Source organism: Centroberyx gerrardi, chromosome 6 (genome assembly GCF_048128805.1).
Source record: "Centroberyx gerrardi isolate f3 chromosome 6, fCenGer3.hap1.cur.20231027, whole genome shotgun sequence".
Taxonomy (NCBI): Eukaryota; Metazoa; Chordata; class Actinopteri; order Beryciformes; family Berycidae; genus Centroberyx; species Centroberyx gerrardi.
In genome coordinates, this window is record NC_136002.1 from 8,116,397 (window position 1) to 8,363,896 (window position 247,500).

Sequence of the window (247,500 nt, forward strand, 5' to 3'; positions counted from 1 at the left end):
GTGTGTGTCTGGTGTCTAGCACTTCTAGTCTGCTACTCACTTTCAATGTTAACTTAATTTGCACTTAATTTAATGTGTATGAATGAATAATATATATAATATAATATAACATAATATAATATAATTAAACACATTTTCTTTTTTCTATTTAATTCAATTAAGTGATTTTTTAGAAACAAAATTGCCAAAGAAGAACAAACCAATGAAAACCAATACTACATAATCACCAATATCTACAGTAACGTAAAACAGACATCAGACATTGCCAATTTATCCATTCACCTGCTCATCCATCTATGTATTTGAATTCATGAATCATGGTAGCACCCATTGTAACCCAGCTGTATGTTCCACTGTTTCCCAGGCCATGCTCCAGGTCAGTTGTACACATATCCCGCCCGCTGCTGGCGCAAGAAGAGACGGCTAAACATCCTGGAGGACCCGCGGCTCGGACCAATCGAGTTCAAGATCGGTAAGAAGCAGGAAGACACGCTGAAAGGATCGGAGCTATGTGAAAACCCTCAAACGGGTGGGATGTACCCTTTAAAGCCCTGTTACCACTGAAAGCATTGTGTGTGAGTCCATCGCACACTATGGGTGGGTACTGCCAACATGTTTGTTCACTGGGCCAATGTCCTCCATTGAGCTTCTATTGTCCTTCCAATTCCAGGAAGCACTAAAGTGTCACCAGTCTTGCTGTTCCCTATCTTGGGATACTTCTTTGCAAGAAAAGGCAGGTGTTCCACACGTTTTGGCTCCTTGTCTTCACTGAGCCTCTAATTTGTATCATGATCCATAGGAAATTCCACACATCGTCATAGTTATTAATCAGAGGAAACTCCCTATATTTCACATAGTTTCAAATGTCAGTTCCTGCTCACGTTAGAGTTCATGAATAAACAAGGAAGTGTTGGCACGCTGGATGCAGTCGATTTAATTAGGTGTGAAGTTAAAGTGTGTGAGGGCGGCCGTGCACTTACAACGAAGGCGAACTTGCCTGAAGTCGAACCACAGTTGAATACATCGCCGCATACTAATGTGTGTGTACTTGCTGCAGCTTCAGCTTCATTGTTCATTTACTGACACTCGTGAGGATAAAACCTCAGACAAGGAAATGAAGACGCGTCCCCATGTGATACTTTAGACCAATTGCAGACGAACACAAGGCCCACAAGTCTTTGGTTTTCTCCGCGAACGTCTCCGTTTGTTCGTACGCACCAGCCAAATCGTTTCCACAGCAAGTATACTGTCAGCTGGAATGTTTTCTGCCGTTGTCTGATTGCAACCGTCTTGCTCTCCAGACTACGAGGCCTCTCTGAAGAAGGAGGGCGGCATCCCAGAGGGCCCTGTGTTGGAGTCGCTGCTCGCCGGGGAAACCCTGGACAAGAAGGTGGAAACCAAGGAGGAAGAGCCAATGAGCGAGTGCCAGGTGAGACTCTCTCTTTCTTCCCTCCCTCCCTCCCTCTCTCTTTCTTTCTCTCCCCTTGTGCACCGTATCCTCACGTCTTTGTTGTTCTCTCTTGTCTTGTTCTCCTTGTTTGTTTGCATGTCAGCCTGTCTATCTCTTTTTATCTGTCTATTTCCCTCTCTGTGTTTGTGTTTCTGTGTCTTTCCCTGCCTTTGTCTCTCTCGGAGTGTGTGTTTTGGCGGTGACACAGCCTCCCGCGGCTCTGACAACTCCCTCCTGGCACCGCGAGTCTGCATGTGTGCGTGTGTGTCTGTGTGTGTGTGTGTGTGTGTTTGCGATTGTGCGTGATTGCACCAGAGTCAGTCTCAGCATTCTGCAGAGATCCAGGCTGTGTGTTTTACAGACCAACCTTGTGAGTGTTCTTTTGCAACGGCAGTGGAGGAATGTTGATTCTCCTTCACAAAGAGCCCGTTTTCCTCCCTTGTCCTCCCCCTCTTCATCCTCCCCTTCCTACGTCCTCCACCTCTTTGTCCTCCCTCTCTTTGTCCTCCCCCCTCCTCATCCTCCCTCCATCCCTTTCAAAGCAAGTCAACAATTAGGCAATCAGCAGTTGAGTGAATGGCCCTCACAGCGGGCCCTCCAGGCGCTCTAATCCGGGGCTTTTCCTGAGTCCTTCAGCCCAGCGGGAGGCTCACCCAGACAGGCAGCGCTCCGCGGCTCCTCCCCATCGCAGCTCCGGCTCCATATGGGCGCTTTACTCTTCCTTTACTGCTGACACTCGTTTCTTGTTGTTACTTCTCTCTGATCCTTCCGATTGCGACATCAGAGATCAAAGTTTTGCCTTGTTCTCCACACGCTTTTTGCATTATGCACGATCCGATCACTGTCTTTTACCTTCCTATCCTTTGGTGTTAGCAGGGAGGAACAACAGAATGCGCAGGTTGATGATTTCCTACACGTTGTCAAACATAAAGCCGGTCTCTTCCTCTACAGTAGCCGGGAAATAATAAGAAAAGAGCCCGTCTTTCCGCTGAGTTCAGTGAGGAAACACTCATCATAAATCGAACCATTTATCGCAATAAAATGGTGATATGTTTGGTTATATTTGGTGTTAATGGCTCTGCTCTTTAGGGTGCTCCCTGCGCTGGGTTAAGCAAACACGCTCGAAATCAGCAGGGAGCAGCGGAATTCGATTACCACCCATGGGTCCATACAGAACAGAGCTAAAGCAGGTAGAGGCTGAGATGTTCGAGGTAAAGGAAAGGAAAGGAAAGGAAAGGAAAGGAAAGGAAAGCCAACGAAACTAAAGGCAGCAGCTTCAGCATACAACAAAATGAGTGAGTGAGCTTCAATGTTGGACTGCGATTGGTGCAGAACGGGCATCGTCAGCTGGTGCTCCATGAGCTTCCATTTCTTTTTGTCTGACTGTCTATCTGTCTATCTCTCCCTCTCTATCTCTCTCTCTCTCACCCATAGAAGTTGCTGGTCGGGGACTTTCCTCATGAGCTGGAGGTGGAGGAGATGGAGGAGGACGTCCCGAAGCGCAAGAACCGTACCAAAGGACGGGTAGGGCAACGACCACACCGGCCCTCAAATGTCTCTCTTCACACTCCTCTGCCTCCTCAACCTCTATTCTCTCCCCTCTTAGTTCCCCTCTTTCTGCTACGGTTTCTCCTCTCCTCATGGCCCTTTCACACCGAACTAGCAGACCAGGAAATACACAAGTGGACTGTCAATGTGAAAGGGTCGATCCGGGCCAAGTCGATCCTGCGAAAACGACCCTGATCAAGATCCGAGTCAGACTTTGCTGGGCTTGAAAGTTCAGTGTTTAACCTGTTATGCTCTGTGTCTGGAGCATCATATCATCCACCATGTTAAACGCAGAGTGTAAACACGTCTGCTTTTGATGACATCATAATATGACAGCTCATAGGATATTCCCAAGGCTCAGTGTGAATTGCCTCCTACATGGGAACAACCCAGATCAGCATACTGTAATATTTCTGCGTTGCTGGTGTGAAAGGAGGAATAACTGAAAGGCTACATTCCAAAACGTTATATATATAAATTTTAGATGACAGTTATTACCTGATAGTTCTTATTCAATCTTGGAGAAATGCTGGTAATTGCATCCTCAGAAATGTCACTGTTTTTGTAAGCCCAGGTCTGAGGACAGGTATGACTTATTGTATGTCGCATAGTGAGTCTTACTTTTATGGAATCATTTTGTGCTTTCATTGCTCCGTATTCCAGGTTCTGCAGTGAAATGTCATCTGACAAACCAACAGTTATTACAGTGAATAAATGCTAATGTACCCGAAGATTTAAATCAGTCCGGGAATGCCTTTTTTTTTTTTTTACAACTTTGATTAGGTGAGACAGTTTTTTCCCACTCTTTTCTGGCATCCTGTGGGAAGATAATCAAGTGTTAACACCGTATTCTGATATTCATCGCACTCACACACACACATGCACACACACACACACACACACACACACACACACACACACACACACAGACACCAGGGTTGCTAATTGGAGCCGTTGCTTCCCTGCTAGGTGTCATCAGCCCCCTCCTGCTGGAAGTGGAGCTTTACACTGAGAGCAGATGATTATAGTGCAAACGTGTGTACGTGTGCGCGCGCGCGTGTGTGTGTGTGCGTGTGTGTGTGTGTGCATACTTGAACATACAAGTGTGTGAGTGTGTGCTTTTACACACTATTGTGTGTGTGTGTACAGTACTTACATTGCGAGTGTGACTCTTCAAACTTTTTGTGTGTACCGTGTATTTGTGTATGTGTACTCAAGTTGGCAGTTTGAGTCCTCACAAGTGTGTGTGTGCGTGTGTGTGTGTGTGTGTGCTTGTTCTCTGCAGGCCTGTGGCGTCGGGGGCATGAGGAAGAGGCAAGAGCCTAGCGCCATTGAAGACAGAGACAAGCCTTACGTCTGTGACAGTGAGCATCGCCACATTATGTCTTTATTCCTATTTCTTTCTACTCTTTTGTGTTTTTTTTTACACAATAGACAGACGGCAATAGTGCAAACAAATTCTGTGCTGTGATATGTGTGTGTGTGTGTGTGTGTGTGTGTGTGTCTGTGTGTTTCAGTCTGTGGAAAGCGCTATAAGAACCGCCCGGGGCTGAGTTACCACTACACTCACACACACCTGGCGGACGAGGAGGGTGAAGAAGACTCGGAACGACACACACTGCCCTTCCAGCGCAAGAACAACCACAAGCGTGAGTTTACTGTCCACATGTTATACTGACTTGCTTACAGTTGTCCATCATGACAATTGCAGCCATCGTCTTCTTCATTAGGGGTTTTTTGGCGGCTGGGTCAGGGTCCCAACCGTGATTTTTGTGTTATAGATTTGCATAATCTGTAGCTTCCTCTTGGGTTGAACTCAAGTCCTGTGCTTACCAGCCGCTAGACGGATACAGTCCAGCCAAATCAAAAGCGCGCCCTCGATTTGGACGGAGGATAAGATTTCTCCCAGAGGAGCACTGGGCTCAGCTGATTTCTCCAACCCTGTTACAGTGTGTATGATCTGATGGGTGTTGAGTGTCAAGCTTTTCCCTGTCCTTTGCACAATCCAGTCGCCAGAATGTGCGACACGACACCGGGTCTTGAACTTTTGAAGGTTGCACATGACACGTCACTATTTTTATCGCTAGCCCTAGGCTACTTTGGCCCAAGGCTAATTTCGACTTTTTTCGCAATGCTGCTATTAACCTTCCATTGTCTGGCCTAGCCTGCTGTAGCCCTGGGCTAACGTCACTGTCAGACCTCTGGTGCCCTCTTTATGTGCCTGTGGGAACACATTCGCTTTGAATGAGGAAGCAAAATCAGGCTCGCTTAATTTACTTACAACAAATACAAGTAGCAGAAAATGTGCAGAGATTTGTCTTGGTGATGCAGAGACACTTCAACAAGTGTCAAAGTAACACATGCAAGGACAAATTCACATATGGTGGCAAGCATATAATAAATTATATACTTCAAGCAAGATGGTCAGTGTTAATTAAACTCTTGTAAATCAACACTATACTAGTGTTTCTATGAGTCCACACCCATCAGAATTAATTTAACACATTTAGGTTTGACCATCCGCCTCAGAGCCATATCAGCTCCATGAGTGGACAAACAACGCTCCAATCAACACTTGTCAACTCCAAATATCCGTCACAGAAAAATCAACACGTATTAACACTGGAAAATTTACTGTGCACTCTACATTTATTCAGCACCTATGTACCTTCCAAACTACGAATGTAACGAGCATCCATTAGTGCATTGGACCAGTATAACATGAGGTAGTTTTACGGATTAAGATGAACTGCTGGAAGTAAGTTATGACAGCTATAGAATATTGGCAGGCTTCCTCTAGCTGTAAAGTGGCATAGTGCAGAACCTGGAGGGACCCAGGGTCGTTCAGACAGCGAAGAAGCAGAGTGAGATTGTCCAAATGCCACTTGGGTAATAATTGCATATGCGTAACAGTGGTTTACAATCACCCCAAGACCTCAGTTAGTGCAGGGCTACAAAGGGTCTAAGTGTAACGTGGGTACCATAAGCTAACATTAGGAATAAGTGCCAGTGGTTTTGCTCACGTTGATCGATTCAAACCTCCCCTCCTCTCCAAAGCGACATTCACAATCAAATCACTTGTTGTCTTAGTCTCTTTGTGACTGTTCAGTCCCAAGGCCGGTTTTCTATCAGCATGCGGTTTTTGTCTGTGCTTTTTCCTGTCTGTCTGCTTCGTTTGTTTGTCGAACGCCTGGTTGAAGGGCGATTGTATGCATTTATCCCTCGGGAGATGCTGCTCGGGTCAGTAATCGGCGGTAAAATGGCTACAGTTGTTCCGACTCAAAGACCCAAGAGAACGAGCGCTGGACATTTGACCGGGGAGAGCGGACCATTCATTCACTTCCTTTGTTCCACCCGGTTTTAAAACAAGCAATTTGCTTGGAATAGAAAACACACACACACACACACACACACACACACATATACACATTATCTATGTAAGCCCCTCTACAACAATGTCCATGCAGAAGCTATGCTCCCCCTCAGTTAATTGGCTGTGTGTGTTTTTAAATTGGCCTGTCTGAGAGAACAGACTGGCCCAGTGTGTGTGTGTGTGTGTGTGTGTGTGTGTATGTGTATGTGTATGTTTGTGTATATATATGTGTATGTGTTTGTGTTTGTGTGTGTGTGTGTGTGTGTGTGTTTGTTGTGGCCATGCTGCAGTCTTAGGTCTCTTCAATAGAGGAGAGAAAGAGAGAGGCAGTATTTGAATCGTTTAATATCCCCCCCCAACCCCCCAACCAGTCAGCAATCACACACACACACACACACACGCACACACACACACGCACACACACACACACACACACGCTCAGAAAATGCAATCTTCTCTGCTGAAATGAAAAAGAGAAGCTTAGCCTTTTTGGCTCGTGTGTGTGTCCACACGCGCAAGTGCTTGTGCATTTGTGAGTGTGTACATGTGTGTCTGTGTGCATGCATACGTGTGTGTGCGTGTGTGTGTGTGTGTGTGTGTGTGTATGTGTGTGCGCACCATTATAGCTTTCCCAATCTGCTGAGTGTCATGGAGGAGGACACCCCCCCCAGCCACCCACCACCCACCACCACCCACCACCACCACCTCCACCCCTTGGTATATTGCCACATATGTAATAATATTAATATGGCTCCGTAGAATGAAAGCAACCCTGCATGCATAATTCATGCCATGTTCTGGCTCAAAAAGCCGTCTAGACGCGATAGTCTGTATGCTGCATCCACAACACAAGTCTGGGCTAAAACACACAGAAACTGATTACAAAAAACTATAAAAGTCTCTCTCTCCTTCTCTTCTTCCATTTCTCTGATCCCCATCCAACTCCGTCCCTCTCTCCACCTCTCCTCTCCCCCGTTTCCATCAGCTTGATAAATGACAGATTATTCCACCAGGAGATGAGATTTTCTTTCTCTCTCTCTCTCTCTCTCTCTCTCTCTCTCTCTCTGTCCTCCATCTTTCACTCCCTACCTATTCGCTTTCTTGCTCTCCATCCTCTCCTAACGCTCTCCCTCTCCCTTCCCTCTCTCCCTCTCCTCGCCGCTTCTGTTCTCTCCCTTTTTTGTCCATCCATCGTCCGGCTTTGGTTTTTCTTTTAATTTATTTCTTTGTTCCCTGTCCACACACACACACACACACACACACACACACACACACACACACACACACACACACACACACACACCCACCCCAAACACCCTCAACCCAACCACCAACCACTAAACCTCTCCATAGATCTGGATCCCAGCCGATATACTATTTACTCGAAATGAGCAGCGCCATTAAAATTCATGACTGCGCTAGATTCTTTTTTCTTTTTTTTCACTCTTCTCACTCTTCTACTTCTTCTTCTTTTCCTCCAAACAGGAGGAGAAGAGGTTGGAGGTGGGCAGGGAGAGAGAGAGGGAGGTTGGGATGGAGAGGAGGAGGGGGTGGGGGTGGGCTGCTTTTTTGGCATTGATGTGATGGTGAGGGGGAAGAGGAGGAAGAGGAGGAGGAAGAGGAGTGGACGATAGGGGGAAAATGGGGAGGTAGGAGGACAGGAGGAAAAAAAGGGGGGGGGGGGTGTTTACTTTAGAGGTCGGCCCTGCGGTGTCCACCTGAAAATTGGTTTTGTGGGCAGAGAGAGAGAGAGAGAGAGAAAGAGAGAGAGAGGGAAGAAGGGAGATAGGGAGAGAGAGAGTCAAAGAGTGAAATAGTGGAAATAAGATAAATAGATTGAAGGACAGACACAGACAGAGAGAAAGAGCAAGAGTGAGTGAATGAGAGAGAGAGAGAGAGAGAGAGAGAGAGAGAGAGAGAGAGAGAGAGAGAGAGAGAGAGAGAGAAGGACAGTTGTCATTAAATCCCTCTCCCCTCCCAAATCAGAACTGAGATTCAGAGGCCACTTTATCTGGACGGACAGACGGTCCTACGGTGTGGAGCAGCAGGGACGCTGTGTGTGTGTGTGTTTGCGTGTGTGTGTGTGTGTGTGTACACATTCACATTTGTCTATGCATTTGTATGTGTCTTTGAGTCGGAATGTGTGTGTGTGTGTGTGTGTGTGCATACATGTGTGTGCTTTTGTGTGCCACTGAGTCATGTTTGAGTGCGCTGTATGGACAATCACGTCCAACTTTGTCTGTATATCTGTGTGTGTGTGTGTGTGTGTGTGTGTGACATTGTGACATGTAATTGAGCTCTTTGAAGGTCAGCATCCCTTTGTTCCCACTCACCGTAGTTGATGTTGTTTCTTTTCCCCTCCGATTTTTGCTTCGTCTCTCAAAATGGCTGCCCTGTCCTCCTCCCTCAGATAGGGGAGAGAAGGAAGAATTTTGATCGACTAACGTCAATATGAAACCATGCCTGAAAACCTAACACGGCCACTCCCCTCTCTGTGTCTATTGTCACACAAATATTTGCACCACTGCCTCTTCTCTCTCTCTCTCTCTCTCTCTCTCTCTCTCTCTCTCTCTCTCTCTCTCTCTCTCTCTCTCTCTGAGTGATAGCATATATGGAGTAAGGTCATTTGAAGTCTGGAACAAAGGTTGCAGCTCTTGTGCTTATTGCTATAGCTATTACACTGCCATTTATAGCAATGTCGCTGCGTTTGTCTAGATGAACGTACTGAACTCTAACTGCACTATAGTCTGTGTCAGTTCACTAAACCACTAAGCTTCTTGCATCTTGCATATCATTTGCCACCGAAAACCTCCGAACCTGCTAATACTTCTGGGGGCAAAGAGGAACAATGACTGACAATTATGACTGATATTATTTGGTCAATGTGATGAATTATTAGATGCACTGGTCACCAAACTATCAGCCCACAGGCCCTGAATGATGTGTTGTTGTTTTTTTAGATATGGCCTCCAAATTGTTTTCTGATGTTTTTTGCTTGATCTTTGCTCTCCATTATAATGGTCCAAGATCACATTAGGACTCAGGGTAAAGCGTGGTGAGTGCCAAAGCTTGCCATACCCAATTTGATGCCCATGTTAAATGAGTCAGCCTCTACTTCATTACTGTCAGCAGTGAAAACTTCTCTCCGTAATAGGCTCCAATGGTGTAAGTTTATGTGTGTCTGTATGTGTGTGTGTGTGCCTGTGAGCAGCAACAACATTTTAAAAACTGCCTTTGTCTTTCACATTCAGAGTGCCTCTCTAAATTCTCTTTTATATTGTCTATATCATCTGTTATATTGTCTTTTCCCTTTCTGGAGAGTACTTGTGTTTTCTCTCCTGCTTGTTTTCCAATGCAAAGACTGAGAAAACATCATGTGCATGTGTGTGATATTCCTTCATTTTAACACAATACTTTTGAAAAATCCACAGCACGCATTGCTTTCTGGATGTGGTCTGAACTTCCCACGTGCCTCCGCCGGTACGCCGGCATCCTTCCCCGCCGTTTGATTGGTTGATTGTTGCCGCCGCTGCACCGCGCAGGAAAGGAAAGGAAACGGCTGTTGCCTAGCAATCTGGTTGCCATAGATACCGCCAGGGCTCCCTCCTAAAGAGTACACTGGTTATGTACATTGAAAAGAGAGATGGGGAAGGCAAGGAGGGAGGAGAGGAGAGGTGTGTAGAGAGAATAAGAGAGGGAGGGAGGGATGGATAGACGAAGAAGGAGGAGAAAGAGGTAGGGAGAAGGGGGGAGGAAGTGGGGAAGGGAGGAGGGAGGAGAGAGAGAGAGAGGGGAATGGAAGAAGTTGAAGTTTAGGAGTGGTGAGAGGGGAGCAGAGGGGGGGTGCACAGAGGAGTTCATTAAAAATAACATAAAGAATGGCAGGAGGAGGAGGAGAGAGAGAGAAAGAGAGAGAGAGAGACTTTGCAGAGAAGGGAAAACAGACAAAGAAACGACAGAGAGAGAGAGAGAACCGGAGCGAGAAGCAGAGACTTATACAGACTGAGGGAGAAAAAAAAAAAAAAGTGAAAAAAAAATCTCTTCATGATTCATCATATAGATTCCCCCAGACAGTTGGAGTGGTGAAGGCAGGGTAATATCGGAGTCTGCTTCATTTGGTATTCTGTCTTAAGATGTGGCGGTCTGGCTTGCTGGGCTGGCTGGTTTGTGGTTCCTCAGTTATCCTGGCCATGTTTGGATAAGCCACAGTCTGACCCATCCACCCCCTCTCCTCCCTTCCTCACCACCATCATCACTCTATCCCCTCTCTATCTGTCTCCTGTTGTCTGTTTTTCTGTTTATCTGCCTGACTGCGGAGCGAGGAGAGGCGTGAACACCTCCGACAAAAAAACGAGAGTAGTGCCAACTTTAAAGTAGTAATCCATGACATTTTCATATATGTAAATTTCCATTTCTCTATGGCTGAGTGATATAACACAATAGTGATTCAATCTATATCCAGTTCATGAAAGCTTTTACATTTGCTGTTCTAAACACCTGGTGCCTGGTAGCTCTTTCCTGCGGGAAAGATCCTGTGGCGCAGAGGAAATGATGCGTTTTACGTTTCCGGTTTGTTTGGAATCAATAGAAGAAGAACTGGGTAGTTAGCGTGAGCAATGACAGCCACCATGGCTGAACAGACAAAGAAAAGAAACTCAGACTGCATCAACAGAAAATCCAAGGAAAACGATGTCAGATAGAGACAAAATTTAAAAGAAAACAAGGATCTGGCAGATTCCCACTTTAAATGTCTTCTGGCAAAGTTCTCCTGTGTATGCCTGTGTATTGTTTTGGCCTATGCAAGGCCGGTACTGTGTGATGGTGCACACAGACACACAGGGCCGACACACAGGGCCGACACACAGGGCCGACACACGGTACGGTGGACCGTGTGAGGTTAGGCACCATTTAAACAGGATTTCACAGTCACATGCCCAGCTGGCTCTCCCTGGACCAAAATAGGATTAATAATTTGCATTTTAACTCTGCATCGACGGGGAAACAAATCCATGTTGGCTAAGTGGTTCTTTTAAGTGTGCACTTATGTGTGTACATGTTCATATGTGCACGTGTGCTTGTGCACATATGTGTGTATTTGTGTGCATTTTAGATGTGTCAGTTTATTTACATGATTTATGGGTGTGTTAGTGTGTGTCAGCGTCTGTGCGTGTGTGTGTGCGTGATTTATTTGCATGTGTCTATTCACTGAATGTGCACATATCTGCAGACTGCAGAGTGTGTGTGTGTGTGTGTGTGGGTGTGTGTGCATCTGCGGGTCAGTGTGATTACAAAGCAGCCATAGATCAAGTTTTATTATGCACCAAAATCTCCTCTGTCCTCTTTACTTTGCAATGTCATCCCTGCACACAAGCTCGCATTTCGCACGCACACACACACGCACACACACACACACACACAAACATACACACACACTTGCACGCATCTAGACCCACAATGCACTGGGAGTTACGCAACCTGCTGACTGGACATGGGAGTGAAAGTAGTACTTGTCTGTGGATATGTGTGTGTAAGTGCGTGTGCACGTGTGTGTGTGTGTGTGTGTGTGTGTGTGTGTGTGTGTGTGTGGTGGGGTGGCGGGGTGGAGGTGGGGTGAGACAGGGAGGAAAGGAGTGGAAATAGGGAAAAAGAGAGAGGCAGAGAGGAGAGCATGGCGTTGGTGCAGGCATTTGTGTGACAACAGATGGATTGCAGAAAAGGAATTCCAATTTCCTCTTTGAGAGTAACGCAGGAGAGAGAAAAAACAGAGAGAGAGAGAGAGAGAGAGAGAGAGAGAGAGAGAGACACCAAATAAGAAAAGGGGAAGTGAAAAAATGAAGCACAATGAAGCGCAGAGGAGAGATCAAATCAGAGACAGAGAGAAGGAGCAATAATGAGAAAGCATGAAAGTGCAGAGAGGAAGAGGAGAGGAGAGAGAGAGAACGGAGAGAGTGAGGAGAGGAGGAAGGAGAGAGAGAGAGAGAAAGCAAGTGACTTTTCATCTGTGACTGACGGTTTCCATCTGACTGCCTCTCTGCCTCCTTGTCTGCATAAAAAAACCTGACGATGTCTCCCTGAGTATTCGGGCTTGTGTGTGTGTGTGTGTGTGTGTGTGTGTGTGTGCTTTTGCCAGATTTGTGTCTTTTTCCACTGTACTATTGTTTGTCCATTTGTTTCTCCATACAATATATGTACACTATTTTGTGACTGTGTGTGTGTGTGTGTGTGTGTGTGTGTGGCTGGATCAGGGGCAGAGGGACTCTCATTCGTCACGTTAAAGAGAGCAAGTGGGGGATGGGACTGGAACCGGACTGCAAAAGTTATTATGCAAAGGCTTGGTTATAAATCTTTGTGTGTGTGTGTGTGTGTGTGTGTGTGTGTGTGTGTGTGTGTGTGTGTGTGTGTGTGTGGTTGTGGGTGTTCTCAATTGTGTGTATGCGCTCTCATTGTGTGTGTGTGTGTGTGTGTGTGCTGCTCCTGAGAGGCTCTCCTCATTAAGCAGCGAGGCGACAGGAGTGCAGAGTGTGTGTTTTCACACACCGCTGCTCCGATACAACGGGAGCCACTTTTTTTTGCCTCCCTCCCTCTCTCCTCTTTGTGCCTCCTCATCTTCCTTCTCCTCTCTCTCTCTCTCTCTCTCTCTCTCTCTCTCTCTGTCTCTCTCTCTCTTTCTGTTTCCCCCTTTGCTACTTCTGTTCTTGAAAACTCCTCCTCCTCCTCCTCCTCCTCCTCCTCCTCCTCCTCCTCCTCCTCCTCCCCCTCTCTCTCCCTTCCCCCGTGTACAATACCTGCAGTATTGGAGTGTTTATTGTCTTTTGTAATAGAAAAGAGCAGAAACACTCGCCGAGTCACAAAGTACACGCTCGTCCGCTGCTTGTAGATTCCCATTCAAACCACATCATTTAACAGTTTGACATTTATTTTGTGTTTTTGATAACCTGTGATGATGTGAAGCACAGCAACTTAAATAGAAAATAGAATAGAATAGAATAGAATAGAATAGAATAGAATAGAATAGAATGAGAGTTTTAGAAATGTGCAATCAGAAAAGGACTTCACCTAGTAAACGCAAACCTGTTGGTCATCAGGTTAATATGCTTTCAGTAATATTTTGCGAGGGACAATGATTGGAGGAGGAGAGGTGGAAATGAAAAAAAATAAAATAAAATAAAATAAATAAAACAGAGAGGGAAGATGAGAAAAGTCGAGAAAGTGAGAAAAGTCAACAGGTATTGGTATAGGTATAGGTGTGTGTGTGCGTATATGTGTGTGTGTGTGTGTGTGTGTGTGTGTGTGTGTGTGTGTGTGTGTGTGGAGGGTAAGGTAATTCCCTTGGATGGAGGTGCTAACTCGATGAGGCTTCCACTGCGGCTAGCCAGAGGATGAGAGTATCGACCAGCTATAGTAGGGCTGTGCTGTTGGTTCCAGGTCAGGGCCTGGGAGGGAGGGGTGTGTGTGTGTGTGTGTGTGTGTGTGTGTGTGTGTGGGAGGGGTGGGGGGGGTGGGGTGGGGGGGGGCGGTGGGGGTGTAGCAGAGGAGGAAAAAGATGGAACTTCAAGGTTTTACATTTTTTTCTAGAAAGGTCTTCCACCTTTTGTTGAGGGAAGGATGAAGATGAAGCCATGGGGTCAGAACTTTTGATTTCTTCTGATCCCTTGATTCCTTTCTGCACTTATTGCTTTTCTTAATTACTTACACCACACTGCAAAAAATGCCCGTCTTATAAAGTCATTTAGTCACATACTGAGTCTTAAAGATCTTATTTTTCTTCAAATAAGTGAAACATTAATAATAATTCCACTTGTTTCCAGTACAGGGGTCTTTTCTAGTAATATCTTGAAACAAGGCGGAATAAAGCAGATCACTCCACTAGTATCAAGAAAATGACAGTTGATTCAACAAAATTCCTCAAGAAAGTTGATTTGCATTGAAAAAAAGTGAAATCATCTCACCCTATAGGCAGATTTTTTTTTCACTTGTTTGAAGAAAATCAAGGTTTTAAGAGTCAGTATGAATGTTAAAATTCATATTTTTTGTATGTATCTGGTGTTAAGAGTCTGTGGAATAATCCCAAAAAGGAAATTCCTCACACTATGCAAAATAGGCTAAAGCAACAGGGTGCCGAGATGCAAAAATGAAGGAGTTTATTACTCCATAAAATACACTGAAGCAATGGCCTCACCTGCTGAAACGTTTGCTTTGAATACAAGGATTTTTGGTTTCTTTCTTTCCACTCTCCTCTCCTCTACCCCTCCTCTCCTCTCTCTTCCCTCTCTCTTTTGTCTTAAAAACTTTGTATCATTTTTTTTTTTACCATTGTTTTATTAAATTCCTGTATGCATAAATACAGTGAAATAAAAAAAAACAAAATGAGAATAGCAAAGGCGATACAAGAGAGAGAGAACTGTATATTGAAAAAGCAGCAAGGGAAGAGAGAAAGAGAGAGAGAGGGGAAAAAAATAACACCACAAGGTATAGCGAAGGAGCTGGAGAAGGAAGGAGAGAAAATGAGATAGAGGGAGAAAACAGGAGGGAGGAAAGACGGAGAAGGGTGTGTGTGTGTGTGTGTGTGTGTTGGGGGGGGAGTTGAGGAGCATTTGAGGATTCATCTCTTGCTGGATAATTCCCAGGAGGATCTCTCTCCAACACTTGAAAGCTGTGAAGTGTGCGGTTCTGCTCATACTCCTCCCGGTAATTGGAGGAGGAGAGGAGGGAGAGGAGGGAGGAGAGAGAGAGAGTGAGGGAGAGGAGGGTCAGGTACAGGAGGGGAGATATGGAGGTACAATGGAGAAAAAAGAAAAAAAAAACACAGGAGAGGTAAAGATTTGGAGAAAGAGAGGGAGAGGAAAAGGAGGGACAGGAGGAGAGAGAGGGAAAGGTTGCGGAGCCACCTGACTTGCGACCGTCTTCCTTTCTTTGTTTCAGTCTCTCTCGTCTCTTTAGTCAGCTTGCCTTCTATTCCTTTTATTTCTGCTCATTAGCTCTCTCTCTCTCTCTCTCTCTCTCTCTCTCTCCATCTCTCTCTCTCTCTCTCTCTCCCTCCCTCTCTTCACCAGCGCTGGTGTGTCTGTGGTTGCAGGCGGGTCCTGAAACATGGCCGCAGGCGTTTAATCATTGATGGAGGTTTTTTTTTCTTTCTTTTTTTTTTCTGAGCAGGCAGGCCAGCGGGCAGCCCCGACTCACACACATGTGTCAGGACCTGCTGATTCACTCTCTGGGGCCTCCAAGCACGTGCACACACACACACACACACACACAAACAAGCACATAGACCATAGCAGCACACACACACATAGGCACAAGACCAAGATGCAAACGTATAATGTAGGCTGTATGTGTGTGTATGTGTGTGTGTGTGTGTGTGTGCGCGCATGTGTGCCTGCCTAGTTTATCCCACCAGGGACTGTGAGGCCCAATCAGCAGCAGCGAGCCCAAATAAAAGCAGAGAAGAAAAAAAAAGGCAGTTTATTTGACCAGAACAAGAAGAAGACATGTTTGCATTGGCTCCAGGCCGGTATGCTGTGTGTGTCTGTATAGCTGTCTAAATATCTATATCCTCCTGCTAGACTCAGTAAACATCTGGCTGGGATGGTCTCTTAAGAAATAAATACACTGCTGTAAACTCGTCCAGCATCGCTCCTGCCTCTGTGCATTTGTAGCATGAACGTTTCACACAGATTGCCATATGGGTTTTAATATTCTAATTTTAAATTTTAAATATAGTATAGAGTATAGATTTTGGCAGTATGTGATGTACAGCATGTGATGTAAGGGTCTGACCGATATGAGGTTTTGAAGGCTGATACTGATATTTTTGGATTGATATTTCATATCTTTCAATGTGACCATTTTAATGCCCAAATTCCGTAAAAATTGTAAAAATTCAGTGTTTCCCTCAGAATGTTATTCTGGTCAGTGTGGAAAAGCCTCTGAAACAGCATTTAGACCATTATGGGACACTAAAACTCTGAATCATTGAACATAAAAATTCTAATAATACTACTACTACTAATAATAATAAATATTTTCTTGTATACTTGTGTGGAAAATGTCACATTGGAATAAATTTAAGGGCTTCCCATAGAAAACCAGTGTGTATCAATTCTACAGTATGTAATAAGTCAAACTGCATCATATCCGTCATATCAGAGGTAGATGACACTGACTGGCCGATATCTAATTTTAAATAAAAGATCAATATCAGCTCAATATATCGGTATAACCCTACTGCCTATAAACCAATATGTACCTACAGTATATACCATACTGAGGCTTGGTGATACTGTGTGTGTGCAGAGATTTCCATAATGAGACTCACTATTTGAAAAAAGCTGACACCAGCAAGCTCTCACAACGTCATCACTAGCAAAAGAGATTATGGAGAATTATGAGGATGGAGCCATCTGTCTGTCTTGAAATACTGCGCTATGAATTTCAGGTGACATGGATATAATGTTTTGAAACCAGGGATGTGGTGAAGGTCAACCCATCTAAATTCAGTTTAGCCAAATTTGTATTGGTTAAATTGGTAGTTTACCCACTTTTATAGGCTGATATTAGTCTTTAGGACTGAAAATCCCTAGTTAATAGTATCAAACTGATGTAAACTATATAAGGAGAGGGATTTTGAGGGGAAAAGTATGAATTAATGTTTTTTTTTTTTGTCTGAAAGTATGATTTTTGTTTATATTGGTGGTTGTTTGCTTATGCTGAAGTGATAGTGTACCCACCTTTTTATTTACCACTACATCACTGTTTGAAACCCTCTCTAAGTTACAGGTGTTCAGCCCAGCAGTAGAGTCTTATGCAGTAACTCTACTGACAGTATAGATGACAGTATGTGGCACATGGCTGTTGCTCATTATAACACTGTTGAATGCTGCAGTATAGCATGTATGGCTTCCAATTTCTCTCTTCCTCTCTCCTTTTCCCTCTGTCTTCTCTCTCTCTCTCTCTCTCTCTCTCTCTCTCTCTCCCCTCTCTCTCTCATCCTGATCAGAGACTTTTTCTCTTATTTTATTATATTATTTCTCAGAGGATTATAGCCAGACCCTGTGGAGTAGAAACCCAATCTCTCTCCCTCTCTCATGCCTCCTTCCCTTCTCATCCTCTTGTCCCTTCTCCCGTCTCCCTCTCTTCTTCCAGCACCCCCCCCCACCTCCTTCAGCCCCTCCGCCCCCTCCCTCCCTCCACCTCCTCAATTCTCCTCATTCCTCCTTTTTTTTCTCCTCCCAACCCCCCACTTCTGTCTCTAACCCCCCCGTCCACACCCTCCACACCCCAAACCCTTGCCACCCCACCCTGGAATGGATGGATTAATGACCTCGCTAGAGAGAGAAAGAGACACACACACACACACACACACACACACACACACACACATACTCTCAACTCAAAACAGTACCACCAGAAAGACTCCTGCAGCAATGTTTCTGCAGGATGAATAGCTTCCTGTGTGTGCATATATGCGTGTGTGTGTGTGTGTGTGTGTGTGTGTACCTGTGAAATCCACTCTATTGTATTCACTGTTGCTCTCTGTCTGTCCTGCCTGGTGAGTCATTGTGAAAGGCCCGTCCATCGCATTACGTCTTGGAGAAGAAAGGACACAATACAAATAGTCTGCGCCGGTTACGTGATCGCTGCCATTAAAGTGATTATGCAATCCACAGTGGCAAGACAGGCAGGAGGCAGAGAGGCAGACAGACAGGCAGACAGACAGGCAGAAGGCAGACAGACAGGCAGACAGTCAGACAGACAGAGAGACAGACAGACAGAGAGACAGACAGACAGAAGGCAGTCAGACAGACAGAAGGCAGACAGACAGACAGACAGACAGACAGACAGACAGACAGACAGACAGGCAGGAGGCAGACAGACAGACAGACAGACAGGCAGGAGGCAGACAGACAGACAGGCAGGAGGCAGACAGACAGACAGACAGACAGGCAGGAGGCAGACAGACAGACAGGCAGACAGACAGACAGGCAGGAGGCAGACAGACAGACAGACAGACAGGCAGGAGGCAGACAGACAGACAGGCAGGAGGCAGACAGACAGACAGACAGACAGACAGACAGACAGACAGACAGACAGACAGACAGACAGGCAGGAGGCAGACAGACAGACAGACAGACAGACAGACAGACAGACAGGCAGAAGGCAGACAGACAGACAGAAGGCAGACAGACAGACAGACAGACAGACAGACAGACAGAAGGCAGACAGACAGACAGACAGACAGACAGACAGACAGACAGACAGACAGACAGACAGGCAGGAGGCAGACAGACAGACAGACAGACAGGCAGGAGGCAGACAGACAGACAGGCAGGAGGCAGACAGACAGACAGGCAGACAGACAGACAGACAGACAGGCAGGAGGCAGACAGACAGACAGGCAGACAGACAGACAGGCAGGAGGCAGACAGACAGACAGACAGACAGGCAGGAGGCAGACAGACAGACAGGCAGGAGGCAGACAGACAGACAGACGGACAGACAGACAGACAGACAGACAGACAGACAGACAGACAGGCAGGAGGCAGACAGACAGACAGGCAGACAGACAGACAGGCAGGAGGCAGACAGACAGACAGACAGACAGACAGGAGGCAGACAGACAGACAGACAGACAGGCAGGAGGCAGACAGACAGACAGACGGACAGACAGACAGACAGACAGACAGACAGACAGACAGGCAGGAGGCAGACAGACAGACAGACAGACAGACAGACAGGCAGGAGGCAGACAGACAGACAGGCAGGAGGCAGACAGACAGACAGACGGACAGACAGACAGACAGACAGACAGACAGACAGACAGGCAGGAGGCAGACAGACAGACAGACAGACAGACAGACAGGCAGGAGGCAGACAGACAGACAGACAGACAGACAGACAGGCAGAAGGCAGTCAGACAGACAGACAGACAGAGAGACAGACAGACAGAAGGCAGTCAGACAGACAGACAGACAGACAGACAGGCAGAAGGCAGACAGACAGACAGACAGACAGACAGACAGGCAGGAGGCAGACAGACAGACAGACAGACAGACAGACAGGCAGACAGACAGGCAGAAGGCAGACAGACGGACAGACAGACAGACAGACAGACAGACAGAAGGCAGTCAGACAGAGAGACAGACAGACAGACAGACAGACAGACAGGCAGAAGGCAGAAGGCAGACAGACGGACAGACAGACAGGCAGGAGGCAGGCAGACAGACAGACAGACAGGCAGACAGACAGGCAGACAGACAGACAGACAGACAGACAGGCAGACAGACAGACAGACAGACAGGCAGACAGACAGGCAGGAGGCAGACAGACAGACAGACAGACAGACAGACAGACAGACAGACAGACAGACAGACAGACAGACAGGCAGGAGGCAGACAGACAGACAGACAGACAGACAGACAGACAGACAGGCAGACAGGCAGACAGACAGGCAGGAGGCAGACAGACAGACAGACAGACAGACAGACAGACAGACAGACAGACAGACAGACAGGCAGGAGGCAGACAGACAGACAGACAGACAGACAGACAGGCAGACAGACAGACAGACAGACAGACAGACAGACAGACACACAGGCAGACAGACAGGCAGGAGGCAGACAGACAGACAGACAGACAGACAGACAGACAGACAGACAGACAGACAGACAGACAGGCAGACAGACAGGCAGGAGGCAGACAGACAGACAGACAGACAGACAGACAGACAGGCAGACAGAGGAGATGTGGAAATGACACACACTCTCTCACACACACACACACACACTCACACATACAGTACGCAGGCAGGCAGGCAGGCAGGCAGGGGGAATTTCTCTCTTGTTAATAGTTATTATGAAACGGCTTCACGTGGAGCACTTGCCTCTCCGCGCACAGCGTGACGGCAGGTTTGTCCCGGCAATCCCCCCCCCCCCCCCCCCCCCCCAACACACACACACACTCACACACACACACACACTTCTCCCTTCACCTCTTCCTCCTCCTCCTCCTCTTCCACTCCTCTGACAATATTTGCCAGACCCCAGGGGCTCCCAGTGGAGTCCGTCTCCCACTCTCCCCATCCTGCGCCCCCCTCCCCCCCTCTCACTTCCCGGGTGAGCCGGGGCTCGGTGAGTCCCGGGACTCAGCGCGGGCCTGCAACCGTGCTTGTTTTTACCAAAACAAACAGATGGGAAGAGAGAGAGAGAGAGAGACAGAGAGAGAGAGAGAGAGAGAGAGTGCCGTACCCAGCTGGGATGGTGCGCAGTCTGGCAAGGGAGACCCACTTTCAGATCTTCTTTGTTTTACACCCCACCACTTTACGGCTCTCCTCTAATCACTCTCTATCTACAGCATGCTGCAACTCTCTCTCTCCCTCTCTCTCTCTCTCTCTCTCTCTCTCTCTCTCTCTCTCTCTCTGTCTCTCTACCTTTCCGACTATGCCGTTTCCTCTCCCTCAACAGATTTCAACACAACTTCCTCGCACCGGAGTGATTATTTGGTGATCCGTTGTCACTTCATAGTCTCACCCTCTGACACTCTCTCCTCTCCGCCTCGCTGTCTGGAGATCGATACAGCTCCTTCACTCCAGGGCCAGATTTCCTAACACCGACTTGTGGCTTTTGCACTCCACACTCCATCCCCCCTCTTGCTCTCCTTCTCTACACCGTAGAGCGGATGAAGGCCAAGAGCTCAAAAGGAAGAGTCCGGTGGGAGCCAGATGTTAAAGCCCCCCTTTTCTTCTTGTCTCTCTTCCAGCTAAGAAAGCGGCGGACGGGTCGGTGATCGCCAATGGCTACTGCGACTTCTGTCTTGGAGGCTCCAAGAAGACGGGCTGTCCTGAAGACCTCATCTCCTGTGCTGACTGTGGACGCTCAGGTAGGCACCAGCTGAGCTTGCAATGAGTGCAACAGTGGCATAAGCTTCAATGCCTTGTAACACCCCAAAATTAAAAGCACCCAAAAATAAGGCATGCAAAGGTCAGGAAGTGAAGGTGTTAATGACATTACAAATACTCCTGTGACCATAGGGAGCGATCATGTGAGAGCAAATACTAGGACAATAATGGAATAAGAAGTAAGGCGTTTTTAAGTTTCTAACCATGTTTTCGAGTTTTTTCAGAATTTTTTGTGCGTTTTATGAGTTTTGAGCCTGAGTTCTCAAGATCAAAGACATAGCAATCCTGTGGCAACATGGAATTGCATTGCCTGAGATGGCTCAAACTAAATTCATGTACAGGAAAATTGCTGTCCATAAAATGTTCTTTCAACTATCTTAATGAATGCAATTTAATGATATCATGAGTTTACATTTGGCTTTTTCATGAGATCCATGACTGAAAGTTTGTGAAACCAAAAAAAAAAAAAAAAAAAAAAAAAAAAAGTTTGCAGAAGAACTGGTGGAATTCACCTTTAAATATAAAAAATCACCCTTATGGAGCAAATAAATGGATGGATGGATGAATAGATGGATGATGGATGAGTCGCAAAATATTGAAAATTATGGTGAAAAACATTGTGTGTGTATGTGTGTGTGTGTGTGTGTGTGTGTGTGTGTGTGTGTGTGCACCCAGGCCACCCATCCTGTCTCCAGTTCACAGTGAACATGACGGCTGCGGTGAGGACTTATCGCTGGCAGTGCATCGAGTGCAAGTCCTGCAGCCTGTGTGGCACCTCTGAGAATGACGTAGGATCTCTCTCTCTAACACATATCAAGCCCTACTGAACACACATGTGGCTGCACACACACACACACACACACACACACACACACACACACATATTACATATTACATATTGCCGCTGGAAAAACCTTGTAACTCCATTTTTTACGTTAGAAGTGAAGCTTTACATGGTGTTTTATAGGTGGAGCAAGTTTATAATGATAATAAGGGGATAGTTTATTGATCCCTGTAGGGAAATTCTCTTTTCAAACCGCACCATGGAGCTGGTAGTGATTCAGTGTCTTGCCTCTGGTTGAAGGATAGGCTCTTTAACCACTAGGCCACCCTGCTGCCCAATTAGAGATCCTGGGATCCATGAAACCCATTTAAAACCCATAACAGAGTTTCAAAAATGCGTGGCTGTCAACCTGAAGAGAAGGCTATTTTTAAAATTCATGAACAAGAAGCAGGGATTTGCATTCGACTTATCCATTCTTACCCCTTTACAGTCTGTTGACAGTGGAGACAGCCAAAAATGTAAACATCTATGATAACTATAGATCAGTGGAAAAAAAAAAAGGCAGTTTGGACAGGGAACTATGAGCAAGGGACATGTATGTACCCTCTCAGCCCAGCCTCTTGACTGATATTTATACAGGCAAACACAGAGACGCCTTCTTATGTTCGATCACCGCACACACTCCCGCCGTTCAAATAAACACGTCAGACTGTGTCCTCCTCAGCTGTGATTCAAATGTGTGCCCGCCACATAATGTCTGTCTATTTGGGCATTTTCTTCTGTTCCAGGACCAGTTGTTGTTCTGTGATGATTGTGACAGAGGCTACCACATGTACTGTCTGAGCCCCCCCATGTCTGAGCCACCAGAGGGTATGTACAGCACAGCAACACTGGCTCGCAATAAGCAGAATATGGACACAGTAATGTATAGATGCCGCATGCTGTATACCAGGGGTTCCCAAACGTTTTCATATCAAGGACCTCCAAATGGATCAGTCCGCAGGATCTGGTAAGACTGCAGAGCGCAAAGAAACCCCATCTGAGAAGATTTGTGTTATTGTGTTAGATATGACTTGGTACAGAATTATGTAACTGTCTATACTGTAGGTGGGGAGATAACCGCAGTGGGGAGAGTGAAACCTCTCATCAAAACAGTCATATATTCTCACTGTGCTGACTTTCAGGGAGTGAAATAATAGTAAAATTCAACTCCTTGTTTTACTGTGGACCCTCTGTAACCCTAAAGGACCCCCGGTGGTACCTGAGCCCCACTTTGGGAACCAGTGCTATACAGTATACCACCCTAAGGGTGGATACAAGAGACAGGGCTGGAAGGGTACAGATAGGCACAGCACTGTGGAAATCAAATAGGCATCCCTATTCAAATCAAATATGCTACAATTGTCATTTGGCTACCACACATAAGATGGCTGCTGTAGCTAGGATGTTTGATGGCGTTGTCATGGAAATGAGTAGTAGAAAGATAATCCGTTTCCATGGCAAAGGTGTCACTTGGCTGAACATAGCAGTGCCACTTGTGTTAAACACTCCAACTAACAGTGTCATGCACAGCCCACACATGCAACGCTGTTGATTTACACAACGACATTTTCAAAAATTCAACGGTGGCCAGCTATTTTAGGTTTACAGTGGAGAAGATTACCACAACAGCCCAGTTCTGTCTGAGCTCTCCCATGGCTACTGTATGGTAAGCACCATGCAGACGTGTAGACCTGTACTTTGATCCATACTGTACTGTGCCTAAATTCTCTGCAGAAAAAAAAAAACGTTTCAACCTATTTGCTATATCCTCACACAATGCCTGCGGGCACAACAGAGCAGTGTCTAAATACACTTTGAAGTGAAAAGGTTGAGAATTGTGGTTTGACAGCAGTCCCAAGTTGGTGTTTGATTAATGTTTCAAATCCCATGCCAGAATCCAAACCAAACTAGTTGTCAAATCCCCTCTATCCACAAACCACACACACACAGCATGTGGTGTTTTAACATCAAGCTTTAATTTACGGTGTTACTTCACGCTCTGTCTGAAATGAGGGATTAATCCGCGGGGCTTTACAATAGTGGTGATTGAACTTTTGATCTGTGATGTGCTCTCTCTCTCTCTGTATGTGTGTGCATGTGCATGTGTGTGTGTGTGTGTGTGTGTGTGTGTGTGTTGTAGGGAGCTGGAGCTGTCATCTGTGTCTGAGACAACTGAAGGAGAAGGCCTCAGCCTACATCACCCTCACTTAATCTGTGCGGAGCTGCGCCTTCATCCCTCTCGGTCCTTCATCCACTCCCGAACCACCACTCTGTCACCCCCCTCCACCACCCTCCCCCCTCCTGCCGTGCCTCAGATGACTCCCCCCCCCCCCCACCCCCCTCCTTGATCTACACACTGGCACTTCCTCTACCAACCCCCACCCTCCCGCCACCCTTACCGTGACGGAGCACGCGCCGCACCTCGGCGCCGTACCCGCCGCCTGACCCCGCGCTCCTTCTCGAACGTCGCTCCAACCTCCGTCCCCTTTTGTGTCACTCGCGTTCCCCGCTGTGCTTGACCCAAACCCCCCCCCTCCTCTTCTGTCTCAACGGAGGAATTCATCAGCTGGCAATAAGTTTGCTAGCGAGACCCACACTCCAGCCTGCCAAGGGCACTTCAGAGGCACACTACTCCACAGGCGCCCTCTTAAGGGCCCTCGGAAGAGCCCTAATGATCTTCAGCTGCAACTCAGTCAAGTAGCGACGGCGGAGAGCGAGAATTAATAAGATGGATGGTTGTTAGGCAGAGGACAGGGCATCGAAGACGCCGGATCACCGCGGAGCACTTTGTTTTAAGTGTTAGCCAACTGTGAAATATACACACCGAACCAAAATTTCATTCACTCCTTCTCCTCCTTCACCGTGTCTGGCAGAGCTGAGACGCCAGACTCTGCTCCTTTATTCGTCCGTGGGGCTCGCCGCCCCGTTCACTTTCAACGGGGAGTGAATTGTACAGAATTCATCAGTGAATCCAGACTGATTCTCCCTACACGCTCTTGAGAAACGCCCCTCGCCGGCAAATGACGAGGATGTGGTCGGGAACTCGCGCCATCTTCGACCTTACCCTACCCTCTCTCCCTGCATGGGGTTTCCAAACGAATGATGCATTTTGGGATTGACACCGAAGGTTTCAGCGGCTGGACATCATCCTCGGATGAAAGGAGAGATGGATTTTCTCTAATCAGCTATCTCTGATCAAACAATGTATTTAAAAATGACAATTTAGGCTTAGCATCTTTCTCACAAATCCTTTACCTGACCCGTATTTGCCCTTCCTCTCCGTGAAACAATGACTGTGAAGCCAACGTGAGACTGGAATGACGTCACGGTGCTTGGTGTGTATTATCTGTGTGTTAAGAATGTAGGGTTGATGTGTGGACAATGCAGATCTGTGTCTGGCCCTTGCCAAGGCCTGAAAACTTCTTTTTTATGATTCCTTTTTTATTTTGTTTTTCATTTGCATGTTGTTATCTCAATTGTTTTTAAAGACTTTTAATTGAAATTGAAAAGAAAGCACACTTAATTCGCAATAATGTGTTTGTGATATGAACTCTTTTGGCAAAACTGAGTGTGTTTTCAACTCTGTGCGTGTGTGTGTCTGTGTGTGTGTGTGTGCGTGTGTGTGTGACTGAGAACTACAGTAATTGTAGCCAGCTCTGTGCCAGGTGGGGTCTGTGGGAGGGGCTGAGTAGCAGGAAGGTGTGGCTTATGTGAATGTAAGGAAAGCCAGCATTTCCTTTTCAGGCATTCTGTCTGACAACGACCAACTAAAGCCAGCTCGCCAGCGCCGTTTCTCTCCAAGTGAAACAAGCTGATTTTATCTCCTTCGTGTCCTAGAAGACATAAGGCCACCCATTTTGCGAAAGTGAAACATTGGTAGGAGAGGATGCTATTAAAATCTCTGCTATCTGCCAGTCTGCTCTGCACGCTAGGGGCCAGTATTATAACACGGTGTTCACAGACCAAGCTGAAATGTTAAGGCCGAGTGTTCAAAAGGAGATGAAGCTAGCCAGCATGTTTTCTTGTGAGCTTGCACTGAGAAAAATTTGATGTTTTTGTTTTTTTTTTAACCCAAAGGCCCACTACATCATCATCCACCAGTTTAACTGGACTACTCAAGGCAACTTTAACGGGCATGTTCCAGGTTAGCTAAATTGCAGGTGCTGATTTACGAGGATGTTTTCATCATTTCTGAGTTGTTCATCAGTAGGGAGAAGGCATCCATCCAACAATCCAGGAGCTTTAAGCTTGGAGACAATAGCTGTAAATAGGGGGTTGAAGTAAGGGCAACAAATTGCCATTTCATATTCCATATTCTCGTGTACATATCAAAGTATGAAATTGCTCAAGTTCTGTTGGTTTTGGTTTGAATGACCATCTTATTTAATGCTGCATCATGTCTCTAAAAGGAACTCACAGGATCAGATGGCTTGTGAGAATGTACCTAAATTGTAATTGTGTTTGCCATCTGATACAGGAAGACATTAGGTGCAAATACTGTGCTACCCCTCAATTCAATGTAAATCCACTGATGCATGAATGACACCTGAAATGTTTCTGATTTCATATTTTGATATTGTCAGTATTGCTTTTCTAAACAATGATAAGAACTAACCTTTAACTTCTGTTCATTTCCTGTTTGTTTCCTTGTTTGGTTTTGTAATCTGTGTTTTTCACATTTTGCACAGTGTGGTTGCATTGCTCTCTAAATGTGTTTATGCGTGTGTGTGTGTGTGTGTGTGTGTGTGTGTGTGTGCATGTGTGCAAGCCTGTTGGTGTGTGTATAACCACTTATGATTACTGGAAGGTCAGAGACAAGCAAACATAACCAAAACAGTAAATTATTATTATTCTGCAGACATTTTCCTCTCATTGGCACTACTTGCATGGCACGGCACTGCTAGAAGACTCTCATAATGAGTACAGATTACTACAAAGTGTACTTCACTGTACACACTCTCACACCTGGCACTCGGATAAAGGAGTAGCCCGTGTCGCTCTACAGAATGTTAAATCATTGTTATACCTGCAAAAAAACACCAATAGTATCCAATCAAGAACTGTTTACTTCTGTCGACCAATCAGAGCTGGTGCCGTAACATCTACATAGGAAGTGTGTATGAGTATGAGATGTGACTGGAAACTGTTTGATGATGGTGACGATTGTTACGGATGAAGATAACGGTAATATGAACGAGGCGGAGGAGGATGACGATGTCGACGGTGATTGAAACGCCTTTACATTGGGACCTTTCCTGGCACTTAATAGGAGAAGCATGGCGGAGTCAAACTCTTCATTTTGATTGTACTATCCGGGGAGGGCGGGGGCACCATGATGATGGAGGGAAGGGTGGGTATCGTTTAACCAACCTTCGAGCCTTCCCTTTTTGTAGATACGGACAAACGCACCGCCAAGGGGGGGGGATCACAAAGAAAGCCCCACCTGGGTCCGCCAGGCCTCGAGCTGACGCCATTACCCCCTCATCTCTCCCCGCTCATAGGCTTTCAGGGTGGCTGGGCTAGAGGGTTAAGACTTTGGGCCACGCCTCGGCTGAACCGGGCAGGACGTGGCCGCTCTTGTAAATTGTTGTGCTGTGATCTTGCTTGCACTTTTCATTTTTCTTTTTCTTCCGTTTTCCCAAAAATAAGAAATAACTTGTAAGTACGTGTGTGCGTGAGTGCCAGTGCACTTTTTATTTCTATCTTTTTCAATGTGGTTGTCCGTTGTAAACAACACTGGATAAAGATGACGATTTTTTAATTTGTATTTTTTACCTTGAGAGGAAGATGAAATCTTCTTGGACATTTGTTCTTTTTTTTGTTTTTTATTTCTCCCCCTCCTCTCTATGTCTGGTACCTGGGAATGCTTTGAAATGTGGACTGTGACTGCATTGCTGTCATCACTGCTGTCAGTCATTCTCTGTGAATTCATCCGGCTTTCTCAATTTACCCAATTTTTTCTCTCTTCTCTTCCCTCGACTCATTTTTTTCCATTAAAAAGATGAGATATAAAAATGGCTGCGGCATTTGTGTTGTCATTTTTAGTGTGTGTGTGTGTGTGTGTGTGCGTGCATTTATTTGTTCCGATTTCTGCAGTATAAATCACTGCATGTGTGTGTGTGTGTGTCAGTCAGTCTGTCTGTTTGTCTGGTATGTCTGTATTGTTGCCAACTAGGCCAGCTCACTATCTAGTATAACAATGTTTTTTTTTTTGAGGGGGGAGAAATTCCAGCCCACACAACAGTGCTTTCCTGACACGCAGCGATACATGTGGGTTGGAAGCTGCGACCAATACTAAACGTTTTGCCTCTTTTCACTGAGCAGATAGCTATCTATCAAAGCAGTGTGCTCAAAGTCGGCTTTAAAGTCCTGAATAACTCATCATCATTTCCCATTTAAACACACTTTGCTGCAAAAACACACTGAGCCGAACCATTCCGTTCCCTTTTGCGGCGCATTCCAAAAAATATTCAAAAAATATTTAAAAAAAAAGCTTTTCACGTATTGGAAACAGGACAATCTGCTGCCAACTGACAAAAGGTTCAGGTGATTCAGGTCATTGTGTTGTTTCTATAGCTGGCCTGAAAAACCGCGGGGGAACAAAATAGTCCCATTGTCCGCGATTGTTTTCGAAGAACACTGCAGAAAAGAACACACTTTGCTATTCAGGGCAGGTACAGTTTTGCTATTTGTGATGTATTTCTGGAGATGAGACATTCATCATAGCCGCTGTGTTGGCCAGAGCCGGCTGAGCAACAGCAGCAGGGTGAAGTCAAGCTGATCAAGAATTCCATTTTTCCTTCCCCTCTTCCTCTCCTCTTCTGCCTCCTTCCAGAAGCCAGAAACTGAAAACTAGTGCACACTTGGTTCCTTGGGGGAATATAGGTATTTTTAACAATATGCTCTGAAAAAAACCAATTCCTCCATCCATCCTTTGGCAGAGCTCCAACCCGATCCAAAATCCTGCACCCACCCCCCCAAACCCCGCCATCCTGTGCATACAGACGCCCACGCACGAGTGCCACACACACACACACACACACAGGCTCCAGACATGCGTGTACACACACCTGCGCACGCTTCCACACACATGCACAACAAACACGCACACACACACAAATACACAGCCTACAGCCCCCATCTTCTTATGAGCTTCATTACTCTGACCCCAGTCTCCCTCTGATATCTCTAAGGAAGTCTGTGCAGTGTGTGTGTGTGTGTGTGTGTGTTTCTCCACCCAATACAGTATGTGTGTATGTGTATTTATTTAGGCCCTGTGTAAGCATGTGCATCTATATATGTGTGTGTGTGTGTGTGCGTGTTTGCAAAGGATGTGTATACTATATGTCAATGTGTGGGTACTTTACTATGTGTATGTATGTATGTTTTGTGTGTGTGTGTGTACAGTATGTGTATGTGTGTGTGGGTGTGCATGTGTGTGTGTGTGTGTGCGTGTGTGCATGTGTGTGTGTGACTTCCCAGCCAATTACCACATCTCCCAGACAGACTGAGACTGCCTGGGCCCTGCCAGCCAATCAGAGCGGGGCTGCGCACTGCCGGGCCGGAGGTGGTTGCCATGGTAACCAGGAGGCCTGTTTGCATGGTGGCTGATGGAAGAGTGATGGATTACAGTAATGGGATGGAGGGAGGGAGGGAGAGAAGGAGGGAGGAAAAGAGGAGGGAGTAGGGAGGGAGATGTAGGGAGAAGTGAGAAGGGGAGGAATGGAGAGAGAGAGAGAGAGAGAGAGAGAGAGAAAGAGAGAATGGGAGAAGGAAGGAGGGAGGGAGAAGGAGAGGTGGGTGGGGGTGCAGGAGGAAGAGAGAGGGAGGGGGAGACAGACTCATACATAAAGATATTGGAAATGTATGAATGCATCTGAAATGAAGCGACTTAAAAAGATGAAAAAAAAAGAATGAGGGAAAATGATAAAGGGAGTGCGGGGGAAGGGTGGAGGGTGACTAGATATTGGGAAACGGGTGGGGGAGGTTTGGGGGGGGGCGGATTTCGGTTGTGCGTGATTGAATTCGTCTCTTTCCTTATTCTGTCTGGGCTGAGGTGTGTGTCTGGCCGTCTGTCTGTCCTTGGAGCGCAGATAGATAAGTCTGAGGGAAAGATGCAGTCTCACCTTTTTGTCTCCTCAGCAGCACTGCAGTCAGACCCACAATCTGCTTCACTGTTTCCACCCAGCCGCCAGAATCCTGCTGCTACTGAAACTCCACATTATACAGGCCAGAATCATCCACTCCAATAAGGCATATGGATTCCTACTCGACCGTGCGTGCGTCGCCGAGAGCCACAGTCGTGACCTGCGTGATATTGCCCTATTTGTGAAAACTGGAAATCTTTGCCTCGTTTCTAGGCCGCCCTGCCTTGTGCCTATAGGAGAATTTCATTTGTATTGTTTTCACTGTAGAATCTGAGTGGCTAAATGCAGAGGCCTTTCCACCCAGCCAAGGAAAAAAATCTGGAGGAAACTTGTATTGACGTGAATTAATGCAAACAACAAACGGCTCCTACTCCACATGCTTTCTTCAATGTCCACTAACAAGTTAAAATGATGACTACTTAACATAATAATGATCTAACATTTGTCTAATTAGAATAATCTACACTAGCCACCCAGAATCTATATAACCACAGAACCCAGAGGCAATTAACAATGAGATTAGTTAATTAACATTCCAACTTCCCAATCAATCAAGTGACCAGGATCAATGTTAATCAATGCATGTGGTTTCCTGGACACATATGAGGCTTTGCCCTATAGAAAAGACAACTTGAGGAAGTTAAGGAGCGGATACTTGTGTCCTATTTTACATGCTTGGCAGTCTGGGAACTGACACTAACAAGACCAAATCTTAGAGTGCAGGACTTTCTATGCCATGCGTCCCATTTTACAAGCTTCATACATTGTCTTTTGCTAAAATGATTCGCAGTCTGCTCTCTTACACATATGTTATGCTATTGAACTACACTGAGTTCCCTCTCATTGACAGACAGCAGCTGAAGATGCTTTTGAGTCAAGGATTAGGCTTAATCTGTGTCTGGGGAGCCAAACTCCCTGTGATCTTTTCAAGTGACAAAATGCTATTCAAGTCAATTAAAGATGCAGTCCACTCAAATTAACATCTGAGCTAAACAAAAAACATAAAAGCCATTACTAAAACCCGCCGTGGTGGTTGTTCAATACATTTTCTTGTCATTCAAAGTGTCATTTTTAATGATTATTTGCCAGGATCCACACTTTGAATATGTTTCCTGGCCTTGAAGCCATCTAGTGAGACAAAACCGTAATTTACTCCTTTTGAGCGTTGGTAACATATCAACGATTGGTTCGGCAATTTGCAGAATGATTATTTTCCAGATAGATGCACACTTATATCATCTGCAATGGAATAAGAAGAAACAGACTCAAATGTGGAGCTGAAATCATGATTCAACGCTGCAACCTAGAGGCAGACTTCAGCAACAACAGCTGCCTTTTACTCAGTACAACTACTAGAATTATTATAAATATTATAAACTATTACACATGCTCCTGCTCCTAGTATATGGAGGACCAAGTCTGCCATATCAATCAATCAGTCAATCAATCAATCAATCAATCAATCAATCAATCAATCAATCAATCAATCAATATCAAATAAATAAATGCACAGAGAAAAGAAAAGAAATGAATAAATAAACCAATCATTAAATAAAAGCACAGGTAAAAAGAAAAATGAATTAATAAATTAATGAATTAAACAATAAATGTAGAAATAAATGAGGAAGTAAATGAACAAGTTATTAATTAAAATTAAAGCGCAAAGTCAAGGAAATAAATTAATAAACAGATAAATGCATAAAGAAATTAAGCAACAAATAGTAAAATAAAATGAATACATATAAGTATGAATATTTTATTTTAAATGTATGTGTGGATAAAAAAAACATTGATGATTCATTCATTCATTGATTTTTTGCTAGTTTATTTATACTTTTCCTCTTTTTTTGTCCTTGTATTTATTGATTGAGTCATTCATTTGTTTCCGCTTAAATCACTGCATTTATTTGTTTATTTGTTTGTTTATTAATATGGCAGACTTGGTCCTCCATATGAGTATTCCTATGCCTCCTCCTCTTCCTACAACTACAGCTACTATAACTACCACCTCTGCTTTATCTACTACTACTGCTAATAATAATAATAATAATAATAATAATAATAATAATTATATTAATAATGCAAGCACATTGAGCAAACACTACAGACAGAATTAGCCAATACATGACAAACTACAAGAATGTCACGTGATATTATGTTTATACATAAATTACATGATTTGGTACATGACCATGAAAATTACACATGGAATCATGAAAGCACATATGAAAATAATGTGCGTCAAACATTTTTTCATATGTTGCAAGTCACATGTGAACTCACATGGTCATGTGGACAGTTCACATGTGACCACGTTAGTTCTTACATGTGAAATTGACGTTTTTCTGTAAGGGGTAAACCATAGTAAAGGACCTTGGTTGGGCTGAAATGACAAACATTTTAATCATAATGCTGAAAGATTACGACTGACTGGTTAGTGTGAAATGAGTGTCCATAGAGTAATGGGAAAATAGAGGGCTGATTAAATACACAGGTTTTCCCTGGTACCCCCTTTCTCTTTATCTTATCTTTTATGTTCTCCATGTTTTTCTGGCATCCAGAAGCCACCGTGGCTTCATTCCAATTCAATATTATTCAACCTCCAGCATGCACTTTTCCCTTACCCTGAATGGGTTTAAGGAATGACTGATGGTAATAACTTTATTAATGATTAATAATATATTAACTTTATTAATATTAATACTTTATTTTGGGAAGCAGGATAGCGAGACCATCCTTCACCTGGAGAGCCGGGTTAAAGCCCGCATAAGAGTAAGTATCTGCTGTGCTGAAGACACTGAATCCCTACCAGCTCTAGAGATGCTGCTCTGTATCTGACCCTGACCTCTGACCTCTCTGTGGAGGAGGGCAGGTGAATGGGGAATTTCTCCTTTGGGAATCAATAAAGTATCACATTACAAATATTATTACACATTAGCTCACAGTGTAGTGGCCACTAGACCTCCTGGAGTGCAAACATCAAAAGCAAAAATATTACTCAACACAATACAGACAGTACAATACAGACAATATGGCTGAAAGGACAGCAAAAAGGACTTCAAAAGTGAAGCAAGATAAAAATATTAACAATTAAAAACTCAAAGGTGTTCCAGACATTATGCTAATACTTATTATACTTTGACTAACCTAACACTCACAAGCAAATTTGAAATTACTAGAAGACTCAACCACACTAGAAGATATTAGACATAATTTAAAGTTTCAACTACAAGTTTTCTTTCCAACAATTACAGCTTCTGTTCCATCAATAATTTGACTTCTATACTAGTTCTGTGGGCAAATGATCAGAAAAGTGTTTTTACTCATTTTATTTTTTACATTGTTCTTGTTTCAGAAAATCACACCCACTCCCGAAGTGTTGATAAACAAATCATCACAGATATCAATAGCCAATTAAAAATAGAACCTATTCTGTTGCTTTTCAGTGGGAGATGCAGGATTACACACACATTCAGGTGAGGAGTAGTGAAGTGTTAAGTGAGTGTACGTGAGAGAATTGGGACGGGTGCACTAAAAGGTGAGGCCAGGCCACAGCCTGTGCTGTGATCATGGGAAAAATAGCACATGAACAGATGTCTTGGTGTTACCTAACCCAGAGTCGGCTGTGGAGACTGGGAGGGAACCTGGTAAATGCACATGCTGTAAGTTAAAAAAGAAATCTACCCTAAATAATTCAGGAGTTGATCTAAATATCAAAACACTGAATAGATATTACAGCTGTGTGTGTGTGCATGTGTATGTATGTATGTGTCTGTGTTTCTGTGCATTGTAAATGAACTGTCATTGTCATTATACTGTGTTTTTGAACAAAGTGTTACAGTCCAATGCGCTTAATAGTCAAATGCATTGAAACCTACTCCTTAAGCTTAACTGTCTCATCATGGCAACACCTCAGAAATGTAACTCCATATCTGACTTAACTGTGTACATTGATCTTGTTGCCAAGGAATTATAGCTAATGTTCTAAGAATAGACACTTGTGGTGGAAATATGCCGTATTTCATACAGTTAGACAATAAATCAATTGCATAATGGGTCTAATATAAAGGGATGACATCAGATATTGTCATAGTGTGATAGCACAGATAAAAAATGCTTCCTTGATATACAGTATGTTGTCTCATATGTGGTTTGCCTTTTACAAATTCCACAGGGACTCATACCTCCTTATTACTACTAATTTTAGTACCGGTTACATCATTTTTACATTCATTTACAACCAATTTACCTCTACAGTACATCAAACACATGCATGTGCACACAGAAAACACACACACACACACACGCCTGCACATGAGCTGCACCTCATCTTGGTCATCCACATCCCACTAAACTCTGCTTCTCCCCATGCAAATATCACATGTTTACCAGATTTAGATAAAAGGACGGGAGAAAAAAAAGAGGTGAAAGGTGAGGAGAAGTGGTGGTGTATAAAAGCCAGGGTCTGCTCAGGGCAGACCGTGGCACGGGCAACTCCAGGTGAGTAGGGACACACACACGCACACACACACACACACACACACACACACACACACAGATACACACATACTTATCTTCATCTACAGAATCCAGGCCTGAGCAGTATTTAGATTGGTGGTATTTTTACATCCTGCAAAACATAGAAACATATCATATCCATTGTGTCAACGTGTTTCTCTGTGTGTCCATCCACTGCAATGTCTTTGCAATCATTCAAATATAGGATGAAAGAAAACATTGATACTCAGTGGGACAAAAATGCATCTGTGACCTTGACCTAGAAGGGTTTTGACTGCCTTGTTGTTTCTAACACTATTCTATTCTATTCTATTCTATTCTATTCTATTCTATTCTGTTGACCAGAAGAGAATCCCAGCTAAGATGCAGACCTCAGTAACTTTATGTGCTCTTCTCTCCATCCTCTCTTTGGTCCATGCAGATGTTGTGGCCCGCTTTGAGGTTTTGTGTCAATTATTTCAAAATTATGAATATTTAGGAACATCAAATCAGTGTGGATGTGTGTGTGTGTGTGTGTGTAAGTGTTTCACTTTGTAGCCTCTGTTCCTTACTTTTTTTCCCCCCAGGATGTGCCAGAGTGTGTGAAGTACTTCTACCAAGGCAAGGTGCCAGAGTGGGGGGCCGCCACGCCTGGTGCGGCCCGCCTCTGCCAGCGCTTCCTCAACAGGTAACGCATAACTCTCTTTGTTTTATAAGTTTACTGTAACATCTCAGAATTGTTGTCAGTGTGATGCACAGAGCAAGGGGGGAGGATGGAGGTACAAAATTGAATCAAAGGGCTGAAAGTGGAAGTTAGACCTCGACTTAAAGGATGGGAACAGTAAATATAAAGACTATTGTATACTGTGACGGCTTTCTTGTCATATGTGGTTTCATCATTTGACTCTTGGTCGGTAGTAATGTATGGGCACAGTGTACTAAATGGGCTAAAACATGCAAAAACGCTGGTATGGTCCTTTAAAGTCTAAATGTTTCTGCTCCATATTCTGCAGGGAAAACTGATCTGTATCATACCAGAACGCCTAACCACTACACTTTGCCTCTCTTTACACCACCAGGTACCACTTTGCCACTCTGTATGACACCAACCACCGAATTGCTGTCTACTCTGCTTATCACTTCCAGCCCAGCAACGGAGGTGGCAGGGAGAAACGCTGGTTTGTAGAGCCTCAGGTTGGTACCGTGTGTGTTTATGTGTGTGTATGTATGTACAGGTGTCAGGGCAAAGTATCAGAATGTGGACACAGTACCAGAACTTGGGTCACACCTATCATTGCCAGGATCTGGAGAGCAACTATGTAGTTGTGCTGTAGTATCCCTCTTTATAATAACAGATTGTAGGTTGTAGACAATAAACAATGTTCATAAAACATAGCTACCTGGAATGGTCTCATTATATTACAGGAGGAGGGTGTTTGCATCTGGCTCAATAACAGCCTGTGTGAGTTTTAAATCTGAGTTTTCAATATGCTGCCTCTGTCTTGCAGCTGGTGGACTTGTCCTGGCAAGCAGAGATGAAGGATGGCTACTGGCTGGGGAAAGACCATCCTGGAGTCTACCAGGGGGAGAAACAGGCTCTGAACGAGGACTACACACACTCTGGCTTCGACCGTGGTCACCTCAACCCCAATGGACACCATGCAGGTAGTGGAGTTTGGAGCTGGACATGGAGCTTTTTTGTTGCCGTCAGCAAGGGGCAATAGCCACAGCTGGTGACCAGCCCAAGAGGTTGGTTGAGCTGAGTACAAATTCAGCAAAGTGGACAAAATGTTTGAAACATGCAGCCCATGATACCTGCAGGTGTGGCTCGTCCAGCAAAAGCATGGGGTTACTCTGGCTTGTTGCCTGAAACGGGCAGGGTCTTCTAGATTAGCATGAACAGAAATTTGGTTATTTGTTCTGGTTCTAGGCTATAGTTTAGACAACTACATCGATATTGCCACTAATGCTATCACTGTTAACATCATGATATCCAGTAAACCATATGGCCTTGTCCATGTGAGTTAGCAGTCCGTATCACATGGTTTGTTAGCAGAAGTATTTATTTAACTTGCGGTGTCAGTAGTGGCCATATTTGATTTACGTCATACTGGGACACACAACTCGGAAGACAGCGGAGCCGATTTAAACAATGGCTGACTCAACTGGTCTTTGAGCAAAAAATTATTAAAATATGCACCAAAATGATCCTTCAATATCATTAAGAGATGAGTAGAGCTTGAAAGCGAACTACCAACAAGGTTCAAATGAAAGGCTACAGTGGATCGAAGGTACATGATATTGAAGCTAAGACTTGCTCACAGTTGTTCACCAATAACTCTGATGTTAGTCAGCTAATGTCAGCTACTTCATAGTATTCATGTTATATTTAACCCCAAACCAACTAGGTCTGTGTAAGTTGTAGCCTATTTTAACATGATCTGTTTTAACCTCCTAAAACCACCTCACGTTAGCTAGCAGACACAGCTAAAAACAATTTGACTGTCAAAGAAGCGCCACTAAGGGTGGCAAGCGCTACATTGGGATACTACTAATACTAAAGATCAATACTGTATAGCCTATTCTGTCAGTTAGTATTATACCTGGTTGGTTTGAAGCTAAATATAATAACATTAACAAGATAAAGTAGCTAACTGCTACTAACGTTAAGGGTGCTATCTTCAACATCATGGATGGTCCCTTGTTCCTCAGTCCAGTTGCAGTAGCCATTGATTTGAACCTTCTTGGGTGATTTGGCCTCAAGCTCATCACTCAACAACTTTGATATATATTTTAAATCTTTTACAACCAGAATGGCCCAGGCACCACTAGTCTTGTTTACTCACTCTATCCCCCACACATTCTCTCGTTCTCCACCCTCCCTGTCCTCCCCACTAAGCCATTTTGCCACCTCTATCCCACACAATTTTTCAGATCCACAAACTGTAATCTCACCTCTTTAAAAAAACGTACTATCTCTCACTCCCTTATCTTTAACTCTGTCGCTCCATCTCTCTTACAGTCCCTACCCGCAATGCCACCTTCACCCTGACCAACGTGGTTCCCCAGAACCCCAAGATGAACCAGAATGCCTGGAGGATCCACGAGTCCCAGCTCACCGACCTTTTTCGAGACAAGTGCTCTAAGGCCTACGTTCTGGTCGGTGCCGTTCCATCTGCAGACAACTGGATCGTCAAGAATAACATCAAGCGGGTCAACATCCCTGACTACCTGTGGAACGCTTACTGCTGCGTGGACAACAATGGCAGACCCATTCAGAGTGGCGCTGCCACAGCGAGGAACACAGAGGAGAACTGGGTGGAGAAGCACTCTCTGGATGAGCTGGGGGAATTCCTGCAGCAGTTCTCCAATCAACCAGTAGGGGAGCTGTTCCACAACAACTGCAAGGCATAAAAGAGTAGCAAAGGGATTGATGAAGGAAGTTAATTTGGGTGGCATTGCCCTTTAATGCTGGAATTTATGAGTTTTTATTAGTTGTATGACCCTTTGCCTTTCATATTAATTGCAGTGTGGTAAAAGAGTAATGAGTATACATTCAGTTTTGTACTGTGAATGTAGTAAAGGTTACCATTCAGCTTTGAGACTGATGCCTCCCTTATTACTGTTCATGTTCAACCACAAATGGATAAATAAAAAGAGATGGTAGAGAGAACTGAATATTTATTGTCTTTGTTGTTTATTGTCTAATGTCTTTTCACAAATATTTTCCATCGACAAAACATCAAACAAATGAAAAACATCTCACATACAGTATATCTTATAATAGCCTGAATCACTTACTGTCACTCAGCATGGCAATTTTGGTGTATGCTAAAGTGTTAGCATGGAGCGCTGGAACAAATGATCTACTGAGGACACACGGATGAGTTTGGTGTCTATGTTCTCATCACTTACTGGGTTAGTTGAGCAATGGGCCAATCTCCTAAAAACTGTAGTAGCCTACTGATCCACACAAGCAACATCCACACAACTGTAACTGTAAATGACCTTTAGTATGCCCAGCATACTTCAAGAATTTGTTGTTTTTCATGTTTATTCATCTTGTAAGTATTTTCTTAAGGTTAGGTTATTATTTGGCCCGTTATTTTAGATATTAAGGTTGGGGCTTTTATTTTGAAGGAGTCTTTACGGAAAACGGAGAAATCTGTATAGTAGATCGTCAAGTGTGTCCGCATGGCACGGTGTCTGCCTAACATTAGAAAATGCTGGCTATTTTGTTTGTTTAGCACCAGGCTGATAAGGGCACAAGGTTTGTCATCGTTTCGTTTCATGTGGTGTTTAATGTTTAGTCATGTTGTGGTGCTTTTTTATAGTTTTGCCGAGTTTTATGCTAGTGCGTTTAGGCTAGCAAGGCTGCTATATTAGCTCAATTCAAGGCAATGCTGTCGGTCTTAAAGGGCATTTATCTCGGTAGAGTTTGCTTGCTAGTATAAAGAAATGCAGCATTTGTGTGTTTTGCAGTAACTGCAATATATAAGGTTAAAGCTGCATATGTAACATAAAAATGACTGTTATGACTGTTAATATTTCATTTTAAGTTAAATATGCTTACCTATAGCACTCTATCAGAGGTTGTCACTAAGCTAACGGGTTAAAAAGGTGATATTTCATGATTGGAATATAAACTGATTTATTTTCAGTCAGAGGTTAATAATACATGATTTTCGTTTTGTTGAATATTGTAAGGCTATAGTGCAATAAGCTTATCATCAGAATGTGAAAAGATGGTAATGCTTTTATTTTTGTTTCCTTTTGTAGCTCTTACGGTGTGTTCAAGGGGTGTTCACGGTTTTCATGGAGCTACAGTGTCGTCTATTTGCTCAAAAATAAACACTTTGTGAACCATCAGTTTAAGAGTTAGACCATCATTCAGCCGGGGATGCTACAGTAAGAGCTTTACCTCATCAGTCCCACCACGCTCCTGTCCAAGGATGACTGCAGAGGGACTCGATGTGATGGTCTAAGGTTGTGGCACCCACTCACAAAATGGAAGCATCGGGAAACGTACATCTCGACGGTAGAGACTCAGACCAGAAAATGGATGCCTGTAAGGACAGCGAAGAGGAGGAACTTCGCCGCTCTGGTCGCCTGCGGAATCCCACGGAGAAGATGCTTGCATTTCAGAGAGAGGAGGCTCACAAAAAGGAGAAAAGGCTCATTCACCTTTATGAACAATGGAAGATCCAGGCACGTAAGGCTAGAGAGCAGCTAAAGTTGGACATTCCTGAGAGCCAGATTGCAGCTCTTATAGACACACTAGAGAAAGGAAAGGACGATGTTACTAACATCTATGTGACAATTAGAGATCACTTCACTCCATCCAGTGAGACAAGACGTCGTATTGATGCCTGTGAGGCAGTGACAAAGGACATTGTTAGGATTGCTTATGAAAGGATAGCAGGCATTGATGGAGATTTTGATAGTGAAGCAGTAAAGCAACGTCTTCGTGAGCTGCTTAAAAGAGATTATGCTCGCTCCATCTACGGATCCACAGCCTCACCTTCAAGTCGACACTCCAGTAACAATTTCAGCCAACACTCTGTGAGCTCCATCGTAGCAGCTAAAAGGGCAGACGCTGCAGCAGAGTTAGCAGCAAAGGAAGCAGAGTATGAAGCGTTATTGGAGGAGGAAAGACAAAAGGAAAGGATTCAACTCCTAGAGGAACAGCAGAGGAGAGAACTCGAAGCTCAGAAACGTGAGTTGGAAAGACTAAAGGCAGAAAAGGATATAAGAGCTGCACGAGCTAGATTTGTAACCTATAACCAGGAAGTAATGCAGGAAGCTAGTGTCTATTCTACTGATTACAATACTAGGGAACAACAGCATGTGTCTCCACAGCAACCTGTGTCTTCAGCTCTCATCCAGCAGCCCACTAATGTCACAGTGACAGCATCACCTCCACGGGCAGATGTGACTTACCTGGCTCAAGCAGTCCAAGATAGCATAACTCTGAACAGGCTCCCGATGCCAGAACCATCTGTATTCGCTGGTGACCCGATCCAGTTCATTGAGTGGAGGGCTTCATTCATATCTCTCATAGACAAAAAGAACATTTCTTCAGCTGACAAATTGCATTATTTGAGAAAATATGTAGGAGGTCCAGCTCGAAAGACACTTGATGGCATCTTTTATAGAAATGATGATGAAGCCTATAAAGATGCATGGAACCGTCTCGACCAAAGGTACGGTCAGCCCTTCATTATACAGAGAGCATTTAGAGAAAAACTGGCAAACTGGCCAAAGATCCAGCCAAAGGATGCTGAAGGACTCAGGACATTTGCTGATTTCCTACGCTCATGTCATGAAGCCATGCCTCATGTTAAAGGTCTTGACATTTTGAATGACTGTGAAGAAAATCAGAAACTGGTTCAAAAGCTACCTGACTGGGCAGCATCACGGTGGAACCGAAAAGTCACTCAAGTCATGAAAGACAGGCAGGAGTTTCCTAACTTCCAGGATTTTGTCGCCTTCATGTTAATGGAAGCAGAGATTGCCTGTAATCCTATAACTTCGTTCCATGCTCTCCACTCATCAGAGTCTAACTCAGAGAAACGTTATCTGAGAGAAAGGAAGCCTAAATCCAGTGTTCTCCATACACAGACAGTTACAGAGACTGAAACTCAAGGGCAGTTAAAAACGGATTCAAAGCCATCATGTATGCTCTGTCAAGACAGCAAACATCGACTGCATTGCTGTCCTGAGTTCAAAAGGAAATCTCTGGATGAACGACGAAAATATGTGAAAGAAAAGAAACTCTGCTATGGTTGCCTGAAGCCAGGCCATAATGCAAAAGACTGCCGTCACCGACACTCATGTGACAGCTGTAAAGGAAGACATCCTACGTTTCTCCATGACGATAGCTACACTAAAGCCAAAACCATGTCAGTCTCAAATCGGAGCAGCACAGATGAAGCAGCAACCACATTGTCTCTCAGTGTGGAGACTGAGGAACCATCTGCTAGCACCTCAATGATTGTACCAGTGTGGGTTTCCTCTATCAGCAATCCAGGTATGGAAAGGCTTGTTTATGCTCTGCTGGACACTCAAAGTGATACAGTCTTCATTGACCAGGAAGTTAGCAATAGCTTACAAACCAAGACACATCCTGTAAGGCTGAAGCTAACTACGATGATTGGAAAGGATACATTAATGCACAGTCAAAGGGTTTCAGGTCTCAGAGTGAGAGGTTACAACTCCACAATCCTCATTAATCTCCCTCCTGCCTACACCAAGGATTGCATACCAGTGAATCGAACACACATTCCTACCTGTGAAACGGCAAGGCACTGGAATCATCTCACCACAATAGCAGATGAAATCCCACCACAGCTAGAGTGTGACGTTGGTCTTTTAATAGGCTACAATTGCTCAAGGGTACTGGCACCACGGCAAGTAATCCTGGGAGGAGATAGTGAACCCTATGCGGTTCGCACGGATCTAGGATGGAGTATTGTGGGTTGTTCATCACCACACCATGACTCACCAAGCATCACCAATATGTGCCACAGAGTTGCTGTCAAAGAGCTTCCTCCAGTGACTCCAGCTGATGCAATTAGGGTTCTTGAGTCTGACTTTAAGGACGCCAGTAAAGATGGCAAGACTGTGTCTCAGGATGACATCCTCTTCCTGAATATGTTAAAGGTAGGAATTCAGAGGAACACTCATGGCCACTATGAGATGCCACTCCCCTTTAAAGAGAGACCCTACCTCCCTGACAATAAGCAACTAGCCATTGTCCGGCTCAGTCATCTAAAAAGAAAGCTGCTGAAAGATGATAAGTACAAGGAACACTATGTGAAGTTTATGAATGAGGTCATTAAAAAGGGTGATGCAGAGGAAGTTCATGATCAGGGGAAGGAAGGAGAGAAATGGTATATTCCCCACCACGGAGTCTACCACTCCAAAAAACCTGAGAAACTCCGTGTGGTTTTTGATTGCTCCGCTAAGTACAGGGGAACTAGCCTGAATGACCATCTTCTGTCAGGCCCAGACCTGCTGAATAATCTAACCGGTGTTCTCATCAGATTTAGACAGCACCATATCGCACTAATGTGTGACATTGAGAAGATGTTTCATCAGTTCCATGTGTATGAAGCTGACAGAGACTATCTACGTTTCCTCTGGTGGAAAGATGGCGACTTTAGTGCAGAACCACAGGAATTCCGCATGAAGGTTCATCTCTTTGGTGCAGCGTCATCACCAGGATGCGCCAACTACGGACTGAAGCAACTTGCTAAGGACAATGAGAGCCTGTTTCCCCTTGGCTCACAGTTCATCATGAAAGACTTCTATGTTGACGACGGTGTTACTAGCATAGCAAGTGCGGATGACGCTATTCAGCTTGCAAAGGAAGTCCAGAAGCTCTGTGCTATGGGTGGTCTGAGACTACACAAGTTTGTGTGTAACAACAGATCAGTGCTGGAGAGTATACCGCCATCTGAGCGTGCTGCTGAAGGGAAGGCTCCTGACCTGGCCTTTAATGATTCAACTTTGGAGAGAGCCTTAGGAATCCATTGGCACATTGAATCTGACACTTTCAGATTTCGTGTCTGCCTGAAAGACCAGCCAGCAACACGACGTGGCATACTATCCACAGTTGCCTCCCTTTATGACCCACTGGGGTTTGTTGCCCCTTTCCTGCTCATTGGGAAAAAGGTGCTTCAGGAAATGTGTAGGCACGGCACAGGCTGGGATGACCCCCTTCCCAGTGAATTGCGACCAGTGTGGGAACGTTGGAAGAACGATCTTGCAAATGTAGAGAAAATCACCATCCCACGCTGCTATGTGCCCGCTGGCTTTGGACAAGTCTTGAGAAAAGAGCTACACCACTTCTCTGATGCAAGCACATATGGTTATGGCCAGTGTTCGTACTTGAGACATGTGAATGAAGATGGAAGTGTTCATTGTGCTCTGGTTATGGGAAAGTCCAGAGTAGCTCCGATTAAGGTCATGACTATCCCCAGGCTAGAGTTGACTGCTGCTGTTGTGTCAGTCGCAGCAAGCAATACCCTAAAGGAGGAGCTTGGTTTGGCAAATATTGACGAATACTTCTGGACTGACTCCAAAGTAGTTTTGGGGTACATCAACAACGAGGCACGTCGTTTCCACACGTTTGTGTCAAACCGGATACAGAAAATACATCTCAGCACAGCTCCTCAGCAGTGGAGATACGTCTCTACTAACAATAACCCTGCAGACCTTGCCTCTAGAGGTTCAAGCGCAAGTGAGATTCTCACATCAAGCTGGTTCACAGGACCTCAGTTCTTATGGGAGAAGGATATACCTCCAACTATGGATGTTATTGCAGAAATACAGATTGGAGATCCTGAAGTCAAAAGGATTCAGACACTAAATACACAGACATTGGAGCAAGTGAGTCTCTCAGATCGCTTGTCAAGGTTTTCTTCATGGTTGAAAGCAACTCAAGCTGTCGCTCGTCTCATCCGTCGTGCCAGGAGAGATAAGTCAACAAATCACAGCACTGTACAGGAACGAGAGGATGCACGGTGCATCATCATAAAAGACTTACAAAGACAAGTGTATCCGGAAGAGATAAAGTTGCTCGGTAAGGTAGTTCAACTTTCTTCTCAGAGTAAACTGTATCAGATGGATGCCTTTCTTGATCAAGATGGACTCCTCAAGGTGGGAGGAAGACTGAAAAATGCATCTCTCCCTACTTCACTGAAGCATCCAGTGATTATACCAAAGGATCATCCCATTACCAGGACAATAATCGCTCATTATCATGAGAAGGTTCGACATCAAGGAAAAGGCCTGACCATTAATGAGATCAGATCAAATGGATATTGGATTCCAGGAATCAACAGAGCTGTGGCAGCACATCTGCATCAATGCGTTACATGTCGGAAACTCAGGAGATTCACAGAAGAACAGCGGATGGCAGATCTGCCGTCAGAGCGTGTAGATCCATCACCACCATTCACCTATTGTGGAATGGACTGTTTCGGTCCGTTTCTCACCAAGCAAGGACGCAAAGTGCAAAAGCGATACGGTCTCCTTTTCACATGCCTTTGCTGTCGAGCCATCCACATTGAAATGTTGGATGACATGTCAACAGACGCCTTCATTAATGGCCTTCGTTGTTTCATTGCCATAAGAGGAGCAGTACGTCACATAAGATGTGATCAAGGAACTAATTTCGTTGGAGCTAAAAATGAACTAAATGAAGCTCTTAAGCAAGTGGATGCTAATCGTCTGACCACATTTTTGGCTGAGAAGCAGTGTGACTTCAGCATGAACGCTCCCCATTCAAGCCATGCGGGAGGTGTATGGGAGAGACAAATCAGAACGGTGAGGAATGTTCTTCGTTCTACTCTTTCACTCTCATCAGGCAGGCTGGACGACGCCTCTCTGCGGACATTCTTCTACGAGGCTATGGCTATTGTGAACAGTCGTCCGCTGACAGTTGACAACCTGAGTGATCCAGATAGTCCAGAGCCATTAACACCCAATCACCTGCTCACCATGAAACCCATCGTAGCCTTACCACCTCCTGGCAGATTCATCAGAGAAGACATGTATGCTCGTAAGAGGTGGCGTCATGTTCAGTATCTTGCAGAGCAATTCTGGAGTCGTTGGAGAAGAGAGTACCTCTTTAATATTGCCACCAGACAACGCTGGCATACTCCAAGAAGAAACCTCAAAGTCGGCGACATTGTCATGGAGAAGGCGGATGATCTGCCTCGGAACGAGTGGAAGTTGGCCAAAGTTGTAGAGACAGTGACTGATAAAGATGGACTTGTGAGAAGAGTAAAGATTCGCATCGGAGACCAGAAGATGGGAAAGGAGGGACAGCGTTCTGGCAAGCCGTCCATTGTCGAACGACCAGTGCAGAAGCTGATCTTGCTCCTAGAGATTGTTTAACCACCCTCTTCGCTCCACAACCATATCCTTTACAGTATGAAGAGTTTTATTTATGGACATTCTTATAGACTCAAGCCTTAAGAGTTAAAGGTCATATTGAGTTTAGAAATCATTTGCGCTTTACATTCCATATTGTTATGAAAATCACTCATGATTTGGTGGGAGTGTAAATGACCTTTAGTATGCCCAGCATACTTCAAGAATTTGTTGTTTTTCATGTTTATTCATCTTGTAAGTATTTTCTTAAGGTTAGGTTATTATTTGGCCCGTTATTTTAGATATTAAGGTTGGGGCTTTTATTTTGAAGGAGTCTTTACGGAAAACGGAGAAATCTGTATAGTAGATCGTCAAGTGTGTCCGCATGGCACGGTGTCTGCCTAACATTAGAAAATGCTGGCTATTTTGTTTGTTTAGCACCAGGCTGATAAGGGCACAAGGTTTGTCATCGTTTCGTTTCATGTGGTGTTTAATGTTTAGTCATGTTGTGGTGCTTTTTTATAGTTTTGCCGAGTTTTATGCTAGTGCGTTTAGGCTAGCAAGGCTGCTATATTAGCTCAATTCAAGGCAATGCTGTCGGTCTTAAAGGGCATTTATCTCGGTAGAGTTTGCTTGCTAGTATAAAGAAATGCAGCATTTGTGTGTTTTGCAGTAACTGCAATATATAAGGTTAAAGCTGCATATGTAACATAAAAATGACTGTTATGACTGTTAATATTTCATTTTAAGTTAAATATGCTTACCTATAGCACTCTATCAGAGGTTGTCACTAAGCTAACGGGTTAAAAAGGTGATATTTCATGATTGGAATATAAACTGATTTATTTTCAGTCAGAGGTTAATAATACATGATTTTCGTTTTGTTGAATATTGTAAGGCTATAGTGCAATAAGCTTATCATCAGAATGTGAAAAGATGGTAATGCTTTTATTTTTGTTTCCTTTTGTAGCTCTTACGGTGTGTTCAAGGGGTGTTCACGGTTTTCATGGAGCTACAGTGTCGTCTATTTGCTCAAAAATAAACACTTTGTGAACCATCAGTTTAAGAGTTAGACCATCATTCAGCCGGGGATGCTACAGTAACACAACATTAGAGTAATATGACACTGAAAGAGACCCTGGGAACTACTTTTCAACTCAAATATGCTTTTCACTTGTAAATTGTTTAAATGTAACCAATTGTTTTTTTTTTGCAACTATGTAACCAAGTGCTGTGAAAGGCAAATTTGACAACCAGAAATTAATAATAAAGTTTTATTTTCTAAAAAGGGTCTTTTATTTCCTTCACCAAATGGCACTGTCCCAAACTACCCTTCACTTCATTTAATTCTATAAAGTACTGTGTAATATAGTTGCGTATAGCAAAGCAAAGAATGAAGCAAACACAATTTCCCATCCCACATTTCAAATTCATTGGTCTATGAAAATAAAATGTAAATGACATGTTAAAGATTTCCCTTCACCAAAAACCCTTTCCCTGTTTATTCCTTAGGCATATTCATAGTATTCTGTTGCATCATCACACGGCCATCTTGGTAGGAAAATAACAGGTGATTATAATCAAAGCAGTCACATCAGCCAATGAGCTGTGTATAATGTAAAGCGCCATATTGGTAGGAAATGCATGTGACATCATGGGAATACTATGAATACAGCATATGCTTAAAGGAATAGTTCACCCAAAAATGAAAATTCAGTCATTATCTACTCACCCCCATGTCAGTAGAAAATCGGGTAAAGTTTCTTAGTCCATAAAACAGTCCCGCAGATCCCTGGAATTTGGGATCTGCTGGCTTCAAGAGACTTGGATTATCTTGGGAGAGCTGCATGGAGCCATTTTGTGGTTATTTTCTGTTCTTTTTTGAAGTCTGAAGCATGGTCTGAAGACAGGTCTCCGGCAACTGCAGTTGTTTTGGAGAAAGCTGCATTGTACTTCTTCCAGGGATCTGCGGGACTGTTTTATGGGCTAAGAAACTTTACCCGATTTTCTACTGGGATGGGGGTGAGTAGATAATGACTGAATTTTCATTTTTGGGTGAACTATTCCTTTATTATGCTTAATTTTCTCTATCCCCCTCTCTCTCCTTTCAGCCATACTGGACCATGGGGTGGTCGCTCCAGGGAGGCAGGCTGGAGAGTTTCTCCTCAGTGGCTGGTTCGATGGGCCAGCCCCAGGCCTTGAAGAATCCAGCCAGGTTCTTCCCTACAGCCTGGGAGAACGTCTCGGCGTACAGGTTCATCTTGCCTTTGTTGTCCCCGGGAACGTCGCTCATGTTGTGGTAGGCAGCAAACACCTTCTTAAAAGCATCCCAGCCAAACTGCTCCTGGAGCTACAGAGGAGGAGACAGAGATGGGAAGAGGGGACAAGCAGAGGACGAGGAGGGGGAGAAGGAGGAGGGAGAGATTAAGAGGGATGCTTAATTGTACATTACATTTCTAATGCACTTTAATGTCATGTCATGCATGTCATGTCATGTCATTTACATTTTAGGAATTTAGTCAATGCTATTATCCAGAGAAACAGTAGAATGAGTTTGAATTCCTAGATCACCAAAAAAAGAGTGCAAAGATAGGTCAGAACCTTAGTGCAATATTCCCGTGACCAAAGAATGATAATGATAGGAAAAAAATAGCATAAGAGCTAAGGGATTTTTTTCTACTGATCTACTACTACTGCTGCTCTATTACAAATCTACTAAATTAAAGTTTAAAAATGAGCTATATCAGAAGTATGTGTGTAAAAGATTACACTCCAGAGTGCAACGTATGTCAGAACATGCTTTCTCTCACCTGCAAGTATGTTTCCAGGGCAACCCACACATTCCATTTGGCAAGGTCTCTGCCCCCTTTGACATACTCCTCTGTTTGTCTCTGCCTTTCCTCCGAAGTCAGAGCAGAGTGTGCCTGGGTACCATAAATAATTCATCATCATTTTAAGTGTGTAATAATGTGTTCATATAACAAGCATATAATGTGGAATTACACATCTGATAGTGAGCTTATACAAACAGGCTGTACTGCAGAGTGAAGAAATTGTCCTCTTCTAATACAATTGATCTATTTACTCCACCTTGTCCCTCTTGATCCCCAGCACCTCTTCATGGACGTACACCGACCACAGGTTGCATGTACACTCTGTGGTGTGTGGTCGGAACTCCCAGCTGTCCCTCTGTTGGTTGTGTCCCAGTTCGTGGATGGGACCCCACAGGTCAGAGTTTTTGATAGCTGTAATGTCAAACATCTTATCCACCTCACCATACATCATCACAGGGTAACCTGAATGCATCCAACCTGGATGGAGAGACAGGGAGGAAAATAGAGAAAAAAATGGTATTATATGAGTGGAGGGGCACTGGGGCAGAGTGTATGACTCCCACCTAAATAAACAGAAGAGAAATCTCACTAGATGATGCAGTCTGGAGAGCCACAGAAAGGAAAGAGAGGGGGAGAGAAACAATGATAAGAGCAGAGAGCTGCTTCAATGACAAAAGACTGAGAGAAACATAAAAATGAGCAAAACAGAGGTAGAGAGAAGTGGACAGACCAACACACTCACCGGCGGAAATCTGCACATCTGCTACAAAGCGTTCCTTGCGGGGTAATTTGTGTGGGATGGCTGCCAGGTCAGCAACGGCCCTCATGATGTCGTTCCAGAGTGCCGCCACCTCATCAGGGTTCTCCAGGTCCCGAACAAACTGTGACGGTACGGTAAGGATGACGTTGTCACACTCAAACTCTGCCCAAGGGGCGGGGGCTTTACGCAGCGACGACCATTCAGCTGCTGTTGTCACACCTGAAGACAAGAGAGAAGTGGTGACAGGGTATGTTCAGTGGAGAAAATATAATTATATATAATATATATAATTTACTGCATATAAATATCAATTCCATGCTCAACTAACTTGCAAGGTACAGTGGACTGAAAGAGCTTTACCATAAGTGAATTAGCAAGAGTAGAGCTGTATAATTTGACAGCAGATCAATCAGTTGAGCACAATACACTTAAACCACTGCTAGTTTTTTTCACAATTTGAAATATGTGTCTGCACACTATTTTAGCAGTCATCTTTGCATGATGCAGGTGGCTTATGCCAAATAGAGGGAAAGTAATTTGTCACCTCCTTAGTCTTAGGTTGAAAAGGGCAACAAGCAGATGGAAGCAACATAATTATACTCTAGGAATGCATGAATACTGCGTCTCAACAGATGAATACACTGACATGAATAAACCTTCCACTGGTTTAAAATATGAAAAATTAGGAGTAAAGTCAGACTAGGCATAATTCAAAAAATGAGCCAATGTGTGTATATTGGTCTTGTGTAATATGAATTAATATATGTATTAACAAGCCCTGCTTGAAGGGAGTCAACGAGATTGCATGGAGTTTAATATCATTTTGTTTTTTCTCCACTCCTGAATAAATTAACTCACCTGACTTGTAATAAGGGGCAAGAACGGCCATTTGCACTGTGACCTCTGCCCCCTCCACCTGTGTGTTGGGTGGGGCAACCAGGTAGATGAGCCCTCCCCACAGGTTCCACACCTGCATCATCTCTGTGGTAACATCAAACACCTCATGGACCACTTGAGCTCTCTTCAGTTCCGTTAAGTGGCCAAGATAATCCGTCTGACAGCCTATCTGGACCTGGGCAAATAAGTGAAATGACCGGATTGCAAGGCTCTATTAACATTTTTGTTTGTAAGGATAAAAAGATCAAACAAATTAGAATAAATTAGATTCAACAGACAGACAGGTAGACAGACAGACGTAACGTAACGTAACGTAACGTAACGTAACGTAACGTAACGTAACGTAACGTAACGTTAAATTCTTGGCACAGTGTTTTATTCTGTATAAATGATTGGTTTGACTACATTTGAAAATGACATCTTTATGCAGACGATACCACTGTTTATTCAAGTGCACCCTCAATCTTGCAGACCATTGCTGATCTTCGGCATGGTTTCACTTCAACCGTTTAAAGCAATGTTGATTATTTAACTTCAAAATTGAGAGGTGTTCTGGATAGGAATACATGCTTGAGAACTGGCAAAGATGGTACAGTTAACACTGTTCTCAACTGTGATGATTTCCACGCACACCACACACAGTCCCTTGTGTCAGTCTGTGTCTGCAAAGCTCTCATTCATAGAAATTCTTCAACACACACAGTTACTGCTTACTAACATTCAGGGCTGTTATCAATTTTCCTAAAAACGTACCTGAAGTTCATCATTCATTATCTCAAAACTACAGAGGATGCAAACTGTAAAGATGGCATAATTTTTAGACTTAAGGTGCCTTTCGCACCTACATTGTTTGGTGTGGATTTCACAAACTTTTTGCTAAGTTCAGATCATTTTGACAAGTGTGAACATGCCATGTGGACTCGGGTGTGGACAAAAGAATTGCAAAAGGTTTGCCAAAAATTGGCGGTCTCAGTCCTCAACAATTTTGATAAAGTCTGCGCCAAAGAGAGGAAATGATGATATGTGTATTGTGGGTTCACAGTGGGTTGTTTTAAGCCAAATTACAGCAAAGAGGAAAGAGTTTACTGACCCTCGGTTGGTAGATATTGCAGACATAGTTACATATTGCACCTTTAAATATCCTGTGCTTGACAGATTAACAGTATGAAACTGAATGAATGAATGACATACCTTCCATCTCTTGTTGACAATCTCTGCTGGCATGGCCATGTAGGTCCTCATACCAGGACTGAGGTAAAGCCCTGTACTGATCCACTCCGCTGCTCCTACCACACACACAGACACAGACACAAACATACAGTAAAAACAAAATAAATAAGTTAGACAAAATATCTTTTCTGTTTCCGCATTGCATCTTGTTTCACTGTAAACAAAGAGGTCTGACCTTCTGTCTTGGCATCAATCTTGATCTTATGGTTATAGACAACAGGCATCGTGGGATTATTCCTGATGAGGTAGGGCAGGAGGGCATCAGGATCTGGGCTCACATTATAGACCTTTGCCCCCAACTTGAGGAGTAGGTGGTCCTCAGGGCTTTCCACTGGGGAGCTAACGCTCACCTGGATGGGTGATGGAGTATAGCAAAAGTGTGAGTATCGCTCCGCTCTCCTGCGACAGTGCTACCCAGTACGGAGGAACTGTCCAGGGCAGTGCTGCCAACAAGTGAGTCATCTCTGAGTACTACTGTGCTACCAGCAGGAGAGGAATAAAACTATTGGAATTACAGGATATTAAAGAATGTCTTCAAGCTCTGTGACAAAACATAATGGTATATGTCAAAAGCAATGTGTATTTATTAAGTATGAATAAATAGCCTACTTAAAATCTTGAAGAAACATAGGCTGTCTATGGGGGCACAGAGCATAACTGGATGATTGGACGCTGTGTGCTTTACTGTGGCAATGCCTATAGTGAAGCCCGGTAACCATGGCAGACCTTGTGCAATAAGAGGACGTTAATACTGCGCCAAGCCTTCGTTTTTATAGGCCAAAGGTCACCAAACACGCATAATTTTCAACGGCTTCGTCTGATTTATCAATCTGTTTTTTGCGTTCATTTTGGTGCTGTGGGAAAGTTTCATGAATTAGAAGTGGCAAATGGCAAAAGTAAGTCGATGCCTACCTGTGGCATTCCAGCCTTCAAGATGTCAGTGATGGTGGACACCACCTGTGTATATGAATTAGAGTCATAGGCCTTCATTTGGAGGAAGGTGGTGCAGTCAGTGACCAGCTTCGCAAGAAATGACTCCTCCTGCTTGGTAAGTTCCTCCCCCTGGGTAACATGACCGGCAAAGCGGTGTAGTAGGTGGCAGAAGTGGTAGTTGTCTTCACAGGCCTTGTCAGGAACAGGAGCCTTATAGCGACCTGCCTCCAAGGTGACCCCCAACACGCTCAGGCCCATCTTGTTCACAATGTGGTTCCCTGGACCAGAGGAGAGTATAGCTTAACTCTAAGTTTTAAAGTTTCTCTACAGTAGTCTTATTAGGGGTCCAAGCACTGCAGGTGCTGGAACCCTATTGTTTTTGTTCGGATTACTATTCCGTTTCTTCTTCTTCTTCCTCTTGTTCTGCCCTAAAAGTATCTGGATCTCAGAAACCGTAAAAGCTACAGCAGCAGATAGGTCCAAAGTCTCAGCCATGTCAATGGGCCATGTCATGGTGGCCCTATAACAAGCAACTTTACATTTTGGCCTACAATTTCTAAGCCATACATCATAGAAACTAAATTCGGACTAGATTTTCCGCCGTTTAGAATTTAGTAGTAGTAGTTTTTTCACTACTCCCACAAATTTTGTCCAATCTTCACCAAATTTGGCACACAGCATATCTGGACTGGCACACACATAGAGAGATCACTAGATAAATGAGTAATTCAGCCAAGCTGTCCCAGGCACACATTCATAGTTTAGTCACTAGATAAATAAGCCATTCGGCCAAGCTGGCTTATTAGTAAACTTATTAATATCAATACATGAATTGTCCTGACTGAACTATGGTAGGGGTTGTGCTCTATGGTAGACTATGAAAGTGCAGTATGTTACAATGTGGTATTTTACCTGGGAACTCGGTCAGTGGATTCTTCTCACCATGCGTCTGTGCCCAGTACCAGGCATGCCCACCAATCAGCAGGCCGCCTCCTTCTGCCACAAACTCCAGTATCTCCTCTGCGTGCTCATCACTGTACACATCACATACAAACACACTCAGGTCCTTGCTGAAGTCCGTCACCTTACAGCTCAGTCCAAACTGGCTGAACTGGGAGAAGGCTATGTCAAGCGATGGGTGAACACCAATCTGCCCCTTCCGGCCCTGGCTCAACCAGTGAAGAGCGTTGTTCCAAAATTGAGCCAGCTCCTGTGAAGAATTGGATGTATTAATGTAATAGAGACCCGTAGCACACATCATACTTTCAGTGATGTTCTGAGCGTTTAACACTTTATCTTTTAACTATTTTCATCAGTGTTATTTCCATCTGATAAATTAACTTTTATCACATTTTAGTGTGTGTAGTAGTGGCGCCGTCGTGGAGGGTAGCAGCCGGTTACAGCAGCTCCCACTTTTTCTCTACTTTTTCTATTTTTCTCTCTAGTTTTGCTACTTTTTTGCTATCTTTTTGCACTACCCTTGAATTGTATTGCACTACTCAACTTTTTCAATGTTTCTAGCTCTATACTTAGTGCTAGTAATTTATTTATCTACAAAGTTTTAGCCAGACAGCAGACGGACAGACAAAGCTTGTCTATACGCAAGAGGCGCTTCTTGCGCGTCAGGCTAAAACAGCCGCTCCACCGGCAGGAATACCAGTGGAGATAAGGAGACACAGACGGGGAACGAGAGCCGGTGTGAGGGTGAGGAACAAGAGGGAGAGGAATAGGAGATTCAAACCTTGCCTTCCATCGGTGGTAAAGGGGAACGTGAGATCGCTGGCCAACAAGACGGACGAACTCTCAGCCCTGGTGAGCAGTCAACGTCAGTACCAGGAGAGCAGTGTGTTGTGCTTCACGGAGACATGGCTGAATGGGAATATTCCGGACTGTTCAGTTGAACTAGCCGGCTTCACGCCGACAGGGAGAAACAAAGCGGTAAGAAGAAAGGAGGAGGTCTAGCTGTCTTTGTTAACTCCAGATGGTGTAACCCAGGACACATTACTGTGAAGGAACGCATCTGTACTCCAGATATTGAGCTGTGGGGTTGAGGCCATATTACTTGCCCCGGGAGTTTTCACACGCCATAGTTGTTGTTGTCTACATCCCACCGTTGGCAGTGACGTCATCCACTCTACAGCTGCAGGATTGCAAACACAACACCCCAGCGCCTTCATGATAATTAATGGCGACTTCAACCATGTCCCGCTCTCCAGAACCCTGACCAACTTCACACAGTATGTGAACACCTGGACCTGCTGTATGCTAATGTGAAGGAAGCATGAAGCATACAGCTGCACTGACGCCCTCCCCCCCCCTCCCCAGTCGGTAGATCAGATCACTACCTGATACACCTTGTACCGACGTACAAGCACTCCGCCACCACCAGGACTGTGTTGGTGTGGTCTGAGGAGGCTGAGGAGGCCCTTCAGGACTGTTTCCAGACCACAGACTGGGAGCTGTTCCAGAAGGACTATGGGGAGGACATCGAGGGTCTCTCCCATTGCATCACAGACTACATCCGCTTCTGTGAGAGCAGTGTCATCTCCTCCAAGAGGGTGCGCTGCTTTCCAAATAACAAGCCGTGGATTACTCAGGACGTTAAAGCCCTTCTCAACAGAAAGAAGAGAGCTTTCATGGTGAAAGACAGGAAGGAAGTCAAGTCTGTCCAGAGGGAGCTGAAGAGGGAGCTGAGGGAGGCCAAGAACAGCTACAGAGGGAGACTGGAGCGGAAGCTACAGCAGAACAATGCTAAGGAGGTGTGGAAGGGGATGAAAACGATCACCAGCTACAAACAATCAAGTCAAGCCATAGAGGGGAATCAGGAACGTGCAAATGAGCTGAATCTGTTCTTCAATAGATTCGACTCGGCAGGGAATCCTGGCTCTCCATTCAACCTCTCTCTGAGGCTGAAGAAGGTGCCCCAGCTGTGGAAGACCTCCTGCATTGTCCCGGTGCCCAAGAAAGGTCGTCCCAGCGCTCTCAATGACTACAGGCCAGTCGCTCTGACCTCACACGTCATGAAGAGCTTTGAGAGACTGGTTCTGCAGCACCTCAGGCCCCTGGTGGTCGGCTCCCTGGACCCCCTGCAGCTCGCATACCAAGCCCACATCGGCATGGAGAACGCCATCATCTACCTGCTACACAGGGCCTACTCGCACCTGGAGAGGCCAGGGGACGCTGTGACAATCATGTTCTTTGACTTCTCCAGTGCCTTCAACACCATCCGTCCCCTCGTCCTGGCAGAGAAGCTCTCAGAGATGCAGGTAGACCAAAACCTTGTGGACTGGATTACGGACTACCTCACCGGCGTAGTACGTCCAGCTGCAGGGCAGCCTTTCAGACGTGGTGGTGGGCAACACTGGCGCACCCCAAGGAACCGTACTGTCACCATTTCTTTTCACCCTCTACACCTCAGACTTCCGCTTCAACTCTGGATCGTGCCACCTACAGAAGTTCTCTGACGACGACTCCATTGTTGACTGCATCACGGAGGACAATGAGGAGGAATACAGAGAGCTGGTGGAGAGCTTTGTAGGTTGGTGCGACAACAACCACCTCCAGCTCAACATCACGAAGACCAAGGAGCTGGTGGTGGACTTCAGAAGGAGCAGGAAGCTCCCAAACCCTGTCACCATCCAGGGGGAGGAGGTGGAGATGGTGAACTCCTGTCGGTTCCTAGGAGTGCAGCTCAACAACAAACTGGACTGGTCGGACAACACTGAGGCCCTCTACAGGAAAGGACAGAGCAGGCTGCATTTCCAGAGGAGACTCAGGTCCTTCAATGTGTGCAACAGGCTGCTGCAGATGTTCTACCAGTCTGTAGTAGCCAGTGCACTGTTCTTTGCTGTGGTGTGCTGGGGAGGCAGCATCAAAGCAAGGGAAACAAAGAGACTGAACAAGCTGGTGAGGAAGGCCAGCTCTGTTGTTGGACACGAACTGGACAGTCTGGAGGTAGTGGCAGAGAGGAGGATGAGGGGAAAGATCAATGCCAAGAGAACCCCTCTCACCCTCTCTATGATGTAGAGAGACCTCGTCTCTTTATTATCTTCTGTACTTATTTTTCTCTGGTTCTGTTCTGCCAGTTGCTGCTGTGGCACCCGAATTTCCCCACGGCGATTAATACAGTGATATCTTATCTTATCTCACCCACTGCAAATGAGAGATGATAAGCACCTCTAGTTTCCACCACACCTGTCGGTTAAAGTACTTCTCATGTGTCACCACAATGACCCGACCATGCCCATAGTAGGCTCCTGCCAGGAAGGCCCGTTCATCCTGGGTGGTACCAATGGGGAAGGCCAGCTGACCGTGGACCAGAACCTCAGAAGGTACGCTGCTATGCTGGATGTCAAACTCTGACACATCCTTGAGTAGGAACTCCAGGTCCTCCTTGAAATCCTTGATAATGCTGGAGAGAGGGAAGAGAAGGTGGGTAAAAGACAGAATGGAGGACAGAAACATAATTTTAATTTTAATTTTAACCAAACATAACACCATTATGACAATTCCAAGTGTACATTGGATCACTTGTTTCATAAATGCCCTGCTTTGCATTCACATTGTCTGCTGGGAACTTGGACTGAATGTACAACTAGTTCTACTGTTGGCCAAGTGGGGGCCAAATGCCTTGCTCAACAGCTTCAGTAGCTTTTGAAGGAGGGGAGAACATTATTCACTTTTCCTGCCCAGATTTTCCCCAGCCGCTTTGAGGGGCCAATGACTATCTTTTCTAATCTTTGGGCTACCTTCGCCCTGATAATGCTAACAAGAGAAACTTGTATTCAAGATTACTTTTTAAAATGTAAGTAAAGTAAGTAAATCTTTATTTATATAGCACCTTTCATAACAGGGGTTACAAAGTGCTTCACAAAACAAAGGTGCAGAAACAATATAAAAGAAACTTAACAGAAATAAAAGGGACAGTGACACGCTAGACAATAACATTAGTCACCATAAAAAGATTTTTAGAAAAAGGAAGTTTTGAGACATTTAAAACACTCAACTGTGTTTTCTGATGTCACATTCAGGGAGAGGTTGTTCCAAAGCCAAAGAGCCACCTCAGTAAATGTAAAGTCCTCTCTTGATTTAAGAATGGACCGGGGGGGGGGTCCTCAGGACCTAAGTAACCAACCAGTTTTGTGGGGGGTCAATACTACTATATAAAGGAGCCAGACCATTTACAGTCTTATAGGTGATTAAAAGGATCGTAAAAACGATCTGGGATTTAACAGGCCGTGCACAGCCAGTGCAGGGAAGCCAGTACTGGAGTAATGTGAGCCATACATGGTCTCTATGAGATGGCATTTATGCTGCTGCGTTTTGAATTAATTGTAATCTGGAATGGTGGCTTGACCGAAGCATGTGAAGAAGTCATTGCAGTAATCAAAACAAGAGGAGATAAAAGCATGGATTAATCTTTCCAAATCTTGGAAAAATAGTTTTGCAATTTGAAAAAAAAAAGACCACATTAGGTTCTTGATATAATTATCAAATTTAAGACAAGAGCCAAAAATGACCCCCAGGTTTTTAGATGTCGACCTGATACTGGGGATCAGAGGACAAAGGCATTCTCTGACTAGGTCTGTTTAATGATCTGGACCAGTAACAAGAACCTTTGTTTTAGAGTTGAGTTGGAGGAAGGTATGGGCCACCCACTCTTTAATTGCAGCTAAATATTATGCAGGGTAGCAACTTTACTGAGGTCATTGTTACCAAAATATAAGTTGTGTATCATCTGCATAAAGAGATGAGGAGGAGCACAAGAAGAAACATGGTCCCTGCTGGAGACAATTTCCTATTTGACAAATAAGAGAACCAATCAAGGGCATATGGATATCTACTGTATCAACTCACTGCTTAAACCTATCAATAATTTACTGTGATCAATGGTGTCAAAGACAGCACTTCTGTGCTGCTGGTGAAAACCAGATTGGAAATTTGTCAAAGATATTATTGCCCCCAGATATATTAGTCAAGAGTTGTTTAGCAACAACTTTTTCAATGATCTTGGAAATAAATGGAAATATGGAGATGGGTCTATAATTTTAAGCCTGCCATAGATAGACCAAGCTAGTGCTAACACAAGACTGACAGAAGCATTCTACCAAGCTAATGCTAACACAAGACTAACTCGAGCATGTGCGACGACCCTCCCGCTCTGCTGGCTCTGTGTATGTCTCTTGTCTGTCCTGCAGGAGCCTGGTGGGCGGGGTCATCATCAGCGCTGATGAAGTGCCATAGGCCCGGTGTACTCGAGGCTTAAGAAGCCCTCGGACCATCAGTGGCTCTCTCACTCCTCACCTATCCACACCTCTTTTGTTCTGTTCTTTTGGTTTGATGTAGTTTGTGTTGTTTGTTTACCCCTAGTTTAGTTAATAAACTCTTGTTTTAACTTTTACTTTGGCACTTTGTCTCCCTTTGTTACGGCCTACACGAGCCAGGTTGTAACATATGCTACCAAGCTGATGCTAATACAGGGCTGCCCCAGACATGCTACTAATGCTGGCACAAGGCTAACCTCAGCTCAAGCCAATGCTGAAACAAGGCTAATACAAGCATGCTACCAAGTTAATTCTAGCACAAGGCTAACTCAGATAAGTTATCTACCTATTTTGTGCCCCCGTTAGCATGTTTCCTCCTCATCCACAACCACTCACTAGCACCCATGGCTGCTGACATAGTTTTAACTGCCTGCTTTAAACTCTGCCACGGATGCCTAATTCACCAAGAAGTGCTAACATTGATCTGCCTACAAATCCTCTGCAACCTCAACAGGCTTCAATCGTACATTCCAACCTCTCTGCTCCACCTCAGCTGCCAGATCAGAATACTTGAGCATCTTCCTTTCATAAGCTGCATTACTGTATTAGGTTGGCAATAAATAAAATAAAAATACAAAGTAAATTAAAAGTAAATTGAGTAAATTATGAACTGTCTTTATTAATCAAGTTTCTGTCTACTCACACTCCAGCCAGCCAGGAGGAAGGGATCTGAGGGTAGACAGGCAGACACTCCACCTCCCCCCAGTGGTACTCAGAGAAGTAGATCCCTGCCACACTGGACACCTTGTTCCCTGGAAAGTCACGGAGGGTGTTCTCTTTGGGGTGCTTCCCAGTCCAGTTCCATGCCTGCCCAGCTATCAGCACCCCTCCTCCAGCCTTCAGATATGCCACTATGCCCTCTGCCTCTGCAGCCACACTGTAGGCATCTATCACATACACCTGATTCCCCACACTCTCAGTGATGCCATCCACCACACTGGCTTGGAATTTGGATTTGCTAAGATTATTAGCCACTGCCTTGACGCTCTGGTGGACCCCCACAGACAGGTTGTCAGATTCATCCCCACTCAGCCAGGTCACGGCGTTGTCTACCAGAGCGGTGAAGGCGGTCAGGTAGCCCTCATGGCCCAGGACCACAATCCGTCCACGGCCGTACAGGGAGGCAGCCATCAGCACCTGGCCTTGAGTAGTCATAACTAGAGGGAGGGCATCGTCTCCGTTCAGGACCAGGGGGCAGGGGACACAGGGGCCCCGGAGGTCAATTTCCAACAGACCTTTCATTATGCTGGAGTAGGCCTGCTGGCTGGCGGAGGGGACGGGCTGGATGGACATGGTGGAGTGGAGTAAAGCTTTGGAACTTTGGTAGTAAGGTGTAGACAGGATATAGTAGAAGGTAGGTAGGCTGGAGTCAGAAGGTAGGTTGGTAGGCTGGAGTCAGGTAGTTGAGGAAGACTTCAGAAGGGTGGAGAGCTTTGCAGTTCCTCCTCAGATGTTTTGGTCTTGTGAAGCACTTTGTGACAAAATGCTGTAGTGGTGGATGCCAGTGTTGTCAGAGAGACCTGGTTTCTGTACAAGACAATAGAGGAAAAAAGGCAACAATAAAATGACCATTCACTGTAAACCAGGCAGTAAATCTTATACTGTACTGCCTGGTGTACAAGTGCACATTGTATCCCTTATGCACGGCTCTTAGGGCTCATACTGTAATTCTCCTAAGCCATGTGAATTGCGAATGAACATGAATATAACAACAAACACACAGAACCCAGCTCCTTAGCCTGATCCTTATGTTTCACATACACTATTGGTTTGATCTACCAAGTTTCATGATGACCTGACAAGTTGTCATAAACTTATGTGATAGGCCAGTTTTGTGATAGGCCACACCCTCTTGCAACTTCATTGGTTAATATCAGCCAAATAAATAAAGTTATCAAAAATATGTGAAGTACTTATAAAGAGCTTGGTCCATAGATATTTTCTACCAGGTTTGGTGGTGATCTTGCCAACAATGAAGGAGAGAGAGATGAAGGAGATGTAAAAATATGTTTTTCAAAGAATACAAAATGGCCGAAATCTATCACTGTGGTGGCCCAATTAGCAAAGCTGTAGAGTAAATGCAGCTGAATATGTGCACTAAGTAAATCAGACTTTTAGGGCAGTTTAGGGGTTGTGGCTTTTGATTTTTTTTTTTTCTGTAGCGCCACCATCTTGTCCATCCATCCACCAACTGGGGTCATATTTCTTGTGCAGTAAGTTACCACCATTATCTATCATTTTGCCCAAGTTCATGGGTCAGTGGAGCCAGTGTATTTTGGACACCAAAATTAAAGGTCACCATAAAGGTGATCAATAAAATTTTACAGTCAATCCTAAATTGCAATGGTACACTAAGTTAAACCTGCAATAAGTGATTTCAGACCCTGTAACCAATCCTGAAACTAACGTGTGCTACGCGGAGATTTCCGTGAGACGTAATGATATAAACAAATAGCCACACACACGGACCAGCTGTGTTGTTGTTTTCACCTCTTTCCTAAAGCTTGTTGTCTAAGTCGGCCCGAGTAATGGCGAATCGATGAAGCGAGCGAGTAAACGTTTTCAACCAGTAAACTTGCTACCTGCCTCTTCACTTGTCATTGTGGGACATGTAACCTTCAGAGGGAGAAAGATCTGGCAAAGCAAGACTGGTAACCGTCAATAATTCTCCATGTACGTTTATTTTAGCCATTAGCCTTTATACACGGTTTGTCGTAAGTGGCTTCCATCCAGTAGGTTTGCTGTGTGTGTTTACAAAATGTGTTGCGGTTTCTGTCACCCTCTAGTGGTCAGAAAAAATTGCTTAGTGTAGCTTTAAAGCTAAACTGGGGGTAATATGCTGTCTCTTCTTTTCTTCTTCTTTCTCTTAAAAAGTAAGGAATATGATACATTCTTCTTATTTACAAGTGCACTGTCACCATCTACAGCAATTATCAACTATTATTTAAGTTTATAAGTTCTGTAAAATAAAGAACTGCAACTGCAGCCGTCCAATCACGACTGGATCAAAATCTCTTGTAACCTACAGATATGTTTCTAAGAATTCCAACAGATAATAACCTTCCCAGAAAATATCTGATCTGTAATCTAATTACTGTTTCAAGTGATTTCTTACTCCCTAGCCATCTATACAATATGTGAAACCTGTGGAATTGTTTGCTTTAGCATTTGTGCACTTCTTACCCCAATGTCAGAATATGAGAACCAGGAAAAAGTATTGGTAAAAAATAAAAGATGAAAATTTACCTCTGAGTGTGCAGGTCATGTAGGTTCTGGAGCTAGGCAGGTTTTGCAGGACGATGTCCTCAGTCAGAGAAGCTACGTGGTCTACTACTGCACTTCAAAAAATCCTACTACTAGTAGTAGTAGCAGTGGTAGTAATAGTAGGGTCTTTGAATCCAGTAGGATAGCATTGAACTACAGCTCTTTCTTATTTAATGCCTTTTCTGTGTTGGGAGGAGCTTGATACAGTAATTTGCTGCTTGGGGGCAGAAATTGTTCATTGGATGGCTGATGTGGTAAACAACAGAAATATGTGAAACAAGTTGGATCACATCATTAGTCTGTATCATGATATTGAATGTATTCTCAACTTTATTAGTTTGCCTGCTTTAAAATTTACCAGCAGTGAAAATCATTTTTGTTGGGCAAGTTTGTTTTAATCCATGCACACCAATGGACAAAACAGTCGGGCAACAAAATCTATTTAACTTTTAAAATGTAAGGATGATGATAACAATGAAGATAATGAAGATATGATTATGGTGATATTTAGGTGATTTCTTAAATTACAATCAGAAACACAAATACTTAATTTACCCAGTAGAATAAATGTACATGGATTTGTCTCGGTAATATTGGTGCAGAGACAAATCATCAACTGAGAGAGTTTCACAGTGCATACTGACACACAGTCTTGGGAAAGCTGGGTAAGCAGGGTAAACACTCGTGGGAAGAACAGCTTGGGCTGAGTTGGTCTTGGTCTGGACTGGTACCTTTTCCCTGAGGACAGTTTCTGAAACATGGTTGGCAGGGTTGCAGCAATTCTTCCGCAGCGGTGCGGACAACATGCTGAAGCCAGTCTTTGGAACAGGAGGAGGCAGAGAAAATCATGATGGAGGATGTCAAGATGTTTTGATTGATGATTGATTGATGATTACTGATCTGTCTAGTTATGAGACTTTCATCAACTGCCACAGGAGGAACATCCACTGTTGAGTAAGCAGGAGGTGATCTTGTCACATTTGTGGGTGCTTGTGATTCTTGTCCCCAGGAACTGAAAGACTCAGCTGAGTTCATAGTTGATGCATTGATCTCCACCTCTGTCTTATACATGGCTTAATTATTGTTGCGGATGAAGCCCACCAGGGTGGTGTCATCCTCAAACATAAGGAGTTTGGACGCCTGGCTGGAGGTACAATTAATCATGTCCATGGAGAAGAGGAGAGACCACACACTTACACACTGGTAGGGTCACAGCTGTACAAATTGCCTTATGTCTGCCAGGAAGTTTCAGATTCACCAGCAGAGGGAGACCTTAAGCTGGGACAGTTTAAGCAGCAAGCAGCGGTTTGGGATGATGGTGTTGAATATGGAGCTGAAAGCAACAACAGGATGCTGACATAGGAGATGTGCAGGTGTTCCAGGGCAAACTGTAGGCCCATGTTGCCTGCATCGCCCACTGACTGATTCGCCCTGTGGGCGTGTGGCATTTGAGAAGGGACAGAATCAGATGCTCAAAGGCCTTCATCATGATTGAGGTCAGTGGGCAGAGGCATGCAGGACTGCCCCCCTATTAAATATGGAATATGGTTGTTGGCTAGTCAATGTCACCATATAGCCAAATGAGTATTTACCAAAATGTGACGGAACCAACATTACATAGAGTTGAAATAAAATACAAAATAGTGAAATGGTTCAATAGAGTTCTTCAATACAATACTCCCCCAAAAATCATGAACATTTTCAACTTTTTTTATTATTGATATTTACTTGGTGGTATTGTAAATATTCTAAAATATTGCAAGATATTAAAAGCTATACCGTATATCGTAATATAGTTATGCAACAGGTGCAACAGGTGGAAGAAGAAACACACAGTACACTCAAACTCAAGTGAGGTAAACTTACACAGGTGCATGGCACATAGACATCAATGCATATGCTTTGATAGCAGACAGAATTTCAATCACCTAATATGCCAGAACAGCTGGTCACACAACCTTCATAGCTTTAAGGCCAAGATCAGGAGATTTTAGACAGGCATGTTGTAGGACAGCTAAGGGTGAGGAGAGATTGACAGATGGCAGTGGATTTAGAGAAACAGCTTGTAATTTCTAGGGAAATTTAAGGTCAGACTTGGTGTGGTCAGAGTTACAGCAGATTTTTGTGGAGCTCACAGTGCCATGGGAAGATACAGTAGATGAAGCTCATGATAGCATGCTACCGTGTAGATGCAAAATAAATAAATATGAAATATTATAAAGATAGAAAGTAGATATGATTTTTGCCAGTTGGTTTGTCAAATCTGATACTCAATATCTCTGAACAGCACCCCACCCAGATAGAACCTTATAATTCCAAGCTCATGAAATATTATGAATGCTCTTCCTAGATATATCTTCAATGTGCAATGTTTTCCCACACCATCTCTTTTTAAAACAGAATGAAGTTTATTGGGTTCAGCAAAAAGCCCAGGATTAAATATATAACAGTTCTGATACCTGCTACCTATACTGTCCATTAGTAGTTAGTTGTAGTGGTAATGAATAACTATTGCGCTAGTAACTTGTGTTCATTATAGTTGTGCTATTCTATATTTACTAACATGGGCTGACTGTAAAATAAGGAACCATTTTGTACTTCTGTCCACAGTTCAGCTTCTATTCTTGTAGATCACAATTATGCGAAGACTGTTGATTTTATTTTAAGATCTATACCAATTCTGGACCTGTAAGATAAGCTGAGGACAAATTCTCCATTATATTATTGATGTAATGGACAATAAAGTTTTACGTTACAACTCTATTCTGTTTTTCCTCCCCCAACAGGACAGTCCCCAACAGACATCCCCCAAACATTCAAAAGCAATGTTTAATTTAATGATATAACTAATCCCAAACATATGCCAATTTATGAATGTATGTAGTATGTATATAGACATGTATGTATTGTATGTATGTATGATGTAGTTTTGTTTTATGAATGAGAATTGTGCAATTGTGGAAGATGATATGTATTATGTGTATTTTATACAGCGTACATTTCCTTCTGGATAATAAAGTCTATCTAATCTAATATAATATTATAAAATAAGCTTCATATAGGAAAGTAAGGAACATAAGGCTCTTTCCCACATCTTAAACACATACTATTGCACATAAAGAAACAAATCAAATATGTCAATGAAAATAGACATTATCCTATTTTGAACAGACCCAAGGTACTATCAAACTCTGGCCGTCAACACTTCCGCTACAGTATAAATTGATTGTATATCGTGTTGCCTGGGCAGGTACAGTGTAGGTTTGAAAATCTGACTCTTGCTCTGCACAAAATATTCATCTGAACAAGTCATTTAATCCATTATTAAGTCTTCAAATCTTGTTTTTAGATGTGAAGCAACTCATGGACCTGGAAAGCAACTCACTCACTCACATCCTCACTGTTAGCCTATCTGCCCCCTAGTGGCTGTTAGGAGGCACGGCACAATGCGAGTGAAACTGCATTGGAGACAAGTGGAATTATCACATCCTATTTTTGCAGAATTTTTCATTTATTTTTAGAAAAGGGTTAGGGTGACTTGTTAAGATAGATGTTTTTTTGCATTGTGAGTTTCCTTTCCTCCCCCAAAATTCCTCTCCCACTAAATAGATACCCTAGTCTTTTAGTAGTTGAACCCGGCTCTCTCCACCTTTATTAGCAGCAATCTAAACAGTTCAGCCATACTGGACCATGGGGTGGTCGCTCCAGGGAGGCAGGCTGGAGAGTTTCTCCTCAGTGGCTGGTTCGATGGGCCAGCCCCAGGCCTTGAAGAATCCAGCCAGGTTCTTCCCTACAGCCTGGGCGAACGTCTCGGCGTACAGGTTCATCTTGCCTTTGTTGTCCCCGGGAACGTTGCTCATGTTGTGGTAGGCAGCAAACACCTTCTTAAAAGCATCCCAGCCAAACTGGTCTTGGAGCTACAGGGCAGGAGACAGAGGGGGGGGGGGGGTTTACCCAGGAAATCAAATTGGACTATGAATTGACTGAAATGAGTCAAATTCGACTGAAATTCAATCTTGGAGGAGTAGTTAGGAGGAACATCCGTAGCTTAACAAGACCTTAAATACTGTGTTTTTCCTAAATCTGCTTCCCGCAGAAAAAAAGATATTGGTCTCCATATGAAACAGTCTCATTGACGCCCAGTCCCAGCCAAAAAAGTCTCCAAGACCAGCTAAAAAAGAACCAGTCTAGTCTGCCTAACAGTGTTTTCGGTGAAGACGGAAGTAGTCGGAAGTGAGACCTATCTCTTTGCCTGTATACTGTCTGTCTATGGAGCCAAGGCATGGCTTGGCAATTGGCTGTGAAAATCAGTAAATAATAATAAATAAATGCGTTTTTTGACTTATTCGACGGGCAAGTTGGGATTTGAATTTGTCTTGTGTTTTTTTTACATTCAACTGAAATTTGAATATGGAAATTTATTCTGACAGCCTTAGTGGGTAGATGGCTGCAAGAAAGAGTGTTAAGAGGGAGCGTTAACTAATCCATTGAAATAACTCCTCAGAAGCTTGCCTATAAACCCTCTGTCATCTATTACCCTGGACATTACCTCTACCACTAGTGCCACTACTACAATGACCACTAAAAACTAGAACCGCTACCACATACCTAAACAATTTTAACCATTTATACATCTGTTTAAATGCAGACTCCAGTGTGATACAAGCACTGTTCCTCTACAAAGATTACTATCATTCTCACCTGCATGTATGTCTCCAGAGCCACCCACATGTCCCAGCCGCTGAGGTTCCTGCCTCCCTTAACGTACCCCTCTGCACGACTCTTCCTGTGTTCGAGGGTCATGTTGGGGTGTGCCTGCATCAAACACATGACATTCACCACATTATAACACTCATCAAGGTGGAATGAGGTGACTGTGATACACTGGACATCGTGAAAAGCGAAGCAATTTTTTGACATAAGGTAAAAAGAGAGGAGGCTGTATTTTGTGTCATCTTTTGATTTGACGATATGTCACAATACATAATTGGTCACTTTAAGACCATGGCCCAAACAACTGATTTGCTCCACCTGTGCCCTGTTGATCCCCAGCACCTCTTCATGGACGTACACCGACCACAGGTTGCAGGTACACTCTGTGGTGTGTGACGGGAACTCCCAGCAGCCCCTCTGCTGGTTGTGTCCCAGTTCGTGAATGGGACCCCACAGGCCCGAACGCCTGGCGTGGTCAGTGTTGACCAGCTCAGCCGCCACAGATGACTGCATCATGACAGGGTAGCCTGCATGCATCCAGCCTGGAGAGAGAATAAAGAGAAAAAATAAAAAAATAAAGAGAAAATAAGTGTTATAGAAATGGAGCTTTAGGCTTAAGTAACTCTGGTAAAGCATTCAATTTGGATGGATATAAGAGAGATCTGTCCCAAACATGGCCTCTGGAGACATGCAGATACATGAGAGTGGGAGAGGTAATATAATAATAACAAACTTTATTTATATTGCACTTGTATAAAAACAGAGTTTACAAAGTGCTTCGTATAAAAAGAGAAGGAATAGGACAACAAATCAAATTAAGAAGCAGCCAAAAGAAATGAAAAGGACAAAAATGAATAAAAAATATTAAAAGACAGAGTAAAGTAAATTATTAAATACTAGGATACTGTTCAATGTAATCAACTCTGCTATCAACCCTCCCCTCAGTTATAATATTGAGAAATGTGAGGAATTCCTTTTCTCTTTTTACCAAAATGTTTGAGAGCATCAGACTCTGAATCTCCCCTCTGATCCAAATCTTCCCTATCTCCTAGACGTTGTCCCCACCAAGTCTCTAGAAGAGGTCTTTGATACAGTTGGTCCCATCATTTTTTATCAAACTTAGACAGCTGCTGGCTGCTGGTACTTTCAATCCACCCTTAAGAAATCCAGCCCTCAGTAACTATAGAATGATCAATAAGCTGCCATTTTTATCAAAAGTTCTCAAGAAAGTAGTTTTTAGACAACTATAATTTTTAAACAACATTTCAGTCTGTTTTTAGAGCTTTACACAGTAAAGTGAGGTAACTAACAACTTTCTTTTAACAGCAGATGCAGGGGAGAAAACAGCTGTTTGAATATGGAAGGACTGTGAGATATTAAAATGACTGAACGGGAGCAAACGGGAGGCGGAGATAAGTCGCAGGCAAACACGCTTACCATGGGAAATTTGCACATCTGCCACAAAACGTTCCTTGCGGGGGAACTTGTGTGGGATGGCAGCCAGGTCGGCGACGCCCTTCATGATGTCGTCCCAGAGCGCCGCCACCTCATCAGGGCGCTCCAGGTTCCGAACAACACGCGACGGCACGGTGAGGATGATGTTGTCACACTCCAACTCTGCCCAGGGTGAGGGGGCTGTGCGCAGCAATGACCACTCAGCTGGTGTTGTCACGCCTGCAGAGAAGAGAGGGGGGGCTTGTGGTGTTTTATTTGGATATGAGAATGTTATGGTACCCGATATTCAAAACTGAGCTTTGAATTATTTCAATTATTGCAAATCTGAAACAAAATGTGCTCACAGTAGCCACAGCTGTAACAATAATGTCCTCTTATTGTGAGGAACTACATATTTCTATTAAAACTACTGTCTTTTCAATAGAGGGGCTTTTCACTGGCTTAACACTGAACTGCTCGAAACGTCACTGACTTTGCGGTGCAAATAAAGCAACAAAAGGGAGCTACAGTGTGCTGACTTTCATTGTTTGATTTAACACTGAACTTGGCATGCACAAAAACAGACTGACTGATAACTTTGAAAGTTGGTACTTTATTACTTTATATCTAGGGACAAACATTGCAAATTAGCTTAGGCTATAAATGTTAAACATTGAAATGAAATGAAAAATGTTTTTATTTTTTTATATGTATCACTTTTGTGTATCCTGTGTTTTCTGTGCTGGCCTTTGGAAACTGAATTTCCTATGAGCCAATAGGATGTATGCAGGGTTTCCCCTACTGGGCCTGCCAGGCCAACAGAACCCCCGCCAGGCTAATAGAATTCTAAAAAAAGAATGTTGAAAATAGTGATGCAACAATGTACTGAGGTATTAAAAATAATGATGGTACCACAAGCTTTTCCTTTAACACTGTATCCATAGTTTAAATAGGAATAAAAACAGGCAGGCAGAGTGATGTTCATATTGTCAGTAAATTGTATAATGCCCACTTTAGATGGGCAGGGGATTATGGCAGGCCAGATGCAGTGTAGTAATTATAGGTTAAACAGAAAGTAAACAGTGGTAGATGTAGAAAGTCAGAAATAAAGAGGCTTGTTTGAATTCCAAATTCAGTGTTTTTTACTTTATCCACCTGTAGCAGCAGTATATGTGTATCCATATCCAGCTATGTGATTCTACGTGATTTTAAATTGCTGCATTATCCTAGATCTTTACATCTCTGCTATGCATTCCTCCTCTCTAACATGGCACCGCGAACTGTATAATTATATATTCTTGTACACCTGTCTTTCACGTGCTGTTCTATCAATCAACCACTAGAAAGGCTGCACTTTTGGATCCCCTCCACAGTAAAGACGTCATCCACAGCAATCTAATACCCTAATGTACAAATGGAAATAAAATGTCATGCTGTAAAACTTTATTTATGGAGCAAAAGCAACACAATCGGACCTGGGCCTGCACTTTTATTTCTAAAATAAGATGCATGCATCAGCATTTGAACAGGATTTTGTTACTCGACCCCTGAAACACACACTACATCCCGCCACCCCAACACACACACACACACACGCACACACACACACACACACATACATACAGACACTGCTCAGTTTCACCCAACACACACTCACCAGACTTGTAATAAGGTGCAGGTACGGCGATTTGCACTGTGACCTCTGCCCCCTCCACCTGTGTTTTGGGTGGGGCCACCAGGTAGATGAGCCCTCCCCACAGGTTCCACACCTGCATCATCTCCGTGGTAACGGGGAACCGCTCGTGGACACACGGTGCTCTCCTCAGCTCCTCAGCTTTCAGATGGTCCGTCTGACAGCCTATCTGGACCTGAGGAAGACATGGAGTAAATGTCACTGCCTTGAAAAACTATATGAAAAATGCAGTATAAATAGTTTGTTTCTATAGATGCATATATGAATACTTGGATGTATGACTGGCTACCTGGATGGATAAATGGATGGATGAGTGGAGAGAGTACTGATGAATGAGACAATGATGAACTCAATAACCCTGACATTTTAATTTCATGACATTGTACCTTCCATCCCTTGTTGACAATCTCTGCTGGCATGGCCATGTAGGTCTTCATACCAGGAGAGAGGTAGAGACCTGTACTGAGCCACTCCTCTCCTCCTAACAGACACACACACACACACACACACAGAGCAGAAGCAGAGGTTAAACTCAGAAGTATGTACTTGTATAAAAGCTGTAGGGCAGATTATCCCCCATATTTACTAAGACACGCACAAATCAGTAGCGCACGCAAAAAAATGAACCTGCACAACTGTTTCCAGTTTAGTGAATGATTTACTATTTGCTGTCATCCAAATGAGGTCAGCCGCAATTCAGCCACAGTTAGGCAATTAGAAAACCGGAAGCGCTATTTAAGTCTTGAGATTGCGCCTAGCCACTTTCAGAAAATGGCATCACCTGTGAGGAAGAGAAGACCCACGTTCTCCCAAACTGAATTCTAAGTGTTTGTCGATGAGGCAAAAACAGAGGCTGCAGCTATCTGTTCCATCTATGAGACTAGGAGAATGTAGGGATTACACATCTTTACATCTATTGCTCTGATGACGGATATGTTGTCCCCGTCGCCGTAGCATTGCCTTTAGTGCCCCAGACAGCGCCAGAGAGATTGTGATATCTGTGCTGTAATACCACCGTCTGCTGAAAAGACCCCGAGGCCAAGAGAGGAAGGGTTGTCAAAAGTTTGGGCAACATGACTCCTCCTGGTCTGTGATTCTAAGTCGAGCCATATTTCTTCCAGGAGAGATAGAATTGCAACCAATACCTGTTTTTCACCTCATCCTCTGACATCCCAAATAGGGTCATGTGTACAGAAAACACTCTCTTTTCACAGTCTAGCTCTCTCTCTCTGTTTCTCCATAATACCAGAACAGCAGCCATGTTCTCATGCACAAAAATGAAAGACATGCTTTCACTGGGCGCTAAATAGTGTGCATATCAGGTGAAATTACATGCATTGCCTCGATAGTAAATCATAAAACTACTTTTTGTGTGCATAAAGGTATTTGTGCCAGTGCAAACCATTAGTAAATATGGGGATATGTCTTCTTAATGATCAAAAAAGAGGCCTGACCTGCCGTCTTAGCATTAATCTTGATCTTGTAGTCATTGACAATGGCCATCATGGGGTTATCCTTGATGAGGTAGGGCAGGAGGGCATCAGGGTCTGGGCACACCTTATAGACCTCTGCCCCCACACTGAGGAGGAGGTGGTCCTTGGGACTCCGCACGGGGCAGCTGTCACACACCTTGATGAAAGAAAATCAATAATGAACACATATTGGTTGCACTGATAGGAGGATCCATTCTAAAGGTGCATTAAGTAATCTACGACCTTTACTGACAGCTACTGGCAACCAGAAGGAATTGCAACACACAAGGCTCTGCCCCCACCCCTCCACACACACACACACCACACACACACACCCCTCCTGTCCCCTTGAAATGTAGTTGCCTATAATTGACACAAGCAATAAGTCACATTTTGACAAGTGAATAAAGAGGAGGCCATGCTTACAAACATACTAATATGCACTGATTACACAGTCACTCGATGCCTACCTGTGGCATGCCCGACTTCTTCAAGATGTCAGTGAGGGTGGACACCACCTGGGTATAGGAGGAGCAGTCATGAGCCTTCATGTGCAGGTAGGTGGCGCAGTCCCCGCCCAGCTTTTTAAGATGCGCCTCCTCATGCTTGGTAAGTTTCTCCCCCTGGGCAACATGGCCAGCGAAGCGGCGCAGAAGCTGGCGGAAGTGGTAGTTGTCTTTACAGGCCTGACCAGGGGCCGGGGCCTTGTAGCAACCGGCCCCCAGCGTCGCCCCCAGCAGGCTCAAGCCCATCTTGTTCAGGATGTGGTTCCCTGGAGGGCAGCACAACAGAGCTGAATTATTCTATTGTGTTGAACCTATTATGATGAAGGTTCAACCAATATGGGTTTTGGAAGGCTGATACGGATACCAATATTTTTGGAACAAAAAGAAAAAAATGGTGCAAAGTGTCAAACAAAACTTCAAAAGAAGGGGCTCTTTGGTTTGGAGTATGTAACTGAATGAAATAAAAGTCCAAGGCACTCTTCTTCGAAAAACTTAAAAAAAGCCTTTCTCTTTCAAAGAAGAGTGCTGTGGACTTTTGTTTCAACCAATATTTTTGCATTGAAGCCACCAGTATTGGGGGCTATTTGTGCCGATATTCAACATCTTTACATTTGACTGTGTGCAGATATATAATTCATCACCACCATCCATAAAGTGCTTACGTCATATCGTTTTTTTTCCCTTAACTGAGTATCATACTTAGGCCTGCAAATGTGTCTCTCTCTTAGCACTGCTGTATCGAATGAGAAGTCCTGAGTTGTGCTTGAGGGGTGTCACAGTCTAGTACAGAACAGTCCATTACATTCAATCAGTGGGAAGTGCCTGTGATGTGTTTGATCTGTACACATTACCTGTGAAGTCTGTCATTGGGTTTTGCCCATGGTGTGTCTGTGCCCAGTACCAGGCATGACCACCGATCAGCAGGCCGCCTCCTTCTGCCACGAAGTCCTGGATCTCCTGTGCGTGCTCGTCGCTGTACGCCGTGCACACAAACACGCTCAGGTCTTTCCTGAAGCCCGTCTTCTCACAGCTGAACCCCGATTTGCTGAGCAGGGAGAAGGCGTGCCCGAGAGACGGCTGGACACCAATCACCCCCTTCCGGCCCTCGTCCAACCAGTGAACGGCATTGTTCCAAAATGAAGCCAGCTCCTGTGATGAAGGCAGTGTATTGGAGAGATAGGAGTTTATTACAGAGATAATATCATAAAGATCAGGGGACAATTCTGTGGATCAAGCACACACCTCATAATTTTGCAAACTGCTGAAGGCCATAAGTTAATATTTGACAATAGAAATATAATGAGTAATCATATTTGCAATCAACAATATGATTTTTCTAGACTACACGGAAACCACATGAGAAAATCCTGACCAAGTGACTGATTTACTCTGCTGAGACAGTTTTCTGTTCATCGCTTTAACAATTTCTCAGACTTTCTCATTAATTCAAACTTCACCTGTCGTCCCAGGTTACCCTCGTGCGTCACCACGACGACCCGACCCTGCCCATAGTAGGCTCCTGCCAGGAAGGCCCGTCCGTCCTGGGTGGTACCGATGGGGAAGGCCAGCGGGCCGTGGACCAGAACCTCAGAAGGTACCCCACACTGGATGTTAAACTCTGAAATACCCTGGAGGAGGAACTCCATGTCGTCCTCAAAATCCTTACCGATTCTGTATTGAGAGGGGGAAGAGGAGGGAGAGAGACAGAGAGAAAGAGAAAGAGACAAAGAGAGAGATGGGCAGAGCAGAAAAGGGGATTTGCATCTGAAGGGATGTGCATCTTCACACCAAGTATGAGATACATATTAGTATTATAGTGGCTATATTACAGACACTTCCATTCTTCTCACAATTGTTCCAAATTCTTAATAAAATTTTTCATTGGGTTGGGTTCTTTTTTTTTTTTTTAAACCAAACAGCCTAATAATGGAAAAAATGTTATCTGTGTGAAGTGAGAAGTGAACTGTACAAACCAGTTACATCAAAGATAATTTGTTCTTAGTTGCTCAATTTAACGTACAAAGGTTATATGCATGATAAATCCACTGCAGTATTATGATATTATGACAAACATTTGGCTCACAATTATACACACCACAATGACTTAAATAGGTAAACAAAATGGAAGTGAATGGCTTGATTTTTCTCTCAGCAAATAGCTGAAAATTTAGATACTGGAACATCTTAAATTTGCAATGAAAGAGAAGTATATACTCACGCTACAGCCAGCCAGGAGGAAGGGATCTGAGGGTAGACAGGCAGACACTCCACCTCCCCATGGTGCTCAGAGAAGTAGATCCCTGCCACACTGGACACCTTGTTCCCTGGGAAGCCAAGGAGGGTGTTCTCCTTGGGGTGCTCCCCAGCCCAGCTCCACGCCTGCCCAGCTATCAGCACCCCTCCTCCAGCCTTCAGGTACGCCACCAGGCCCTTCACATCTACATCCACGCTGTAGGCGTCTGTCACATACACCCCGACCCCCAGATTGTCATTAAAGGCCCCCACCACACTGGCTTGGAAGCTGGATCTACTGAGATTATCAGCCACTGCCTTGACGCTCTGGTGGACCCCCACAGACAGGTTGTCACATTCGTCCCCTCTCAGCCAGGTCAGGGCGTTCTCTACCAGGGCCGGGAAGGCGGTCAGGTAGCTCTCATGGCCCAGGACCACAATCCGTCCACGGCCGTACAGGGAGGCAGCCATCAGCACCTGGCCCCGGGTGTTCATGGCCAGAGGGAAGGCGTGGTCTCCGATCAGGACCAGGTCGCTGGGGACGCAGGGGCCCCGCAGGTCCAGCTCTCTGAGGCCCCTCATCAGGGAGATGTAGGCCACCTCGTGGTGGGAAGGGGTGGGCTGGGTGGACATGGTGAGGAGGAATGATGCGCTGGAGGTTGGATGGAGAAGGTGGAGGCAGGATGGCGGAAGAAAGGTTTGCTGGAGTCAGAAGGTCCGGTGTGAGGGTGCAGTGTAGCTGCTGAGTTGTATGCGATTAAACAGCTGTAGCTACATGGAGGTGCAAACAGTCAGCCAGGCTGCCCTGTGGGAAGAGGAAGAGAGTTGAGAGAGCTCAAAATAAAATAAAATCCTCACTGACAGCCTATGTGTTACACATCTATAACAGTAAAGTGATTTATAACTGATTGAGAGAGATAAAGAAAATCATCTGTTCTCAACTCGGTGCCATCGAGGCCTGAGAGTCTGCAGGTTTTCATTCCAACCAAACACTACCTGGTACCTGACTGGTTTCACTGATTAGCATACTTTCACTTATCAGCTGCTATAGTGTTTGTTTGGAATGAAACCTTGCATACCTTTGGGTCTCGATAGCACAGGGTTGAAAACCACTGGAATACATCATGCTTAAACTATTGCTTTGCTTCTGGCTTGACTGTATTGCTTTAAAAAAAATGCATAAAGTGAAAGAGAGATTTAACATCTAGCATACAGTACTGACACTAATACCACAGCTGACACCACCGCGATCAGATTATCCTTGAACTACATTTTTACCTCAAAGTCTTCCAGCTTCTATCATTCCACACAGGCACAGCAGTTTGCACAAACAGGTGAGAGCGAGAGTGTTAAAGAGCAGCTCAGATGAAAAAATAAAGAGAAAAACAGGAGGGATGTCTGCATGCAAATGTCCAATGACAGGCCAGGTTACTGCAGGATCACACCTCACTGGGCAGTGTGGAGGGAGTCACCTGCCTGTCAACACTCTCTGAGTGAATAGTTTATTGTGTACTCATGTGGGTGGAGTGGAGACTCTTGAGCATGAGAAACTTGTTTGTCCAGCCAGTCAATATTTGCGGATGTTGAGACTAAATATTCATTTGGCTGTGACATATAACAGTTAGCAATGATGTCACAAAGTACATTGACTAGGTAAAACATCTAAACAGAAGTTTTACAAAATCAGTTTTAACCTTTTGTATTGTGTTCTGGAAAGTTTAACTTGGCCGACAAGAGTTTGAGTTTCGACCTTCAGAGTTTCCACAGAGAGAAAAATATCCAGATTCTGCTTTTCTCAGCTGCTATTGATTTGCTGAATGTAGGATGAAATAGCCCTTACTCAGACGGCACTTTGCCTGCCCATCTTGCACAGCTCTTCTTCTACTGATTCTACCACTGACATGATTTAGTGTCTATTAGTCCTGAGTACTATGTCGTGGTTTGACACGGTTCTGTGTATTGTAATTGCTTTTGACCCTGGCTGCAATCCCCTAGTGGAATAATAAATGTGTTTTGCTGGAATACAAGAATGTTTATTCTAAAATATTATTGGTTTGAATAAGCAAATTAAATACAGTACACCTCAAAACAAGAGGGGTGGTTCACAAGTAAACTTGGAATTCCAGGGTCTAGCCTGCACACAGGCAGGTTGAAAAACCTGCTTATCTGGTTTTGGAATTTGTGAAACATTCAACAGTTACTCATGAAAATGTTTGTTATCATCTAGCTAAGGATAAACAAAGGGAAAGAAGCCTAACAGGTCGAGATTAAATGTTCTGTAGTCAAATGTTCTGCCCAGTTTGACAAGCATTCGTTGGCAGTGGCACACCTCCACCCTCCTCACCCCTCCCACACACCTACATAAAATTAAAACACTGTATTCAAGCAGTTGCAAATACTTTTACGCTGAGCCTCCCTCTGGTGTCTGCTTTACTGATGTAAAGAGTGGCGGCTTCAGTAGTGCGTTGTCCTGTGTCCGTGGCTACCTGGGTGGAGTAGCAATGGGAGTTGGTTGTGACTCACCCAGCTATAAGTCATTCATGTAGGTGACGTCACGTTACTCTGTCCACCGCTCACGACACAGAGTGACGTTTAAAATACAGCTTTACAGGACGAACATAAATCCTATGAAATCAGACGCAAATCCACCAACAGCGTCCAGGAAAAGAGTTCAAATTACAAGCGGAATGACTAAGAGGAGCACGTTTCTAAACGAGTGTATTTTTGTGATGGACTCTGGTTCCACAGCAAAACCAGTCCCCCTCCAGTTTCTTCCTGCGCGCTTCACTTCAACGTAACTAACTCAAACACAATAGAAGTTGTGCCACTTGAAAAGTAGGATATTGCTGCTTAAAATGTACGCCGCTACTGCACTGTGATAACTACCTTACTTTCTCTGTTCATAGTTTTATAAAGTCATACCGCTCACAAACACATCATAAGCTCACTAGTTTTGCTGTGATTCCTCCCCAGATGTCGTGCACGCTGGTGAGCGCAACGGGAACTCGGATCTCTCTGGCGGACGGGCGGGCTGTGATTCTGGGCCGGGGTCCAGACACCGGGGTCACCGACAAGAAATGCTCCAGGCACCAGGGTGAGGAGTCCGGCATAGCTGGCCCGATACGTGCCATTCTCTCGTATGGAGAGAACTTGACGCCAAACTCCATCAAAAAAATCTGTCAGTTTCATGTTGCCTCGTTTATCGGCAAGGGTATACATCGTATACAATATCTTAAGACTTTTTACGAATGGTTGGAAACCAATATTCAATTCGGCATATATCCATTAAATAACACTTACTTAAATAAAACACTTAGCCTCATACTCTCACTATCTTCTTCCCCTAAACAAACAGTGGGGGGCGGTAGGCAGCAGCGTGAACCAATAATACAAATGTATGTAGGCTATATTTTATTGATATAAAGTGCTGCTTCGTGGATCATCTATACACCGAATTTACCAGAAGACCCTTATGATTTTTGAAAGGTGTTAAGTCATGTTCTACGAGGTGTGTGCGTTTGTAGAAAAACAAGGCAATTTTGTACTGCCAGAATTTGAATTGAGTTTGGTGTGATTTATCAGTGCTGGGTAAGGATGAGTCCGACACAAGAAAGCAGTAGGGTAGCTAACAAAGTCCCCTCGTCCAGTCAGCTTCAATTCAAGATTCAATAGTCAATTGCCAGATCAGCCAAGGTTGCTAGGGATTTGTAGGAATTCCTTGCAACCCCTTTATACATACACCCCCTCATAGAACACATATACATATACCCACCCCATACAATAGCCATGTACATATACCTTTCAACCTGTATACATATACCCAGCTATGTGTGTGTACTTATATATTTGTGATGATAACATTCTTGTGTTTCCTCTAGTGAAGCTGGTGGCTTGTTTCGCAGACCAGGATGTGCTTGTTACTCAGGTATGAAATCAAACAGTTTAGCCCAGCACCGTATCACAGTTTATAATTTCATTTTTGACCTGTGATACTTTTTAGTCTGAGATTATGCTGTATGTGTAGTGAAAGTTAAATAGCCAGATAAACTCATCTGTTGAAATTCCCCTCCATGAGTCATTGCTTGCTTTTCTTTGACTCCACCCACCACTGCCAGGCTACACAGGGTAAACACTATAAATACACAGTGGTGGCCTAAAGGTTAGAGAAGCGAGCTTGTGACCGGAAGGTCGTCGGTTCAATCCCCCGGACCGGCAGGATAAATCTGGGTGGGGAAAGTGAAAAGCAGCGCTTGCCCCTCCCTCATTACCACCACTGAGGTGCCCTTGAGCAAGGCCCTTAACCCCAACCGCTCCAGTGGAGCTGCTCAGTGGCCAGCAGATCAGACTGTGGTTGTACTGGTCAGCTTCCAGGTGTGAATGTGTGTGTGAATGTGATCAGGGCGTTCCTGAAAAAGAGAGCATTGCTCTCAGTGAAACTCCCCTGAATAAATAAAGGTAAAAAAAAAAAAAAAAAAAAAACAATCCAGCACCATATAATCCAGTTATATCTCAGTGTGTTCTATTGTGTCTGAATATTTGATGACAACACATCTTTGCCTTTAATGCCCAGACTCACCCTGCTTATCTTCCATCCCATAAACTTTGCTGTAACTGTATAACTTCTGCATTATATCTAGATGACAGTAACCTGTAGTCCAATGTTCACATCACTCTCGTCTCCCTCCACAGCTGGGTCCCAACCCCAGTTTCCTGGGCAGTGAGAAGCTGGGCCGGGGCCAGTCTGGTAGACTTGCCCAGGGAGGCACCCTCTACCTGGTTAACCAAAACCACCCATTGAAACTGCACTACTCTCTTAGCTCCAACGGAACAGCCTCCAGCGCAGCGCACAAAGGGCTGAAAGCCACCGATAAGACAAAAGGAGGGAGGAACGGGAAAGAAAGAGAGACGCAGTCAAGTCCAGGACCCAAGCGCAATATAAAGGATTTCTTTTCTGCCTCTCCCATGAAGGTAACACTTTTGGCAGTGTTTTGTTACTGAGCTGCAACCTAATTGGTTTATAATTCCATGTATTTTGACCTGTACCATGTGCATTTCATGGTTGTTTTTTCTGTAAGGTTACGGCAAAGATGGTATACATAAAGGAAAAAAAACGAAGTCAACCAACTGAGTTTGAGAGACAAAATGTTTTCGGTGAGATTTAATACGGTGTTTCTCTTCAGCCATCTAAGAGGTCACTGAGCCCAGAGAGGGGGGGTCCTGAGGTGAAGCGCCAAAGGAGAGATGAGAAGGGGTCGGACAGAGGGATGAAGAAAGAGGAGGACGAGGAGGAGAGACTGGCAGAGGAAAAGCTGAGGCAGCTGCAGGAGATGGCAGAGAAGACTACGGCAGGGAGCAGCGGCAGCACCCGGCCTTCGTCTTCTTCGTCATCTTCATCTTCATCGGCCTGTCCAAAGAGCAACTGGCAGCAGATCGGCAACCTGATGCTCTACACTGCTGCTGGGGTGAAGGGGAGCGAGAAGGTGGGAACTCTGTCAGTGGAACAGCTGATGAGTGTTTTTCTGTGTCTGCAGTCCGGACACGCCGGTTACACAGCATAGCAGTGGCTTGAGTAAGAATGTGACGATCTGAACTGAGATTAACTATTAAATGTACAGCAGGTATGAACATATCATTTTTAATTCATTATCAGAAATGAGTAGCCTTCTGTTTTTACCTTGATTTTGCTGGTTACTATATGCAAATGAAAGATAAAGATGTTATTTAATGGGTTTTCATTTCAGGCCTCAAGGCAACAAAAAGTAGAACATTTGAAAGGGTGTGTAGACCTTTGATATCCACTGTATATATTTAAAGCTTTTATGTAAAAATACACCCGTTCTAGTGGGGCTGCAATAGAGAAGAGTGGTAAACATGAGTGTGCTGTGTGCAGTTTACTGACGTCACCTTACAGGAATTCTGGGACTTGATATTCAGAATTTTCAAACAGTTACCTCTCTCCGCCATTTGGAGCCGCCAGTGTGCAAAGTTACTAAGACAGTGAGATGATGCAGGAAATGTGTAAATGTCTTAGCATTTTCTCTTCTCCTCCACCTCCAGATTGCTGGGTTTGACATAGACGGCTGCATCATCACCACCAAGTCTGGCAAAGTGTTTCCCACTGGACCAGATGATTGGAAGTATGTCTGCCTGCCCCCTGAACTTTTCTTGTTCAATTCTGCTTTTATTATAGCCAAGATGTGATAAATGACTCTGTCCCTTTCTCTCTCTTGATCTCTATTTCTGTCTATCTCTCTTTATCTCTGTCCCTGTCTCTCATATCTGTATGGTTTGTTGTAATAGTCCCGTGACCGTCCTTATGTTTGTTTAATTAACAGGATTCTGTTCCCTGAGATCCAGCCCAGGCTGGGTAGCTTGCTGAAGAAAGGATACAAGGTGGGGAGGAGGAACATGTGACAGCTGTCAGTATTTACTTACCTTTGCAAGATGAAAGCCTCTGAAATATTGAGCCTAAATTTGTTCAGGCCATGTGATGGGGATCTCAGCGGGCCGGCCACGCACTTGCAATGTCGTGGTTTACCAACTGTGGATTCCCATACAGTCTGTCCATGTTCTCTTTGTTTCAGGTGGTGTTCTTCACCAACCAGATGGGGATCGCTAAAGGCAAGCTGCGACCGGAGGTCTTCAAGTCTAAAGTGGAGGACATCCTCAGCACGCTGCAGCTGCCTGTACAGGTCGGGCCTGTTGTAGCTTGACTCTCATCACTCATCGAGACATTGTACATACAGCTGAGGGTTGTGGTCCTTCCTTGTGTGTTTCAGGTGTTTGTAGCGACTGGTCCAGGTGTCTACAGGAAACCGGTGATGGGGATGTGGAATCACTTGTGTGAGAAGGTATTTGCTGTTAGAGACACATGCACACACACCCATACTATTTAAAGACCACACCTCATACATTTGCCCTAAGACAAATGCACAGAGCAGGGCTAATGGATTACAGACAGACAACTGAGTCACGGAATCCTCCCATTTATCATTGTTCGCCATGTAATGTTGTCTTTGCATGCGACTGTTTGACAAGAACACAGTTTGTATTTTGTGGTTATGTTCTAGTTTTAATTGTATGTGTGTTTCCTGCTTAGGCTAACAGTGGAGTGACTGTTGACAAGACCCAGAGTTTATATGTAGGAGGTGAGTGAGCTTGTGTATATAGTAGTGTTGCCATAGTGATACACACACACACACACACAGCATCTGACATTACCTCTGTCCCCAGATGCAGCAGGTAGGCCCGTGAACTGGGCTCCAGGGCAGAAGAAGAAGGATTTCTCCTGCAGTGACCGACTGGTAAGACCCAAGACCTCTACTTGACTTGCCTTGACTTAAAATGTCTACAGTTATATTATCTAAACTCAAGACCTTAAAAGGCGTTGAACTTTAGGCTGCTCTAGTCAATTTTGTACGTTGGCAGCCGCAAATGGCATGATCTCAATACCCAGAAATCATGTGACCTGATGCCAGTAAACGCAATCCTTGGGCGAAAATTTCTTCTTCTTAGCAGCTGGTGGGGATAGAGATGGTTGAGAAAATCATTTCACAGCAGGTTCAGCCATCGTTAGGGACTCCAACTTTCTCTTGTGATTTAGGCTGATAAGACAAGTGCATTTTTGCATCAAAATGTAGTGCAGCTTTAAATATAGCACTTCTTGAAGGTGTTGAAGGTGTTGCGGTTTCTTGATGTGCTGTTTTTTTCTGGTGAGAAACAAGACCAATCACTTATATTTGGTCTTATATTTCATTGTAACTGCCATTAAATAAAATGAATTAGTAAATCGGACTTGATGGGAGAAATGGGGATTGAGAAAAAATCAATAAAATATGAGCACCTGTCACCTTACCCGTTTTCTTTACTTTCTGTCTCCCTGTTGTAGTTTGCTCTGAACATCGGGTTGCAGTTCCACACCCCAGAGGAGTACTTCCTGGGCTGGAAGAGCGCCCCCTACAGCCTGCCTGAATTTGACCCTGTGAGTAAAAACCACCATACTGGCCGTGTACTGTAACCTCTAACACAGTCTTTCTTTTATAGCGTAGGACTGCATGTGTGTGGGTTTGGCCTGTGTCGGTAGTTTTGTGAATGTTCGTCTTTATCTGAGTTATTAGAGGAAGGTGGACTCCAGTGCCAGGCTGTACGACCCGCCCGCCGCCTCCCTCACCTCCAGCAAGACGGAGGTCATCGTCGCTGTGGGTTTCCCTGCATGTAAGTGAAAGCGGACTGTACATCACCTTTTATCTTTCTCCCTTCCTTTTGTTCCAGCTTCCCTCTGGTCCCCCCTCCCCTCCCCTCCCACACCCTTCTCAGCTCTCTCTCTTTTCTCTTCCCTTCTTCCACAGCTGGTAAATCCACCTTCTTCCACAGCCACGTCATCCCAAAGGGCTACGTGTACGTCAACAGGGTGAGTGGATCTTTGTCGCACCTCCTCTTGTGTTAATAGGGTTCAGTCAGCAATCTATCTTTATCTTTTTATTGAGAGCCTTGCTCAAAGCCCGAAAAGCATCTGCAGACCGCAAAACATTTGCTTTCATATCCATATGGTAGCAAATAGTAAGTGGTAAAAAGAAAGGTTGGACAGAATTCAGATGTTTAGCCAGAAGTTCCACAAAAGAATGATAAAAATGTTATAAAATTCATCCTGTTAATGAAAAACATTTCAATTTCATATGTTGCTTTTATGTAATGATGTTATCTTTACATACATCTTTATCTTTTGGTTTATTTGCTTTTATGTTTCTTGTCTTGCTTTTGCTATTTGTTACCTTGCTTTGTAACTGTGTTCTGAAAAGTGCAATATACGCAAATAAAGATGACGATTATTAGTATTAGTATTGTTTAGTATTTAGTATTACTTAGTATTAGTATTAGTATTCCATTCCATTTGGGCCTCTTCTCTAACATCTTGTCGTGACCCACCTGTAATGTTTGATTTGTGTGTGTGTGTGTGTGTGTGTGTGTGTGTGTGTGTGTGTGTGTGTGTGTGTGTGTGTGTGTGTGTGTGTCAGGACACAGTCGGTTCGTGGCAGAAGTGTGTGTCGGCATGTGAGCATGCTCTGAAGGAGGGCCGCAGCGTCGCCGTAGACAACACCAACCCAGACCTCGAGTCTCGCAAGCGGTAAACCACAACTGTATCGATATCTGTTTGTCTAAGAGTGTACTCTTGTGTGTGTGTGTGTGTGTGTGTGTGTGCACTTTTATGGTTATGAGTATGCCCATACACTCAGGATCCACTTCGTTATGTACACCTTTATGCAAACAGCTGGCTGCTCCAGACAGTGACTCAGGTGTAAATAAAGCTTAAGTGTAAAGACCGGGTGGAGATGTTCAGTTGCTGTTCCACTAAATTATTAATTTAAACCACTTTGAACTTTGTCTGATGTTTGGTACATCCTGAGATTTTGGCACTTTACTGAGAATGGTGGAATAACCAGAAACCATTCAATCAGACAAAACACCTCGTTGACAAGAGAGGTTAGAGGAGAATGTCAGGACTAGATAGGTGAACCTAATAAAGTGGATACTGAGTGTATGGTGCTGTTGGTGTTTATGCATATATGCTGCTTGTGTGTGTGCAGGAATGTTTGCCTGTTTGTGGAACCAATGCTTTGTGTATGTTTTCCAGATATGTGGATGTGGCCAAGGCAGCTGGAGTGTCCTGCCGCTGTTTCCACTTCTCAGCCTCTCTGCTGGAGGCCAAGCACAACAACAGAGTAGGACTCGCCTCTCCATAAGCTTACCCTTTACCCGTCTATTTTACTGTACTTGTCCCATCAGTTTTTTTTTTCATTTAATGCTGGTGATGAGGAGTGTTTTTAAATGCATTCTTGTTGTTCCCAGTTCCGTGAGATGGCTCCCTCAGACACCAAACACGCCAAGGTCAATGACATGGTCTTCCATAGCTACAAGTAAGTCTCACTGGCCAGCAGGGATAACTCTCTCTCTCCCACTATTATCGGATCAGAAATTTACCCCATGTGAGAACTTCTGCACAGAGCTTGAAGAAATGTAGCAGTCGCAGCACAATAGCCAATATATTCTGTGGATATCAAAAGTCCACACACCTTTTCAAATTCTACTGTATAAAGGAACCAGTGTCTTCACATTTCAGGGTTAGGATTACAGATGAATTTGTTGCACTGATGTTGTCCGCTCTAACCTGGAACTCTCTCTGGACAGGAAACACTTTGTGGCCCCTGATCTTTCCGAGGGTTTCTCTGAGATCCTCCAGATCCACTTTGTCCCTAACTTCAAAGACAGCCAATCAGAAACCCTGTTTCGACAGTTCTCGGAAGGCTGATTGGACAGGTGGCACTCTAGCAGCTTTGCTGGCTTGCTACTGGCACAGAAAAGATCACAGAATACAGCCAATGAAGGAACTAAGCAGTGGGATCCAACCAACAAGCAATAATCCTATCAATACTCCCTGAAGTGGCTGGAAAACACACCAGACAGACTTACGTTAGTCAGTAGAGACTGATTTATTTTTCTATTCAAGCTGGTGGACGATGTGTTGTAGGGCTGACCATTACCATCTGTGCAGTGCTGCCTGTATTCCTTCGCTTCTGTGCATATGGCTTATGGGACTTTGACTACACATTTGAATGGCAATGTTAACAAGCACTACCATGCTAAATCCAGTCCTTTTCACTAAAGCAATGTATCAAACAATTCACTGCATTGATATGAATGAACAGATTTATTTGAATTGAATATATGCCCCAACAGCTTGGTGTGCATGCATGTACATTATGTGTTGGAGAACTTGGACTTAGTTTACTAGAGGTATAGTATGGCAAACAACCAGGATAATTACTTACTTACTTACTATTAATGTGTTGTATATGATTTTGTTAATTTCCTCTGCAAATGAATAGACTCCAATCCAGCAACGTCTGTCAGTAGTCAGAAATGTTTGTATTTCAGTTAACAATAAAACATTGGAGAGCAGTTTTAAAATACTGACTATGACTGGCTGTAATTATTTCTACCATGTGTATGCTGTGGCTAAAGCAACTAGCTATCTCTACATGAGTTCTCTTGAATCATAAGCTCTGCCTTTCATTGTTGTGGCTTAGTCTAAGCAGACTCAGGCAGGCTGATCCTGGATCTGCATCTGCTCAGCAGCCCTCTCAGTTGTCCAGGAACTGGATCTCCTCACCCAGATGCTCTTTCAGCCACGGCAACATGGTGAACAGGTCGATGTGGAAGTCGCGAGCATCGGGAGGCGGCTTGTCACTGCTGTATCGAGCCGAGTAAGATGGACTACAGACATCTATGTTGCCCCAGCTCACGACCCCCACCTGGGATGACGGGGAAGGACAGTGGGTGAAATTTCCACGTTACACTGATAACACTGTATAATGAAGCTTTATGTAGGTGAATCATTGTGATTTGCTTACCTGAAAGTAGCGCATTCTTTTTTTAAGGAAGAGGGAACCACCAGAGTCACCTAAGATTAAAGAAAAAAAACACCAGGCCACTGGAATTAATGAATAATCTCTATCCAGTCTTTATACAATTTTAGAATGTGAGTGTATTTGAGTGTGTGCTTGTGTGAGTTTTCTCGTGTGTGTGAGTATGTGTGATTGTCTTGTATCTTTGGTACTCGTGGTGACAGTCAATTTGTGTGTGTGTCTGTGGCTGTTAGAGAGTAAATTCTGCAATGGAAAATGTATTTTCTTTGCACATTTATATGTTTAAATATTCAATATATATATTTTTTTTAATTCTTCACTTAAAGGAACATTTGCATTTTTTCAACCTTATAGTTACTTAGTTTACGTGAAAATATAGCGTAATAAATAAAATATCAGTGAGAATTGAGTAATAAAGCATAAAATTTGGGGGGAAACACTGAATCCTTGTCATTTTAGGCATGAAAATGGTCAAATTAAAGATGCTGAATATCGGTACAAAATATCAACTATTGACAGCTTCAATACAAAATGTCTGTAACAGCATTGGCTTTCAAAATCCCATATTTGTCAAACCCCGGTGACTAAGTGTTGACTCCAGACCTTTACAGGTGATAGAGTCCTGGAATCCTGTGGAGCCTCCAGAACAGAGAAACCGGTCAGGAATATATTCGTCCACAGTCACATCAGTGGGCTCTGTCAGCGTTTGCTTGGCCTTCTCCACACACCCCGCCCTCTGCAGAGAGCCAACGGATAAGAACCAAATACAGTAAATCTCTCATTCGTAAGAAAAAGCAAACTCAAGTCACATCGACTGTTGCCCACCTCACTTTCCGTGTGAATGTGTGTTTCCTTGCGTTTGGAGTCTGACTTATGGACGAAGAAGGCAGCGGTCTCTTTGTGTGGTAGTAGCTCATCTCCTACACACACATACAGAGTTCATTTTTGTCACAAAACAGATAAGCGTCTTTAATCTGTTATATGAGAGGCGAAAGGTCAGGAGGTCATGTCTTACGGTGCTGCTGGCAGGTAGAGTTGATGCTCTTCATGGCTCGGCTGGCTGGTACGGTGCATGGCAAGCAGATCGGTCTGTTGTACAACATACAAACACACATTAAAGACTAAACATTTCATACAAGAACACACGCCGCCCATACGCACACTTTCATGATGTGAAACAAGTTGAACAAAGATGTTTTTATACCTCTCCTTGAATGAAGTGATGGCTTTGAGTGTAGATCTTAGTATTATCTTTGACCTTGTAACTTTGGTAATAGTTGTGGATAGTCATTGCCTGTGTGTGTGTGTGTAGGATCTTTTCTTTGGGCTGTCTTACCTAGCCCTCCAAGACAGAGGGATGCTCTTGTTCACCCGTACCAGAGCTATATCGTAGTCATAGAACTCTGATACATTTCTGGGTTTGAGTGCAGCGGTGTTGTACTTGGGGTGCATGATCACCGCCTTGGTTAACACCGTACCCGCACCTAGGAAACAAAGAGGGGTGACCTGTTATGTCAGCATCAAGTGTGAAATCAACAAGATGGATAATTCTCTCCATTTCTCTCTCTGTTTTTCTCTTACAAGCATGTGCACAAATGTCAAAATCTCCCAGATGTTTTCCTGTGCTAACACTGACCGTGTTCTACCTCCACCCGCTGGGTGATTTTCTCTGTGCTCGCTCTGGCAAAGCAGTGAGCCGCCGTCAGCACCCAGTTCTGGCTCACGATGGATCCAAAGCACGTCGTCTGTGATTGCCCCTCAATCTATGGGGATGGAAAGGTTTCGAAAGAGACAGTTTGAGAAATTTAATTTGAGAAAATCCACTGTAAAATATCAAAATGATGGAAAAATACATTCAAATGACTTGAGCGGCTGAATGTACACAGTTCTCACCAACTTCAGAGTGACGTGCCAGGGTCTGGTGTAGGCCGTCTCGTCCTGGTTGGACACGTCTTCCTGAGCCACCCCACACATCGTCACACTCTTGTCACCTGTATTATCAAACATAACATTGTTAATTATTATGATTCATAAACTAAAAAGTAGTAAATTCACAGGATCTGATGCTTAAATAATGAATTTTTCCATATCATACATTCAGATTTGTGAACACCATCCACCAGATAAATGCTGGTACATTTTTGCTGCGGCTGCCATGTCTGTCATTTCTAAAAAGCCACTTTCGCAGGTTGCCACTCTTCAATTAATCATTTCTATTCTGAAAACTAATTTGCCTGCTGACAAAATGACAGCTGGAATTATGAATCAACTTGCCGGAGTGACCAGAAGTTTCATGCCCTACATACACTTGATCATAATGTACACAGTATCATGGATAGTTGGCAGCCTACTTACTGATCATGCTGTTGAAAACCTCTCCCAGTGTTTTGTAGTCTTTCAGAATGAAGACGTGCTTCTCATCGCGCTTCTTTGAGGCGATGGCATTCAACTCAACTTTGTTCACGTCCTTCCCAATACCAAATACATAGACGTCTGAAGACACACACACACACACACACACACTTACATATGCAAACATGTTTCTTAACTGGCACAATATAAAATAAAACCATTTCCAAGTTTGGTAATTTAGGAGCTGAAGCTTATTCTACTGTTGTACTCATTTTAAGTCGTTCTGGATAAGTGTCAGCTAAGTAGCTAAAATGTAAATATAAATGGTGCGCTACGAACTAGCAAACTTAATTTCATTGTATGGATATGATTCATTACAATACCCAGCAGTGTCTCCTCGGTGTGGTCCTGGGCTGTGGGGCTGTAGCCCAACAGCTGGCGGATATGGGCTAGGGCAACCTGAGGCCTGGTGCCTACGTTGGAGTAACCTGCAGACAGAGAGAGAGAGAGGAATAAGGAATGAATTTCTACACTCTAAAACGAAAGGATTCTTCTAATGTTCCCTTTTCTAATCTCGGAAGACCTATATTCGAAGAGCCATTGATTGTAAAAGGTTGGACAGCTCCTACATGGTTCTGCACGGTTGTTCAAAGGTCAAAAGTCATTTTATGAGCTGTCAAAAGGTGCTTTTGAGCATCTTATTCTTAGAGTGTGTTTGTCCCTCCCACCTGTCTGTCTCAGAGGCATCCTGTGTAATCTAAAGGTGATTCGTCCTGTCTCTTTACCATCAGTTTGTATGATGATGATGTTCTGGGTCTCGTCAAAATGGCTGTCCCTGCTGTTTTGCTTGAAGTAGGACATCAACTCATTAACGCGGTGCAACGCAGCATAGAGGTTGGTGCCCGTCTGATTGCCATGGCCTGCAGATGAAGACATGGAAAAGAGTGAGTAATTGAGCTGCTGCGTGAATCAATGAATCAATGACTGAATCAATGAACTACTGAATACAGAAATGCATTACGGTTGTATTTGTCTGAATCAGCCTTAATTTGGGAGGTCACAACATAGGAGACAGAAGGTTGTGGTGATTAAATGAATGAATGAACAAATTAAAGAATGAAAGAATGACAAGCTGCGGTATCCTACTATTGTGGTTGAACGCCGTCAGTGTCCTTATGACTCGGTCAGCATTGCTACTTGTGAATGTACTCCTGATGTCCACGATGTCTTTAGCCTGGCTGGCGAACGATATCACATGGAACTTCATCTGCACCTCATAGCTGTCCAACTGGGAGGGCAGGGAAGAAAATATATGGGCAACAACTGAGGGTGACAGACAAATCGATGAATTCCTGTATCAAAGGCGTTGTCGCATATGTCAGGCCAGGAGTGATAAAGTCCAGACGAGCATTCATTTGTGCACTCATGCATTTTGCCAAAGTTGCATGCACAGAATCTTGTTTGTCTCACTGTCGTTATGCAGTATACGCTTGCTCTTATTCATCTATCTGTTGAGGACAAAAGTTTGCCCCACTGCCCCTGTTGAATCAAGTCGAGTTCAGTTGATACAGACCTTCCTGATAAGATCAACAGTGGCGTCCCTGGATTTTTGGAAGCCCTCCTTGGTGATGCTGCCTGATGTGTCCAGTAAGATGTAGATGTTGATACGACTGCCATCAGTCACACGCACAGTTCGACCAAAGGTCACTTGAAGGGGTAGAGGGGAATAATTACAATACAGACATGCTTCCCCCACTCACACACCATTCATGTGCACGCACAATATGAACTTGCAAAGTCCTGTTACACCTCACTGCTAATTCTAAGGTTGTTTTTTTCTTTGGTATGTTTGCTTGAGTCCGAACCCAAGTTCGATTGTTCCCAAGCCCCCCAGCACCGCTGGTCTGTTAAACATTCATCATCAATGTGCGCCTTGCGTTCTTTGCAATGATTTTGTTTATTTGGTGTCACTACCAAAATGTGCACAACAGTGAGCGACACCTGCGCCTGTGTGCCTCACATACAGTCATGCTGCAGATGCGCAGAAGGCGAGCTGCTCACACAAGGTTTTTCAGAAGACAGGCAGTAGATATAGGCCTATTTGCAGCAGAAGCGCATGCACTTGTTTTTATTTCCTGAATGAGTACGGACTGCGTTCTCACAGTTCGCATGGAACCGTACTCAGACTGCTTCCTACAGGTGAATTTGTTCAAACTAAAAGGCCAGTGTGAAAGTCCCCTGACATTTTGCATGTGCTAAAACATTTAGAAACCATGAGATGGTTGTGACACAAGTTATACCCACCCTTCTTTTTGAACTGCGGTGAGAGTACATCCATGACCCCAGAGAGTGACCCTGCCATGGCCGCTGCCACAATGCTGGGGGAGTCAAAGGTACTCGGGCCTGCATTCAAGCACAAAGGAAATCATCCATGGATGTTTCAGGATATATAATAGTGTCCTGTGTACTCATTTGTTACCACTTCAATGCCCAGCATGCTGAAGGTGGACAGTTGGTGATGATACACAACACAGAAGATTAGCCTACACTGATAGCTCAGTGGTTTTGGCAGGGGTATCCATTTGCCACCAAGAGTACTTAAATCAACAAAATTTCTGGGGGATGTGGATTAATGACTGACAAGATATTATTTGTTTAATATGATAAATCATTAGATGTAGGTCATCAGACTATCAGCTGAGAGGGAACATTGGTCCTGAATGGGTTTTTTTTCCCCAGATATGGCATCCAAATAGATTTCTGTCAATTTCTGCTTGAACTTTGCTCTCCATTAAGAATGTAAAATAGTTAAGTTCAGGATGGCAAAAATTCTGAGATTAAATTTGGACTCACTTGACACTAGAAAGGCCAAGGGATTTGAGGGGTCTAAGACAATGCTAAACTGTCAATTAACGGGGGTAAATATAATCACAACTACTATTTCCTTGTGTGATTTTAAAAATCTAACAACACAAGATTATACAGAAAATGGGTCTAGTAAAAGGCATTTTGGGATATTTTGAAAACTGAAATTCTAAAATTCATAACAGCTGTCAACTGATGTCAGCTTAGCCTTTCTGGTACTAAGCTAACGTATGGTGAGGTCTACACCGTGCCATTCCCATGGCACCCATGGGTTTTGGGTTCAGGCCTGGAAATGTAGCCTCTGCTGTTTCAAAGGAACAAAATGACCTGAACCTAACACTGTGCTTATCACTGTGTGCTAAATTTATCTACAAAACTATAATAGTTCACACCCAGGCATCGTGGTGCTGTGCCGCTCCACTCCCTGTTCTCCAGGCAAACCCTCTCATCCGAACCCAGCAGATCCAGACCAGTCTGACACTGGTATTTCACCTTCTCTCCTGTTCGAAACCGGCCTGCTGACCTCTGGGCCCCCGGTGGGACCCCTGGGTCCTTACAGTCATCAGCTGGATTTTAAGACAGAGGGACAGGTCTGGTTTAGGTGGTGTTACAATAAAAACAAAATAAAACATTAAAAAAGACCATACAGTAAGTGACACAACCATTAAAAATGGGCTATATACATGTGTGTGTGTGTGTGTGTGTGCATATGTACAATGGTTCAGAATGGAACTTTGATTACAAAAGATGATTAGGCAACATTTTATTTGAAATGTTGCTCATAAGGCATTATAAGGCATCAGAAATGCATTGTAAGCACATTGTGAGTGCATGATAATTACCACCACAATCACAATGTGTAAAAAATGTATGGGATTGACTAATATAGGGCGCAACCGAATGGCTAATAACATGTTATTAAACTGAATCTACTTGTCTGATGTTTGTCTTAAATCGTAAGAAAAGTTTCCCCATGCTCCTAATGGGCTTGTAATCTGCTTGAAATGCATCACAATACACTTCAAATGATGATTTTAATTTTCCCTTCTCAACATATTTCAAATGACTAATTACAGGAGGAAGCATAGAGGCTGCCAAGATGAAAAATTTAAGAACATTTAACATTTATGACATAACATGGAAATACATATTAATTTCTACATTATATTTTCCAGTTAAAGAGAAAATGGGTAAAAGGCTTAAAGGGTCTATGTGTAATTTCTGGTCCAATGTGGCCTCTATCGTTCAGCGTTGTCATTGCAACAACACTCTGCCCTCCGTAGAGCGAGACCATCATCTGCATGGTGGGCAGGTTGGACTGTTTCACAATCAACAACAATGAATGTTCTATCATGTTTTACCGAATAAGCTCATTTCTTTTGTTCAATGGACGCTTACTGTGATTAGGATACTGACATTACCACTATTCCTGTTGTCTGTGGATTTTTGGAACATATAGAAGGTAAGGAGTCGCTATTTTGTGTGTGTAGTAACACCACTTCCCCGTCCCCGGAGCATAAATGGGCCAGTCCGTTAAAATTTGAGCTGTTTGGAGGGTTAGTGATTACCAATTAGTAATAAAGTCTCAAATTATATTTTCCGATGTGTGTTTCTTGCCAATAAGCAAAGCAAAAACAAATTGCCAGATTTTTGAACGGACCTTGGCGTGGTACGAGGGCCTTCAAACACAAACAACACAGTCTCTGCCCACTCCTGTGTTTTTGAATGAAGAAATCTACTGTTTACTTTGTTTCACTCACTACCATTCGGGAACCTCTGCTGATATTTACTAGTCATATTATGCTTCAGTAAAGCAGAAATATTGCACATTTAACCTTTAAAAGGATGAATTGTCAGTTTTGATCAGTGACCTGTTTTTGCAGATTTGTTGTGTAGACCTAAGTAAGTGTGAGTTCAGTCGGTGCACGCCTGTGTGCACAACGGCTCACTGTTAGACTCTGCTATGGGAACTGACACACCTGATGAATTAGGCCCGATTAACTCAATTGAATTAATATCCTGTCAGCCTAACCTGTACCAGCTTTATGAGGGAATAAAAAGTATGATGGTCAACACTCCCTATTTTCTGCCTAAAAGCCTCCCTCACCGTGGTTGTCACAGATAGGGTTGGTTCCTGTCCACTCCCCAGAGAGGGTGCAGTTCCTCTGGGCTGACCCAGACAGAGTGAACCCTTCCTGGCAGGAGAAGCTCTGGACCTTCCCTGGACGGAACCACTGGTCCCTGGGCCAGATGTCCCCATTGTCCAGCTGGAGCTGGGCCGGACACAACACCTCTGAGAGAGGGAGAGGGGCGTTTGGTATGGACAGAGAGAGAGGGTGGAGGGAAGGAGGAAGAGATGAAAAGAGGAAGAGAAAGTGAGAGTCCGGTATTTTGAGAGAAGAGTCTCTCAGCTCAGATTATTAGCATGAGATGCCGTATGAGTGCATATGAGAGGCAGATGAAATATTGTGAAAGCATCCCTCCTCCCACTCTAGCCAGCATCCAACACATTACCTTTACAAGTGGCCTGTGACAGCGGTCTGCCATTGGCCAATCTCATGGTTGACCACTCCCCGTCAGCGCTGCACAGCCTATGACTGACAGGGAAAGGGTAGCGTCCGGGGCCACAGTGGTAGGTCAGCACACTGCCCTCCAGCCCTCCCTGTGTAGGACACATTTGGCACTTTGTTCACTTTTGGAGCTCAACTAAAAAAAGTGATGTGAAGCTTACCAGGAAAGAGACTCTGGAGTTGCTTCATTTTCCAGGCATTGTACTTCCTTTTTATTATGACTGGAAAACTGATAGATTGCACTTCTATTTTTGTAACTGTCAGCTTCACATTCAGTACATGAAATCAAATTATTACAAACTACAGTGGGCGCATAACTCTCACATTTTCATTATTGGTGGATAGTAGTGCCATATTTGTGCAAATGTAACATTTATATTTTAGCCCTTTGGCTCATCTAGACTGAATTGCAATGAGTTAAGAAGGTGTACAGTGTATTCCTACCTGTGAATAAGTGACATTTCCACCTCTGATGGTCTCTGTGGTGGAGCAGTTCAGAGGTAGGGGCTCATCATACTCTTCGTCATTATAGTCATACTCTTCCTCCTGCAGATGCACTGGAGCACACACAGTAAGACAGTCAGAGATAAACATGCATCTATCGATACACATACCGTACATAGATAGATGCATTTGTGATAATACTACACAGAAAATACACAGACACTGAAACACAAGGGCACAAAGGTAAGGCAACTTGAATCTTCAGATGTAACAGAGTTAGAGGCTACTCACCCTCTTGGATGAAGAGCAGGATCCACAGCAGCAGCACAACATACATGACAGGACTCTATGAGTTTTGCGTTGTTTGTCTGACAGAAACTGCAGTGATAGTGTCTATACCGACCACAAATCAGCTGCTTTGTTTGAGGACTGATTACCCATTAACACAGCAGCACCAGACAGGGAAGGAAGGATTGAGCAATTTAGGACAGAACCACTGATCTGTGCTGTAATACATGGGCGCTCTTGCTTTCGGTTTCCGAAGCAAGTTTGGTTTGGTTGAAAATGGTGTGTAGTGCTCACATACATTTGTATTTGTGTATGTGTTTGTGCACCTGCTCTCACATCAATTTGGACATGCAAGTGTGCATGTGAATATAGCATTTTAGGAGCTCAAAAGATCATCATGGGTATTACAGAGATTTAACAGGGACCCACCCCCCACACTCACCCCCCTCTCCCACTCCCTCCCTCCTCAGGGCTCAGTCCTCTCAGCTGACTCAGCTTTGTTGAACACCGTGAAGGACTTTCTAAAACTCTTATCCACCTTTATATGGCTCTGATTAATTTTTCAAAGATATAGGCCTTCGTGATTAGCAATTTCATAATTCAAAGAGTGTTTTTTGGACTTGTGTGATGTTGAAGGCATCTTAACAGTTTTAGTTTAGGGCTGCCTTTTATAATGCCGGTCGATAGTGAAAATATTTTGGGCCGCATGAGAATTTCAGTCTGCAGTACCACCGTTGGCCACCATGTGAAACTGACAGCAAGGCTTAGACCTGACCCACGCGGGCTGGCTGCCACAGCAAGGAACAGAGGAGAACTGGGGGGAGAGGGATTCTCTGGATGAGCTGGGGGAATTCCTCCAGGGGAATTTCTACATAGAATAGTGGAGGGATTGGTGAAGGAAATTAATTTGGGTTTTTTAATGCTGGAGTTTTCATTAGAGTTGTATGACCCTGACAAGTTGCCTTTCATATTAATTCCAGTGTAGTAAGAGTAATGAGTGTAAATTCAGTTTTGTACTGTGATTGTAGTGTAGGTTACCATTCGACAGCTTTGAGACTGTTATTTCTGTTCATGTTCAACTACAAATGATGAATAAATAGAGGTGGTAGAGGGGAGAATCAATCAATCAATCAATCAATCAATCAGTCATTTATTGGTGTCTTAGAAATATTTCCCATCAACAATATAGGCAAACATCAGCATACACAAATGAGAAACAGGTTACATATATCATGTAGCCTGAATCACATTCTGTTACTCAACATAGTTTATGCTAAAGTTTTCCAGCCCGAGTCACTGAAAACCTGCCCACAAAGCTCCAAAAGCAGCCCTAAATATACCTGCCAGCAATTATTTTTTATTTTTAGATCCACACAAGCAACATCCACACGTCTGTAACACTACATCAGAGTAATTTAACCTTGAAGAGACCCTGAGATTTAAATTTCAACTGGAATATGCTTTTTGCTTCCAAATTGTTTATACTATGTGACCGAGTGGTGTGAAAGGCAAATTTGATAAATTAATACGTTTTATTTTTTAACCAGGGTCTTTTATTTCCTTCACCAAATGGCTCTGTCCCAAGCTACCCTTCACTTATCATTTAATTGTATAAAGTATTGTGTAATATAGTTGCATATAGCAAAGCAAAGTATTGAAGCAAACATGATTTCCCATCCCACATTTTCAGGACAAATTGTAAATTGTAAATTATAAATGTTAAGGTCTCAGATTTACCTTCACCAAAACCCTCTTCTAGGCATATATATTCTTAATAGGCTTAATTTTCTCTATCCCCCTCTCTCTCCTTTCAGCCATACTGGACCATGGGGTGGTCGCTCCAGGGAGGCAGGCTGGAGAGTTTCTCCTCAGTGGCTGGTTCGATGGGCCAGCCCCAGGCCTTGAAGAATCCAGCCAGGTTCTTCCCTACAGCCTGGGAGAACGTCTCGGCGTACAGGTTCATCTTGCCTTTGTTGTCCCCGGGAACGTCGCTCATGTTGTGGTAGGCAGCAAACACCTTCTTAAAAGCATCCCAGCCAAACTGCTCCTGGAGCTACAGAGGAGGAGACCGAGATGGGAAGAGGGGAGAATTAGGATGGGTGGAGTGATGGAACAAGCAGAGGACAAGGAGGGGGAGAAGGAGGAGGGAGAGATTAAGAGCAATAGCGAAGCAAAAGCGAAGTGCTAGGCAACAAACAATTGAATAAAAGCAAAGGACAGTGACAGAAGGGATTTTTTTCTACTGATCTACTACTGCTGGTCTATTACAAATATACTAAATGAAAGTTTAAAAATGAGCTATATCAGAAGTATGTGTGTAAAAGATTACACTCCAGAGAGCAACGTATGTCAGAACATGCTTTCTCTCACCTGCAAGTATGTTTCCAGGGCAACCCACACATTCCATTTGGCAAGGTCTCTGCCCCCTTTGACATACTCCTCTGTTTGTCTCTGCCTTTCCTCCGGAGTCAGAGCAGAGTGTGCCTGGGTACCATAAATAATTCATCATCATTTTAAGTGAATAATAATGAGTAAGTGAAATTCGTTGAAAGTGGAGTTTATAATGTGTTCATATAACAAGCACATAATGTGAAAATACACATCTGATTATGAGCTTATACAAACAGGCTGTACTGCAGAGTGAAGACACTGTCCTCCTCTAATACAATCGATCTATTTACTCCACCTTGTCCCTCTTGATCCCCAGCACCTCTTCATGGACGTACACCGACCACAGGTTGCATGTAGCGTCTGTGGTGTGTGGTCGGAACTCCCAGCTGTCCCTCTCTTGGTTGTGTCCCAGTTCGTGGATGGGACCCCACAGGCCAGAGTTCTTGATAGCTGTAATGTCAAACATCTTATCCACCTCACCATACATCATCACAGGGTAACCTGCATGCATCCAACCTGGATGGAGAGACAGGGAGGAAAATAGAGAAAGAAATGGTGTTATAAGAATGGAGCTTTAGGGTTGAGTGGCACTGGGGCAGAGTGTATGACTCCAACCTAAATAAACAGAAGAGAAATCTAGCTAGTTGATGCAGTCTGGAGAGTCACAGAAAGGAAAGAGAGGGAAAGAGAAACAAGGATGGAACGAGAGAGCTGTCCCACCCGTGGTACCAGGTGCCATGCCTTATTCATTTTTTCATTATGGTTTATGATAGTTCGATTGTGCTTTTTGTATTTGATGATTGGTGAGCGGCTTCAGGAGGAAAGGGGGAGGGGGGTCATCATTCATTCATTAAAGGTCAAGTAGTGGAGAGGGTTAACACCTTCCGGTTACTCAGGGCCTCCATTCAGGACTCTGTCATGGGACGTAAACACTAATCATAATCAGTATAAGGACACCAGAGACTCTACTTTCTCCAGCATCTTAAAAAGTTTGGGGTCTCTTGGGAATCAATGACTCATTTATAGGGATGGGAATCGAGAACCGGTTCCAGTTAAGAACCGGTTTCAAATTGTCTGATCCATCGGAATCGTATGCCTCCGAGGTTATCAATTCTTTTTATCGATGCCGGCATGTTTTTCTGACAGTTGCGCATGCGCATTGCAAAAACTCATGCGTCATGACGTCAAACTCTGCGTCTACGCTGCTGGAAACTTGTAACAAGAAGGAGTCATGGCGGAGAGGAAGAAACGGTCCAAAGCGTGGCTTCATTTCACGAAGAAAGATGACAACAGTGCTACTTGTAACGTCTGTAAAATTATCATTTCTGTTCACACATAGTGTTTTTTGATGTGGAAAAAGCGCTGCCTGGAGCGCTTTTTGTGAGGAGAAATAAGAAGCGGATCACGGCAACGTCACCTGACGTTAGCTGAGCAGCTGCTAGCTCACTAACCAGCTGGTTCACTTCTAGCAGACAATACAGAACAGTGTTGTGCAACAAGCAAAGGCTTACCAGATATTTCCAATACATGTCCAGTATAATCCATACTGCCTTTATGATCGCTGTTGCGGTAACGGAAATTCACTTATTACAACGACCCATTTCTCCACCGGCACTTTCACTTTCTCCATATTTGTTGTTGCTATGGGAAACGGCCAGCGTCTCTGTCATCGCGATTGGTCGGCTGGAAAAAGCGGTTCACGTCACCCGGCGCTTTTCTGAAAAGTTGAACATTTCTCAACTTTTGAAAGCGCTCCGCTCTGACGAAAAAAATGCCGGCTGCAGCGCTTTTCGGGAGCGGCCGCCTTTTGTGCGCCGTGCGGCCGCTTCCCATTACTTTTAATGAGAAAAGGGTGCTGGCGGTTGGGGAAAAAACGCTGTGTGAACGCAGCCTTAAGGGTGGAAACACCAGCAATATGTTGAAACATCTTAGGGTAACCATCTAACCATCTTATTTGTTTTCCAAGTTATATCATTTTAAGAAAAGGAGCATTGTAATTTATTTTAACATGTTCAAATGTTATTAGGCAGACATTCTACACTGTGTTCAGACTCAAGAGATAATAAAACAGCTGCGTTGACGCTGAAAACCTGTGTAGGCCTACTTTTTTTTCCACACAGAAAATTGATCGGGAATCAATAAGGGAATCGATAAAGAACTGGACCGATAAGCAGAATCGATAATGGCATTGGTATCAATAAAATCTTATCAATTCACATCCCTACATTTACCGAGCAGTAATTGAGAGTGTGCTCACCTTCTCCATTCCAGTCTGGTATGGTAACAACACTGCTCAGGAGAGAGCACAGCTCAAAAGGGTGGTCCGCTGCAACCTTCCTTCAATATCTGCTCTTTACACTGATCTTACTGATATAAAAGCTGTATAGAAATGGAGATTACACTTTCTGATGACCCCCCGCGTTCTTTGTGACCTTGTGTTTCTAGCATTATTACTCCCTTATACTATGTAATAGAGACTACTGACTGTCCCAGTCGAAAGCTCTGGCTCTCCCGATTTCAGTGATGTGTCTTGCTCTCAGTCATGACTGAATATCAGCTAAAATATATGGATAGCACCAGACATTTGATTTTTACTTTTTTTGCCTTGGGGCTCAGAGGGTTTTAAATGACAAAAGGCTATGAGAAACATAAAAATGAGCAAAACAGAGGTAGAGAGAACTCTACAGACCAACACACTCACCGGCGGAAATCTGCACATCTGCTACAAAGCGTTCCTTGCGGGGTAATTTGTGTGGGATGGCTGCCAGGTCAGCAACGGCCCTCATGATGTCGTTCCAGAGTGCCGCCACCTCATCAGGGTTCTCCAGGTCCCGAACAAACTGTGACGGTACGGTAAGGATGACGTTGTCACACTCAAACTCTGCCCAAGGGGCGGGGGCTTTACGCAGCGACGACCATTCAGCTGCTGTTGTCACACCTGAAGACAAGAGAGAAGTGGTGACAGGGTATGTTCAGTGGAGAAAATATAATTATATATAATATATATAATTTACTGCATATAAATATCAATTCCATGCTCAACTAACTTGCAAGGGACAGTGGACTGAAAGAGCTTCACCATAAGTGAATTAGCAAGAGTAGAGCTGTATAATTTGACAGCAGATCAATCAGTTGAGCACAATACACTTAAACCACTGCTAGTTTTTTTCACAATTTAAAATACGTGTCTGCACACTTTTAGCAGTCATCTTTGCATGATGCAGGTGGCTTATGCCAAATGGAGACTTAGGGTGCTTTCACACCTGATAGTCCGCTTCTTGGTTCGCACCTGATGCGAGAAAGATACATTGTTTCGTTTTTCAGCTGGTTCGGTTCGCTTTCACAAAGCCAAAAATCAAACGGTCCAGATAGGGTTGCCAACCCTCCCGGATTGGCCAGGAGACTCCGGTAATTAGCCTCAGTCTCCCGGGTTGGAAAAAATAAATTTCCAGAGATTTTTTGACGGCTGAAATTATAAGAATGTGTGTGTGCGTTGGGTACGTTGTACGTCGGGTGCGTCATGTGCGTCCACTGCATCGGATGAAGGCTATTTTCATGACTTTTTGCTGGGCTGTGCTTTTTACATATTTACGACATATTTATGACGGTTAACGGGACATGCACGCTACGCATTTGGCATTGCGTAATGGTGAGAGGGACACAGTTTTTGGCATTTGGCATCGCGTAATAGTGACAGCATATGGCAATTTGGCAACAAAATACATGTCAGGAATGATGTAAAGTGCAAATTTCCATAGTAGATCCTATTTTTCTAGTTTTGTATGGCAACGTTGTGTGTGTGTGTGTTTGAGAGAGAGGGAGAGAGAGAGAGAGAGAACTGATTGATGCTGTGTGTCATTGTGTGGCAATAACAATGGGAATCATATTATTCCCCCCCAATAAAAAAAAATCTCCGGTTATTGGTAATTTGGTAAACATACAAGAAAACCCTCGCAACTTCTGCCTATACTATATCTATATCATGGAGACTGTAGAGGATTACGCATATGAACGCCTGTCAATAATAAAATAATAAGTAATTTAATAATACGGACATTTCGAGGAAGACGCTGCAATCAGACAATCTTATCACAGAAGAAGGCTGGCTCTGATGAGATCCTACCACGACTTGTTGGCATTTGCCATACGAGACCAGTGAGATAAGTTGGTCCAAACTATAGAGCTAACGATTGCAATCATGCAAAAATCCCAAAAAGTTGATCCATGCAAACGCTAGTTTCACCAGTCACCAAAACAGGATGTGAAGATGTTGTTTTTAACCAATAAGATTCAGATTAAATGGTTCGCTTCCTGAGATTGGTTCGAATGGTGTTCTCACCAGAAATGAACCGCTCCACAGTTCACTTGGAAGCGGCCACCTCCTCGAGGAGGACCAGAGAGCAGTTATTTGGTCCGCACCAGGGTTCGATCAGGGTGTTCACACCACCCCAAACGATCCAAACCAAGGGGGTAAATGCTCCGGGGTTTGATTCAAACGGACTAACCAAGCCTGGCGTGAAAGCACCCTTAGGTTGAAAAAGGCAACGTGCAGAAGGAAGCAACATAATTATACTCTAAGAATGCATGAATACTGCATCTCAACAGATGAATACACTGACATGAATAAACCTTCCACTGGTTTAAAGATATGAAAAATTAGGAGTAAAGTCACACTAGGCATAATTCAGAGATGAATGTGCCAATGTGTGTATATTGGTCTTGTGTAATATGAATTCATATATGTATTAACCAGCCCTGCTTGAATGGAGTCAATGACATTAATCATTTTGTTTTTCTCCCAACCTGAATAACTTAACTCACCTGACTTGTAATAAGGGGCAAGAACGGCCATCTGCACTATGACCTCTGCCCCCTCCACCTGTGTGTTGGGTGGGGGAATCAGGTAGATGAGCCCTCCCCACAGGTTCCACACCTGCATCATCTCTGTGGTAACATCAAATACCTCATGGACCACTTGAGCTCTCTTCAGTTCCGTTTTGTGGCCAAGATTATCCGTCTGACAGCCTATCTGGACCTGGGCAAAACAGTGAAATAGCATTTTTGTTTGTAAGGATAAAAAGAGCAACCAAATTAGAATAAATTTGATTCAATAGACAGACATACAGACAGACAGATAGATTAAAAAAATATTTTCTACAATAAAAAAAATAACTGCTACAATAGTAGGCCTATAGTTTAGTGGATGGAATGCAGTCAGGTTTATTTATCTCAAATGATGTAACAGAGTTAGATTTTTGGCACAGTGTTTTATTTTACAGTATGTGAAATTATAAATTATTGGTTTGTTTGACTACATTTGAAAATTACATCTTTATGCAGACAACACTGTTGTTTATTCAAGTGCACGCTTAATCTTGCAGACCATTGCTGATCTTCGGCATGTTTTAACTTCAGTTTTGGATTATTTAATCCAAAATTGAGAGATGTATTCTCGACTGTGGTGATTTCCACACACACCACATGCAGTGTCTTGTATCAGTCTGTGTCTACCAATCTCTTATCAATTTTGCCTAAAAATGTACCTAAAGTTCATCATTCAATATATCCAAAGTATAGAGGATACAGAGTGTAAAGACGGCATCATTTTGCTAAACAAGGCCTTAAGTTGCCTACAGTACCATCCTTTATAAAGTACCATAATTTGTTTTACAAGTGCTAGCTCTTTGTTGTTTGTCATTTGCCCTTGTACACAGAGGACATTTCTGTGTCAATGTGTAGAAATAAAGGTTTTATCAAATTAATCAATTCTTTTTTTTAAGTATCCCTTTTAACTGACTAGCTTTTAGATTTTGGATGTGTGCACTTTTAAATAATTACACTGAGGATTTGATCACAGTAAGTAATAACAGTAAGAAAACTGGATGAATGAATGAATGACATACCTTCCATCCCTTGTTGACAATCTCTGCTGGCATGGTCATGTAGGTCCTCATACCAGGACTGAGGTAAAGCCCTGTACTGATCCACTCCGCTGCTCCTACCACACACACAGACACAGACACAAACATACAGTAAAAACAAAATAAGTAACACTAAATATCTTTTCTGTTTCAGCATTGCATCTTGTTTCACTGTAAACAAAGAAGTCTGACCTTCTGTCTTGGCATCAATCTTGATCTTATGGTTATAGACAACAGGCATCGTGGGATTATTCCTGATGAGGTAGGGCAGGAGGGCATCAGGGTCTGGGATCAATTTATAAATCTCTGCCCCCATCTTGAGGAGTAGGTGGTCCTCAGGGCTTTCCACTGGGGAGCTAACACTCACCTGGAAGGGTGATGGAGTATGGAGTGATGGAGCAAAAGTGTGAATAGGAATAGCGGCATGGAAAGCATAGATGGAAGACATCTGTATCAGTAATTGTTTTATGTACAAGCATTGCGCAAGTTTGATGTGAAAGGGATATAATGACATTTTGGATGAAAATTAATATTATATACCATTTGGAAGCTCTTCATGAGCTCTGATGGCCAAAAGAACACGTGATCATAAAAAATGTTAAAACAAAGGGTCATCCATAAGACTCCAGTCAAAGCATTATAGTTATGCCCTCTTTGCAGTGACTGATGCATTATGGGTATGGCTACATGACAATGCTAAAGCTGCTAAAATGTCACACAAAAGAAGATATAGAGCAGATTTTATTATTGGATAATTGCATAATTGGAAAAACGCCATAACCTTTCATGACCGAGGAGGGAGAAAGGTGTGTTAGAATTATCACTTTTGACGTTAATGCTAATTAATCTAAAAACAATTATGCTAACTAGCGTAGGCCTAGTTAAATTTAATGAATTATGAATTAATCTGAAACACTGATGATATAATACACAATTCAATACACTACAATACACTATTCTGTCCCTGACACCGTAAATCGATGCCTACCTGTGGCATTCCAGCCTTCAAGATGTCAGTGATGGTGGACACCACCTGTGTATATGAATTAGAGTCATAGGCCTTCATTTGGAGGAAGGTGGTGCAGTCAGTGACCAGCTTCGCAAGAAATGACTCCTCCTGCTTGGTAAGTTCCTCCCCCTGGGTAACATGACCGGCAAAGCGGTGTAGTAGGTGGCGGAAGTGGTAGTTGTCTTCGCAGGCCTTGTCAGGAACAGGAGCCTTGTAGCGACCTGCCTCCAAGGTGACCCCCAACACGCTCAGGCCCATCTTGTTCACAATGTGGTTCCCTGGACCAGAGAGTATAGCTTAACTCTAAGTTTTAAAGTTCACACGACAGCCTTATTTTTTCCCTGCATGATGCTGCATGATGACATAAATTGTGCTTGGAACTTATTTACAACCATTTCCACCACAAATAATGATGCCTTGAATTTGATAGAAAATATGGTCCTTTTTGAGTAAACTACTATGAACATCACCATCAAAAGATGCCATGAAAAATATGTCAAATAAAGAGCCCTGAGGTTGCACCCGAAATATTTGGTAGTTCCACAATTTTTGGCATGTTTGCATGTATTATACACTTTGAAATTGAGAGAGACAGGAAAGATGGGAGGGAGAGAGGGGGATGACAGGCGACAAAGGTCCAGGGCTGGATTCAAACCCAGGACAACACGGTTGCATGGTATGCACCTTATCCAAATCAACCGCCAGAATGCCCCAGTTTAAACAAGTTTAAACATTTATTTTTCACATAGAAATATTTTAAAAGCCAGTTCCACATGGTTCTGCACATTCAATTAAAAAATGCACCCAGGGCTTCAACTGGTTGAGAGACTAAATTACATGCACTGTTCAAGGCTGTCCCCTCCACAGGTCCTGCAAAAATACTCGCTGGAACCATGATAGAGGATACATTTCTGTGCTTTATGATAGGCTATGATAGTGCAGTATGTTGAAATGTGGTATTTTACCTGGGAACTCAGTCAGTATATTCTTTCCACCGTGTACGTACGGCCAGTACCAGGCATGCCCACCAATCAGCAGGCCGCCTCCTTCTGCCACAAACTCCAGTATCTCCTCTGCGTGCTCATCACTGTACACCTCACATACAAACACACTCAGGTCCTTGCTGAAGTCCGTCACCTTACAGCTCAGTCCAAACTGGCTGAACAGGGAGCAGACTGAGCCTAGCGATGGGTGAACGCCAATCTGCCCCTTCCGGCCCTGGCTCAACCAGTGAAGAGTATTGTTCAAAACCTGAGCCAGCTCCTGTGGAGAATTGTATGTATTAATGTAATAGAAACCTGTAGTACATATCATACTTTGACTAATGTTCAGAGCTGTTAACAAACAAAAAGCATAGAGTCCAGGTCTGTTCTCAATCACTGTTTCCCCTATATTTTGAGGCATCCCCCCAAGGAAGAAAACATTTATAAAACAACCCTCATCTGCTCTTCCTTGCTCCTCTGTTTCTCTCTCCTCTCTCTCTTTACTCTCTTATGCTTCCATTTACTTGCCCTTGTCCTATCACTCTCTGGCTCTGTGATAATACTAATAATACTAATACAAATACTACTACTACTAATAGTAATAACAATAATAATAATAATTCACAAAGGTTAAGAGGGGTAGGTAAACATTCAGTGTTAAATACAAAATTATCCTAGCTACGTCTTAATTAGCAAGATATCATAACTGCTGATGTGAGCTTATTCTGACATAGCTCCCCAGACTGAGGAAGCATAATATAAGTCGCCTTTAGCAGGTAGATGTAACTTTACTCAACCCTAGCTTACTAATTATTGTCCAACTTTACCTCTCCTCCTCCTCCTCATCTCCTGCCTGTCTCTTCCTTAAGAAATACCTCATTAAGCTCTTCTGAAAGATTAAGCGGGGAAATGTCCCATTTTAGTGGAGCTCTAACGTAAGGCTCAGAGATATGCTGGAAAATGTAAAAAATGTAAACGTGTAAAAAGACAGAGCGAGTTGACTTTTGAATGGATTCACCAGAAAACAATCAATTCAACTTTATATCAATGAGGGAGAACGCGTGCGTCAGCCATTGAGAATTGAACCTCGGCAATTTTTTCGCTTGGACGCAGCCATCAGACGCAACGCAACGCAGATGCAGACGCAATGCGAGCAGTGGAGCATCTTTCAGTGCTGGTAAAGGAATCATTCCTTCGATGGCTGACAGCAATGCCTGACACCCGATGGCTGTAGTGGAGCAGGGCCGTTACCAAGAACAGGCTGTTTGTGTTGCTGTGTCTTTAAGGCTCATTAATATTAACAACCCCTCTGTTCTTTTTTTTTTTAAGATTTATTTTAGGCATTTTATGCTTTATTGATAGAGACAGTGTGAGAGAGAGACAGGAAGGTATGGGAGAGAGAGAGAGAGGGGAGGACATGCAGCAAATGACCGTGGGCCAGATCCAAACCCAGGTCGCTGCGGGAAGGACTGAGCCGTATGGTACGCGCTCTACTCGGTGAGCCACCGGGGCGCCCCAACCCCTCTGTTCTGATTGGCTAACCATTTCAAGAGTGAAATGTGAGACACCACAGCCCGGCAGCGACAGGTAGGGAAAACTCTCCGGTAAAAAACAATGGCAGCCACTCAACCGCTTCGAAAAAAACACTTTGTTAGCCTATTATTTCTTACAAAAATGATAATGAGCGAACCTTTGTGATGCCACAAAGTTAAGGAAGTCTATAAATAGCTTGTTTAGAGGCTCGATTTCCTAATATGGATTGTGTGGATTTAGTTGGTGACCATGCGTTTTCATACTTTCACAATGTTTAGATAGCACATCCAACTCCTTTATAATCAAAGAGACAAGGGAAATGCAGTTTTCCACAATATATATAACAAAATACCTTTAAATATATATTATACTTAGCCTGTAATTCATTACATGAAAATAACAGATGGATTGTTAATCTACATTAATCTAGTCTTTTAGTTTTTTAATTATTTTCATCAGTTATTTCCATCTGATAATTTAACAGGTAAACACTCCAACTGGACAGTGTGTTGATCACTTAATCTCTGGATCAAAGAGGTTTTATGAACATTCATAATCTCTTCATAGAAGTCAGACGAAAGCAAAAGTCATCATAAATAGGAGGAAATGTCGACTCATAGTTTTGCTGCTCCCAATTTTTTTCTTTAGGAGCAGCTAAACAGTGGGTGGACCTTTCCTGCTCTTTGTAAACATTTTATCACAGCCACTGCAAAGGAGAGATGATAAGCGCCTCTAGTTTCCACCACACCTGTCGGTGCATGTAGCTCTCATGTGCCATCACAATGACCCGACCATGCCCATAGTAGGCTCCTGCCATGAAGGCCCGTTCATCCTGGGTGGTACCAATGGGGAAGGCCAGCTGACCGTGGACCAGAACCTCAGAAGGTACGCTGCTATGCTGGATGTCAAACTCTGACACATCCTTGAGTAGGAACTCCAGGTCCTCCTTGAAATCCTTGATAATGCTGGAGAGAGGGAAGAGAAGGTGGGTGGAAGACAGAACGGAGGACAGAAATCATAATTTTAAGCATGTTTTTAATACACGTTTTGGTGTCCACCATTATGATAATTCAAAGTGTACAGTGGAGCACACGTTTCATAAATGCCCTGCTTTACATTCACTTTCTCTGCTGGGAACCTGGAGTGAATGTACAACCAGTTCTACTGTTGGCCAAGTGGGGGCCAAATGCCTTGCTCAACAGCTTCAGTAGCTTTTGAAGGAGGGGAGAACATTATTTAGTCACTTTTCCTGCCCAGATTTTTGGGGTCAGTAACTGTCTTTTCTAAGCTTTAGGCTACCTTTGCCCCAAAAATGCTAACAGGAATAAAATAAAATAAAATGTAATACAATTTACACATTCTCCAATGACATACAATAGGTACGCATGTCCTTGGTCTGAGGACCAAGGGCAGTTTTGTGGGTGGTCAATACTAATATATAAAGGAGCCAGACCATTTACAGCCTTATAGATGATTAAAAAGACATTCAAAATGATCTGGTATTTTACAGGCAGTCAGTGCAGGGAAGCCAGTACTGGAGTAATGTGAGCCATGCATGGCCTGTGTTCAAGTTTGGCTGTATTAGGTACTTTGGGTTTGCTTTGATTTATAATAGCTGATGGTCTACATGTTAAAGCAATCTCCTCAAAATTAGACTTTCCTCTCTCTGCCTGCAAGGGGAATTTGTGCAAAGCATTTCTCATATATTTACAACATATTTAATGTTTGCGCTTGTATCCGGTAAGGTAAAGTAAGAAAAGATTTCTGTTTTAGCTCCCTGATTTCTGTTCTTTATGGTCTTTTAGAAAATCTTTTTGGTTGGTTTACAACTTTGCGAGCACACTATGTGTGTTTGAACCCCTTGCCCTCTTGGTGTGTGCAGAACAAGGAAATGTAAGCTAGACTGTTTTTCTACTTCCTCATGTATTCTCTATGTCTCCCTAGTCTTGTTGGTGTACACAATACATCCAAAAGGGTTGGTTGCAGCCTAAAGTTTCAAGAAGCAGGCCTGTGGCTGGGAGGGTGCCAATTCGAATGTCTAGGTTGGTTGGGAATATGGATGAGAAATACTCTGCACTTCATCAACATCTACCAAAGATGTGCCCTTGAGCGAGGCTATTAACCCCCAATCGCTCAACTGGAGCTGCAGTAATTGCACTGAGTGGCCAACAGCTCCCAGTGGCCAACAGTAGAAGACTGTGGGTACACTGGGCACTGAAGCAGGGCACTGCTGGAAAAGAGCATGCATGCTCAGTTGACTTTCCCTGGAACTAAAGGTTAAAAAAAATCTATCATAAGATTATTATACTAGTTTATTCAGATAATCATAGGCCTAGCTAGCTATCTTCTGTGATGCTAACTTGGTTCTGTGTCCTTGTTTATATGTTTGTCTGCTTATGCTCAGATTAACATTAACATTTTATAGCTATAATAACCAAAATTTCTGCATTGAGTAAGTGCAGCAATGTAGCACTATCAATAGCTGACATTTTTTGTAGTTTTAAACTGCTCTAAATAAATGCTCATCTTAGACTTACATTGACAGGGTTTTTAAAAAACTGGGACACTTTTCGGGGATAGCAACTTGCAACAAGTCAGATGTTCCTCATTTTCTCTTGGATTGCAAGATACTGTTTACCTTTAAATTATTTTAAGTACAGTTTTTAGGGTTTGCAGGATGAAAATTGTAAATTATACATAACTGCATTTGTTCCCAAAAGACAAAATACATGTGAGGTTAATGAGGTTAATTAAAAATATTACTGCAGTGGTTTGGCAAAAGAATTAAGTAAATCAAATACACTATAAACATTTCTTTTTCTCTTTTTTCTTGTTATCAAGTTTGTCTCTACTCACGCTCCAGGTAACCAGGAGGAAGGGATCTGAGGGTAGACAGGCAGACACTCCACCTCCCCATGGTGCTCAGAGAAGTAGATCCCTGCCACACTGGACACCTTATTCCCTGGAAAGCCAAGGAGGGTGTTCTCCTTGGGGTGCTTCCCAGCCCAGTTCCACGCGTGCCCAGCTATCAGCACCCCTCCTCCAGCCTTCAGATACGCCACTATGCCCTCTGCCTCTGCAGCCACACTATAGGCATCTATCACATACACCTGATTCCCCACATTGTCAGTGATGCCATCCACCACACTGGCTTGGAATTTGGATGTGCTAAGATTAAAAGCCACTGCCTTGACGCTCTGGTGGACCCCCACAGACAGGTTATCAAATTCACCCCCACTCAGCCAGGCTACGGCATTCGCTACCAAAGCGGTGAAGGCGGCCAGGTAGTTCTCGTGGCCCAGGACCACAATCCGTCCATGGCCGTACAGGGAGGCAGCCATCAGCACCTGGCCTAGGGTGTTCATAACTAGAGGGAAGGCGTCGGCTCCGTTCAGGACCAGGGGAGAGGGGACACAGGGGCCCCGGAGGTCAATTTCTGACAGACCTGTCATTATGCTGGAGTAGGCCTGCTGGCTGGCGGAGGGGACGGGCTGGATGGACATGGTGGAGTGGAGTAAGTGAGGTTTGCAGTTCCTCCTAAGATGTTTTGGTCTTGTGAAGCACTTTGTGACAAAATGTCTGTTATAGAGGTGGATGCCAGTGATGTCAGAGAGACCTGGTTTCTGTACAGTAGAGAGACAGTAGAAAAAAAACGCAACAATAAAATGACGTTTCACTGTTAACTAGATTGAGAGCACTTTCATTTTCATATGCCCTACCTGAAAAATGTTATAGTATTGGAAAGTTTCATTTAAAGACTACTAATATCTCTAACCAGAAGAGGATAAATATAATACCCAGTGAGTATCATTTGACTGTTGGGTTAATATACTACTGCTAATAATAATCTTAATTAATAGAGTAGTTATGAAAACAGAGCAACAAAGTGTTTTATAAGATAGATAATGTAAGTAAAGTTTTATTTATATAGCACTTTGTGCCACAGCTGCACAAGTGTGATTCTGTTTGGTTTTTAATCTAGAACAGCTAAGAGCCCTTGGCTATAGGAGTTATATCATTTTGTGTCCTGTCTTGTGCTGTGTCCTGTCGAGTGTAATATAGTGTTGTGTCCTGTACCTTTAGGTGGCTGATAATAACTACTGTAATCCCAGTTAATGTAGTGGTAATGGATGGGATCTGATTGCCATGTGGAAGACCTGGGTTCAAATGTTCACTTATCTTTGTGATTGTATCTACATCAATAATATCAAGTAGTGGAATATACAAAGAAGTAGTTTGTGAAAATTGATAAGACCATCAAATAATGTCTTAACACCACAATTTACTAGTGGACACACAACCTTTCTATATGGCCTGGTCAGTACAGTCTAGTGGTGCGAGAACTGGCTTGAGGTGCAGGAGATCCAAATTTGGGTCTTGGCACAGCCACTCAGTCACCTATTATGTGCTGCCGTGGCCTTTCATTATACAGGACAGAATGATTTGTTATTTATTCAAATTTACTAGCTGCACAATAAACTTCCAAATTCAGTACAAAAAAGATCAAATGACTTGACTACGTGAGCCTTGTTCTGCATCCCATTGTTGTGTTTGTATGTATTGTCCTATATTGTTGTTTTTGTTTTATTGTAATTTTGTTAATCTTAATGGGATTTGTGAGGATTATATATCTAAAAGGAAGGGAAAATGGGTGAAGGGAAAACTGATAAAAAATGTCAGGGAAGAAAAAAAAAACTAGGGCCGATATTGCTATTGTTACTTTCCTTTTTTTCTTTAAATTATATTTGTCTGATATCATCATTCTTACTTTAACAATGGTGACTGGCCATTGTTTATTGTCATTCTTCAGATTTCATTGTCATTCTCTGCCTTTTCTGCTATCTTTTATTACCTACCCAGTCCACCCACTTGTCCCAACACCAGACAAATCTCAAAAAAGGAAGAAAAAAACAGACAAAAGGAGGACAAAAATGAAATCTGTTGAGCCTAAATAGCATCTTTAAACTGTTAGAGGAACTTACTGATCATAACAATAGGCTGCATTAAAATTAGCATATCAGCATAGTCTTTTAGCATGAAAGATTAGCATCGTAGTATGTAATCAGCAGGCATCATACAATGAACAATTACCATATTACCTATGAGCATAAGTAAAAATTATATTTGGCAGAAAAAGATCATACTGTAAACACAGCAACTTGTGACAACATATCGCCTTCTTGATGAACATAACGCCTCAGTCTATCATAACTGCATTTTGGCTGGCCCATAACTGTTGCCTCCTACTGGACAGCCCATGGCCCTGCTACTGAATAAAGTATTTGCTTGACAATAACGGCAGAATTCAAATATTTGTAATTAATTTAATATTGGAGATAAAATTGAGAAAAGCAACATTATGAAGAAAATTTTTGAAAATACCTTTTCATAGGATTAGTTGAACTATTCAGGAAATATCAACATTTGAAAATGCTTCAATTTCCCATTGAGTTTAATTTTGTAGGTGACAGCCATACGTAGTTTTGGACCGGACTAGACCATTCTGCCAAGTTTTGTGCATTTCCATTCATGGGAAGGCACTTTTAGTCCAAAGAAAAAAAGAAAGAAAGAAGAGGAAAAATAATATAGCTGCCAGAAGCGATTGTGGGGTCCACGCTCACTTTGAAAAGACTAGATAAAACAAGGAAGGTAGACAGACACAGAGACAAGTTTCGTGAAGACTGGACACAAAGTTGATAACAATTTTGTGTTAGCCTGTGACATTTGTCAAGTTCGTCATTTAATTGCAACCATACTGTTAATTGCACATTGTTCAAGTTATTCACAATGGCCAAACTTTCTATTTTTTGCTTTACTACTGAGCCAAACTCCTGTCATGATTTTACTGAGAAACTCACTAAAGGGAGAAGTATTGTCATACTGCAGCCTATGATTGACTGTGTTAACCACATACAACTTTATAGTGCTCTCCGTCAATGAATAAATCAATAATAAATCACATGGGCTAGAAAATTGCTGCTGCACTGCTCTTCGTGGGTTGAAACTTTAAAGCATGTTGCACTTCTGGCCACACCTCCAATCAGTGACGACAGAGAGTTTTCTGCGCTATGTGATTTACTGTTGATTTACTTTTCATGAAACCTCAAAATGATCACATAATACACATTACAGTAAATTAGGAACTTAGATTCACAATCTATTATTATGTCATAATTGTGAGATAATTATCTCAGAATTATGAGATCTTTTATCAGAATTATGAGAAAATGTTATTAATTGAAAAAAAAAAAAAAAGGCACATCCCCCCATGTAAATGCAATATGCTATAAAAACATATTGGCAAAAATAAAAGATGAAAATTTACCTCTGAGTGTGTAGGTCATGCAGGATCTGGAGCTATGCAGGTTTTGCAAGACGATGTCCTCAGACAGAGAAACTAGGTGGTCTACTACTGCACTTGAAAAATCCTATCACTAGTATTCAGAGAAGTGATAGTAATAGTAGTGTCTGAGTCCCGTAGGATAGCACTAAACTACAGCTCTTTTTTATGTATTGTCTTTTCTGTGTTGGGAGGAGCTTAATATGGTAATTTGCTGCTTATGGGCAGACGACGTTCATTGGATGGCTGAAGTGGAAAACAACAGAAATATGTGAAAAGTTGGATCAGCTATTCTAGTCTGTATCATCAGTCTGTATCATGAATCATGATGATAATCATGATTCCGTATTCTCAACTTTATTAGTTTGCCTGCTGTAAAATTTACCAACAGTGAAAATCATTTTTGATTGGCTAGTTTGTTTTAATCCATGCACATCAACGGACAAAACAGTCGGGCAACAAAATCTATTTAACTTTTAAAATGTAAGGATGATGATAACAATGAGGACAATGATGATATGATGATGATTATGATGATGTTTAGGTGATCTCTTAAATCACAATTAGAATCACAAATACTTAATTCTCGGTAATATTAGTGCAGAGACAAATCATCAGCTATGGGAGTTTCACAGTGCATACTGACACACAACAGCGTGTATGTATTTGTGTGTGTGTGTGTGTGTGTGTGTGTTTGGGGGGGGGCTGCAAGTTCGGTGAACACTCAAGCGGGGGACACATTAAAAGATTTTTCCAATCAAAAAAGACAATGAAAAGAAAAGAGATTTTTCCAATCAAGATTTTTTTTTCAAGATTTTTTCAATCAAAGAAGACAATGAAAAGAAAAGACTGAGCAGTGCACATTTAACAACTGAAATTTACAGATTTCCAGTCTCCTGTGATGCACACACACAACAATGGCTGTCTTTGATGTACACATCAAAAGACCATAGACCATATACAAAACGATAAGAATAAGCGGCTGCAATTCTCTCGCGAGAATGTGATTTTTCATGGCACACCTGCACTCGCGAGAATGTATTTTTCGCGATATTCTGATACCAAAACAACGATGCAATCCATACGGCTTGCAGCAATTGTGGTTTGCGCTGCAATTTGCATGGAAAAAGACTGAGAACACATTCAGATTTATTTTTCTTTCCCGGCTCAGACATTGCGCATGTTGGATCTTGTGTTTACACTTGCGTATTTTTTCCCTCTTGCTTCGTCTGTCGTAATCTCTGTTTTCATCTATTGAAAATTACTGTTGAGATTCGAGTCTTTGACGAGCGCAAACCACATGATCATGCAAAGACGAGTCCCAATAAAATCAAACATGCTTGATCTAATCGTGACTTGCCGATGGGGATCATAGGAGAGAGAGTCTTTCACTTCCACACACATAACGATTACAGGTGCGACTAAACAATACCAAATCGTTGCCAAATCGGCCTTCAAAAACATGTAATGTGTCCCAGCCTTCAAGGGGAGAAAAGCTTGAGCTTATAATTGGTCTTGGTCTGGACTGGTACCTTTTCCCTGAGGAAAGTTTCTGAAATATGTTTGTCACAGGGTTGCAGCAACTCTTCCTGTCATGCAGCTGGCAGCCAAGCCAGCCGCAATGTGGAACTCAACAAGACAAGGAAGAAATTGATAATATCTCATAATGTTCTCATCATGTTGCTGTAGACTATGTGATGAATCACTGAGAGTTGACACAATTGCTGACAGCTGACTCAAGACTTTAGTGCTGCATTACCAAAGAAAGAGGAGTAGTTTGAGGGTAAGATGATTTCATAGAAATATTGGATGAGCAAGTTCCCAGAAATAGGCCTACATCCGTTATTTATAATATGAAGCAATTGTCCTGATGATGCTTAATTTAAACAATAGAAGCCTCAATAGACCCAATACATTTCATGCTGTTCAGCAACATTTTTAAGTGAGTTTATATCATATATATCATCATTTAAATATGTAAGTTTCCCTTTCTAACGAAGCAATTCAACTTTCAACTAGGGCTGTCAACGTTAACGTATGTGATTAATGTATGATATAATGGATGATGTGCTAACATGTTTTTTACCCAATTAATCATGTTTCTAGTTTTTGGGGTACAGTTGCTTATTTTTGGGCTCTCTAGGTACCCGTCATTGTGCAAACAAACTGAGTTCGATGGCCACACTCCTTTTTTACATTAATTTCAATTAATTTTCAATGAGAGTTGTCTGTTGTCTGGACAGGACTAATGACGCGTCCGTCTGTCAGATTTACCTTTTTCTGGATGGACAGATTTGTCACAAATGAGACGTTCCTACATTTGTTCTGGGATAAACAGAGGCGAACACAGACAACGGTACGACTCATCATCAAAGGGTTACAAAAACAAAAATAAAACAGAGAAAGCCTGGTATAATGTTGGGAAGATTGTATGTTTTCCAGGTCAGTTTCCTATTTAATGAATACTGTACAGCCTGTTCTTTTTCCCCACGACACAGCCAAGGGCATCATGAGGCAAATTCAGGTCAGGCAGTCAGTCAGTCATCTGTCGCTTACGTTAGAGCTCCACTACCAGCGTAGCGTTGCCATCAGCGTTGCGCCAACGCGACGTTCTCCCTGTTCCACAGAGCGCGTTGACTTTTGAATGGATTCACCAGAAAACAATCAATTCAACTCTATTTCAATGAGAGAGAACGTGTGCGTCAACCATCGAGAATTGAACCTCGGCGATTTTTTCGCTTGGACGCAGCCACCGGACGCAACGCAACGCAGACGCACTGCGAGAGTGGAGCATCTTTCAGTGCTGGTAAAGGAAGCATTCCTTCAATGGCTGACGGCTGATGGCAATGCCTGACGCCCGATGTCTGTAGTGGAGCAGGGCCCTAAGTGAGATGATGCGCTTTGTGAGATGGCCTCTAGAGGGCGTCTTTGACTGGGAGATGCAGTGTTTCTCATACAGAGGCACAAAATCAAAAGTTGGTCAGTGTATAGAAATTGATCTAAATCGATCTCTGATGTGCGCATCACGTCATGTTTGTCATTTGGAGATGCACAGAGCAGCAGTATTGTACTCAATCCAACAGTCTCTCGTTGTGAAAACAAAACACTTAACATTCCACAAATTGCCTCAAACTCGCCTGTGTTAGTAAAAGGATTTGTAAACATCTGCTGCCCTACAAACTTAAACTGTAGGTAACGTTATTACCTTGTGGTATTTAAGTAACGTTAGTGGAATTAGGTAATTTAACTGTCGCAGTGCTTCAGTGCTGAGTTGAACACACGCGCCGTGGGTCTATGTACAGGATCTATGCTCTTTCTATGAAATTGCACCATTATGAACAAAGCCTTACTGTATTTCTATAGTTTTTGAGAGCTTCAGGTGAGACTCCATCTGGCTCTGTAGCTTTCCTGATTTTTTGTTGCCAGCACTGTACCTTTTCTGCTGTGATTAAGAATGGGGAAGATGTTATTCTCCAGAGGTCTGCAGACTTTTGGACAAGAAGAAGAAGAAGTGTAAAGTAGAGAGTGATAACATAAGCTGAAAACATGTGACATGCTGTATGTGACGAATGTCTGAGTTGACATAGTTGCTGTTGGCATTATTGCTGACAGCACCCAATAATTTAGTGTTGAAAGAGAAGTCTGAGGGTAAAATGATTCCATGGAAATTCCACAGAAAGTGAGTCAGTCCCTGGAACTACGTGCTTTCCTAATATGAAGAAATATGGGAGGTGTGGGGGGGTCAAATGAGTATTTACCACAACATAACAGAACCAACATTACAGCTGCAAATTACAGAATGCAAAAGTTTACTAATACTTAGCTCTGTTGTTGTATGCCCCAAAAGCTTGGGCACATGCATGAACATTATGTTGGGCAACTGGGGCTTAGAATGTTTACTGGAGGGGAAGTATGGCAAGCAACCAGGAGAATTACTTTTATATACTGTGTATGATTTGTTAACAAAAAGACTTCCTCTGCAAGTGATTCGACTACACTTCAGCAACGTCTGTCAGTGGTGAGAAATATTTGTATTTCAGTTAACAGTAAAACCTTAGAGAACAATTTTAAAATCCTAATTATGACTGGCCGTGCTTATATCCACCATACATGTGTGTGTATGCTGTGGCTAAAGCAAATACCTGCTGTTTTTCATTGTTGTGGCTTAGGTTCAGGCAGGCTGATCCTAGATCTGCATCTGGTCAGCAGCCATCTCAGTTGTCCAAAGGCAAGAACTGGATCTCCTCACCCAGATGCTGCTTCAACCGCAGCAATACGGTGAACAGGTCGATGTGGAAGTCGTGAGCATCGGGAGGCGGCCTGTCACTGCTGTATCCTCTCAGAGTCAGGTCGGATGGATTACAGACGTCTGTGTTGCCCCAGCTCACAACCTCCACCTGGGATGACTGGGACAGACAGTGAGTGAAATTTCCAAAGTCCACATTACACTGAATCCTTGTCATTTTAGGTATGAACATTTAAGATACTGAATATCGGCACAAAATACTGACTATCGCCAACTTCATTTCAAAAATATTGGTAACAGCTTTGAAAATCGCATATTGGTCAAACCCTGGTGTCTATGTGTTGACTCCAGACCTTTACAGGTGATAGTCCTGGTCACAGTCATCAGTGGGCTCTCTCAGTGTTTGCGCTGCCTTCTCCACACACCCGGCCTCTGCAGAGAGCAAACGGATAAGAACCAAATACAGTATATCTCAGATTTGTGGGGAAAAAAACAGGAAAATTATCTCCCTTCACATCCCTGAGTATTAGCATGTTTTAAGCAAACTCTGCATCATCAAACCATCACTCACTTGACCTTCCCTGTGAACATTTTTTTTTCATTTATTCCTTTATTTAAAAGGAACAATGCGCATTAATAAACATTTACATGTAAATGTGGCAGAATTAGGCAAAGAGGCTAGTTTTCATTTGCATTCCCTGGCTATCTGGCTATTCCCTAGGCATCTCCTGTAAAATTAATGTATAAGTAGGCAAAAATGAAAATACAATAGAATGTAACAAGAGTCATACAAATAGCAGTAATAATAGATGACAAGGATAAAATCATTAACCCTAAGGCATACAAAATATTGCACAATTGAAAAAAAAAAGTAGGCTACAATGCTGCTGGTCTAAATGACAAACATGATGTAATGTGCATATCAGCCACATTAAAGATCGATTTAGATCAGTTTTCTATACATTGACCAACTTTTGATTTTCCCTATGTGCAGGGCTCAATCATAAACTTACTGGCAGGTTTAGTGTGACATTAGGGGCAGATACGGTCACGGTAAGGTGTTTTCTCATTTCCTACATTCCCACCCCTTTTGATTGTTTGCATATTTTGAAAGAGATTCATAAAAGCACCGCGCCACAAAAAATACTACCTGCTCTATTCAGACGGTATACTGTAGAAATTAATGCTAACTAATAAAAATAAATGTCAATTATTTAAAAATCAATAGATAAAGTTACTTTGTGTCCCAGGGCATTCATTATTATTGGAGAACGTGAAAATATTTCATAAATATGACTGACACACTGGCTTTACAATTATTAATTACAGCTCTATTTGCGGTTATAAAAGCCAGTTTCCATCTGATATGATTTGGTTTACCATGGCCAACATTGCAATTGCAGCAGTAGGACTGCATGACGTGGAGGGTGATCTGTTGGAGTGCCTCATAATTTTGTTCCAAGAGATGCAAATTTAGGTGTTACGGATGAGGGCAGAAGAAGGCAATTTCGATTGAACAGAGATATAATTCTGCATCTCTGCCACAAACTAGAGGAAGAACTGCAATCATCAACCCAACCAAATTACGCAGTACCTGTGTTAGTGAAAGTGACAAGTGTGCTACATTTCTATGCAGCTGGATCATTTCAGTATTAAATGTACTCACCCAAACAAGTGTGTGACATTATGGTGTTTAGCTGCATCCTCCGGCACTGGCAATCTGGCACTGCGTGACTGGAGTGGGGATGTGATGATGAGGGGAGTGAGGATGGAGACCTGGAGGGCCTTCACCTGGACACCAAGCAGGGATGACAAATACACCAAAGACAGGATGTGTTTGCTTAGCCTACTGATTTGACAGCCTTTACATGTGCAGCATTTTTTTTTTTTTTTTTTTAGAATAATTTTTATTGGTGAAAAGTATAAACAAATAATGAACACAATGCCAGGTTTACAGATCACCATTTTTCACATTATAATTATTACCCCACCCACCCTACCCCTGAACAACAACATGTGCAGCATTTGATTTCTTTATTTTCATTTCATTTATTTATTTCTATCTATTGTGCTTTCTACTATACTATACTAATATGTCCCTGCATGATTTCACTTGCAATATCGGCCTGGCCTGATTCCATAACAGATTAAGTGTTCTATTGAACCATTACATTTTTCTTGGTTAATGTTTGCCTTTTGTTGGTTAATCACCTACTGAGTGGACCACTTAATGGCTCCCCTCACTGATGCATGGGGAGCGCACCTCATACGGTAAGTAGATGTGCCCTGGCCGATGTGGAGAGAGTGGAGATGTCTTCCTATGTCTGATTCGGAGGCAGTTTCCATCCTGTATGGATCATGGCTAGGGGATGTTATGAAACCCCTGGAGCATCCTCTTTGCAGGCTGGAGGTGTCTGTGGTGTTGTTGGAACAAGGCAAGTTATCTCGGGGCTGTCGGTCATCTTGGTACAAGCTACAATTAAAATGAAATAATTACATGAGACTAAAGTTATTATATGTAGGTGTCCGTACTGTCCAGTAAACTGAGATAGTCATGGTTTTTAGAGTTACTTTAAGAGAAGTAGTGCGTAAACTTTGAAGAGATGTGTCAACTCCACCTAATCCTTTCACACTTTCTATGGGTATGGTGCTCAACACCACCTCTTCTTCCTGTGTTAGTTGTGGTGTTTCACATGTGCCGTCAGTGCGCTGCGATTAGCTGTGGTATGCAGTGGCTTTCTGCCTCACAATTCTCTTTTCATCTTGCCACCGTCTTTGACAATCTTTTATGCTCTCTTACAGTAACCATGCTTTTTCCTCAAAACACGGAGTTATGCAGGAGAGAATGTTGTTTTTCTCTGCCGTTCTGACATATCTATTTGGCCCCTGACACACAGGCATGGACAGGTGTTAAATATGTAAAGGTTAATTAACATGTAAGTTTTATTGGCTGTCTCCCGGCCTACAGCTGAGGATAACACAGCCATAATGTGGCTACGTCACAGTATTCACAGCTATGAATTAGTTAAAATTACCAGGTTGCAGATTTTGCGCGCCGCTATTCTGTTACTGCAGAGTTTTATGAATGAGCCCCCAGATCTCGTAGCCAAAGATGCTCTCTAGACCATCTCACAAAGTGTCTGATGACTGACCCAGAATTTGCCTTGTGATGCCCTCTGCTGCGCCATGGGACAAAGCAGAACAATAAAAAGTATGACCGCATTTCTGCATTACACCCCACCTCACCGTGGTTGTCACAGATAGGGTTGGTTCCTGTCCACTCCCTAGAGAGGGTGCAGTTCCTCTGGGCTGACCCAGACAGAGTGAACCCTTCCTGGCAGGAGAAGCTCTGGACCTTCCCTGGATGGAACCAGTGGACCCTGGCTTTGTTGGGTGTAACACAGACTTAGAGGCCACTCACCGTCTCGGATTAAGAGTAGGATGCATAGCAGCAGCACAACATAGATGACAGGACTCCACGCTCAGGCCTGACATCGGCAACGTAGGCGGAGTTGCCACTTATATAAAGTACAAAAAGGCACCCAGTACAAAAAGTTACCCAGCGGGTGCCCCACAACAACCCAACTAGTAGGCAAAAAAGCATGAAGATATGTCATTTATATTAAATAAAAAAATATCATAAACGGGGCCTCTTTTGTCTTCCTCTTGTAGCTGCCTGCCATCAGTATTAATTAGCAATTAGCTGTTTGGTAGTATAGTCCTCTTCAACAAAGAAAGTGGCATGAAGAGAATTTCGTAATACGGAAGCAAAATACAAAACTCAATTTTCATTAAATAATGGATAAAAGTTTGTTTTTTCCCCACTCACAGAGCGATCGTATGGAGTAATTTTATGGTTATTTTTTGTTATTTTTGGAACTCTAAAGATCAGTCCTCAAAGACTTCAGTTGTTTTGAAGAAGGCTGCTACAGAGTCGTGCTGGCAAGCTCCGGGTGTGTTAACGGACTAATAAACTTCACCAGAGTTTCAACTGGCAACGAGTTTCAACTATTCCTTTAACATTCTTGAAAACTCAAACCCATTTGATAACTTTGTTGGTGTAAAATCGTACATTACTTGTTGACAAGTTTACCCCGAAACTTTGCCAAAAATAAGCTACTGTAAGGCTTTAATGGTTCAATAATTGGAGAAGCATCATCCTTAAGAAAAGTCAACTAGTGCAATTGCAAATCTCACAATCTATTAAGTATTTCTCACATATTATTCACCATTCGCAAACCCAATCTCATGCCAACACAGTTTTTTTGATGCCTAATTAGTTTGTGCACCTGCTCTCATGTCTATTTGGACACACAAGTGTGTATGTGAATAAAACACTTTAGGAGCTTAAAAGATCATTATGGGTATTACAGAGATTTAACAGGGACCCACCTCTCACACTCACCCCCCTCCTCCACTCCCTCCCTCCTCCTCAGGGCTCAGTCCTCTCAGCTGACTCGGCTTTGTTGAACACCGTGAAGGACTTCCTACAACTCTTTTATAACTACTCACACACCATCAAAAATAACAAGAGAAATACAAGTCTATGGTGCTTACACTCAACCACACAACAGGACAGACAACAGCATCAAACATGGATATTTTGATAACTGGATTTTGAAAATTCCTTCATGTGAAATACATTGTGTATTTCACATTCAATTTTTTTTTCATTTTCATCAGGATTACTTTGATGGATTTCCAACAATGGGCTGCTCTGTTATGCTGGGAGAGAGAAGGCCGGAAGATTTCTGCACTTCAGTGGAAGTTTCTAGCTGGAGCGAAAAGTGATTCTTCGGGCAAACTGGGGTGACCTTTTTTAACATTTCCATATCGACAAACAGCTCACATCACAATGCCATCGATGCTGTATTTATCACAACATTAGGCTCTGTGGAAAGAAGAGGGCTGATATCTGGGTCCCTCTTGTTTCCCTGAGGAAGGGACAGCAGACTAAAGATGTCTGACCTCACCCAGGTAGCAGTGTATTCCGACTCATCTGACATTTACAAGGTGAGTGAGAATGATGCCATGTATTGATGGCTAGTGATGTTGCTGTATTGGCAGGAAAGGCCACAGATTTAGCAGGACATTTGGTCAGCACCTCCCTCACTTGAACTTGCACCCATTTATGGTCCATTGACAGTCAAAAAATACATTGAAGATTTCAGGGAAGAGCTGGCCTTAATGGACATGCAGTTCAGTGGGCCACCTCTTGAATGGGTATCAGTGTTGGCTTCTGCACATTATTTCAATGCTCCATTTTTATACATTTTGGACGGGAACCCTGTGTATAGTTCATGAAATGTTACTTAAAATCAGTACTTGCGTAAAATGTCTGTGAGTCACTGTGTGAAGACGTTATTGGCGTGATAGTTAAAGGTAAATTTCCACTTTTTTTCTCTTCTCCCCAGAATGTGTTCTGCAACCCTGCCTTTGAGCTGGAGGGGGAGAGAGAGGAGAGGGTGGAGGGATTCAGGACTTCCTCATCCACCCCTGAACCAATCAAACCACCAGCAGCTAGTGAGTCAGCCAACCAGCTTATTGCTTTCTTTGTCTGAACTTCAACTGGATATATATGAACTAGAATAGGAACTTTATTGCCTTACTGAGACTCTACTGACTCAAAATCCCATTTTCTGTAAGAGGAATAAGGAAAAGCTGCGTTCAGAAAAGGATGTGTGTATCAATGTTAAAAAGGTTAACTGAAACCAAAACTTGAAACAATGTCAAACAAATGTGGGAAAAAAGTTAACTGAAATAAGAACTGAAAAATAAATTAATTCAAAAGAAAAACTATGGCCAGTTTCCAAAACTAAGTCAAATTTCATTTTGATTCAGTCCGGAGTGTGAGTAATCATTTCTGTCATGGTGGAAATTTTTTCTCCCAACTTAGGGTAATTCACTTGAAGTCATATATAAAATTGATTTCGGATATGATCACACCTACAATTCGTTCTTTGGTCCAAATCATAGCCGAAAAGTTTACTTTGTAACATTTTTGTATTTGGTTCGTTTAGGTTCACACTGCCCAAATGCAAACGAACCAGGGCTTGTAAAAAAAAAAAAGGTCACATGGACTCACAAAGAGCTTGTTTATTGGACAGAATTTTGGTGACCTGTCATCCCCCGAGGCCCTCAGTTCATTTTGTTATCCTAGGCTTTCCAAGCATGAGGAACCTCTGGCTATCAGATGACATGTTTTGGGGTTGTTTCCTGTAGTTCGTACGATTCCATTCTCACTTCTAACAAGCCGCACCACCGTCCGCGAGACCCGCAATTTCAGGCAGTCTCGGTGTGGTTATTTGGTGTGCACTAGAGTTCGAATGGCATCGTTCTCACCTGCCAAAACAAACTAAACTAATTTCCTGAAAGTGAAATACATATTTCACACAACTCCATTTTTATGAAATTGGTCTTAACTGGAAGGAAAAACAAAAAGGTAAAATAACAAGACTAGGTAGACCTAGTGCAAGCCGGGCCTCCTCTTGGCTTTCACACCCTAGTATAATACGTGCTCTGTACTGCCTGTGACCTGCTCTATCATTTTCAGTCACATTGGCCCCTGGAGACATTTTGAGTTTAATACAATGTTGGAAAGAGGGGCATTTATGCCCCTTTATGTCACCAAACTATGTTTTTGAAAAAAAGGGCCTCAAAGTTTGCAGTCTATTTTGAGACATTTATTCAAATATATTAGAGCCATCATTCAAAGATAACATAGCATACTAACATTAAATTTCCAGTCTTGAGCGCCCATACACACACAGACATGTCTGCACACACACACACTCAAGCGTGCGTGCACGCGCGCGCACACACACATTTTGAACTTCAACCACAGTTAAGGCTCACTTGTGTATGGAGATGCACTTGAGCAAACTTATGTGCACACCACATGGATGCGAGGAAGAGTCACCGGTGTCACTCTCAACAGGTCGCACATTCACCGGCACCGGAGTTAGAAAGTGGACTATAGCCTGAAATGAAGTCAGTCCACTGAGCCTCAGTCGCGGCGAGATGGGGTTTAATATTTGAGATATTTCTGCTGGGAATTAATTTCTATGTTGTTTAATAGTAATAATTTCAGTCTGTAATAGTCTATCACTGATTTAAATTCAACTTCTCTCGCTTCGGTTTCTCTCTCTCACTCTCTCAAGTTGCGATGCCTGACAACTACGTTTTCCGCGGAAGAAACATTGTGATTGGACAATAAAGTGAACGATGACACACCTGTTGCTATGCAGATGTTCATTCAAGGATTTGAATGGATGCTTGTAGTAGCGTGACTCGCTGCCTCTGGAAACTCCCGAAACTCGTATACAAACTTTTAAACTAGCCGTTGTCGATGTAAAATGAAAACAGATTCAGCAACTGCATGGCTGATTTTTCGCCTCAAATGTTTTCAGAAACACATTTCGGTGAACCATTTACGTAGTATAATAAAGTTTCCAAACGAGCTGCCATGTTTTTCCAGTTTGAAAGCCGTGACAGTGCAAACAACGCGATATCACGTATACCACCATAACGCCACTTATCGCGTGACTTTCAACAATGGGGAGTCAGTCAGCCAGTCAGTTAGCTACTTTCACTCTTCTAGGCCGGTCCCAGAGGCGCGGCAAAAACTAAATTATGTGAAAAAACTTGAACTAAACTGAAACTCTAAAAACTGAAATTAACTAAACTGAACTAGAAAGTAGAATTGCAACTAAAACACACACAAAAAAATGTGTGCATGCTCTCTCCTTCAGGCCGGGCTCTGTTTGGGGTGTGTGTGATGCGTCTGCGGGGGCCAGGGTGCAGCTGGGGGGTGGTGGTGGTCTCCGCTACTGTCATACTCCTGGTAGCAGCCCTGGGACTGGCGCTGGTCCTCATCCTCACACGTGAGTCACTAGAGCACTACATATCAGTCGTCACAATGCATAGAAATGTCCTTGTCATTTTTTATTTTTCACAATTTTATTTGTAGGTTGGTGTGTATGTATGTATGTATGTATATGCACATATGTTTATGTATATATGTGTGCGTATATGTGTATGAGTATGTGTGTATGTATATATACAGTATATATACAGTATATATACATATATATATATATACTAGGGCTGCACGATTCTGGATAAAATGAGAATCTCAATTTTCTTGCTTAGAATTGAGATCACGATTCTCTCTCACGATTCTTAATATATATTTACATACATAACTTTTTATATACATTTTTACTGCACTATTTTGCCTGATACAGACAGAAACAACAAAAAATATGATAATGACTGTAATGGGACTGTCACATCAACTTTGCGGGTCAAATGGGCTACACAGTACACACACAATGTAATTATAGACTAAATTCCAATGAAATTTAAATTTAATTAATGGTATAGGCTAATCTTTTTTTTCAGGTTGCGGCTCGGTTTCAGGTCATTGTTTTATGTGTATGAAAATGGGTCGGGCGGGTTTGGATGTGTCGGATCGGGCGGTCGCGGGTTGAAAAAAACCTGACCCGCGCACTCATGTAAACTAATATAAACAGTAACCTGATAACTCATAATCTGCTGTCCTACAAACGTTAACGTAGGTAGCATAATTACCTTGTGGTATTTAAGTAACGTTAGTGGAATTAGGTGTTTAATTGATAATCGTGTGGCAATGCATTGAATTGAATTGAGCTCAACACACGCGCTGTCGGCCTGTCAAAGATATGCGCTTGTTTTTTAACAGACAAAATAGCCTAATTTAAATGCTTGATGAATCCAACACTTATCATAAAAACAATCAACTTACATCTCTCTTCTTCTCTTATTTAGAACACAACCTTTGAACAAGTGTTTTCCTGTGTGTGTCTAGTGTTCTCCGTCATGTCGCTCTCTGGATTTGTTTTCCTTTCTGCCGGTTTCTGTGCGCATTTCGTCACGTGGTGAAACGCAGTGTTGTCACTTGTTAGGAGCGCTTGGTTTGATGCAACGGATGTCCCTAATGAACATGCGGCAGAATCGTTGTCATTAAGGAATGAGATCACAGAGGTATGTATCTAGATCGCAATTTTAATACGATTAATCGTGCAGCCCTAATATACACTATATATATATCTGATGTATCTGGGTATCATGACATATTTTGGTACCTGATCTGCCAATAGTAGATTGCAATAGCACGTGTTTAACCCTTAGAGGGCAATTTAGATTCAATTGAAGGATGTTTTTGGAGTAAGCTGTCTCTTTAAAGGGAATTATTGATCAAGTGATTACATGAATGCAGATTTCGTGAGTACTGCTTTTCCCCTGAGTTCCTATGGATTCTCTCTTGCAAAGAGAAACTATAAAGCATTTTGATTTTGGAAACAATGCCTTTTTCATATCATTTGTACATGTGCACAATATGGGAGGGAAATACTACTAGTGTTTTGATATCTGTACTATTAGATACCTACATTGTACTTCAATACAAAAATTCTACCTGTTTCATGTATGCTTATCTCCTGTCCTATCCTAATTCATAGTACTTCACTTTACTCAAAGGAGGTCATTCCAAAATGTCATATAGGCCTAACTGTTCTGAGGAAAAAGAAGTTACCTCATTGCTAATTGCACTGCAGCGATCATTGGCGATTTTCAGACATTTAGATGATTAGCCTACATCCTTGAATATGTTTCTATTTTGTATACAAAGGTATCAAATAGAAGCTACCTCACCACTTAAACTTTTCATTTTAGAAATAATTTTGCCAGAGTGAGTGTCAGATTTTACACATGGTGGGTATCTCTCTTTATATGAAAGTCTTCTTGGACCAGCCAACCTGTCATGCATCTATTTTCTATCTTTGTTTTCTCTCTCTGGTCTAGAGATGAAAGGCCAGGCGGTGGATGGGCAGCTGCTGTCCACCAACCCTCCAGACCTGCTGAGCAGTGGAGATGGAGTGTCCCATAGTTTACCCACAATCCCTGGCAACAGAGGTCAGAGGGACAGTACAGCAGCACCGCAGCCTGCCAGATTCCCCCCATCTGAAACACGTAGGATTTTCTGAGCAACTGTACCGATAGTTATGCATGGTTATTAGTTCTGTGATCACAGGCGGGACAGTACCTCAATGCCTCTAGTTACCATACCTGCGTACATGTGATCTATTTCACACAGGCTTTGTCCGCAAACGGGACTCTATTGGTTTAGGGGGTGAAGCCCAGTCAGTCCACCCCCTGCTGCAACACTAACATGCTGACAACATGCCACATCACAGGCCTGACTGACTATACCAATCATGGTCTGTCCCTCTCTTACATACCAACAGCGGTAAGGACAAGTAAGGCCGTGATATATTGAAAATATATCGAAAATAAAGCTTCCTTTCTTTTTTTCTCTCTCAGGTTGTGGAGGTGTACTGACCGACTCAGAAGGCAGTTTCAGTTCCCCCAACCACCCTGGCTCCTACCCCCCCGACTCGCTATGTGTGTGGGTGATCCAGGTCCAGCCCCCGTCCCTGGTCCAGATCCACGTTTCCTCCCTGAACGTGGAGGGGCCGTCCCCCTGTCTGTTTGACTGGCTGGAGGTGCAGGAGCAGATTGACCAGAGCTCTGTGGTCGCCAGGTTAGTCAGATTCCAGAGATCTCCATGGTCATACCACACAAATAAAACATGCCTAGTTATCTCAGTATCTCAGTTATTGGACAAATTAGTTATCCCTTCTGGCTGCCCAGTGGTGGGATGATCCTCCCAGTCCAGTCAGAACAGCAGCGTCACTTCCCATCTTCCATCGTAGACTGAAATCTTTTCAAGAAGCACCTCACATCACCCTGTACCCACTGAATGATCTCTTCTTGCTCTCTAAAATATCAGTCTCCTTAGCTTTGATTCTAAAAAAAAAGGTTGCGTACACCAGTTTTCATGCCCCCGTCGGGATGTATAAAAATAAACTTGACATGAGAATGTGTGTGCCGTCCTGCAAACGTTAGACCATGTGTACGACACTTTTCTGGTTTTGTCGGTTGGCAATGCCAAGCAGAAAAGCAGTGAAACTCTCCAAATGTTTCAAAATCACATTCTCACTCAGTTCACTGTGCTCTGTCTATGAAGTGGTCTATGAAAAACATTATTATTTCCACTGGTACACCATAATAGTTTGGTTTTTAATGTAGATAATGTTTAACACTAGAAACACCAAAGCCCATCTGGCGTTGTTATATGACGGCTCTAAATATCTGTGTTTTTGTAATTCTAAAAAAAACACTAAGGAAGCACATTGTCCATATTTGGAGCGGCAGAACGGCAGAGCAGGGAACACTGAACACAGCACATTGTTTTTTGAATCAGTTCATTTATGCAATTTTACCTTTTGTTTTTTTACAAAGACACTGCGTGCATAAAAGTACACTGGAAATATTTGGAGCAGGGCGCACTGAAAACAGCACACATTCGGCATTGTTTTTTGACGAGAAAATGACAAGAGGGGCGTATCTATGATCATTTGCATAGTCCATTACGAGACAAGGCGGCGCGAGAGGCTTGTGCATGTGGGCTCAATTTCACGTTGACTGGGATGTATAAAGACAAGGTGCGCAGGACCTGGTGTACGCATGATTTTATACATCTGAAACTTTCTGTGTGTACGCACTTTTCAAGTTGTGTGCGTATGCCATCTTTCAGTGTGAAATCTACGCAGACTTTTTTACATGAGGCCCCTGACCTTTGTACCTTTGTAATTTTGGTTGTGTGTAAGTTTTTCTATTGTTGCACTCATTGTAAGTCACTCTGGATGAGAATGTCATGTAATTGCCTAAAATGTAAATGTAATGATACTTCCGATGACATAATGATACACCTTCTCATTTCCTTCACTGGGAGTAAATAAGTTGTCTTTGGAGGATGGGAGACAAATTAAGGATGCGGTTTTTTTTATAGGTAACTTACCAGGTGTATAAAAATGGTGACATCCTGGCTTGACGTCAGTGTCCATCCCACACTGTAAAATATCCAAATGTCAACATCTGTCTCTGCTCATGTGGAAACCGTTTGAAACTCTGGGCATTGTTGCTCTGTGGGATGGTCGTAAATGACAAAGGATGCAAGGCAGACCTCAAACAGTAACTGCAAATATAGAACAGAATCAGAAGAATAGTGTCAGGTAATTTATCAATTATGGAAAAGTACTGTATAGTAACTGGACTTTGTCTCTTGTGGCAAAACCAACCATCTGGAACAAAGTATGCCAAGCATAATCTTTATATGTTCTGAAGTGACATTATTAGTATATGTGTCATTACCTTTAATAGTTGGTAGGTGGCACTAAAGGTCTATGCACACGATGCACTATTTAAGTCTTTTCCTTCTTGGAGAAACTTCATAACATTTAAACTCCTTGAATCTTTTTACTTAAATGGCATGCTTTGATAGTGGAGTTAGGTGAGTCTTTGTGTCATAACATGATTCATTAAATTCTAATGTTGCAGAACTCTTGTTGACAAATGCTTTAAGAATTTACAGTGGAAAGTTCAAAATCATCTACCAACACAAAAGTGTTAAAGGAATAGAACATTCCTATACCATATGGAAAAAACAGATCATTTAAAAAAGATTCATTTACAAGTATGCATTAGAATTAGAATCTCTTTTCTCTTCACTCTTCTGTCTTCTCGTCTCTTGGTCTATACCTCTCTTCTGTAGGTTTTGTGGTAATGTAGCACCACCGACAGTCAACACTAACAGCAGCACAGTGTGGGTCACCTTCCGCTCTGATGGCAGCATCGCAGGCAGCGGCTTCACTGCACAGTACAGGGCCATACCACCTGAACACAGTCAGTAGTGTGTGTGTGTGTGTGTGTGTGTGTGTGCATGGTGGTGTGCTATACATGTGCCCCCGTGTTCATGTCCCTGCACATTTCCATGTATATGCACATCTGTGCATGTATCTTTGTGTGTTCTCTTGTATTTCTAGTAACAGCTCAACAGCTAGACACTAACCCTCAGATTTGCGCATTCGTGCGAGCCGTTGCCATGTTTGAGGGTGTCCCATTACCAAGTGAGCCAAATGAAACGAGGGCAAGTGGTTGTTCAGCCCGCTGATGTTCCCTTGAAACTGAGGCAATTACAGTGCTGGCTTAAAAGCGAAAGGCTGCCCCAGCAGGCACTGCAATACCAACATGAATATTGGGTCATGATGGCACATCGTTGAAAACGACTGCCATAGCCTAACAAGCCACCAGAACGCCTCCACACACGAACAGGTCCCTTCTTAGATAAGTTGAATTGGGGACTCGTGATGGTGGCCTGTGGATTCAGTCGACTTGGCTGTTTGATCAATCAAACAAAGTCTGAATGAAAGCTGATATATCCATGACTACAGTATAATTTTCTGGAGCATGTAGTCAGCAAGATTCTATTTTCCGCTAGATCTTTTTAAGCTGCTGATAGCAGACAAGCCAAGATTGCTTAGACTATGATTAATACAGAGATTGTAGGCCTACTGGACTGCTTTAGTCAAGGTGGACCTGTCATACACTATCATGGACTTGAGGCTCACTAGTGTTGTTTTTCTTCTGAGGAAGTCACAAGGAAGCTGGGGACATGATGGTCCAGAGCTAAGAGAAATACATGCATTTTGTACAGGATTTCTATTCAATTAAACTACAAAGCCATGTCACTCAAATAAATATTTACTGTAGGCGAACGCCTTATTTGAGACCCTTGCACAACCATCTAAACCTACAATGGTGTGTAGTGTAGGTTTTGATCCATAGTTATTCACTTGTCATGACTTTTGTTTCAAGTCAAGTTAAAGTCTATTTTTGTGCTTGAGAGATGGTGATTTTGTTGTTGTTGATGTTGCTTGAGATGTGGTGTTTTGGTTTTGCCCAGTATAGAGCAGTTACATATTGTTTGGTTCATGCAGCTAACTCAAATGTAGACCTGGCTGGGTTGAGTGGCTGAGATTGTCAGAGTTTATCCAGTTGGTTATGTGTATTATTTGCTGTGGGGTGCCCTCTGTTTATCTTATTCTCACATTGTTGTTTACAGAGGTGTGATATTAGGAGGTTGTTTTAGCTACCCGAGAGTGAGAGCGACTTGTTGATGCAAATGTGGGCTGCAAATAACTTAGTATTAGATAACTAAGGTAGCTAGCTACTAATGGCTTGCAACATGAAAGGCTATTTTAGTGGAAGATTGGTACAGCTTTATCGCTTGCTGCCCTCAATTTGTTCTGCACTATTTGCACAACATAGCTACTCCTTCAAAATGAAATGCTTTAGTGTGCAATGCGTACTGCTGCAATGTCAAGCTACAGTCCACCATAACCAGTAATATGCACTAACACCAGTAGCATAATTTGTGTGGTAGTGGTTAAGAAGTGTTGAGGTTTTGACAGTTTACCCTCTGTCCAGACTGACTGTCCTTGATTTGTCTGTAAGCTAAAGCATTTACATGGTAAATCTCACAAGCCCTAACAAACCTGTCTACCAGCCCTAACAAACCTACGAACAGTATATCTACCAGCTAGACAGACAGAGCAGCGTGACACAAGCATCTCCCTGCCAGCTTACTAACGGTCACTCGTTCTAAAGTTCTTTTCAAATTTAGAATTCTGTTACAATAATACTTGTGACAACCAAATGCCCTCATAAGAAAAAAGGTGAGGAAAATTCGGCACCTCTTTAAACCCACAACAAGCGATATCAGACCTTATAACCAATCCTGGAACTAATGTGTGCTATGTGGAGATTTCATTGAGACATAATGATATAAACCAATATCCACACAGCAGCAGCTGTGTTGCTGTTTTCACCGCTTTTCTAAAGCTTAGTTGTCAAATTCCGCTCCAGAACGAAGTTCCTCCCACTCCATTCAGTAGCTTTTAATTCTTTTAAAACTAAACTTGTTAAACTAGTAAACTTGCTACCTGCCTCTTCACTTGTCATTGTGGGACATGTAACCTTCAGAGGGAGAAAGATCTGGCAAAGTAAGACTGGTAACCGGCGACATTTCTAGTATGTTTAGCTTAGCTATTAGCAGCTTTAAGGGGTTATTTTTGGGTTTAGTGTTACGGTTAGACTTAGGTATAGGTAATGGTTAGGCTACGAGGTTAGGAAATGAATGTTGCCTATGAAGGTCCTCAAATGTAATACAAATGTGTGTTTTCTCAGAGAGCTGCTCCAGAGAGGAGTTCATGTGTGACAGTGGCCGCTGTTTGCTGCCTGTATCTGTGTGTGACAGCCAACCAAACTGCCACGACCAAACAGATGAGGCCAACTGTAGCCATAAGCACAAGGGTGAGAGCAAGCAAACTGATACCATGTTTTGATCAAAATCTAGAACCTAGAACACAATCCTATTGACTTCATGCTCACAGAGTACAAAGAAATGCACAGTCGCAATCTCCCATTGTAATGAAAATGATTTCATAAACTTTTCAGATCATTTCAGTTAAAAACTGAAAATGCTTTTTGAAAAGGCACTTTGACACTGATTGATCCTAAACAAACAATGTCAAACAAGTGATCCTCTGTTGATGTCATGCATTATTATACATTGGGCATATGAAATAGTAGGATCACCTGCTCTTTCCATGAAAATGCTTGGCCAGGTGAATCCAGGAAAAAGTATGATCTCTTACTGATTTGACCTTTTAAATCTATGTTGCTCAGTACTCATAGCTGTTATTCCCCATGTCATTAAACAGAGTGTGGTGGACAGAAGACAGGGCCGTATGGATACCTGGCAAGTCCAAACCACCCCAAGCCTTACCCTCACCAGCAGGTAAATTCAAAATACCTCTAGACTGCTAAACACGCTCCAAGCTGGCTATTACAGAGCTGTGTCACTGTGAAACTTGGGTTTGTTTTCTGATCTCCTGTCTTTGTCTCTCTCTCCATATATATGTGTCTGTCCGTCAGTTGTGTACTTGGCGTATATCCGTAGAGGAGGGTCATGTGATCAGACTGAGCTTCAGGAACTTCAGCCTGGAGACTCAGGATGTGTGTGAGTTTGACTATGTGGAGGTCCACGACAGCGGCGACACAGGAGCTGGACGGGTCCTAGGACGGTGAGACCTATCTCTCTTTATTTCATCATTTATTCTATGCATGTCAGATGCTATATTCAAACTTCTTATCAGTTTTTACTACCCTGTTGTGACATATTTGTAGCCTACTGAACAGTGACTGCAGCTTGAATGATCCTTATCTTGTCAGAGATGTGTTTCAATCTCATATTTGGAGGGTAAATATGGTCCTCTTTTATGAGGTTTTTATAACCACTAGCTATTTTTTGATGCGTCCTATTTTCCCTCTCCTCTTTCTTTGGCTTCTCTCTGACTCACCTCTGTCACTGTCTCAGGTTTTGTGGTACCAGCTTCCCACCAGACCTGACCTCCTCTGGTCCCCAGATGACTGTGGTTTTTGTGGCTGATGAGGGAGTGGCTGACAGTGGATTTAACGCAACATACCAGGCCGTGTCCCTAGCAGATAGTGAGTTCTTGCTACTGTTAACTCCAGTTTCTACTAATTAATTTTACCCACAGCACTACTGGTACCACAGTCCAGTTACGAGGCAAATTCTTCACATTCCCACCTACTAACATAATTTCTTTTTTTTTTCTTCTTTTTTTTTTACCAACCCCTGTGTTTTCTGTCTGAAGGGACGTGTGGTCCCAGCCAGTTTGCCTGCAGTACAGGAGAGTGTCTGCAGCAGCAGTGGTTGTGTGATGGATGGAACGACTGCTCTGACGGAGCAGATGAGCGGGGCTGCGACAACTCCACCTACCCTCCCTTCGGTGTGTTGCTGTTATCTCTATCCCAAGTTACAGACTTTTAAAGACCTTTTCAATGCTAGTTAGAATGATACATAAGAGCAGTTTCACATCATGTTGAAAAACAGTGCACCAAGAAACTGCAACATTTTAAGACCTCTAAAACTGAATTTAGTTTTATTTTCATTTATTTACTAATTTAACTATATTCCAGACCCTTAAAGGCCATGAGCTTAGACAATATAATTTAAGACTTATTCAGGACCCACAGACACTCTGTTACATGTGCCAGGCAAGGTCTGGGTCTACATTTATGCATTTGGCTGATGCTCTTATCCGCATCAATTTGTAGTGAGTACAGCCGTAGAGTAGGTAGGCTCATTCTCTGTAAAGTCCTTTGAGACATGCTTGTGATGAAGGGCTATATAAATAAACGTGACTATGCCCGTTGAATGATAACATATGATAGGGAAGTGTAAGGAAAATAAATGGCAGGTGAGGAGAAAAGATAGGAAAAACGTGGAAAAGAGATTTGTTCCGTGTTGAGATGGCTAAGCAGTCTATGCTGTACACCATGTACTTGTGACATCACACGTTTGAATCCAGCTCATACCTTTATGCTCATGACCTTTATCACGTCATGGCATCATACTTGCCCATCTTTCCTGTTATTCTCCATTGTGAACTATCAAATAAAGTAGACGTGCCTGATAAAAATGTTTTTTTTATTTCAGCCAAATTTGCCAGCGTTGTGAGAAATGAGAGATTTTCCATTTCGACCAATGGGTCCAATCCAAACCACTGAAAGGAGTCCAACTATTAAATCACTACAATAAGAATGGAATCCAAAAACTAGACAGTTTTGGCAGCTATCTCTTAGGGATCAATTAACTCCAGTCCAATCCACTTCAAGCCAAAACCTACCCTACACATCTATCTCTTCCTCTAGCGCTTTAGTTCTCTGAATGTGAAAAATAAAAATGAATGCATGTTAAATAAGAATATGAATGATAATCTCTCTCCACCCCACCAGCTTCATCATGTGAGTTCATAGAGGTAGAAATGTGTCAGGGCCTCAGCTACAACCTCACCTCCTTCCCTAACATCTGGCTGTCCATTGCCGATCAGAGAGAGGCTGCTACGCTGCTGCGGCAGTACCGGGTAAAACACGCATACAACTCACACACATGCATAGATTACACCTGGGCATATAAAGTACCCAGGCAACACTGGGTTCATAGATAATTTTGCAATATTGCATTAACTTCAGTTATTAATTAATGTTTTAGTTAGTTTAGTTAATGTTTTTCAGAAATTAATTAATGTGTCCACTACTGTATATCTGTGAATCTGTGAGCTATGTAACAAAATAAGTAACCTTTAAATTACAATTGCTGCTTTATCATCTTGTTATTTCTCCATTTTTTTGGGGATATTGCCAATATTTGTGGCCACTGTTGCAGACAAATTTGCATACTATTTCAGCTACCATCAACATTTGCTGTAGTTCGCATTGAAGGAGCTGTGCATGATTGCGCAAGACTTACTTTCCCCAGAGCCCCATGGTGGTGTTACAGGTCTCCGGCGGTGAGAGCCAATAAGAGGTGTGATACCCTGCAAAAACAGGACAGAATGAATGAGACGGAAAACGTGTGGCCTCTCTTTTCAAAAGCTTCTCAGGATACATTTGTTAAACATTTGTCAATTATCAATAGCCTTTGTCTCAAATACTTATTTTCTCACATTTAGGCCTACTGTGTTTGCCCCTTGTTCTTTAAATCATGCAAAGTCCTTTTTGAAATGCAGTAAAAATGAAATTCCAACTAAGAGATAAAATTCATAAAATCTGTGCATATCAGAAATGAAATACAAGCTTAAACTTATCTATATAACATAACATTTTGCATTTAACTGCTTTAGTGTCCCATTCACACATCTCAACATTAAACCAATCACCAACCACAAACCACCTCTCTACAGTAGATTTGGTCTCTTCGTACTGGTGATAAAAATCCACGTACATTGGTTAGCATTTAGCTACAAAACATATTCATGCTACTATGGAGTAGGCTACTTGAAGACTAACCTATTACAATTGGCATTTATAGAACAAACAAATTCTTCTAACGCTGAATACGCCAACTGGGATAGCATGGGTTAAGAGTTTTCATGGACATTATCAATGTTTTACCCATTTACATCAGTCCACGACGAAAATGCAGGAGCCAAACACTTATGGACAAATAAAATGCAAAGCAGCCATCTTGCTAGCAACATTCGACAGTAGCCATTCCTTTACAACAGTCTCAAAACTCGATTCTCCTGCTACAACCTCTTATTTTAACACAAGGAAAATGGGTTAATATATGTTACGGAATATTTTTGATTTGGTTTTATGTACTTTTACCACACACCAAGCTGCGAAAATAGGAGAGAATGAACGACAAGGCAAATGCTTGGCTTCTCTTTTCCAAAGCTTCTCAGCATGTGAGAAAACGTAACCAGCGTGTGGTCGTCCAGTCCCAGCGCGAGGCCGCAGCGCTGCACTGATTCCTGCTGTCCATTTTTTTAAGTGCAGCCCCCCAACTAGTTATACAGGCTCAGGTTTTTGACAATAATAATTAAAATACATAAAACCATTCAAACAAATGTGAGCATGCAATATGTGCGTCAAATAAAACAAAAAGAAACGAGTGGACAACTGACTCACTCGCTCATGTGGATACAGCCACTTCAGCGGCTAATTCAACCCTAACATACTGTATGCGAGACCCTCTTCCACTTCCCTCCTCCTTACTCCCTGTATGTATTCTCGTCCAGGTGCTGATGGAGCTGGCGTGCTTCGAGCCCCTGCGGAAGCTTCTGTGTGGGATGTTCCTGCCCCAGTGCAGCCCTCAGGGTGGCGTCCTGCAGCCGTGCCGCTCCGTCTGCACCTCGGCTGAACAGCAGTGCGGCCAGGCCCTGGATCTCTTCTCCTTCAGCTGGCCCTTCAACTGCCACCTCCTGCCCGACTCACAGGACCCCATGGAGTGCTCGTTGCCTTGATGCCTCAACAGTAACAATGGATTCAAGTTAACAGACAGTGTAGCAGTGAGAAAAAGAGAATTATCCCGGCTGCACTCCAAACATTTCTTTCCAGCTATCATCTGACACCTGATGCACAGGATGGAGTGCTTGAGGACTCAAAGGCCTGCCCATTGCATGACTGTGTGGAGTCAATGCTAGTTTTCTGCTGCTTTCTGGATTAAGGCCCATTGGATAGGCCACCAGGTCCACAACACTGAAGAGGTGTGTTGTTGCCACAAGGGAGAGCCAAAACCTAAGACTACAAGAACTACACTACTGCCTAACAAGAAGCCCATAGAACCGGTGCACAACACTATGGAACATTAGCTGTTGCAAAAGTGACTGTTGAACTGTTGAAAGTGCAGCTTTCAAGTAGATTCAAGTAGATAGTAGGTTTTTTGATTTTGTGTGATTCAGATACTGATTATGCTGGACAATCAAATGAAAGTTCTTAATCTCCAATTGGAATCAAATTACATGTAAATTATTTTCTGCGCTTTATTTATTGCTCTGATGTCAATCATGTCAAAGAGAGATTATTCTCGCATAAAGTAGGAATGAATATTACAGAGAGAAGAGCTTTTTATCATAAAATATCTTTTATTGCATTGTTCAACAGCGCACCACAGCATGGTGTGCTGCTTTCAGTGATTGCAGTGGGAGGGAAAATAGGAAACAGACATGGGTTGAATCGCACTGGAAATCATTGCCTGTATTTCAGCTGTGCTTGACTGAGCCCGCCTGATACAATATAACAAACAGAAGTCTCCCCATGTGCTACACAGGCTACCCATGTCCAACGGGCACAGAAGAAGCTGACATTTGAAACGTGAATGATTTCATCTACTTTTCAACCCACATCTACGGAGAATACTGCTCACCATTTTCAGTTAAAAACACAGGGTATTTTTTAAAAGGAGCTTTGATGCTCATTGAGGTTGATTGATCCTAAAGGAAATATTCTGGTCACTGATCTTTATGTGGCATGATGAATGATTGTACAAAATATTAAGACCACGTACAGTACTCTTTCCATCATTGAACAGGTGAAAGCTTATGATTCGTTATTAACTTCTTAAATCAATTTCATTGGTAATTGGAGTTGCAGAAGAGGTGAAGACAGGTTAAAGAAGGATTTGTAAGCATTTAGACAATTAAGAGGACCCTAATATTATCAATATTGATAGTGTGGAGGGTTCAGGTAAGTCAGAATGGATCAGGTGCGTTAAAATACTGGCATTCCTGTTGATGTCATTATGTTTTTCATACCTGTTCCATAACAGAATTGACCAAAACGTCAACTCCTACTCTTTCTCTTTGACATCAGTCCAGTTGGCCACCATGTTTACACACCAATCCATTCAACAGATTCTTATTCACCCAAGGCTCAGAAAGTGCAAAAAGTGAAAATACCCTACTCCTTACTGTATTACTTACAATCATGAAAGGAATTTCCCGTCATAAGGGAGAGTGGGTGAATAAATATCTATCTGTATCTGTATTTACATTGATGCCTGCCCTGACTTTGCTACACCAAGACCTGCTGATTGCACATTAGTCAAAATCAAATAATTCAGTTATCATAAATGATATTCATGTGCTTAAGTCATACAGCTGTGATTGGCTGAGCCAGTTGCTAAGGCGGCACAATGAGTTTGAGGGTGTGGTCCAGGGCGACGGCTGTCAGGCCCCACACTCGATGCTTGCCATTACGAAACACTGGAAGTGTGTATCCGTACTTGTCGCCAGTGCGGAAGTGTGTGTAGCCACGGTTCTGGGGGTTACACAAGTGGGACAGGGACAAGGTGAAGATCTCCTCCACCTGGGGTAGACACAGCCAAAAAACTACATGTTACAATTTTGGCATTCATTAGAAACAAATTTCAATCTGGATTTGAACCCAGACCAATACCAAGGACTCAATTACTCTGCCTGGTGCTGAGATTAATGACTTTCAAATCTCACTTTCCAGTCGGTACTCTGTGACTTTATGGTTTGTGTCAGTTACAGGCCACAAGCTGTGTCAGAGACCTACTGATGTTGTTTCTTGGTCGCTGATAGAGGTGATTAGAAGTCATAGATTACTTAATGCCCCTTTCATTTTTTGGCCTTTCAAATACACACCAGCTACTTTTGTATTTTTTTTACCCAGACATAGAAACATACAACACAATAAAATAATAATTTTAGATACCAAAGTATCTGGTACAGGAAACAAACCCAGGTTTTCCAAAATTTACCAGAATTTAGTGGCTGGCTGGTGATAAATTGCCACCATGTCTTAAAATAACCTCCAGCCATTTCAATTTTGAGACAAGTGGAAATCTGCCCTTTTACGGTGGATATAAAATGTAGGGAAGTGATACACCAATAGGAATTGGATGACTATACCTCTCCAGGGTTTGGTTTGAAGGACAGCACCTCTAGAGGCCCGAGGTTAGCCAGGACAGGAGCAATCATCATCCCTGACTGGGGAGAGAGAGAAAAGACAGGAACAGCGTCAGATTCAGAGGCACGTATCATAGCAGAATACCAAGACTGCTAATTCTGCTAATTAGACAAGTGATAGAAATGCCTACGTTTTCCCTTGTCTTAATTATAGTGTTTTGTATGTACCTGAAAATTCAGGTGAGCTTAGAGAGAACTTGCAAAATAATGTGCCATTTATTTCTCTAATTTACAGACTAGGCCAAACGTGGAATTAATAACAACATTCTGCTGAGCTCTCCTGATACTTGATACAATTCCTGCAGGGAAAATATTTGACGGTGGCCTGACTTTATGGCAAACCAGAGTCTGTAGGGTAGTGGACTGCAGTATGTAGAGAGGATGTTTGCAAGTTTCATCACGCTAAATTTAAGACTTTTTAATGGCAATGATGAGAATGAAATATAAACACCAATTTCGCTATTGAAATAAATGTGAAAATGAGGACGACTGTAGACTTATCAGAAAATACAGCGTCCGGGGAAAAAAAACAGCTTACCAAGGAGCCACAACATTTTAAGACCTCTAAAACAAAATATTACATTTAACTGTATGCAACTTTAACTTTAAAATGTAAACTTTTGAGGAACTAAGAAATCAGCCTTGTTTTTAGCTTGATGGCCATACATGAAAATTTCACAACAATATGATGTAAGACATTACAGCCATCTCACCATGTGTTCATCACCTTGATCAGCTCACCCTTTCCCCAAATGGCTTTAACACTAATGGTACGTCGAGCGACAAAGCTACAAAATGGGCAAGCGTGACCCACTATAATGTCGCCAAGTCTCCCTACAAGTGGCACTCGAGCGCTTCTGCATGTCATCAATGTCACCACGAGCTTGTGTACCATCAAATAAGCTCCATAATGAAAAATGTTATTTTTTACTCTATGTGAAAGAGTAATGAGAAGCACTTCATGGAAATTGCAATAAATGATGAACTCAATAACAAAGCATATGTAATAGAATGACAGAACATTGTTCCTGTATCATCCTATCATATCTCCTCCTGCTTTTTTATATATTGTAGGGATCTGTAGGCCTATACATTTCAAAGGATTTTATTTCCGTGAACATGGATTGAGAACTGAAAGCACCTTCAGCAAAAGGGGAATGGAAAACAACTTTCTCACTATTGTGATTGGTTGTCACTGGAGGGTGAACAAAGCTGAGGTCAGCTCAACTTCGACGCAGCTCTGTGTCGCCAACTCCCACTGAAAATGACTTACTTCCTGTAGCTCTGTCGCTCGTAATCTGAACGTCCTGCCAAAGACCGAGAATCAGTAAAGGTCTGATTTCTGCAGGTTTTCCCTCACCATGTCCCTGAGAGGCTGCAGGACGCCCCAGACCTGCTCTGTTGCCACGTTAACACCCAGCTCCTCCCGGGCTTCTCTCAGCGCCGTGGCCACCACGTCTCGGTCGGACGGATCGCTCTTCCCTCCTGCGAAGCTACACATGGAAGGAAATGAGTTTGCAATACACTGCTGCGCACAAACTCAAGTTTTCTCATATATATGATATCCTCATATACTGTATATTTTCCATTCATTTACTTTGTCTCAGTATGTTCTACTGCTGTCATTTTGCATGCTGTCATATTTTGTCATCCATCTATTTTTACTAATATATTTTCGTAACAGAAATTGCTAGTTCTGTTATGTTTAATACCCCCCATTTGCTCTATTCTTATTTATATCCTATTTTTCTTTGCTGTATCCTGTTATCTGCCTCTGCAATGACCCAATTTCCCCATGGGGATCATTTCATCTAATATAATTTAACATCTACAGAAAACACCGTTTCATTTATGAGGCATGGTACTAGCCCGGCACTAACCTGACATCTCCCTTGTGTCTGCCCTTCAGTGTGCTGGAGCGCAGGGTGAAGAGGAACGCCGGCTCCCCGTCCACAGAACAGAGAGAGACCAGGACGGACGCGCATCTCCCCTGGCCCTTTCCCTGGGTCTGACCCGCCCCTCTCCTCCCTTTGGCCCCCTCATAGAGCTTCAGGTTGGGCCCCAGGCTCCGTCGACACCTCTCTTCATTCTCTGGGGACAGGCAGCCCCTCAAGGCAGTTGCCTCGCGAGGGGCAGCCAGGTGGACGGCTCTGATCTGGGGAAAAGAGAGGCTGCGGGGCGGAAGTCTACTCTGGAAGTGGTTCAAAATCCATGGTCTGTGTGTTGACGAGCTAACAGGTCTATGATATTGTTGTCTGTAAAATGAATGGCTTTGAAGAAGAAGACCCTGAGTTTTAGCAGTGAAACTAAGTGAAGGTTGGTTAGTGTTCCATGGGCGTCTCTGGGGTGGAAGGCACGTGGTGTGGATGGAACAGTCATGGTAAGTGCTCAGAGCTTTGGGATTTTGTGCTAAATCTTCCAATATGGTGGACTTCAAAGTGTCAGATGCTAGCTTGGGTTTTGAGACCTGAGCCGGCTGGTGACGGCTGGGCAGAAATGCTTTGGGTATGAGGTTTTGAGATGAAGCTGCTTTCAGCTGACAATTATCACAGTCCGAGCCTGACAAGGAGAGCGCCGAGTCTGCAGTCTCTTTGAATAATGACAATCCTTCCTTTCTTCCATCTCTGCCATTGCTCCCTTCATCTCTCCTGTCCTCCCCACCTCTAGCACCATGCCATCTGGTACACGTGTGTTCAGATACAGCAGGGAGGTGGGGGTCTCTCACTCCGAGCAGCAGTGGCCTTATGGGACAAGACCAGGTCAGGATCTGAGGACCCCTAAACATTCTAGAGAAAGAAATGGAAACATGATGCAACTTTAGAAGCCATATAAGAGAATTTAATCAGTACCATTCATTATAATAATCAAGTAAAAGTATCAGTATTTGATTGTATTTGGAGTAGCATCTATTTCCCAGCTCAAGTAGACCTTGAAAAGCCACATGTCTCCACCTGCTTGAGAGGAGGAGGATCCTAGTGTAGCATGACCTGGTGAGTAGAGGGGGCTGTCTCAGATCTCAGAAGCCTCGCTGATCCGAGCTCGGATGTTTACCAAGCTTAACTATTAGCAGTACTCGCTACACTTAAGGTTTATCTGTTTGGTTCACTCTAGCTGTTATGGATCCAGATAACTTACAATTCTTCAAACCCATGGAGTTCAGCTGTCAGTCAATCCAATCCAACCTGTCCATTGTTGTCAAACTTTGACTTGCTAACTTGTCAGCCAGCTAACGTTAGCTAGCTGGCGAACATTTGCTAGCTATCCTTTGGTGTTAACAGCAGTCTATAAAATCACACTACCTGGTACTATTGTCAGCTTTGCGGCTTCTCTATTGTCAGCTAGCGTTATCCAACGCTGGTTAACTAGTTAAGTCAGCTGTCAAACTGTTACGCATGCTAACTAGCCGGCTAACAGCCTAGCATAAAACCGGCAAAATAAGAAGGGCAAATATAATAGTATCCCAATGTTAAAATACGTAGTCGTTGAAAAACAACGATCGGACGTCTCCATCTCAAAGTCAAACATCATCAAAGTGGCCCCATTTTAAAAGTAAAACATAGTTTGAAAGCTGAACACACTCACCTTGAAAGTTGAAACATCAATAGCTGGCCCTTCGCCCAGCTAGCTGGCTGCCACTAGTCAATATGGCGTTCAGTTACTTCATGACAGTAAGCCCTGCCCTCACTACACTGTGATGACGGCAAACTTATTTCACAACTATTCCCCATTTAGTATTTGGGGTCAATAAATAGGGGGAGGAGAGGTGACATTATTGACTGGTGAAATCTTGAGGAAAACCCCTGATAGTTTCATAGTGTCCTCATGTCACTCGTCATGCCTTAGGAGAAGGTGAAAAACCAGTCTGTCCTCTTCAGATTCCTTCTCATTTGCATCACTGAGGAGGCTGAAACCATAGTGATCATTTCTATTTTAGTCAACAAGGAGCCTACCAGTCCTATCTGGCAAAAATAAGTTTGTGTGTCCATATTATGTTATTAGTTACAGCAATATAAGAGTGGTCAACAGTGGTATATCACTGTTACACCATAGGCCTACCATTCATGACCATTCATGACGCACCTTTGACATCAGAGAGAAACTCCTTGCCCCACCTGTTCTTCCAGCTCCACCCTGAGCCCAGGTTGCTTAGATTTTTAAACAGCATGTGATGCATCTGAATTGGCATTTCAGCTTGGCCTTCCCCGTGTGCGTTGCTATAACTTGGGTGCCTTGATAGCATTATTCCTAGTTCTTTAGCCTACTCCAACAGGGGACCTTGTGGTTATCCATACCCCCAGGTCTCACCTCTGGAAAATCTAGCTCACCCTCCTCCTTTCCACCCAACACCATGGCCTCAGCCTGGTCTGAAGAGGAGACCTTCGTCTGCTCAGTCTGCCTGGAGACCCTGAACGACCCGGCCACTCTACCCTGTGGACACTCGTACTGCTTGGGTTGCATCCAGGGGCATTGGGACAGGGGGGACACCAAGGGCCAGTACAGCTGCCCCCAGTGTAGGCACGTCTTCAACCCTCGACCCTCGCTGGCCAGGAGCACTGTCCTAGTGGAGGCTATGGAGAAACTGAGAGCCAACAGCTTCAAGCAGAGCCCCTACATGTCTATCTCCTCTGCCCCACCATCGATGCCTATCTACTTGGAGGTCCTACCGGACGGGGCTCCTCGGCGGCAGGGGAGTGTATACCCTCAGCTCCCCACGGTGGCCCCCAGACCCTGCCCTCAACACCAGCGACCCCTGGACCTGTTCTGCCACGATGACAAGGAGTGCGTGTGTGAGGAGTGTTGTCAGCATGGACACAAGGGCCATCGTGTGCTCAGACCACAGGAAGAGAGGAGAGAGAAACAGGTATGTATTGGACAAGCCAAATATTACCATGGTAATATTATAGTGCTCTTTTATTTTGTTTTTATTTCATGTGGTTCTTAGTGTTGAGGACTGTTGCATAGGTGAATAAAGTATTGCGTTGTCACAAGTGTAGTGTTTTCACAATGCAGCTGAACTTGAAGTTCTTGTTAAACAACCAACAATCTTTGCAGTCCATGTAAAGATGTGTTCCTCCTTATTTAGTCAGGTTTACAGTTATTTCCTGAAAGAGAGATTTTGCTTTTATGGCGCAAGTGACTGAAACCAATCTGTTCATCTCAGTCTATTATTGTCAAGGAGGTTTTTTTTTTTTATGTTGATGCTACATAATCTGTGTGTGTGTGTGTGTGTGTGTGTGTGTGTGTCCAGAATGAGCTAGTTCAGATGCAGGCAGACGTACAGAGGAGAATTCAAGAGACTGAGAGGGAGCTTAAGGAGCTCCCACAAGCTGCTCGTCAACATAAGGTAAGGAACAATTGCCTGATAGTTTCAGCACCACTACCTAAGTTTGATGTAGAGGCCTTTTTGTCATTAACAGCTCTCCTCTCTCCCTCTCTTTGTTGCTCCTCCTTCCTCTATCATCTGCTCACCCTTCACCCTCCTGTCTCCCTCTCTTCCCCTGCCTCCACTCCCAGGCCTCAGTCCAGGCTCTGCAGAGGGAGAGTGCAGATTTGTTCTCGGAGATGATGAAGAGCGTGGAGCTCATGGGCACCCAGGTGGGCGAGCTCCTCGGCACCCATGAGGCCTCCCTAGGCAGCCGGGCCGAGGGGCAAATCCACAGGCTGGAGCAGGAGGTGGCACAGCTCCACTGGAGGAGTGAGGAGATGAGCAGACTGGCAGACATGCAGGACCACATCTGCTTCTTGAAGGTAACACATGGGCCTGAGATAATCCTGAGATTATGGATTAGTGGGTTTTCTATTGTGCATGTTTGATGAGCTTCAGTTGCATCTGCAAAAACGCAACCCTTCACCCTAATCCTAAATCAGGTACACCTACCAATTTTATTAACATCACTTTGCCAGTCATTTGTGGTTGTGTCAGGCGTGAATGTAACTGAATGTGAAGCAGGGTGTTACTGAAAACATGCAGTTGTGTTGAGTCGGTTTTCCCTGGATAAATAAAGGATAGGATTCACCACCAGTACAATGAGAACCTCAGTCAATCGTTGCACTAATTTGTGTTACTTGTTCTCCAGAACTTCCTGACCTTGGAGCCGCCGGGCCAGACCGGGGCCAGAGAAGAGTCAGGGCCGGATCAGGAGGAAGTGGTGGTAGCTTCAATCCGCTCAGCCATGACAGATCTCAGAGATTCACTACAGGACCTTTGCAAAGCCAGCCTGGTCAAGATCTTCAGAGTAGGTCAGTAGTGGATGGAGAGGATGGGGTAATATCTGGTTCAGTAGGTCTATTCTATTCTATTCTCTGTTATTGTTCAGAGGGTTCAAACAGTCCTCTCTCCTTTTGTAGTGAATGATGGCTCCATGCCTCCAGTAGCAAATGGCGTGGCTGCAGCAGGCATTACAGCAGGTGATGACAGCAGTCAGGCCACTGCAGAGATCACAGGTAACTCACAATAACCCTTCAACACAAGCACAAGTTTTCTTGGAAAGACCATAAGTTAGAGTTAAGAAATAACAATGAAGTATTTTGCTGTTTTTGTTAGTAGGAATCAACACAGTGCAAAAAAAGCAACCAAACCCTCAGCTAAATACAGGTACACTTTGCATCATCACATACCAAAGTAATGTATTGAATGGAAGAAAACATTTACGTTGTCTCATAACCCATCTGCCCTTTTCTCTAGTTTATGAGATGACGACAAACCTTCCACCTTTACCCCCTCCTCGACCTCAAGGTACATCAGTTTAGTTACTTAATGGATGTCTGTGTCCCGTGACACTATACCATGTTCTCCTTGACTTAGTGGCAGAGTAAGCAGTTGTTTTAGTTGTGGCCTCCCAGTGGCAGTGAGTGTTTTGTTTCATTTATCCTCTAATTTTCTCTTCCATTGGGAATGAAGCCTCTTTCACCCCTCCGCCTCTACCCCCTGCTCGCCCTCAAGGTAAATGAATAGGAATACTTGCAACAGTACACGAATAAAGTTGTTTTATTGATGTGAGATGTCATGGATTTAATTTCTGTTTTTCCTTTGGTGGCCTCTCTCTTCCTCTATCTCTCTTGACAGCTTCGGCCACTCCTCCGCCACTCCCTCCTCCTCAAGCTCAAGGTAAATACTGACGCATTAGAAGCTGTCGGCAGACAATTAATCAACAACTTCCCCCTATGAATATATGTTATGTGATTTATGCAGTGATTTATTTATGTTGTAATTTTGTTCTTTGTAGCATCTCCTGTGACAACAGTGGGACTTGTGAACCCAGAGCCCAAGACTAGAGAAGACATGCTGAAATGTGAGTCTGTTTATTCTTCAACATGAGACGGAAGCAACCTTTTTTTAACCATGGATAGTGATCCAACTTTTAATTTGCCATCTAGACAACAGTAGCCTTTGGTGAATTGTACTCTCTCCCTCCAGTTCGCTTTGAGCCCACCATGGACCCCAACACTGTGTATCGCCACCTGCTGCTGTCAGATGGGGATCGTAAGGCCACGCTGCGGGCTGAGAACCTGAACCCAGCAGACCATCCTGAACGCTTCCAGTTTTGGAGACAGGTCCTCTGCAGAGAGCCCCTGGCTGGCAGCCCCTATTACTGGGAGGTGGAGTGGACTGGACAGAAAGTAAGGATCCATAGGGATGGACTTACTGCATGCAGATTCAGCTAGTTGTATGTGTCATGCAATTGTAATGCAAGTTGATGGGAATCATCAAGATTTTTATCTAAAAATACACCCATCTTATCAGCCTAAATCACAAAGTGGAATCAGAGACCTTCCATTCCCACTTGAGATCTTTTCCTCTCTCGTCCCTTTGCCATCTTTGGTATAAAGCATCACAGACCTGCCGGGTTGGTAAACATGAGCGTGCTGTGTGCAGTTTACTGACCTCAAGTCACATGATTTCCGACTATTGAAGTTCAAATTTTGCAAGCAGTTACCTCTGGCTGCCATTTGGAGTGGCCAACGTGCAAAGTTGCCTAGTGCAGCTGTAAATTGATAAATGAACTAAACTGAATTGCCATAGTCAGCTGTGTATTCCCATCACTCATTTGCTTCCATTCCTAATGGTTTCCCCTCTGCTGCCGTGCAGATCACCATCGGCGTGGCCTACAAGGAGATGGAACGCAAGGGTTCTGACGACCAGAGCCGTCTGGGCCACAATGCCCTGTCCTGGAGCTTGTACTGGTCTGGGACAGGCTTCTCCTTCTGGCACAGGGGCCGGGAGACCCTGCTGGGCTCGCCCAAGGCCCGACGGGTCGGTGTCTATCTGGATCAGCATGCTGGGGTCCTGGCCTTCTACCGCATCGCCAACAACCAGGCCCACCTCATCTACTGGCACCAGAGCCAGTTCACTGGACCACTATACCCAGGGTTCAGGTTCTGGTCGGGGGCAGGAGCCACGGTGACTATGTGCCAGCTGGACTGAGCTTTAGATGGACGACGGCCTGTTGTGGAACCCTGGTCCTTGTTGGAAACAGGTCATTCATGTATATGTTTTACAATACTATCTGGTTGGAAGTATGTGGCGCTATCTTATTAAGAAGTCAATGTCTTGCAAAAATTCTAGCTCTGGAGTTTGATCCAATACAGAAAAAAAAGAACACTTTTCAACAATGAGACTACTGTATATCAGTTTATGACACTGTTGCAATAACTTCTTTTGCTGTCTACCTTCTATTGTGAGTCTACAGTTATTCAAATGTTCTTTGTACACAGCCTCCAAGCTGATGTTTTTAGATGCGAAGCACCTCATGGATCCAGAAAGTAACTCACTCACATACATACATTCATTTATTCATTCATTCATTCATTCACTCTCTCAGGGTTAGCCTATCTGCCCCTAGAGGCCGTTAGGAGTAGGGTGCTTTGCATCTATGACCCTGTACTTGTTCATGTAAACTTGTATAAAAAAATGTATTTGTTATGAATAAAGGAATGAACAAAAGAATAATGATTTGAATTATATATAGTACTTAGAAATTTCAGTCCACACATCTTTTTTATTTTGTTCATGTCTTCTATTGCAACAGATGAGTGCTCCATGGTCATTTTGAATGCTGTTGAGTATGAGTAGCCCTTGTGTGTTGTCTTTAGGTAGCTTGGATATTGTGTAATACAGGTTCTGCATTACATAATAGTTCTCATTTATATAATTAGAGGAATAACCAAAAAACTGTTTGGACTCCTTGGGAAAAAACGCCCATCTTTGATCCCTACACGTTGCCTGCCTGAATGCTTTCCTCTTCTTTTTTCTCTCTCCCCTTCTTTTTGCTCCTCCCCCTCCCATTCCATCAGTTATCAGTAATATCTTCAGTATTCTCCATGGATATGTACATGGGAAGAATCAGTGCAGGCGTATTTGACCTTCATTCGTCTATTGTCTGTCTGTTCTTTCTCTGATCGCGGATAAGATCTGATCCATAAACCTACAATGTGGTCATGACTGCTGTGTTATGTTGAATCCAGGATTTCTTTGATTGAATCTCAGTTCTTCACTCCTTGCTTTCTTTGAGGAAATTTTTTTGTGATTCAATCATTTCTCTCTTACTCCTGTCATCCAAACACGTAGTCTTGCTTTGTGTTTTCAACTTCAGTAATCTAACACTATTCACAGTAGGACAATGAGACTCTCATTTTATACACGCTAGCGACAGTTTTTCATGTACTGTCGTATTGGCAAAGGTTCAACAAATTAGGAAAATAAAGTGAACGCTGATGACATGGCATCCTCTTGGGTGCAAAGCATCTATCTTGCATCGGAAGTTGATTCCTGGTGGTATACAAAATGATACCACAACGTCATAAAAATCTAAACCGCATTTTTACCTGTAATATATTGTTGTGATGGGAATGAGTTCAAAGCAGTTCATAAACACAGCTACCTAGAGACTCTGACACAAACGTCTATCACATTTAACATCAACAATGAGTCCCTCTCTTTGACACAAGTGTATATGAACAGATACACACAGTATCTTCAGCATCGCACACAATGATAGCTCACTCTCTCTATTTGACACGCAATATGACACTCTCTCAATGACACGCACATTTACCCATAATGCTGAGGCGGAGGCCCGCATGCACCTGTAAACACAGAGGGAGGACAGTATCTTTGTCTGCTGATGGGAACACTTTGAAACCACGCAGACACCTTACCCCGGAGGATAGCCGATACCTGGCCTACATCTACAAGACAAATCCCTGGAGGGCGTGTGTTTGTGTGTGTGTGTGTGAGTGTGCATGTGTGTGTTTGAGAGAAGCCCCCACTGATGAAGAAATGCATGAGTCTCCAGGTATACAGGCGTAGGGGCAAATAGGGAGGAGAAAGGAGAACAAGAGGGAGGAGCAATATCAAAGGAGGAGGAATGAAGTTGAAGGGAGAGGAAGGGAGGGGCTCTATGTAAAGTATATAACCCTGACTTTTGTCCCTCTGTTTGTCTATCTCACCATCCATCCTTCTGACCTTCTGAAACCATCATCGTTTGCCAGCTTCAACATGAGAGGTGAGACCAGAGACGCTTACAAGTTGCAACTATCGCAGCATAGCATGTAGGAGGGAGATGTTTGGAGCTCCACAGAGAACTCGGACTGCAGAATGACTTGTAGAAATGAGTCTAGAAATAGTTTCAAAAAAGTAAGCACTGTGACAACAATTCAGGTGTCAAATGTCCTGATGGAAAGTGGAGGCATAGTGTGAAACCAAAGACCGTATTTTTAGACATAATTGTAAAGTACTGAAGCCGCAATGGTTCAGAGTCACTGTTCTTGTGATAGTTGGCACTGCCTGGGAAAGGCAAAGATGATCGACGTAAAGCGCAAGGTTTTTCCCTGGTTTAATGGTACATGCTTGTTCTCTCCTCCTCTCAGCCATTACATTCCTGTGTCTGCTGGGAGCAACTGTAGCCCAATATGACTGGAACGGTGGGCAGGGGACAACTGCGCCTCACAATGGAAACAGCGGAAATGGTGAGGGGTTGATGGAGAAATAAGCCAAGCCTGGGTTGTCTGTATGTTCATAGTTGCTGTGTATGCACATATGCTCATCTGCACAACTTCAACCTGGTGTTATTTGTCTGTATATGTGTTTGTGCGTGTGTTTAGTGTGTCTTACGGACAGCGCGTCATGCGGCTGCTGTCTGATGCAGAAGCAGATGTATAGGATGGAGGCGTTCTTTAACCTGAGCCTCAACGTGTTGGAACAGGATTTGGAGAGAACGGCGATGGCCCTCAACAATGTCAGAGGTGAGACATATATCCATGAGAGTCACACAAACCACAAGAGAGTCACAAGAGAGTATTGAACATCATGAAACACTCTTGCACACACCTCACACTCATACAACACCAACCCTGTCACACAGCCCGATCAAGAGCTTTTCCAAATGTTACCTAAAATGGCATCCAAATCAAATTTATCGTAACCTAACCGTATTATCCCCTCTCCTCTCCATCTCCAGACAGCCGCAGTGCCTTCTCCGTTTCTCTGGGCAGCATCAACAAGCACATTTGCACAAATATAAGTCGTGAAAAAACAATCATCGTCTACAAACATGTCTTCATCAACCTGGGAGGTAGCTACAACACGGACACCGGCATCTTCACTGTTTCCCGCTCCGGTGTCTACGCCTTCGCCCTCACCGTCTACAGCGACGCAGGTTCTCCCGGTAACAGCCTGGACGCTTGTGCCTCTCTGACTGTGAACGGCATGGTGGTGGCTGGGCCCAGTGACAGGAACTTGGAGGACCAAGAAGACAGCGCCACCGTTGTTTTGGCCCAGCGGCTGCAGGCTGGCGATAAGGTGGCTGTCGAACTGCCCCCCGGCTGCTACCTGTGTGACAACAAGGCCCACTACAATACTTTCACTGGCTTTCTGCTCTATGCTACCAAATAAGCTAGGGAACAATAGCTGCCTCGCGCATTGTACCAACTCTTGACCTATTGACAAGGTTAGGGTCTGATAGATCAGGTCATTCTATATTGATAATTGTACCTTGTGGCCCCTAATCTCTTATTCCTGCCATGCTCTCCCCTATGCAACCCAATCCTTCCATCCTCAATTTGCTTGTTTCTATTCCATCATGTTCCACTATCCTTTCTAAGATCAGGTCCTAATTTCCAAGATTACGTTACGGACCTTTCAAAATAAAGAAGTTCTTAATTCTACTCCCATTTGCCATCCTCTGACTATCCTCACACCTGATTGATGTCACACAGCCTGACTAGCTTTGTTTTTGTAACAGCTGTTCATCTTTTACACATCTTTTACATCTTTGACATGATCCTCAATCATGTGATGTACACTGTGATGGAAAAATGCTAAATACCTGTGTGCCTGTAATTGAAAATAAATCAGGATTTTATGAAAAATTGTTGCATTGTGAGTTACTTTGTATCAATATCCACTAACACAATAACCACAATAACAAATAGCAATTGACATAATTATTAAACATTATTGAAGTTACTTGCTAGCTTGAGCCTTCTGTTTCTAAAATTGGAACTTTTTTTGGTTGGAGCTCCTTTTTTTTATTTTACATTCTACAGATGTGACATACCAACCAAATATCTGTATGGAATGACAGAAGTGCAGGTGATTGAGATAATCTAACTAATATATGACTCTACAGGTCAAGCAAAAAGCATGAACACTGACATTATGAGTCATTCCAAATATCATGCAGTTCTACCAACCATAATGCTTTGGGAGCTCTAAACGTTCCTCTCTGCAATCACATCACATCAACGTCAAAGCTCATCCTTTGAAAGCAAGCTTATATTAGTTGGTCATTGTCCTGACCACAAAGACAATGCTACAGGTGGCACTTGCACTGAAAGCCAACTCAGGATGAAAATACCAGTTTCATCTTCGTATCAAACAATCTCAGAGAGATCACTATGCTTTTATTGCCACAACTATACGCAGAGCCAATCGCACAATATCACCTGAATCTCAACTCAGGATTTACAGTTCAGAATTTACACACTCAAAGCCAACAGCACGTTAGAAAAACACCTATCTGAATATAATTTTGGAATCCGTTTAAGTCACCTCTAACAACTGAATGCCCTCATTGCGTATTTAATATTGCTATGCCTATTATCTTTTTTTGTTATTGCAAACACATATTATTCTAGGCCTAAAAAACACATTTTAAAGTGCAAAATGCCTCTGATTGCCTGCAATGCCCCAAATTCTACTGTATGGCCACACAGTAGCTGCATGGTATATGAGTCAGTGGGCCCTATTCTGACAGATCAGGAGTGGAAAACAACATTTTGGGGTCTTTGTAAACCATGACTTTACTTTACGAGGCCTTTGAACAATAATGCAGCACTTTACTGCTAAAGCGCTATAGATTATTATAGGGGGAATTTTGGGGCTTCGGTGTTGATATAAATGACTAAGCCCTTCGCCTGGAGAGCAGTAAATGTAAAGTTATTGACAGCATCATCATGTATCAGGCTCTGGCTTGGGGGGCCCCCTGAGCTCTTGGGCCCCTGGGCCTGTGCCCAGTTGGCCTGTTCAGTAATCCATCCATGATCAGAAAAGGAGGTGTTCCTTTCAAACTTCAAACATCAGCTTCTGGTTTGAAATCATTGAACCGAAGGCGGACCTGTGCCCTGGCTGCGTCCTATCCTGTTATATGGGTCGTCTCAAGGTTTGGCCTGTTTTGGTCAGATGAGGCAGAGGCAGACATAAATCAACACCTGATACACCCTGGCCTCCATCTAGCTGATAAGAAGCTAAGAAGAACCAGGTCGGCTGGCTGGGGACTCCATACACGCAGGTGGCTGTCATAAGAACACAGACAATGCACAGTCCCTCGGAGCAAAACAACTTCAAAAGTGTCAATATAGGAAACACCCCATTATCTAATAGGACCAGAGGACCAGGGAGGACTGATTGTGCACCTTCAGGTGACAAACAACCACTATAGAGATTAATGAGAGCAGGGACAATCATGCACATGGACCAGCACACAGCTGACTGTCATTTTGCAGTGAGCTCCTTAAATATTTAGACAGCAACATGTTTTTTGATGTGTCAGTTCCATTCTTGCATTACCATCCCCACCGAAAAACCACCATAATATTCCTATGTGGACTTATCGTGTGTCTGTGGTACTCATTAGTGAGTTTATCGTACTTTATTTATTATATAGCTACTTTATTTATTTATTTTATCGTCTATGGTTATTTTATGGTATCAGGATGTTTCTGTGTTTTTTTTTCTTTTTTGCCTGTAGTAGCTGCATGGTATTTTAAAGATTTTCTGTAATATGCATATATTATCCTTCTAAAATAGAAGGATATAGTTCTTCTTCGTAAGGGCACAGTTCTTGCTTGTAAGATAACATGATGACTTGTGTGGTCATTGTGTGGTCATTTTCAGTAATATTGGACAAACATTTAAAGAACTATAGTCTTTTAGTTAAAGCCCCCCACCCCGCATGTAAGGGTTTCCAAGTAAATATGGACAGATTATATCCATGAATTTTAATTATTGTCCCCCGCCAAAGGGGGGACTATGGATCGGTCTCCGTCCGTTAGTTCGTTCGTTAGTTTGTTCGTTAGTTAGTCACACTGTAACGCTGACTTTGTGCCGCTAGGGGGCGGCATTGACAATGAATGGGGACTCGGTGATAAAGCAATACAGTTAAAGTTATCATAGGTAACATAATAGACATCAGACTGGGTTGATGTGTTGAAATGAGAGTCAATGGAGAATTTTTGGGCAAATCTCTAATCACAAGACACTGTAGTTATTGTACAGTTGTTGGACTGTTGTACTGTTATTGCACTCATCACTGCACTACCACTGTGCCGTCAGTGTTGACTACTTATATCATATTACCACTTACCTACTGTGCAATACCATATATCACTTATCATTTAGCATTTATATTAGTCATAACACTCACGCTCCTGGTGTTGTATGTTATATTGTATATTGTATTATAAATTGTATTGTAGTGTACATTGTGTAATGTACGGATTGTACTTATTGCGTATTGTAGTTATTTTGTACTGTATTGAGTAAAAACAGGACAATTACAGTTACTACATTTCAAGATATAACTTGTAAGCCTAATTCTGAGGAGAGTAGGCAACAGAAATATATGGTCAATCTGTCTTTTCATTGTCCCATACCAAAATGCTTATACAATTTCACTCATATTTCAAGTACACTCAGCAATCACTGACTGACCCAAGGGTGGAACTACATCACTGGTGGGGGACAACATGTTTACTATTTGCTTGTTTATTATTTTTATTATGCATTCAAAAATTCTCACTGTGCAATAAATTCTAAAAGTCTGAAAACACATTAATATCACCAGACTCTTGATTTATTATTGTCATATTTCTTTCCAACCTGTCTGTATGGAGGACATGGTTGGCTAAATGAATATAAGTAAAAAGGGTCTGAGTTATCAAACCAGTCTCAAATAATTGCACATGTTATGTTATGGGATCCAAAAACAACCAACATCGTGGCAAACACCTAAATCAGTGTATTCTTACAACGCTTTGTGTGTCTGCAACAAATACAAATTGCTTGGATGACTTTGGGAAATCCAATTCACATCTTCCTTGAAACGTGTCAATGCAATGACACTATCCTGGAAGAAAAAACAAGAAACAATGGTAGATAACAATTAAAAGACGGTGGTATCCCTAATGGTAACTCTAGAAAACAAAGAGGGAAGCAGAGCCTGTCCTGTTTCTTGGCTAGCTTGGTGAGTGCTTATCATATTATTGTGGCCCTGCAACCCAAAATCTTTTGAATCACTTCGCTCTGGAGTCCAATTTGGCCAAGCAGCTATCGCTTATCTGGAATCACAACAAACAACAATGAGCACCTCCGGGTCTCCAACAATGTGATGGGAAGGAAAGTAAAGATAGGGAGTGTCTCCTCCCTGAGAACCGGGCGATGCTGTATTCTGGTGTCAGATCTGGGCCTTTTCAGATGGGCCGATAACACTTTTCTATCAGCTCCTTTCTATTTTTCTCCTCCCCTGTAGACCATTACATACTCTGAGACCCGACAACAATGTTCCCCATATCAGTCCCATATCTGAGTGGCTGGTGTCCTGTGGAAGGACAGCAACCAGACACCAGTGTCCTAATAAAAGCTATTATGGTGCACACAATAGTCTGCTGAAAGGCACAATGCGATCAATTCTCGCTCTTTCACACCAAAGAACACCCCATACATCGCCAGGGTGTTGCCTCTCGTTGTGGGAGGTATTGGGGTGTCAGTGTTTTGGCTGTGAAACCTGCATGTGTGTGTGTGTGTGTGTGTGTCTACATGTGATGGAGGCGGAGCTGCAGTCACTTACCTGTCGAGGGGAAGATCACCTGATGTGCACCAACAGGAAGTCAAAACCATCCCCTGCATAAAATTCTTGCAGTGACCAAGACTCTCAGTGTCACCAACTCACAGGGATTTGGCAAAGACTGTCTTTCAGAACAAGGAGAGCAGGGGAACAAATACAGTAAGTTTTGTGTTGCTATCCTTGTGTAGAGCTTGTGCATTCAGCAATAAAATTGATCACAGAAATGTATCCATAAACTAGTCACTCCAACCAGAAATAAACTGTAATCTATCATTTTGATGATGCAATTTATCAAAGATGATACAGTTTGACAGTGATAAGGCATTGAGGAATTAGTGTCTGCCCTTAAATCTAAATGGTCGGTGATTTGATGGATTAATAGACTCTGAGAAATGTATAAATTTATGAATTCATCGCCAAAATTTAGGCTTCTCTTCTCTCTCGGATATTTCAACTATTTACTGATTGGGCGATGTGATTTACTATGTAGACCAGCTATGTTTTGAGACTCTAAATCTTTCCAACCAATTTCATTATATTCGAAAAGCAGTAATACGCAAAGGTAATTTTCAAAATGTAATGAGTTATAGCTTTGGATCGGCTGTCTCAAATTATAATAAATGGAGTAATAAAATGGATTAATCAAACTCAGTGATGTAGAATCTGTAGTTTCTGTTACTTTTGGATTATTTTATCTTCAAAATCTATAGAATATGGATTATTCTGAATAATACTAGCATTTAAGCCGATTTGACTGATACAGGCAGTTTTTCTACAAACATTATTTCAAATGCTGTGCAAAGTTTTTTTTAGCAACAATTCACAGTTAAATTGCCTTTTCCCCCTGAGAAATCCAGCCTAGGATCTGTAATTACTGTTTTTATTCAGCAGTTGTAGCAGTTTGTTTTTGTTAGTTTCTTAATGCAAACCTGTAACATGTAAATTACCCCCCACCCGACACAAATCATCTAGTCTCTCTGGTTCCAGGTGCATATTAACCCATGACTAAATACTTCTCCTCAGATTATGAAGTTGGTTGCATTGTCGGTCGTGTCCCTGTGGGCGGCGCTGTGTCTCTGCGCCAGTGTGGAAGCCATGTCTACCTATGACATCATGAGGCATGGGGCACGTAAGTCACACACACACTACCACATCACTTTGGTCCTGTTTTCTACTGCCTTAATCTTGCACTCACCCACTATGAGTATGTATTGTACAATTTTACATTATTCAGCCTTAATTCTTTTTGAAACTGTTTTGCATCCCAAACATTATTATTATTATTACTTTTTTACTTTAATTTACTCAGGGAAAGTCGGCTGAGCATTGCGTGCTACTTTGCAGCAACACCCTGCTTCACCATCATACAGTTACATCATTTCCCTCAATCCTATGAATTCCCCTAACTTAAAGGATTCCTAAGGTGTTGATGAAAGTTAGCCTTATTTTCCAGTTTGTCCTGTCTACCTTAGAAAATTGCTGTGGATGTTTACACACTGTTATCGTGGCATCTCCCGGAGAAGTCGTCCAACCGTCGTTTCTATGCGGCGTGTAACAATCACGCCGCCATCAGCGCCTTGAATGGAAACTAAGTAGACACCATTCAATCCCATTCATGATATTGCTCGTCATTTACGATATCAAATCCAAACTTCAGAGACGGTAACGTTAATCCATGGAGGGGGGTTTATGTGTTGAATATGTAGGAATAAAATAGTAGTATAAAAACATATAATAAACATTTTATACGTGAATGAAAAGTAGTCTCTGTTCCGCTTTTTCAAATCAATGCGCTCACTCACTTTCACCTGAGAAGTTGGGTTTGTTTACATCGGAACTACCGCGCTACAAGGCCGATCATCCGCCTGTGTTTATCCGCCTGAAAGTAGTCCGTGTGGAATAAGTCAGTGTTACACAAATTAGTCGGAGTTACTGATAACAACAAACCAGTTTGGTCTCCGCTCTGACGCCGTTTCATTTTGAACTTCTACCCTTCCTCCTCTCTTCCCCTCTTGTCATCTCCCCGTCTCCCCTCCGTCCGTCCATCGCTCCACAGTCACCTGGAAGGGCCCCTTGCCCTGCGGGGACTGGGATTGCGACTGTGCCTTCAACCGTCAGCGCGGCTGCTGCTGCGTGGCCACCCAGATGTACCAGCTGGAGGAGGCCACCTTCACCCGGCTGGTGCAGCTGTGGCAGAAGCTGGAGGTGCTGCAGAGCGACGTCAAGGCGATCACAGGTAAACACACACACACACACACACACTCAAAGACAGGTGCACACTCAGGCAGCAGGCGTAGACTGACTATAATTGATTAAGGCTACACTGATTGTCTATGGCAAGCCCTTAACCTGAATTGATTCCAATGATTGATCAGATTCTACACACTAAGTATGCATGAATTTATAATAATAGTAATAATAATAATAATAATAATAATAATAATAATAATAATAATAATTATTATTATTATTATTATATCTTATTATACAAAAGCACACACACTAAATAGATGTTTCTTAGACACATGATTTTTTCATGCTATATGTCACTGAAGCCTCTCTCTCTCTCTCTCTCTCTCTCTCTCTCTCTCTCTCTCTCTCTCTCTCTCTCTCTCTCAGAAAACATTCAGATTGCCTTCAGTGCCTCCATGGTTCCCAGTAAAGGCTGCTTTGGTCCTTTCACCACTAACGTTCCCATCGCCTACGGTAACATCAGCCTCAACGAGGGCAGTGGATATAATGCTGCTCTGGGTAGGAAACAGACACACACACACACACAGAAATGTTGTTGAGGGTAAATTCAATTAACTTGTGAAAACGTTAGGCACCTTTTTGAGTTCATAGTACACAGGAAGTAATATTAATCATTGACCAGAGTTCATAGTTTAGAGTTAGGGTTACTTTACCTCTATATCAGTCCCACTAACTCTCCCTCTGCCTTTCCAGGTATCTTCACCGCCCCTCGTTCTGGTCTCTACGTCTTTTCCTTCACGGCGTACTCCGACGTAGGAGAACCCGCTGAGCGCCTCTACCACAAGGTAAACAAGCCGGACAGACTCAACAAACATCTGATTTCAGAAAAGTGTCAGACTACATAGTGAGCCTTTTGTGTATTGTCGTGTCTGTAGATCCAGATGATGAACAACGGGGCAGTGGTGGTGTCTATGTGGGAGGACAACCGGGAAGACTCGGAGGACAGCGGCACTCAGGTACAACACTGCACTGTTGACAGTAATCTGATTACATAAAATGGCAATTGTCATCTGTTAGATTTGCAGAAAACAAACCCAGTGATCAGATTACAAATTGTAAATAAATACATAAATAGGGGATTTCTAGTTGGAAAAAACATGTCCAAAAGGGAAAAAACAAGTTGAGAGATAATACACACTAATGAAACTTTACATGCTAACATAATGGTTGATACAGGTTGTAGATGATGGTAATACTAGTCACATTTTAGTCTGTAAAATGGAATGATTGATGTCCAGATTTTGGAAGCACAGTGGCTGGTTAGAGTAAGGCTATTATGTTACTTATGTTACTGAGTTTCATTACTCCAGTGGATTACAAATACATTTTTGAGGAGGTAGAATCAGCATGTCTAGGGCAACATTTAAAAATGAACTGAGGTGACTTTCTCATCCAAGCAGCCATCCATCAAAAAAAGAATACAATAAAGTTGTCAACTGCTGAAAATACTATCTCATTGAAATGAGTTATAACGTACACCTATTTAGCAATAAATGTCATTGCACACCCATTACTTGTACAATGTGTGCGTCCTCAGGTGGTGTTGGTGCAAATGCGGAGAGGCTGCCAGGTCTACGTGGAGCTGGTGTCAGGGAGGCACCTCTGTGGAAAAAAACAGTACAACATGTTCTCTGGGTTCCTCCTCTACCCCAGCAAGGAAGAGTAACACACAAACTGGAGACCGGAGCTTCTTAAACGTTGTCACCCCAGGACCTAAACCGAGTACATTTATCCTTGCTCAGCTCTTTTGCTCGCTGTCATGTGTTGACCCACCAAAAGTAGGTTCGCAATCCATTTTGGGTCAAGACCCGTAGCTGAAGAACCCCCCGCTGTAGAGAAAACAAACATAAGCCATACACACACATAGACTGGCGCAGGCACACATGTATGCACACACACAAAATCAAACACAAAGCAGCACGCATAATGTATTTTTGCACATCAGGAAAACAGGAAGGCTCTCAAATGCACATGCAACATTAAAACATATAAGAGCACACACAACGAATGATGGTCTGAAGTGTGAAATAGTTTTGATTTGGACATAATAAAAGTTGATTTGATAAATTACAGACCTTTATTTGTCTATTTTGTATTAATTTTAGCCTGCCTGCTATACACACACACATACACACACACACACACACACACTGGAATGGAATGGTAATGGAAATAGGTAGCAGTCAGAGCCTTAGATATGATTTGGGAATGATAACAGTGGGCCTATGCCATAAAGCTGCTAGTATTTGGCCTATGACGATATTGTGCCACATTGTAAACAAGTGCCTTATATGGAAGCCCATTATAAATTATTACAAACCACGGCCAGGCTGGGAGTAAGTGAGTTCCTTCAGTTCTGTAAACACATGGGCTACTGATGTACAAGCTGCTTACACATATACACAGGCATATACACACAAATCATGCCATACATAAGTCTACACGCACATATGCACATGCCTGTGTACACACATATACAGACACACACACGTACAGACACACACAGACTCTTAACTCTCCAGACATGAAAGTTTAGACATACCAGTCATTCCATTAAGCTTCTATAATTATAGTTAGGCTAGTATTGGCCTGGCAGCATGACATGAATAACAATCCATGTCCTCACTTTAAATTGACCATAAAGCTAACTCCTATCCACATCCATAAGCTGTAAAATTGCTACCAAATGATATATTGTTTGGCAGATGACAGCAGACGGTCTGTGGCAGTTTCTGAGAGGTCAGGGAAGACTAGATGACATCAGTAATATCCGGAGAGCAATGATACAATGGGCTAGGGCTGTATCAATAAACATCTTGACTATATAAAACCCAAGCAGCTGTTTTTATTTTGCTAAATAAGATAATGTTTTGGCATTCAGCCCACTGACCATGTTAATTTTTGGGCACATTTAAATAATATAGGAAACTGCTAAACTGAAGGAATGCTACATACAAGAGGGAGTGCTAAGAGGGAGTGCTATATCATACATGAGGGAGTGCTATAACATACAAGAGGGAGTGCTAAGAGGGAGTGCTATATCATACATGAGGAGTGCTATAACATACAAGAGGGAGTGCTATATCATACATGAGGGAGTGCTATAACATACAAGAGGGAGTGCTATATCATACATGAGGGAGTGCTATATCATACATGAGGGAGTGCTATAACATACAAGAGGGAGTGCTATAACATATAAGAGGGAGTGCTATATCATACATGAGGGAGTGCTATAACATACAAGAGGGAGTGCTATATCATACATGAGGGAGTGCTATAACATACAAGAGGGAGTGCTATATCATACATGAGGGAGTGCTATATCATACATGAGGGAGTGCTATAACATACAAGAGGGAGTGCTATAACATATAAGAGGGAGTGCTATAACATACAGGAGGGAGTGCTATAACATACAAGAGGGAGTGCTATAACATACAAGAGGGAGTGCTATATCATACATGAGGGAGTGCTATAACATACAAGAGGGAGTGCTATAAGAGGGAGTGCTATAACATATAAGAGGGAGTGCTATATCATACATGAGGGAGTGCTATAACATACAAGAGGGAGTGCTATATCATACATGAAGGAGTGCTATAACATACAAGAGAGAGTGCTATATCGTGGTTATTGGCACCAGTGTGGTAGGAATCGGCTGCTTATTTTACATTTACAGCATTTTTACAATATTAAACAAACAAAAACACAAGCTTTGGGTTTTCATTTAATAATTTTGTTTTGGCCCTCCACCAACACAAAATGTGTTCCCTATTGCTAAGCAATAAACATCTTTGCTTGCTTTGCTGATATCAAAAATTCAGAGGGATGTAGATTCATATTTAAAGGCAATATATTTGGCCCGCTAGCTAGCTGCCAGAATCTAACCTAGGTAGCTAGCTAGTAAGCTGGCTAACTTCCCAACTAAATTCGAGCAGTCGTAATTGTTGTTCCTACACTAATTTGATAGGTCTGTGTGTTAGGTCTATCTGAAGTCCTCACTTATATGTTGAAGTGAAAGTTTTCAGAGCAGGTGTGGTTGACCCCGTTGCGTCACACTCAATAGTCACACAATTTTGTTTAAAGTGTGGCTTACTTATAATGTCAAAAATCTTTTGACAGAGTTTTTGACAAAACTTAGCCTAACTTTTTAATACTCACACGTTCCTCACAGGCTGAGGCGTGATGATGGCTTTATTTGTGTGGAAGTGGCAGGCTAATCTTATTATGACTTTATCAATTTGATGTTAAGAGGTGGTGAATATGGCTCAAGACCATGACTAGTTAGTTGGCAAGCCTATATAAATAGGGTTGTTGAACAAGAGTAGATGCGAACGTGTGTCCCATCAACACTGGGGAAGCCTGTTATATCCATAAATGCAGTTTTGTTGGCTCGCAAGGTGCAGAAGTCTAGTGGGAATGAAATAAACTGCGTCACAACAGGCTGTGAAAGAGCTGTAATTGTTTGTGTGATTATTCTGCTGATGGAGGGTTATGATAGACCCAAATCATCACTGCTGAACTGCAGTTTGCCTGTTGCCAAATATTTGAACATTGTGATCACTTATCTCTAATGATCATCGCTGCATGATTGATGTAGCACTTTATTAACTCCCTGCCATTCAGCGTTTGGACCATTTTGAACCTTTCTCTGCTTCTTGCAGCCATTTTCTCCTCTTCTTAAGAAAATCCTAATCTTTCTAAAAGTCCTCCTCCCTCTTAAGGAGTTTCAGGAGTTGTCTTAAGGGCTAAGATGCTTCATGAATAGCTTTTATCTTTAATAGGATCTAATCTTATTTTTAAGGGGAAATTCTTAGAAAATGACATATTTCTAAGGATTATCTTTCACCACCAGGACCAACTCTTAGTACTAGGAAACTTTGGTAAATATGGACCCAGGAGCGCTGTGCCAAGAGAAGCGTCGGTAATGAGATGGGAATGTTTTACCATCAATAGATGGGATGGGATGGGATGGGGTGGGTGGGGAGCACACACACACACACACACACACACACACACACACACACACACACACACACTCATATACACTAGGAGTACAGCTGCTGAAGAGTACCGAGGACTTAAATGGTGTTCTCTGCCTGGATGACTCCTCTCCTCTGTTTTCTCTCTTTTTGAGCATTACCATATCTTCCTTCCTTCCTTCCTTCCTTCCTTCCTTCTTTCCTTCCTTCCTCTCCTGTCCTAATGCACACCTTTTGTGCATCACCTTCACTGCCTTTCTTCCTCCTATCATTCCTTCCTTCCTTCCTTCCTTCCTTCATTCCTTCCCTCCTCCAACTGCAAACTTCGGTAGAGAAATGTGTATTGAGGAAATATTGTGTTTCCTTTTTTTGGCTTTTGTTGTGCTTCCTACCATGGCATTATTCAGCACCACCTCCATTCTCTTTTCTGCATCCCTTGCCTCTTTTTCCTCTCTCCATTCTTTCAATCCATCTCTTTGCATCCACTCTCTCTCTCTCTCTCTCTCTCTCTCTCTCTCTCTCTCCCCCCTCCCTCGCCTCCTTGCAGTCGGTCTGAAGAAGGAGGGGTGTGGTGAAAGTATTTGGAGAATTCCTGCTGACCAAACCGAAGCCGTCTGGCTGCTCTCTCTCCTCTCCACGGAGCAGCTCTACCCAAATAAGGCCGGGCTTTTTTACCAGACCGAGAGGATGAGAGACGGAGGGAAAGAGAGGCAGAGAGAGAGGCGGAGGGGAGAGGGAGCGAGAGAGAGCTGCAGAAAGGCCATGCCCTTTTAAGGATGAGGTTTCCTTTTTCCTTCCCCCTCTCTCCCTCCTTTTTCCTCTCTCTCTCTCCCTCTTCCTCCCTCCCTCCCTCCCTCCCTCTCTCTCTCTCTCTTTGGTAGACTAGTGAAGTCATTTTGCCTCATCTGGTCCTTTTAAGCCGGCACTTTTTAGAGGGAGGTCCCTGCGAAGCGTATACAAACACTCAGTCAAGCATCCACACTCACCCCCACACGCTGCACTAGTAGCCAGCAGAGGATTGACTCTTCACTTATTCCTTCACACAGTGAGTATGCCTTTCTTTTACTCTTCCATAGGCCGAGGGTCCTATACTGAGTTTTTGGACAGACAGTCAGGTGAAAAGACAGTCAGGCCTTTGGTCAGTCAAGCGGTCAGTCAGGTGATCGCTCACTCAGTCAGTCAGTCAGTCAGTCAGTCAGTCAGTCAGTCAGTCAGTCAGTCAGTCAGTAGTTCAGAATGCCTGACGCCTTTTCTAGCCTGGCCCCATATCATTTTCATATTCATATCAAACTTCTTTGGCAAAATGATGACACTAGCAGAGGTTGGACTCCTTATAGAACAGAAGCAATTTAACCAGTCAAAGGTCAAAAGATCAAACGCTGTATCAAGACATCGAGTTAAACAGCATACAGCGCTGTCATTGTTTATCATACCTGTGTGAAGTTTGATATCGCTGTTTCTCTAACTTATTTGGGTGTCATATCCATATCCATGTCATATCCATCACCTCAGTTACTCATTCCATCCTGTGTGGGCGTACTTGCTGTTTATGAAAATGCTGTTATATACAATATGCTTTATGGGGTCGATCATGTGTTGTTCAGTTGTCAGTCATCTGTTAATAACTGGACAAAAGATGACTTTATGGAAATGTAGACTCATTGGCTGTTTCTCTGTACCATCACTCTGATATCAGCTGAGGCTTTATGTGTGTATGTATTGTGTGTGGAAGCAGGCGAGGAGAAGCTGGGAGGTGAGCTGGACAGTGACGCATACCTGTGTAACACTTGCATATCTGTGTTTACGCTAGCAAATGATCCACTGCCATACATGGTCTTTGGATGAGTTCAGAAGCCATGAAGGGTAGACACACTTTCCACTGAAGACACAGATGTAGACAGCTGAGTTACCTGGACAGACTGGCAAGTATAGAAAAACAAGTCACAGACAGGTAGACAGGCATTTACATGGAATTGGATACAGAAATAGATAAATAAGGCATATTCTATGCGTTACTGTCCATAAAAGACGTTCAAACACGTCCAAAGTTTCCATTACTGTTGCTCCATGTGTTTTGGGATGTAAATCTAAGGTCTAGAAGCAGGGCTGTGATGTGTGAAGTGAAGATAACTGGTGAAGCATTAAGGACCATAGCAGTTCCAGTGACTCCAGCAACACCAGGCCTGCAGCAGCTGAAGGGAACTCCCTTTGGACAGCTTAGCTTGCTAAGTAGCAGCAACAAGAGCAGATAACACTATCTGCACTGCTGGTCAGAGGCAGCACACACACACACACACACACACAGAACAGAACAGAGAGGCACAGTAGTTCATAAGGCCGACAAGTGGGAATTAACCATAGCCGTATACAGTGCAGGGTTCTGGGATTGAGCTGAATCTGATAGCGCTATCTACACTGCCATTCCAGAGTCAATATGAATGCAACAGCACAGACACACAGCAGCAATAAAGCCAGTTAGCATAACCAGAACCATGAAGGGCTCTGGCACTGAGCTGCCTCAAAACACTTTCCATACTTCGAGGCTGCTGGCAGCTCTAAGTGAAGCAGCAGTGTTCTGAACAGATGGCACAAACCAGAGCCATATAATGAGAGGGCTCTGACTTTGAGGGCCTCGCCACCCTACATCAGCAAACAGAGGGACCGTCTTTCAACCAGTGGACCCCGGGTTCAAGCCGGTGCGTTGGCAAGCATCCGCCCTGCTGAAGTGTCAAGCAAGATCCTAAAGCTTAGCCTCAGCTGTTCTGTAGCTGGCTTTGACCTATGGAGGGGGGAAACTGGAAAGAGAATTGGCTCAATCATGCATCAGATTATTATCTTACACAGTTCACTGGCAGCTTATACCAAGTCATTATATGGTGGTTAGCTGGTTAACTGTAGTGGAGGCAAGGCCACATGACGCCACGTCCCCTCCGCGCTGCCACAGTTTGCCACAGTGACCGCAGCCCTCACACTGGTTTCCTGTTCTGGCAGTAGGCAGATTTGCCATGGTAATACAGAAACAGAGCAGGAAAAACAGAACATGGAGGGAAGGATGGAGGGATGGAGGCAATGATGTCATGATTGTGGGATACAGTACATTAACAGTTTTGAAAACAGGCCTCCTTTCATTTGAATCTGTGGTCTGTATTCTATTTTTATTCTTTTAATTATTTTGTGCATTTGCCTTTTTGTATTTTTTCTTCTTCTCTGTTATTATAGTAGTAGCAGCAGCAGTAATAGAAGTTGTAGTAGTAGTAGTAGTAGTAGTGGCAGTACCTTTATTAGAAGCTGTTGTAGCAGTAGTCTGTAGTAGAAGTTGTAGCATCAGTAGTAGTTGCAGCAGTATTAATAGTAATAGCAGGAGTATTAGTATTAATATATTGAATATGGCATCCCTTGCTTGCCAGACCATTGTAACCAAGTTATGTTTTATGAAAATGCATAGTATTGCAAGTTTGTAAGTGAACAGCACCTATTCCTTTCAATACATATGATAACTAAGACCACTGCATTAGATATGGGAGACACAGCCAGGCACCACAGAAGCTTGTTTATCAGCTGATCCTAAATTATTATATCTGGGCTTGGTCCCAAACATAACACCAGATCCCTGGACGCACATAAATACCATGGAAACTAGGCCCCAACAGTCTTATTTAACCTCCAAAGCTATTATGTGATACGCAAATACAGACTGATGCGGGACAGAGAAGTGGGACGGACTGAATTGTTGCTTCTCTTCTCTTCTCTTCTCTTCTCTTCTCTTCTCTTCTCTTCTCTTCAGGCAGGACATAGAGGGCATTGAGTGCACAATGTAGTGAACATAACCTCTATTTCTTTCTCTGCAAAGAGTTCAGCGTGTATGATTAGTAATTGCGGTCCAGATAGTTGTTTATGAGGCTGAGGACTGGGGGCCAATGGAAAAAAAGACAAGTTAACGGCATACCAGACAAACATTGCTTGGTAATGATTCTATAATGACGCATATGTCAGTGAGGGTAATGAGGAGTGTGAGTATGTATGTGTGTGTGTGTGTGTGTGTGTGTGTGTGTGCAAGAGAGAGACAGACAGTCAGAGAGAGAGAGAACATATCTGAACTTGTGGCTGTGTGTAAGTGAGCATGTTGCCCTGCATGTGTGTTTGGTTTCTTGTGGTCTGGAAAAGCACCAGAGGGAATGCAGTGAATATTAGACTGGGTTGGTGGTGACAGTCTGCGGACAGTCTGGGCAGCAGTCCATTAATGCCACTGGCACGTAGACTTCAGTGTGCAGACCTGTGCATCTGTCTGTCAGCCTGTTGTGCTGAGTGGCCTGCACATTATAACCATAAGATGAAGTAGAAGAAATCACGTCTTAGCCCGGTCTTGGCCCAACTTGGCATTCTATCACGTTATGCAATGAAAACCGCAGCAAATACCATGAGTGAGAAAACCCATCGGCCCATGGAAAAATGCATTTTCTCCCAAAAATGAGAAAGAAAAGTTGTGCGTGGTTCACAAACATTACTTCATTGTTGCCCCTGGAAACATCCATCCATCATCTCAGACCAGGGATGAAACTCATCAGGTCAGCTCCTGGTTTTAACCTTTAACATTTGAACTTTGAACCCCCCCCCTCAGGAACAAGTTGAAGTGACCTGACACCAAGATGGCAACAAAGGTGACGGTGCAGACAGCACTTTGACATGGGCTTTGCACTTGGCTGTTGGCCCAAAAGCAATAAGATGGCAAAAATGCTGGTGTGTGCGTGTGTGTGTGTGTGTGTTGACAGAAAAGAGAAAGCGAGAGAGTGTGAAGGAGAAAGTATGCAAAAATCAGCTGGCTGATACAGAGCTCCTATTGTACACCACTTTGCCTCAGACACAGGTCATGATACGGCTAATTGGTGTGCATCTGGAGACACAAGGCTATTGACGCAGTTTGTCTCTGTTTTGGGAAAGTAAAGGTACTCAACTTGCGTGCTGAACATCTGTGCTTATACACACGCCTTTGACATGCATGTCATCAATGTTTGGATTTCTATATATGCAGGGAGTATATGTGTGTTTGTGAGTAAATGTGCCATTTGTCCAAAGGTATTCGCAAGCCTCTGCATGTTTGTGGCTATAGCTATGTCCAAATACTGGACTGGTGGCTATTGTTTGTTTCAACCAAAACACAACCCTAGTGGAAACTGGGATGCCAATTCACATGCACACAGAACAATGTATGAATGCACTGATAGTCTGATGACAGTATACAAAGTGCAGACCCAAAAGTTGACATGAATATACACACTGCTGTAAGTCGTAAAGAAGGTAGGTAAGGACGTTACCAGGGGAAACTAAACTGCGGAGCATCATATTTCCTCTTCCTCTATTCTGTAGCCAATAGACAATGTGAAACCTTATCTGCAGTTAAATCCCTTGACATTTTTCTTTAACTTTCTCCCATAATCCCTCTCGCCTCTCCCTTCAATGTATCCCTCCACCCCTGCCTCTCTCCCTTCCTACCCTGTCCTCCTTCATCCCTCTCCCTCTCATCCATCTTCTCCATCCATCTTCTCCACAATCCCCTCCTCCTGCTCCTGTCCTCTATCCCTCTCAATCTTCCTCCCCTTCCTCCATTTCCGTCTCAACTGTCAGGGAGGCATGGCTAACAAGGGTCCATCTTACGGGATGAGCCGGCAGGTTCAGGAGAAGATCGACAGCAAGTATGACCTCGAACTGGAGCAGATCTTGGTGGAGTGGATCACCCTCCAGTGCGGCTCTGGTGTGGGCAAGCCAGAGGCGGGCAAACTGGGCTTCCAGACCTGGCTTAAAGACGGATGTGTGAGTACACGTAGTGTGTTGGATTGATTCTTTTTCAGATGTTGCTGATTGCCACCCATGTTTACCCTGAATACCACTTTATGGAAGCATTAAAGCAGCTATTGAACACTTTCCTCCCCAGGATTTAGGTGTGGACGAACTCCTAGATGGTTGCAAATGTCTCTCATCCCTTCCCTCCCTTCCCTCATGAGCATGAGCAGTTTTCAAGTTTCAAGTAATTCAAAGTGATGAAAAAAACATCCATATTCTGTATGTAGGTGGCACCATAGCCTCACACAATGCCCCACTACAAGCACAAAGTCTTTTGATTATTTTCGGAACAAGTAAAAGAGTAAGTAAGAGTACTGCACATCTACCATGCAGCGGTTAATCTGGTCGGGTCATATTGACCCAACGTGAATGTTATGAAGTTTTAAGATGAATCAGCCTTCTTCTGCCGCTAACCTCCCCTCTCATCCTTCCTTCTACCCCTCGTCCCTCCATCCCGTCTCCCCAGGTCCTGAGTGAGCTGATCAACAGTCTGTTCGCCGGGGACAAGCCGGTGAAGAAGATCCAGAGCTCGTCCATGGCCTTCAAGCAGATGGAGCAGATCTCCCAGTTCCTCAATGCTGCCGAGAAGTATGGCGTCACCAAGACCGACATGTTCCAGACCGTGGACCTCTGGGAAGGTCAGAGGGCTTTTCATGGTTTTCTTTCCTTTGTTACTGCATACATTTTGAGCGCTAGAATTACTTTGAGCAACAAGAACAAATTCTTCTGGAATGTATTCTTTGGAAGAGACGAACTGGTAGGGGGTGAAAGACTTTCACCCCAACCTAGATAGACCATATATTGAAGAATTCTGTTGTAAAGTTTGGATATGATGATGCACAGGCATGAGTGATCATGATGTGACTGATGCTGAGTTGATAGTCTTGACTGTATGTGTGCTGGGACAGGTAAGGACCTGGCGGCAGTGCAGAGGACCCTGTCAGCTCTGGGCAGCTTGGCCGTCACCAAGAACGAAGGCACCTACAGCGGAGACCCTAACTGGTTCTTCAAGTGAGTCCCATGCAGGAGCTGGACCTTGATTTACCCTTTGGACTCTAGTGAGAATCAGAATTTAGCGAACACTTGAGTTCCGGTCCTAAAATCTGAGCTGAACGTAACCAGTTACTCTAGCAGCTAATCATTTACATTCTCAAGTTTCATTCCAGGGTATGTCTTTTGTCATTTGACATTTCTCATGATTTGTTGCAGGAAATCCCAGGAGAACAAGCGGGATTTCTCCGATGAGCAGATGAAGGCGGGGAAAAATGTGATTGGCCTACAGATGGGGTCCAATAAGGGAGCCTCTCAGGAGGGCATGAGCTATGGAAGATCCCGACAGATCCTCTGAAATCACTGAGCCACAGATACCCAAAACCTCTTCAGCCCCTCAACCCTGACGCCCCTAACACCCTCTTAGAGCCTGTAAGCGTCTTGTCGGTCCACTAAAACTCCTTTTCCATCCCCAAAACCTTTTCTGCTTCGGAACTCCACTACTTTCTACATTTCAGTCCCCAAACCTTCCGCACCTCCATGTACCCCTCCCTAGTCTCGACACTTCCCATGAACCCCTTACATAGATCCTTGCACTGGCGACCATTGCAAAGCTCACCCTGCTTTGTCCTTCCCGCTGCAGGTAGGACCAATAAAACTGAATCTTTGTAGTCTTAATAATGCCCTAAAACCAGAACCAGTTGCTGTAAAAACAGCCAATATACAGTATGTAATGGGTTTACTTGCCTTGGACGTAAAAAAACAACCCAAGCTAATCTCGTGCCTAAGTCAAGTTGTTCCTTCTTATACACTATGTGGGCATGTGAGAAAGTTTAAGAAAACGACAATAACTGACAACTGTTTAATCTCTCAACCAATGTGTGAATTATGGCATCTCCTCTCTCGATATTAGAAATAGTTCTGGATTCTGACTCAAACATCAAGATGTCTTAAGCCTACAGAAAGGATGTTTTTTGCAAATTGAGTGGCGATACAAACCGTGGCATACAAATACTTACAATATATGTTACAATACTGACCAATATTTACCACTTCCTGCAGAATGCTACGCCTGCTGTATCAGCTCCAATATTTTTGTACATTGTCTTATTAAATAATGACTTTGAAATACATCACTGCACTGACTTTGTGATTCTGGGTATTTCAGATGTGAAGAAGTGTGTGTGTGTGTGTCTGTGTGTTACCCATGTTCCAAACATATGAACACAATCAGAAAGGATATTCCATCAACAGTCTTTTATTATCATTCAGATCACCTGTGACTTGCACAGCAAAGCACAGCCTCCAGCTTCACTCCAAACAGTCCTTTACATAAAAAATTAGAACTCTTTAATACCTTTTTTTAAACACTTTATATATAAATCATTAAACTCGGATGGTTTATATCTGTACAACAGGCACACTGTGTATATATTACACTTGATTAAAAAAAAACAACAACATACATATGCAAACCCCACACACTTGGAAAAACCCACTTCAAGTTTTTAAGTACTGGAGGAAATTGATAACCACACACAACAACCCCAGACTTGAAAGTCAAATGCATCAAATACAATCTCAGAAAATAAATCTTTTTTTTTCTTAAAATGACACAGTATTCTCTTGAAACCTCACTTTCATGGAAGACCTCGCACACTACAGGCACACACACTCGTGCCACAACATACACACACACACACACTCACAGGAACATACACACACACACACACACACACACACACATCAGCACACAGTAACTGTAACATACACACACATCAGCAGTTCTGTAACTTTCTATAGTGCACTTTGTCCTTTACGTTAATGCTCAATGGTGTCTGTGCCATGATAGTGGCACATCCCACCAATCTAAAAACCTCTGCCTTGTGTACACATATGCCTACAGACAAGCATGTATACACACACACACACACACACAAGCATCCTTGTACATCTAATCTTATTAGGACCCTCTCCACTACATGCCTAAACCTTAACCCTTACCTAAACCTAATCTTAACCCTAAACCAAAGTCCCAACCCTTATCTAGCCCCCTGACTGGCAAAATGTCCTCTCTTTGGAGGATTTTCCTCATCTTTGTCCTTGTGAGGACATTTGGTAGAAGGATAGAAGTACAAGAACACACATTCACACACTCTCTGACACCCCTACTGCCTATGTCAATGCACGAACACACATAGATTTTGATACAAGGCCACATGTTTGGGGAATGCAGAGAGGGACACAAGTGAGTCCACTCTTCACAGTCAGGTCCATCTCCAGTCCACTCTGTGCCCCAACCCATCACAGTTAAGACTTAAGGGGCCAGAGTAGGACAGCAGAAAGGTTAAAGGGGGTCAGAGCCTGAGAGGATCCATGAGCATGGACAGTGAGAGGTCTTAGGTCCATCATCTGGTTCAGTGCTATGTGGCCGGCCTCTCTCCATTGATAAGCATCACTTTGGCCTCGGAGTCCAGCACCGCATGCAACTCGACCCCTGAGTCCCGCTCCTCTTCCTCCTCCTCCGCCCCCTCTTCCTCCTCCAGTGATGCCTCCTCTACGCCTCGGCGTCCCCTCCTGGCCCGGTGACCTCGCCGTCTCCTGCGCAGGCAGAGCAGGTCCCTGAGGTCCAGGTGGGCCAGGGTGACCTCCAGGGTGTAGTAGAGGGACCAGAAGAGAGCGAAGCAGCCCAGCAACAGCAGGAACTGGAGGAGAAAGACAGATGCGGTAAATCAGAATGCCAAGACTGCTGGATTCTCCAGTTCTCTGATGGACGTGCGGATGAGGTGGGAGAGAAGAAACAAGAGGGGAGGAGGAGAGAGGGAGCAAGGAGGAGAGGGGAAAACTGGGAGGAAGAGAAAAAAAATAAAGACACAGGGTTCCCACTGTGGGTTGGAGCTTCCATGACCTAAAAAATGTTATTCCTTCCTGGTTTGTTAATATTGTTTTTTCTAAAAGGGTAAACAGTCTGGCTTCCAATACAGGTGGACTCAAAACACACCATCTAATACAATGAATGTGTGAAAATACATTCTACTATATTCCTGTGAAGTGACCATTTGTAAAATTCTCTGATATCCCCTGACTTCCCCAGATAATTTATCTAATTCCCTGACTTGCCCTGTTTGGAATACAGCTCAGAATTCCTTGATATTCCAGGAATTTCATGACCAGTGGGAACACTTTAGACAAAAAGAGAGACAGATATAGAGTGAGAGGGAGAGTTGAAGATGAAAAACCGGCTGCATACATGTATGCAGGTGTGCAGTAATGGCAGAAACTAATGAGGAGAGAGGATCTGTTAAGAGTTTAAAGGAACACCGTCTTCACTTCTCTTCTCTGATAAAAAAAAGATGATAAATCCAGTCTGATTGTGAGAGAAGGATATTGACAGAGCATAAAACTACATACCTATATATAATATTCTATATACCTGTAGATTTTGTTTGGTTTGGTGTGTGTGTACCTTGATGTTGAGAGAGAGAGAGAGAGAGAGAGAGAGAGAGAGCGAGAGCGAGGTGGAGTGGGAGTTTACCTTGAGGCTGTTGGAGGTGAAGGGGTTAACGATCTCCGGTGGGATGTCCAGGCCGGGGGGGCAGGGCAGAGAGAAGCTGCTGTCCAGATACTGGCCACTCATAGCCTCCTCCACCAGCCTGTCAATCACCACACAGACAATCAGCATGCATTAAACCCAAAAGTGTAATAACCCTGATCAAAGTTACAAATACAAGATAAATAAAAAAAAATGCCAACAATCAATAAAACAACAAATCAAATAAAAAGGGAAAATGCACAGAATAATTCAAACAGAATACAATCCCATAGTTCAGGGGAGAGCCAGCCTGAAGGAAGCTTTCGGCGTACCTGGGAGGAAAACACTTGCATTCCATAAAACAGACTTATACTGCCGTCACTAGGCGGACGACAGTATGAAAAGTGTGTGTGAGTGCTGACCTCTGTCTGTCCCTGACATCGCTGTAGGTCAGAGAGGAGCCGTACAGCGTCAGCTTCCACTGCTTCAGCACCCCCACTGCAGCGCACAGCTGGGACGTCGGCTCTTCTACAGGGACACACAGACAGGAGTGTGTTGGGTGTACGTTTGGTCACAAGGAAGCACATGAAAACCAGATAAAGAAGCGATCAGGTTCGCATTGTAATCAGGATTCTACGCAGTCTGGACGTAATCTAGCCACAATGCATAAGCAAGTAAAGAGATGGAGAAGGAGAGCAGGAAAAAGGAATGCAGACACAGGATGATAGCCATTTTCAGGCCAAGTGTGGACATGCAGCGATGTGTAATGAGAGAGAGAGAGAGACAGAGAGACAGAGAGAGAGAGAGAGAGAGAGAGAGAGAGAGAGAGAGAGAGCGAACAACAGACAGAGACGTGTGTGTGCATCCCACCCTCGCTAAGACATTCCCATCCCATTACTGACACTTCTCTTCGCTAGATGCTTCACAATACGTCCTCTGTTTGTCAGTGCATGCACGTGTGTGTGTGTGTGTGTGTGTGTGTGTGTGTGTGTGTGTAGCAGCGTCTTACTGTGGTCAGCTATCTGTAGGCGGTACTGGCCTTCAGCTCTCTCTCCCCAGCAGCGCACAGTGGAAAAAGTCCAGTCCTGGTAGCCTGAAGAGTCCCTGTATGCATATCCACACACACACACACACACACACACACACACACACAAGCAAGAGACAACTATGTCAGCGAACACCGAGAAACACATGCGCACATATTCAAACACATACAAACTTCATAGGGTGATTTGTTTGTGTTTCACTTGTTTCTGTACCTGAATAATATTTTTTTAACAGAATAATGTTTTGCCATCACTACAGTACAGGTATAACATGTACTCAATTATAAATATGCATACTGTTTTCTATATGATTATCATATTATTTTATTTCCTTCCTTTTGTAGCCGCAATTCTACTCAATTCTGATGCTCTACTTGGTGTTCAATTCTAATCTCACTCAACTATTTAACCAAACACACTAATTTCATATTTTTTCACCATTATCTCTTCATCTGCGCTAAAAGCATTGAAGACATGATCACATATATTAAAAATGGTTTCAAGTGTGTGAGCGTGTGTGTGTGTGTGTACCTGTCGATGGCGCGGCGGGCCCCGATGAGTGATGTCATGCCGCTGGGGCAGATCAGCATGATCTCCACGTTGCCACGGCAAGGATGGCTTATCGTCACGGTAACCGACACATGCTCCAGTGTCTGCATCCCCGACTGGCTCAGGTCAGCGGAAGTGACTGGGGGAGAGGAGACATGAGCTTAGTGTGTGTGTCTGTGTGTGTGTGTGTGTGTGTATATCCCGGAATGATGAGGCTATCTGCCATTACTTTCAAAAAGAGTGTAGCCCTCCTTGTAGTAACTGTTAATGTAAAATCTTCCACATTATGTAATAAAATAATAATGTAATCCCTCTGAATGAGTCAAAAATGTAATAAAACATGTTTGACAGATAATGTAACAGACTGATATTGTAATAATTGTAAATCAATAACAGAATTAATTAATAATAAATAAATAAAAAATAATCATAATGCATTATATTACCAGGAAAACATTGTTACAATATCAGATTTAATAAAAATCTCCCTCTAAATGGGTTGGAAATGTACTGAAACCTGGTTAATGTAATAGTGTGATGCTATTACAATATCTAATGCATAGCAATTTATTACATTAACAGTTTATTACATTTTCAACCCATTTAGAGGGACACTTTCTTATATTTTGACAAGTTATTACATTATCTGGCAGTTATTGCATTTTCAGTTGCTGCACAATATGATGGGGGGCAAAGCAGAGCAGCTGGAGGAGAAATAAAACACAAGGCGAGCCTGACACAGTGGCATCTTGAGAAATATCTCTCCACTCTCTCTCCTTTAAAGGATAAAGCCGGTGTTTTTTAATGCATTGCTTACCGTCAACAAATCCTATGAAAATAACAAAATCAACAATGCGTTTGCTCTACTCCCGTTACTTTCTGACTTCCCATGTACCGTTTTTAGCCGTCAACCCGGAAGTCATTGGCTACAATTGTAAGCTAAAAACCTTGAAATACGGCTCACAAAGACATAGGTTCAATTTTAAAAATCGCTAACTGTTACCACAAAAAGTCACACTGTTGTAGTTATTACCAAATCAAATTCATATGGGAACAAATTCTTTGTTATTATCATTCATTATCATCATTATCATTATTTTCGGTGCTACGGAACTACTTTCCTGAGATCGCAAACGTGTTTGCAGCCGGCTTATTAAGTTGTTTGTGGAAAAAGTCAGCCGGCCAGGTGCATCGTGATGATGAAATATGCTGCCCAGAGCAACGGCATGGCTCTCTGACGTGCTTTTAATGGTTTTTTTAATACAATGGAGTTCTATGGCTGTTGGGACATGAGGCTGCATTGGGCACCGGCTACATGGACGAGACTTGCTGGCAAAGTCGAGTGCGAGTGTCCAGTAATGCCCTGGTATTTCCTGGACTCTGCCTGCTAACGGGCCCTGATGCTCCTTGACCATGTAGGGCTGCACACATCCTCGGGCCAGGGAGGGATGCAAGGGAACGAGGAAGGGAGGAGAGGGAAGGAAAGGGTGTATGGTGTGGGAGGAGAGAGAGAGAGAGAGAGAGAGAGAGAGACTGTAGAGGAAGAGGCGGTAAGGAGACGGAGACAGGTGGAGGAAAGAGGGGAGAGGTGCCGAGAGACGGGCGAGTAAACTGGAGATGAAATTGGGAAGGTGGAGACTGTGGAGGGGAAGAGGAAGGCAGGACAATGTCAAACCTCCTTTTGGTTCAATATGCTTTATTGGCAGGAAAGGAGAGAATACGTGTTCACTATAACTATATTATTTCCTCTGTCTTGTGTAATTTTTTTTTTTTTGGCTTTGGGACAAATAACAGTTGAATCTTGAATGTTGTTACATTTTAAATCACCCTCCCTCTTTTATCACAAGCTCTCTCCCTCTCTTTCCTTCACTTCAATATCCCTCACTTTATCAGTTCTTCACTCTGCTGCTTTGTATATAACACACGTTTCACAGCCAAAGACTGACGCTCCAATACCTCCCACAATGAGAGGCAACACACACACACACACACACACATATAGATACCTTTCACTCAGGACCACACAAACACACCCTGTATCACTTGAGCAACTGCGACATCTTTCCATAAGCAACACCACTCACTCTCCTCTAGTGCTGGATGGGAATGGGGATCTGACTGGTGGTTATAAGGTGAAAGTTGGCACAAACTCCACACACACACACACACACACACACACACATACACATACACACACACCAGTAGCGGCTGTGTTCACATGGGAAGGCAGCTCTTTGAAATGCTGAGGGCAGGAAATTAGCTAATAAGGCAGCCAAAACACATAGCAACTAGAACAACAAACACACTGCAGAGGAGAGTGACAGGCTGACCTGAACACTGTCAATGAGAAAAAGACTGGTACGGATTTGACCATGATTGATTCATGGGAGTTTTGAATGGGGAAATGTGTAATAAGGCGGTTTGAAACAGTATAATGTCTTTTTGAAATTTAGCCCAGGCGTACTTTGTAACTGTCAGCAACTCTTTGCTTTGTCCTACAGAAACTGCTGCTGCATGAGACTAGACAGTAACACACACACACACACACAATCCACGTTATCTGCCCCACACACACAGCAGTGAGGGAATTCTTTCTTCCAGTGGCAAATGCAGACGTATGCGAACTCATTTAAACAGAGACACACACACACACACACACACACACAGACATGCACACACACACGCACGTCCTCTGGCTGCGCTCCTGACCACAGCGAGGCCATAAAAGAGGGAAGATACAGATCGAGGGAGGGGAGGAAAAAGAGAAGAGAGAGAATCAGCAGAGGGAGGAGGAGATGTTTCTGCTAGGATGAGGTCACCCCGTGTGTACATGCAAGTGTGTGTGTGTGTGTGTGTGTGAGAGAGAGAGAGAGAGAGAGAGAGAGAGAGAGAGAGAGAGAGAGAGAGAGAGAGAGAGAGAGAGAGAGAGAGAGAGAGAGAGAGAGAGATCACACACACACACACACACACACACACAGACAGACAAATGTGAGAGAATCAAAGAGTGGTGGGAAGCTACAAAGGAACAAAAACTGCTGAGGACGAAACAGAGAGGAGTTGGGAAATACCGAGACAGATCGGGGAAAAGATGAAGAAGAAGAAGAGAAAAAAAAAGATCTGGAGAAATCTAGTCCAATATTTCAGAGTGGACACGGGGACACACAAACTGAAGAACATTTCCTAATATGGACAGGCAGACTGACTGAGGAGCAGGGAGGGAGGGACTGGCTACGTACTGCAATGTGTAAACTCTACAAACAACTGTCCAATAGAGAGCTGAGGCAGAGAGGGAGAGGGAGAGGGAGAGAGAGAGAGGGAGGGAGAGAGAGGGAGAGGGAGAGCAAGTAGAGCTAGTTACCATTCCAGATGCGGATCAGTTTGTCGGGATAAATCATGATAGACTCTTCCTCCTTCAATACCGGACTCTGATAGGAGACGAGGAATGGCACTGACTCCCAAACCTGAGAGAGAGAGAGAGAGAGAGAGAGAGAGAGAGAGAGAGAGAGAGAGAGAGAGAGAGAGAGAGAGAGAGAGAGAGAGAGATTCTTAAAAGAACAAACAACTAGGACTGTCGCAGTAACCGCAATATTGCAATACCGCGCTATAGACAAGCCGACCGCGGTGGATGGCAAGCAACCGCCACAACCGCGCTATGTTCACGTTTTTTCTTTTTTTCATGAGGCTAGGCACTTCTTGTTTTACACTTCAATGCGTGTGTATTGAATGTTAAATAAATTCATAATGAAAACAATAAGAGTGTATTGTTTCCCGCCAACAGCGTTTACATGGAGTCTTTTAATCAGAATAGTAGCCCAATCAGAATAAAAATGCCTCATATAAACGCCTCAGTCAGAATAAACTGGCCGATCCGAATGAAATTTCATTCCGTTTGAGAGGGGTGGTTTAACCCTTTCATAATCCGGTCGATGGATAAAATTTCATCATGTAAACACTCATTCCGATCACTTTCTTTATCTCGCCTCTTTCTGCACACGCTCGCGCATTTAACGTAAGTCACGTCAATTACGTTACCCTTCTTTTCCGGGAGGATTCGAATGGATGTGCTTGTTATTAACCCCGGGGCGCTCGGGCTTGATGTAGGCGGCGCAGCCCGTTTTTATATCAAGTCCTGACTCCGCCTCTCCGGACCAGTTTCGGTTTACAGCGGTGAAAATTACAAATGGACACAATCATTGCGGGGGCAAAACAAAACGTCTTTTTCTGACACTTATGGAGTCCTATGTTGTGATAAAACTGTAAAACTGTTTCATCAGAAAGAACAGCAGCAAAGAAATAACCGAGGCAGGTCCATCTTTTAAAAACGTAAGCCCATGTTAGAGTGCTGGATTCGGTGTTTTGCGCATGTCAGAAACTTTTATTCTGATTACATACTGTGAAGCATGTAAACGCACATCTTAATGCGATCGTTATATTTAGCGCTCATGTAAACACTTGCGTAGCAATCTTCCTTCGGAATGATTTCATTCAGAATGAAAAAAAATGTCTCATGTAACCGCAGTCCAACTTGGCGACTTTGTCACTAGATTTAGCGACTTTTCAGAACCCCCTGGCGACTTTATTTCTGAAAAGCGACTAGCGACAAATCTGGCGACTTTTTCTGACCATGGGGAACAATGTTGAAGTGTTGAATCCCAAAGTATTTGCCAATAAATTGGTACAGCTGATGCCGGTTTGCTCTACTTGCTTGTCATCCAGAGAAGTCTGATGATCACAGCGCTTCCCACACACAGCGTAGCCCCCTGCGTCCGCTGCGAGCGGAGACATATATTGATATGCAAATTAGCATGTGCCGTCATCTGGCGACTTCTTATCGCATACACCGCATACCGCGCTGTTGAGCCACCCTAAATCACCGCAGGGGAAATTCCTTCACCATGACAGCCCTACAGACAACAATAGAAATGAACGGAACATTGTCAGCCCAGTCAGCTGTATGACTTGCCTAAGCTGGCAAACAGCCAGGATGATTACCAAAAGGCTATAGCAAGCCCAGAGATTCAATCTCTTTTATATACATTTATAATGAATTCATATCCTCACACTAATGAAGGTTTAAGTCAGGCAGTGCAACAAATTAATAACATATTTACAAAGATTGCAGGGAAATCCAAAATGAAATTAACTAAACACAAGAAGAGAATAATGAAGCATGACCGTTGGTTTGATAGAGATTGGAAAAAACATAAAACACAGTTACGAAAACTGTCCAACCAAAAGCATAAAAACCCAACAGATGACCATTTACGTCTCCAACACTGTGAGACACTTAGAGAATACAAACGTACAATAAGAACCAAGAAATCAAAACACACTTGTGAACAACTGAATCTGATTGAAGAGTTTACTCTCTAAAAGTGAACCCGAGGAGTTAGTGATCCAAGATGGAGAATTATGGACTAGTCACTTTAAAACACTTTATAACAAACCAACTGAAGCATCACCAGAAACCACAGCTATCAAAGAAAAACTATGGAAATGGGAAACAATAATCAAAGATTACCAGAACCCACTTGATTTCCCCATCACACAACAGGAGCTGAGGAAAAAACTCCAGGCCTTAAAAGGCAGCAAAGCATATGGTCCTGATGGTATTCTGAACGAAATGCTGAAGTATTGCTCTGACAAATGTCAATTAGCCATTATAAAACTGTTTAACCTGATTCTATGCACAGGACATTTTCCTGAGATCTGGAATAAAGGGATCATTACCCCCATATATAAAAATGGAGGCAAATTTGACCCACAGAATTACAGAGGCATCTGTGTGAACAGCAATCTAGGCAAGCTCTATTGCAGTATTTTAAATTCAAGAATTGTCAATTTTCTGTCCGAACATGAAGTATTAAACCAAGCGAAATTGGATTTCTGCCTAATTCCCAAACCACCGACCACATCCACACCTTAACAACACTAATTGACACCAACGTCCACCAAAAAAAAAACAAGATTTATTCTTGCTTTGTTGACTTCCAAAAGGCATTTGACTCAATTTGGTATGACGGTCTCCTATACAAATTATTAGAATGTGGTGTGGGTGGGAAAACATACGACTATCAAATCCATGTATACAAACAATCAATGTGCTATTAAAATTGGACACGACGAACTGAATATTTCACACAAGAACGAGGAGTGAGACATGGCTGCAGCCTCAGCCCAACTCTATTTAACATCTATATTAATGAACTCGCCCAACAATTAGAAACATCCACAGCTCACGGTCCCACTCTGCTAGACACAGAAGTCAAATTCCTGCTGTTTGCAGATGATCTGGTCCTCTTGTCAACCACAGAGGAAGGATTACAAGAAAGACTAAACATACTCAACAACAAAAAACAAAAGTAATGGTTTTCCAGAAAAGGTCCAAATCTCAGGAAAATTATTTCACAATTGATGGAAATGTTATTCAATACACCCAACATTACAAGTACTTAGGAATTGTCATTAGTCCTACAGGCAACTTCAATAAGGCTGTGAGTGAACTGAGAGAGAAAGCTAGAAGGGCTTTCTATGCAATTAAAAGAAAAATCCAATTTGATATACCAATTCGGACCTGGCTCAAAATCTTCAAATCAGTTATTGAACCAATTGCACTATATGGTAGTGAAGTTTGGGGACCCAAAATAAGACAAAATTTTCAAATCTGGGAGAAGCATCCAATTGAGACCCTGCATGTAGAGTTCTGCAAGTCCATACTGGGGGTACAAAGAAATGCCCTGAACTCTGCATGCAGGACAGAATTAGGCCAATATCCATTAATAATCAATATTCAAAAACGAGCCATCAAATTTTACAACCACTTAAAAAACAGCAACCCCAACTCCTATCATTATAAGCCCCTGAAATGCCAGGAGCTGAGCAGTAAGAAGGGTTCCCTCTGCCAGCTGGTCCTGGAGCTCACTGCTCCGCCTCAGGACAGACCTCAGTCCATCTGGCCCAACCAAATTATAACAAAACAAAAAGAAAAATATGAAACATATTGGAGAGAACTAACACAATCCAAAAGCAAACTGGAAACTTATTTGGCCCTAAACAGACAGTACATGACGGCAGATTACCTGACCATCGTGACTGAGAAAAAACGGAGAAAATCCTTGACAAGATACAGACTCAGTGAACACAGCCTGGCTGTAGAAACAGGCCGACACCGGAAGACCTGGCAACCCAGAGAGGAGCGGCTGTGTTCACTCTGCTCACAGGCAGAGGTGGAGACGGAGCTGCACTTCCTCTCGCACTGTGCAAACTATGCAGGAATCAGAGATCTCTACCTCCCCAAATTCAAAACAATATGCACAGATTTTGAAAACCTCCCATCAAATGAAAAACTCCAATACCTTCTAGGAGAGAAAAAGGAGTGCGCCACTACTGCAGCCAAATATGTCTCAGCCTATCACTGTCTCAGACAGGAGACACACTGACACTGTCACATATTTATAGAAATTGATCGACTGTTAATTAATTGTTGTCTATTTGTTGACATATCAATTGTATATTTAAGTTTGATTACTGTTATTTGAATTTGTTGACTTTGCTTTGGCAATATGTACTTTTGTATTTCATGCCAATAAAGCACCTTGAATTGAGAGAGAGAGAAAGAGAGAGAGATTTGCTGAACATGAAAAAAATACATGCAAGATACATGCGTTTCAAAGATTTTCCTTAGAAAATGTTTACTTGTTTTACTTTGATCGTCATAATGTAATGATTCAGCTCCATGATATCAAACAGGAGTGATGGAGTTAGTTAAGGATGCTGCCTGTGTGGCTGTTATCACATGGAAGACAGTGGAGGAGGCTAAACTAATGCCTCCTCCGCAAATTCTTTGCATCGAAGCTTCGTTTAATCCATATAACTATATACACACTCAGTGTTTCGCACGGATGATTATTACTGTTGCACAACGCGCTGGAGAAAGAGAGAGAAAATAGCGAGGGGCGAAGAGAAGAGACAGGCCAGAGAAAACGACAGAAAGTGTCCAAAGTTTCGGATCCAGTGTTGCCAACTTGGCGACTTTGTCGCTAGACTTAGCGACTTTTCAGACCCCCCTGGCGACTTTATTTCTCAAAAGCGACTAGCGACAAATCTGCCGACTTTTTCTGACCATGGGAAGCAATGTTAATGTGTTGAATCCCAAAGCATTTGGCAATAAATTGGTTCGGCTGATGCCGGTTTTCTCTACTTGCTTGTCTAATCCAGAGGGGTCTGACGGTCACAGCGCTTCCCACACACAGCGTAGCTCCCTCCCTCCGCTGAGAGCAGGGACTGTAGGATAGGGTCCACTTGTAATTGCTACCGGCGTACGCCGAAACTGGCCCGGGTGGGCGGAGTCAGCACTTAATATTAAAACGGGATGAGATGAAGGCTAGTAAAGAATGCACGTTAATTATGGCTATATGTAATGGCTAGTTAAGAACGTAAATCAATATGGTGGCTAGTTATGATGTCCCTAAGTTAGCTAAGTTTTGCTCAAGAAAATAACCACAGAAAATAAAATGCTGCAGTCAATTTGTGAAAGCCTGAGCTTCATTCATGTTATTATTATGATAGTCACACACACACACACACACACACACACACACACACACACACACACACACACACACACACACACACACACACACACACCTACTCCCCTCACAGTGATGCATAAAATACCCCAGAAAGCAAAATATCAGGTGGTGTAAGTAGCAATTGGAGCCTAAAATGCACCAGTCCAATACAGCAGGTATATTCAGTTTAGTTTGATTGCAGTGAGTAGGGTCAGCAGGTGTAGGGCAACCCTTCAACATAGCAAATAAATGTACATTAGCCAGTCTTATGAACTTGTATGATATTTAGGCCTAGTAATAAATATCAATAATAATTATTATTTCACCTCGTTTTCAGTAAATCACAGTGTCGTATGGACAGCTTCGTGCGGACAGCTTTTCTCTTTTGTATATTTACTATTGCTCTTTAATAAAGCAAAAGTATTTCTTATCCGATTACTCGATTAATCGATGGAATAATCGGTAGAATACTCGATTACTAAAATAATCGATAGCTGCAGCCCTAGTTGGCACAGAACATCTTAACATTTTCTGGCACTTAGTATATTGTTCAGTCGATACCTAAAAGGCTCCAAAGTTCCATACCTAACTATTCTGTGTGTATGTGTGTACCTTGGCAGCGTTGACCAGTCTCCATGCGTTGAGCAGGCCGAAGCCGTGCTGGTGACTGTGGTGGAAGCCGGCTCCATTCTCCCTCCAGTCTGCGCTGGTGTCGCACTGTCCAAACACACATTCACAAATAAGACACACACACACAACTTTTGTTCTTTTGTCCACTTACAATATCGAAAACACAATAATATACAAGCACTACAGTTACAAAATAACGAATTCTAATCAACCTAAGTAGATGAGTGTGGATGGGTTAGGGTTAACACAACAAATATAATTTGGTGAATGTTTTTGTCCAATTCAGTATCATGAGAGTTTGTTTATTTTTTATTATGGGAGGCCATAATGGCAATCAATGTTTGTGCCATGGCCCACCCACTGAGCTCTACAGCACCACCCTAGCTCTATCGCTATAGATTAGATTGGATCATATAAAACTTTAATGATCCCTGTGGGGAAATTGGGTCATGGCAGCAACAGAAAATAGGATATGGATAATAATAATAAGACAAATAAAGAGTACTCAAGATAATCAAGTAATTACAACTGAAAATATTGAGAAACGTACAACAAATAAGTAAAGCTACAGTATTTTGTTGATGTGTATTGATAGCTATTTGCATTATCAGGCTTACAGATGGAGAAACATGTATAGTAAAATGTGTAAAGATGTGCCAATATGCACTGTAAGCTATTCACTTTTGCAGATTTGAGGAAACATGTATAAAGCAACAAGTCCAGACATACAGATGTGCATTATTAACCATTACCTTGTAAAAGATACAGATGGAGTTAACATATGTACAAGAAAAATGAGTCAAGGTTTGTACATTAAAGGAAAAATCCACCCTAAAACACTTTAAAACTGTTTAAAAAAACAGTTACTGCCGATGTATGTTGCATTTTTGCACAGGCACTCAATAGTCAATAGGGAGAAATCCATCGTAGAAGAGGCAGAGAGACCACTGACAGTTGCCTCACTAGACCAGACTGCAATGCAGCCACAAAACATGTTGAGTTTTGAGTAAGGGGTGCGACTCCCACTTTTCTCGACTGGAAAAACCCTCACTCTTATGCTCTTACTATGCTATCTCTATTGCTCTCTCCACCTACATGTATAACCGAGAGCTGAATGCAACAAGTTCTCGTCTCTTCTATGGGGGTTGGCGAAAGTCCAATCTGGGAAATGTAGGAACTCATTAACTGAAGTAAAAATAGACGAGGCAGATTGAAGGAATGTGACAACACTTCATCACAAATCACCTCTGGAATGCATTGAACATCACAGAATGATGATATCTAGCAGTGCAAGACTGTGTTGAGGGTGGAGTTTCCCTTTAAGATTCTGACATGAGAAACCAGGTGAATTACACAACAATACAGGCCTGTAAAGTCACTAATGCAGCAATAAACTTGATTGCACAATATTTACACATAAGAATGCCTACCTTGGTGGCGGTGAAGGCGATGATGTGCTGGACGTCTCTCCAGGTGAGGCAGGGCCGGACCTGCAGCATGAGGGCCACCATGCCGGCCGCCAGCGGGGCCGCGGCCGATGTGCCGGTGTGTCCGTCCGTACAACCGGTCCCCTGCTGCATGGACCAGTCCGACGTCACCTAAGAAGACAGACAGGTTGACAGTGAGGCGTTGAGAGCGGGAGATACGACCGTGGAGACACATGTGCAAACAGTGCCGAGGCGGTGATAGCGCTGGCAGGAGGCCAAACACAAACTGTTACCACACACGTACGTATACATTAGGGTATATCCAACACAAACAGTCGAAGTCACTAGCACTTCACCCAAGGCGCCAGTGTCACGGAGCCCATCATGGCAGAAGGACATATTTACTTTTGGGTGGCCTGAGGTTGACATGGTTTGTGTATGGTTAATGGAGCGCATGAGGACTGACTGACAGGGGGAGAGGCCATAGGGAGGTTCAGCTTTTAGGGAGATGAAAGGAATGAGAGAGAGAGAGGGAGAGAGAGTAGTTCTACCAATGAAAGAAAAAAAATGTAGAAATGGGGAATGGAATGGAAATGCAGAGGAGGAATGAGGAGATTAATATCGTGACAGAATACAACATGGTAGGTGAATGGGGAGGGAGGAGAGGATGGGATAGTGGATGGGAACCTTAACATGGGAGAGGAGGTCGTTTCTTACTATTCTTTTTCACCTTTGTCTCTCTCACTTCTCGTGTGCGTGTGTGAGACATATTAGACCTATCAAAAGACACTCAGCTCTCAGAGTTTCTCACAGTGAGAAAAACACGCGTATACAATCGTACACACTCGTACACAATACACACAATCGCATATAACCTCCACGACCACCACCTAGAGGCACGCACTTTTCAACACACACACACAGTAGTGACAGCCTGTGTGATAGAGGGACCGTAGGGATGTGTGCTGAGGAATTCCCAGACCTCTGTGTTTACAGACGGACGTCATGTAAGGCCTTTTTCCAACAGCTGTCCCGCCCATGTAGACAGAGAGGAGCTGCTGTGCAAGTGCAGCAGTGCAGCACATCCACTGGGTTTTCCAGCGGAGCCAGTCGTGTTCATCCTGAGGCAGCTGTCTTTGTGGTGACAGCGAACAAGCGTTATCAGGAGGCGAGTCCCACATCACTGGTTTCCATAATAGGGCGGCGTCATATTAACATAAACGTCACAGTTTTTTGTCTTGATTATGCAATTACAGTACACGTGTGGACTGCTATTTCTACATAATTCAATTTTCAGCACTTTGGGGAGAAAAACCTGAAATCTTAATAGGCTTCACTTAGTTTGAATATGGCAATGGTGTTTTTCGGAAACTGCAATAGTCAATATTGTGATTTGGACTGTTCTGTGATTAATTGTTATTAACTGTTATGACATTAACAGCCTCAACTGAGAATGGGTAAGAGAGGCTGGACTGGCAGTAAAAGCAGTAGCTGCTTTGGTGACAAGGGCCAAAGTAAAGACTGTGGTAGTGGACATTGTGAGCTAAATCATAACCCTAATTTTACCCCAGTTTGTCCCTCAGGGATTGATAAATGATCAGTCTAAAAACACCAATGTCTTTCCAGCGCAAATCTAGCGATTAAGCCCAAACAAAGCATCAGTTCCCAAAACTCATCCTGACATTAAAATCATATTTAACTGCATAGGCTTACAAATGAAAGACTATCTCAGTAGTAAAAGGTTTATACACATTTTGTTTACAATTTCAACAAGCTTTCTATGATAAATAGTGACATATCCATGACAACCGTTTGTCAACATGCATATTCAAACATTGAATTTTTTTGGTTAAATAGCTGATTCTAGGACCCCATGTTTTTTTGGTTAGCCACAACTATTCCTTAGTGACTTATATAATCAGGAATTTTTTATTTGGGTTATTAGTCCTTAAAATTGCCTCAGTCTACCAGCAGTCAAGTTTGACCTGACTGGTTGAAAAATAAAATTATGAACAAACTGCCATGACATTGCCAAAACGTTGTTGATGTGTAATGTTTTTCCATAACTGCTCTGGGCCTGTACTGTGACTTTTCCAGGCTTTTGAGACGGTAACAACACTGTGATAAAAATGAATTTGGGAAACCAGTTGAGCTTGGTAGACTTTGGTTGGATTGAACAGAGTGCAATACTACTAGGAAGTGTGTGGTAAGCAGTTGGCTTATGATGCATTCTGTGGTTGGTGGTGGATCAGTCTTCTCCAGAGGGAACCAGTGCCTACTGAGCACTTCTCCACCTGGCAATGACATCCCTGCTCCAGGCTGTGTTACCACGGTGACAGCCGCAAACAGCAGCAAATAGAAGCCGATGGCTTCACTGAGCCCATACTCCATTCATCTGTCATCATTTCTGATTAAAATACTGTCTGCTCCTCCAGCTGTGGAGTTCTTTTTCAATCTTTCAAACTTCTTTCGCTATCACTAACATTTCAATTTTAGAGCGCTTCAACTGCCATACAGTGCAATTAGGGATTTGTTTGAGTGCAGGAGGAGCATCTCTGAAGCAACTAGGGGATTCAGTGTCTTGCTAAATGACTATGGTATCTGCAGGTTTCAGAAAGACAAATTCAAGACTTTTAATTCAATGCTACATGGAATTTAAATTTAATACAGATTTAAAAACCAAAATAAAGAAACAAGACTGGAAAAACCAGCCTATTTCCGATTGAACATAGCTAATGAAACCGAGGAATGAAAAGAGGAAATTAACTGGAAAGGGACATTAAATCCAGTTGTGCTTAGTAACGACATGTAATTAAAAAAACATGTTGCATACCCTGTTCTGTAAGAGTCTAACAGTGGACATGCAGTGCAAATAAACCATTGCATGGTGAAAAAATAAGATCTCTACTAAGAGTATTTAAGACATTTTAATACATTTTAATTTCAATTTATATATTTTTTATGACTTTTTCAGGATACACATATCCTGAAGGAAACTTTGGGAGTGATCCTCCTGTCCTCATTCCTCCATTCTTTAGCCTCGTCATCTTTCTTGATCCCTTTTGTGTGTGTGTGTGTGTGTGTGGGTGTGTGTGTGTGTGTGTGTGTGTGTTCACTTTGGACTTACAATGCTCCTCATCTTGTTCCCCCCACTGCTGAAGGTGACAGCCAGCATGGACGCACACTCTTCAGCATAGAAGGGCATCCTGCCGTTCTCATCTACTGCCCCTGCAACACACACACACACACACACACACACACACAGACACACACACATAGACACACACACAAAGCATGATCATTTATGGCCCTATGCACACATGTCCACATCTAAAACACAAGTACACACACACCTGACAGCTGCTGTGTCTTACCGATAGTGATGGTGTAGATGGAGTTGGCGTAGCCGTCATAGTTGCAGTTGTCATTGTATTGACCTCCGTTACCGCTGGCAACCACGAAGATGCTGCCGAAGCCTCGTCTGCCAGCGATCACGCCGTGCTGCAGCGCCGCCTGCGGAGGAAAGAAACAAAATGCTGCTTCATCATCCACTATAAGATAATTTGCAGCGTTAAAAGAGGGAAAATGATACTTTTTTAACATCAAGTACCAGAGAGAAATTAAAACAAACAGTTTGACCATTGTAAACACAATCCTGTCACATGTCTGTGACTGATCTGCTGCGGTGTACTGCCCTCTGCAGGAGAAAGAGAGTGGTGCACACAAGCGTTCTTGCCTGGCACTTTGGATTTTTCTCTCACCTTGCCTAGAGGATGTGGTCCGTCCACAGTGCGTCCATCATCATCTGGACCCCAACTAGAAGAGACAACAGTCCAGATCAAAGGAATCATTTAACATACGGCGATGTGCAGGAGGTGGACAAGTTCAATGTGGATGTGTGAACCCAAATGTGCACAAAATGTTGACAATATGATACTATGGGATGGTAAAAATTCACATTAAAACATCCTTGGAAACTGTTTTAAACTGATATCAGAAATATATTTAGGTCCCAATTTTCCCAATGATATTTTAAAGTGTACTGAAGTCTCTATCCTTACAGAAATACCTAATGGGACCAGACAGACAGTGTTCCACACCTGCAGCTGTAGACGTCGTTGACCTGGTAGTGCTTGTTGAAGGCGATGGCCTCCATGCTGTCTGTCAGCGGGCCGTCCAGGACTCTGATGCCTCAACACAGAACAAGGAGAGAGAGAGGCTTCACAACACAGTCCTGTCTTGTTTAGCGCTGGGATATCCAAGCTTTGAACAAGAAAGCCTCCTGTACCTGCCACCTTGCTGCCGTAGGCCACTCCCACAGCACAGAAGCTGTTGTTGGGAACGGCGGCGATCTCTCCGGCGCAGCGCGTCCCGTGGTGGTTATCACTGTGGGCGTCCGGGTGGGGCATGGGGTCCGGGTCGTTGGAGTTCAGGTCGTAACTGCCCTCCGGACTCTTGAGAGGGACACAAGCGCATTGTGGGCGAATGAGTACATGGTTTACAGAAAGGGAAAGGCAAGTTCCTCAGAGGCACCGCTACCCAGACTTAACCAGATCACAATGAAAAATAGTTCGACTTGAAATCCAAACTTCTGATGCTCTGATTGAATTGTCACTAAGTCTAAACATGAATAACGTTATTGGACCAGTGATCGCTTATATGAACTGGAAAAGAATATAGAATGTTTTGACCTCTTAGGGAGTGTTCACACTTTTGTGCTTTTTTTGTAGAAAAAGCACTGCCTCAACTTAATTTTGTGCTGATAAAAAAAATTACCAGGTTGCATAACAGATATTTTGTTTCCATTAGATGTAGCTGCAGTACTGCCACTATCAGCACTTTTGTACCAGAAACCCTATGCTCCATGTACGAACAACTTTTCTACCACTACTTCCCCATTTTTATTCTGGTTGTTGATATCATCAACTGTCAGCTGAAATCAAAATCTGTAGACTCCCGCAAAACCTGACGAAGGTCACCTGACCGAAACGCTGTGTCTTGAAATAAAATCCTTGCAAGTGAAGACAGTGTGCGGGAGTCTACAGATTCTGATTTTATCCTTCTCCTCCGCCGCACCTGGCACATACACACGGTTGTGCAAAGACTATCATTACAGAAAATCTACTGTCAGCTGCCCACCTAGTGGGAAACCTGCCTCTTTTTTTTGCTGTGATTGGACTTTCTCAAAAAAAAAAAACAAACAGACATTATATTCACTCGCTCCACTCTGCTTAAAATAAAGCCAGACACAGCAAGTTTTCCAAAGTGGATGCTTTCTGTCTGCCTTGCCTTGCGGGGACTCCACCTTGACTTTAATGTAAAAAAAAAAAAGCCATTGGCAGTTTGAAAAAAGTGGAATGGTGGGAACACACCCTTAGTTGGCAAACGTGCAAACCGTTTGCCTTACTTGGTGATTGTGCTTTTTCAGAAACCCGCAACTCTCTCCAAAAAGTTAATCCATAACAGAAAGACTCCCATATAAAGTTCATAGGTAGTTCAGATGGATTTCTTTTATCTCTACTATCCAGTCATAAGCACATTCGATCATAGCGTGAAATCACTGTTACGGTTCTGACTTACATAGTTAGGCTGGATGTCCTGGAGGGTGTGTTCCACCCCGTCGTCAACCACCACCACTGTGACTCCTCGGCCAGTGATGTTGCGCTCCCACACCCCCGTCACGTTGATGTCCATACCCTTACTGAGGTCGTTGTGCTGCAAGGGACGGGGTAAAATAAGGAAGCGGTCGGGTGAGAAGGGCAGTGAAAAGAAAAAGGTTGAAAATGGAAAGTGGCAAGACGGATACAGTCACACACTCATCCATATCCTCACCAGGTGCCACTGTTTGGGGTATCGGGGGTCGTTGAAGGCCACTGATCTCTTGGAGCGGCTGAGGACTCTCTCCTGGGAGTGCCACAGGACATGGGGGTGGGCTGCCAGAACGTCCCCGGGCCGGACACTCTTTCCCCCGGCCACAGACCTAGCGCCAGGCTTGGCAGAACAAAGCAGGTAGTGGCCTTCCAGCTGCCCAATCTGGCCCTGGTTCTCCAGTCCGGCCTGCTCCGCTACCTGGGATGGAGAGAATACAGCCGATCAGTACACAATTTAAACTGGGGCGATACTTCTATAACCGGGCAACCTATCCTTTTCCCTGACCTAGGCAACTTTAAAATAGATTAGATGAAGATGATTCCCGTGGGGAAACGGGGTCATTGCAGCAGCAGAAAATAGGATACAAACAGGGAGCATCAAACATAATGCCACTATGGCGCTGTTAGAGTAAGAGTCTAACAGCCCCGAGATGTTGAATTTTGTGGAAGCGTCTCTGCCAGGAATCAAACTCAGGTCTCCCAATTGAGAGTCTGCAATCTAACTCCCTGCAGCACACTTTCACCCACATGGCCATAAAGTGGTGAACAGAGCGACCGACCGACTGACTGACCGACAATGCGATCCATAGAGCCCCTTCTGTCGCGGGGCTAAAAATACATGAATGAAAAAAATACTTCACCCTGTTGGCGATCAGATCCAGGTCCACAGAGCTCTGCTCCCCATCTTCTCCCTCCAGATGTGGGTCAGAGTGGAGCCGGACTGCCCAGGACTGACCTGGACCACAGGAGTGGGACGGCGACGGCGAGGGAGGGGAGGAGGAGAAGGGGAATGAGGGAGCAACAGAGGGCAGGAGGGTCAGAAGCAGGAGGGAGAAGGAGGACAGAAAGAGGAGGAGGAGGAATGGGGGGAAATAGGGCGTTGCCATGGCAACGGAGGCGATGCGTGGGGTCAACCAGGCAGGCCTTCCTCATCTGAACAGCAACCTGGATACGAGAGACAAAGAGGGATGAGAAGAGGAGAGGAACAGAGATGTTGTTAGTACTGAGAACAATCTGGCTACTCATCAGTATTCGGAGGCCAATAGTTACATTTCACAGCAGCAGGCTAACTCTCTTACCGACCACCGATTCAGAGAGCTGTGGTTGAAGCACATGTTTCATTAACACACTCTTGATACATCATAACACAAGTCTATCCTTGAGCTAACCATACACACTGTGAAGACGCTTTCACAGACGAGTGCTGTACCATGAGCTTTCATAGCCTTGCTAGCTAAATGACAGAAGAAAAACAATCAACTTTCTACTTTAAAAGGGAAACATCACATCACATACCATCAGATAACTCAGAGATAACTCTGTTTTGAGATTAAAAGGTGGGACCTGTGATTCACTACACTTCAGCTATGATTTCACTAGCCAGTGTGAAAACACAGAGTAGTCTACTGGGAGGAGGAGCACAAACCTGTACAAAGTAGAAGATATTCTTTCAGTGAACCATTTTCCCTGAAAAGACTTAGGCTATGTCATCAAAACAGCCAACCTACAAAATGACCCAGCTATATAACACGGGTGTGTATGCTCATATTACGCATACTAAATAAAGACATGTCATAACAAGATTGCACGATAAGCTTGTTCCTAATCTAGATGTCTCGGCCCCAAACTGTGAAGAACTAACTAGTGAATTACTGCCAACTTAACTAAAAGAACGTATTAAAGTTAAGAGTGTCATTCCACAAGGCTACTTAAGCACTGACAAATATGCCCAGATGACAGTAAACTCAGTTACAAACCGTCGGACGGAAAAAAAAATAAAGTGGGGGAGGGCATCCCTATCACAACAAACATCTGCCCTGCTGAAGTGTCCTCGGGCAAGACACTGGCTGAATAGCTGAGAGTTTTACGTTCCCTCCTCATTCCACACTCGGGGGAATCTCCTGCAGTACCCGGATGTGTTAACACGCCCTTTTGGAGTGTCAGTCATTTACATTTTTTGTTCATGAGTTCATATCGATGTTCCCTCCCCTAGGACTATCCTCCCTCTGATGGAGTTGATTGATTTAGATTTCCCATAATTCTTTGAGAATTAAAGATATAAAATGTTTCATTCCCGTTTTTATACCAGTTCACCACTCCTCCTTGTTAACTTTAGTTTCAAGTGAGTATCCCTCCACATGGCGTACATAATACATCACATGGAGGGCAGGCTGCCTCTCGGAGGGGAGTGAGGGCTTGGATTTACACACTTTTGTCAGACATCTGACCCTGACCTCTGACCTCCCAGTGTAGGAGGGCAACAGAAGATAATATCCCTATAGAGATCAATAGATCAAAAGTATCACAGATAAAACTGTGAGTCAATATGTTTCAAACAGATCACCTCTAAAACTTTTAAAAACATTAGCATCAACAACAATCTGACTTCAGTGGTCAGTGACATTTAAATTAAAGTTATTATACTTTGAAACCACCTAACAGCTGTTACACCTAGCTAGGCAGAAGGCAGGTAGCTAGCTAGCTCTCAATTTTGCTGATTGCTCAGTTTTTAGCTGGTAGCTCATCCAGTTGGCTAGCTAGCTACCGTTAGTCGTTGGCTGAACCGCCTCAATTGTATGACAAAGGTTTGCTACACTCTACGGCTACGACGAAATGACGAATGTCAATATAAATTTGTAGCAACATTGTTGAAACTGGGAACAACTTGGAGTAAGACACGAGTTTCACCGTACAGTTACTGTTGTGGTTGTGAAAGCTAATTCAGATACCAAACAAACGCTGGCGACCTAAAGACTGTCATCGCCGCCTTTCTACGAGAACGGAAAACGGAAGGTATCAGTGGCCATGAAAACGTTTTGCCACAATAGTTTTTTTTATCATAACACACGCATATTACCTTTCCACTGAAATCGTTCCCCGTCTATGTGCGACAAAAACACTGGTAAGCTTGTCATCTCATTTCCGTAAAACACAAATTACGCAAACAGACGTACTACGTCAGCCAACAGTTTCGGAAACGTCATACGTGTCACCTGATTGGTTTGAAGCCATGACTGAGTACAAGTGCAGCACTCGAACCAAACCACAGGAGGGCAGTCTGGGTTCTGCGTCTCAGGCTTTGGTCTCGGGTCTGTTTCTGATGGGTGACGCTGGTCGTAATACAGTAACATCTAATAATACACTTTAATACAAATGGCACGTGTTCATAAAGAGCTTTAACAATTAAACAAAGTAAATATCCTACTCAATATCAATAGCAAAATAAATTTAAACAAGTAAAAACAGAAATGCACCACAAGATAAAAAGATAAGAATAAAGGATAGAAATATAATTTAAAGAAATCGGATAAAAGACATTACACAAAAACAAGTTTATAAAAAAATCGTTTTTGAATTAGTTATCTAAAAGATAATGCTGATTCTGCATTAGGTTTAGGCTATGATTTCCTGATATGCATATATCAGGCCATTACTGGCCTTTTATTTAAAATTGGGTATAGACCAGTCATTGTCATCAACCTCCAATATAATGAAGGTTTCTTCCTATTTTTTTTTTTTTAACTCTTCAGTGGTCTCAATCTGTAAAACCTTTAACAAAACCTTCTCCACCCTGCCTTAAGGAGCTGCCACCCCACCTAAAAGAATTTCATTAGAATGGGATAGTGTCACATTATGGTCTAAATCCTTTTCTGCCTTGACAAGAATACAATTCTGGGGGAAACACTGAATGCTTGAAATGGAAATTTGGAACTTTCTGTTATGAAAATGGTCAAACTTAAAGATGTTGACACAAAATAATAGATGGTTTGAGTTTTGTAGAGTTGGATATGTACTTGGTAACTTTATTAAAAACCACATGACTGCATGTTACAGTTACAATAAGTACTTTATTGGTTCAATAGTGCTGCCAGCCAGCGCCTGGCAGATCAATATACAGTTCTGAGTTCTTCTATTTACAGCTTGCTGAGAGACAGTAGAAACTGTCCCTCGTAGACATACATGTGTTCTTTTGTGTATAACATATTTTGGGCTGGTTTCTTCGTCCTAGCATACAGATGGTCCCCATTGAAAGATGTGGTGAATTAGGCTGTTTCTGTGTCTGTGAAAGAAGCCCTATAGTCTTGGTTCATTTACATGTAATGTGTTGTTACATGTGCAAATCATCAGATGGTGCAGCAGTAGTTGGCAAGGATAAGCAATGTGGTTTTGTGTATGAGTGTGTGTGCAAATTTGTGCATACTGATCTGAAATGCACAAACTCTATGTACAATAGATACATTTAAGCTATCAATATAAGAAGAAAAAGTGACATCTGATATTAACTGTATTCAGTAGTCTCAGTTTTACACTGAGTAAAACTGAACTTATCATAAATGCTGTTACAATCTGATATTTGACCAAATTAGTCTCTTTATGCTTACTTGATTTGTATTTCAGAATTATTTGCTGGCATATGCAAAATAGTGTTTCATAGATGCTATTCATACTCAATAATTATCATCTTCATTTTCATTTAATCTTTCTGTGTATAGACTTACAGTACAGCTGTGCACACTTACAGGCATGCTCACACACACGTCAAACCCCATATCATCCATTCACACAACCACGTACATCTATACATCTATATCCACACACAAGCTCCCACACACACAGGTGACCACACACTCATGTATTCACCTCATACATATATTATGTCTTACATCATGCCTCAACAAAGCGATCTACATCTGAATCGTGAGTTTTCTCATTTTACCATGTTTGTAAATTATCTGTTGCCTGCTCATTTCCCCCTAAACCAAAATCACTCTGTGGAGATTTGCAATGTTAAGAGAAAAATCGTTCAATCTCAAATCCAATCTCAAACTCCAAGGTTAATTTCCACATTATTCATAACAATGAGTAATTTTTTTTGTTTCCCATTTCACATGGAGTTTGCCTTTCTTCTGCTCCCTACATCTCCATGCTGATCTGCATAGGTTGCTCGAACAGGCATAACTGAAGCTGCTGATACCCGTTTTCTCTTCTTCGTATATGTCAGTAATGGCTCTAGTTATCCATCCATGCTCTCCCGTTTGAGAGTGGCTTGGTCTCTGAGTATTCACTGTATGTCTGTATTTATTTTATATATCATATTCCTGAAAAGAGTTTTTGTAGCTCTCTTTCGACAGCGCCTACACCTCATGACGCTGTATATCTATTGAAATCTTTAACCACAATCAATCTCTTTCCTATATTTGAAGTGTAAGTCCCTATGCCTCCTCGTTTCCGTCTCCTCTCCCCGCCCCCTGTCACTTGAGGAGGGATATGTCGTCGGCAAAGTCCCCGTGTGGACGGAGGCAGCGGGCGAAGCGCCACTGGCACACCATGAGACACAGCGGCAGCATGAAGAGAGCGCAGATGCCCGCCATGATGTAGGCGATGGTCATGAGCGTGGACTCGTCCGTCTGGGGGATGTTGTAGCCGCAGTCCTCCAGGTCGACGCCGTGGAACGGGCCTTCTACTGATGCTGTGCGAAACTCGTCATGCACTGGGGAGAATGGGGAGAAGTTAGAAGTTTGGACATCTGTAGGGTTTCATCCAAATACACGTACTCATTTTGAAAAATCCATGTTAACTGATGTTCATTGCTTAATACTTGAGGAATACAATGATTATGCCATCTAATATGTTACTATTTTGTGAGCAAAGGTCTTTAGTGAGCTAACACCTTCAAAAATAATCCATGCTGAGTAAGAGCAGGTGTCAGTTTAGAATGAAGCTCTTCCCTTAAGGCCCTGACACACCAAACCGACGTCAAAGAACCAGCGGCGACAAAGGCCGACTGTTGCGTCGCCTCACGTCGCCTGCGTCTGGTCCAAAAAGTTGCACTTGAACACACCGCAAAGACTACAGCCGACGGCCAACTAGCACGTACGTTCTGCGCCTGCGTGAGGGGAAATAACTCTCCATACCTTATGTCTGATAAGAAGTTGCAAATGGCACTGGTGTTGTCAGCCCTTGGTCTTTTGGTTGTGGAAGACGAAAGGAAGAGGCGGAGGCGAAAAATAAATAATGCCGCACTAAATGGGTGAAATCATGAATAACGTTACTCCAGCGACAGGCTCAAGGGGCTTTCCCGAACCTATGTCGAGAGCTGGAGATAAATGAAACCTCCGATTTTAAAAATTTCGCTCGGCTCTTTCCTGTTCCAATCATCCAGAGGCAAAACAACGAACTACCAATCAGAGTGATCTTTCTCACCGACGGCTCCGACGCCGATTCAACATGCTCAATCGGCCGAAAAGACACTGACAGGGTCCGACTAGTGCCGACGGTGCGGGACACACCGCAAAAACTAGGGACACCGACGCTTACCGACGGCCCGACATTGCCCGACGGCCGACCGTCGGTTTGGTGTGTCAGGGCCTTTACAGCACTGTAGGCAGTGGAGTCAGAATCCAAGAAGGACTGTAACTAAGCATACAGGAACTCCCATCTGCTTTCCTGCTCATTTTTCTTCTTTCTCTTTTTCTCCCATATTTCTGTAGTTCCTCCATCCCAGCCCTTCATCCTATTAATATCCACACCTTCCTCATTCTAAATATAGCCATCCCTGTTCCTTCTCCCTCTCTTCCCCCTCCTCGTCCCTCCATCCTCTCCTCCTCCTCACCGTGGCAGGTGCTGACAGCGAAGCCGATGCGTTTCTTCTCACGGTCGAAGACCACGTAGAAGCCTTCCATGATGACAGCTCCCATGACTGTGCCGGTGCTGGACTGGGACACGGCGAACTTATAGCAGTCCTCCTGGGCCGAGGCCACGTCCTCTACGGGCCGCAGGTATTGCTGCAAGGAAACAGAGAGAGAGAGAGAGAGAGAGAGAGAGGTAGAGGAATGGGGTTAAATGAGCTTAACTTAATGCCTAGAATACCAGCATGGCTCTCGATCAGAATGTACAGGGACCGGGTATCTGCCTTTATGTCTATGTATCTGTGTGGGCTTTGCATACTTTCTATGTGTGGTTATTTATTGCTTAGCCAATATGAGAATGCATCAAAAATTAAACACACACATTAGGCACACAAGATAAAAAAAAGTAAAAACTTTTCTCAAGCTTTTCATTTTGTCACCAGCCTCCCACAGGTGCACTGAAGTGAACCTCGGCTCTCATAGCTCGCCGTCAAATAGATCTCATTCATTCCACCACCACCAAGGCCTCTTTGAATGGCTTTGAATGCAAACCACTTAATGGCTTGTCTGAGTTTTATGAAAAGCTTCAGAAATTATACTCAAAAGCAACTCTTTTTGAAATGTGGTCATTTTTTTTCACAGTACCTAGCCAGGCTTTCGTCTATTGAGGATTATACAAAAGTACTGGAGAGGGATAGAGCGACTTATTGTGACCAGACTTTCCGTAGGAGTGCATATGGAAATGGCAATTTTGCATTTATTCATGGTTACAGGCAGTCAATGATAGAAACTAAGAGCTCAAAATCATAGAAGATGTACCATAGCAAACCTTGGACAGCTTTGTCTCACATTTGATAGTAATGACAAAAGTGTTTTCATCTGCAAGACATATCCAGAGTGCAAACCTCACATTAGCTGGACAGGTAAATTATACACCCGTCCCCCAGTAGTATTCCTACAATGCATTTGCTTCTTAGTAGTCCTTCAACTTTTTACAGCATGGGACCCAAATGAGTTAGCCCAATGAAAGAATGTATATGAATGACCAAATCTTATCAAATGGTGGGTCTGTGGTCTAGTGCGTATCTATTTGGTTTAAGCAAACCACGTTTGGGTGGAAGTGAGTTACCTGGGGGAGGATGGATATTCTGAAGGACTGGTTGCGGTTCTCACTCATCAGGTAGAGGGAAATGACAGGGAAGATGTGCCATGGTGTGGTACCAGCCTGCCAACACACCAGCTGCTCCCCCAGCCAGAACCCAGAGGGAAACTGCTCCGTCTGAAAGAAGGGGGAGTAGGAGACACAAGACAATATGTGAGTGTTCCTTCCACGACATATAGGATTATTTACATTGATGTCTGGAGAAGTCTTGAGACATGCCATTCAAAGTTTGTGTTGGAGTTAGACCGACCTGTCAGTTTGCTGTTGAATGGGACCGATATTGGCCTTTTGTTAAAATCAGATATTGGATATCAGTGTCATCAGTTGCAGTATTTATTGTATAATCAATCAATACTACACTGGTTGTCTGTGGAAAGCACTTAACCTGAATTGATTCTAATGCAACATTTTGATCAGTATGCATTCATCTGTTTTATTAAATATATTTGGTTTCAATTGAGAGTTTTATTGTGGTCTAAATGCTGATTGACAGGCTTTTCCATCCATACAGGGGTGAGAGTTGTCTTTCTTATAAATATTAAACTAATGGAATGAGTCTGAGGCTTTTCAGTGTGTGGTAGAATACTATCATCTACTTTCATCAGACCTCTCAAGACATGGGTGATGGTTGGGGCAGTGGATTAAGAAAATGGAGAAAAAAAGGAGTCTTTGGGGAAAATGAAAGACAACAGCATAGAGGGCATGATAGAGAAGTTAAAGATAGAGTTATAACAGGGTATCTATGGTACAGTAAGGACTGACCGAAGAGGCAGCTTCAATGGCCTTGACAGCAGCCTGGAAGACTTTTCTAGGTAGGCGCAGGTTGGTGGTGCCACTGTCCACAATGCTCTTATCATAGTTATACTGTAACAGAGAGAGAAACCAGTTGTTAGTCTCTATCAGCTATATTCTCTAAAATTATTCTGTGTGCTAGTATCAAGTACTGATTCTCCATTCTTTCTTTCTTTCCTTCTTTCTTTCTTTGATTTTTGCATCCATCCATCCGTCAATCTCACCTCTTTACAGTCCATGTTGAGGTCCTGTCCATTCACCTCAATGCGCACGATAATAACTTCGTAGTACCACTCCCTGCGGATGGGCGTGTACCAAAGCTCTCCTACGTAGAGTGACGGGTCCACTCCTCCAATGATCTGAGAGCACGGGGACACAGATTATCAAATACTGGCTCCAAATATGGCATTTACTGATTTGTGTGTGTGTGTGTGTGTGTGTGTGTGCGCGTGTGTGTGTGTGTGTGTGTGTGTGTGTGTCTCACCATGCTGCCGCCGACAGTAGCACTGCCCAGGGAGTAGTTCTGGGTGAAGCCGGCTCCACACAACTGGAGAGAGAAGAGGTTGGGGACAGGAGTCTGGCGAACCAGAGAGTCAAAGAAAGGCTCCAATGTCTCATCAGGCTGGAGAGAGAGAGAAAGAGAGAGAGAGAGAGAGAGAGAGAGAGAGAGAGAGAGAGAGAGAGAGAGAGAGAGGGGGAGAGAGAGACGGGCAGGATAGCTTTAATCCTGAATGGCCAAACCAAGCTGCTGTTTTTAGCTTTCAGCTTTGAATTTCCAAATGATGAAACAACAATCCTCCGAAATGTCCTCCTCCCTCTCAGTCTGTTTAACCACTTTTCTAGCCACCATCTCTCTCCATGTCATGGCAAAACCTGGTGTTAACATGCACTCACCCAGCCCCTAAGTCTCCCCCTCTCCTTCATCCATCCCTCCTTCCCAGTGTTAGGTGGTAACGCGTTACAGTGGTATTATCACTTTTCCCACAAACAAGTAATGTAATGAATTACTATTTTAATTTTAGCAAGAACATTGTAGTTACAAATCATTGTTATCACCTCAAATGTCAGATTGAAGTTGAATTATCCAAAAACTACATCCCACCTCCATTTCCAGATTCGTCTTAATCATAGTCATCGTCCACTCGCACTAAGCCGGTTTAGGTAGTCTGACAGTTTGGAAAATGCCGAAAAGTTGACTTTCTCTGGGTGGAAGTATTATATATATATATTATATAATAAGCACAATGATGACAAGAACACTGGACATCAATGCAATTTGATTTCCCTGATCATTCACAGCAGAAGTGAGTATGCAACGTAAAGCAAAGTAATACTTTTGAAAAAGTAATGGGTAATGAATTACTTTTTTGAGTAACAAGTCAAATGCTGCTCCCTCCACCCTCGTCGCCCCTCCCTCCTTATTTTAGCAGTACTATCCTTGCCTCTTCTTTGTGGACAGGTGGTTATAGAGACCAACCTGTTGCTGAGCTGTCTCTGCAGCCAGTATTGTGTCCATCAACAGCCATAAGTCTTGTTGAAATGTCCTTAAGTAAGACACCAAACCCCTACCTGCTCACTCATAAGTCCCTCTGGATCAGTTAGCATCAGCTAAATGTCCTATTTCTGTGTCTCTTCTTCAGCTGTTTGCGATTCTCCTCTCCTCCCCCTCTCTCTTCTATGTATCCTGTCCTCTCTTATAGGGTATCTGAACGTTTCAGAGAGCCAAATTTAAGACTTTTTAAGACCTTTTTAACACTACCTGGTGTTTAGTACAGGATATACGATGAAAAAAAAATGGTACATTGTACTACTATTCTTGTTCTGTATACATCTGTGGACATGCAGCACAAAGAATCCTGTCATTACATGGTTAAAAAATAAGACCTCTATTACTTACTCGGGCTATCTCTGCATAGGCCAGTCCCAGGATTCCCTCCCAATTGGATCCGTTGATGAAGAAGCGATCTGACTGGGTGATGGCGGCGATGTTGGCGCGCAGCGTGGCGTTGGGGCCGTGTGGGACGGAGACCAGGTCGGTGCCCAGCTCGCCCTCCCAGCGACCCTGGGTGTAGGGAACATATACACTCCTACCAAGGTCCCGATACGAGTTGGAACTGTGAATGGAAGGTAGGTAGAGGGCAAGGAGGGGAGAGGAGGAGAAGGAATGGAGGAAATGAGGGAATAGGGGAAGAGGGATTATTACTGAGTTCCAGTGATGAAAAGGTGGGCAAACTACTGTGTGACTTCCAGTCAGGTAAACAACCACAAATATAAACAAAAGTTAATTATACTAAAAAGGAATAATTTATAATAAATCCCTACCTTCATATAAGTTAAATCAGTTTGATACTACTATAATGTAGACTATGAATTGTCATCATGAAGACATCAGCCTTAGAAGGGGTGTAAACTCTACTTGGCAATAAAAAGGTGGGTAAACTGACTTTCGGTGGGTTTACCCTATACTAAGTACCTGCTTGTTATAGGCTAATCATTGATCATCACAATACGTGAGATGGCACAAAACACATTAGGGAGTGGTAGTGGCCAAATCCTAAGCATGTGAAATACACACACAATGTAGTAATGAGTAATGATTACCCTGTAATTGTAATTGCAACAAAAAGCTGTATTTCTTTAGATTACAATATACCAAACAAGATCTCAGCTGAAATGTTCTATTTCTCTTTCATGAAGCCTATTACAGCCGAAGCAAAGCCATTCCTGATGTTGGCTTTGACAGAAGTTTTCCCCTGATGATGGCTAAGGAAGGTGGGATAAATAGGCTTTAACAGAATTAAAATAGCTCCTTTCTTATCACCTGTTCACCATGTGTGACTGAATGTTTAACCAGTGACTGTGTCTCTACTCACAGTGAGCGGTGGTAGTATCTGCGCAGGAAGGGATGAGCGGCCGCCCCGACGGCAAAGTTACTGCTTCCCGTATCCACCAGGATGTTCAGCTAATGAATGGAAAGAGACAGAGACAGACAGAGACAGAGAGAGAGAGAGACAGTTCACTAGATATCTGCTGCGTGCATTCGGCAGAAATCGATAGGTTTGTAAAATCGGCGCTCAGGTTACATTGTGAAATTGATTACATTATGTTCCATCTCTGAAGGGCAAGTTTAATCTGTATCTTTGCTCCCCTGGAGACAGAGATATCTATTCATAAAACTATTTGGCCTGCAGAGCTAAAAACTAGGGTTAGACCGATGTGGGTTTCTGACGGCCAATACTGATACCGATATTTTTTGGATTGCAGCTGCTAATAGCCATTTGGAGCATTTTTGTGCTGGATAATTCAAAGAAAATCCCCCAGGATTTTACGCTTAGCAGAGTGTAAAAGCCTATGAAACAGCATTTAGACCATCATGGGACACTATATCCAGTATACAGTTTTTATTTAAAGACCAATATTGGCCAACCAGCATATTGGTTTAACCCTGCTAAAAACAGCAGCTTGGATTGGCCATTCAGAAGTAACGCTATCCCTCTCTCTCTGTCTTTCTCTCGATTTCTCTCACATTCTTTTTTTCTTTCTCTCAGTTTCTCTCTTTATTTCTCCCAATCATTCTCTATATCTGTTTCTTTTTCCCTGTAGTGTCCTGTGTTGTTTCCTGTTGCCCTAAATGTCCTTCTCTCTCCTCTCTCTCTCTCTCCATCCCAACCCTCGACTCCTCTCAGGTTGCCCTCTCTACTCCCTCTCTCCTCTTTCGCCCCATCACCCTATAACCACCTCCTCCTCTCCTGTCTGCGTCTCTATGCGAGTATCATATTTTGCGCAATCAGTCAAAACAGTGAGTGAAGTGTGAGTGGAGCAGACAGACAGACGGCTGTAAAGACAGATACATACATATCTTTAAAATTGCATAATTTTTATGTATTTTCATACTGCATCTTTTAGATAGCCTATATTTGGTATATTTGGTATATTTAGTATATTGGTATATTTGGTATATTTGGTATATTTTCATGTTGGACATATTTTTCATTCATTTTTTCTTTGTCTCATTTTTCTTGTTCTACTGCTGTTACTTTACATACCCTGCATATGCTGTAATTCATACATTTTTCATAGTTTTCAGTCATATAGCTGTAGTTAACAGGCTCTTCTGCTATAATTATCAGTTGCGTTATGTTTAAATACCCATTTGCTATAATCTTATTTATATTATATTTTCTTTGCTGTGTCTTATTACTATTTGCTGCTGCATGGCCCAGTTTCCCCACGGGCATCATTAAAGTTTCAGCTAATCTTATATATACATACATTCATTGACTGACTGACTGACTGACTGATTGGTTGGTTGATTGATTGATTGATTGATTGATTGATTGATTAGTTGGTTGGTTGGTTGGTTGGTAGGTTAGGTGGTTGACTGATGTGGTAAACAAATACAGAGGCTGAAAGACAGACTGGGAAAAAATGACTGATATATAGAATGGCATAGAAACAGACAGACAGCTATAGAGCATCAGCAAACTGTTCAATCAATGGATTGGCTCTTTAAATATCCAGAGGTGCCACAGTCTCAAGGGCTGGCCACAAAACCTCAGAGTAAATACTCACTCTCTCTCCCTGTCACCCATGTTTTCTAACACACATACGCAAAGACGCGCACATCCATGTCCATGATTCACATACATGCCTGCACTGTATCTACACACACCACTACCAGCAGCAATAACACTGTACACACACTCTGTCTTCCTCGCCCGGACAGAAATTCGCTGACTACTCCGGATTGACCTGTCCTGTTTCCTCCTTCCCTACACACACACACACACACACACACACACACACACATACTGAGTCACCTGGCCCTGGACACAGTGATGCACAACACACACACATACACACACAAACCCTGCATCCTGACACACTGAGACCTCGTTTCGCTCTCTCTCTCTCTCTCTCTCTCTGTCTTCCTGTCCTCCCTGGCAGAGTGCCTGTCTGTTCCAACCATCCTCTGCCCTTCCCCCTTGACTATGGAGGAGAAATCATCTAGCGGTTACCATAACACAACGAACCCAATTGAAAGTCAATGTAATGTGGTGTCTGTCAAGCATCTCAAGTTAAATGTAAGGCTTTTAAAAGCTTTTTCATGCCACATACAATAAGACCATTAAGACCATTTTGCCACAAAATTAAACATGAGAAGTGAAAACACAGTAGACCTATCAAAGTATGGTTCAATGAGACTGGGTTGATAAGACTTTCACTTCGAACTTAGAGTTGCTCTTACAAAATGCTACTTGACATAAAGCAATTTGTCGTTATGGGTTACTCTTAAAGTTGCTAGTCATCTCAAGATCTATTACAATGATGCTCTATTTTTGAGGAGAGAATTGTCTGTGTTTTTAAAATAGCAACTGATATGATAATTTTCAGGTAGCAACATTTTTTCAAAATGGTTCTCCAGTGTTTTGGAATGAAACCACTTGTGTCTCAAGTAGCAAAACACAACATTTTTCAAACCTCTGTAAGATGAAGGCTATATTTATCTATATCTAAACCCTTTCAAGGGCTTAAATACATTTAGATAATTCATTTTAGGACATTTAGGACTTGCAGATCCCTGTTAGAGTGCTGGTGTGGGATCTGGTGTTCCTTGCGGACCATTATAATGAATAACATGGTCATTGACCCCTGACCATCACTTTTCTGCTTGGCTAACAGACGCAAGCCTGGGAACTTCTGTCTTTACTGTGGTAAGAGGATTTGCTTCCTTGGAAGACCCTGAGGACCAGTGGCCTCGGTGTTACGGCTCCAAACAGGATGTGATTTTCAACAAATACAGAAGATATCACGTCTGCATACCTAATGCTCTGTATTGCCCTGATGCCTGGAATTAATTAACCTTTAATATGTAGTAGCTCTTTGTTTTTGCCTGATTTGTTGGTTAACACATCCAAATGAAAGTGAAAAAAAATCAGATTTCATGGGTTTTTCCTTTCAGACCTCAAGGCAATAAAAACAAGAAAATTTGAAAGGGTGAGTAGACTTTTGATATCCACTGTATGGACTTTTTCACATTCGTAAACTGCATTCGTAGTACGAGGAATACTCTGTTTTTGGAACTATCCTAGGATAATGTGTGATTACTCAATTGATCTCCATAGGGATATTCTCGTTCCTCTTGTTCCTCCTCTGCTGCAAGGTCAGAGGTCAGGCTGCTAGTCATTTGTGGTGCACAATGGGATGTCCCAACCAGGCAGAGCTCTCTCTTTCTCTCTATCTCCCTCTCATTGATACAGTCACCATCAATGTCATTTGCAGTGGCATCTCCACCTAGCACCCAAGGGCTCTCCCTCTCCCTCCCTCACAGATCCCCTCTTTCTAACTCTCCCTCTCCTCCTCTGTTTCCCTCCCTCTCTTACTCTCTAATTCTCCTCTCTTTATCTTGAACTCTCCCTCTCTCATCCTCTCTCCGTCTCTCTCTCAGGCACACACACTTGCTCTCTATCTCTCTCTCTATTTTCTCTGTCACTCTCTCACCCTCCCTCCCTCCCTCCATCTCTCTATCCTTCCCCTTCTCTCTCACTTCCTGTCCCTCTCCATCTCTCTCCCACCCTTCATTTCTTTCTCACTCTCCCGCTCTCTCTCCATCACCTTCTCTCTCCCTCTCTCTCTCTATCCGTCGCCCTCTGTGTGCCAGCCTGTACCCTGCAGCTGCACCCAGCTGGCACTCCTCTCTCTGCAGAATTAATGGTTCCATTATCTCTCTGTATCGTTCAGTCCTTTCTCTCTCTTTTCACACACACACACACACACACACACACACACACACACACACATAGAGGCACTTTGCGGGCCATCTGTCATTGCAGAGGACATCAACAATGTTGGACAACAGGCTCAGTTATTTTGAGGGAGTTTCACTTCACTCATTCGCCCCAGTAATTGCAGAAATCTTAGGTTAGAAATTTTAGAGTGCAAACAGCACTATGTTTTAGGACACATACTGTAGGTGTGGAATCCCTAATGAAAAATCACTATAATATTCATATATATATAGTATTAGGGACTTATAATGACTCTGTCATGCTTCATGGTATTTTCTATCTCCTATAGTTTCACTAGTATTTCTATAATAGTACTATGGATAGTACTCAATAGTGAGTTGATAGTGACCTTGTCATACTCTATGGTATGGTATCACTATAATATTCCTATAGCAACTTATTCGTTTTTCTGTAATATCTGTATAGTATCCCTCTATCCCTTTGATTTTGATGCTTTGGTAATTATGTTCTTTACTGTCATTCCATTAAAGCACACTGAATTAGACTGAATTGAAAGATTGGGGCAGGGGGTTGAAGAGGGAGAGTTATGTACTAGTATTTTTATTTTTTGTTTTAGTAATACTGTTCATCCATGCCAATAAAGCAGATTAAATTGAACTGAATTGAACTGAAATGTGAGAGAAATAAAAGATGAAAATTGTATTAGGTGAAGAGAGTCAGACAATTGATATTGATTTTGTACATTTATGTCACAATTTGTGGACGAGTGAAAAAGATGAATCAAACAGAATACTGCTGAAAGAAACATCCTGTAATCAAAAAACAAAGCTTTTGTTTTATTGCTTTTGTGTAATTGGTTTTGATTCATCTTATTCTGTTCAAGTAGATCTGTATGTATAAACTTGTGATTAATTGTTGGAGAGAGAGAGAGAGAGAGAGAGAGAGAGAGAGAGAGAGAGAGAGAGAGAGAGAGAGAGAGAGAGAGAGAGACCTTTACCTTCTGCGGGGGAGAACCCACGGCCATCTCCACGTAGTAGCCCTGGCCGGACTTCCCACGCAGGTTATCGATCATGTCCATGAAGCTGATGCCGCCCGCCGCCGCTCCTCTCCGCCTGCGCGCGAACCTCCCCGGGGGGACGCGCTCGCGGGGCCCGGCAGCGGCGGCAGGTGGCAGCGGCGGTGGCTGTTCAGCGCGAGCGCCCTGACGCAGTGGCACGCGGATGGCGAGAGGCAGGCCCGAGGCGTCCGGTACGGATTGACCGTTGCTGAGCAGACACAAAGTCGTCCATATAAATAGACCTGTCACCCCGCGAGGGCGTAACGTCAACGCCTCCATGTTGAAACACAATGAAGTTGTATTTTTTGGTATTTTTAGCTTTTGGCTCTACGGTGATCCGTTCAGTTTGACATCCCAGACGCAGCAGAACCGGAGACAAGATCAGGTGGTGATGATGCGAAAACGACGGTTGAAACCATGATGGCAGTTGAACCGCAGATAAGGAAAGCCTCTGTGGTGTAACAGTGATTTTCCTCTAATATTTTTATGGAAAAGCTTTACAACTTAAGAGGAAACCAATTTTACACCGCGACAAAATATCACGCAAATACGAAGACAAGGGAAATCAAATCACACCCCCATGATAAAACCTGGCAACCCTCGGTGTTACCGCTAATTCTGAGAGATGACGGCTAAATTAACGGCTCTCTGTCGGCTCTCCCTCCGTGCATCAACAAACCGAAGGCCTCTGTCGCTTTCTCCGCACATCCTGCTCTCAAACGACCGAAACCATCGTTGGTAGACAGGCTGGCAGGTCACCGTAATCCGCATCCTTCCTCTTTCCCATCATTCTGTTCTCCGCCTTCCCGTCTTTCACCTCCTCCTCCTCTTCCATCCACCCCGCTGCATCCTTGAGCTGCGAGCGGCGGAGCATCACCACTGTCAAGTTACAATCAAAACACGGGACTTCCGGTCAGGATTTTCATAAAATAAAAGCCTCATTGAAATACCCATAGTGTTATATCGCTATGGAAATACCGCTCAGCTCAAATCAGGGATGTAGTGGAGGGTAAACCCACCCAAACTGAATTTACCCATCTTTTTTATTTGTGGAATATATTCGCCTTTTTAGGTCTGACATAAATCTTTAAAAAGGTAAATTCATTGTGTCAAATTGATATGAAGATTGGCACTTTTATGGAAAAAAAAAGCACAATTTAATGCTTCTATGAAGATAAAATTGATATTTGTTTATAGCCTAATGGTTTGCCTTATAATATGGGGTGGGGGGCAGTTTACATCTCCCTTCCACTCCAACTAAAGAGAGTTACGCATGTAACTACGGTTCTATGAATTCTGGATGACCGCCAGAGGCAGTGCTTAACACTGGATATCGTCCTTCTCGCGCATGCGCAGGTCGAGTTGTTTATACCAACAGAGTCACCTGTGACCCAGGATGACGTGGGCGCTACCAGCCCCACTGTATAAATGGCTCCATCATCCTGAGTTTTGTCCCTACAGAATCTTCTCGTCAGGATTCTGAGTGACAAGGAACTCTGGCGGTCATCCAGAATTCATAGAACCGTAGTTACATGTGTAACTCTCGTTCTATATCATTCTTCCTGACCGCCAGAGGCAGTGCTTAACACTGGATGACTATTACCAACAAGGTCACGAGGAATCCCTCACCCACCTCACTGAGAGCAGGCCGCGGGCTGAGGTAGAACAGCAGTCGCCATCGCTTGGGGAGCAGCGACATTGACCCTGTAGAATCTGGCAAAGGTGCACGGCGAAGCCCAGGTAGCCGCCGCGCATATGTCACCTAGAGGCACACCCCTTAGTCAAGGGCGTAGGTTTGATTTTGACATTGGTAGGGACACAAATGGGGGAGGTCCGGAGGGGATGTAACCCCCACTGGAAGCTGAGGCATTTTACATTTATGATAGACTTCTGACCGCCATTTCATGTCATCTAGATCAGTGATTCTCAATCTTTTTCATATCGAGGACCCCTAGTTTAGTCCACATTAGAGCCATGGACCCCCATTTGATGAGATTTTGTCTCTCGGACCCAAATCTGAGAATACTTTTATTGTTAGATATGATTTTGATCCAGAATCCCATGACTGTCTGTATTGTAGGTAGAGAGATAACAGTGAAACTAAGATCAAAACAGTAATTCTTCTACATTCTGTAATTGTGTTAACTATTTGTAAATTAAATAATGCTGAAGTTTAACAATTCATCAATTTGCTGGGGACCCCCTGGAACCTCCTCAAGGACCGCTGGTGGTCCCCGGACCCCACGTCGAGAACCACTGATCTAGATAGTTATGGTAGCCAATACACTCATTAACAGACACACAGACACAGGGAGTAGCACATTAATGAATCCTTTACTCAGATTTGCCAGCTGAATGGGACTTTGAAGAGCACATTTTGTTTTAAGGCAGGTACTGTAGTACTGTTGCCTATTCAAACCAACGATCTGTATTTACATTTAAAATAATAATAATAATAATAATAATGATAAGATATTGTAAACTATATCCAAACCCTACATACAAACAGCTGAGTATCCACTGCCTTGCTCCTATTTGAAGGAGCCAAACACATGCCTACGCCTGTCATTAACAGAGATGAACTGTTGGCATATTTGTTTTACATCAGTGTTGTCCAGTGTGGCAACATCAGCACTGTTCAATCTCACTTGTGACATGTAGGCTACTTACGGTCGTCACTCGTCACAGACGCACGCGACACGGTACTTAAATAAACTAACTTTAATGGCTAAACACAACTGTTACTAATATAAAATAGCATGGAGTCTTCACTCGCATGCTCGCCGGTAGGCGGAGCTTTTGCTCTTCTTGCGTTTCGTTACAGCGTCCGTTGCTATGCCGACGCGGGACACCAATGCACTACACCAATGCAGCGGGACTCGTAGTAGAGAACGCGATCTGTTAACATTGACTAGACACTGACGGACAAAACAACGTTTATTGTCAATCAAAATAATTGCTAGGGACATTTCAGAGTCGCTTGATATTGGTAGGGACACGTCCCTACCGTCCCTACCCAATTCTACGCCCTTGCCCAGCAGAACTACAGCTGAGGCAGCTGTCAGCATGCCTGTCAGCCTGAGGAAGAGGCTGTACGTCAGTTTCCTGCCCTTCTGAAAACGAAGGAGTAGACTGAGTATGTCCTCCACCCGCTGTAGCGACGGGGAGGCCCTTATCCTTTGGGAGTCCAGCAACAATCCAAGGAACACCACGTTTTGGCTGGGTGTGAGGGAGCTCTTGGTCAGGTTGACAGTAAGGCCCAGCTGGGACACATGAGAAAGGAGGGTTGCTGTGTCCTGTACTGCACGCTCTGGAGTCGGGGCACAGATTAGCCAGTAGTCCAAGTACGGGAGGATACGAAGGCCCTTGGCCTGCATCGGGGACAGAGCTGCCCGCATGCACCTCGTGAACACCCGAGGGGATAAAGAGAGGCCGAATGGGAGCTGATACGCCTGGCCCTTGAAAGCAAAACGCAGGAACTGCCTGTGATGCAGTGTCATTGGCACATGGAAGTACGCGTCCTTCAAATCGATGGATGTGAACCTCCCTGCGTAACCGCCTGGAGAATGTCTGCAGTGCGCAGCATATGGAAGGGCAAAACCTTCAGAAACTGGTTTAGCCCCCTTAGATCCAGTATCGGCCGCAAACCACCGTCTTTTTTTTGGAATTAGAAAGTGCATTGAGTAGAACCCCCCCCCCTGCTGTGTTCGATGATCTACGGGCTCTATGGCATCCTTCTCCAGGAGGGCAGGTATCGTTGACCACAGTCATCCTGACCCCACCGAATCATTCTCTTGGCCTTAAGGGGCTCTGGGGGGGGGGGGGGGGGGGGGCGCTGATTGAACGTGCGGCCCCTCTGGGCCCTAGGTGCCGGCGGCCGGGGAAAACGCTGGTGCTGGTCTGGTCGCTCAGAGGACCGTGGGCCCCCATAGGAGCCACCAAGGCGAGCTGGTGGACGGAAGTGACGGCTATCCTGTCCTAGGGGGGGCTGACGTCTGGTGTGAGTCACCTGAATGCTGCGCTCCAGTGCCTGCTGAGCCGCAGGACCAAACATCTCACCTGGGACCACAGGGAGAGAGCGGAGGACCCTCCTACATGGCTCTGACAGCGGAGACTGTGCTAGCCATACCTGCTGGCGGGCCAGTGTTAATGTTGACATAAGCCTGCCAAGCTCTCTTGTCATAAATGCAAATGTCTGCAGTGAAGTGTCACTAATGCTCTGGGTAGAGGAGTCTGCCCCTGAGGCCTGCAAGGACTGGGAAAGGGCCAATATGAGGTGGGACATTGAGTTCCCCATGCGGTCCATGCGGGCAGCAATGTCATAGCTCCTTGTGAGCAGATCGTCCGTGATGCGACACTGCGGCCTGGGGCAGCGGGCTGCAGGTCTCAAGGCCTCATCCGGCGACACAATTAGGGAAGCAACCGATGGTTCCACAGCAGGCATGCGGTCCAGTCCATAGCTGCCTGCTTCCTGCATGGCGGCAAGGGCCCTGCTGTCACTGGTATGGTGAAAGAGGGATCTAGGGTCCGGCCAACACCTCCGAAGCTCCTCAATGTAAGGCTCTGAGGGTGGTACTCTGAAGGCAGAAGGCTGTGGAGCTCCCCTAAAGAAGGCACTTGAGGAAGTAGCCACCACTGGGGCCTCGTCAAGCCCCAAGCGCGCTAGACTGCAGCTGGGCCGGCCTCCGAGCCCTCCCTGGAACCATGCTCAGTCCCCTGGGAATTGGCCTCAGATGTGTGGGAGGTAGCCTCTGCCTCTTCCTGCTCTGTTCCCATCCCACAGAACTGACTGCAGGAGGCTCTGGTGGATAGAACATCATCCTCCCATTCAGGGGCAAGGGAAGACCTAGCAGGAGCTTCCAGATGGGGGTAGCTCACTTGGATTGAGCAAAAGAGCCTCCACCCCAGCTGGCCTGGCCAACTTCAGAGCCCTAGGCATGAAGCTACAATCCATGCATGGGTTCTCTGACAACCCCTCCCTCAGGTGTTCCACACCCAGACATGAAGGGCATTCATCATGGCCATCATCAGCCTGAAGAGGAGCCATGCAGGTACTGCAAGCATGAGCCCCGAGCGTGATATCGAACAAATTAAAACACAGAAAACGGAACGGAAACACTCCGTCTATAAGTGCTGCTCCAATAAGTGCTAGCCGCCTCCGGGATCAGAGCGGCCTTCTCTCTCTTTCTCTCTTTTTCCGGCGTAGCCGAGACCAAGCCAGTTTTTATCTGCTGAGGCAAGCGAAAGCACCCGCCGACACCTGCACCGCTGATGGCTATCTTATGGCTGCGAGCGGGACGCTCTATGCCCGTTGATAGCCTCCGCTACACGAGAACCGAAAACAGTTCTTACTGTATGAATCAAGCAACTTAACTAACTTATCTTTCTAACTTAACCGGCTACAATACCCCCCCCGTGCCAGGGCTAACTCACTACTAGCGCTGGCCGCTGAAGCGATCGTCAGCTCGTGGTAACAGAGACTGCCGAAAACACCGCTCTGACGAAAAAATAAATAAATAGAACAGACAGCTGTTGGCAGGTCGCAGCCTCTGGAGGACGGAACCCGTAGCTCCAACCTATTTGGTTACGAGGCTTCCACACGACAAACCGCCCGCTAGTCTTTGTCTTTAGCTTTGTGCTACTTTTCACCTGTATTCGCGAATTTGTGCGAGAACACAGAAGGGACAAAACTCAGGATGACGGAGCCATTTATACGGTGGGGCTGGTAGTGCCCTACGTCATCCTGGGTCACAGGTGACTCTGTTGGCATAAACAACTCGACCTGCGTGTGCGCGAGAAGGACGATATCCAGTGTTAAGCATTGCCTCTGGCGGTCAGGAAGAATGATATAGAACCGAGTTCAATTCCCAACTCATGCAAAGAAGTTTTCTGCTATAGCCTAATTGAAATTTTCAGCAACTAATTTTTTTTTGTATTATTATTTTATGGAAGGAGATTAGTCTCATTAATCACAAATACATATGGAATAAAACAGATAGAAATATAAATGGAAAAAGAGAAATTAAATTAGTTAATTGATTCACAAATAAGCAGCTATGAAGATGGTTGAATGAAAAAAAGCAGAAACATAAATACATATTATTTTTGACACACTTGTGTACCTGTTATTTAACCAAAACCTTACCATAACCTAAACCAAATTGTTGTATTTGCCTATAACCCTAACCCCTTAAAAAATGTTTTAGCAATGATAAGTTATGCAGCTGGCCATTTGTAGATAGCCTATAGTAAGAATCAATGGTGCATAATTTAACATAACATTATTCACCATAATCTGTGTTTGGGTATGTTTAACACACACAATTATATTGTGTGCTTCTCAGGGTTAAGGAGACACGGTCCCTTTAACAAAGTCTGGTTGTCTGAGTCTGACGTCAGCTCGACGTAATGTTGTGTTTTGGAGCGCGAGGTAAATTGTCTTGCTCTGTGGGTTAAAAATAAATGACACACGAGTTGATGTAGTCAACGAGAGAAGTTGTCCGTCTCCGCATTCCTGCCACTTCTACAAATGATTATTTGAGAACACGTTATTTCAGATGGTCGACCACTTTCAACACCGCCCCAAGTTTTTGGACATGAAAACGCTGAAATGTAGAGACAGCCCTAAAATATTGACAAAATATCTGCCATTGGAAGCTTCAATCCAAATAATATCTGTATTTGTATCAGCCTTCAACGGCCCATACTGTCTGAACTGTAGTTATCAGTTTCTGTTTCAGCTGTAATTAGACTCCATATATAATACAATAATTTCACTGAGTATTTTCGTATGACTTTTGTTACTGTGTACACCCCAATATTTGCTCTTCTTTTATTAATAGTGACACATTTTACGCTCTTATTTTGAAGGCAGAATCACATAACTTCCTGTCTCATTCTGGCTGTCTCTGTCTGGCTTGACGCGGCTCGGAGGCTCGGCTCCCTGTAAACCGCTCAGCCAGGACATAACACTAGCACACTCTGCATTCTGGGCAATGTCGTTTTCACCCTGATTGCTTTGCAGATCACAGGGAGCTCATTTACTTACTTATTAATTTACATCATCTACATTTTAGGCATTTAGCTGAAGCTCGCGCCAAGAGCTACTTAGAATGAGTATACAAAATATAGTTTGCTTTTTCTAAACAGAAAAAGTTATTATGTGCAAATATAAGAAAAGTCAGTGACAAAATGATTTTAAGACTTTAGAATAAGACTTTTTATTATCTCAAACAACCAAAGTGATACACATCTGTTGCACATTTATAATATATGCCGAGAAATCACTGTAATATTCCCATACCATTCCTACAAGGACTTGAAGAGTGTCTGTGGTACTTTATGGTGAGTTTTTACTGGCCTTATTGTAAGTTATGGTATTATTTATCCTGTGGTATCGTTATAATATTCTTATGATATTCCTATAATGATTATGGCCTTGATGTGACCTAGCTCTTTTTTGCAAGGGAGTCCTCAAATCTTATGTACATTTATTATGAAACACACCACCTCAAACACTCTGTAATGTTAAACTACATGATATAAAGAGAGCAAGCAAGCAGTAGGGCAAATGGAATATTTATTTCAAAGCGCAGTCAGTTCAGCTCTCTTTCCCTTTTCTCATTTTATCCCAGGTTCATTCTTTCTGGAGACGAACCCGGACAATCCCAGTAGGAGGGGAGAGGGAGGAAAGAAGAAGGTGGCAGCATACTGTCCCCATCTTTTCTCTCCATGCTGCATCCCAAGGAGTCTCTACAGTGGGGGAGCAGTCCACACGGCTCTGCCAGCAGGGGGGCTGGGTCCTCCTGTCCTGCAGATGCAGAAGAACGTGGTTAGATCAGGATTCTCTGTCTCTCTCAGATCTAAATCGCTGGTCCACTCCAAAGATACCTGCACACTGGATCAATGAGTAGGACTGATATGAAGACCCCTTGAGGTCAAAATGATGCTGAATAAACCACTAAGGGAGCATTAATCTTGTTTTCAGGTATCTTTTTTCCTATTTCATTGCCTCGCCTCTTGTATCAAGCACCTGGTCAGAATTTCAGATGTGCATCCACTTGCTGCAACATTATGGAGTCTAACACATGCAGAAGATTTTGCACATGCACATGGTGTGTGATGAATTGAAGAGTTCAATTCCAGAAGGAAATATCCTATATTTACTGAAAATAAGATTAAACGTAAACAATCCATGTGAGGAAATTGTGCCTTGCTGCAGCAAATAGTAAAATAATACATCAAAGAAAATAGAATATGAATAAGAATAGAGCAAATGGTGGATATTTTATGTTTTAGAATGACATATGGAGCCAGTGACCCTATCATCATAATCCATTAGACATTATGACAGACACACATTAGACAAAGAGGAACTTACTGGCTAAAGTCTTTGATCCCCAGCCTCTCTGCTCTCTGGCTGCGGTGCTGTGAGGCTCAGCTCTGCCCTCTGGTGGGCACCACGCTGTCAGGGGCCTGGCACTGCCCGCCCTACACACACACACACACACACACACACACGCACACACACACACACACACACACACACACACATATACACACACACACACACAGACACGTAATTATCCACACCACATATATATATATTTACACAGACATAGTAAAGAGACATACACACACACACACACACACAGACTGCAAACTTTCAGACATCACCATCAGGACTTCCCATTCAGTTTTACCATACATGGGCAACATCCGCCCAAGTGTGAAATTCCATGGATGAAACCGTTTCCACTGAGCATTTCCACTGAGTTTACAAAGGTCAAAGTTAAGCTATCAGAGAGACAGCTGCCTTATCGCTGTTTACCAGCTGATAAGAGCGACAAAGATACACTGTGGTCTAGTCATGTTTTCAGTTGGCCTATCCGGGGGAAGATATACATTTATTGTATTAGGCAAAGCTATAATCCGGCCTGACTGTATTTTGTTGTTGTTCCCAAACTCATCTGCCTGAATGACTGATACTGAAGCCATATTCAATTCTCACCAGTCCTGAGGGTCTGTAGTCCTGAAGCCTTTAGCAAATGGGTTGCTGGCAATTTTCAGCTGGGTGATCTAGAAAGAGTAAAATAGGTTGGATAAATGAAGGGTTTTGATTCTAAATCATATATATCCATTCACTACTGCACATTTGAAAAATACAGATAGTTCTCTTTTCTCTTGTCCCCCTCATCAGGGAGGTCAAAGGTCAGGAACAGCACTCCTGGAGCTGGTAGGGATTTAGGGAGGAGCTCAAAAACACTTTAGCAGGGCAGATGCCTCCCAACATGGGGGCTGGAACCCAGGTTAGTGTCTATAAGCACTAGGCCACCCTGCCACCCCTGAAATCTATTCATTTTTAATAAGCAAAGGCCTCAAGATAGTCAATAGTTTCATGAATAAACACTGATGAGTTTTGCGCTGGTGTCAGAGAAGACAGAGTATTTTGTGAGAGTAGGTGTTACATTATTCAAATATCTCATTTTGGAATGAAAACTTCCAATAGAAAAGTTTGAGAAACCGATCAACGCTGGCTTTCCTACCCGGTGGTTCTGGTAGGCGGTGACGGCGATGAAGCGGGTCTCAGGGAAGGAGAAGGAGCAGAAGTTCCTGTGGGCGTGTAAATGGCTGTTGGGAGCCGGATCCACGTACACCACATGGAAACGTGGCTGGTAGCGATGCATGGAGTTCAGGATCATCTGGTGGAGACGGAAGATACCAATCAACTTTTTGTCTGAGGTTCTTGTGAAAAACAGCGGCGGTCAAGTGTGGCCATGAAAAGCAGGTGAGGGTCACATTGCTAAAGAGATGGACTGACATGTCCGTTGTCGTCCAGCAGGTTGTTGGTGAGTTTGAGAGCATCGAAGGACACGGTCTGCTTCATCCACTGGGCTCCGCGGGCCGGCGAGTCCGGGTGGAAATGCATCCTGCCTGGGGCTGCGACGTCCGCGCGCCCTGCTACCAGCCAGGATGAGTTGTGGAACGCATATCTAACACACACACACACACACACACACACACACACATTTCATATGAAAAAACTGTAGGGATAGGACAATATGTTTATCTCACGATACAATTCGATACGCGATATGGGGTTCACGATGCGATACAACCACGATACAATGTAATAAATAAAAGTTCAATGACAACAAAGTCTGTCTGTGCAGAATTATGTTTATTTCTGAGCCATAAATCTTTCTAGCAATGGCATTGGCTTGCTAGAATGTAAACAGCTATTTAAAAATGCCATTACAAAGTGCAAATAATATAATTTGGATGGAGAGTTTGTGAAATTGTGATGGGCAAGCCGTCTCATTTATGGTTACTACAGCAGAATAAAATGTAGCTAATATTGCAATTCAGTTTTTCTGTCCCGCGATACGTATTGTCACATTTTTGTACTGCGATATATTGAATTTCGATATATCGTCCCATCCTTAAAAAACGGACATATCTGGAAATAGCAGAGCAGATCAGAATTTAGCTGAAAGTGCATTTAAGTTGGCAAAAGTACCATCTACCACTCTACCATGCACTATGCACTACACACCTCGCTATATGTGTGTGTGTGTGTGTGTGTGTCAGACCTGTATCTCTTGTCGTCTACGGGGATGAAGTCCATCAGCAGGACGTATTCAGCAGCTGGATCCATCCCAGAGATTCGCACCTGGAATGTCGGAAACATCCTCCTGCATTACATAGAGATACAGAGCGCAATGTGGTGAGAGAGAGAAAGATGAAAGAAAAAAGAGAAACAAAGTAATGGAGATAGTGTTTCAATGAAGTAACTGTCTGTATACCTCCCAGCTTTGGTAACAATCATCTCGGTACCCAGCTGATCAAACTGCTGCCATAGTGCACACATCTCTAGCTGAACTCTGACCCCGCTGACCTGGGGGGCTTTGGAGCACGTCAGTGACCCCTCCTCTGCACAGCAGGGCAGGGCCAGTTCACAACTCTGGGACAGCTGAGGACCTGAGGAGAGGAGAGGAGAGGAGAGGAGAGGAGAGGAGAGGAGAGGAGGCAGCATATCAATATTATGGAGCAGCTTCCCTTCCTTGTCTCCTTCCCATCACCTGCAATAATCTAAGAGCACAGGACAGGTGAAAGTACTATGATGAATGAATGACAGTTAGCAATCAGACTTTACTTTACTTTACATATTTAGTTGACAATCTTATCCAGAGTGACTTACAATGAGTGCAACAGAGGAATAAGCTTCAATTCCTATATCACCAAAATTTACAACTAACTTAAAATAATTTCAGGCCTTATTGCTTTTCCAATATTTCTGTGGCTGTAGAGCGATCATTTAAGAGCAAGTGCTGGGGAAAGCAATACAATAAGAGCAAAGGAGAGAGAAAGATAGCTTTTTAAACAATATTGTAGCTTGGAGTAGTTTCCTTTCCCTGTCTTCTATCCTTATTCACTACAACCAGAATGCAGATTTTCCCTATCCAATTCAAAAGTCAGTGGCAACAGAGAAGTAAAATCAAAGTGACAAGATACTTACTGTCCATGCCTGTGTGGGCCTGTGTCTCCTGCACTGCTGACGGCCCACAAGATGAATAAGATAAGAGTCTCCTTTTCTGCTTTTTCTTTTCACTCAAGTCAACTTCAACTTCTGACCACAGCTAACAACTCCTGTCATCACTCCGAGACCAGAGGAGAACCAAAAACACACCGTGTCTATGCAGCATAGAAATCAAGGTGAAAATCTTCTCATATTGTTCCCTCCAATCCAGTTCCAGCGTTGTGTATGGTTCAGGAGTAGCAGTAGTGTGTGTCCAGGAACAAGCAGGTTTTATACACCCTGAGACTCTCACTGGGGACCGCCATGCCCGCCTCATCCATTACAATACTCATACAGCCATTGACATGCACTAATCACAATTGTGCACGAAAAACACGCACACGCACACAAGAATTGTGGATACACACACACAAGTACGCGCACACACAAAAGCCCTGTATGGAACATTTAGAAATGCCTGCTTGCAATGGGATCTGCTAGTATTATTTAGCCTAAAGCCTAAAGTGGGGCTTGCCTTGTCCAACCAGTAGGCCATTAATAACATCCTAATCAGCCCAGTGTTACTGGGTGTGGACAGATGTGGACGGCAACAAACTGCTTTTATTATTCATAGCCCATTTTTCCTGGGTCACAGTTTCAACACCATCCTAATTGGAGAGTCAGTTATTCCCTAATTACTGACCGGACCTGGATGCTGTCAGGTTTTTGCAGGCTATCTGTGATGTCTCTTTGGATTGTGTGTGTGTCAACCTCTCTGCATTTGAAGTATTGTATTAGGTGAAAACCTTACATCCTTACATTCAACGTTTAATAGTGCGTACTGTTCAAAGTAAGACACAAATGGGATATGATTTTGGTAACTTGAAGATTGTCTCTGTGTGTATACGTGAGTGTGTGTGTGTGTGTGTGTGTGTGTTTGTGTGTGTGTGTGTGTGTGTGTGTGCGTGCGTGTAGCCCCATGTGGCTCTATGATGGGGTGGTGTTGAGGGGTTCCAGCCTGAGGGATCCAAAGCAGAGAACAAGGCTTCTCCCTAATAAAACACAACTAGACTCCAGCTTGTCAATAGGCCGACTCTCTCCCCTGATCGACTCATTAATCACAGCTTACAGGACCACAGGCAAAAATATCTCATATGTTATTGGATGCTCTCTTTGAATAGAACAGATTGTATTAATATAGCATTTTTCCAATTGACCTTGTGATCAATCATGCCCATACAAAAGGCTCTCTGCATGATATGACCTTAAAGGCACACTTACGTCAAAAACACTCCAGTACGGCTGAATGTATACTGTGACATTCCTGGGAGCTGACATGAATGGTTTTGTTTTAGAACTGTATAACTAATTTTTGATAGTTAAAATTAGCCATATTGAAACATTGGTATAAATAAAGTGATAAAGTGCCCCACTGTTAGGGACCTTCAATATGTGTCTGAATATGGCCTTGGTTCAAGATAAAGAAAACATTGTAATCATTGTCACTTGTCATTTAGTTGGTGTCATAGTGACTGATGATGTCAGTAGAGATGAAATAGGATTCTGGTCTTATCATTTTGGTGACTGTTCTCCATATGTTAACATTGACTTTTCTTATTTTGACTTGCAGGACAAATGATGCTATTAAGGGGAATGTGGAAATGTCAAGATACAGTGTTGTGTTGTTCAAACTAACAGTTAAAAATAAATGTGTGTACAGACAAATACTGAGACTACGTGAAAAAAGAAAAATCCCAGCAAATGTCTAAATCTGTCAAGTTAAAAGTCAGAGAGTGAAGTAGTATGAAACAGTCAGATGTTTATTGAGCTGTATTCGCTGAAGCACAGTTTTCATCAGACAAGCAGCATTACACAGAGGTTCAGGCACTTGTGAATATTCACATACAATTCCTACACAAAACATAAGCAGTTGGTCATGGCACGTGACTGGTAAAGCACATATGAGTGTGTTGAGTATGTATGTGTCCGTGTATGTCTTGTGCTTGCACGTGCTTGAGCAGGCGTGCATGAAGTGAGGTGTGTGCGTGGGAGAGAGAGAGCAAGAGTCCCGCCATCTTGTTGCAGAGAAAGTGCATCAGTTAGGCATTGGCTTCATATTTGGGAGGTGGTGTGTATGTGCGTGTGTGAAGAGAGGAGGAATGGAGAGAAGGGTGGAATGGAGGAAGGTAGAGACAGGAAGGTGAGGTTAGTTACAGGAAGAGAGTAGAGAGAGTTTAGTTCTTGTTGAGGGAAGCGCTGATGGTCTCGTAGATGGCGGAGATCTTCTCCTTCAGGGTGGCGATGTGGGGGGCAACCTGGCCTTGGAGATCCTCGGCGTTCAGGGTGCCAGCCTTCTCCTTCACCTCGGCGAAGGCCTTGTTCAGGTGCTCCTTGTACTCATCCACGTAAGGGGTAGCCATCTCCTTCAGGCCCTCCAGGCGCTCGGTCATCTTGGCGCGCACAGCTTCCACGATGGGCATCAGGGCGGTCTTGGTCTCCTCCACGTTGGCTTCCACCATGGCGCGCAGTTCTTCCACCATGGGCTCCAGCTTGGCCTTCAGGCTTTCCATCTCAGCCCTGTGCTTGGTGGAGTACTCGGTGATGATGGGATCCAACTTGGCGCGGTACTGTGCGATGTGCTTCTCGATGACGTCCTTCAGCTCGGCACGCTTGGGCTCCACTTCGGCGCGCAGGCTGTCAAGGTCGGTCATGATGGAGGTGCGGATGGCAGTGGTGGACTCCATGATCTGGCCGACGAAGGCGTCAGTGTAAGGGACGGCCATGGCATGGAGGCTCTGGACCTGAGTCTGCAGGCTGTCCAGGCTCTCTGTCAGCTGGGCCCTGGGAGAGGGAGGAGGGGCGGGAACAAAATCAAAGTGGTGAGCTTGAGAAAAGCCCATATACAAACAAAAGCGAATAACTGAATGAACTAGTAGCCAAGAGCAAATATCAGTTAATCAGAGGAGAATGAGTCGAGGAATGACTGAGAGCCTTACTTGTACTCCTTGTACTCGGTGTCATCGAGGGTGTCCAGGGCTTTGGTGGCACTGTCCTTCACTTGGCCGAGGTAGAGACCCACGGCAGACCTGATGTGGTCCAGCTGGGAGGGGGCATCAGCCTGAAGGGAGGCAGCCTGGGAGCCTGGAGAGGGAGGAGAGGCAAACAGGGAGAGAGAAAAGTGAGGACGAGGAAGCCTAGAGCAGCAGCCAGCATTCTATGTCAAGTGCTGATTTACTACTGTCTTGGCAAAACCGCAGATGGTTTCATGGATGTTCAGACTAAAGCATTTCTCTCAGTAGCAAGGCAGGGAACAGGAGCTGCAGTACTCACCGACGGCCAGCAGGAGGGCGAGAGCGAGAGCCACGAATTTCATGATGGTGGTCTGAGGAGCAAACAGGAGGGAACGGTTGGTAAATATACACTCACAATGTTTCATTAAAATGAGTTTCATGAGAACATGCTCAGACTGCACACAAAGGAATGAACAGAAACTGAGTTTGAATAAAGAAGTAAAGCCCAGTAATCCAATAACTCTTGAATCCCCCCCAGCTAAAGCAATGTAAAGACCAGATAAGCAGGCACAAGAACTTTAACACACTCAGACCTACATAGTCATCCCTAGACTGCCCCCAATGAGTTCACTACCAGGCATCTGCCAGCCTATTAAAAGAAACTGTAATCTGGGTAGATTAGGCCTGGCTATAAAGTTATGTAGACTGCTAAAGGAGATTGGCTCTGGGCTGCTACCTAATCCATAATCTGTACTTTAGGACACACATAGAATTAGCTGTTCAGCTCTCTGCACTCCAAGACAGTGTCTCCATCCAGAGGCATTGGGCTTTAAAAGTAGTTTTTACACTGTCCTGAAAATTACTGCTGAAATATCATCACAGCATGAGATACATTCTCTCTAAATTAGATTTAAAAGTTAAAACTTCAACTTTTCCACTTTCCAAAGAAACCGACTTTTACCTCACAACAAGATTGCAGAAACCTCACTGGCAGTTCAAAATGTTTCCCCAAATACAACTTTTTAAAACCAGAAAGAAAGTTCCACAAAGTTAGTCTGCACTGACTCCCTATTGTGTATCCAAGTCCCAGTCCCAGTCCCAGCTACAGCTAAGGCTACAGCTACAGCAGTGGCTTGTCTTACCTGGTGGTGTTGGTCTTGAGACTGAACAACTGCAGGCAGAGCAGACTTTTTATAGTGGCTGGGCGAGGGGTGAGGCCTGATGGGAAGGAGGGGGGAAGGTGTGAGGGGCCGTGTGTCTCCGTGGAGGTGGACCTCACCCCCCAGCCAGCTCCCTCAGCAGGGGACTGGGTTGAGGGTTCAATGGTCAACTGCTGGGAGGAGAGCATTCGGTGAGTGTCAGCACACTGCGGAGGAGGACACACACACACACACACACTCTGACTCAGACACTGATTCACTGTGTACATAAATGCACATAAATACATAGAAGCCTTATGTGTGCATTCACGCAGCTTCCTTTTTTTGTACATTTTTATTAGTGAGAATCTCTCACAATTCTCTCCCATAGCAGCCATTTCATGAGGATAACATGGAGTCCCATTATGGGGGTGGGAAGGTGTGTGTATGGGCATTTGTCTGCTGAATAAAGGCCTTTTCTCACCTGTCCTGTGGCCGAGCCGTCTCCTGCGGTCGTTGAAGACATGAAAGGGGAGACAGAAACAAAGGCAACATGCCGTGAAGACGGAGCCAGGAAGACACTCAAAGGGAGAGAAGTGAGAATATGACAGAGAGGGGAGAGGATGACAAAAGTAGAGTGGGGGAATTGTAGGAGAAAGGACAGGAGTTGAGCTGAAAAGGGGGATGAAAGAGAAGACAGGCGGCTGTAGAAGAACTGGGTAGCTGTAGGCTGCTTGTTAAGTAAAATGGTGTCTTTCTAACAGGACAAGAGCAGTGAGTGTGTGTAGGAAAATTGAAGCGAGGTGCAAAATTAAGAGGAGAAAGTTAAAAGTTTGAAACTCTATCCCTCATGCTTTATGTCTGGAAACCAAGTGCATGTTGCAATATATTTTCATTAAGCTCCTTTGTGGCTCATCCGGTCCTGTTGCTCAGTGATTAGATCAATGCCAGTGTTTGGGGTCCCATCCCCATCAGAGCCACCCATAGAAAAAATGTATGCACTTATGGTATTGTAGGGTGCTTTGGATAAAATGACATTATTAAGTAACTGCAGTTATATGAAAACCTAATAATAGTTTGTGTGTTTTTCATTTTTAGTTTACTTCAAGTTTACATAACACTTCATGTGCCAAGTAAGATTTACAATGAACAAAATCTTCAAACTCAAATCTTCAAATTGTTTCCTAAAAACATCATTTTCAATAAGAAAATAAATGATTTGTCTGATTTTTAAGGCTCACATTTCAGAGCTACAGAAAAGGGTTTAGGTTCATTCCCAGTGATTCAAGTGTGTGGGACTTTAAGAGAACCACAGTGTTGACAGTTTGTGCCTCCAATAGGTTGCCAACAAAAACAAACAAAAGCAAACAGAAGACAGAGACTAGAGTGGAGTTTGATGCAATCAACTATGTGAAATCACATTCAATCCCCAGTCACTGAATTCTAGATAGCACATATGCATGCACACAGACATAAACACACACACACACACGCACACACACACGCACACACACACACACACACACACACACACACACACAGTATCATTTAACAAATCATTTATCTGAAATCTAGAAAGAACAGTGTATCAAGACCGACCTGTGTGTGTGTGTGTGTGTGTGTGTGTGTGTGTGTGTGTGTGTGTGTGCTATCGTGATTAATAGGTCAAAGGGTGCTGTGTGCCATGCTGCCGTTTGTCTTGTCACCAGTGGACTTTGTCACCGTGGCTCCATGTCAGTTGAAGAATAGGAATGTCCTTACAGTAAAGAGAGGGGTTTCTAATTATGTATATACTATAAATACTATACTATTATAATTGCTGTCACACATGTAATCACGAACTATCAGAAGACTCATGTTCAGTCTTGTGAGATCTGACCAGCTAGTATGATATAATTCCTCTCCCTAATTCAGGTTTCTATACAAAGTGAAAGTGTGTGGTGAAATCAGTGAAATATAAAGTGGATATATGAAAAATACGTATTGCTCTGGTTCAATAAGTAAATGTCTTACTTAAGGCTGTAAAGGTGACATAATGTACACATTTACAGTGATCAATAAAGTACTTTAATTACACATTCTAATCATAACCAGACTGTAACCAGACAATTTTTATGATTAACTCTTTTCCTGACTTTTTGGGGAAACACATACAGTATATCAGACATATTTGTTTTATCAACCCATCTGCGTCAATGTGCTGTAGAAATCATTCTCCACAAGCATCCCCACATACTGATAGGTGAACCAGGAGAGATGAGCAAGAAGTGCTGCCTTGTCTGATATATCAGACCCCAGCTATCTGCAGAGTGAAAGCTAGTCTAATAGTGCAATACAGGGTTAATCATTGTCGTCAACGGTCAGAGGCAATGTTAATCAATAGTAAGAGAGAGACTGGTCTGCGTTCCTTGTATAATCATGCTTTTGGTAGCATATACGATCAATGCACATCTGTCTGTATGTCGTCATTCACATTCTCCCATTATCCATACCTGCATTGTGTGATTGCAACATGCTTAGTGCATACCTTATGCAACATATTGCAAGACACGCTGCACAGCAATTCCAACTTGAAATCTTGTACATACAGTACATGCATATGTATTCAAGACACTTTATATGGAAAAAAAACAATTATTCAAGACAAATCAAAAACAAATCCACTTTAAATTAGTGACAATTAAAACATATAAAAGATGTTCAAGTGAGATGACAAAATATTCTCCCACAGCAATGAAACTTATAGGCCAGTTTTCATCCGTTACAGTCAGTATGTGGCTGCAACAATTCCTCTGTGCCTATTCAGAAGCCAAATTGCATTTGACTCCCACTCTTTCTCCAATTCGCCTTTTTCCTTTCCCTTTTTTATTCATCATTTCACACCGTGTCTTCTGTCTTTTGTCAGCCCCAACTACTCCTTTGTTAATTGTATTCTTTTATGAACCCCCCACCCCCCCGTTGCTGAGGAGCCAAGCTGAGCTTTACGAAGCCTTGAAGACAGAGGGGTGACAGAACAGTCACCTAGACGAGCCTCATCAACGCCTGCTGGGATATTGATATTATCAACTCTAACCATTTGGTTGTAAGACACAAGGCTTAAAAGATACAACAGGGGCTTTGCTAAGCTAACAGTGGAAGCATTAAAGGTGAAATCCAGCCATTTGTTTATCTGAATTTCCAGCTGAGGAGTCAAACTGTGTCTAATTTAGCCAAGCAAGCTAGTATAGCCGAGGAGAAGATTTCTCTCTCATTGACTTCGGGAAACATGTACAAATGTGCAAACTGGTGGATTCAACACTACACACACACCAACAAGCAAAGTGGGGCTACTACTGTACATAAGAGCGCAGCACATGGCCCATCTGCATGGCTCCAGCCTGTGCTGTCTTTGTCTGTGAGATAAGAGTGTTCTACGTATCAGCTGGTCTGAACGTATAGCTGCTGACCAGGAGTAACACAGGGACAAACCTTGTCAGAAAAATGACTCTTATCTGGAACAGCAACCTTTGAGACTGCCCTCATTGCACCACGTTGAGTCTGCATCCATGCTGAGCTGTCTATCTAGATTACTGCCGTCATAATTGTTATCAATGGGACCTCAGCATTCGTGCCAGGAGAGACGGTTGCTATGGTTGCTGGTTTCACAAGGCCCTAAAGGTAGCAATTAAACATTTAATTGCTATAAGGGACATGTTCAAGTAGTGTAAACAAAGCTATAGAAATATGAGATATAATAAATTCTCAGCTGAGGACTATCCTGGGCATGATCACAATAAAGTCTACATCGTCAGACTTGTAGCATCAGCCTTAGATAAAAAATCCAACTGGATTGCAAGCATTAATCAGTTCCTAATCTAAGCCAATACTTTCCAAACAGACATGATAATCTGTTTCATTGAGGAATCTTGGCTATTTCAAAGCCTGTGGTATCTCCCATACAAAGTATGTAGCAAGGCCAACAGATATCCAGGCAAACACAAGTAATGCTATTGACTGAAGGCATTTCTGTTGGAGATGATCAACAACCAGTATTACAGCGACCATCAAATAGCCAGACAGATGTGGGGTAATTGCCTGGAGCTGATAAATATTTAATCAGTAAATCCACCATTTGATCAGGCCCTGGCTGAGGTTCAAAGGTCATGTCATTGCTGCAGCTGCCTCCATGATGGAGCACTGATCGCAACCAGCAGGGGAGGTTATCTCAGCTGTAAGCAACAGTGTGCAGCTCTCTCTCACTCACACACACACACACACACACACACCACTTCAGATTGATAAACCCAAGTCTACTTAACTGTGATTTTGCAATGTCACATCTGTTGAGGTCGCTTCTGCCTTAATACAGATATTTGGACTGAATCCCTGGTCATAGAGTGTTACTGTAGGTTGTGTCGCCCTGTGGGTGTTACAGCTTGACAGTAAAGCGAGAAAAGAGGGTCCACCCTGAACTCAGATAACCTAAATGGCAATGTGTGGATGAGCAAAATGAGGGTGAGAAGTCACTGAGAAATACTGTTTGAAAAATCAGGACAAGACAATCTGCACGCACACTCAAGCACGCTCTCACACGTGCTGACAAACACTCACATAATCAGGGAATAATGAGGACACACCGGGGGCAACTTCTATGCCAACCAACATGCTGTGAGTTGCCGTTCTGTCCACTGATAGGGAATATTATCTTCCAGGTTTATGGGTCTCTCTAGTTATTTGCTGTTCTGGAAGGCTGCACCAGAGATAATGTAGTTTACTGAGTGCACCGTTCAATGAAAGTGTTTTGAAACCCCAAAAGTGGCTGTCACCAAATGGAGCTGCCACCAAATGAAGTCAAAATGTCAGACCACAACCCTTAGTGCAGTGCTGACACTTGATAAGGTGTTTCAGGAATCGAATGTGGTGCACACCAACAAATGCTATGAAACACCAAATTGGGTGTTTTGAATTATGTCAGAGATTTAAGGACTTGATCAAAAATCTTTCTCCCCCTGAAGTGTCATACACCGTATAGTGGTACTCTTTATTACAAGTCACAATACATGTATATCTCTCAAAGAAGGCCCTGCTGGAAAAGGCAACTTCATGATTCTGAGTTTTAAACAATGACCTGACAAGGGATTGAACCCACAACCTGCAAACAATCTTTGTTGTAATGTTTATATTACTTGGTAAAAAAAAAAAAAAAATCAAAATTAGTAAGATTCTATACCATTTCATAGATTTTGACTGGTGTGATTTTAGTCAACTCACTTATAATTAGGTTTACATTCAATTCTCCTGCAAACCCCAGCTTGGCTGTATTGCTATTCTTGATTCCAAAAGAAAAAAAAATCAGGTTGTTTCAAGCCACCCTCTTCTAACAGTGTGGGTTCACGCTTCAGAGGCAGAGTTGTTCAGCACACCAGAGATGATGAGGATAATAAAAAAAATCATTTCACATGTTAGTAAGCTGTTTTTTTATTGCAATGGATTCACAAATTGAAACATACAGTATATGGTACATGCTGGAGGTGCTCAGGTTGAGTTAGGACTATGTGTAATATGTGTTTGGTGCGTAGGTGTTGAATTGATCATCTCAGTTCCAAGGCCTGTTTGTAGTCCTAAAGCTACCATTGCCCAAGATGTCGGGGTCATTCACCCTGGTACTAGAACCAAACCACCCACACCATATCCAAAACAAATAGAGACGGGGTAAAGACATTTTTACGTGAATCCAAGCACGCTTACCAAGGATTTTGGATCACCTAATAAGAAAAAGCAGCATGTCTATGAAACAAGGGCGTGCTGCTTTTTCTCTCTGGTCCAACATGTTGGGCCAACGGGTTCAAAATTCAAAATCATTCACTTCAGTGAGCCACTACAGTGTCTATTTGTCAGAGAAGTAGACTAAAGGGCTCTCATCATTTGGAACCAGTCATGCTGCGAGGTGCCAAAGCAACTCAGCCCCTGCCAAATGCAGGCTTGACTGCAGCAGTCCTCCTCTCTCCTGCCCTCTTGTGATTAGAACCAGACATTGTTTTAAAAGAGATCAGGACAGAAAGCAACATAACATTATTTAATCAAAGCATAAATACACTGGGTTCAATTCAAAAATATCTTTTGGAAAGTGGTGACCAGGTCAATTGTTTTTCTCATGTCCTCTAAGCTCTAGCCAACAGTTGACAATGGAATGCGTCTGCGCTAGCAACAGAGGTGCCGACTGTATTCGTCTCCCACTTAAATCACACCTTGGCTGCATTACAAACCAGACAAAGGAATCACTTAGCCACATAGTGTTAATGTAGCCTCAAGCTGTGAATAAGAGACTTGGAGACCAAAAAGGGCCATTTGCCACACCACAGGGATCATTACATTCAAATTCCCCCTGCAGCACAGCACTTCATTACGTCTCACTTTCTTCCCTTTGCAATGTATTGGCACCTCTTCAACATGCAGTCCGTGAACCTATGCCTGCTAAACTGTCTTCACACACGTTCTGGTTAAGTTAAAATACATTTCAGGGAACAATTTTATTCACAATTTCTTTAACATCACAATGAAGTATCATTGTATCAAATAGCTAAAAAAAAATCATTAAATATTGCATATAAAACAATATTATATGGTATATTGTATGGTGTTGAACACCTATCTGTGTGTGACAGTGTAAGTGGTGGATAGTAGATAGCTGAGTGTCATTATGAAGCTCTCTTCAGTGTCTGGAGATAAGTGAGTCCTGATCAAGAATAACTCTTCCTGCTCCAAATAGATTCGATCTCTCGGGACCTCAGCTCCTCGACTGAGGGAAGACAAAACTTTGATATCGCTGGTGGTTTCACACAACGCTCCTGGGTGAGGTCTTGAAACTTAACGAGGCGTTTCAGAAACTTGCTGTGGTTTCTAGCCAGCAAATTGAGTGGCACTTCACCTAGTGGCACCGTGCTCAGTGAGGTGAGACGCTAGCACAGGGCCAGGGAACATGGGAAACATGGCTAACCGCTGCCAACAGGACTCTGAGTTGAAGGGAGACAAGGTTGGAAGGAGAGAGGGAGGGAATCAGGAGAAAACAGGAGTAGATAGTCTGCATACATTTCAGAATTGCTTGTTGACTAAAAGCCAACTGGGCCTCTCAGGTCATCTGACAGTTGTTCCAAAGATAAATCAAAATCTGGTAAAGTTGCTTTTACTCATTATGCTCCCAGTTGTTATAGTATGGAATAGTATAGTAGTAGTAGTCCTTTCTTAATCCTATACTGGGAAATTACTTTGTCATTGTTACACTCAAGTATTCCAAGAAACAGCACAAACAATACAAAGACATTGGCACAACTCTCTTGAACCATGTTACAGGAGAGAAAAGAGGGGAGAGAAGAAGAGAGGTGAGGCAGAGAATGATACAGGTCCTAAGAGGAAAATACTGTAGCATTATTGAAGTTTTCTAACATCTTCCCTGTAAGGCAACTCCAGCCCACCCACTGCACATACTCGTTCAAGCCGTAGCATTTTCATTTCACCATGTGTAACTACAAGTAGGGTGGCACTGTCATGGAGCAAGTAGTTGTGTTATGTTGTGAACAATATTTTTCTTTTTCTTTTTTGCCAACAAAGGTGATTTCAAGTCCTCTCAATACATCTCAATACAACTGTAGGGTGTAGGATGAATTGAATTCAGAAAACACAAGCATAGTACAGCATGAGTAATTCACCTGAAAAAAAAAATCACCCTGTGACTTCTATATGTGAAAATACATAGGGCACACTTTCACTCTACTGAAAGTGTCTATTTAACGCCTGGTGTGACCAGTCTACACTATTCAAAGGCTAATCAGGGTTCATATATTTTTACAGATCAGTTAGACCTAGGGGCCATCTCAGTTCCAATGCTGTTTCAGATAGAGGCAGCAGACCCACTTTTAACCCTCATGATAAAGAACAACAGTAATCCTAAAATAAATTTAAGAGCAATACTATACAAATATCAAAGTAAAACGATATATATTATCCTATGGGAATAATATTTATATATATATAATATTTATTTGTCGTTACCACCAACACCAACTCATTTACACAGATGATCAACTATAAAAGTGAGAAGGCAAAGATGAGACAGTGGTCAGCTCATTCACTATTAGTCTCCCATGTTCACTCCAAAGTTGTTTACTAAAGTTTAGTAAAACTAAGATTAAAACTGAGCATTAAAACATTTTAGTAATATGAATGACAAACTGAAATAAAATCAAAACAACGCAGCAGTGACCATGTCCCGACACATGGTGCAAATAGTCTCTGGGACAATCAGTAGGCTAACAAGTTATAGCAGTTGGTTCTGACTTGTAATTGTAATTGTAATCATTGTAATTTTGAAATCCCAACATGCAGTGGTGAGATGCATCAGTCGTCGTGAAGCAGTTCACCGGGCGTCATCGTGTGACAGACGGACTGACAGGCGAACAACGGACGGTTCCTACTGAACTCCTCACATTGAGGCTGGCTAAAGGCTCTTTATTACATTATCACACTATCTAGAAATGAGTAAAAGCCACATCTGATAGCAGTACATTGATATGTGCCTTTTTTAACAATGGTCACATGAATAGTAATACTTTTCCTTGTCCATGGCAGTCACTAATAGCGTACTAAAACTGAAACTGAAATGAAATAAAATAAAATAAAAACTGAAACTAAACATTTCTGTAAAACAGAAGTGGATGGCTCACGCGCCACGCAGAGCCCAAAAGCGTAGGCGCGTGCAGCTGTTGCTGCTTTCATGTGCTGTAGGAAATACCGTTCACATGAGTGTATTGAGTGCACATAAAGGACCCAAAAAAGTGGGAAAATGTAAATTTTATATGAAACCCAAGTTGCCGAGATGTGCCGTTTAATAATTTTAAGCATCAATTATATGCATGCTGTACCTATTCGCTTCTTTATTCTGCCGCAGCAGAACACTTTCGTAACAAGTTCCATTTTGCTATTGTTTCGATCTCACAATTACTAGGTTCTAGGATGACAGTATATTGCCATATATGGCTCAGCCAATCAGAGCGCGATTTGAAACAACGTTGCCATCGTCAACAGGAAGCGAGCGAAGCGTCCTTGGAGATATGCTTATGTTGTTGATATTTAGGCTGCTCATCTTTCTCCTTTCTGCGTACAAAATGTCCGTGTTGACCAAGTGAAACCTGATCGACATTGCCCCCGAGGCTAGTGAGAAAACGATTAATAGCTTGCAAGGTAAATCACTTGACGCTAACAAGCTATTCTGTAACTACTTAGCTAGCTAAGCTAACGTTAGATGAAGCACAGCTAATGTTGAAGTTAGCTGAGATGCTAACTGAGTAAGCTCGTCCCTTCCCCTTCTTTCCTGCGCATTACTGGCCTTAAAATGATTGCATATCGAACGCTTTTATTTATCGAGATGAGATTTAATTGTCTCTACTGATGCACAGCTGCATTGTTCTAGGAACGTGTTTAATAAACCATCGCTTCTCTTTGCATAAGTTAAAATAGCCCTACATGGTAATTTGTTAATCTTCTTAGCTGAGGAAGTTGTCAAGCTAATATCTTATATTCCGTGTATTTTCCACAGCTAAGAACTGTATCAAGCTAGACTGACTACATTATGTAGTGTTGTCTGCCACTAGCTACGTTATAAAATATGATATTGTCTCTTCATTTGCCAGTCGTTCTGTTTTCTATCCCCCCCTTGTCTCTTCAGTAACCATGACTGCAGCTGCTCTCATTGGAGACCAGCTGATCCTTGAGGAGGACTACGATGAGAACTATATCCCCTCTGAACAAGGTACATAGGGTTAACGTTACATGAATGGAGTTCCAGGCTAATATAACCAGAACCCATTCTACAAGACATAGTGGGTACATTAGCGGGGATATTATTAGCCTTGAAAGCGACCAGTGCTGCTGCTGCTGCTAATGAAGACAAAAAGCTGCACATTCCTTTGACCTTATTACAACTATCTGCAGGGCAGGAAACTTGCATATCTGCTGCAGAGTCACAGTGGCTGGTACATCCAAAAGTTCAAATGTACAAACTTACCAGCCGCAAGTAAAATTTACCAGCATCTGGCTGGTGTGAAATCCTCACCCTGATTATCTGTGTCTGTGATAGGTTTAGACCAATATATTGGTTTGCTGATAATTTCTGCCAATATTGGCCTTTTATTAAACATCAGATATCGGCCAGTCAGTGTTGTCCACTACTGATATGATGGAGGTTTCTCCCTGACCACAGCTAACAGTCTGTAAAACCTACAATGACATGTTATTTTCTGTGCACACTTTCTTTATTTATCATTCAATTGTGTTTTTTGTACATTATTTTTCCTCTTAAAGGCAGCAATGTATCCCAGTTTTCTCTACCATTGAATAGGTGTGGTGTGGTTGTACCCTGACAAGAATAAAATTATGGGGGAAACACTGAATGCTTGTAATTTTTTGGCATGAAAATGGTCAAATTTAAGAATATTGAATATCAGTGACTATTGGTGATTTCAGTCTAAAAATATTGGTGTCGATATTGGCCTTCTAAAACCCATATCCATCAAACTGTAGTCTACCATATTGTAAATTACTAGATATAATATACTGCTATTACGATATATAGTTAAACACTCTTCACTCTCCCTCTCTCATCAGAGATCCATGAGTACGCCAGAGAGATTGGCATTGATCCCGATAGTGAGCCGGAGCTCCTATGGCTGGCCAGGGAGGGCATGGTTGCCCCTCTGCCTCACGAGTGGAAGCCTTGGTAAGGAGGGAGAGAGGGACTGGACCCCCCAGACCAAAACCCCCAATAGAGAAGACTCTAGTCTGGAGCAGTGTATCTGCTGCGGTTGTGTAGCAGATGTGGTATGGAAGAGGGATTGCTCTTACTGTTATGTTTCAATTTCTCCTGATGAATTAAATGCAGTTATAAACAATCTGGTTGATCCTGAATGAGGAGTTAAAATGTTCCTTGCACATGCTATCTCCTGCCCCAACAAGTCTGATTCACACCAGTTTGTTTGACGGTAACTTAGAAGCTTTGGGGTCCTTGAAAACAATCAAGGGTGAATGCTCTTGAGACCTGAACTGTGGAAGCCCATAGCAACCTGCTCTCAACAACTCTCCAGGCAGATGTCAGCTGTAGTCAAATTGTCTAGAAAATGCTTATCATAAACTACAACTCACTACTAATACACCAAATATGAATGTAACTGATAACTGCAGTTTGATGTTAGATGAAAGAAATTTTTAGAGCAAGTAACCATACAGAAAACTAATGACATATTATAAGGTTATATTATAGTATTAGTAAATTCAAGTAGATAGAATAAGATTCTAGGGTCTTGTGTAGGACTAATAATGCAATCAGTCGCCACAAAGCAGCACAGAACAATGTGTAAAGCCAACAAGAAGCCTGCTTTCTCTGTGTTAGGCTCATTACTCAAAAAGGCAATATACAGTATTACTCATAAACTCTAAATAGATTTCTCATCTAAGCTATAGCCATAGTGGTGGGATATAGTCTTTGTATAGTTCAACTTCAATCTGATACTTGGAGGGGTTGACAACAAGAGTACAAACTTATTTTTTGAGTGGTAACTGTGATATTATTACTGAAATTGACATAATTTCTTATACTAGTCATTACTGTGAAAAGCAATACAACCACCCAACACTTCTTTTAGATAGGATCTATGAATAAAACAAATACACAACCTGGTTCAGCATTCAATTTTAGGTGACAGTCAGCCCAAACCTCCAGTGACATTTCTCCATTCACCCATCCATCCATCCATCCATCCATCCATCCATCCATCCATCCATCCATCCATCCATCCATCCATCTATCCATCCATCCATCATCTCTCCTTCCCTTCTCTGGGCCTTTTTTGAGGTGCTGAAGTGACCCCCCTCCTCTCCCCCTCCTCCTCCTCCCCCCACAGCCAGGATGTGACGGGGGACGTCTACTACTTCAACTTCTCCTCGGGCCAGTCCACCTGGGATCACCCCTGCGACGAGCACTACCGCCGCCTGGTGGCCCAGGAGCGCGAGCGCGCCCAGCTCACGGCCGCTGCGGGAGGCCCGGGGCCGAAGAAGGACAAGGACAAAAAGAAGAAGAAAGAGAAGAAGGAGAAGAAGGAGAAAAAGAAGAAGGAGCCGCTGAAGACTCCTGGAGTGAGTGGTTGATTTTTTATTTTTTTATGTTGTATTTCCTAATTTTTGTTTGAAAGATGCTACATTTTCTGTGTTGCTAGCACAATATTCGTAAGATAAGAGAAGAGAAGATGAAATTTATTGGGTTGTTGAAGCAGAGAATAGAGGTGTAGGTAGATCGGTGGACAAAGTGTAAAAGGTGCTGAGGATTTGAACAAAAAGGTAACAAAGGATATAAATAAAAATTACACTAAAAACTAAATATTTATGTTAAAGACAGTCTGTCTTCATGATGAAGAATTTCTTCAAGCTAAAAAGAATTGTCACTATGACGGCTATTGACAGATTTACAGATGTTTGCAGTTTTTCAGTGTAAAGTGCATTTATGCAGGATTTGAACACTGTACATTGTTGGCTAATGGCTATTCATATTATCATATTTACAGAGCATATACACAGGATGAGCAAATCTGCGTTGTTATCTAATATGTAGGCTCTGTATGAGGATGGGAGAAGCATTTGTGTAATGTCTTTTTCATTCATTCCGAAATGGACTGGACTGGATTGTGCTTTCCCTTTGACAATATTTGGACATGGTCTCTCTCTTACAGCGTTGCTTGCTAAATCGTCTTTGGCAGTAACTGCCACTTGTGAGTGTGATGTAAGTTGTTCACTGATCTAGAGAAGCTGAACCCTGAAGTCAAAGATGCATGGCTATTTTACTGAGTCAACGAAGCATGTTGGGAGACGACTGTGTGGCTTAAGAGAGATGGCAAGGCAGATCAGATGCCTTCAGGATGGCTCTTTACCAGTTTTATTTTTCAAAAGAGCAGTCAGGCTAACAACACAATGTTAAATAACCTGTTTAGGATATTTATAAGTGTATAGGAAGTGTGTAGAAACGGCTGTTGCTGATGTACCTTGTATTCCTGGGCCCATTTTGTTGTTTGATGGTGTATTTTTCTTATTCCTGCAGATAACTGGCCAAACACAGACATTTACAGTGCAGCTACAGTGGAGTTTGATAGGAGAACATTTTTCAGCTATCTACAATATGAACAGTAAACATCAGATTTTGGTATCAGTCCCTCATACTCAAAGATCAAAGGCTTCTCTCTAGTTTCACCATTTTGCGCCGATGTTCACCAATCATACATGGAGAAATGCATCGTAGAAGAGGCTAAGATACCAATTTCTTCACTGACATTGGACCATAATGCAATGCAGCCACAAGACCTGTTGCATTTTGAGTAAGGGATGTGACTCTAGAAAACCTCAAAGTTCACGCCTCTTTTCTAGGGGTTGTCGAAAGGCATTCTGGGAAATGTAGGAAATCACCAACTGAAGCAGAAGTAGAAAGTGCGTACACCAAAAAAGTCATTTACGCTTACACTTCATCACAAAATAAGTCCTGGAATGCATTGAACATAATAAATAGATGCTATCTAACAGTGTAAGAGTATCTGAGGGTGGATTTTTCCTTAAACCATCACTTCTGCCTCACTGTTTTCCTGCTGTCAATCCTCTACTCATCCTTCCTTTAAATAGTACACACGTGGAGGAAGGAAACGGCAGAAAAAGAGTAGATGGCAGAAAGATGGACAGGCAGTAAAAGCTTCCACAAGTTCCTCATCCAGCCGGTCCGGTCATCCCTCTCTCCCTCCCCACCCCAAGGAAGGGGTAAGAGAAGGAAAGGTAGAAGAAAGAGCGACGGCAGTGGAGGACAGAAAGACAGTGATGAAAAAGCAGGAGGAGGGAGAGATGGAGGAGGTGCGGGACAGCAGAAGAGAAGCGCAGTGTACAGGAGCAGAGGTTCTAGAGATGGACGAACCAAAGAGAATCAGAGAGACGCAGGCAGAAGAAGAGGGTTGCACGAGGTTAAAGAGACAGCTAGAGAGGGGAAACAGAGATGGAGAAGAAGGGGTGCGAGAGATCGTAAAGCCCGATGAGGATGGAGGAGCGAAGCCTGTAATCCGTCCGCTCATCCCTTTATCCCTCAGCTCTGGGATGTTAGGGGGAGCGCGAGAAGAAAACGAGGGTAGACAGCGAAAAGGAGAGCTGTCCTTTGTAGTTCATCTTTTAGATGCAAGCGACCGTGAACAGGACCGCGTCCCTCGTCTGGATCCTTCAATTCTGTCCATGCTTCTAGGCTTGTCACCATCATTGGATTCGAAGCCTGTAGTCCCCTCCTACGCATGTCTTCTGCGCTTTTCCACCAAAGTCTGTTCCTTCATCGCGTCCACGTTCCCCTCTTCCCTCGCGCCCTTCGCACCTCCTCCATCCCCTTTCCGACATTCGGCTTCCTATCCATCCCTGATCCTCATGGCCCTCTCGGCTGGCTCGGACGAGGAGACGGGAGGGAGTGCGGCTGAGCATTTAGAACAGGAGATAGCGGAGAGAGAGCCGCGGAAAGATGAGGCGAGAGAGGGAGAGGCAGCCTCGGTTCCTCTCTGCCCCGCGAGAGAAGAGCCGGGAGAAAATGTAGATGGACAGCCAGGACGAGGCAGAGCAGGGATTCAGCAGGTAGGACTACAGAGAGAAACACTGAGAGAGATCCTATGCTGTGCTCAATGAAAGTGCATTTGTCACTTTAATGTAATATTAGTGAGACAAAAATTGGAAAAAAAATTGAAGGTAGAGACATCCTCAACGCTCCAGGGAAAAAAAGTATTTTACCCCACATTTTGCATCTTATCTCAGCATCTTGACTATTTTCAACTACAGTTGGCATTCTAAATGAAGTGAAATGTTTAAGTATTGCTGATGTGCTGAAATTCTACTTATGTGTTTACTCACCTGACTGTCTCTCGCTTCCCCCTTTAGGCGCTGAGTTCGACCCTGGGACCCCTGCCGTCCCCGCTGGGCGGCCTGGCTCCTCTGAGAGGTCTGGATGCCCCCGGGCCCGGGCCCCTCCCTGGATCTGCACCTTCACTCCGGGGGTCCCTCGGCAGCTCTGGGGGTCTGGAGCCCCTGAAGACAGCCCTGGGGGTAAGACCAGAGCCCTATAATGAGCAGCTTGTGTGTTTGTGAGAGAGAAGGCAGCTTTTCCCCTTGGCTTCTAGAGAGGCTTTGGTGGTAAAATCACCAGCTGCATGTAGGCTTGGGGAGGGGTTTGATGTTTTAGAGCGATAGTACCTGTGATGGCATTGTTACCTCCGCCAAGGAGGTTATGTTTTCGGGGCCGTTTGTTTGTTTGTCTGTTTTTTAGCAGGATTATGGAAAAACTACAGGCCTGATTTTCATGAAACTTCGTGGAAGGGTGTAGCATGGGCCAAGGAAGAACCCATTAAATTTTGGAGCGGATCCGGATCCGACTCACGAACAAGCAATAATAGCACGAACCTTGGCGGAGGTCTGCGCTCTCCGAGTGCCCTTCTAGTTTACTCTTATTATGGGCATGACAGTAATGTGATGGGCATCTACCCATAATCCCAGTAAAGAACATTCTCTAGGATATTGTGGCTGATAACAAGCAATGTGGCTTTCTTCAAAGTAACTAGACATAACATACATAAAAATAATTAAACTGAGAAGACAAGAAGGTTTGCCAGCTAGTCCTAACTTACCATGATATTTGGCATAGCAAGTAAAATAGCACGCCTAGCTGTGCATCATCATCACAGGAATTAGCCCAGTTGGAACGCATCTTTGACCAATCAGATTGCTTGGGCGTAACTACCATTGTAGAAGAGTGCATGGCAAACTTTAGCCAATTCAAGAGCCCTATGAAAGAAAAGACAGTGTTACAATTCATGTAAAATGCTTTATACAAGAACAAATGTGGCATGATATGTTGGGGGTATAGATCTGTCACAGGAGCTCTGAATGGTCATGAGCCTACTGTAGAGAGTAAGCTGCACTGTTGATTCTTTGTGGAAATAGGACACGCCATCCCAAGCCACTTAGATAGTCTAATGAAATTAATTACTTCCCCTCTTTTCTCTGCCAGGGTCCTCGGAGCAGCGGAGGGTCTAGTGTTTTAGGCAGCAGGCAGGAGGAGAGGGTGTCTCTCTCTCTGCCCGGCTTCGATGATGACGACGACAACGATGAAGACAGAATCTCAGAAAACGAGGTACAATAAAACCTAAAAGCAAATGCAACATGATGAAAAGAGCATGTTTATTGCTGCCTGTGGCTCGATATACGCCCTAGTCAAACCTGATATTGTCCCCTTTTCAGCCAAGTTCTCGCGGTTCAGCCAGACTGTTGAAGAACCTCCACCTGGACTTGGATGCCCTCGGAGGAGGCCTGCAGTACGAGGTAGACACACACACAACAGTGGTGGAGTTTATTGTTATTGCTCCTATGCCATAGTATCTTACAATAAATCTTGTCTTGCAATGAGAGAACATGAGAAGAGATATTGCCTCTAAGCTACCGTTGCTATGTCACTAGCATGGTAACTTGGGTGTGGGTGTGGGTGTGTTCCAGGACAGTGAGGCCAGTGGTGCAGCTCCACCAGAGGAGAGGACCGAGCCAGAGTTGCAGGACTTGGCCCTGTCTGGAGACCACAGCCCTGAAGCCCCGTCCCAACAGGTACACACACACACACACACACACACACACACCGTGCACTCCTGCAGTGGCTCCCTGCAACATTTCTGTCATTCTAGTTCTTGCTCGCTCTGCCTCTCTGTCTCATTACTGTTGTGTAACATATTGTAACATTCAATGTTAGACAGTGTAACCTGTCTAACATTTCTGTATTCTGTATGTAACACTTGTAGAATGTACTGTATTGTATCCTTTGAAGGGCTGCACTATATTTGTTACCATAACTGACAAGTTATTAGTTGATTGAGACAGAGTTATTTTTGATAGTTCTTGTTTTTCCATGTTGCATGAATTGACAGGAAAATTAGAATCGCATCTCTGGCATCCCAACAATATTCATGAATATGGTGGTGAATAAGTATTTCTATTCTTACACCAGGGATTTTGTACAGCACAGAGTATATTGTTGAGGAAGCAGTCTGAAGTACCTTTCCCTCTGGTAAAACTGCAGCCTCAGATCATTTTGAAATTGCACTGGCCAGTGTTGCAATTTCAGTATTTGTTTTACTTAGTTGAGCCCAGCAAAGTCCTGTAGATAAATAGCTAACCGAAAATGTTTTATTTTTAGTTTGGGGACAGCCCCAATTGCCTGCATATTTCTACATGTCCTCAGTGTATCGTTACCACAGTGGCCTTTTCTCCTTGTCTCATATAACTGTGATTCTAAACCATTTGTTGTTCCTGCTCTTGTGTCTCTTTCTCCCCTGTGACCATTTGACCTGTCTTACCTTTTGACCTTTCACCTTTGCACCGTGACCCGGGATGTGTTTGTGTAGCTGCTGTGCTGCTGGGATCTGTCCTACGGCCACGGCTGCCACTGTGTCTTCCTGTTTGTCCTGCTGTCCACCTACTGTCACTGTTACTGCTTCGCTGTCTGAATCGAAATACCAGCAGCATGTCATCATCATGTTTTTTTTGTTTTTTTGACATTAGTGGTGCACAGTCCAACTCCCCACTGACACCATGAGAGAAATAACCACTAACGAATTGTTCACACATTGCACATTGCACACTGCACACACTGAAAAGAGAAAGCAGGGAATGCATGGATTCCTCGCTCTGGTGTTATAAAATGTCCAAATTTCCCAGAGATTTTGCGGCAGTGTAGCTGTGTATTGCTTCTATGTAGAGGAAACACTTAAACAAGAAGATCACATTTATATACACTATGATCATATGATGTGTGTGTGTGTGAGAGAGAAAAAGGAGGGAAAGGGGAGAGAGAGAGAATGTGTGTGTATTTGGTATGTGCATGTATGTGTGTATTTCTTAAATTTGTATCTACATACTGTCTCTAATTTATTTTCCTGTGCATAGACCCTGTATGTCCATTATCTAACGTAACTAATCATCTTTGGCTCTGCGAAGGGCGCCATCGGTTGGTTTTGCATGCAGTTGAGTCAAGATAAACACCCCCTCTCCGCCCCTTTCTCATCTTTCACGGGGTCACAGCCTCTCTGTCCACCTCCTTTCCTTTCCTCACCTCCCCTCCTCCCTCACTTCTCTCCCTTCTCTCCCTTGTGTCTCTGCACGCCTTCCCTTGTGTCTCTGTTTTGGACGGACGGGCTGTTCCTCCTATTCTTCATCCCCTCCTCCCGCCCCACCAAGGACCCTCTGAAGGGCCGACACCTCCGCCTGTCTCCCCTGGCAGGCAACAGAGACCATGGCAGCGAGGGGGGGGCGGGTCCTGCCTCCCCCAAACCCCTGTCCGCTGAACCTCAATGCACAGGACAGGAGGTAGAGGAGGAGGAGGAGGAGGAGGAGGAGGGAGGAGAGGTGCAAGACGAGGCTGTTCAGGCAGAGGATGGGAAGGAGGAGGATGAGGGAGAAGGGAGCGAGGAGAAAGGAGGGGTAGAAAATGAGGAGGAGGAAGTGGGAGAGGTGGAGGAAGAGGTTGCACAGGCAGAGGATAAAGGAGGAGGGGAGGAGGATGAGGGAGAAGAGAGTGAGGAAACCGTAGAGAAAGGTAGAAAAAGCGATGGGGAGGAGGAAGAGGAGCAAGGAGCTAAAAATGAGGAGGCTGACGATGTAGACGACAGCCATTTGAAAAGCGACGAAGAGGGGGATGAGAGGGAGGAAGAGGAACGAGGAAGTGATGAGGTGGCGCAGAGCAAGGAAGAGAAGGAGGAGGAAGAGAGCGACGAGGTAGAGGAGGAACTCGTCAAAGGCGAGGAGGACGAAGAGAAAGATGGAAGTGAGGAAGGGGAGGGCGGAGCGACGGGAAATAAAAACCCCAGCGAGGAAAAGCGAGAGAGCGTTGAGGGAGAGGAAGATGACAGCGACGAAAAGGTAGAAAGGTGCGTGGAAAGCCGGGGTGACGAGACCGAGGACAGAGTAGAGGATGGGGAGAGCGACGAGGCCGACGAGAAGGACGAGGTGGAGGAGGACGAGGTGGAGGAGGACATGCAGGCAGTGGAGGAAGAAATTGAGGAACAGGCGGAGGAGGAAGGGGAGGAGAGCGAGGTAGAGGTGGAGAGATGTTTCGATGAAAGAAAGAAGGCAGAGAAGAAGAAAACGCTCATGAAGCTTCTTGCCAGGGAGTCAGAGGGAGGTAGCGACAAAGCGGTGGACCGTAGTCTGAGAAGTGAGGAGGAGGACGACGATAATGACCAGGTAGAACGGGCAGAGAGCGAGGGAAAGAGGAACGAGAGCGAGGAGGAAGAGGTAGAGAGGTGTGTAAATAGCGAGGGAGGGGAAGAGAAGGATAAGGAAGAGGAGGAGGATGGGGAGAGTGAGGAGGCTTTGGAGAGATGCTCCCTCAGCCACAAGCAACCGACGGAGGAAGGGGACGAGAGCGACGAGGAGGCGGTGGAGAGATGCGTACGGAGCGAGGGAGGGGGTACGGAGGGAGAGGGGACAGAGGGAGAGGGGACAGAGGGAGAGGGGACAGACGAGGACGAAGCGGACCGCCGCGCCCGGAAACCCCCAGCGGCATCGGAGAGCGAGGAGGAACTCGTCGAGAGGTTCGAGGCGGTCCAGAAGACGATGTTGACTAACCTTAGGACGCTCGACCGAAAGAGAAAAACTCTCATTGCTGGCAAGACGAAGAGCGTGGCCCCGAAACAGCCCCTTCCGGCAGAGGTAGGACTCGGTGTGCGTGCTCCCACCCCACCCCACCCCCACCCCCACCCCCACCCCATCACCCCACCCAACCCAAACCCAACCTCTGAACGCATGCGCGGGCCCACGGGCCTCCCAGAAGCATCCAAGTCCACTGCCTTAGGGGCTGCCTCATCCACCATGACCCCCCAACCTCACGCCCCGGACGCCATCACACACCCACATTGGAATGTCAGTCAATCAAAGCCCAAAGCAAAACGTCCGGCCAATCAGCTGTCCAGCCCATTGGAGCCCCTGAGGACTGGATTGGAGAGTTCTCGCTCCTCTTGGTGCCTCTGGTCCCTCCCTCCCGGTCGAAGTGCAGGCTTTTGCCAGTCTGTCTGCTTGTAGATCGGCGGCTGTTGAAGGCCTAGAGCTATGTGACTAGACCCAGGACCGCTACAACCCCCCTGCTTGCTTTGCTTTGCAGATGGCTCTCTTGACTGCCTACTTGGCTGCCAGCTTGCCAGCATTGTGTTTGTGTTCGCATGCACGCTCTGCCTTTGTCTAATACCGTGTTTCTGTGTGTCTTTGGTAAAGTCAGCATGCTTCAATGTCAGTGTCATCTGCGATGTACTTCACTTGTGCGAGTTTGTGAGTGCGCGTGCGTATGCGAGCGTGTGCGTATGTGTGTGTTAATGCAGAATTGTCACCTCGCCACTTGTCATTGAGTGTGTGTGTGTGTGTGTGTTCTTGCAGGAGTCTGAGCCAAGCGAACACATTGAGGAGGCTTCATCCTCCATAGACGATGTCAAGGTACAATTACATCTCACATTATCAAGTCGAATAGAAATCCTCATATTTATTGCAGCTACTGTATATTTAGGCAAAACAGTTAATTCTGATAATGTAATATGGAGACACCCACCAGTCATTCATTCATTCATTCATTCATTCATTCATTCATTCATACATTCATTCATTTCCAACCTGTTTTGGGACGGTTCTGGTTTCCTCTCCAAGCTGTCGGAGAAGGTCCTGGACCTCAAGGACCTGTCTGCTGCTGTCAGTCCGCTGGAGAAAGACGACAAAGAGGAAACGAAAGATGAAGAGGAGAATGAGGACGGGGAAAGGATGAAGAGGGCTGAGGCTGCTGAGAGGTTTGTTGTAACTCTATAACAAACCTTTTGTTTTTATATTGTTTTTGGAAAAAGGCCACTGTGCTCAGACCCATTGGCACATCATCCTTATGCCGAGTATACAGTGTTCTCTTGACTTTATTATTATCTAAAGTCAAGGTTTAAAAGGTTTTGAATATAGTTAGATAAAGAATTGGAAGTATCAAATTCAGTTTTAGAGGTATTAAAAATGTTGCAGTTTCTTGGTGTGCTGTTTTTCCGGTGAGAAATCAGCTCAGACACATAGACCAGTGCTGTGATAGGTCTACAGTTTTCATTTTCACATTTGAAAATGTGAAAATCGCACTCATATTTCTTTTTAAAAGGTCTTCAAAAGTCTTGAATTTCATTTGGTAAAACTGGCAGACACTGTGTCAAAGGAAAGGGATTTGCCCTGTTTGCACTGTATTTTCTTTGCAACCCAGTCCTTTAAATATAGCCTACTTTTTTTTTTAAACATTTTCTCCACATTGGAAATGATGACACCTCTCTCTCCAGGCGTTTGCAGGCTGCAGGCAGGTTCGACCCTCCAGCTCCGAAAGTGGAGCGGCTGGTCCTCCACCAGTCCAGCCCCTCTCCCTCCCTCTCCAGCCCCTCCCACTCGGAGCGAGGCGTCGGCCTCCGTCCGAAAGCCGAGGGCCTCAGCGCCTCCCTGGGGCTCCAGAGGCCCGAAACCTCCAGGGGCCGGCTGGTCCGCACCTCCAACACCCAGCTCCAAGAGCCCGAATCCCCCATACGAAGGCAGGAGAGCCCCCTGGGAGAGGAGCTGAGCTGGAGGACCCGGAAGGAGGAGAAAGAGGGGGAGAAGAAAGAGAGGGAGAAGGAGGAGGAGGAGAGAGCGAGGACAGAGGAGAGGAGGCTGAGGGAGAGGGAGGAGGAGAGGGAGAGGGAAAAGAGACAGGAGGAGAGGGAGAGGGAGAGGAGGAAGGCCGACAGAGAGGTGGAGGAGGAGAAGGAGCGCACGACGAGGGAGAGGGAGAAGAGAATGCGCCTCCTCCGGGAGGAGCTGAGGAGAGCAGAGGAGGAGGAGGAGAGGAAGCTGAAGGAGGAGAGCGAGGAAAGAGTCAGGTAGGCATGCAGAGCCTAACGTTGAAGACAAGGAAAGATTTAAAATCCTCATAAACCTTTTAATACCTCGCTCTAGGCTTTTACCGCCCCCATATTATATCACACAAGTCCATTAAACTGAAGTACTACAAAAAGCCCAGTCCAAATACTTAAAAAACACACTTTCCTTCTCCCTTTTGTTACTGAATGAGTCGAAACATTCTGCTTTCATCAAGTGAACTAGCCAGTGTTAATCTCTGCTTAAATTTAGTCAAATACTAGTGTGGTTTTTAAATTTAGTCAACAATGGTGGACAGTGATAAGTAGAAATTCTGTACCACTGTGATATCAGAACTCATTTTATTTTGTTCTGTTATTGGAGACTAATATCAAACCCATAAACTAAAATCAATGTTTTATCATTGGAGGTATGGTTTATTATCCCGTCACAGACATGCATTAACATTTGGAATGCAACTTGTCCATCTTGACAATTTTCCCCAAAATATCAGGCAGCTCCCAGATCAACAGGTAAATTTTGCGAGTGTAATCTACACTAATACAGGGATGTTATTTTTTCTAATCTACAGTTTCAGAGCTGCTGCAGTCGACATGTTTTCATCAACTAAAATGTTATTATTTTTGTCGACAAATCATATGCCATTTTCATCAGTGAGTCATTGACAAAATTGAATCAGCATCACATGACTAAAACCTTCCCGGGACAAAAGAGTCCATGACCGTGACTAAATTTAAAAAATGGCGTGAAAATGAACACTGCCAGCGAGGGAGAGAGAATGACATGCAGGAGAGAAGGATTAAATGGAGGACTGTTACTCTACATTAGTATGGCAACATGGCCTTTGCAGCAGTATTTGTATGTGCTGTGTGCTCTTAATCTCCACTGATGAATCCTTATATGCCCTGTGCAGCGAGAACTGAGGTTTACAATGTGACTCAGCGTTTATGCCTGCAGCCAAATGATGATGCTGTTTGTGTGTCAGTGTATGTGTGTGTCTGTGTGTGTGTGTGTGTGGCATCCTTGTGTGTCCACAGCTGTGTCTCCTTGTTGGGTGTGTGTTCATGCGTGCGTTCATGAAAAGCTTTCCCTCCTTTGTGACGACTATGAACTGTGTGTGGTGAGATTAGAGAGAGACATAATAATGAAACAAATAATGAAACAAAACTATTCTTTTATTATTCTTTTATTGTAGTTTACATATTGAGCTGTAATTTATGCTATGTTTTTTACTTCTTCTCTATCTTGTATGCTTTTACGTCTCATCGTTACATAGGGTTCTTGTTTTACATGGCAAATTCTGTGTGTGTGTGTGTGTGTGTGTGTGTGTGTGTGCCCCTCCAGGGCTCTGCATCAGCGTCTCCAGTCTAAGAGGAGAGAGGAGGAGGCCAGGCTGAATGAAGAGTCTGATAGGAGGCTGGAGGAGCTCAGGGAGTCTGTCCAGAGGGAGAAGGACAGCCAGAAGCACAAGCTCAGGTCACACACACACACACACACATACTCACACACACACACAGTGGTACATTAGAGCAGTGATTCTCAAAGTGGGGTACGGGGATGCCTCAGGGGCCCTTGAGGAGGTTCCATGGGTTCCCCCAGCAAAATGAGGAAAAGTTTAATTCACTAGAAATGATCTCAGCTAGAGAATGCATAGGAATGGCTGTTCTCAGAAGTTTCAGTCTCACTATAATTATTATCTCCCCATGTACAGTGTACAGTTAGTTTCCAATATGGGGATCCCTTGGACAAAATCTTATTAAAGATTATGAGTATGACTGTTCAATGACCCTTCACTACAGTTGAACTTGGGCAATTCAAGTCAGTTCAACTTTATTCAGTTTGCAATCAAATATCCCCCACAATCCCAAAAAATGAACATTAGTGTGTGTGTGTGTGTGTGTTGTCCTCAGGGAGGAGGGCGAAGCCTTGCTGAGGGAGTTGCGTGTCACTCTAGAGGAAGAACGAGCCGCGGAGCGCGATAGGCTGGAGGCCCAGAGGAGGCGGGACATGGAGCGGCTGAAGGCGGAGTCGGAAGAGGAGCTCCAAGCGGAGAGGAGGAGACTCCTGGGAGAGAGGGAGGAGAAACTGAACTCTCTGAAACAGGAGGTGACTGAGGATTTGGTGCAGGATGATGCCGGCCAGCTTGGATCCAAGCTCATGTTTGATTTCATTCCTGTTCACTCATTAACGACATTCACCGGTTGAATTTTTGGCATTGCGACTGGCATTGCAACACTCTCAAAAAGCAAATCGGGCTGCTTTATCTAGTGCTCACAATGGAGATTTACATATAAACACAGGCTAATGGCATCAAGCCCAGTTAGAATGCTTTATGTCTGTTGGCTCCAGGGAAATCAATACCAGTCCAATAAAATGCATAATTCAAATGATTTTGTGGTTAACAAGCAATTCTGAATGAGAAATGAAAATGAGTGATGATTGATTGATTGATGAATGATTCATGGGGCTGGATCCAGGCTGGATGTGAACATGTTTGCATACTGACTTGGAAAAGACAATGTCTGTTTTCACGTAGGGGAAAGCCACCTGCCAGTGTGTGCAAGGGTCAGGCAAGTTCTAGTCTCTTATAGCCAGATCTTTCCCCCACACTGTGTTCCAGCAGAGAAGTGTGGCTGAAGCCCTTGTTAAGTTTAAAGGCAGAAAAACAAATCCCAAGATTGTGTGTCTCTATCTTCAACCAGATCCAGAGATTGTTTTAGAGTGTGTCTATCTTCAACCAATCACAATCTACAGTGCCATTCTCAACTTCTTCTTCTTGAGTGTATATTAGCCAGCATTTGTGTGCCTTTTGAACCCACGCTAACACAGAATGCAGTTGGAAAAGATGCGAGAACATAAATCATTTCTGTATTCAACATTCCCCGCGTTCTTCTGGTGCTTGTGTTTATTCTGA

General features: G+C 43.5%; 18 protein-coding genes across 25 annotated transcripts in view; 9 read left to right on the forward strand and 9 right to left on the reverse strand.

Annotated features, from left to right (window-relative positions):
- The window catches only part of dpf1 (double PHD fingers 1), a 38,379-nt gene extending 14,078 nt beyond the window's left edge, over positions 1-24,301 (forward strand). Inside the window, 9 exon segments of the mRNA XM_071897274.1 lie at positions 365-472; positions 1,302-1,429; positions 2,885-2,974; positions 4,284-4,362; positions 4,516-4,647; positions 21,126-21,245; positions 21,940-22,052; positions 22,837-22,918; positions 24,231-24,301. Of these exon segments, the coding sequence (XP_071753375.1) occupies positions 365-472; positions 1,302-1,429; positions 2,885-2,974; positions 4,284-4,362; positions 4,516-4,647; positions 21,126-21,245; positions 21,940-22,052; positions 22,837-22,918; positions 24,231-24,301 (923 nt within the window).
- A 10,817-nt stretch (positions 24,302-35,118) lies between these two features.
- LOC139910050 (endonuclease domain-containing 1 protein) lies at positions 35,119-38,148 on the forward strand. The gene is made up of 5 exons (XM_071897248.2): positions 35,119-35,196; positions 35,322-35,422; positions 35,814-35,928; positions 36,243-36,399; positions 37,757-38,148. The coding sequence occupies exons 1-5, from the start codon at positions 35,119-35,121 to the stop codon at positions 38,146-38,148; spliced, it is 843 nt and encodes a 280-aa protein (XP_071753349.1).
- A 9,306-nt stretch (positions 38,149-47,454) lies between these two features.
- LOC139910085 (TRPM8 channel-associated factor homolog) lies at positions 47,455-59,885 on the reverse strand. Its single transcript, XM_071897292.2, has 11 exons — positions 59,236-59,885; positions 56,464-56,680; positions 53,182-53,479; positions 52,249-52,547; positions 51,512-51,686; positions 51,298-51,392; positions 50,068-50,281; positions 49,192-49,428; positions 48,706-48,926; positions 48,426-48,539; positions 47,455-47,965 (listed from the first exon to the last, which is right to left on the reverse strand). The coding sequence occupies exons 1-11, from the start codon at positions 59,883-59,885 to the stop codon at positions 47,723-47,725; spliced, it is 2,763 nt and encodes a 920-aa protein (XP_071753393.2). The 3' UTR covers positions 47,455-47,722.
- Positions 59,886-63,591: 3,706 nt separating this feature from the next.
- LOC139910044 (TRPM8 channel-associated factor homolog) lies at positions 63,592-76,387 on the reverse strand. Its single transcript, XM_071897241.2, has 13 exons — positions 76,306-76,387; positions 73,893-74,711; positions 73,132-73,345; positions 72,526-72,823; positions 71,639-71,940; positions 71,151-71,325; positions 70,083-70,177; positions 69,661-69,871; positions 68,007-68,243; positions 66,888-67,111; positions 66,558-66,671; positions 65,297-65,773; positions 63,592-65,236 (listed from the first exon to the last, which is right to left on the reverse strand). The coding sequence occupies exons 2-12, from the start codon at positions 74,537-74,539 to the stop codon at positions 65,531-65,533; spliced, it is 2,760 nt and encodes a 919-aa protein (XP_071753342.1). The 5' UTR covers positions 74,540-74,711; positions 76,306-76,387; the 3' UTR covers positions 63,592-65,236; positions 65,297-65,530.
- A 167-nt stretch (positions 76,388-76,554) lies between these two features.
- pnkp (polynucleotide kinase 3'-phosphatase) lies at positions 76,555-115,967 on the forward strand. 2 transcript variants are annotated; one of them, XR_013504937.1, is made up of 19 exons: positions 76,555-76,741; positions 76,880-77,000; positions 77,785-77,831; positions 78,596-78,874; positions 79,087-79,386; positions 79,964-80,043; positions 80,242-80,299; positions 80,491-80,598; positions 80,686-80,757; positions 81,006-81,054; positions 81,140-81,210; positions 81,795-81,887; positions 82,024-82,120; positions 82,255-82,316; positions 82,921-83,030; positions 83,538-83,625; positions 83,753-83,820; positions 84,092-84,697; positions 115,931-115,967. XR_013504937.1 is itself a non-coding variant. In XM_071897237.2 (18 exons), the coding sequence occupies exons 2-18, from the start codon at positions 76,880-76,882 to the stop codon at positions 84,210-84,212; spliced, it is 1,824 nt and encodes a 607-aa protein (XP_071753338.2). In that variant the 5' UTR covers positions 76,555-76,763; the 3' UTR covers positions 84,213-84,411. The 2 variants fall into 2 exon arrangements, 1 of the variants encoding a protein (XP_071753338.2); XM_071897237.2 differs by lacking the exon at positions 115,931-115,967 and having other exon boundaries at positions 76,555-76,763; positions 84,092-84,411.
- On the reverse strand, positions 84,375-93,971 carry LOC139910041 (complement C2). Its single transcript, XM_071897236.2, has 19 exons — positions 93,852-93,971; positions 93,561-93,673; positions 93,061-93,208; positions 92,654-92,839; positions 90,939-91,112; positions 89,986-90,084; positions 89,255-89,388; positions 88,828-88,969; positions 88,467-88,601; positions 88,065-88,169; positions 87,685-87,822; positions 87,223-87,320; positions 86,966-87,092; positions 86,666-86,813; positions 86,345-86,418; positions 86,155-86,249; positions 85,933-86,065; positions 85,315-85,364; positions 84,375-85,215 (listed from the first exon to the last, which is right to left on the reverse strand). Exons 1-19 carry the CDS (start codon positions 93,895-93,897, stop codon positions 85,045-85,047), a joined length of 2,316 nt encoding a protein of 771 aa, XP_071753337.2. The 5' UTR covers positions 93,898-93,971; the 3' UTR covers positions 84,375-85,044.
- Positions 95,019-109,188, reverse strand: LOC139910089 (TRPM8 channel-associated factor homolog). Its single transcript, XM_071897297.2, has 11 exons — positions 108,542-109,188; positions 106,434-106,650; positions 104,135-104,432; positions 103,149-103,447; positions 102,353-102,527; positions 102,143-102,237; positions 101,061-101,274; positions 98,941-99,177; positions 96,535-96,755; positions 96,219-96,332; positions 95,019-95,901 (listed from the first exon to the last, which is right to left on the reverse strand). Exons 1-11 carry the CDS (start codon positions 109,186-109,188, stop codon positions 95,659-95,661), a joined length of 2,760 nt encoding a protein of 919 aa, XP_071753398.2. The 3' UTR covers positions 95,019-95,658.
- Positions 115,968-121,230: 5,263 nt separating the features above from the next.
- mfrp (membrane frizzled-related protein) lies at positions 121,231-136,049 on the forward strand. The gene is made up of 13 exons (XM_071897315.2): positions 121,231-121,284; positions 121,686-121,794; positions 124,023-124,154; positions 126,115-126,282; positions 126,634-126,853; positions 128,927-129,057; positions 131,401-131,526; positions 131,937-132,013; positions 132,151-132,299; positions 132,593-132,723; positions 132,894-133,028; positions 134,038-134,165; positions 135,825-136,049. The coding sequence occupies exons 1-13, from the start codon at positions 121,231-121,233 to the stop codon at positions 136,047-136,049; spliced, it is 1,785 nt and encodes a 594-aa protein (XP_071753416.2).
- A 607-nt stretch (positions 136,050-136,656) lies between these two features.
- nudt8 (nudix hydrolase 8) lies at positions 136,657-142,283 on the reverse strand. Its single transcript, XM_071897298.2, has 5 exons — positions 142,101-142,283; positions 140,399-141,304; positions 139,879-140,011; positions 138,462-138,539; positions 136,657-137,892 (listed from the first exon to the last, which is right to left on the reverse strand). Exons 1-5 carry the CDS (start codon positions 142,115-142,117, stop codon positions 137,707-137,709), a joined length of 1,320 nt encoding a protein of 439 aa, XP_071753399.2. The 5' UTR covers positions 142,118-142,283; the 3' UTR covers positions 136,657-137,706.
- Positions 142,284-142,721: 438 nt separating this feature from the next.
- On the forward strand, positions 142,722-148,076 carry ftr86 (finTRIM family, member 86). 3 transcript variants are annotated; one of them, XM_071897289.2, is made up of 12 exons: positions 142,722-143,379; positions 143,767-143,862; positions 144,033-144,266; positions 144,596-144,758; positions 144,867-144,962; positions 145,063-145,113; positions 145,204-145,254; positions 145,420-145,461; positions 145,585-145,626; positions 145,745-145,810; positions 145,936-146,138; positions 146,608-148,076. In XM_071897289.2, exons 1-12 carry the CDS (start codon positions 142,867-142,869, stop codon positions 146,941-146,943), a joined length of 1,893 nt encoding a protein of 630 aa, XP_071753390.1. In that variant the 5' UTR covers positions 142,722-142,866; the 3' UTR covers positions 146,944-148,076. The 3 variants fall into 3 exon arrangements, with proteins under 3 accessions (XP_071753390.1, XP_071753391.1, XP_078140503.1); XM_071897290.2 differs by having other exon boundaries at positions 145,066-145,113; XM_078284377.1 differs by lacking the exons at positions 145,063-145,113; positions 145,204-145,254.
- Positions 148,077-149,016: 940 nt separating this feature from the next.
- Positions 149,017-150,848, forward strand: cbln20 (cerebellin 20). Its single transcript, XM_071897249.1, has 4 exons — positions 149,017-149,023; positions 149,388-149,486; positions 149,622-149,762; positions 149,978-150,848. Exons 1-4 carry the CDS (start codon positions 149,017-149,019, stop codon positions 150,409-150,411), a joined length of 681 nt encoding a protein of 226 aa, XP_071753350.1. The 3' UTR covers positions 150,412-150,848.
- A 4,055-nt stretch (positions 150,849-154,903) lies between these two features.
- Positions 154,904-159,151, forward strand: cbln18 (cerebellin 18). Its single transcript, XM_071897321.2, has 7 exons — positions 154,904-155,020; positions 155,885-155,990; positions 156,918-157,097; positions 157,481-157,612; positions 157,808-157,899; positions 157,990-158,070; positions 158,652-159,151. Exons 2-7 carry the CDS (start codon positions 155,888-155,890, stop codon positions 158,778-158,780), a joined length of 717 nt encoding a protein of 238 aa, XP_071753422.2. The 5' UTR covers positions 154,904-155,020; positions 155,885-155,887; the 3' UTR covers positions 158,781-159,151.
- Positions 159,152-162,985: 3,834 nt separating this feature from the next.
- tagln (transgelin) lies at positions 162,986-170,060 on the forward strand. 2 transcript variants are annotated; one of them, XM_071897253.2, is made up of 6 exons: positions 163,013-163,144; positions 166,718-166,757; positions 167,722-167,907; positions 168,404-168,575; positions 168,846-168,948; positions 169,147-170,060. In XM_071897253.2, the coding sequence occupies exons 2-6, from the start codon at positions 166,746-166,748 to the stop codon at positions 169,283-169,285; spliced, it is 612 nt and encodes a 203-aa protein (XP_071753354.1). In that variant the 5' UTR covers positions 163,013-163,144; positions 166,718-166,745; the 3' UTR covers positions 169,286-170,060. The 2 variants fall into 2 exon arrangements, with proteins under 2 accessions (XP_078140224.1, XP_071753354.1); XM_078284098.1 differs by lacking the exon at positions 166,718-166,757 and having other exon boundaries at positions 162,986-163,144.
- Positions 170,061-170,169: 109 nt separating this feature from the next.
- On the reverse strand, positions 170,170-193,474 carry pcsk7 (proprotein convertase subtilisin/kexin type 7). The gene is made up of 17 exons (XM_071897268.2): positions 193,409-193,474; positions 191,193-191,496; positions 190,514-190,750; positions 190,262-190,396; positions 188,970-189,135; positions 188,782-188,872; positions 188,443-188,497; positions 188,056-188,194; positions 187,809-187,909; positions 184,685-184,852; positions 183,237-183,341; positions 177,413-177,515; positions 174,037-174,193; positions 173,469-173,563; positions 172,882-172,987; positions 172,463-172,580; positions 170,170-171,632 (listed from the first exon to the last, which is right to left on the reverse strand). The coding sequence occupies exons 2-17, from the start codon at positions 191,436-191,438 to the stop codon at positions 171,351-171,353; spliced, it is 2,304 nt and encodes a 767-aa protein (XP_071753369.1). The 5' UTR covers positions 191,439-191,496; positions 193,409-193,474; the 3' UTR covers positions 170,170-171,350.
- Positions 193,475-194,411: 937 nt separating this feature from the next.
- bace1 (beta-secretase 1) lies at positions 194,412-207,386 on the reverse strand. 3 transcript variants are annotated; one of them, XM_071897281.2, is made up of 9 exons: positions 206,881-207,386; positions 202,008-202,096; positions 201,164-201,248; positions 199,619-199,756; positions 199,359-199,493; positions 199,105-199,206; positions 198,310-198,459; positions 197,165-197,336; positions 194,412-196,042 (listed from the first exon to the last, which is right to left on the reverse strand). In XM_071897281.2, exons 1-9 carry the CDS (start codon positions 207,217-207,219, stop codon positions 195,804-195,806), a joined length of 1,449 nt encoding a protein of 482 aa, XP_071753382.1. In that variant the 5' UTR covers positions 207,220-207,386; the 3' UTR covers positions 194,412-195,803. The 3 variants fall into 3 exon arrangements, with proteins under 3 accessions (XP_071753382.1, XP_071753380.1, XP_078140376.1); XM_071897279.2 differs by having other exon boundaries at positions 201,032-201,248; XM_078284250.1 differs by lacking the exon at positions 199,105-199,206 and having other exon boundaries at positions 201,032-201,248.
- A 7,306-nt stretch (positions 207,387-214,692) lies between these two features.
- LOC139910052 (T-box transcription factor TBX1) lies at positions 214,693-217,975 on the reverse strand. The gene is made up of 6 exons (XM_071897250.2): positions 217,746-217,975; positions 217,533-217,634; positions 216,761-216,932; positions 216,486-216,641; positions 215,951-216,018; positions 214,693-214,750 (listed from the first exon to the last, which is right to left on the reverse strand). The coding sequence occupies exons 1-6, from the start codon at positions 217,973-217,975 to the stop codon at positions 214,693-214,695; spliced, it is 786 nt and encodes a 261-aa protein (XP_071753351.2).
- A 2,717-nt stretch (positions 217,976-220,692) lies between these two features.
- LOC139910074 (apolipoprotein A-I) lies at positions 220,693-221,840 on the reverse strand. The gene is made up of 3 exons (XM_071897276.1): positions 221,789-221,840; positions 221,455-221,599; positions 220,693-221,299 (listed from the first exon to the last, which is right to left on the reverse strand). The coding sequence occupies exons 1-3, from the start codon at positions 221,829-221,831 to the stop codon at positions 220,693-220,695; spliced, it is 795 nt and encodes a 264-aa protein (XP_071753377.1). The 5' UTR covers positions 221,832-221,840.
- Positions 221,841-231,689: 9,849 nt separating this feature from the next.
- The window catches only part of cep164 (centrosomal protein 164), a 22,620-nt gene continuing 6,809 nt past the window's right edge, over positions 231,690-247,500 (forward strand). For both annotated transcript variants that reach the window (XM_078284361.1, XM_071897295.2), the window contains exons 1-13: positions 231,690-231,824; positions 232,309-232,392; positions 233,247-233,358; positions 234,539-234,770; positions 237,573-237,737; positions 238,699-238,821; positions 238,929-239,009; positions 239,181-239,285; positions 243,102-243,158; positions 243,366-243,502; positions 244,019-244,588; positions 245,931-246,062; positions 246,497-246,692. In XM_078284361.1, the coding sequence (XP_078140487.1) occupies positions 232,314-232,392; positions 233,247-233,358; positions 234,539-234,770; positions 237,573-237,737; positions 238,699-238,821; positions 238,929-239,009; positions 239,181-239,285; positions 243,102-243,158; positions 243,366-243,502; positions 244,019-244,588; positions 245,931-246,062; positions 246,497-246,692 (1,989 nt within the window). In that variant the 5' untranslated portion in view covers positions 231,690-231,824; positions 232,309-232,313. The remainder of the gene's footprint in view (positions 231,825-232,308; positions 232,393-233,246; positions 233,359-234,538; positions 234,771-237,572; positions 237,738-238,698; positions 238,822-238,928; positions 239,010-239,180; positions 239,286-243,101; positions 243,159-243,365; positions 243,503-244,018; positions 244,589-245,930; positions 246,063-246,496; positions 246,693-247,500) is intronic.

Excerpts from the sequence above, each read along its gene's own strand:
- LOC139910085 (XM_071897292.2), bottom strand. The coding sequence starts at position 59,885 with ATGTCCATCCAGCCCGTCCCCTCCGCCAGCCAGCAGGCCTACTCCAGC. Across the intron at positions 53,480-56,463 it reads AGAAGTACTTTAACCGACAG|GAGCTGGCTCAATTTTGGAA; the intron begins GTGTGGTGGAAA and ends AATTCTTCACAG. Across the intron at positions 47,966-48,425 it reads CCCTGGAAACATACTTGCAG|CTCCAGGAGCAGTTTGGCTG; the intron begins GTGAGAGAAAGC and ends CCTCCTCTGTAG.
- tagln (XM_071897253.2), top strand. Across the intron at positions 167,908-168,403 it reads CCTGGCTTAAAGACGGATGT|GTCCTGAGTGAGCTGATCAA; the intron begins GTGAGTACACGT and ends CCGTCTCCCCAG. Across the intron at positions 168,949-169,146 it reads GACCCTAACTGGTTCTTCAA|GAAATCCCAGGAGAACAAGC; the intron begins GTGAGTCCCATG and ends GATTTGTTGCAG.
- nudt8 (XM_071897298.2), bottom strand. Across the intron at positions 140,012-140,398 it reads AGACACAAGGGAGATGTCAG|CTTCGCAGGAGGGAAGAGCG; the intron begins GTTAGTGCCGGG and ends TTCCATGTGTAG. Across the intron at positions 137,893-138,461 it reads TCAAACCAAACCCTGGAGAG|GTGGAGGAGATCTTCACCTT; the intron begins GTATAGTCATCC and ends TGTCTACCCCAG.
- LOC139910041 (XM_071897236.2), bottom strand. The coding sequence starts at position 93,897 with ATGTATGTTGTGCTGCTGCTGTGGATCCTGCTCTTCATCCAAGAGG. Across the intron at positions 90,085-90,938 it reads CACAGCACCACGATGCCTGG|GCCCGAGTACCTTTGACTCC; the intron begins GTGTGAACTATT and ends GCTTGAATGCAG. Across the intron at positions 87,093-87,222 it reads GGCACGTCACTCTGAAGTTG|ATTGAGGGGCAATCACAGAC; the intron begins GTGAGAACTGTG and ends CCATCCCCATAG.
- LOC139910050 (XM_071897248.2), top strand. The coding sequence starts at position 35,119 with ATGCAGACCTCAGTAACTTTATGTGCTCTTCTCTCCATCCTCTCTTTG. Across the intron at positions 35,929-36,242 it reads GCTGGTTTGTAGAGCCTCAG|CTGGTGGACTTGTCCTGGCA; the intron begins GTTGGTACCGTG and ends TCTGTCTTGCAG. Across the intron at positions 36,400-37,756 it reads CCCCAATGGACACCATGCAG|TCCCTACCCGCAATGCCACC; the intron begins GTAGTGGAGTTT and ends TCTCTCTTACAG.
- pcsk7 (XM_071897268.2), bottom strand. The coding sequence starts at position 191,438 with ATGGCAACGCCCTATTTCCCCCCATTCCTCCTCCTCCTCTTTCTGTCC. Across the intron at positions 189,136-190,261 it reads AGGACATCCAGCCTAACTAT|AGTCCGGAGGGCAGTTACGA; the intron begins GTAAGTCAGAAC and ends GTCCCTCTCAAG. Across the intron at positions 188,873-188,969 it reads CTACGGCAGCAAGGTGGCAG|GCATCAGAGTCCTGGACGGC; the intron begins GTACAGGAGGCT and ends TTCTGTGTTGAG.
- pnkp (XM_071897237.2), top strand. The coding sequence starts at position 76,880 with ATGTCGTGCACGCTGGTGAGCGCAACGGGAACTCGGATCTCTCTGGCG. Across the intron at positions 79,387-79,963 it reads GGGTGAAGGGGAGCGAGAAG|ATTGCTGGGTTTGACATAGA; the intron begins GTGGGAACTCTG and ends CTCCACCTCCAG. Across the intron at positions 83,031-83,537 it reads GACCTCGAGTCTCGCAAGCG|ATATGTGGATGTGGCCAAGG; the intron begins GTAAACCACAAC and ends TATGTTTTCCAG.
- LOC139910074 (XM_071897276.1), bottom strand. The coding sequence starts at position 221,831 with ATGAAATTCGTGGCTCTCGCTCTCGCCCTCCTGCTGGCCGTCG. Across the intron at positions 221,600-221,788 it reads CGCCCTCCTGCTGGCCGTCG|GCTCCCAGGCTGCCTCCCTT; the intron begins GTGAGTACTGCA and ends CTCCCTCTCCAG. Across the intron at positions 221,300-221,454 it reads ACCGAGTACAAGGAGTACAA|GGCCCAGCTGACAGAGAGCC; the intron begins GTAAGGCTCTCA and ends TCCCTCTCCCAG.
- LOC139910089 (XM_071897297.2), bottom strand. The coding sequence starts at position 109,188 with ATGTCCATCCAGCCCGTCCCCTCCGCCAGCCAGCAGGCCTACTCCAGC. Across the intron at positions 102,528-103,148 it reads TGAAGGCTGGAATGCCACAG|GTGAGTGTTAGCTCCCCAGT; the intron begins GTAGGCATCGAT and ends TCACCCTTCCAG. Across the intron at positions 102,238-102,352 it reads GATTGATGCCAAGACAGAAG|GAGCAGCGGAGTGGATCAGT; the intron begins GTCAGACTTCTT and ends TGTGTGTGGTAG.
- LOC139910044 (XM_071897241.2), bottom strand. The coding sequence starts at position 74,539 with ATGTCCACCCAGCCCACCCCTTCCCACCACGAGGTGGCCTACATCTCC. Across the intron at positions 69,872-70,082 it reads TTGTCAACAAGGGATGGAAG|GTCCAGATAGGCTGTCAGAC; the intron begins GTACAATGTCAT and ends TGTCTTCCTCAG. Across the intron at positions 68,244-69,660 it reads TGCACCTTATTACAAGTCTG|GCGTGACAACACCAGCTGAG; the intron begins GTGAGTGTGTGT and ends TCTTCTCTGCAG.
- cbln20 (XM_071897249.1), top strand. Across the intron at positions 149,487-149,621 it reads CAATGGAAACAGCGGAAATG|TGTGTCTTACGGACAGCGCG; the intron begins GTGAGGGGTTGA and ends GCGTGTGTTTAG. Across the intron at positions 149,763-149,977 it reads GGCCCTCAACAATGTCAGAG|ACAGCCGCAGTGCCTTCTCC; the intron begins GTGAGACATATA and ends CTCCATCTCCAG.
- ftr86 (XM_071897289.2), top strand. The coding sequence starts at position 142,867 with ATGGCCTCAGCCTGGTCTGAAGAGGAGACCTTCGTCTGCTCAGTCTGC. Across the intron at positions 143,380-143,766 it reads AAGAGAGGAGAGAGAAACAG|AATGAGCTAGTTCAGATGCA; the intron begins GTATGTATTGGA and ends GTGTGTGTCCAG. Across the intron at positions 145,462-145,584 it reads ACCCCCTGCTCGCCCTCAAG|CTTCGGCCACTCCTCCGCCA; the intron begins GTAAATGAATAG and ends CTCTCTTGACAG.
- cbln18 (XM_071897321.2), top strand. The coding sequence starts at position 155,888 with ATGAAGTTGGTTGCATTGTCGGTCGTGTCCCTGTGGGCGGCGCTGTGT. Across the intron at positions 157,098-157,480 it reads CGACGTCAAGGCGATCACAG|AAAACATTCAGATTGCCTTC; the intron begins GTAAACACACAC and ends TCTCTCTCTCAG. Across the intron at positions 158,071-158,651 it reads CGGAGGACAGCGGCACTCAG|GTGGTGTTGGTGCAAATGCG; the intron begins GTACAACACTGC and ends GTGCGTCCTCAG.
- mfrp (XM_071897315.2), top strand. The coding sequence starts at position 121,231 with ATGTCTGACCTCACCCAGGTAGCAGTGTATTCCGACTCATCTGACATT. Across the intron at positions 126,854-128,926 it reads CAGAGCTCTGTGGTCGCCAG|GTTTTGTGGTAATGTAGCAC; the intron begins GTTAGTCAGATT and ends TCTCTTCTGTAG. Across the intron at positions 129,058-131,400 it reads GGCCATACCACCTGAACACA|AGAGCTGCTCCAGAGAGGAG; the intron begins GTCAGTAGTGTG and ends GTGTTTTCTCAG.
- bace1 (XM_071897279.2), bottom strand. The coding sequence starts at position 207,219 with ATGGAGGCGTTGACGTTACGCCCTCGCGGGGTGACAGGTCTATTTATA. Across the intron at positions 199,494-199,618 it reads CTACTGTCGGCGGCAGCATG|ATCATTGGAGGAGTGGACCC; the intron begins GTGAGACACACA and ends CCGTGCTCTCAG. Across the intron at positions 196,043-197,164 it reads CGCTGTCAGCACCTGCCACG|TGCATGACGAGTTTCGCACA; the intron begins GTGAGGAGGAGG and ends CATTCTCCCCAG.
- LOC139910052 (XM_071897250.2), bottom strand. The coding sequence starts at position 217,975 with ATGCTGCCTCCTCTCCTCTCCTCTCCTCTCCTCTCCTCTCCTCTCCTC. Across the intron at positions 217,635-217,745 it reads ATTGTTACCAAAGCTGGGAG|GAGGATGTTTCCGACATTCC; the intron begins GTATACAGACAG and ends TATGTAATGCAG. Across the intron at positions 216,933-217,532 it reads GTAGACGACAAGAGATACAG|ATATGCGTTCCACAACTCAT; the intron begins GTCTGACACACA and ends TGTGTGTGTTAG.